At 39.8% G+C, this 288,358-nt stretch overlaps 1 protein-coding gene and 1 pseudogene across 1 annotated transcript; one reads left to right on the plus strand and one right to left on the minus strand.

Moving 5' to 3' along the window:
* Positions 1-96,343: 96,343 nt before the first annotated feature.
* SPOCK3 (SPARC (osteonectin), cwcv and kazal like domains proteoglycan 3) lies at positions 96,344-241,737 on the minus strand. The gene is given in 11 exon segments (XM_032223656.1): positions 96,344-96,498; positions 99,284-99,421; positions 101,911-101,973; positions 104,895-105,116; positions 115,785-115,901; positions 137,700-137,814; positions 150,636-150,704; positions 150,707-150,761; positions 173,357-173,471; positions 187,038-187,083; positions 241,510-241,737. Coding segments are annotated over 11 exon segments (1,296 nt in total). The 5' UTR covers positions 241,711-241,737.
* Positions 208,575-208,740, plus strand: LOC116513604 (annotated as a pseudogene).
* Positions 241,738-288,358: the final 46,621 nt, after the last annotated feature.

Genomic DNA, 288,358 nt, shown 5'->3' on the forward strand with positions numbered 1-288,358 from the left:
TTAATATCTGAAATGCTATTTTAAATTGGCTTTCTTTTTATTTGGTTGATGACATGTATTTGACAAAGATCATACGAAGTTTTTTGATGAATGTTCATCAATGTGAAAGTGTCAGGCCTCCCTTCCACCCCCTTGTACAGAACCTGCTAGGCAGCTGAAATTCATGTGCTGGTAGGAAAGCCTTAACAACAATTCCTTCCAAAGGGAAATGGCCTATTCCAAGCTCTGCAGATGTCCAGCTGAGAAATTACTTCAAAGCAGTTCTTTCTGCATTGCAGCTAAGCCAAATAACTTCTGCTGATAAAAAGAAAGCGATAGCATGAGATACCAGAAATGCATAGGCAATTTGAGATAGAGGAAACTATTTCAACTGACGGTGTCCATAAAGGGGATTATAATGAGTCATATGTTGCATTGCCTTTGAAAGACAGACGTCACTTGTTCAGAATATAACAGTTACATTTTTAATCTCCTTTTAATGACTCCTGTACCAAGTTGACATTTAAAGTCTTATACATTTTGAAGAGAGGGAACTAGCTATCTCTATATTTGCTTAGCCATGCATCATCAAATTAAAAAAAATATTTATGGTCCAAGACCAAACAAATGAAAAGAATATCTATAAATATCTATGAGTCAAGGTGGCGCAGTGGTTAGAGTGCAGTACTGCAACTGCAGTACTGTAGGCTACTTCAGCTAACTACTAGCGTCAGTTCAACAGTTCAAATCTCACCAGGCTCAAGGTTGACTTAGCTGTCCATCCTTCTGAGGTGGGTAAAATGAGGACCCAGATTGTTGGGGGCAAGATAATGACTGTAAACTACTTAAAGAGGGCTGTAAAAGCAGTATGAAGCGGTACATAAGTCTAAGTGCTATTGCTAGTGTTATAAAACAAAAGTTTAAAAATTTCAAGAAAATTCCTAAAATATTTGGCAGCTAACAGTTATTTGTACTGAGGAGAAGCCTGAAAATTTCTGACAACTATAGCTATTGATCAAAATTTTGCAACCTTCTTAGTGGTTTCTAAAGAGAGGTCACCCAGGAGAAGGTAACAGCCTCCTGGTCACCAACGCAATTAGTTTATCACTGATTGGAAGAATTAAACTGATTACCATTTGGGTGTGCAAGGAACATTGTCAATTGCACATGCGAAAGAGATTCTACCTCTGAATCTGAGAAAAAAGAAGTTTGGTTTTCATATGTAATATAATATAATATACTGGCTGTTGCCCTGATAGGCAGTGCCAAAGTAAATAACCTCCTATGTGGCCAATGTAACATTTCATAGAAATATTGAGAGACAGAGCAGGGATGACAAGTATTGATTCTCCTTGAGCTTCTTCTACCTTTCTTCTGACACTTGAAGCATAGCAAGTCAATACTAAGATTGTTGTGTTGAGGAGGAGCAGGAGGAGGAGGAGAAGGTGATGGTGGTTTAAGGGTGCAGATGAACTCAATATTGTGTAAAAGGGGAGGGAAGCAACATCTACTAAGGCTTATCACACTAGTTAAACCTTAGCTGCAAGTAAAGCCACTGGGAAACATCTGTGATAATGAGGAAGTCCACTCCGAACATGCTTTATGAAATGTCAGATATGATCTGAATCGTCTTATTGACTCTGCTGTGCTCCTCAGGGATGCCAATTATTTACAAACTGGATTGCCATCTGTGTTTTTACAACATTCTTGGAGTTGTTATATAACATTTTAATAAAGCCCTTGGAGAAAGGAAACATGTTTTATATGGAAACAATATTATGTGGAACTTCCATCATAGTCTGCATTACAATAAGATTCATAAAAACATATATATCAGTGGTGGGTAACATGCTACACCCTTAATGCAATGCGCCCGCAACACCGGTCTGCCCTGACCCCCTGCATGTGCCCCGCCCCTGCCATGCACTCCTAACCCTTCATGCATGCACACTCCCTCACACTCCCCTGCCACCATGCACATGTACCCCACCCCTCACCCATTTTTTTGTTTCCAGGTTGGGGCAGGGGGCCTTCCAGGCCCAAAACGGGGTGCAGGGGGGACTCATGCATGGGAGGCATGCATGCATACATGGTGGGGCTGGGCTGGGACCATCGCTGGTGTGCCCGCAGAGAAGGCTCTATATGCCACTTGTGGCACATGTGCCATAGGTTTGCCACCAGAAACATATATTTTCAGGCCAAAGTATGGAGTATTTCTTTTAAAGATGCATATCATTCTCCATTTTATTATAAAGTGGATCTCTTCATATTCATCCTCAGGATTTGCCACAATGTTGACAATATTCATGGGAGTGGTGCAGTGGCCTAGAGGTGGAGCTCTGGCCTCACGATCAGGAGGCTGTGAGTTTGATTCTAGGTAGCGGCATGCATTTCTCTCTGGAGAATGTATCTGCTGAACAAAACTCCACATTGGTGAAAGGAAGGACATCTGGTCATTAAAACACTCTGCTTGCTCATTCAGTTGCCCAGACTCCACCCTGCAAGAGATTATGGGGTTGTTAAAAGGAGATGCTGACAATATTCATGAATTAGTTCCTAACATCTATTGTTATTTAATAATTATATTTATAGATACCAGTTCATTAAATAGCAAAAGGAGCTTATATGTTTTTTTTCATTAATTCATTCTTTTAACATCCCTGTGAAGTATATTGCACTAAAAATAATAACTGAGCTAAAGTCATTGATTAACTCTGTGACTTAGAACTTTGAACCTGGGTCTTCTCAGAGCTAGTCATCATTGTAATAAGTATACATGGCCAGTCTGACTTTCAACCCTGGAATAAATTCCTGATGTTGTCTAATGCAATAAGATTCCACTTATGTTATTATTATTATTAAAAATTAATAAAGACATCAAGGAAGACTTCTTTAAAAGTTAAGTGGGAATGTGGGTATGCACATGGAAGTATTTAATTTGCCCATCAAGCATATTGCAACCACAGTGATAGGGATAGGATCCGGATTGTTGGGGGCAATATGCTGACTCTGTAAAGCGCTTAGAGAGGGCTGAAAGCCCTATGAAGCGGTATATAAGACTAACTGCTATTGCTATTGCTATTGCTAACAAGGACATACTTAAAACAAACTTAAAAGGTTTTCTGCCAAACCATGCAATTAACACTAGGTTTAGTCTGACACTACATTTGCAATCTATTAATGCATTGTAAGTTTCCTTGTAGTGCTATAAACCAGTTGAGTTTTGTATCCATATAAAGTAGGATTTTAATTCAATAATACGTGTGTGTGTGTGTGTGTGTGTGTGTGTGTGTTCCAGCATAACTCTGGAATGCCTCAAGCAATTTCAACCAAACTTGGTACACAGATGACTTACTCTCTGGAAAAAAACACTGTGGGGGTGAAACCCCTTAACACCTTTCAGGGTGCGTGTTCTGTTAAGATACAGCCTGTTGTGCCTTAAAATGGTTTCTACTGTACTGCCATAAAATTGGTTCTACTGTACAGAGCAGTGGAGTTGCCATGATAACGGCTTCACAGTACTCCACAAGGGGGCTCCCTCAGGTAAGGGGGAAAATCTACCATTAGAAATTACATTTGGTCTGGACATCTCCCCCCTATAAATAAATACCCGGGCAACGCTGGGTTATCAGCTAGTAATAAATATTTTTTAAAGTAGCAAGATTTTAAAATTGAATAAACATATCATTTATTCTGGTTCTATCTCTATAATCCATACATATGCAGTAGCAGAATCTGAAAACGTTCTGTTTCTGATCAATTCTGTTTCATCAACTCCAAATGCCCAGTTAAGAATTGAGACAGGCATGCCTCAAATTCAAGTAAGAGCCTGGAAGATGATGGTCATTTATTGGCTTAAAATGCATTTCTTTCCAGAGGGACTGTCCCCACTAGTGTTGACTGACAATTTCCCTTCCCCCTGGAAACAAGCAATTGATCACAAGCTGGGCTCTTATGGGCTCTCACCATTATTCTTAATGTCCCTAGGCTTTGAGCAAGCAAAGCAAGTAATAATCAATAGAATGAGGGACATGGAGTTCCAAGAAGAACTAAATAGGTTGCCTCTCCACAGTAGGGACAGAATCAAACAGGGTGTGTGGGAATCGGCAAGATACCTAAATGACCTGATCTCCAAAACAAAGAATAGCTTTCTTCAGAGCCAGATTTAACATTCTTCCTTCAACACTCCTCCAGGGCAGGTATAAGAGAACACCTATAGCCGAACGCGTTTGTATATGTGGTAAAGGAGAAGTGGAAGATAATTCACATGTACTATTACACTGCAAGCTATACAGAGCTTGTAAGTCTGCATATATTCTCCCCTTATTAGAGAGATTGCCAGGGAGGGCAGAAAATTTTTATCTAGGCTTTCTCCTCCAGGACACTAACCCGGTTACCACGTATGCAGCGGCAAAGTTCTGTGCTGCTGCAATGTCCATAAGAAAAAAATTGGCTACAGTATAGTAGCATCTTGTACCAATTATCTGGACATACCTTTAACAATTTTGGACCATAATGTTATTATCCACTTTTATTGTCAATACTTTTTAATTATATTTAATGTTAGTATTTTTAATATAGTGTAAAAACAAATGTATATTGCTGGTCTTCGACCGTAATAAAGATCTTACTTACTTACTGTTTCATCAGGGATTTGCAAACATAACTGAGTGACAGCAGAAATTTCAGAGCTTGCTGAAACTCAAATAAGATGCCATAATACGGGTTGCAGGGGTAGAATGTTATGTACAATTCATTTTATTTCATTCTTTGAGTATGTATGGGTTATGTAGGATGAGCAAATGAAACTTTGGACTTGGTCCAAAGATTGTTTTTAAAAAAATCACGTGTGAAGTTTCAGACCCAGTCACAATTGATCTGCTGCTGGCAAAATCCACTCCATCCATTATTCTGGTCTGATGAAAATTTTTCTATATTCAGAATACATTGAGAAAAACTGATGTCACTGTGTTGGCTGAATGCTTCCCTTATGCAAATGGCATAGCTGGCTCTATCCTCTGTGAACTTCTATATATCAGAGAATGAATGCTAATGCAACAGGTTTGCTTTATATTTCTGTATAATTTTGAAACATGGCTCTACCAGTGGTGGGTTTGTACTGGTTTTACTACTGGTTCGCTTGTGCATGAGCGCGCGCTCTTGTGCATGTGCAATGCTTCTGCGCATGTGCACAAAGTGTCTGGATGAGTGGGTGGAGCCTCCCTGCCACCACTACCAGTTTGGCCAAACTGGGTCAAACTGGGAGCAACCCATCTCTGGGTTCTACATTATAACTTACAGTAATAGATCAGGTTTTCAGTGATAAAAATTGTGATTCCAGCAACTAGGGAAACTGGTATGAATCTGTTCTCAATGTCCTTGATGTTCTCAACAAAACTTTGATTACATTCTTGTAGCAAACTGACAAAGCTATTTAGCTGAGATCAATATATAATATTTTTTTCTGATCTGTCTCAGTATTTGGAGGGCAGGATAGCAGCGGAAAACATTTCATCAGCCTCTTCTGCAACTGAAAACCCACCTTTGTCATTCTTTTCTATGTAAAGTTTTCATAGAAAATCTATAAAACTCATTGAGATTTGCTCATCAATATGTTACGGGAGTGGAATGTCTTAATGAACCATGTAATGTTCTTGGTGATGTTTCTGAAAACATCAATCAAGAGTTTCACTTACAAGGAGCCATAAATCATCTGACTTTTTATACTCTCTGATAACATTTCACTGATTGAGACTATTAGTTCTGGTCTTTATTCACCGTACCGAGGCCTTTCCTCACACCCTGAATTAAAATGCTATTGACCCATTCTTGGATCAGTACAAAATATTGCTGATATTGTTGTTCTCATTCCCAACCTCTACTGTATCTCAGTTGGGGGGTCCCCGATTTTTGATATGCTAATTGTTTTAGACAATGTGATTGGGTTTTCCCTTTGATTTTCTTGCTTTCCCCTTTCAATATATTACTGGCAAGCAGGGATGGGATTCTATCGATTTGGACCAGTTCGGGTGAACCGGGAGCTCTATCAGCTGGTAAACTGTGTCAGGTGCATGCACACGATCACCGAACTGGTTATTAAACTGATAGGATCCCACCCCTGTTGGCCAGATGAGGCACAGCTTGCAGAATAAGGAGGGTACTCATCCTAAAATGAATCCTCTTTACATAGAGCTTCGAAATTTGCTGTTTGCTGGGGAGGTGTGTGGCTACATTTAGTGTACATCTGACTTTGGGGATATTTCTTTCGTTTCAAAATATCTTTTCATTTTCATTTTCATAACATATAATCACATGTATACTATTACATAGCCAATATCATGTTGTGTTAATTAATAATTACATCAGTTCAACTTGCCATCAACTCCCGGAAAAAAAATAAAAAATAAAAAGAAAAAACAATTATTGGCTCTTCCACTCTCCTTACACCATATTTATGCCTTATCCAACACTTTCTTCTGCCTCTCTCCTCTCCCTCCCTACCTCCCTTCTTCCCTCCATCATCCTTTTCTATTCTACTTCCCCTTCCTTTCTCCTTCTCCTCTCTCCCCTTTCCACTCCTCCTTATTCTCCTCATCTTCCCCCCCTTGCCCTCTCTCCTACCCTTCTCTCCTATCTTTCTTCTCTCCTCTGCTTCCCACTCTTCCTCTCATTCCCTTGGTGTATTTCAGCTTCTGAGCAAACTGCATTCTGTGTTGATGGTATTTATACTTCCATTTCTTCATAACCAAATGAAAGTGTATTTTCTGTGCAGTTCACACCCCTTGCTCACTGGATCTGGATGTCACGAAGCAAAGCCCACATTTTGCAATTAACCCCTGTGCCCCATTTTGCCCCATCTTGCCAGGAGGCTGAGTGTTGTCATGCCCCCTGGCCACGCCCACCCTGGCCACACCCACCAAGCCAAACCCACCCAGCCGGTCATGAGGACAGAGAACCAGTTGTTAAATTATTTAAATCCCACCACTGGGGTCACTTCTTATCTCTGCTTGCATTCTCTAAACTGGTTTGTCTACACTGCATCATTTAAGCATTTACCAAGTGAAATAAACAAACAAACAAACAAATAAATAAACAAATAAATAAATAAATAAATAAATAAATAAATAAATAAATAGGAAGACACCAAAATAATTACAGCCCTGGAGAAAAAAAGAAAATACTGCTCTGATTATGCAGCTAATGGGGTCCTTTTCACCAGAGTGGAAAGAAACGGATTAGCTGCTGGGCATCCCCTTCTCCTTGGAAGAGTGGTTGAGACTGACAAGTAGAAAGAAAATGGCATATAAGCAATAACGATCCAGTTGCATATAATTCACTACTCCTTGGATAATACAGTAAGAAAAGTGAAGCCAAAAACATTTCAAGATATTGTTACTAAAGCTCTTCCACTTCCCCAAAAGGAAACAAAAGACCTCTGATCCATTTCTCTATTTGGTAGAAATCTTTGGAAAAAATTCACGGAAAATACAGAAAAAAAATTATGAAAACGGATAGGAAATGATGTATCTGCATATCCTCATATTCTCAATACTCCCAAAACGCAATTCTGTATCACACTGACAACAACTTTGCTAACTTTGCACCCAAGAAAATAAATGGTGAACAGATTTTATGTTTTATGAAGCTGTCCCTGGGTGGTATTTAAAAAAAGAAAGAAGAAAGGAAGAAGGAACTTTATTGATACAGCTAATGAAGATGCTGGGAATGAGATAAGGGCAACATCATGGGACCAAGTGAGAAAAATTAATCAGGTATGATGATGGTCCTAGGGATACTATTATACTTCTTTTGATTACATGATCTATTATTTTTGCAAGATACTTTTCGTAATTGTCATCAGTCATATATCAGCAAAATTCCTGTACAACCTCTGTCTAGTGAGCTATTGATGAATCTTTAAAAATGTTTGAATGTCTGTTAAATGTCACACTCCTTTTAAAAGTCAGGCGGTGGAATTAATTAATGAATTAAAAGACATTTCATCTTTGCATTTTATGGGAAAAAAGAATAATACCCATATTTAGAGATCTAACTTACACACCCATTTTTTGCATCGTTTCCAAAAATATAAGTTATTTTTTGGCTTCCCTGTCATCAGGAACATGGGAGAGTAAGGTGACCAGACGTCCCGCTTTTGGCGGGACACCCCAGCTTTTTGATACATTTTCCCGCGTCCCGCCTGCTTTTTTAAAAGGCATGCTTTTTTTGGCGCTCGCAGCTCCCGCCCATCAGCTGCTGGGCTGGCTCATCGTTCTGTTCTATGCTACCTACAAATTTAAGCCAGCCCAGCCTGCCGCTCACTGGACTCCAGCCAATCAGTGAGCTGGCCAACCAGCTCACTGATTGGCTGGACTCCTTAGCTGAGGACGCCTGCGCGAGTCTCCATTTTATTTCGTCTTTGTTTTGGGCAGCTGCGCTTACTCACTGGTGGTGAGTAAATCATGTTTTGTAATGTACTTATTGTCTAATTTGGTACCGTGGGAATCGGGAGGCGCTGGGGGGAGGAGACAGCCCCCTTCTCCCCCTTTGGCTTTGCGGAGTTCACAGCCAGCCCCTGTGGTTCCATCCAGAGCTTTGCCGCCCGTTCCATCCCTGTGCTGCGCTGGCACGGGCGGCAAAGCTCTGGATGGAACCACGTGGAAGTTCTCTGTGGGAGTAAAAAGCCACTGCTGGTCGCGCAGAGAACTTCCACTCGGTCACGGATGGAGCTTTGTGGCGGCGCCTGTGCTGTGCGCTTGCCTTCCCAGCGACCACGCCGCAAGTCCGCGAGGCATGGTCGTGTCCCGCCGCCCTCCCCTGCGGCTCTCCTGCCGCAGAGTCCGTTTTTCAGCCTTGCTGCCCTTGCAGACAACTTTCACTCGCTTCCGCGGCTCTCGCCGCCCGGCAGAAGCCACGTGGAAGTTCTCTGGGCGAGGTGAAAAACAGCCGCCGCCCCGCCCGTCCTCCCTGGCTGGGCTGGCTTAAATTTGTAGGTAGCATAACGAAACGATGAGCCAGTCTGGGCGGGGGAGCCTCCCCCGCCCATCAGCTGCTAGCTAGCTCGCTGGGCTGGCTCATCGTTTCGTTCTATGCTACCTACAAATTTAAGCCAGCCCAGCCTGCCGCTCACTGATTGGATTGGCCTGGACTCCAGCCAATCAGTGAGCTGGCTGGGATGGAAAATTTTCAGCACGCCACGTGCTGAAAATTTTCCATCCCAACCAGTTCACTGATTGGCTGGAGTCCACTTAGCTTAGCACGCCTGCGCGAGTCTCCATTTCATTTCGTCTTTTGGTTGCAGCTGCGCTTACTCACTGGTGAGTAATCATGTTATAGATTGGTACCAGTGGGAATCGGGAGGCGCTATGGGGAGGAGACAGGCCTCCTCTCCTCCTTCTCCCCGTTTGCGGAGTTCATTTCATCTCCTCGCGTCACAGCCAGCCCCTGTGCTGCACCGCCACGGGCGGCAGAAGCTCCGGAACTGAGCGGTTCTCTGTGCGAGCCGCTGCCGCCCTCCCCCACCCATCAGCTGCTAGCTCGCTGGGCTGGCTACTGTAGCGTGTGAGCGGGCGGATGAGTGGGGAACGAATGAGCTGCCCATTCGTTCCCCTGTCCACACGCTGCTGGCTTGCATGGGCTGGCTACTGTAGCGTGTGAGCGGGCGGATGAGTGGGGAACGAATGAGCCTCCCATTCGTTCCCCTGTCCACACGCTGCTGGCTTGCATGGGCTGGCTATTGTAGCGTGTGAGCGGGCGGATGAGTGGGGAACGAATGAGCCGCCCATTCGTTCCCCTGTCCAGACGCTGCTGGCTTGCATGGGCTGGCTATTGTAGCGTGTGAGTGGGGAACGAATGAGCCGCCCATTCGTTCCCCTGTCCACACGCTGCTGGCTTGCATGGGCTGGGTAACCTAGTTAGAACTTATTTGGAGTCTGGCAGCGCGTGGCTGTATCGTAAAAGGTCTGAGGGAGAGCTCATTGTCCATGGGAAAAACGTTGGGGCAAATTCTGTTTACGCGGTGGTTTCAAGATGCGCAGAAGTAGGGAAGGGAGGGAGGGCAGCGCTAATGGATGTTCTTTCTCCGTCGCGATCTCCTCTTTTGATCTGTGACCACGAGCCGTTCCTATTGGCCTTTTCCGTATCTAAGTTAAGAGAGACCGGAGATCGTGGGGTTTCTTGTATGCTGCTAGGAGAGGCAGAAGCCAAGAAGAGCCGGGCCTGCCTTCTCGCTATCCCCGCTCTGCCCCGGTCATTGGTGATGGGGACAGCCCTCCGCTAGACTTGTTGCCAAACTGGACGGGGAAAGGGGAAAGCTGTTCCCACCAGCCGAAGTCAGAACCATGCTGTGACCAAAGTTTGGAGAAAAATGGTTTGTGTGTGTGTGTGTGTGTGTGTGTGTGTGTGTGTGTGTGTTTGATTGAGCGAGGGATCTGGTAAGGGAACTACGCCTATTTAGAAAAGGTAAATTATTGCAAACATGATCAGTCGAAGATAAGTATGGGGACAGGTTGGGTGGTAGAGAGAAAGCGATAAAAGAGTGGGAGAGAGGAAGAAAAAAGAGGGGAGAGAGACAGAAAGAGACAGAGAAGGCGAGAGAATGTGACAGAAGAGTGGGAAAGAAGGAGAGAGAAAGAAAGAAAGGGTAAGAGAGAGAGAGAAAGAGACAAAGAGGAGAGAAAAGGGAGAAGGAGAGAAAAAGTGATAGAAGAATGGAAAAGGAGGAGAAAGATAAGAGAGACTGAGAGAAAGAGACAACGAGGAGAGAGAAGGGAGAAGGAGAGAGAAAGTGACAGCAGAATGGAAAAGAAGGAGAGAGAAAGAGAAGAGAGACAAAGAGAAAGAGGATGAGAGACAGAAAGAGACAAGGAGGAGAGAGAAGGGAGAAAGAAAGAAGGAGTGCATGAGGGTGGTAGGTTTCCTAAATCCCATTGAATCCAGAAAAGGGAAGAGAGAAAGAAAGAGGGAGTGTATGAGGGTGGGAGATTTCCTAAACCCCATTGAATCCAGAGGAGGGAAGAGAGAAAGAAAGAGGGAGTGTGTGCACAGGAGTGTGGATTTTCTAAAAATCCCATTGAATCCAGAGGAGGGAAGAGAGAAAGAAAGAGGGAGTGTGTGCACAGGAGTGTGGTTTTTCTAAAAATCCCATTGAATCCAGAGGAGGGAAGAGAGAAAGAAAGAGGGAGTGTGTGCACAGGAGTGTGGATTTTCTAAAAATCCCATTGAATCCAGAGGAGGGGAGAGAGAAAGAAAGAGGGAGTGTGTGAGGTGGGGGGATTTCCTAAACCCCATTGAATCCAGAGGAGGGAAGAGAGAAAGAAAGAGGGAGTCTGTGAGGTGGGGGGATTTCCTAAACCCCATTGAATCCAGAGGAGGAGTGTGTGTGTATTTGTGTGTGTGTGTGTGTGTGTGTGTGTGTGTGTGTGTGTGTGAGAGAGAGAGAGAGAGAGAGAGAGAGAGAGAGAGAGACTATCACTGTGTTGTAGCTTATGATTCTTGATGAATGTATTGTATTTTATTTTATTTATGTACACCGAAGACAAATTCCTTGTGTGTCCAATCACACTTGGGTAATAAACTATTGTACTCTACTCTACTCTACTCTACTCTACTCTACTCATTTCTATTTCAATTCTAATAAGGAGTTTAGCTTCTCTCTCTTGAAAATGTAAGCTAGCATAATGCAAGCTAGCTTTAGCTTTCAAACAGTTCATTTAGTGACCAAAGTTACAACGGCCATGACCATTTTTCACACAGTGACCATTTTTCACACTTAGCGACCGTTGAAGCATCCTCATGGTCACGTGATCCAAATTTTGATGTTTGGCAACAGATTCATATTTATGATGCTTTCAGTGTCCTGGGGTCATATAATCGCCTTGTGTGACCTTTTGACAAAATATAAAATTTTTAATCAAGCGCCCCCCCCCCGGTCAATGGTGTCCCTCTTTACCAATCTGAAAATCTGGTCACCTTATGGGAGAGGCTTGGGGAAATCACATTATGTTATCACAAATTCAGATATTTAATCTCACATCTGCAGACTACTTTTTCCTCAAATGACCCCCCCCCCAATTCCATTAATAGACATTCCATGTCATCAGTAAGGCATCTTTGAGTGAGGGCCCTTCCTAACAGGCTTGAAGGAGCTATTCTTGGACAATTACTGCCCAATATCTTGTCCTCCTTTTTTAGAAAATATTTTTGAGAATTGGTATGCACACCGCTATATAGATTATGAAAGGGAAATTATCTTGATTCAGGTTATGTCTATAGACCAAAACCACATTGGTCAACCTGTTTGATTATCTCTGGTGAAACTGGAATAGGGGAAGGTGGCCTAGGGAAGCATGTTAGTGGCTTTCCATATTATTCATCATGCTATTTTTCTGCATCTGTAGAGAGTTAGTAAGACTATATTTGCCTTCCTCTTTAAAGAAAATATTGTAAGGAAAATTTTAAAAAATGAAAATATTAATACAAATGAAAATAGAGTTAAAAGGAAAAAAGACAAAAGGAAATAAAAGAGGAAGATGAAATGCAAAAGGAAAGAAAAAAATGGAAGAAAAAAGAAAAAGGAGAGAGAGGAGAGGAAAGGGATTATGTGAAAATAAAAAAAATAAAAAAGATATAAAGAAATTTATTTATAGCAGTTATAAGTACAATTATAAATTTATTGCCTTAAATTGTATCATAATGTGTAGCATTCTATATTTATTTATTTTATGGAAAGAGTTCTAAAATTATTTTCATCTTTTCACCCAACTTTGTCACATTAGATAATTAGATAGTTTCTATCCTTGGGCTGTGGGACTTTTAAATACAACCACAATCACTCCATTCACACCCTAGGTTTTTTTTCTTTTTCTTTCTTTTTTCATTTCTGTTATAATTTTGCACCAGTGAGGTTAAAACCAATTTCGTTGTATTTAAGTACAATGACAATAAAGATTATACTTACTTATTAAAATAGGTAAGCTGTGAACTATAAGCTTACAAGACTGAGCTCAATGTCCAGTGTTGCAGGGGAGTAAGTGATGCTGTGTGAGTCATAAACATGATTGTTAAAAGCTTAAAAATAGTTTTTGAAGCTTACGAAGTTTAAGAAGTTTAAGTTTTGTCCATCTTCAAAATAGCTACTGTAGGCTCTGCGTTTTATCAATCTATCAGTCATCCCTCCGTTGTATATCAACACATTTGCTGGAGCAATCTTTAAGTTCCGTCCACAACATATTTTGAGTTTCGTTGGCTTTAAACTCTCATTGGCCACTCCCAGCATATATTTATTGAAAAAATATAAATAAATATTTTTAAAATATATATATATCATATTATGTACATATCACATCTAAAAATCAATTTTTATAAGATAAATTTTGCTTCCAGTGACAATTGCTATCCATAAAAGGAGACCGCCTTCCAGAATAGTTGTTTAAATATAGTTGTTGCTAATTATATTTTGATCCACAACCTTATTCTAGAAACTCTAAGAGAATTTTTGAAGACCTTCAAGGTCCCTTCCAAACATGGCTGCCGGGCTTTTCGCTCCGGCGTCTACACGGGAAAAATAGCCAAAGAAGGAGAAATTGCCCCGAGAAAATCGAGCTTGAGAGAGACCAGGGCACGAGCGATTTCTCGGAGGGTCTGGTGCTGGCAGCGGACTGGAGAGTTTTTGCTCTCCAAGGCTGCCCTCCACGAAAAACGCCGACGCCGCTCGGAGGTGCCCGGAAGAAGCCGCGGCCCAGCTGATTAGTGAGGCGCTTAAAGACATCGCCCGGGTGCCGTTCGGAGCCTGAAGAGAGACCAGGGCACGAGCGATTTTACGGAGAGTCTGGTGCAGGCAGCGGACTGGAGAGATTCTGCTCTCCGAGGCTGCCTTTCGCGAAAGACGCTGATGCCGTTCGGGGACGCCCGGAAGACGCCGCGGCCCAGCTGATTTAGAGCAGCGTTTAAAGATACCGCCCGGGTGCCGCTTGGAAGGCGTTGCGGCCCAACTCGGCTAGAGACGTTGGGTAACTATTGTTGGAGGTTCGTCGTGACCTGTCTGACTTGAGAGAGCCTTAACTCTCCTCCACTTGCTGGCTGAGAGAATCTCCCCCCCCCCTTTATGCTACTTTCTTTATCCCGTCTGTGTTTGGTTGCTGTGGACTTGCATTGGACTATTCATCGCCCCAGGGAGAAGGCGGTTAGCCTGGAACAGCACTGGGAGAGAATGGGAGGCTGTCTCCATCTGTTGCTATTGCACCCCCCTTCCTCTCCCCTCGGCTTGGCCTCCCCTGTTGGTGCATTCCCCCCTCCACTAGGCCATCGCCATCGCAGGGCCTTTTGCTGGGCGAGATTAGAATCCTTTTGGAATGCGGCTTTTGGACTTTTTGGAGTATATCTTCATCTGCTCTTCTATTTGGACTTCCATCTGCCACGGCCATTGTTGCCTGATGCCGCCTTGGACCTGCTAACACAGATAGCGCCATTACCGGCCGAGCGGGGGTACTTACAGTACATAGAAGGCCCTCTCCTTGCCTCAACCATCTTGGACTTTTTTGGACCTTCCCAGAACTATTCGCACTTTAAATTAATTAATTTTTTGCGCAATTTATAATTTATAATCTCTTTCTTTTCTTTCATCTTTTTCTTCTTTCTTTGTATGGGCTATGCATGAGGTACGCTTGAGATGAATGAATGTCCCACTTTTATGATCATATTGTTGTAATTTTGTGTTTTTAACTTTTTACGTGGGGACTGCTTGGGGGAGTGTATGAGTATGCGTGATTCGGAGGACCTGCCGGGAGTTGCGGAGGCCACGGGGGTGGTTGAGGGGACCAGAGACACGGGAGAGGGTCGGGGTATTGCGGTCGTAACAGGGAGGGGCAGATACGGCGGGGACTTTAGGGCAGGCCATTACCGGGGAAGGAGGGTTCGCTACATTACAGAGATCCCTCCTTCCAGCCCTAGGAGTCCCACTCCAAGACCAGATGGCGCAAGTAGTCAGGACCCTGGTCTCAGGCTGTTGTCGCTAAATGCCAGGTCTGTTGTACATAAAGCTCCTCTCGTCCGGGACTTAATTTTAGACGAGAGGGCAGACCTGGCATGTATTACTGAAACCTGGCTGGGCCCAGAGGGAGGAGTCCCCCTTGTAGAGCTGTGCCCAGAAGGATTTCAGGTGCTGCATCAGCCGAGAGCCCAGGGAAGGGGTGGGGGTGTGGCCGCTGTTATCCGAGAGTCGTTAGTTCCTCGTAGGGTCCCTGCTCCGGAGATTGTCGGGTGTGAGTCTTTGCTGTTAAAGTTGGACCTCAAGGGTCAAGTGGGTCTGCTGCTAACGTACCTGCCTCCCAACAGCGTTGCAGCAGCCCTCCCCTCGCTCCTCGAGTCGGTAGCCGAGCTGGCAATTGAGTTCCCTAGGTTGATGGTCCTGGGGGACTTTAATTTGCCGTCGCTCGGCGAAAACTCTGATGGGGCGCAGGAGCTCATGGCTTCCATGACAGCCATGGGCTTGACCCAAGTAATTCGGGGCCCAACCCATTCAGCGGGACACATGCTTGACCTCGTATTTCTCTCGGAGCAGTGGATTTGTGATCTTGGTCTGAGGGGGAGTGACATCATACCCCTGTCGTGGTCAGACCATTACCTACTGAGGCTCGACTTCCGGAGGCCAAACCCCCACTGTAGGGAGGAGGAACCGACCAGGTGGTTCCGCCCCAGGCGTCTTATGGAGCCGTCAAGGTTCCAGACAGAGCTTGGGGTTATTCCTGACACTTTCGCCCACAGTCCGGTGGAGACTCTGGCTGCTGCGTGGCACTCGGCAGCGTCGGAGGCCCTCGACCGGATTGCGCCACTGCGGCTCCTCCGAGGCGGCGGATCCCGGAGACCCCCTTGGTTTACCGAGGAACTCCGGGAGATGAAGCGCCGGAGGAGATGCCTAGAGCACCGTTGGAGGTCCGATAAGTCCGAACCGAACCGGGCAATGGTAACCGCCTGCACCAGGGAATACACCAGGGCACTTAGGGCAGCAAAAAGATCGCATATAGCCACCCTGGTAGCATCCGCTGAGTCCCGTCCAGCCGCCCTGTTTAGGATAACCCGCTCCCTACTGAACAAAAGGGAGGCGGGGGAACCCTTGCAGGGCAGAGCTGAAGAATATGCCCAATTCTTAGCGGACAAAATTGCTCGGTTTCGGTCGGACTTGGACTCCACCCCTGCAGTTCCAGCCGAGGCGCAAGGGGACCAAGTAGAACAGCTCTGGGTTGAGTTTCAGGACGTTACCCCCGGGGATGTGGACAAGGCCATGAGAGCTGTAAGTACCTCCACCTGCGTCCTGGATCCGTGTCCCTCATGGCTGGTTACTAACTGCAGTGAGGTGACACGAGGCTGGATCCAGGCGGTTGTAACCGCCTCCCTTCGGGAGGGGAACTTCCCCGCCACACTGAAAGCGGCGGTGGTGAGACCCCTCCTGAAGAAACCATCCTTGGATCCAGCTGTTCTTAATAGCTATCGTCCAGTCTCCAACCTTCCATTTCTGGGGAAGGTTGTTGAGAAGGTGGTGGCCTTCCAGCTCCAACGGTCCTTGGAGGAAGCAAACTACCTAGACCCCTTCCAGTCAGGCTTCAGGCCCGGTTACAGCACAGAAACCGCTTTGGTCGCATTGATGGATGATCTCTGGAGAGCCAGAGATGAAGGACGTTCCTCCATCCTGGTCCTCCTTGACCTCTCAGCGGCTTTCGATACCATCGACCATGGTATCCTTCTGCGACGACTGCGGGAGGTGGGAGTGGGAGGCACCGTGCTACGGTGGTTCTCCTCCTACCTCTCGGACAGGTCGCAGTCGGTGTTAGTGGGGGGGCAGAGATCGTCCCCTAGGCCCCTAAATTATGGGGTGCCTCAGGGCTCGGTCTTATCCCCCCTACTATTCAACATCTACATGAAACCGCTGGGAGAGATCATCCGCAGGCACGGGATTAGATACCATCAATATGCGGACGATACTCAATTGTATCTGTCCGCCCCGTGCCAACTCAATGAAGCGGTGGACGTGATGTGCCGGGGCCTTGAGGCCGTCATGGACTGGATGAGGGTTAACAAGCTTGTGCTCAACCCAGAAAAGACCGAGTGGCTGTTGTGTTTCCCTCCCAAAGATTTGGCTACTGTTCCACCACTCAGGCTGGGGGGTCAAATTTTATACCCCTCAGAGAGGGTTCGCAACTTGGGAGTCCTCCTGGATCCACAGCTGTCATTTGACCACCACTTAACGGCTGTGACCAGGGGGGCGTTCGCCCAGGTTCGCCTGGTGCGCCAGTTGCGACCCTACCTGAATCGGGAGGCTCTCACAACAGTCACTCGGGCCCTTGTGACCTCTAGGCTGGAATACTGCAATGTGCTCTACATGGGGCTGCCCTTGAAGAGCATCCGGCGACTTCAGCTAGTGCAGAATGCAGCCGCGCGAGTGATTGCGGGTGCACCCCGATTCACCCGCATTACACCTATCCTCCGCGAGCTGCGCTGGCTACCTGTTGATCTCCGGATGCGCTTCAAGGTGCTATTAATCACCCATAAAGCCCTACATGGCAGTGGATCTGGATACTTGAGAGACCGCCTTCTGCCAATTACATCCCTGCGACCGATAAGATCCCATAGATTAGGCCTCCTCCGCATTCCATCGGCCAGCCAGTGTCGGCTGGCAACTACAAGGAGGAGGGCCTTCTCAGCAGTAGCCCCGACCCTTTGGAACGAGCTCCCCGTGGAGATTCGTACCCTCTCCACCGTCCAGGCCTTCCGCATAGCCTTGAAGAACTGGCTCGCCCGTCAGGCCTGGGGATAGGATAGTTGCCCCTCCCGAATGATGAATGTATGTTGTTTGCTATTTTATTACATGTTGTCCTACTGTCTGTATTCCCCCCCTTCCCAGTTTTTGTGTGAGCCGCCCTGAGTCCCCTCAGGGAAAAGGGCGGCCTACAAATTCTAATAAAATTCTAAATTCTAAAAAATTTTTTGCTGCCGATAGATAGGCAAATTGCCTTACTTTACAGATATGAGGCTGTTTTTACTGTGTCCAGATCATCTTTTGTGTTTTAAGCTGAAGTGTAAGGCAGTCTATTTTGATATTTTATTTATTTATATCCCACCTTTACTATTTTTACAAAAACTCAAGTGAGCAAACCTATCCAACACACCTTCCTTCCATTTTCCCTTTAACAACAAGGTGAGTTGGGCTGAGAAAGAGTGACTCGCCCAAGATCCTCTAGCTGGTTTTCATGGCTAAGGCAGAATATGGAAAATATGCACAAATGTGTTTGTGTTTATGTGTGTGCCTGAATCTTCAAGTCAAACCTGGCTCCCAGTGACCTAATTGAGAATTACATACAAGTTTTGGGCAAGATTTTCAGAAATCTGGATCCTTCCTAAACTTGACAGAGTGTGACTGGCCCAGCTAGGCCTTGTACCCATGATAAGATTCAGATTCACGGCCTCCCAGGTTCTAGCCTTGTACCTTATACCACCACACCAGGGGTGGGTCCTAGCCGACATTACTGGAAATTGTTCTGTGCATGCCAGTGGTGGGTTTCAAAATTTTTTAGAACCTCTTCTGTAGGTGTGGCATGCTTTGTGGGAGTGGCTTGCTGGTCATGTGACTGAGTGGGAGTGGTTTGCCAGCCATGTGACTGAGTGGGTGTGGCTTGGCAGTCATGTGACTGTGTGGGTGTGACCAACTTGTAATGAGCCGAGGTGGCGCAGTGGTTAGGGTGCAGTACTGCAGGCCACTTCAGCTGACTGCTATCTGCAGCTGACTGTTATCTGCAGTTCAGCGGTTCAAATCTCACCGGCTCAAGATTGACTCAGCCTTCCATCCTTCCGAGGTGGGTGAAATGAGGACCCAGACTGTGGGGGCAATATGCTGACTCTGTAAACCGCTTAGAGAGGGCTGAAAGCTCCAGTAAATCTGAAGAAATTATGACCAGTCACATGATCAACAAGGAACTGCGCATGCGTGAGAATGGGAATGGCCGCCGAGTTTCAACGCTCCGGCTATTGAGAAATAATAGCGATAGATTCCAGGCGACTAGGACCCCGAACATGACAACGGAGGGGTCCTTGCAAGAGATCAACATTCGGGCTTCCCGGGGAGGTAATTATTTGAGGAGGGGGCTGCCTTCGGGTGGCCCCTGGACGGTATTACCTCCCTCGGTGATTTTTTCGAACAGCTGGGCGGCGGCGGTGGCGGCGTTGCGCGAGCGGCGGCGGCTTCGGCCCCGCTGCCTTAGGAGGCTGCCCCGCTACCCTGGGAGGCTTGATTTGTGCCCTGAACAGAGGGTAGGGAACTGTATGGAAGTGCCTGTTTGGACTGGAGGACTGGCTCTCTACCCCCACCGCAACTTTGTTGCTCTGTACTGCGGCCCTGCTGATTGTTTCCTTTCCCCCTGGCACGGCATCCTTTTTGTGTTTTGCCGTTGCTTCCACTGGGCTCTGCAACGTTTTATTTATCATCTATCCACCTGGACTGTGATCCCAGGATTTCAACGACAGGCTCTTTGTTGTGTTGGGTATCATCTGTTGCTGCTGCTGCCTCAGGAGGGCCACGTTAGGCAAAATCGTCCACCGGACCATTCTGTATTGGACGCCATTGCTCCGGAAAGGCAGCGTATGTGGACCTCAGACTCCCCCCAGTGGCCATTACTGACACTTCCTCCATCCTTTGGCTGGTCTCATCATTTTTACCATCTTTATCATCTTTACCGCCTCTTTAATTACCATCTACCCACCCCTCTTATAATTACATCTACAATTACATCTGTTGGGCTTCCTCACGTACGAACAAATTGTACCCATCTGGTTAATATTGCCCCTCGTCGTCCCAGGGAAACCATCTCAACTACCCAGACTCTGCTTTCACTGACATTATTGACAAACCGGACTTTAACATCTTTGACGATTTCTTTTAATCGCCTGGACTTTTGGGACCTTCCCAACTACGTAAGAAGGGAAGAAATGCTACCTCCCCTTCTATATATATTCTTTTATAAGATCTACGCACGCTGCGCAAATTTTTAAATGGTATGGTGAGTGCATGTGACTGTATGTGTGAACTGGATGATCCCACTTTTATTATTCCATGATTGTTGTATTTTTTATGTGTTTTTAATTATTACGTGGGGATTGCTTGAGTGTATAAATGAGTGTGCTTGATTCGGAGGACCTGCCGGGAATTGCGGGGGCTATGGGGGTGGTTGAGGGGACTAAAGACACGGGAGAGGGTCGGGGTATTGCGGTCGTAACAGGGAGGGGCAGATACGGCGGGGACTTTAGGGCAGGCCATTACCGGGGAAGGAGGGTTCGCTACATCACAGAGATCCCTCCTTCCGGCCCTAGGAGTCCCACTCCAAGACCAGATGGCGCAAGTAGTCAGGACCCTGGTCTCAGGCTGTTGTCGCTAAATGCCAGGTCTGTTGTACATAAAGCACCTCTCGTCCGGGACTTAATTTTAGACGAGAGGGCAGACCTGGCATGTATTACTGAGACCTGGCTGGGCCCAGAGGGAGGAGTCCCCCTTGTAGAACTGTGCCCAGAAGGATTTCAGGTGCTACATCAGCCGAGAGCCCAGGGAAGGGGTGGGGGTGTGGCCGTTGTTATCCGGGAGTCGTTAGTTCCTCGTAGGGTCCCTGCTCCGGAGATTGTCGGGTGTGAGTCCTTGCTGTTAAAGTTGGACCTCAAGGGTCAAGTGGGTTTGCTGCTAACGTACCTGCCTCCCAACAGCGTTGCAGCAGCCCTCCCCTCGCTCCTCGAGTCGGTAGCCGAGCTGGCAATTGAGTTCCCTAGGTTGATGGTCCTGGGGGACTTTAATTTGCCGTCGCTCGGTGAAAACTCTGATGGGGCGCAGGAGTTCATGGCTTCCATGACAGCCATGGGCTTGGCTCAAGTAATCCGAGGCCCAACCCATTCAGCGGGACACATGCTTGACCTCGTATTTCTCTCGGAGCAGTGGATGTGTGATCTTGGTCTGAGGGGGAGTGACATCATACCCCTGTCGTGGTCAGACCATTGCCTACTGAGGCTCGACTTCCGGAGGCCAAACCCCCACTGTAGGGAGGAGGAACCGACCAGGTGGTTCCGCCCCAGGCGTCTTATGGAGCCAGCAAGGTTCCAGACAGAGCTTGGGGTTATTCCTGACACTTTCGCCCACAGTCCGGCAGAGACTCTGGCTGCTGCGTGGCACCTGGCAGCGTCAGAGGCCCTCGACCGGATTGCGCCACTGCGGCCCCTCCGAGGCGGCGGATCCCGGAGACCCCCTTGGTTCACCGAGGAGCTCCGGGAGATGAAGCGCCGGAGGAGATGCCTAGAGCACCGTTGGAGGTCCAATAAGTCCGCATCGAACCGAGCAATGGTAACCACCTGCACCAGGGAATATACTAGGGCACTTAGGGCAGCTAAAAGATCACACATAGCCTCCCTGGTCGCATCCGCTGAGTCCCGTCCAGCCGCCCTGTTTAGGATAACCCGCTCCCTATTGAACAAAAGGGAGACGGGGGGAACCCTTGCAGGGCAGAGCTGAAGAATATGCCCAATTCTTAGCGGACAAAATTGCTCGGTTTCGGACGGACTTGGACTCCACACCTGCAGTTCCAGCCGAGGCACAGGGGGACCAAGTAGAACAGCTCTGGGTTGAGTTTCAGGAGGTTACCCCCGGGGATGTGGACAAGGCCATGAGAGCTGTGAGTTCCTCCACCTGTGTCCTGGATCCGTGTCCCTCATGGCTGGTTTCTAACTGCAGTGAGGTGACACGAGGCTGGATCCGGGCGGTTGTAACCGCCTCCCTTCGGGAGGGGAACTTCCCCGCCGCACTGAAAGCGGCGGTGGTGAGACCCCTCCTGAAGAAACCATCCTTGGATCCAGCTGTCCTTAACAACTTTCGCCCGGTCTCCAACCTCCCCTTTCTGGGGAAGGTTGTTGAGAAGGTGGTGGCCTTCCAGCTCCAACGGTCCTTGGAGGAAGCAGACTATCTAGACCCCTTCCAGTCAGGCTTCAGACCCGGTTACAGCACGGAAACCGCTTTGGTCGCATTGATGGATGATCTTTGGAGAGCCAGAGATGAAGGACATCCCTCCATCCTGGTCCTCCTTGACCTCTCAGCGGCTTTCGATACCATCGACCATGGTATCCTTCTGCGACGACTGCGGGAGGTGGGAGTGGGGGGCACCGTGTTACGGTGGTTCTCCTCCTACCTCTCGGACAGGTCGCAGTCGGTGTTAGTGGGAGGGCAGAGATCGTCCCCAAGGCCCCTAAAATATGGGGTGCCGCAGGGTTCGGTCTTATCCCCCCTACTATTTAACATCTACATGAAACCGCTGGGAGAGATCATCCGTAGGCACGGGATCAGATACCATCAATATGCGGACGATACTCAATTGTATCTGTCCGCCCCGTGCCAAATCAATGAAGCGGTTGACGTGATGGACCGGGGGCTTGAAGCCGTCATGGACTGGATGAGGATTAACAAGCTTGTGCTCAACCCAGAAAAGACCGAGTGGCTGTTGTGTTTTCCTCCCAAAGATTTGGCCAATAATCCAACACTCAGGCTGGGGGGTCAAATTTTACACCCCTCAGAGAGGGTCCGCAACTTGGGAGTCCTCCTGGATCCACAGCTGTCATTCGACCATCATATAGCGGCTGTGACCAGGGGGGCATTCGCCCAGGTACGCCTGGTGCGCCAGTTGCGACCCTACCTGAATCGGGAGGCCCTCACAACAGTCACTCGGGCCCTTGTGACCTCTAGGCTGGAATACTGCAACGTGCTCTACATGGGGCTGCCCTTGAGGAGCATCCGGCGACTTCAGCTAGTACAGAACGCAGCCGCGCGAGTGATTGCGGGTGCACCCCGATTCACCCGCATTACACCTATCCTCCGCGAGCTGCGCTGGCTACCTGTCGATCTCCGGATGCGCTTCAAGGTGCTATTGATCACCCATAAAGCCCTACATGGCAGTGGATCTGGATACTTGAGAGACCGCCTTCTGCCAATTACCTCCCTACGACCTATAAGATCTCATAGATTAGGCCTCCTCCGCATTCCATCGGCCAGCCAGTGTCGGCTGGCAACCACAAGGAGGAGGGCCTTCTCAGCAGTAGCCCCGACCCTTTGGAACGAGCTCCCCGTGGAGATTCGTACCCTCTCCACCGTCCAGGCCTTCCGCACTGCCTTGAAGAACTGGCTCGCCCGTCAGGCCTGGGGATAAGGATTCCTACCCCGCCCGAATGTTGTATGCATGTTGCTCATTATTTTATTATGTGTTGTTGTCTCAATGTTGTATTTCCCCCTTCCCTGGTTTTCTGTGAGCCGCCCTGAGTCCCCTCAGGGAAAAGGGCGGCCTACAAATGCAAATAAAACCTAAACCTAAACCTAAACATATCAATTCTTTTCAGCTCAAGGTTAAGACGATCCTTTTCGGCCATTTTTTAAATATATTACCCAGATATTATTTTTAGTGAGTGCATTATACTTCTGTAGTATTTATGTTTTGTTATGGTATACTGTGCTACTTATTAAGATATTGTATTAGCTGCTTTGAGATTTTGGAAATCCTTTGAGTATTAAGCAGATTATACAATAAATAGTTATTATATCATTACATGGCTCATATTCCAGTCTCTTATATTACATTCTGTTTTAATTAATGTGGTAAGACACCTATACCAAAAGCTGGTTAAGTACTGCTTTACAGCAAACTATCACTTTTATCTACAACACTTATTAAAATTGTTACAAATGTTGCTTTATAATTATTATCTCACTTGATGTATTCTTGAGACAAAGTGTATCACATTGTTGATCTTATAAATGTACTTGCTATATATTTCAAAGGGATCATAACACACATTCATTCATTATTTGGATGGTCAGTTCAATCCATGAAATTTTTCACTATGAAGAGCACATTAATTTTGCTTGTTCTTCGGATGGCACTCCCATACTTATTATGGGCAACCTTCTTAAGTAGCAAAAGCCTGCTGTATTGAGATAGGGACATCCTGTTTTCTAATTTCTATTCATTGTAGTCCTTATTTGACAAAGTATCAGGAACAGCTTGTAGGCACAGGCACCAGATGCTACAATATGTATACGTGTGTGGGCGACAGGTAGGGTGATAAGAATCAGGGAGACATCCTTGTGTTAAAACTACTTTCCATTAGCCACTGAAGAACACAAAAATACATTTCCTCTTTTATATTTGCAGCCATTTCAGAAATCAAGGTTATAAAATGTCCTTATAACATCATTCAGTTGTTAGAAATGTCAAATATATATAAAAAATTCAGAGCATTTTGTTTACACTATGTATAAACATTTGTAAAATTTTTAAAAAATCTATTTTTCACATACTTTTCATGCAATGTGTTTGTGTATGTGTGTCTGTTTGTATCTCACATATTCAAAATACAGTGTTTTATCCCATTACTCAAAATGTACAAAGAATAGTCCATACTAGGGGTCACCAACATGATCCGCACAAATATTTTGTGTGGTCTGCAGAAAAGTTATTTGTATTTCTTATAATGAACTAAATAAGGGATCCTCAAACTATGGCCCCTGGGCCGGATACATGCAATGGACGCTTTGTTGCTGCAGAGAGTCTCCCCCTTTGGGGGCTCTTTATGCAGATCAGAGGGGGGATCAGCAGATCAGCCTTCTGGTGCAGTGCTTTGGGGGAAAGTTGGAGGGAATTGCCACTGGTGGTGAAGAGCCAGCGGGCCTTGTTCCAGTGGGACTGCATCATGGCTTGGAACTGGCTGACCATCTCAGCCCAGTGAGCAGGCGAGGAGTGGCTGGGAGGGGAGGGGCAAATAGACACCAGCAAGGCGTCACTCAATGTGAGTGACATCAAGTTGGTCATGCCCACCCAGTCACATGACCATCTAGCCACGCCCACCCTGCCAGTCATTAAGCAGGTCATATTAGTGGTCCACGGGATTTAAAATTATGAATTTAGTGGTCCCTGAGGTCCAAAAGGTTGGTGACCCCTAGTCTGTACTGCAATCCATACTATGTTGATCAGAAACTTAGCTCTTTTCGGTGGAGAGGGGAGAGAAACACACTCAGAATGTTTATCTGTTCTCTATCCACCTACATCACGTCCAAAGATTCTTTGATTTCAGTAGAAAGATTTCTTGCCAACTAGTGAGCATGAGTTTATTAAAAATTAATAAAGAAACAATATTTAAAAATTAAACACAATTGTGCTATTAGGAATGATTCAATGCCTCGAGAAAAAAATATGGTAAGCAGAAAATATTCAGCAGAGCCGTGAGATTTTAGTCCTCTTTAACTTTTGTCTGTTTACAAAATTGCTTTCAGCAATTTGACTAAATTTTCCTTTTCACATACGTTGTTATGTATTTTTACAGAAATTCTGGCCATTTTTGATGACCAGGCATAACTAACTGAAAATGCATTCTATTGCTATATTAGCAACAAATTTACAATGATAAGAAAGGTTGTAAACATAAATTCTGTTTATGTTCAGAGTAATTAGCCCAAGTAGTTCCAAAGTTCTAAGCCCTTTATTGGACAATACTTTATTAAAGCAATTCACAATTGCCATAACTAACCACTAGATTAAAAATAAAGTAGACAGATATTAGAACAAAAGAGTTGTCAACAACTTATGAAAAGAAAGGCAAGTCAGATATACATTTAAATTCAGTCTCCAAATGAGGATTACCATTTAGATTAAATCAATTTCCAGCTCTCTTCCAAAAATGGGTTTACAGCAATGGTTTCTGCAATGTGCAATGATCTTATTTTTAAAGGAGGGGGGAGGAATCCTGCACTAATAAAGAAGTATTTATGGGAACTTCCATACAGGAAGAACCTTATATAATAGGGTACCTATTGAGATGAAAGCTTAGACTTTACAATATACATACATTATGTGTTGTTTGGTCAATCCCAATTCTGAAAAAAATAGGTTGGCGATATCAGAAAATCTTCACTACTACTATGTTTGTGTCAGAAGCACCTACCAAGGCGCTTCTGAGTTGAAAGGATTAGCCGGTGATATAACCGTTGTCCAGGGGATACCCAAGGGAGCTCTCTTTCATGGGCTATTAGTTTTCCCACCACAGTGATTCCTATTTATCTACTTGCTTTCAAAATGCTAGGTTGGCAGGAGCTGTGACAAGTTGATGGGAGCTCATTCCCATCATGCGCTCAGACTCTCGGATTGAACTGCCAAGTTGTCGAACTCTCAATGGTCTTCTGACTCCGCGTCCTAATCTCGTGAGCTACTGCAGCCCCATCTTTCCTACTATAAACCTTAGCATTAAATGCGTTTTGCAAGAGATTTGTTACAAACATTCAAAAATGATTAACTTACAAGAAGAAAGCAGTTTAGGAAAAAATAGAGTTAGATCATTTTAGGGTAAGTGTAACAATTAATTATTGTGCATGTATGCACATTGATCCACAGACCTCTGGTGAGGGCAATGACACACCATCACAGACATGGAGGATATACATAGGATTGGTTGTAAAACATCTGGTTAAGAGTTAGAACATTGAATCCTCCTGAAATTATTGAACTGTAGCTTCTGTTATTTCCAAGTACGCAAGTGACTATTGAACCTAGGGATTTTAGAAGTGGTAATTAAGAAGAATGACTTCATGATGATACCGATCTTAGGTTACACCCAAAAGTCTGAGGATTGCTGGTCCCCATTTTGATGCCTAGCAACTAGGCAGCTTGGTTCTCAAAAATAACGTACCTTCCTTTTGTTTTTAACTATTAATTCTTCCATATGATGTACACCTCAGGAGCAAGACGACAAAGTAGCAGGCTTCTTGCAAAAAGGAGATTTAAGGTGTTAACTCGAAAGGATCATCAACCTGTTGAATTTCCTAACCAATGTTGCAGCAGGTCCATTACCGCCACAAATCAAAACATTAGAGCCAAATACAAATGCTGCATCTCTAATTAGTTTCCATAGTGCATTGTTGAAGGAGCACTGGGGAAAAAAGATATTTTATGCACACATATTGAATTATACAGAAGACAGTACATATATGGTTGAAAGTATATGTTCTTTTCCATTTTCTCCACAGGCGGTAGCAGCAGGGAAGGCAATCAAACCAAGTACGTATAATGAAGTATCAGCATGTGGAGAGAAGCTCAGTATGATAATCTTTCCCAGGATGGAAACACATGATATGTGTTCAATTATTCTGGTATACATATTATTCGGAATTTTCAACTGGTTTTTCATTATATCCAGGTATAGGATACAGAGGGATCAATAAAGAAATATCGCAATGTGGAATGTTCAGGATCCCCACTTAGGTTAGCCAATATCCTTTATTCCATTCCTTCTGCCTTTGTTTTTCTTTGTAGCTAAATAATGGTGTCCACTGAGTAGATATCATTCTATATTTTTTTTATACCACTAAGGCTTTTTTTTCCTAAGTTTTCATAAATATTGTTTATAACAGATGTCTCTGCTGACACTGAGCTTGCTGATATTCCCAAGCTTGCTGATATTTTTCTGTATAAACACTGTCATTCTTGAGACTAAATAAATAAAAAAATGACAACGAAGTTGCCATTTCTTTTATTTCAAGATTAACCCTATTGTATTCTCCCATCATTTAAGGCAAGGCTGTCAAACTCCCGGCCTGCAGGCTGGATGCGTCATGCCCTGGCCACGCCCACGTCCGGTTTAGCGAAGGGGGAAAAAGTCCCAATACGTCATGTGATGCCGACGTGACATGAGTTTAACACCACTGATTTAAGGAAACAAATGCAAAAATAGCAGATTAGTTTTTAGATCTGATGCACTCTTGATAAGATCAGCAAAAATACACTTAACATTTAAATAACAAAGATATAACTATGTTTCATTATACTTTTTCTCTCACCAATTTAAGAGTCCTATGTTTCAGCTCATTATTTTTATGAGCTGAAAGCTAAGAATTCATTTGAGTGATGTGATTGTGATGCAATAATGACATTCCAGAAAAGTAGGCAAGAGTAGGCAGGAGTAAAGCTATACATGCTTTTAACTTACTTTCACTTTAATTTACCAAAATTAAAGTCATTATTGGTGTCCTAATTTCAGAATGAGCATACCAACTATACTGAATGATTGGTTTCATTTACTTTTCTTTCCTGTCAAACAAAATAATCAGAGGCTCATTGAAGTATTGTACTAAGGCCTTTTATTTTTAATTTCTCCTTCTGTTCCCCTCCCCCACACCCAAGATCTTTTGTGTATGAGAAGCAGGGGTGGGTTCCTGCCAGTTCTAACCTCTTCTATAGAAGAGGTTCCACAAATCTACAGTGCCGTTTAGAACCAGTTCCAGCTCCCTCGCCCTGCCCGTCCGCATATCATCAAGATGAAGAGTGAGAGGAGGAATTCTGGGAGTTGAAGTCCACAAGTCTTAAAGCTGTCAAGTTTGAACACCCCTGGGGTTTTTTTCTAAAGGGTTAGGGGTGCAAGGGTCTTGTAACTTGACAGCTTTAAGACTTGCACACTTCAATGCCAGAGTTCCTGAGCCAACATTTTGGTTGCTGAGCAAGAGCAATGTTAAGTGAGTTTCACATTTTACAAGTTGGCCATGTCCATCCAGTCACATGGTCGGCAAGCCACTCCCACCCAGTCACATGGCCAGCAAGCCACTCCCACAAAGCAGGCCACACCTACAGAAGAGGTTCTAAAAATTTTTTAAACCCACCACTGATGAGAAGGTCATCCTTTTAAAGGTAAAGTCCAAGTGCAACAATATGTTTTTCTTCCCAATTCTCTCATCAGTTCAGGATATGACTCTATGCTTTTACATTTATGTAATACATGATTTCTAGTTGCAATAATGAACAATTTTTCCAGTTCTTATTCCACCACGTTCCACATCATTACCAACTAAATCTGACTGCTACAGAACTCACACATTTCTCCAAGCAAGAATCTGCCTGTGTATAATTAAACACTGAGTGGAAGTAAGGGGGGGGGGAAGGTAGATGGGAGGATATTTAAAGACTTGACAAATTGTTCCAGGAACCAGAGTTTTGTTTTTTTGCATATGCAAACGGGTATTTTTGTGCAGAGCTTTGATGAACATACTATTTATAAAAATCCTTACAAAGCAATTACTTGTCTTTTGCATACAACAGCATCCAGTTCCAAAATAGCTGCTTCATAAAAGGTGTTAATTTGCATTGTGAAGTTTGATTTTCATAAAAGAAAATACAGGAAGAGAGAAGAATAGCAAGAAGGTGGTATAGTGATCCCTTTCGGGCAAAATCACACACTGTCTTTCAAAAATAATAACATCGAACTAGAAACAATACTTTCAGGCAAAAGGGTTTGAGTTAAGTGCTTTTTTGTTCTTAAAAAAAAAGCCACCTAATTTCATTTGTTCAGAAATCTAGAATTGCAAAAAGAGGAAACAAACTATACATACCTCTAATGCAATAGGTAAAGGTAAAGGTTCCCCTTGTACATAAGTGCTAGTCGTTCCCAACTCTAGGACATGGTGCTCATCTCCATTTCAAAGCTGAAGAGCCAGCACTATCCAAAGACATCTCCGTGGTCATGTGGCCAGCATGACTCAACGCCAAAGATGTACAGAATGCTGTTTCCTTCCCACCAAAAGTGATTCCTATTTTTCTACTTGCATTTTTACATGCTTTAGAACTGCTATGTTGGCAGAAGCTGTGATAAGTAATGAGAGCTCACTCTGTTATGCAACGCTAGGGATTCGAACCTCCAAACTGCCGACCTTTCTGATCAACAAGCTCAGTATCTTAGCCACTTAGCCATCACATCCCTCTAATGCAATGGATACCCATGAAACTTTTTTTTAAGTAGTCAGCTATACAATCTATTGCAACACAACCATCACAATCTATAAAAAGGGTAACACTCTGAGACAATCAATAGACTATTACAACCACTTGGCATCACTGTAACAATCAAACCCAAAAAGATCCTTCCAAAACTTCTTAAGGTGACCAAAACACCCAATAACCAAAAAAGAAAAAGAAACCAGGAATCATTACACAATGGAGACTATAACAGGCATTATTTAGGTAGACAGGTCTACGTTTTGCAGAATACACCCACCAACATCAACAAGCAGCCAAAAGGCAGTATTAAAATTTCTTAATCTCTTATCACATGAACTAATTTAACCACAATTTCAATTGAGAAACTGTTGAAATTTTAGACGAAGTTAAATCCAAAATTTCTAGGAAATGGCTTATTTTTCTGACAAATCATCATCCACAGAAACATAGATGTAAACTCCACCTACATTTATAGGATACCACTAAATGTTATGGAAGGAAACAAACAGCACAGAGCATATAGTCCAGTGGTGGGATTCAGCCAGCTCGCACCTATTCAGGAGAACCGGTTGTTAACTTTCTAAGCAGTTCGGAGAACCGGTTGTTGGAAGAAATCTCATTTTGTTTTTTTCCACTTCACATGGCTAATCCGGTAAGGAAGGCAGGAAGGAAACATTCTGGTGTTGTTTCTAGCCTCATCTTTACTGCCCTGCTTACAGAAACTGCCTCTCTGATTAACCCTTAGTACATTGTAACAGCTAAAGTGAAGCGCCCATCGACGTGAGTGACGTTGAGTTGGCCACGCCCACCCAATCACATGACCACCAAGCCCCACCTACCCAGCTGGTCATTAGAGCATAGAACTGGTTGTTAAATTATTTGAATCCCACCAGCAACCAGCGCTCAGGTAATTCAGAAAGAGAACCTGACAAACAATTTGGGGAGAGCAAAATCTTAAGGAATGAAGGAAAGCGGCACAACTCCTAGACAAGGCTGGTAAAGAAGCTATAAGGAACCTGCACACTTCATTCCCCCATGCACTGGTAGCTTGGTAATAAAAAAATTTGAAGAAAAATAACTACATCCGAGAACAGCAAGAACCTAGAAATTCAATCCTTAGCTACACTTATTTTCTAAATATGTACAGTGTTTCAGAGCTCTGTTTTTTATTTGTTTGTATGTTATATAGTATGTACGGTGTAACTTCAGATTGGGAGGAATTGATTTTTTTTCTACCCTCTTTTAATCAACAACAACAACAAAAGAAAACATATATCACAGAATAACTCTGAGGATCAAAAGTCACATTATATTCAAAGAGAAATGCAGAGGGTAGTATAGTACAATTATAATGAGTTAAAAACAGTTTTAAAGCATTTGGGATGTGTTTCCAATCATGATTTAAATTCAGTTGGTCCAAGTTTACAAAAAGCAGAGTAGGATATGAACAGAAGTGGAAGGACACAGAAGAAATGGTAGCTGGATACAAAGAGTTGAGCATTTCTCAAGAAAAACATACAATAGCAATAGCAATAGTTAGACTTATATACCGCTTCATAGGGCTTTCAGCCCTCTCTAAGTGGTTTACAGAGTCAGCATATTGCCCCCAACAACAATCCGGGTCCTCATTTTACCCACCTCGGAAGGATGGAAGGCTGAGTCAACCTTGAGCCTAGTGGGATTTGAACAGCCGAACTGCTGAACTACAGTCAGATGAAGTAGCCTGCAGTGCTGCATTTAACCACTGCGCCACCTCGGCTCTAGTGTAGCACAATGCTACACTATTCCAGATCCCACTGCTTGCATAAAGCTTAAATATTAAAAGTGTCATTGTATACATTTCTTCAATATCCATCTTTCAAAATGTTGCAATTTGAGAACCCTGGCTGAATCATAAAAGCTAATCAATCACAAACCCATACCACTCTCTATTTTCCTCTTTGTTATAAAGTAGCTCTGTTTCCTTCTAAAACAATAATAAAACTACAGAAGGTTTAGATTTGATTGAGTCTCTTTCAGAGCAATTGAAACATATTAACAATATGTATGAAAGATTTTTATGGGTTACTAGCTGATGACCCGGCATTGCCCGGGTATTTATTTATAAGGAGAAAATGTTCAGACCAAACAGTAGATGCCAGTAAGGCAGTACAGCACAACAGCTGTATCTTAACACAATACACACCCCAAGGGGTGTTAGGGTTGTCTTATCCCCCACAGTATTTTTCTCCAGAGAGTAAGTAATCTGTGTATCAAGTTTGTTTGAACTTGCTCAAAGCATTCCAGAGTTATGGCAGTACAGTAGAAGCCATTTTAAGGTACAACAGGCTGTATCTTAACAGAACACCACCACCACTCTGAGGGGTATTAGGGGTGTCTTACCCCCACAATATATCCAAGTGTATTGTATGATGTTCTAAAATGCTAGAGGATTAAGTAATTAAGAGCCGAGGTGGCGCAGTGGTTAGGGTGCAGTACTGAAGGCCACTACAGCTGACTGTTATCTGCAGTTCAGCGGTTCTAATCTCACCGGCTCAAGGTTGACTCAGCCTTCCATCCTTCCGAGGTGGGTGAAATGAGGACCCGGATTGTTGTTGGGGGCAATATGCTGACTCTGTAAACCGCTTAGAGAGGGCTGAAAGCCCTATGAAGCGGTATATAAGTCTAACTGCTATTGCTATTGCTATTAAGAAATAATTACTTATTTCTTAACATGTTTATTGCAGAGAATAATACCATACCAAAACCTGGAATGATCGTATTATGACACTGGAGAAGTTATCATTCATACTAGAAAAGAGTAAGGAAGGAAGCTAAGACATGTTTGTCCCTCATTAGGGAAAGAATAATCTCTTTTGTTTTCTTGGCTTCTTTTCCAAAACAAAATACTTGCCTAGCTTCTGATCTGGGTGCTATTTAGCACGAGGTCACCCAAATGCCAAATATTGTTTTGATAAATCCCATAGTCTTTCTTTCTGTCTTTCTCTCTCAACAACTTTTGCAGCCAGTTATAATTGATTTGGTCATGAGCCCTGGGAAGTTTAACCACCTTCTCCAGACAAAAGATGAGAAATACAAAGAATACCCCTCACAGAATAATAGCTGGGGGAAAGAAACTGATCTTTTCTAAATGTTATCTAAACTTAGGATCAGCCACAGTCAGGTATTTCAATAGAGATTTCAAGCTGCTGCCTGCCAAAAAAAAGAGACAACCCTGATAGATTTCACATTATTGGGGCTCTTATTCACCACCGCCATCACCTGCCATAACAGCATTTGTAAACTGTGCAGCCTGGTGACAGATGAACAATGAACGGAGAATAGAAGAGGCATCCCATTGGTATAGGGAGGAGAAGAACCCTTCATCAACCTCTGAGAGATGGCATTTTGCAAGCAATTTATCAGTGTCTAGGATTATACAACATATCAAAGTTATTATACTATTTAAAACTGGCAATGGTTTTGTTTTCTTTTTTTGAAAAGTTTTTTTTATTTTAATTGAACAAAAACACAAAAAAAGAATCATCCTTCATTACATCTTGTAGAAAGTGTGTCGATTGGTTACAGATAACCTTCGTGCATTTCTTCCACAGTCATTGCTAATAGTTCATATTAGATTATACACTTTAAATCAAAAATCTATATGTATATCTTACTAGCAATGTATCACAATTCTCATTTGACTACAATTATTTGAACATGCTTTTACCTCAAATCATTCATACTTAAAGACACAACCACATAATGGCATTCATTAGCTATTTCAAAAAATCCTCCAATAACATTACACCTTTATGACATCTTTTAAGTAAAAGTCAATTAATAAAGTTTATAAACCTTCCCCCACTTTCCCCCCAACTCATTGTTTAGAATTTATATCCAAGTTACTTTTGACAATACCATAGCATGTATATATTGTTAAACAATATCCATTGACATTTCCTTGTTGTTATTATAATTGGCTAAAAATCATTTATTATTTATGTCCCATCTCCTCTCATCAGACGTCCGCCCCCCCCAAAAAAAACCTTACACCTTTATAACAAGATCTAAATAAAAATTTGTTAATAAAATTTATAGGTCTTTTTCCCAAGTCACAATTTGCAATTTATATCCAAATTTCTTTTACTGGTTTGCCAGTATATGTACATATCATTAAGCTGTATCCATTACCATTTCATTATTGTTATTATAGTTAATTATTTGTTAACAAATAAACATTTAATAACAATCTAAAACAATCTAAGAGTTACTAAATTCCTACTTATTAATTACCAAAATCAACTAATTTTTTATTTTCAACTTTCATTGTCAACCTGTATCTTTCCAGTAACAAAACAATCTTATCTCCCTTGCCAATTGTGGTGTCAGTCTTCTTTTTATCTCCTTTATAAGGTTTTTATAGACTTCTCTCTGCACTTTGTTGCTTGAAGGATCTCTCAGGTAATCTCGTTGCCCACCAGCTGCTACTAAAATTAGCTTGTCTTTGGTGATCAATCTTGCTTCTGAAAAAATTTCTCTTCTTAAGTCCATCATCATTACCATTCTTTTTCTTCTGTATTCTGGAACCTGGGGTAGAGCTCCAATTCGTCGAATTCCCTTTTCCATATTCCCTTCTTTCCACTTTCACCCACTTTCACCCACATTTGTTCCATTAATAAATTCATCTATTGTCTTGTCTTTATCTTCTATATTTTCATTCCCCCCTTTAATTTTTGGGGCTCCAACCCCATCATCTTTTGCTGTGAGGAAGATTAGTCTTTCCAACTTCTTCTCAATTCTCCCATATCCTTCCAATAGATTTTGAATTCCAGCCAAGATATTTTGGAATTTTAAGGTTTCCTCATCTGAATATTGATCCATGTTTCCAAAACCAAAGAAAGAAAGAAAAAAACTAATAGCCACTGCCACTCTAGCCTCCCAGGCCTCTTTTATTTTTTATTTTATTTTAGATTGACTTGAACACAAGTTCTTTTATGCTCTTCAAAGGAGAAGGATTCTGGGTTTTCCCTCTTTTTCCCCTGCGAAAATAGTTATCAAAGGCACCCGTGAAACCAATTCATGCCCTTGGCTCTTTATCAGTTTCTGTAAACAAGTTGCAAACCCTTCAGCTACAAAGTCAGTGAAGTCAAAGAAGGAAAGAAAAAAGATACATTGTTTCAAAAACCCCAGCCTCTGATCTCCGAGTGGCAGTGTGCTACTTTTCACTTTCTAATATTTATCTCTAGCTTATAGGAAACAAAGTTATTTAGATTTCTTTTAGTGAAATTTAATAACAAGTAATAGGAAGAATTGCTAAAATAAGAAGGAAGGTTTTAATCCAGAAGTCAAAAAAATAAAGCAACAAAAAGCAAAGAAGAAAAATCAATCTGTTCACTTTAAGAGGATAAATGAGAAACATTGGGAGCACTTCAATCCACAAAGAATAGTTACAAAGAAAAAAAAAGGTTTCCAAAGGAATCCAATTATAGTTAATTTCGCCGCTCAATTCTTTTGCTTAAGGATTTAATTTGGCTTTAAAGAAAATTTTCTTTTGGCAGTCGTTCACAAAATAGAAAAAATACCTCACCAGATGGACTCACTTTCTCTTTTCACTTCCTTCCTTCCAGAGCTGTCCCAACTTCATCAGCCTGGGGGCTGCCTGTTTACCACTGACTTGAAGCACTTTCCTTGGGTCGATCAGGGACTTTGCGATGTCCCTGAGACCAACAAGGCTTCGTCTTCCTGATCACCATCTCTACGGGATGGTTTAGTTCTCAATGGACCGTCCAGAGGCAAAAGTGTCAACAGCGGTCTCAGAGTATCGAGACCGTACATTGTGACACCACCTTCTTCAGACAAAAGATGAGAAATGCAAAGAATACCCCTCACAGAATAATAGCTGGGGGAAAGAAACTGATCTTTTCTAAATGTTATCTAAACTTAGGATCAGCCACAGTCAGGTATTTCAATAGAGATTTCAAGCTGCTGCCTGCCAAAAAAAGAGAAAACCCTGATAGATTTCATATTATTGGGGCTCTTATTCACCACGGCCATCACCTGCCATAACAGCATTTGTAAACTGTGCAGCCTGGTGACAGATGAACAATGAATGAAGAATAGAAGAGGATGAACTGAAAAGGCATCCCGTTGGTATAAGGAGGAGAACCTCAACCTCTGAGAGATGGCATTTTGTAAGTCATTTATCAGTGCCTAGGATTATACAGCATATCAAAGTTATTATACTGTTTAAAAATGGCAATGGTTTTGTTTTCTATTGGAGTGACTAACACAGATTTCTGTTCCTTGGTGAAAACAGACAATGCTCCTTTGACTTATAAGGTAGCAAAATAATTATTAATCTATTACAGACATACAAACATACATAAAATATAAATGAACCATACAGCTTATACAAAAACAAAAGAGAGGGGGGGAAATCACACAAGTTAATATATAAAAGAACATCAACACATGGTAATTACAGCTATATCCCAAATTCATCCCATTTTGTAAATCTTTAAAGGGAAAAAACGTAAGCTTGCAAGATGAACCAACCTGTTTCTCCGTAAGATTTATTACTACAGCATGCAGATGCTTTTAATTTTTGGCTATCAGAGTAGTTCATCAGCATAGTTAGGTTATTGATGTTTCATCCTCCAATTTAAAATCAGACTCATCTTCTTTCAAACCAGCTGTGAGGGTTTTTTTTTTGGCAAGCAGTCAAGACAAGAAACAATGGATAGAAACCAATTAAGGAAAGAAGCAACCTAGAATTAAGGAGAAAATTCCTAATAGTAAGAACAATTAACTAATGGCTTGCGTTCAGAAGTTGTGAGTGCCTCATCCTTGGAGGCTTTTAAGATGAGACTGGACAATTATTTATTTGGAATGGTATAGGGTCTGCTGCTTGAACAGGGGTTGGGCTAGAAGATCTCAAAGGTCCCTTCCAACTATGTTTTGTTTCTTTGGCCTTTTCTTACATCACTGCTGTCCAATATATAGTAGGTGTTTATTTCTTTAACTATTTCTTTAACTGGGGAGCTGAAATGACCTTCAGGCTTTGAGTGACCCTTCTGTGTAAATCAGTGGTGGGTTTCAAAATTTTTTAGAACCTCTTCTATGGGTGTGGCCTGCTTTGTGGGAGTGGCTTGCCAGCCATGTGACTGGGTGGGAGTGGCCAACTTGTAAAATGTGGTGAAACTCACTTAACAATGATCTTGCTTAGCAACCAAAATGTTGGCTCAGAAACTCTGACATTTGAAGCACGCAAATCTTAAAGCTGTCAAGTTACAAGACCTTTGCACCCCTAACCCTTTAGGAAAAAAACCCAGAGGTGTTCAAACTTGACAGCTTTAAGACTTGTGGACTTCAACTCCCAGAATTCCTCCTCTCGCTCTTCATCTTGATGATGTGCGGATGGGCGGGGAGAGGGAGCTGGAACTGGTTCTAAACGGCACTGTAGATTTGTGGAACCTCTTCTATAGAAGAGGTTAGAACTGGCAGGAACCCACCCCTGGTGTAAATATAGTTAATATATATATTTACTCTTACAAATACTCCCAACATTCTTCACTCACTCATCCCAGGAATACTCCACACCACAATGAGGGCTGGGGAGGGGATCTATCAGACAAAAGTAATTTAGAAAATTTAGAGTTTCTAAATGCTTTACCTTCCTAAATAAATTTTCCCTAGAGAATTCCCTAGGTCAAAATATTAAAACAATCAACCCATTTTAATCTCTTTAAAAGTTTTTCATAGTAATTGAGCCGAGGTGGCACAGTGGTTAGAGTGCTGTACTGCAGCCACTTCAGCTGACTGTTATCTGCAATTCGGCTGTTCAAATCTCACCGGCTCAGGGTTGACTCAGCCTTCCATCCTTCCGAGGTGGGTAAAATGAGGACCCAGACTGTGTGGGCGATATGCTGACTCTGTAAACCGCTTAGAGAGGGCTGAAAGCCCTATGAAGCGGTATATAAGTCTAACTGCTATTGCTATTGCTAATTCAATTACTACAAGATGGTTTTGGAAAAACCAGAGCCATGTTTATATCCTAAAAGGTACTGCATTATTATTATTTCCTTATAACACAGTTGCTTACATCTTGCTTATTGAATGTATTTCATTTCATACACCAGGCCAGGCTTTTAGCTGATGCTATAAGACGCATTATCAGCTTCAGTTGATCAAATCAGCCACTGAGAATAATTCTGAATAATGAATTGACATAATATTTTTTTCATTTAGATCTAAAGAATGAGCCTTCTAATGGGTTCTCCTCCAAAGAATCTAAAGAATTAATTCAGTGATTCATTCAGCCTCATTTGGGAGGAAATCACATGTTAACAAAACCTCCTGCTTTAATTCTGGAACACCAGTCAGAGCGCATAATGTGTTCTCCATTGTGCTGGTGCAGAATATAAATAAGAACAGCAAAGCAGCTCCTAATACATGCAGCTGCTTAGTGAATTATGCAATTTTTCACCTAGTTATTTTTTTTTTTTGCTTTACTGTCTGAGCAATATTCTGAGCAATATTCTTCAATTTTCATATCTTTTTTTAATCTTGGGCCTTATAATGCTGGGTCTAGGAAGATATTGAGGTATATGAAGAGTAGTTTCTGCTGCCTTTCCTATTGTAAGCAGAAAGACTGAGGGAAGGGTGGGCATCTTACAGATAATAGGATAATTATCCACTACTGACACACTTGCAGGATTTGACTAAAAATGAATGGAAGCCATAATTGGCTATACTTGCTACTTCCTCCAGCTCTCCTGCCTTAAAGGATCGGTCATCACGGTTTACATAGTCATTCTGTAGTCAGGAAAAGGGGACAGTGCAATTGTCTTCATTTATATTAAGGCTGCAATCAAATACACATGTACTGTACATATATTTATATTACTTCCTATGAATCATATAACAAGTGTTCGGAGACTACAATTAGTCCAGAATGCAGCTGCACGAGAGATACTGGGTGTACCAAGGTACACCCACACTACACCTATCCTTGGGGAGCTGCACTGGCTCCCTGTCGGTCTGCGGACACGATTCAAGGTGCTTGTTATTACCTTTAAAGCCCTACATGGCCTAGGACCCGGATATCAATGAGACCGTCTTCTGCCGCACACCTCCCGACAACCGATAAGATCGCACAGGATGGGCCTTCTCCAGGTGCCATCAGCTAGACAATGTCGGCTGGCGGCGCCCCGGGGGAGGGCCTTCTCTGTATCCACTCCGGCCCTATGGAACGAGCTACCCCAGAGATCCGGACCCACCCACTCTCATGGCCTTCCGAAAGGCTATTAAAACCTGGCTATTCCGGCAGGCCTGGGGCTGTTGACCTCTTGACCGAGGTTAGACTGGGTGCATGATATGTTTCTTTTAATTGGTTTCTTCTGTTTGTTTTTAACCTTGCTCTCAAAATTTATTTTCTGTAAGACGCCCGGGATTGGGCAGCCTATAAATTGAATAAATCCAATCCAATCCAATCCAAGTATATTTTAAAAAATGAGTTTCTATATGGAGTCCAATAATTGTCACTCTTTCACAAATGGAAGACTTTGGTGTATCCCACCATTTTTCTCTTTGTTAGTTTCCTGGTACTGAAAATACTTTCCTGGTATGGATTTTAAATCAGTTAATGGCTTTCAGATTAGTTGGGCAGCAAGTATGTATTCATCATATTAGCTGAGTACCAGTGGTGGGATTCAATTTTTTTTTTTTACTACCAGTTCTGTGGGCGAGCCTTGGTGGGCGTGGCTTGGCTTGGTGGGCGTGGCTTGGTGGGCGTGGCAGGGGAAGGATACTGTAAAATCTCAATTCCCTCCCCACTCCAGGGGAAGATTACTGCAAAATCCCCATTCCCTCCTGATCAGCTGGGACTCGGGAGGCAGAGAATAGATGGGGCCAGTCAGAGGTGATATTTATTGGTTTCCCAAACTACTCAAAATTTCCACTATTGGTTCACCAGAACTGGTCAGAACCTGCTGAATACCACCTCTGCTGAATATGGATCAGAGTTGTAAAGCAATACATTTGAAGGGCACTTATTTGGGGAAGGGAAGATCGTCCCAGATTTATGGAAGCAAAAAATACTCCAGTAGACAGAAAGCTTCCCCCCCTCCCAAAAAACACAAGTGTAATATTTGTTGCTTACCTATCATAGTCTGCATGACCCCAACTAAAGAGCTTTTTTAGTAGAAAGCTTTCTCTTGTACAATTCATGGATATGAATTAAAAGTTTTCTATTACCGTTTAAGAGGGAGAACAAGAAAATGCAGAAATTATTTTCTCTTTTTCTTTCTTTTCTTTCTTATTATATTATGCTGACCTTCATTTCTGTACTTATGAGAATATAAGGATGTCATCACAATGCAGTATAGCAATATGTTAAATCTTTTTCTATTGATTCGTAAGAAAGTTTCCTACTTGAACACCTTATGCAGAAAACATCTTGATTCACTATGAATTTTAGATAACAGCTGGGGATGCAGCAGGGGTCTGAGAAACAGCTAATTGATTTAATGCTCCATAATAAGGATGCACAGTTTATTCCCAGATTATAAGAAGAGGCAGCAAACACTTCTAGGTGAGTTGCACTGCTTGAAGGGGGGTGTTCGAAGACTCCAGTTAGTCCAGAACGCTGCTGCGCGAGCGATTGTGGGTGCATCCAGGTACACCCACGTCACATCTATCCTCCGCGAGCTGCACTGGCTACCCATTAGTCTCCAAATCCGCTTCAAGGTGCTGGTCGCTACCTATAAAGCCCTACATGGCATCGGACCTGGGTACCTGAGAGACCGCCTCCTGCCGATTACCTCCCTCAGACCGATCAGATCTCACAGGTTAGGTCTCCTCTGGATTCCATCTGCCAGCGACCCCCCGGGGGAGAGCCTTCTCTGTTGCAGCTCCAGCCCTCTGGAATGATCTCCCTGTCGAGATCCGGACCCTTACTACCCTCCCAGCCTTCCGCAAAGCCACCAAGTCCTGGTTGCTCCAGCTGGAATCCCCAGATAATAACCTTCCTCAACTTCTGCTCTTTTTGCTAAGAGGATATTTTTCAATCCTGTGCACTCATGAGAGGTTAAATTAGAATATTTTTTTTAATAAGGTTGACTTGAAAATGCTCTGCACTTGCCTCTTTGTCTTTTCCAAATCTTCTACTTCTCTTTCATGCAACATTTTTTTTTGTTTCTAAATTCAGAAAAGTGAATGTTGCCAGTTTTCATAAACTGACTCAAACAAATTCTGCAGAATTTTTTTTAAAAACTTCTTTGGATTTTTTCGAAGTACAGAATTATTGTATAGAGCTACAGCTGTTTCCACAGAAACATAGTTTAAGTCTAGATTCAATTCAAATGACTATATAATAGCCACCTGTGTTTCTATAGGCAGACATCCTTTGGGTGTTTGGAGTTCTGTTCTCTTTTCCTACATAGAGGGTTTTTTGGGTCTCCAAAGGTATGATCAAACAATGGAACGGGTGTGCTTGAATTTTTGCTCCCTTTTAGAATGGATGAGTATATAAACCAAAGACAGAAGAGCTATGTTAAGTCCTTTCGAGACTTAAGATGTCTACCTTGTAGTATCATGATGGTTGAGGCTCCATGTGATAAAAATGCAGTTAACTGGATCTGCCCTCTCTTGGCGATGCTGGCCAGAGACATAAGTTGGTAAGTTTGCTTATCTTCCTCCTTTTCTGCAGCATTTTAGTATATGGCCACCAAATTTCAATCAAACTGGTTTTGTTCGAGGAATCCAAAATGGAGCTGAGGATTTTATCCCCTCCATGGATTGCATTAACCTATGCTGCTTTCCTCCCTGAAATACAGCAAAATCCTTGCCTGAGCTCTATGATCAAGCTGAATGTAGAGTTCTCCAACATCTGGAGGCCTTAACAAATTCAGGGGTGGAGTGCTATGGGTTCGCCCGAGTTTGGGCGAACCCATAGCTAATGTTATGGTTTCAAAGAGACTCCAAATCCCACCTCTGGCTGGCCCTGCCCACTCATCCAAGAGTCTCCATGTGGCCCATTTTGGATGCGAGGTGAGTCCAGGCCTGTGTGGATACTTGAGGAGGGGGAAAAACAAGCCTTCCGGAAGTTCCAGAAGACCAGAAACAGGTCTGTTTCCAGCCTCCAGAGGGCCTCTGGAGCCCGGGGAGGAGATTTTTGCCCTCCCAGAGGCTTGAGGAAAGCCTCAAGAGCATGGGAATGTGAAAACACCCTCCCCCCATGGTACAGGAGGCTAACTAGGCCATGCCCACCATGGCCACGTCCACCCAGCAACCAGGCAGAGAGCTCGTTGCTGAAATTTTTGAAGCCCACCCTGTTTAAATTGTCTTATTTGAACCAATGGCCAGAGAGGGATTTGGGGTTCATGGCACCAGGGCAACAATTTATTTGATCCAAATTATTAATGATTCAATACACAATGTAGACAAGTATCTATTCTACATTCTTCTATTATATTAAACAATAATATCTAAAATAAGAATCTGTTCTTTTTTTAAATTAAAGTTATCTAATACTTTTTTAAAAAAATTATGATGGTTGGCACTTTAATCACAACTTTAAATAAATTAATGTCTAAGTGGTTGTCTAAATGTCCTAACAGAAATTTGAGAAAATATGATTGATGCAATGAAACATTTATTTATGCAAGTGACTTGAGAAATATGATGCCTTCTGTTTTTTCTCTTTAAAACAAAATGCTCCTGGACTATTCATCATTTGTTGTTGAAGAGAGATTTAGCAATAGCAGTTAGACTTATATACCACTTCATAGGGCTTTCAGCCCTCTCTAAGCGGTTTACAGAGTCAGCATATTGCCCCCAACAACAATCCGGGTCCTCATTTTACCCACCTCAGAAGGATGAAAGGCTGAGTCAACCCTGAGCCAGTGAGATTTGAACAGCCGAACTGCAGAACTGCAGTCAGCTGAAGTAGACTGCAGTGCTGCATTTAACCACTGCGCCACCTCAGCTCTAATTCTAGAATGGTATATTGAAGATGGAAAATGCATTATTTAAATTAATAACAGTTTAAATAAAGACAATCGAGACAAAACGAAGAAAAGAAATATTAAAAGAAAAATGTCTCAAAGAAAATGGCACAGTAAGAGCTCTGAGATATTGGAGCAGGTTAAAGATCCTAAACCATCTGTAATAGAAGATGCCATCCATTATAAAACTGCACTTAGCCAATTCAGCTTGTATTAAGGTATCTAAGAGTGGAAGAAACAATGAATGTAGTTGAACAATTTCCAATAAATGTCATTTAATGCACCTGTCTGAGAAAGATTTTTCTACCACTTCAAGGTTTCTGAAAAATTTGTTTTTCCTGTAGATTTTTTTTTCTTTAGAATAAAGGAGAAAGTCTCTTAGCAGAAATAAGTACAATCTTAATGTTAAAATTACACATAACAAGAGTTTCTGCCTAATTGAGCAAAGGGAAAATAATATTTTATTCAGTATTAATAAAGATGATAAGCATTTCAGAAGATTGATGCATCATCAATTATTATGTCTAAGGAATTTATTTTAAGTTCAGCCCACAAAGAATCCCTCCAGATAATTAAAAAAATATGATGTTAAAAGAAACTTAGACGAAGTTACAAAAAAAAAAATAGGGTTGTCAAGCATTGAAAGAAATGAAATATGAATCAGGATTAGGCATAAAGGGCATATAATAGAAATGTTTAGCATTTTATTATTATATAAAGGGAAATTATGTGGCCTAATGTGGAAATAATAAAGCAAATTAGGACAAAAAGCAGTTAGGAAATTCACAAAGTTAAGAAGAGTAATAAGGAGCTATTATAGTCCTTTTCCTAATAATTTAATATATAAAATAGGAATATGTGTGACTTCATAAGAATAGAATATAGAATTGACAGAGTTGAAAAGGACCTTGGAGGTCTTCTAGTCCAACCCCCTGCTCAAACAGGCTACCCTATACCAGTGGTGGGATTCAGCCAGTTTGCACCTATTCGGGAGAACCAGTTGTTAACTTTCTAAGCTGTTAGGAGAACTGGTTGTTGGAAGAAATCTCATTTTGGTTTTTTCCACTTTACAGGGCTAAGAAACATTCTGGTGTTGTTTCTAACCTAATTTCTATTGCCCTGCTTAGAGAAACTGCCTCTCTGGTTAACCCTTATTACATTGTAACAGCTAAGGTGAAGCACCCATTGACATGAGTGACATTGAGTTGGCCATGCCCACTCAGTCACATGACCAGCGAGCGTCGCCTACCCAGCTGGTCATTAGGGCAGAGAACCGTTTGTTAAATTATTTGAATCCCACCACTGCCCTATACCATTCCAGACAAATGGCTGTCCAGTCTCCTCTTAAAATCCTCCAGCTATAAGAAGATACAGCAACAGCAACAGATGAAGGCCCAGGCATCTTACAGGAAGCCAACATTGCCATTTTTCCAGGTAGTCCTCAATTTGGGACCAAATTTACAGCACTGCTAAGCAAGAGTTCCCTGTATAGACACTGAACATAAGCCAACATTATGTCAGGAATGTTATGGTGCAAACAAATGACATCAAAAGGTTTGCAACATCACTTATAAATATTAAAAATATTAAAAAGATCATCTTAACAGAGCTCTATGTAGCTCATAACCATAAATAGGATGGTTGGATGCATGGATGCATGCATACCCCAAAACAACCCACCAAGACACCTATGTTCACAACATCTCAGCTGGGTCTTCTCAGAGTAACAGAGTTAGAAGGGATCTTGGAGGTCTTCTTGTTCATATTTTAGATTATATACCATATTTTTTGGAGTATAAGACACTCCAAAATATAAGATGCACTTAGCTTTTGGGGAGGAAAACAAGAAAAAAAATTGCCTGTGCCACCCAGCAATTTGCCTCCTTACAGCAAACAGCAAACAGCCTGTTTCAGTTTCAGTTTAGCCTGATTTAGCACAAGGGGAAAAAAAATCTGTCTCTGCCTCCCAGCAGTTTGCTTCCTTGTAGAAAACAGTGTGTTTCAATTTCAGCACAGCCTGATTAGCACAAGCTGATTGTTGGTTGGACCAGCCTTCCGACGATCAGCTGTTTCAGGCTGCAGGGATTATCATAGCCTATTGCCTATGCAATTGGCAAATACATGCCCTGTTTTCAGTCTCTGCATGCCCTGTTTTTAGCCTCTGTGTGCCCCATTTTCCACCTGTTCCGGGTGGCGGGGATTGAAATGAGTGGAAAATGGGACACATGGAGGCCAAAAATGGGGCGCATGGAGGTGGGAATAGGCAATGGAAATTTCTGAAGCCTGAAACAGCTGATGGTTTGGAGGCCGATCCAACCAACAATCAGCGGCTTGTGCTAATCAAGCTGTGCTGAAGCTGAAACTGAAACAGTTTTTTTGCTGTTTGCTGCAAGGAGGCAAATTGCTAGGAAGCAAAGGCCAAAGGGTGGGGTACGGTGGGTGGGTCTACATTTGGTGTATAAGATGCACCCAAATTTTCACCTTCTTTTGGGGGGGAAGTATATTTTATACTATGAAAAATACAGTAGCTCATTTCTATGAGGCCTGTGAAAAATAGGAATTACCTGAAAACAACGACAGGTTTTGACTTTGATTTTCCCAGATTGGTTGAGTTACAAGTTTTTTCCCTCTTTTAGATGGCTTTTTACAAGAAGAATAGAGTACTTCATTCTTTCTTCTTTTCCTGCCCTGGCAGCTAAGAAGGCTGCTTTGTTTTATGAGGCGAGTGTGTGTGATTGTGTGTGGGTGTTTTTTTTTTTTTTTTACCTAAAGGATATGACTCTAGAGACACATCCTTCAGAAAAAAATGACTCTGGAGACACATAAAATACTGACTCAAGAGATTCATAATAGGTTTGTTCAATTTATTCCCATAAGTGCTGCTAAAAAAAAGGACTGCAGTGAACCAACTTTTTTAAAGATTCCATCCATAAAGATAGTATTTTAAAAAGTGAGATAACCACTGTCCACAACCATTAAGGGTTTAATTTCGCCTCTTGATTCTTCTATTCTTCAATTTAAATCAATTTTTAAGTTTTTATAGGCAGTCTCTCTTTTAAAACAATAAAGATTTCTCACCAGCTGGAAACACTTTCACTTTCTATTCCTTTCGTTTTGGGGCCTCCCCGACCTCATCAGCCATGGCTGGAATTTTTGTCACCGGCTCGAAGAAATTATCTTTCTTCTTTCGAGGATTTTGCGATATCCCCGAGATCAGCAAGACATATTCTTCCTGTTCAGTGTCTCTTCGGGACAGTTTAGATCCGTTTGGATCCCCCAGTGGCAAAACTTTCGACTGCGATCTCAGAGCTTTGAGATCATATGTCGTCTCATCACGACTTCAGCCCCGCCCTCCTGCAGTGAACCAACTTTTTGTCTCAACATTTTCCCTATATTTTTGACATTCTTAAATTGATGTTGCTACTTTGAACTTTTCAAACATCTCTAGAAATGATAAATCTTTGCATTTTTCTGTATATATGTACTCATGGGCATTTGTTCATATGTCTGAAGTACTATGTCCCCTGTTCCTCAAGAATTATGAGATATCCCATCTATTTGATTAATTGTGATATATGGCTTTCAAATTAACCTCCTGTTTGTGGCAAGACTCCCTCTGACTTCATGGTGAATTACGGATACAGTATTTCAGGCTAAGTCTACTCCCTACTATCAGGTGTTATTTATTTTGAAAGAAATCAAAATAGGACACATAATTTCACAAATATTCTTAGATATTGATAAGAATCAGTAGGAATACTCCACAGAATGAAGTAGAAAGATAACTGTAGATTTGGTCTTGTCAATTTTGCTGCTGAGCCAATATAAAATAGATACAAAATGGGAGAGATTATAATCTTACTTGAACAAAATCCTTTTGCAACCAATATAGTTCTTTCTATTCATTTGTCTGGGTGGGTTCAAAATTATACATCTGAATGAATAATATATGATGAGAACCAATATTAATTCACTGAAAATATAATTCATTCAGAATGATTTTTTAAGCTAAATTCCATGTGCTCTTCCAGGTAAAACATTATAATTAATGATTGGTTGTGAAATATTATTAATATTTTTATGTTTCTTAGAAAGCCTGATTTTATTTTAAAAAAAGTTTTTATATTTGGTATAATAGTATTGAAAGAAGTTACATATGAGTTAAAGAAAAACACGTATTCATGGGAAAGATCTCATTTGTTATTGCTGTCTCTCGCTGAAGCTTTGGCTTTCTAGGTCTGATGTCAGTTCTGGGATTCACTTACGTTCCCTACCAGTTCGCAAATGTGAGTACCACATCTGTTTCACTTGCATGTGCTGTATCTGTGCATGAACACCGCCTTCTGTGCATGCATAGCACTTGTGCATTATGCTGAGACGGATGGGTGGGAGCCCCTCTGCAGCCGCCACTACTGGTTTGCCGAAACCGGAGAGAACCGGCTGAATACCACCTCTGTCTGATGTCCCTGTGTTTCTCTTTTTTGTCTTTTTCTTTATTGCCACATAATGGACTGCAAAATATATATAATGGACTACAATATACATACCATATTTTTTGGAGTATAAGACGCACCTTTTTCTTCAAAAAAGAGGCTGAAAATCTGGGTGCATCTTATATACTGAATACAGCATTTTTTTGCCTCACGAAGCCTCGCCCCTTCACCAAAATGGCCATATATACCAGTGGTGGGTTTCAAAATTTTTTAGAACCTTTTCTGTGGGTGTGGTGTGCTTTGTGGGAGTGGTTTGCTAGCCATGTGACCGAGTGGGAGTGGCTTGGCAGTCATGTGACTGGGTGGGCGTGGCCAACTTGTAAAATGTGGTGAAACTTACTTAACAACGCTCTTGCTTAGCAACCAAAATGTTGGCTCAGAAACTCTAGCATTTGAAGCACACAAGTCTTAAAGCTGTCAAGTTACAAGACCCTTGCCCTTTAGAAAAAAACCCAGGGGTGTTCAAACTTGACAGCTTTAAGACTTGTGGACTTCAACTCCCAGAATTCCTCCTCTCGCTCTTCATCTTAATGTGCGGACGGGCGGGGGGAGGGAGCTGGAACCAGTTCTAAACGGCACTGTAGATTTGTGGAACCTCTTCTATAGAAGAGGCTAGAACTGACAGGAACCCACCCCTGGTGCATACCCTTATGGAAGCTTTCAGAGAGTTCCTGCAGGCTGGGGAGGGCAGAAATAAGCAAAAAATTGGCCATTCCCCCCCAACCCCCAGCAGCATTCTATAAGCCTCCATAAGGCTATGCATGCAATTTTTTTTCATGAAAAAGGCCCATTTTTTGCTAGTTTTTGCCTCCCCCCCCCCCAGGAGTACTCTGCAAGTCCCCCCAAAGCTATCCATGCCTTTTATTTGAAAAATAAAATAAAAATTTGGGGAGGTTTGCAGAGTGCAAAAAGGGTTCTCTCCCCCCCCCCTTTTGGAAAGCTCTTTAACTGATTGATGAGAATTACATTGATCAAGTGCTGTGCCAGCAGAAACAATGTCTTAGGTGCCCCGGCGATTTCCTTCTCCAGCACATGGATAAATACACCTGGAAACATCTACCTACTTACCTACCTATTCTCTCTCTCTCTCCCCCTAGTACATACTGTATCTCTTTCTCTCTCTCTCTCTCTCTCTCTCTCTCTCTCTCTCTCTCTCCCTCTCCCTCTCCCTCTCTCTCCCTCTACCTACCAACCTACCTACTCTCTCTCCCCCTATCAATCTATTGTATTTCTCTCTCTATCTCTATTTCTCTCTATCCTTCTCCCTACCTACTGTATTTCTCTGTCTCTCTCTCCCCCTCTACCTACCAACCTACCTACTCTCTCTCTGTTCCTACTTACTGTATTTCTCTATCTCTATTTCTCTCTCTCTATCCCTACTTACCTACTGTATTTCTCTCTCTCTCTCTCTTTCTTTCTCTCTCTCTATCCCTCTACCTACCAACCTACCTACTCTCTCTTTCTTCCCCCTATCTATCTATTATATTTCTCTATCTCTATTTCTCTCTCTATCCCTATACCTACCTACCTACTTACCTACCTACACTCTTTCTCTCCCCCTACCTACTGTATTTCTCTCTCTAGCTGTCTCTATTTTTCTCTCTCTCTCTCTTTCCCTTTATCTACCTACCTACTTTTTTAAAAATTTGCCTCTTCAAAACCTTGGTGCATCTTATACTCTGGTGTGTCTTATACTCCAAAAATATCTTAACCAGAGTAAAGAGAGGAGAGCTCTTCTACAGACATCATATATTGTCTTGGAGGTAACTGGCTCTTAATCATGGCACATATCCAGTCCTGCTTTAGAAATACATTTCCATTATGTCTTAATAAAGACATAACAAAATTAATTATTAATGGGACATATTAATCATCCAATATACTTTGAAATAATATTTCGTCTCATTGGTCAAGCAAAACTAGGCTGCGATCCCCAAGGCAAATATTGAAACCACAATGCAAAAATATCATCTACTACAGTTGATATAATATCCAAATTTCTAATGGCAACATTTCCTGTGCAGAGATATCTAGAATAATCCTGTAATGCGATGTGTGGCTGCCACATTTTGGCTGTCAAATGGTAGTTTTCAGGATGGTAATAAAAAAAAATACAGGAGAATGTCAGTGGGCTTAAAATGGGGAGGAAAGAGAGATGAACATCAATCTTATCTCCAATATTCCGTGCACATTAATTCTATTTAAACACCACTTATAAGCCTGCCTCCATTTGAGTAACTTATGTTTGACCTTCATACTCACTGGCAGTTATCAGTGTAAAACTGAACTGAACTGAACTGAAATGTGCGTGTCAAACTTTGAAAGCTGGATTAATGGGATTTTTTTGTATTGGGTTGTATTGTGTTTTTAAGTAAGAAAGAAGTGGCAAATTTATGGATATATAACCTATAGTATACACATCAGGGGTGGGTTTCAACCGGCTCGCGGCGGTCCCTGCGAACCGGTTGGTCGGCGAACCTGGAAGTAAGTAACTTCCAGGAACGGCGACTGGCCTACCTGCCCGCCCGCGCTCCTTACCCGGTTTTGACGAGTTCTGCGCTTCCACGCATGCGCAGGATGCATACAGCGCCTGCGCGATCCTCCAGGAGCCGCTGGAGCATTGCACAGACGCTACTATGCATGCGTGCGCCGCGCGCGTGCACGAGGATGCCGCCGGCCCCGTTCCAACCAAACCGGTTGGAACGGGGCGAGAAACCCATCCCTGATACACATGTGTAGCAAAAAATGTAATAGTAAACAATCCACTATTGAATCTATAATATGTAAATCTAATAGTTAAATTTGTATAATTAATTTTGAAAAGTAAATAATTAACTTATATTAATTTACTTTTAAAATGATATGTCAAATGTGACATTGTTTGGCATAGAGGAGTCTACTGCATCTTAATCAAGATATATGGAAATGCAGATCAATTAATATGTTTATCCTAGAAATGTGCCCTATTGAACAATAGGATTTTCTGAGTAATCATGTGGAGAATTATCTCTCATCTATTTACCAGTGCACTTATCATAGGCATAAATGTTAGCATATACATTTGGTGCACTGCGTATGAAACTGAAGATTTTCTGAAGAAACAATATAGCACAATTCTATTACTTCTAGCAACTCGATTTCCCTGAAATGATATTTACTGCTGTTGAAAATATTTGGTTGATCTCCAAGGATTCCAGACACAATTTGCTTTTATGGAAGTTCCTAAGTTTCTTTTGGCAATGCTTAAAATCCAATGTTAAGTTCATGACAAGCATAAGGTTAAGGTTAACTGTCATGTTGTTGACAGTTAGATATAATACCCTTAAAGTTCTAAAAGAAGATGGACAGTGAATTAAAAACAAACATGAATCATAAATCATAAACTCAAGAAAGAAACTAAAGGCAATTGAAAAAAATAAAATTCAGTTTTTGAAGTGAATTTAAACATTTTATCTTATACTAAATGTAAGAATTTCTAACAGTATAGTTGCCTAGCGGTTCTGTGGGCATGGCTCGGTGGGTGTGGCTTGGTGGTCATGTGACCAGGTTGGCCAAGTTGACATCCCTTCTTTGCCCTTATGACTTACAAAAAGAAAATATACCAAATATTTCATGCAGTTAATACTTAAATAAGAATAATGAAGAATACTTATGTAAGAATACGTAAGTATAGAATACTTACATAAGAGCAATAAAAGTGTGGTCTTCAACGCACCAATGATAATAATGACCTACAAAAAGAAGATATGCCATAATATACAAATTTAACCATTTAATACTTAAATAAGAATAAAAGTACACAAAACACAAAAACACAAAACACTAGTTTTAGCACAAAAACACTACAAAGCAACACAATGCAGAAGCAGCTGTACCTCACACACAAAAGGGCCCCTTGCCACAAGCAGGAAACTTACAGAACCACAAGGAGCTCAAAAAGCAACTTTCACACTTCACACAAAAACAACACAAAAGCAATACAACTGGCTCACAGACAATGCAGAAACTGGCTCCTGCAAACAGATTTAACAGAGTTGGAATGGATCTTGCAGATCATCTAGTCCAACCCCCTGACCAAGCAGAATTGCAAAAGCACACAAAATGGCCCCTGCCACAAGCAGGAAACTCAGTCACAAAAAGCTAAAAAACCAACTTTCCCACTTAACAAAAACACAACGCCATTGTGCAACTCTCACACAGTGTAAAAGCACACAAAATATCCCCTGCAACAACAAGCAGGAAACTCAGTCGCAGAGAACTCACAAAACCAACTATCGCAAGCACAAAATGTCCCCTACAGCTTGGTGTGATTTTGTGTTTGTTTAGTGAGTGGGAAATACTACAGAAACACACAAAATCTCAGAAAGCTGCACAAATCTAAAAATACAAAAGCAGCTAAAACTTTATAAATTTTAAATGGCTATTATTTCCTTTAAAAAATTCCTTTAAAAACCCCAAGTAACCTTTTTTTAAAAAAAAAGTAAAAAAAAAACAAACCACCACCTACTTACCCAATTGAAGGCACGGCAGAGTTTTGGCAGTGCGACTACAGAGGTGGGTTCCTACCAGTTCGTCAAATCTACCGAACCGGTTAGAAGAGGTTCCACCAGTGGACCCGGAAAGCAGGCCCCACCTACAGAAGAGGTTCCAAAAAATTTTGAAACCCACCACTCACACACACACACACACACACACACACACACACACAGAGAGAGACTCACACAGAGAGAGAAAGAGAAAGAAAGAAAGAAAGAAAGAAAGAAAGAAAGAAAGAAAGAAAGAAAGAAAGAAAGAAAAAGTTAATACAATTAACAGTGGTTTATCTACAAATATACACAGACATATACATGGAGCAATAAATTCCCTTACCATTCACTACAGACACAAGGAGAGAACTGAATAGCCGAGGGATTTCAGAAGCAACAAGAGAACAGCAAGGCATGCGTTCTGCGACCAGGAGCTTGGGATTCGGTCTGAAGAGTGAAGGTAAGCAAGCTGGAGGCTGGGGGGAAAGTTGTTAGTTAGCCAGGTGGCTTAGTCAGGCCAGGCAGAGCACCCAAGGACCCAGGGGGCATGCTGGGCCGCAACCAGCAATGCTTATTTTTTTGAGTGAGTGGCCATTGGCGAGGCTTCTTAGAAGTTCTAGGTGAAGCTTCTGATTGAGCTGGACTGTGTAATATATCACAGCTGGACCCCATCTCCACATGGCCATCAAAGACCAATGACCATAAATCTTTTTTTTTCAAAATATTCAAAATATTGTTAATTACCCAATCTCATTAAGTTTGTTATACCTAAGTGAAATTTTGCAAATTTGTAAGTAAAAACTTTAAAAAAAAGATTCTTACACAAGAATAACAATCTTACTCGATTTTAGTAAATCTCACAGCAGATTGCCTAAGTTATCTAAGACTAATGTTCTCACGTGAGATCTTTTGAGAGCTGAGGTGGCGCAGTAGTTAGAGTGCTGTATTGCAGCCACTTCAGCTGACTGTTATCTGCAGTTCAGCGGTTCAAATCTCACCGGCTCAAGGTTGACTCAGCCTTCCATCCTTCCGAGGTGGGTGAAATGAGGACCCAGACTGTGGGGGCGATATGCTGACTCTGTAAACCGCTTAGAGAAGCGGTATATAAGTCGAACTGCTATTGCTATTGTTAAATGGAATTATGAATAACGTAGAAGATTAACAGTTGATACAATAATTAAGGTATTGAACTTGAAGTTGGATACCCAGATTCATGTTCATAGAAGCTATGGCTTTAGGCCACTCACAGTATCTTAGCCTCATTCTAGTGTACATTCTTGTGCACAGAAAAATAAGCATAGTGCTATGTGCACAAGCAATCCATGCAGTACATCAAATAAATAAACCAAATAATTAAAATTGTTCAGCTTGTATAACACCCTCTTCCCCCACTTAAATACTATTCATACTTGGATTCATATAACACAATCCTATGCTAGGAAAACACATTTGGACTATATTGAAACAAACGAACAAACAAACAACTCTATATGATTGAAAATGGTGGCCTGGCTTATGCAATTTTAAACCACTAGCTGGATTTTCCATAACCTGCTACTGACTACCAATCCCCATTATTTTCCTGTCCTAATGTATTGTGCAAACTCAGCCTTGAAGCTTAAAGTCTCAATATACAGTACATGATGTAACTATTGGGACGATGCTTCAAAATGCTGATCTCCTGGGGAGCTCCTCAAATATGTCAAATAAGCCTATATGGTTCAATTACATTACATAAATTTAATATCTCATTATATATGCCTCTAATTCAAATCAAATTTAATTCTTGCCATGGTCCTATCACTCCCCTTTGAAGTTATTCTTCCCACCTTGTACAAACTGTATCCTTTCTCGCTAAAAAGATGAGGCTGGCCCTTTGACCTGAAGAAGTGTTTTAGGTGATACCAGCTGATAAACCGGCATTGACTGGGTATTTATTTATAGGTGGGAAATGTCCGGACCAAATGTTGGATTTTCCCCTTACCAGAGGGAGCCCCCTTGTGGAGTACTGTGAAGCCATTACCATGGCAACCCCACTGCACAGTAGAAGCCATTTTACAGCAGTATAGTAGAAACCATTTTAAGACGCAATAGGCTGTATCTTAACAGAACATACACCCCGAGAGGTGTTAGGAGTATCTTACTCCCACAATATTTGTTTCCAGAGAGTAAATCATCTGTGTACCAAGTTTATTTGAAATTCCAGAGTTATGGCAGTACAGTAGAAACCATTTTAAGGTACAACAGGTTGTATCTTAAGAGAACACCACCACCACTCTGAGGGGTTGTTAGGGGTGTCTTACCCCCATAATATTTTTCTCCAGTGGGTAAGTCATGTGTGTACCAACTTTGGTTGAAATTGCTCAAGGCGTTCCAGAATTATGCCACACACACACAAACACACACACACACACACACACACAAAGAGAGGGAGGGATGGAGGGAGAGAGAGAGAGTGAGTGTGTGTGTGTGTGAGTGAGAGAGAGAGAGAGAGAGAGAGATGTGTATACAGTATATAATGTATATAGATTAGCTAATTAGGCCAATAAAAAAGATGAAATCTAAACAATGCCTTCAATAATGGGATTGAAAACCAAGCTTGCCTCTTTCAAATGATTGTTGTTTTGTGATGCATACTGAAAAATCTCTTGAATTGCTGTCACATTACCATACTGCTTACCAAAGAAATAAATTATGTGTCTGACACTTTCAATACAGTCATTCAATGTTTATCCTCAGTATAGCTGGCTATATAAGCATTTAATGTATGATAGTAATACTTGACCAACTGCTTTTCATAAAATTATTTCATCCATTTATTTATTTTTAAATGAATCTTAGCAGTAAATCATCCAAACTATAGTTCAATTGAAAAGTCAATATTGAATTCAATCTCTCTTAGGCATTAAGTATGCAAATTTATTTATAGCCAGAGAAATGTAAGGAAACAGGATTATACTAAGAGAAGACATCTCTAGAAGCTTTTTTTCCCCAATTTAATACAAGATTGCAATCTATTACTTTTTGAATCCTCTCCTTTTATTGTTCAAAATATAAACAACAGAATATCCTGTTACTATAGAGTGTTGCGATAATCTGAAACCACAAGTAGGCTGGATATCATACACAAAAGAGGTTTGCTTTATTTTGTTTCATCTGTGTAGTGGTTTGAACAAATTAGAAGGAACGTATACTGTAATTTCATCAACATGCTAGAAATAAGTGAAAGTACATTGGTTGCAATGATTGACATTCACATTAATTATCTATATAGCTGTCTTGGGTTTTGTGTATGAATGTGTATGTTGTTGTTAGTTGCGAAGTCATTTCCAACCCATCACGACCCCATGGACAACGCTCCTCCAGACCTTCCTGTCCTCTACCATCCTGTGGAGTCCATTTAAGCTCACGCCTACTGCTTCAGTGACTCCATCCAGCCCCCTCATTCTCTGTTGTCCATTTCTTCTTTTGCCCTCAATCTTTCCCAGCATTAGGCTCTTCTCCAGTGAGTCCTTCCTTCTCATTAGTTGGCCAAATTATTTGAGTTTCATCTTCAGGACCTGGCCTTCTAAAGAACAGTCAGGGTTGATCTCCTCTAGGACTGACTGGTTTGATCGCCTGTAGTCCAAGGGACTCTCAGGAGTCTTCTCCAGCACCATAGTTCAAAGGCCTCAATTCTTTGGCGCTCAGCCTTTCTTATGGTCCAACTTTCAGAGTCATACATTGCAACTGGGAAAACCATAGCCTTGACTATAGGCACTTTTGTTGGCAGGGTGCTGTCTCTGCTTTTTAGTATGCTGTCTAGATTTGCCATGCATGCTTGTGAATAGTTTACCATTTTCCCTTTAACAGTTGATTGATTTGAGTGATTGGATTGTGGGCCGTAAAGTTCATGATCAGCCTTGGCCGTATAGATTTTATCCAGAATATTCTGCCCCCAGCTGGTCCCTCAGACCATCCAATGTCCACCCATTGCCTCTGTAACTGAATCTATCCATAGAGTTGCTGGTCTTTGAAGATTGTGTTGGCAATGAAGCTCTCAGGATGAGAAACGCAGACCATCTTTAACTTCTCATAGCAGAGTTACAAATATTATATTGTTTGTCATGCTTCCCTATACATCATTTCCCCTATTGGAAGGAGGAAGAGGGTTCTCTTTTTCATACAGGACATATCCTGTGCAGTATTTTTCAGTTACTAATGCCTCCTGGTGGTCAATATAGCTGTTAGCAACAAAGAATTCATTTAACTGGGAGAAACCAAGTCATTCTACTGCTACATTTTGGTTTTGTAGGTCATTAGACTCCAACTAGGTTCATCTCCTTAATATTTACAACTTTGCCGTTCTAAACTCCAACTACAATAAGCATATATTACTTGCACATTCTGTAAATTTCCAATATTTTCTTCTACATCAGTAGTTGAAGTATAAATTTAGATATTTGTCATAAACAGTTATCTATAAATTATAATTAATATTATTTGGTAATTGACTGCAGCATATCAAAAAATTTATCCTAAATATAATTCTGTCTGTCTTCATTTCAGCAATATTCCTTTTTTTTGTTTTGTTGTTCATACCCCTAGTAGTGAATAGTGTGTTCTTCTACATTAAATGTATCGTTCTAGTAATTTTGATTTACTAATATCTGTCAATCTATTGCTGATTTATGTCATTTTTCACTCCACTGAACTTTCCAGGTTCATGCTTATTTGGTTTCAAGCTCCTACTGTAATGCTGCTTTTGCAGAAAAAGCAGTAATTTTGGGCCACACACATTTTCAGCACAGATCATTTTTCAGCACATTAAAAAATATCCTCCAGAGACAAAGCCACTTGCAGGAGTCAGTTTAACTATAAGTGTTTCCTCATTATAATACCATTAAGTTCCAAATCAACCAGTCATTCTGATTGAAGAAGATAATTCATATGCAAAGGTTACATCTCAGAGTCTGTTATTTAAATAGTTTAGCTGCCATATTTTTATTATTTCTTATGCTATTCATGAATAAGGATATCAGGAATTAGAAAATCTAATTTCCTTTTTTCATTTGTTAGCTTTTGATAAATGGTATTAAGCCTGCGATATGTTGACTGGACAAAACTGCTGGTCTTTCATATCAAGGTCACTGTTGAAGCTCCTGAAAAATGAAACAAATGGCTATCATGACAGGTGTCAAAGGATGAAATGTGTAAGGTCAATGATGTATTTTGTTTAATGTTCTTCTATTATATCATCTGTTGAAAGACTCTTCTATTCCTGATAATAAATACTAAATACATAATTCTTAATCCTTGAGATATTATTCTAACCTTTCATTTCTGCTTTAATTGCCAAAATGGTGACTGGCTTCTAACAAAATTTATAGAAATACTTTTGTGACATTAGAGTATGCATGAGTGTTGTATTGGCTGGACAAGAGCTGAGGTGGCGCAGTGGTTACAGTGCAGTACTGCAGGCTACTTCAGCTGACTGCTAGCTGCAGTTCAAATCTCACTGGCTCAAGGTTCAGCCTTCCATCCTTCCAAGGTGGGTAAAATGAGGACCCAGATTGTTGGGGGCAAGAGGCTGACTCTGTAAACCGCTTAGAGAGGGCTGTAAAAGCACTGTGAAACGGTATATAAGTCTAAGTGCTATTGCTTTTATACATTGTCATATAGCTAGAGTATTCATCCAGTGTGCATGGATATTCACCCTAAGTACCAGTGTATATTTTCAAGCACAACTTGTTTGAATCTGGCAATGTAATTAATTTAATATATTTTTTTACATCAATCTATTGTAGATATAGATGCATGCACTTTTTTCAACTTAAAAGCTGAAAACAAGGTGGGGATTTCTTTATATATACAACTTCCAACTTCCACTCCCTGGTAGAACCAACCATTCCTGTTAGGTTTAGGTTTATTAGATTTATATGCCATCCTTCTCCCAAGGACTCAGGGTGGCGTACAACATTAAAAGAAACACATAATACAAAAGTTAAAAAAAATAGAATATCCCAAACCCAATTAAAATTGACAATGACATTTTTTTTAAAAAAAAAATCGAATTAAAATTAACAGTGATTAATAATTTGTTTTGTTTTGTTCAGGCCAGGCTGGCTTGCTGGAAAAGCCAACTTTTTAGGGTGCGTCGGAAGGACCGGAGGTGGGGGATTATACTCGTACTCCCTCTCCCAACGGGGAGCCTACCTAACACAACATAATTCACTTGTGGCTACATAGGGATTCTAGATTCATTCCTCATTTCACTCTGCCCCCCAGATTTGGCCATTCCTTCTCCTACACAAATGTCTTTATTTTGTTTGGTATTTAGGTGTGGTATCCTACTTTATGGAACCCTTTCTCCACCTTCAGTATGTTATTGATATTCTACTTGCCACAATGCTTGCAAGAAATATACAGCTGAGTTACAATGGTATGATTTGAGGCTGCCGGGGAATATAAAGTCAGTGTTTGAAGGCTGCATGAACCCTTGATCTGCAGAATATTTATCCCTGATTGAGATACAACTGCCTGGCATTGAGCAAAAGATGCAGAATGAATTGATGCCTTGTTTGTTTCCCAATACTGATACAGCATCCAGAATGTACCTATTAAAAGAAGTGATATTAGGCAAAGTTTATGCCAGGAACAATTAAGCTATAAATACAACTCTAGTCTATTATCATCAGTAGCAGACTGCAATGTATATTTGTAGATAACCTTAAAACTGAATTAATACCCTTGGGCTTACAGCCATTGGTATAATTATACACAAAGACAAGTAGTCCTAAAATCTTAATGATTACTGCATTAAATTTTTACAGATATAATCATGAAACTGCCATCTTCAAGTCATCCTCTTTTTTTTTTACTGATTTCATACTTAAGAAAAATCGGATAACCTATTTTTCTAACTATTCGGTTGAGGGTCTGTGAGAAATCTGAAAATAGAAAGGTAAAATTGCACTCCCTGCATGCCAATTCCCATACTGAATGCTATCTCTTGTATTTTTATTGGCCTTTTCCGATAATTCTCCCAAAGTCAGCATGACATGATATAACACTTTCGGGAGGGATGGGGGGGGGGTGGAACTGGACAGGACACAAAATCATTGAAAAGACCTACACTGTATTCAAGACCAGGGAAAGAAAAGTATTTGCCGACACAGTTGGAAAAGTTGGATTTTAATGTTGTTCATACTGAGCTTTCCATAGAGCAACCTCTGCAGCTTGTTTTGTTTTTGTTCTGTATAAAATAAATCTACAGAGTCAATTTGTAATGTTGAATGCAAAACAAATATACAGCAATGGAAAGAAAGAGGAATGGGAGGATTTAGATTCCTTGCAGACCTTACTTCTTACTCTCACACCATTCAAACGGTGTTCATCCCAAATTGTACAGCTAAAAGTCTGTAGAATGGTGTTGAATGGTGTGGGAGTAGGAATGGATTTCCAGAGGAAAAATTGCAGACTACAGGAACCAGGAGAACTACTCAGATGACCCTGAGGACACAGATAAACTTCCACATGCTTCAACTATCTTCTAAAAGAATGCAGATTACTAGCTGTCTACAAGGAATATAAATCCTTCCATTCCCCACTGTTCTGACCCCCCTCATCCTACACCAAAGCACACCGAGACATAGATACTTCAAGGATTTATTAACAAACAGACAAGACCTTGGCAGCAATCCAGCACAGTCCAGATGTTGGCAGCAATCCAGCCTGCCAAGCTAGCCACAAGAGTTCTCCAGCTCTAGTGAATACGTTGACTTTTGCAATGGGCGTGCTGACAATCATTCCTTTTATAGTCTTGAGAGGAGCCTAATTACCACCAGCTGAGTGCAATTATCTCCTGTAACTGCGTAACTGTTCCTTACGCCTATTAGCTCTCCATTGCCGGGCATCCAGGACAAACTCCCGTCTCCTCTCTACTGCTCCAATGCATGACGTCAGGATCAGACTCCCTTGTCTCCTCCCCACTGGTCCAAGACTCAGGTGCCTCCTGGTGACCAATCAGCCTCTCTGCACCCTGCTCGGAGTCGGAACCCTGTCCAGGGTCCTCCACATTCTCCAGAGCCAACTCATAGGGCTGCCACCAGACTCCGACTTGCTGTCGGAGTCTGGTGGCAGCTCCAACGGCTCCTGCTGGGCCCCAACACCCCACTATCTTGTCAGTTTCCTGGATGAGAATTGAAACATCTTCAAAAAAAAGCAAGAAAATCCAGTTGCTTCTTGGAAAAGCACCTTTGAGACATCCAGTGGCATGTTTGGAAGTACCAAAGAGCTATCTCTCTTTAGTTGCAGGAGGACAAAAATATCAGGATGGAGAATTGTACTTTTGAGTTTTAGAGCATAAAACAAGATATCTAGCTGTGAGTGACTTGATAGAAACTTTACATAGCGAGCCAGGAAAAGTGAAGATTAAACAGAATTAAGAAGGAATTATTTCGGCTAATGCAATTATGGTACTTGTAGCTAAGAAATCAAAGAATAAGAAATTGGACTGAAACAAGATTCAATGTTACTGGGGAAAGTATTAATAATAACAACAAATATTCATACTGGAATTCTCTGTAAACAGTAAGAATTCATCCATACCCTTGAAAATTCAGTCCTGAACCTGAACCTGAATTATAGATTTTTTTTTATACATAAACACCATGTTAAAAAGTTTAAAACTGGAAGTGAGTTTAGCGGAACATAATTGAATGCCAGGAAATACGGAATTAGAGGTTCAGAGTTTGGAATGAACGATGGAAGTTTTAGTTTCCAATTCTGTTTCGTTTAAACCCTTTATTTTATTTGTTTAGTATTTATATAGTATTATTTAATAATTCACTTCATTTAATATTATCCAAACTAAATATTTAAATGAAGAAAATTAAGAAGAGCTGTGAATTTATCTCTCAATCATCTATATTCCCCATTTGTTAGGAATTTGTGCGTGTCATACATTAATACATTCCTGGATATGATATTACATGAACTGCTTTTATCAGTAGCAGTAATTGAAAGTGCTTTCCTTCCTGTAACAGCTGATTCATTAGGGAATGTGCATTATTTGCTCCAGAGAATCTAACTCAAGTGAATATGTTTTTTTTAATCTGAATGAAAGATATTCTGATAATGATAGGTTATGTGTACACACATGCACAGTGGAACTGAGCTGGGGCAATGGCTCATGTGCCTGCAGAGAGTGTCATGGGTTCGCCATGACAGACCCAAGAGATCTAAAGAAAATAGAAAGAAAACAAGAAAATTGGCAATCATAAGAGAGAATGAAACTACATGGTTTAGGACCTGGCTACCTGAGAGACCGCCTCCTGCCACATACCACCCAACGACCAACAAGATCACACAGGTTGGGCCTCCTCCGGGTGCCGTCAACCGGACAATGCCGGCTGGCGGCCCCCCGGGGGAGGGCCTTCTCTGTTGCTGCACTGGCCCTGTGGAACGATCTACCTGTAGAGATCCGGACCCTTACCACTCTCCCAGCCTTCCGTAAAGCCGTCAAGACCTGGCTGTTCCGGCAGGCCTGGAGCTGTTGATTGATATCCAGCCCCGCTTAGATGGAATGGATGATGTGGACTTTTAATTGTATTTTTATTCTTAAATTTTAAATGTTTCTTTTGTCTTGCTGTGAGCCGTCCAGAGTCCCAATGGGAGTGGGTGGCATACAAATTTTATTAAACTCGAAACTCGAATGAAACAGTCCTTTAATATTTTTGGACTATTGAATAGGAATTAAACAAATAGAGTACAAAATAGAGAAATGGGAAAATGGGAAGAGTAATGAAGTTCACGTTGAAATGAGGTGATTAGAAGGTTTTAAGATTCAAGACCATGCAGATCACCTTCCATATCTTATTCAAAAGTTGGTATCTAATCACTGATCGATGTTGCTGTTGAAATGGCCAATATGTACGCAACCTTTTCAGTTCGAAGTGAAAGCAAAATAAATATAGCAGAAGAAACAAAAGTTGCATTGAGTTCCATCCCAACAGGAAGTGATGTGTTAAAAAAGAAAAAGAAGAGATGGCACTAATGAATAAGGAGGAACCAAATATATGAAGAATAAATGAATTGTTAAGAAAAAATGGAAGATTGAGAAATGCATGATTGGGTGAAATTGATGAGATCCTGAAAGGGAAAGAGATGTTAGCATTTTTTTTTTTAAAAGTATTACAAAAAAAGAAAAGTAACAATTGCTAGATAAATTAATCTATATCTAAAACAGATGTAGTCACTGAACCCCAATTTCTGACTTAATTTATTTCAGACAGAGATAAAGAGCCATCAGAGAGATATATCACAACCTCCAGTGTATTCCAGAAGGAGTAGATGTCTATATCAGTCAAATGATTCAAGAAGTCAAAAAAAAGTTGTAAGTAAAAAAAAAAATAGCTCCCACCTAGCCCTTTGAATGGGTTGGAAAGTTATGTTAGGACCATCCTATAGATTCACTGCCCATCAACTGTTGACTTTCCAGTTCCATAATCAGGCTTTTAATGTGAAATTTGTTTGCAAATGCTAAATAGAATTTTCAGTGGGAAATTGTATAAGAGAACTAGATGGGATGGGCTCTGGATAATTTTCCTATACAGGGTTTACAAAAGAGGCTTCTTAAGGTTTTAGAAAATTTTGTGAGCAGGAGCAAAATAAAATGAAAAGAAATAAAAGTTTTAGCACATTATTTGAAAAAAATAAAAATAAAGATTGTTAAAAGTAAGAGGAAGAAACATAAAGTAAATTTATTTAATCGAGGTTAAAATACGTAGATATATTGTAACCTTTAATGGATTTTTGCTCATTAAGATAAAATACCAAGGTTTTAAGGACTTTCTTTTATAGATAAGAGATGGAATCTGAAAAGAGGACTTTCTTTTATAGATAAGAGATGGAATCTGAAAAGAGGACTTTCTTTTATAGATAAGAGATGGAATATGAAAAGAGAAGATCATTTTTTCTGTTTTAAGTGAAGGTAATAATTTACTAAAATTGTTTATATTGTTGTCATGAACTGGAAGGCATTCTTATATATTCCCTTTTCTCCTTTACCATATTCTTATTTTTCTTTCTCTTCTATTTTCACTTGTATTTTTCTTGCACTTTCTTTTATTTCTTCAATATTTTTAGTTTGTATCAGTTTTTATCTTTTGTATATGTAATCTTTAAATAACATTACTATTAAAAAAAATTAAGGTCACAGAATTGACACAGAAATCCCAAAGCATAAATTTAGACGTAGACCAACATCACAGTGTTGTTTTATAACCATTTAGGTTTCTTTTGATAATGTTATGAATATTATATACACACTAGACCTCTTAAGAATTTTTTTTTTGTTTTTGTTGTTGGCAAACAAGGTAATCAATTTTGCATGTTTTAAAATAAAAAACTTACCCTTTCTTATTTTTTTGAATTAAAATATGGAACTGACTTAATATAGAAATGGTTGACTGCAGTGGTGGGTTCCTACCGGTTTGGCCCAGTTCAGCCGAACTGGTAGTGGTTTGACCGCCTGGGTCGCTGGAACCGGGAGCGACCCAGGCCTGCCACACCCCCAAACCGGTTCTCCTGGAAGCACATTTTTATGCTGCCGATTTGGCGCAGTGGTTAGGGTGCAGTACTGCAGGCCACTTTAGCTGACTGTTATCTCCAGTTTAGCGGTTCTAATCTCACCGGCTCAAGGTTGACTCAGCCTTCCATCCTTCCGAGGTGGGTGAAATGAGGACCCAGACTGTGGGGGCGATATGCTGACTCTGTAAAACCGCTTAGAGAGGGCTGAAAGCCCTATGAAGCGGTATATAAGTCTAACTGCTATTGCTATTGCTATTTATAGTGCTATGCATGCGTGTGCAGTGTACATCAAGCGCGTCCCCGCGCTGCATGACCATGAGCAAAACTGTAGTAGCGGCTGCCGGAAACCACCCCTGGTTGACTGAGAATATTCAGTAATACCAGGCATCTGCAAAAGACTTATTCTTTTTTTCTTAAGGGCAACACTGGTAGATAGCCTAATTCTTTCTTTTTCAAAAGGTGATATTTCAAGTCTGGTACTGTTTTCTGTAGCTAAATAAAATTTCAAGTAAATCATTTCAACATCTTTATCCTGCTGGATTTGAATGCAATTACAAGTAATAAATTTGCACCTCAGTCTGAGAACTAAATGTGATCTTCACCCCATTTCACGTTCTCTCTTAGAAGTATATGATCTTATATTTGTAAACTGCAGGTGTAAGTTCTTGGGCAAATTTTCAAGAAAACACCTTTAATTTTAGGCAATATTCATATGGCTGTATCCACTTGAAGATCTTTTTTCTATAATGTTTCATTGCCCTGTTTTAAATTTAACCCCATATAAAGTTTTTGTTGGGTAGGAAGGATATTTAGATTTTTTCCCCAGTGCTAATAAAAACAGAATATGATTTCTTTGGTTAGCGTTTACCTGGCTGCTGGAAAAACACATAACTTTATATGAAAATGCAATGGACATGCAGTAGGACTTATCTGTATTTAAGCCGAGGAGGCGCAGTGGTTAGGGTGCAGTACTGCAGGCCACTTCAGCTGACTGTTATCTGCAGTTCATCGGTTCAAATCTCACCGGCTCAAGGTTGACTCAGCCTTCCATCCTTCCGAGGTGGGTGAAATGAGGACCCAGACTGTGGGGGCAATTTGCTGACTCAATTTGCTAAAAATCTGTAAACCGCTTAGAGAGGGCTAAAAGCTCTATGAAGCGGTATATAAGCCAAATAAATAAATAAATAAATAAATAAATATTTGAGTGTCCTTTTACTTTATTATACATTATGGCTTTACCCATGGAGCTTGTTTACAGTGGTACAAAGATGTGCCATGTGATCTTTTGCCAAGGATATGTCATCACTATAGACCCATGACGGTGAGCCATCTCTGTGGGCACACATGCCATTACAAGCTGTTCTTCTGGTTTCCAGTGCTCATGCCAGCTGATCTTCATCCATGCCAGAGCCCTGGAAACCCAAAGACCAGTTAGCGGTGCATAGGCGCATCAGGGGTGGGTTTCAAAAAATTCTACTATCGGTTTGATGGGCGTGGCTAGATGGGGGGCGTGTGACTGAGTGGGTATGGCCAACCTGACATCACTCATGCACACTCAGTCACATGACCCCCTCACCAAGCCATGCCCACTGAAACAGTGGTGAAAAGTTTTGACAAGGGGGGGGGCGTCCTCCAACCTCTCTGGAGCTAAGGGAGTGCCTAAAAACTACCCAGTATGAAAAAAATGTTTTTTGCAGGCTTCAGCAGGGCTGGGGGAAGGCAAAAACACCCCCATTTCTGCAAAACAAAATGGGCAGAAAATGGGCTGTTTTTCACTAAAATTGTGGCATTTTTGCCTTTCCCCAGCCCTGCTGAAGCCTGCAGACTGCTTCTGGAGGCTGGGGATGGCAAAAACGCCTCTGTTTTTGCAAAAAAAATGTCCACTTTTTGCCTGTTTTTTGCAAAAATTGGGGCATTTTTCCTTCCCCCAGCCCTGTTGAAGCCTGCAAAGAAGCTGAGGGGGAGGCAAAAACGCTTCTGTTTTGGCGAAAAACAGCCCATCTCTGGGACTGGCATGCGCACACCATTTTTAAAAAAAGGGGGGATTACATTTTTTCAATGAAGATTGTTCTGTGTATGTGCAGAACAGAAAATAAAGATGGCGGCACCCAGGATAGAAGTGGTACAGTCACCTGTCCAGCTGAGTTACTACCTATTTAGCTGAACCGGTAGGAACTCCCGTCTGATGCACGTACATAACAGTGGTGGGATTCAGCCAGTTCGCACCTATTCGGGAGAACCGGTTCTTAACTTTCTAAGAGGTTCAGAGAACTGGTTGTTGGAAGAAATCTTCTTTTGGTTTTTTCCCACTTTACAGAGCTAATCCTGTAAGGAAGGCAGGAAGGAAACATTCTAGTGTTATTTCTAGCCTAATCTTTATTGCCCTGCTTACAGAAACTGCCTCTCCAGTTAACCCTTATTACATTGTAACAGCTAAGGTGAAGCTCCCATTGACGGGAGTGATGTTGAGTTCGCCATGCCCACACAGTCACATGACCACTGAGCCTCAACTACCCAGCCGGTCATTAGGGCAGAGAACTGGTTGTTAAATTATTTGAATCCCACCGCTGGTACATAATGAACTCTATTTCATCATAAAGTATCAATTTATGTGTGATGAAACTGTATCATCCATATTATCCAAGATTAGAATTAGAAAGATATGTAATAAGTATTAGGCCAAGACTACTTTGTCAATTGGTGGCATCATTGAATTGCCTTCATCACATACCAAAAATTCCCCAGTGGCAGTTCAGGATTTCTTTTTTAATCCTTGTTCATGGGGAGAAGTGGTGCATAGTAAGACTATTCTGTGCTTATTGCAGGGTTAACCTGAAATCATCTCTACACAAAATATATTACAGCTTACTGCTCTATGAAGCCTTTCTGTAATCTTGTATTTATCACATTACCATCTTAACTTGTTTAGTTTAAATTTGTTAATTGCATCTGTGTATAATTCCAGAGAGAATACACTCAAGTTTATGCATGCACATATGCATATGCAGTGGTATTTAAAAGTTTGTGCACATTTTTGGATTGTCTGTATTGCTGCATGAATATGTCCTAAAACAAGATCTTATACAGATTCTAAAAATAGATAAAAATAACTTAAACAAAGGCATAAAAAACACTACATGTAATTAATTTATTTACTGAAGAAAATTATCCACAGCTTCATGTTTGTGTGTGGCATCTACCGTAGGTAAGTATTTTACATTTGACTAGATGTGAGGTTACTGGAGTATGATTAACTTAATTCAATAGCATAATTTTCTGAACTGTTAATGGAGGATATCAATCAAATAGGGAACAGCCAATTTCTCTAGTGATTTATTTGAATCACAAGATCTTCTCCATTATTTATCTGCCCCTAAACTTCACACAAGAACTACCTCTCAACAACACGTCAGCTGATCAGGATTCAGCTTCACTTTATTGGTATTCATTCAGCTCCATTTTGCCTTCATAATTATGAAAAATAAATCATTTGGGACTTGACAAAGACTGCAGTTTTAGTTTTTTTAAAAAAATAATAATCTTCAGGCAATAATGTAAATGTGTTTCTGAAATGCATTTCATGCTTACAATTACATTAAAAATTATCTAAATATTTAAGCAACTATTACTTTTAAAGTCATTAGGACTCTATGAGGAAAGTAGTCTGTGAAAAACTATCCAACTCTATGGATTTTGTTATAAAGGGTGCCTTTGCTTGGAGATAACTAATGATGAAATACAGAGTTTTGGTAGCACTATATTTATAGAATGGCAGCGCCAAACTATTATGCCATTCCCCAGATGATTTAATGAGTTGAATTAATTGGGTAACCAGGCTCTGATATGAGGGGGAGGGGAAAGGGGTACATATGTGTATGGGTTGGTGAGCAAATACTGTAACTTCTACTGTAACCAACTGTCTTAAACCAGAATCTCTAGCTCCCAAACACAAGAACTACCTCTTAACGGTATCTCATCTGACTGATAAAGATTCTGCTTCACAATATATTTCCCCTGAAATTTGGACATAACTCAGCAGCACTTTTTTGTGCGGCTAGGGATAAAAATAGGATCACCAATAGGGTTGCTTACGTCCAATAATGGAAATGGCAGAGAAAGAAGAGGGAGGAGGAGGAGGAGGAGGAGGAGGAGGAGGAGGAGGAGGAGGAGGAGGAGGAAGAGGAAGAGGAAGAGGAAGAAAAGGAGGAGAAGGAGGAGGAGGAGGACTGTTAGAAGTGGAATTTTTATTATTATGCCTGCTAATAATATAGAATTTGTACCTTTAGAGGAGGATGTGGCGACAGTAGATTCTCTTTCTGAAGTCTATTTCTAGACTAACAGCCAAACTCTTTGCCTAAGAAGTATTCCAAAGCTGCAATTGTTTCTCACCTGAAATGTTTTCACATCATCAAAGGTATTTCTCCTTGTCTCCTTTGCACTTATCTTTATTTATTTATTTATTTATTTATTGGTTTGTCAAACATGTACAAGATAGTAGGTATAAGTATGAACACCGACATGAATAAAGGGAATGAATACAAATAAATGGGGACAGTGGGAGAGGAACGGTAGGCACACAGGTGCGCTTATGCACGCCCCCTTTATGGACCTCTTAGGAATGGGGTGAGGTCCACAGTAGGCAGTTTGATGTTGAAGCTGTGGGGGTTTGAGTAGGTAACTACAGAATCAGGTAGAGCATTCCAGGCGTTGACTGCTCTGTTGCTGAAGTCGTATTTTCTACAGTCGAGTTTGGAGCGCTTTACCTTGAGTTTGTATCGATTGTTCACCTGTGTATTATTGTGGTTGAAGCTGAAGCAGTCATTGATAGATAGGATGTTGTAGCAGACTATTTCGTGTACTATGCTTAGGTCCGACCGCAGGCAGCGCAATTCCAGGTTGTCCAAGGCCAAAATTTTGAGCCTGATGGCGTAAGGGATTCTACTGTGAGCAGAGGAGTGGGGGACTCTTCTCGTGTATAGATACACTTGAGGTAATTTTGTTCAACATTCTATGTCATGTTATGGTTCTTGCTCAGGAATTCAAGAGACCAGTGACTTTCTGTCGCCTGCTAGCTTTGGATTAATATAACAATTATTTGAATTCTCTCCAGTAATTGACATTTCTTAATGAGTTATTTTCCCGTGACAATGTTTTCATAGCAGGTACGTTTATCAGGACCATTCAGCTGTAATAGCTAAAGTGACATCTCTGGGCTCAGAGAATATCAGCTGCATAGAGAAAACTATTATAAGCATCAGAGAAAGATCTTATTGCACAAGTTAGAATCAAGATGTAACCTCATTAATCCTTAGATCCAACAAAGAAGAATAATTGTGGAAAGCATTTTGAGAAACTTGTCGACATCTACTTAGATCAACAGGATGCCCACAAAACATAATTTATGTTCTCCAGTTATATAATTGTAATTACTGGATTATTGTTGTTGATTTTTTTAATCATGCCTGCAATCTTGCATTGTTGCTTGATTGCCTAGAGCTTCCACAACACACTGGATATTTTTAGGATCCCTAAGTATAGGGACACCTCAGAAAAAAACTATTTATAGCTATAATACATCTTTTTTTGATCGGTAAAAAAGGCAGTAACTGTTACCTCTTCGTTGTTAATATTATTGTTTTGTTATGGTAGAGAAAATTGGAGTAGATGGACAAACAGATGGTAAAGCAGACGTAAAGTGAGATTTGGACATGAAGTGTGAAACCTACTGGGTCAGGCTGGACAGCCTGTTAGAGCCCTTTTACTTCTATATTAAAGCCACATGGGCAGAATTGCAGCTTGCAAAAGAACAGGAAGCCAGTGCCTAACCACAAGATGTCAAAAGTCCAAGGTTCAATTAAAGTTCGTTAATGACACGTACTCCATAAACAAAAGGAGAAGTAAGACCCCATCTCCTTATAAGGTTTTCTCCTCAAGGTAACCACTAAGAAATGTGTTAAGTATTTCCGTGTTGCAATGCTTTTGGGAATGTATAAGAACGTGTGCTTCGATAATTAAGGTTGTTCAGAACTTGCAATGCTAAGCCATGGGCTAGCTTTCTGAACCTGGCTGCCAAATAAATTTTTCCTGTATCCTGAGAAGTCTAATGCCTGTCATTTTCTGCAACAATGGTGCAAAACAAAACATTTTCCTAAATTCCAGCCACATTACACTTCTTAAATGATGAACCATATATTTTCCATCTTATATGTAGTCTAAAGAAGGACTGAAGATCTATTTTTAGACTGGTAGTATCTTATAATTTGCTCTACTGTGTATGTATATGGATGTAATTTTCTTTTTAAATAGATTGCTGTAGAATAATTTGAGATGGCAGACAATTTGCTTAACAGCTATTTGTGCTAACAATATCACTATGAATAATCAACCCATGTTGTTGATTAAGAAGTTTTCACGCTTCTCCTGAAATAAAGAATCAGGTTTATCTTCTAGTAATAAATGTTTAATCATTAAAACGCACAGAAACTAGTAACGCTTTCCATTCGTTCCACAAAATATACATTTTTCTCTTAAAGCAGAAAGAAAAGGTCATTCATCTTCGATATAAAATTCATGTGTAATAGTTTTAATACTGTACATGCCTTTCACAATATAGTCATATGTCAGTCATTACCTTGTGATAAAAGCCAGCTGCTGTAACTAAATAAACCAGTCCTTCTCATCCAGGTGACTTCTGGATGCTTTTTTTTCTTTTTTTATAACGAATACCTTTGATAGGTGAAAAATTTGAGAGTTTTAGTGCACATATCTATAGGGCATGTAGCTGGAGTATGACTAAGTATAACTGTCAACTTGCAACAGTTCAAAGATACAATGGCACTGAAAAAAGTGACTTGTGACCAGTTTTCACACTTATAACCATTGTAGCATCTCCATGGTAATGTGATCAAAATTCTGACTCTTGGCAATTGACTCATATTTATGATGCTTACAGTGTCCCAGTGTCATGTGATCACCTTTTGCAACCTTCTGTGAAGCAAAGTCAACAGGGAAGCCAGATTCACTTAACAATAGTTTGACTAATTTAAGAACTACAGTGATTGACTTAACAACTTGTTAGACTAACTGTGGTTTAGACAGCATCACCACCAGATGGATTCATAACTGGCTGACCAACCGCACTCAATGTGTAGTCCTCAATGGAACTGCATCTACATGGAGGGAAGTATGCAGTAGGGTACCCCAAGGCTCTGTTTTAGGCCCAGTACTCTTCAACATCTTCATCAATGATTTGGATGAGGGGATAAATGGGGAACTCATCAAATTCGCAGATGACACCAAGCTGGGAGGAATAGCCAACACTCCAGAAGATAGGCTCAAGATTCAGAAGGATCTTGACAAACTTGAACATTGGGCACTATCTAGTAAAATAAAATTCAATGGTGAAAAGAGTAAGGTTCTACATTTAGGTAAAAAAACCGAAATGCACAGGTACAGTATAGGTGGTACCTTGCTCAATAGTAGTAACTGTGAGAGGGATCTTGAAGTCCTAGTAGACAACCATTTAAATATGAGCCAGCAGTGTGCAGCAGCTGCCAAAAAAGCCAACACAATTCTAGGCTACATAAACAGAGGCATAGAATCAAGATCACGTGAAGTGTTAATATCATTTTATAATGCCTTGGTAAGGCCACACTTGGAATACTGCATTCAGTTTTGGTCTCCACAATGTAGAAAAGATGTGGAGACTCTAGCAAGAATGCAGAGAAGAGCAACAAAGATGATTAGGGGCTGGAGAATAAAACATATGAAAAATGGTTGCAGGAATTGGATATGTCTAGTTTAATGAAACGAAGGACTAGGAGAGACATGACAGCAGTGTTCCAATATCTCAGGGGTTGCCACAAAGAAGAGGGAGTCAAACTATTCTCCAAGGCACCTGAGTGTAGGACAAGAAGCAATGGGTGGAAACTAATCAAGCAGAGAAGCAACTTAGAACTGAGGCAAAATTTCCTGACGGTTAGAACAATTAGTCAGTGGGACAGCTTGCCTCCAGAAGTTGTGAATGCCGCAAAACTGGAAGTCTTTAAGAATATGTTGGACAGCCATTTGTCTGAAATGGTGTAGGGTTTCCTGCATAAGCAGGGGGTTGGACTAGAAGACCTCCAAGGTACCTTCCAACTCTTATTCTATTCTAAATGAATTCACAGATATTATTTTGAGATATAGGTAAGGGCTGTTTTGTTTTGTTTTTGCTTATATTTGTTCCTTCAATTGCTAAACAACAAAAACTTATATACTGGTTCAGTTATTTGGAGTGTGTCAAATTAAATAAAGCATAATATGATTAGGCCTAGTTTGCATTATAAGCTAGGAAAAAAACATATACAGTCTATTTCTTAAAAAAAAGAATAACATCCTATCAATCCATTTTAAGTAAAAAGGCACTTGAATATTAAAACAGAAGCTGTGTCTAGAAATGCTATTAAAATATTCTTTGCATTCAACCTAGCTTCTTTCAGCACATTTTGCAAAGCAACACTTGTAAATAAGTCTTGCTAATTCAAGTGTAATGTGTTTGAAATGTTCAATAGAGGTCAACACTTCAGTATGCCTGGAAGTTGTGGGCTGTGACATTTTAGCATTTATTTTCAGGATCAAGAAGAGGAAAACCACATTCATATGATTCAAACAGTGAGAGGCATTCGCCAGGGATCTCAAATTCACCATCACATGCATGCAAACGAATCCTTAGGGATCTCAGCAAGACCAGATTTCAAAATGTACTTCAGACATGCTCTCTTGCTCCTGTCAAGTTTTAAGAAGAAGAAGCAAGGCATTTGGCAAGAAAAGATTCAAGTAACACAAGATGAAATAAACTTGAAACAAAATGATTTTACAAAATTTAACCACTGCACTACAAAAGCAATGAAAATTCAAATGCTGGGACAGTGGCTCATTTTCTCATTTTTATTTGCAATAAAACCCATTTATCAAGCACATTTTCTGCTTTGTAAAATTCGCCCTGTTTGTAAGATCAGAAATGTTGTTATTACACATATCCTTTAATGGTTTTGTTTACAATTTGGTCAAAAAAATTAGCACAAGAAACATTTGCAAAAAAATGAGTGAATAAAAGAGATAAATAAATTTGCACTTCACATAACTTGAATAAAGGGTGCAGCATAATAAAAATTTAGAAACTGAAGTATGCGTTTTCAGAATAGACTTTTTCTAAATTGAATTTTTATCTTAAAATGAATATGTACTAAATTTGATCTTCAGTTAAGTCTCGCATAGCATAGCATAGCATAGCATAGCAATTAAACATGGTATAGAATCAATCAACCACGTATAGATATATGAATATGATCTAACAGTCCAACCAGCTGCATACAATGTTGTGAAATTAAGATGAAGGGAAACCTCTCTATGTTATCTTCTTTTATATACTGTATGTACATGTAAAATATTAAATGGAAACTGAAGATATAAATAAAATCAAGAATACTCTAGTAACGATGTAGGCTTGAAACAGAGTTGTTCAACAAAATACCAATACATTCAATATTTTAAAGTTTTAGTCTATTTTCCCTTTGCATGAATAATTCATAACGAACAAAGAATTTAGTAGAGTGATTTGGCAGTATTTAACATTGCTTGAAAGCATAAATAATTAAAAAGAATGTTGCAATGATATTTTGGACTAATGTGTTTTTCTCTTTCGAATAGGACTTCTGCAGAAAAAGTAAATCAAGTTATGAAAGTAAATTCAATGAATTTAGCCAAACATTAAGAGATTTTGCAATGGTTGATGAAATCATAGGAACAGCCTAAAATTTGAATACATCAGGTTATCTTAGAAAAATCACATTGTCCATCCATTTTTCTTTTCCTTTCTCCTTTGCTTAGTTTGCTGAACAATTCTTAGCATTTTCCAAACTTGAAATGCTTAATTTTGTAACCACTTAGCAAGTTAAGTGAAGAATGAACAAGCAAAACCTGATCTCAAGTCTTTGTTCTTATGTATGCAGTTTAGACAGATAAGATAGTGATCTGGAGATTTGTGACATGTAATGTCTGAAAGAGCAGAGTACATATTTTTGAGGGACAAACATTATCTGAGGGTGAGATTCAGCAGCAGCAGTTGTTGGTTCTCCAGTGGCAGTGATAAATCCAGAGGGCAAGCAAAGGATGACCTCCAATCAGTAGGTAGATTATCAGTTCCCCTGTAATCAAAGACTTCCTAGAGGGCAAACAACTGTTGATTCCAGTAGAGATAAGAAAAATCATTAATTCCCCATTAAGGAAAAAAGATAAACAGATTCACTCCAGCCACCGATTGGACCATATTTGCAATTCTTCCCAACCACTTTTAAATATTAAAATGCATTTTTTTTCTGCAAATGTTTTGCTAAAAAGAAATAACACTTCACTTTTCCACGACATTAGCACATCATATGAAATGGTGTGTTTTAACCATTCCAGCCTCAGAGAAAAACAAAATAATCAGAGACCTATTAAAATTCTACAGTTCTCTCTATAGATGAAATAGTTCAATAGGCCATGAGCTATTGCTTCTCATATATCTTCGTCACATAAACAGTTTCCCATTGATTGGAAGTTGGTATCTCTACTTTCAACCATTGTAATGGACAAATGTTCTGCAAGAGGTCAAAATGATAATATTGTTTAAGTATCAAGCTGGATGTAGGATAGATAACAATGACTAGTAAAAAAATTGTCCTTCTCTTCCTATGTATCTGTTCTGACCCCCCTCGTTCCACATCAAAGCACACTCCGAACCAAAGATAAAGTTACAGCATTTAATTAACGGACAGACAGGTCCTTGGCAGCAAACCGGCACAGACAAGCTTGGGCAGCAATCCAGCACAGATAAGCCGTGGCAGCAATCCAGCCTGCCAAGCTCACAATAATGTTCTCCAACATTAGTTCCTGCATTGACTTCTGCAAGAGGGGAATGTGCACAAGCAGTCCTTTATAGTCTGGAGAGGATCCTAATGACCGTAATTGCTGAGTGCAATTACCTCTTGTAACTGCGCAACTGTTCCTGACGCCTATTAGCTCTTCGGTGCTGGGCATCCAGGAACAACTCACTGCTGGCGTCCGGATCACTCTCCCTTGTCTCCTCCCCACTGGTTCAATGCTCAGGCGCCTCAAGCTTTTTTTTTCTTTGTAACTATTCTTTGTGTATTGAAGTGCTTGCAACGTTTCTCATTTCTCCTCTTAAAGTGAACGGATTGATTTTTTTTCTTCTGCTTTTTGTTGTTTTATTTTTTGACCTTCCTTCTTATTTTAATAAGGAAGAATTTTAACAATTCTTCCTATTACTTGTTATTAAATCTCACTAAAAGAAATCTAAATAACTTTGTTTCCTATAAGCCAGAGATAAATATGAGAAGGTGAAAAGTAGCACACTGCCACTCGGAGGTCAGAGGCTGGGATTTTTGAAACAACGTATCTCTTTTCTTTCCTTCTTTGACTTCACTGACTTTGTAGCTGAAGGATTTGCAACTTGTTTACAGAAACTGATAAAGGACCAAGGGCACAAATTGTTTTCACAGGTGCCTCTGAGAACTATTTTGGCAGGGGAATTTCTTTCCCTTTCTGGGGGGGGGGGGAACAGAACCCTTCTCCTTTGAAGAGCATAAAAAAACTTGTGTTCAAGTCAATCTAAAATAAAAAATAAAAGAGGCCTGGAAGGCTAGAATGGCAGTGGCTATTACTTTTTTTCTTTTTTTTTTCTTTCTTCTGTTTTGGAAACATGGATCAATATTCAGATGAGGAAACCTTAAAATTCCAAGGTATCTTGGCTGGAATTCAAAATCTATTGGAGGATATGGGAGAATTGAGAAGAAGTTGGAAAGACTAGTCTTCCTCACAGCAAAAAATGATGGGGTTGGACCCCAAAAATTAGAGGGGAGAATGAAGATATAGAAGATAAAGATAAGACAATAGATGAATTAGTTTCCCCTTTTTTTTTCAGGAGAAAATAATTTTTAAATAATTTTTGTTAATTATTTAAACAAGCTGGACTATAAAAAAAATAGCCAACAGAATCTTGAATTTAGCAATTTTACTTGGCTCAATAACTTTAAATTGTCTATAATCCCAGCAGAGCAGGCTTAGAAACCACAATGACAGTGAGCTCCATAAGTGCTAGTTATTATAAGGGCAACATTTTTCTGTGATTGTGTCAGTGAGTTCCTATCTCTTGAGACAAAGCTCCATTTGACATCAAAATATATCTGTTGCATCCAATGCTGTGTGTTATTCTGGAGGGAAACAAGTTTTCAGCAAGCTGAATATAACCCAAGTGTGGTTTGAAGTAGACTGGGTATCCTGCTTCCATTCCTGGTCGCATCTTTTGCAAGTGTTCGGGATATTTGTAACTACAAAAAAGTCAGTTCAGATAAATTAATGGGACAAAATATAAAAGATATTTGTACACGTACAACAGGGTGGGTTCCTGCCACTTCTAACCCCTTCTATAGAAGAGGTTCCACAAATCTACCATGCCATTTAGAACCGGTTCCAGTTTCCTCCCCCCACCGATCCGCACCACGCTTGCCCCAACCACTGCTCACTGTTTGACTGGCTCACCAATCGCCCCACCCGCCTCTAAGAGTCCTATCTAAACCTTAAAGTCTTAAAGCTGTCGAGTTTGAACATCCCTGGGGCGACAGAAGGAATTCTAGGAGTTGAAGTCCACAAGTTTTAAAGCTGTCAATTTTGAACACACCTGAGTTTTTTTTTCTAAAGAGTTAGGGGAGCAAGTGTCTTGTAATTTGACAGCTTTAAGACTTGCACACTTCAATGCCAGACTTCCTGAGCCAACATGATTGGAGGAGGAATTCTGGGAGTTGAAGTCCACAAGTCTTAAAGCTGTCAAGCTTGAACACCCCTGGGGTTTCTTTTTCTAAAGGGTTAGGGGTGCAAGGGTCTTGTAACTTGACAGCTTTAAGACTTGCATGCTTCAAATGCCAGAGTTTCTTAGCCAACATTTTGGTTGCTAAGCAAGAGCATTGTTAATTGAGTTTCACTACATTTTACAAGTTGGCCACTCCCACCCAGTCACATGGCTGGCAAGCCACTCCCATCCAGTCATATGGCCAGCAAGCTACTTCCACAAAGCAGGCCACACCTACAGAAGAGGTTCTAAAAAAATTTGAAATCCACCACTGACATACAACAAGTAAACATAGGGTTTGTAATTTTTCATGCATGTAAAATTTAGTTGATTGCATGTAGTTCAATCACACTATTTTATTTCTCAGATAATACAGACCATTTGTTTTATGTACTTTAAGAAATAGTAATATAGGATTTTCAAAAACAGATTTTGTGGGCCATTACTATTTTTGATATCCTTAACCTATTGTTCCCATTATTAAAATATTGCTGCTGGAACTATTGCTATAGTTTTGAGAAAGTTAAATATCATTCTGGCCATAAGAAAAGTCCATTATCAGGTGATTACTGTCATCACTGATTCAGAACAAGCAGAGCTATGCTTATTCAAAGTGTATATAGAGAACTAGGGCTGAGTATAATAAATGTATTTACCGTATTTTTGGGAGTATAAGGCACACCTTTTTTCCTCAAAAAAGAGGCTGAAAATCCAGGTGCGTCTTATACACTGAATATAGCATTTTTGGCTTCCAGAAACCCGCCACCCAAATGGCTGTGCATAGCTTTAAGAGGCTTTCAGAGAGCTCCTGGGGACTGGGGGAGGGCAGAAATGAGCACAAAATGGGCTGTTTTTTGCTCAATTTTGCCCCCTCCCAGCCCTAGTAGCACTCTATAAGCATCCTAAAGGATATCCGTGTCCTTTTTTTCACAAAAAACAGGAGTGTTTTTTGCTTGTTTTTGCTCCACCCCCCCCCCCCCCCCAGGAACACTCTACAAGCCTCCTTGTACAAGCCTTGTGAAAAAGGCTATTTATGCCTTTTGGGGGGGGGGACCCGGGCCCGTTTTTGCGAAAAATGGGCTGTTTTGGGGAGGTCTGCAGAGTGCAAAAAACCTTTTTTTTTAATTTGCAACTTCAAAACTTTGGTGCATCTTATACTCCGAAAAATACAGTATGTCACTGAACCACAACACCCAATGAGCCAGAAGTAGTTTCCTATAATTGTTAAATAAGACTAATGATAAAACAATGCAAGATGGCATACAGAGCCAAAGCCACTCAGTGTATATCATAAGGGGTCAAGAAAACGGTTTGGAAAATAGTTTCACGGGGCGGTGGGGAAACTATTTTCCAAAGCACCAAAAGGCAAGAAAAGAAACTATGTTTGGAAACTAATCAAGGAGAAAAGCAACCTAGAAATAATAAACGAAGCAACATTGTCATTCCGTACGTTGCAGGCATATCAGAGAAGCTCAGGAGCATCTTCAGCAGTGGTGGGATTCAAATAATTTAACAACTGGTTCTCTGTCCTAATGACCAGGTGGGTAGGTGGGGCTTAGTGGTCATGTGACCGTGTGGGTGTGGCCAACTCAACTGTCACTCAGATCTTTTGTAGGTGTGGCCTGCTTTGTGGGAGTGGCTTGCCGGCCATGTGATCAGGTGGGAGTGGCTTGGCAGCCATGTGACTGGGTGGGCATGGCCAACTTGTAAAATGTGGTGAAACTCACTTAACAATGTTCTTACTTAGCGACCAAAATGTTGGCTCAGAAACTCTGGCATATGAAGCATGCAAGTCTTAAAGCTGTCATGTTACAAGACCCTTGCACCCCTAACCCTCTAGAAAAAAAAGCCCAGGGGTGTTCAAACCTGACAGCTTTAAGACTTGTGGACTTCAACTCCCAGAATTCCTTCTCCAGTCATGTTGGCTCAGGAACTCTGGCATTTGAAGCGTGCAAGTCTTAAAGCTGTCAAGTTACAAGACCCTTGCACCCCTAACCCTTTAGAAAAAAACACCCCAGGGGTGTTCAAACTTGACCGCTTTAAGACTTGTGGACTTCAACTCCCAGAATTCCTCCTCTCTCTCTCTTCATCTTGATGATGGGTGGATGGGCGGGGGGAGGGAGCTGGATCTGGTTCTAAATGGCACTGTAGGTTTGTGGGACCTCTATTATAGAAGAGGTTAGAACTGGCAGGAACCCACCCCTGGTGTGTATATATACTGTATGTGTATGTGTAACTCTCTCTCTCTCTCTCTCTCTCTCTATCTATCTATCTATCTATCTATCTATCTATCTATCATCTATCATCTATCATTTATCATCTAGAGGGAGGGAAGGAGGGAGGATAAGAGAGACCCATCCTTAGCAACTCCAGGCTTACAACATATATGTTTTGTGTGCGTGTCTAACTGTGTAATCAAGAGGAAGGATATTATTTAGAAGTGTGGCAGACACCCTGGTGCCAATGGGAATAGTATTGCTAACACCCAGAACAAAGAAGATTTGCATTAGCGTTCTATATATGTCTCTTGAGAATTAAATCTTAGTAAACAACATGGGACTTATTTCTACAAAGCTATGCAGAAGTGCAGCCTCAAATACTTTTTTATTTGCACTTCAGGCAAAATCCTCAGTTTAGTTTTAAGTCAAGGATAAAAATCCATAACAATTGTATGCCTCATATAGCTTCAGCATTAAAGGAAAGAGGAAATCTCAATAGAAATTTCAGCTGCGGGTTTATAGCCCATGTAAATGATTTGATGTTGAATACAGGAAAAAGAAGAAAAAGAAGAAAGAGTATAGATTTTTCAAATATTTTCTCTTATGTTTTTTAATGGCAATGTACTTTCAGGCATCTTAGAAGGAAACAAATATTGTGTAACATAGTAACAAAAGGCTGTATGGGAGAATATATTTGTTCTGTTTGCCTTCTTTGCTACAGTCCAACAATTTTATACATTAGTCATCTTTTTAACTATTATAGCATGTATCATTTCTAAGTTTTAATTTTCTCTTTAAAAAGGTAAAGGTTCCCCTCGCACATATGTGCTGGTCATTCCTGACTCTAGGGGACGATCCTCATCTCTGTTTCAAAGCCGAAGAGCCAGCGCTGTCCAAAGATTTCTCCATGGTCATGTGGCCGGCATGACACCGAAGGTGCATGGGACTCTGTTACCTTCCCACCAAGGATGGGTCCTATTTTTCTATTTGCATTTTTACATGCTTTCGAACTGCTAGGTTGGCAGAAGCTGGGACAAGTAACAGGAGTTCACTCCGTTACGTGGCACTAGGGATTTGAACTGCCGAACTGCCTACCTTTCTGATCGACAAGCTCAGCCTCTTAGCCACTGAGCCACTGTGTCCCTAGGCACTAAACAAGAACTTAATTAAAAACAATGGGATGACTTTATAAAATGGTTTATCCAGAATGTTTTTTTTTTAAAAAAACCATTAAATTACTTAGTTTCCTTTTTTTTTTTTTTCAGGAGAACCACGATTATATTAATTATTTAAACAAGCTGGACTATAAAAAAGTAGCCAACAGAATCTTGAATTTAGCAATTTTACTTGACTCAATAACTTTAAACTGTCTATAATCCCAGCAGAGCAGGCTTAGAAACCACAATGATTAAAAGTTATTACAAGGGCAAAGACCTTTCTGATCGACAAACTCAGTGTCTTAGCCACTGAGCCACCGCAATCCTATTTTCCCCTTACTAAATAGTTTTTCTCCCACATTTCTAATCCTCTAACAATTCTTCATTTCCTTTTTCCTAATTTTGATATTCTGCTCTTTATTACCACAGTCAATCCTCAATGGAAAGCATGAGCGGAATATGAATTGCTTGATAAACAGGGAATAGTAAATATTTTATAAAAGCAGTGAAATTCAACAGAATGCCCTATTTATAATTTAAGGAAATTATTCTTATCAGGAGTTTGGAGCAAACCAATTCTCTTTTTACTTTTCTTCTTAACTTGCAATACCTTTATGTCATGACATAGAATAATTACTGCTTCTATTACCTCCATCATCTGCTTTTCAAAAGTAGCTGTTTAGGAAGAAAGATGCTTACTGATAACTTTATTGAGCAGTAATGCATAAAAACTATTGATGAATGAGATGGGAATAATACAAAAATGCATTTCTGTCACATTTTCATAAGAATCTCTTCTCTTGGAAGATTGGTTTATATGTCAGGCTTAGAAGCCATATTTTACAGTGGGCCTCAAGCCTGCCACATATTCTATTCTACTGTGGGAAATTGGGAGGGGAGATTGTCTAGAGCAGGGGTCAGAAAACTGCGGCTCTGGAGCCGCATGTGGTTCTTTCCTCCCTCTGCTGCAGCTCCGTCACCGGTCATCGCCTCAATTTTGAGAGGAGCTTCCGGTGCGGGGGGGGGGAGAGAAGCACAGTGCACCAGGAGAAGACTCTATGGCAAGGGAAGGGTTTTTCAGTTGTCTCCACAATTGATAGGGCTTTTGGTTATGACAGGTAGAGGAAAAAGTATGCGGCGCTAGGAGGAAACTCTATGGTGGGGGAACTGAACTTCCAGTCAGCTCCAGAGTTGAACAGGGGGCTTCCGGTTAGGATCTTTGTGGCTCTTTTCTGTGGGAAATGGGTCCAAATGGCTCTTTGAGTGTTTAAGTTTGCCGACCCCTGGTCTAGAGCATGGGAGGTATGCAGTCAAAATAACATTCTTTCTCAGAGAGTCAAGGTCATTTTACCCTGACAACTGGACTGATGTGGATGGGAGGAATCTTCCTTCGTGGCAGTGACTGATTGGACCATGTGATGGACTTGTGAGTGTTGGGGCAGGGTCTTGAACTTTCAACTATATACATGATAGATAAATAGATAGACAGATAGATAGGTAGGTAGATAGATAGATAGATAGATAGATAAGATAGATAGATAGATAGATAGATAGATAGATAGATAGATAGATAGATAGATAGATAGATAGATGATAAATATATGATAGATAGATAGATAGATAGATAGATAGATAGATAGATAGATAGATAGATAGATAGATAGAATCTTTATTGTCATTTTTTTTTACTGTGGGCAGATTAGCAACATTAAAAATGAAATTCTGTTTCCTGCTCTCAAAAATTTACATGTACAAAACACATATACATATGCTACACACACATACACACAGAGACATATAAATACACAGACAGAAAAACACATAGACCCACAAAAAAGAGGCAAAAGTATTTAAATCCAGTTTTCATTTTGCTGCCTGACTAAGCTTATTAATTAATATTTCATTTACTTAAGGAACTTATGGTCAAATAAGTAATATAAATATTACAAGTTTACAAATAAATCTTCAACAATGTATTTATTTTATATAGCACTTGACATAAAGAGCTTTTTAAGCAAAATATTGTAAGAAGAAAGAAGTTTCGCTAACAAAAACAATATATAATGTTCAGAATGAGCAATAGAAATAAAAGTCAAAGGGCTGCAGGAGAGCAAGATTAAAACATAAAGGTTCAACTTTAAGCACTTGCCAATTTTTTTAATTTAGAAGAACTATACAAATTATGTGCCAGGTTTTTTAATTAATGAATTGCCATACTGTTATTATTATTAGGATTATAGTAATTATAGCTAATAAGCGCTAAGTAGTCTAATTTTCTTGGTGGCATTAATATCATATTACTTTCTGCATGTAATAAATTTGCAGAACATGAAATTCATTCAAAACATAACAAATTATACTTCAGACCTACCGTGTGTAAAATAATAAGAGTAATTGAACAAGTATTCCATTACGATATCTGAAACCTATACAATATATAACTGATATATTTCAATTCAACTTTAAAGCATCATGGACAAAATTGTCAAAGAAAACATAACATAAATCAGGCAAAATTTATTTAAGTGTCAGAAAATCCAGAAATGTTGATAAAAATAAATTTGGCCAAACCAATATTAAACTACAATTTGCTAAATGTTTTTGTGTCACCAAATCTTAGATCTTTCCAGTCTGAAACTAAGTGGTTATTGAAAACAATAATTAATAAATAACAATATTGGATAACAACAAATTATACAAAATATCAGCAGGAAAAAAATATAGACAATAAAGGCAAGAAATCATCTCCTGACACAGCTGAAGGTAGCTGACAGTCAATTTTATACAAATATTTTTTCTGAGTTTTATTGGGAACAACCTTGTTGTTATCAAATTTTGTTCCTGAATACTTTCTATCCCCTTCATGGATTACTTCCTAGTTGTGGCGAAGGGGTTTGCGTAGCTCAATGAAGCTATGAGCTGTGCCATGCAGGGCCACCCAAGACAGACAGGTCATAGCAGAGACCTCTGAGAAAATGTGATCCACTGGAGAAGGAAGTAGCAACCCACTCCAGTATCTTTGCCATGAAAACCCCATGGACAGCATTGTCCATGCGGTTACGATGCATCGGACACGACTTCACAACTAACAACAACAGCAAACTTTCTATAGGCTTGATCTAACAGATTACTAATAAAAAAATATACTAAAATTCCATAGACACTTTTAGAAACACCATTCCTTTAAACCAAATTAGTGAACTTACCTTACAAAGTATCCAAAGATAAAACAGGACATGTATATACTGTAACTGCAACTTTAAACTCCTACGGGAATCAGTTTTGTGTAGTGATTAGGGCATCAGGCTAGAAACCGGAAGACCATGAGTTCTAGTCCAGCCTTGACATGAAGCCAACTGGGTGACCACTTCTGAAAAACCTTGCCAAGAAAATTGCAGGACTTATCTCTGAAAATCAAAAAAGTTTGAATGGAAGGAAAAGAAACCTTCTATACAAAAGACATAATGAAATTTAATAAATGGCATCCATAAGTAATACACAAAGCGTATATATTTTGCAGTGCACGTATCACTAAAATTTTGGACCCATTATCACATTTGGTATTTTAAACACATGTTACAGGCATGTAAGTTAAGTAGAAATGTATGTTACATAAGGAACTTCCCATTCTGATCAAAAGACAAATTTATCTTCAATAGAATGATTGCAACAGTGAGTGAAGCCAACCAGAGGATGCGAACCTATCCTACCTAATATTCCATCCCCTTGATACTCTCATTTCCTAGCTTATCTAAGCAATTAGTCATTAACTACTAATAAAACATAGTGCTTCGCCCATTCAATTCTTTTTCTATAACCTATGAGATCTTTTTGGAATCCAAGACCTTCATGGAAATAAATATAACTATGGGAGCCGATATTTTGTTTGCATTATGCCAATTTGACTGTTACGTTTAAAATTAACACAAGAAGATAATAGCATTATGGCACCAAGAAAGAAAGCTTTTCTCTTTAAAAAAAAAAGCCATTCCACTTGCAAAATAAAGAAAGGAAGTTGGATGGTTTACCAGTTTCCATGAAAAGTTAAGCTGGCCAAAAGCTGCCATTCGCTCAAGGAAAGAAGCCATCACTGATACTGAGACATTGAAACTATTCCGTCATTAAATAACATACTTATTGTGTTTGAATCCATAATACGATATCAGATTATATTACAAGACTTATTATAAAATAGTTGGAAAATAAATCAGATAACTCGTTTTCATTCTTTTTTGAGTTCTGCAATATAGGCCTCTCAAATAACTCTCCAGTATTGATCCGAAGCCTCAATATTAGCATGGATATTCTCAATAAGACCAGAATGAAAAGGTGTGAAGACACTGAAGAAGTTGTATAAAAGAAAGTGAGATGTTAAAAAATCTCTTAAATTCTTAGATAAGAACTGATACTCACCATAGATCAGGGGTGGGTTTCTCGCCCCATTCCAACCAGTTTGGTTGGAACGGGGCTGGCGGCGTCCTCGTGCACGCGCGCGGTGCATGCATGCGTACTAGCGTCTGCGTGACACTCCAGCTGCTCCTGGACGATCGCGCAGGCGCTGTATGTGTCCTGCGCATGCGTGGAAGCGCAGAACTCGTCAAAACCGGGTAAGGACCGCGGGCGGGCGGGCGTGCCCTTCGCCGTTCCCGGAAGTTACTTACTTCCAGGTTCAGCAACCAACCGGTTCGCAGGGACCGCCCGAACCGTTTGAAACCCACCCCTGCCATAGATGGACACAAGCTTCTGCCTCATGGAGCAAATTGTGCAAACAAGCCAGTGTGGTTGTTAAGTATTCCATACAGCTCGCCAAGTCAAGAGGCCTACATGTCCTTCTTGTCAGCCCTATGAGCAAAGCAGTGTATACACTTCAGAGCTACTGTGATGCAGTAGCAAAAATCAACTCTCATTTATCTCTATAGCTCAATGGTTTTTCTTGACGCATCTGTGCCTTTTATTACTACAAATTGATGTGTAAACTTTGTGAGTTTGTGTCAACTTTCTTTGTTAGCCTTCTTTCTATTAGCATTTATTATCAGTTGCCTTAAAATTAGATCAAAGCAGAAGGGTGAAAGGGTGAGCCATCACTTCTAATGTCTAGAAAATTATTTTGTTTTGCTTTGCTTTTCCTTTTAGCAAGCAGATCAAACAGCTTAGTTTGCCATTTTCACGTACATGAATCATGCAATAATCTTTGTGATGCAAGAGGGGATTTGTCAAGTTCCTGACTGACTTTATGACAATTAAGTTACCATTAAGGACACCAGTTTAAGATTAGTTTCTGAGGTACAAGAGTTAAATGGTTAAACAAATTATCATACTTTTTGGCCTATTTTTTCATTGCTGTTTTATATGGCTATGTAGAAATTAAAAACTCCCAGAAGAGATTTTAAGACACTAAAAAGCTATCCAGATTGTTCGTCCCCACCCCCTAGATTTTCCTTCTTAAATTGCTTTCTAAAAGTGATGTTAACAATTAGTGTTCATATATTTCATTCCTCAAAATGCCAGGATACCAGGCCACCAATTTTCAGCCATCAGGACACCAAATTGACAGAATGATTGGAGTGATTTCAGAGGAATGAAAAAGAGAAAATTTCTGGGATTGGAGTCCTGTTCTATACTGAGCAAACAGAAATTGCAATTGGTTTAATGATGAGTTAGTATTTTAGACAACTAACAAAGCAGGTTAAATACCCATCTGAGTATTCATATATATATATTCCCAGAAAAAGAATGGTAAAGTGATGCCTTGTTTGAGACAAGGAGTGCAGCACTCAAATTCCACCCCCTATTTTTTTTACTATTGTAATTAAAATTCTTAACTAGTAGCTACGATAGCTATATGCTCCATCTAATATAAGATATAGTTTGCCCCAGAATGCCACTTATTGAAAAAGTCTAAGGAGTTATAGATAATGTCTTAATCTCCTACCACTGAATTCTTGACTGGAATTTTATTGCCAGGTTTGAGAAGTCCAAAAATCTACCACCTATTTATTTTAAGTAAATAAATATTTTTATTCAGCTTAAAATACAAGTCTAAAATTTATTTTCCAGTTAATAAGGAATGAATTTTGTTTCTTTCATTAGCATTGGGGAATTCTTCGCAAGGCAGGTGATTAACTGCAGTGGACACCATACACAACAAGGGGTAACTGAATTGGTTGGCTGCTGCCAGTTCAGACCAGTTTAATTGAACCAGTATTTCGGACCAATGGCTGGGCAAACCCACCTGCCCTGGTGCTATCCTGTCCTATAAAATTGCCATTTTTTTGATGCTGCACGCCAGTGGTGGGTTCCAAATTTTTTTACTATCTATTCTGTGGGCAGCCATTTAGAAAACAATTTCCAGCTCTATAGACTAGCGAATAATTTGCATTGAGGTAAATATAAATCCTACAAGGCTTGTTTTGGAAAACCAGATGTCACTTTTGCTCTTCCAGTCAGTGGGAAGAGCATAAATCGTTTGGGGAGAGACTATGAAGTCACAGTTTATTCCAAGATGAATTTAGAAGGTTTCATTGCCTTCTGTTGTGAGTAAAAGATATTTCCTAATTTGTATCATTGAATGCAAAATTTAAACAATTTATACATTCTTTATTTGAATGAAACTGTCATATACAAATTCTCAGCTGGAAAAAGGGCATCTCTTTTTTGATGTATAAAAAGAGCCATTCAAATTCTAGGAGAGCCTACAAAATCAGTACCTGAAAGGCCCTGTTTCTACATTTTTGCTATATATTGAGGTGATGTTGAGAAGATCTTGCCAATCACTTCTCAAGTAACCTGCAAAATGAGGGGTAAAAGCAGTTAATTGGATAAAACAGAAATAGAAAAAAAATCATTCTTAGTAATTGTTCAAAATAAATTTGAAGAATTTATTCCTTTTGTCAGAAAACCTGATTAATTTTGACAATTTTTGGCACAGAAAAATATGTGATTTTTCCTGCAATATAAATCTATTTTCATATATTCACAAACATTTTAAATACTAGGGTGATACAAAGCTTCAAAAGTTTTGTTTTTTAATGAAAGTTTGCATGAAGCAAGTCTTTGAAATTGTGTAATGAAGCTGAATTAAGAAAAAGAGCATTTATAAAATCAAACAGAGCTTCATCAAATACTTGTTAGATCTATTGTGCGAATTTTATTAGCATTTTTCTCCATTTTAATGGATTGTCCTAAACATTCTATTGGAGGAAGGGATGTTTTTCACTTGTTTGTTTACATAGTAAAGAACTATAATGGGCACTTGAAAAACACCAAAATATCCTTTGGTATACAGGTAATCCTCTTTTATCATTTTTTTTAAAAAATGTGAATATCAGCTATGTCTTTTTGCGCATCAAGTTCAGTCCTTACAGCTCGTATCCCTCTCTGCTGTCAATTAATTGCAGCCTGGAAGGCAACAATCAAATTAATATTGTATAAAAATGGATCCACCAGTCAAAACAAACTGAAGGCTTTGCAAACTAAAAATGACAAACTGGCTGGAAATCTTAGTGCTTCGCTCCCATTCCATACTACCATGTCTTTTGATTGGGGTAACCTTCTTTCATCTGCTGCCTTATTTCCTCTGACTCACTTTCAGTGATCACTTTAAATTGCATTCATTACCTGAAGCTGTACATTAATTCGCTCTTTACAATGAGATTGCTGCTTCCTCCAGAAGTATTTCTCCCTCTCAACCTGTTTACTGATACGCATAACCACATCTTATGCCAGGCAAGCACCATGTTTTTCATGATTGTGTTCATGTGATGGAATACACTCCTTCTCTCCTGGGAATCTGGACTACATTCCACCACAGTTCTATACAGCTGCTTTGTATTTGTGTTTTCATATTTTCAGCAATGTTTGGTAGATATTGCTGCAAACTACTTAGAAATGCATCCTGTGGAGCAAGGGTAAGAGATTTGCACTGTAAGAGATCCAATGCTTTATCAGTTATTTTTGTGCCTCCATATTTTGGTCTTTATTTCTTTTAAGCTGTAATATTAAGATATTACAATGTTGGTATTATTGTGTGTAACAGATTTATTTTATGATTATAAATGATGGGACTATAGTAGTGTATGATCAATAAATTGTTTTTCTTCATTTCTATTATTTTAATATTCTTGCATTCTCTCATCTGGTCCATTTCCTGATTAAAGATTTTTAGGATCTGCATGATTTATGACCCCTGGTTTACCAAGTCAGAACTGTCACTTGTTTTTATTTCTGTATGCCAAAATACTTTTGTGTAGAATGTTTTTAATCTATTAGCTAAATAAAAACAGTATTAGCATCCAAGAAAAAAAATTTCTCTAGCAGACTATATATAATTCTTCCAGACTAAGAACCATTTTTTGAGTTTGCTAGATTTGCATTCTAAATGGAAAAAAAGAGTTGGTAGAGGCAGGACAAATTTGAATTTGATTTAAATGAATGTACTTATATATAGTTAAGATAATTATTTCCATACTGAATAATATATCCTTCTGTTGCATTAAAAATTGCCTTCAGCCACAACTTTCTTGTGAGCTCTAAGCTAGATGTTACAGATTTTGGGGGAGTTACACAATAAGCATTGTATTGGGGGGTGAGAAATATTTGGTCCAGGGACTCAAACACAATTAAGTTAAAAGAATCACCAGAAAAACACGTTTTATTTTAATTAAAATCAAATAAAATTAAAGCAATTAATTCCAAAAAAGTAGTGGTTTTTTTTCCATATGTTACACTAAAAATTAAGCAATAGTCTCTTGAATTGTGTACTTGTAATCAATATATAATATCCAATTAATTGAATTTAATTTGCAAAAAGTAAATAAAAAGGTGTCTTTTTCCATTATGTTTTGCAAATTCTATAGCTATCTTAAAATCATCATCACTGGGCTTGTGATTCACAGAGCTGGAATTACATCAGGATCTTGCCAATTTGATAAGTTCCTAATAAATGGATTTTGACTGAATATGACTGCCTTGGATTATTCATTTTGGGGATTTATTACTTGGAAGCTTGACACATAACCATCTACAAAACAGAAAAGTTCTTTACATAGTCATTCTGGGTGTCTCTAGTATACTCTATACCAGGGGTGTCAAACTAGCATCATCACATTGTTGTCACATGACGTATCGTGACTCTCCCTTTGCTAAAATAGGGATGGGCATGGCCAGCGCATGTCACATCCAGCCCACGGGCTGCCAGTTTAATACCCCTGCTACAGTATATACATCAGAGGTGAGTTCCTACCAGTTTGCACCTATTCAGTAGAACCGGTTCGTCAAATCTACTGAACCGGTTAGAAGAGGTTCCACCAGTGGTCCTGGAAAGCAGGCTACACCTACAGAAGAGGTTCCAAAAATTTTTGAAACCCACCACTGAAACACACACACACACACACACACACACACACACAGAGAGACTGACGGAGAGAGAAAGAGAAAGAAAGGAAGAAATAAATAAATAAATAAAAAAGAAAGAAAAAGAGTGAGAGAGAGATGAAAAAAAATAAAAAAGGGACAGAGAGACAAAAGGAAGGAAAAAGAGAGAGAGAGAAAGAGAGAGGGAGAGGGAGAGAGAGAGAGAGAGAGAGAGAGAGAGAGAGAAAGAAAACACATGGCTGGCAAGCCACTCCCACCAGGTCACATGGCCGGCAAGTCACTCCCACAAAGGAGGCCACACCCACAGAGTAGGTTCCAAAAATTTTTGAAACCCACCACTGATATACATATATTGCTAGACATATACAAAGAACTTTACCATAACCAATATTATCAACACATTAAAAAATGCTGGGACTACAACTTTTGTACAAAAAACAAAAACAAAAATCTGTTACTAAAATGGTAAATTAGTCAGGAATCAAGGGGGTCAACAATCATTCAATAACAAAATAAATCAAATACTTTCTGGCAAAATTTTCACACAATTATTCCATCCTCAAATATTCTCTGGTCATGTTTAGGGCTGAAATCTACTGGAAGAAATGGGCTAATTACTATACATACACTTATTTTTAGAAATGTTATATTCGGTTAGTATTCAAGAAATGCACAATACTGCACTGATGTAATGATAAGAAGTAAATGGCAATTAAAATGCAACCAAAATAAATAAATAAATAACTTGCTCCTGAATGACTCAGGCTAGTCTATTTTTTTTTTTTTGAATAAAACTATTCCTGGTATTTTATATGGTACTTAAGATGTAATGCCAGCTGCACAAGATGCCACAAAACAAACTGTTTCGCAAATAAACAAACCTATTGAGCTACCATATCTGTTTCATTTATTTGGAAGCCAAAATATGTGTTTTCTTTTCAGAAATATTTTGTGATATTTTTGGACAATAATTTAGAGATGTAAAGCTTCATAAGTACAGCATGTAAATAGATACAGCATATACCAATCATATGAAAATACCTATGTTGTAATACCCCCCTCTGATTAAGTTAAAGTAAAAAAAGAGATTGAGGGAGTGGGTTGCATAATAAAGTACACTAATCTTGTCTGACTCAAATTTTGCACATGTTAATAAGAAGGAAATTTAGGTTAGTATTTCCTCCAACAGTATTCAACACTTTTAAAATTTCCAACAATGGCTGGGTATGTTCTATAAAAAACTGTGAAGTTGCAGATCCACGAAGGAGTATTTACCAACATTTAGCAATAGCAATAGCACTTACATAGCAATAGCAATAGCAGTTAGACTTATATACCACTTCATAGGGCATTCAGCCCTCTCTAAGCGGTTTACAGAGTCAGCATATTGCCCCCAACAATCCGGGTCCTCATTTTACCCACCTCGGAAGGATGGAAGGCTGAGTCAACCTTGAGACGGTGAGATTAGAACCGCTGAACTGCAGATAAGTCAGCTGAAGTGGCCTGCAGTACTGCACCCTAACCACTGTGCCACCTCGGCTCCTTACATACAGCTTCATGGTGCTTTACAGCCCTCTCTAAGCAGTTTACAGAGTCAGCATATTGCCCCCCCCCCAATTTCGGTCCTCATTTTACCGACCTTGGAAGGATAGAAGGCTGAGTCAACCTTGAGCCAGTGAGACCCAAACTGCCAAACTGCTGGTAGACGGTGATCAGCAGATGTATCCTGTAGTACTGCATTCTAACCACTGTGCCACCACGAATCATAGTAAGTAATGCATGAGTTTGTATTCTATACCTAGTCCTTTTACTCTTTATTTTTGCATGCTTCTTTATTTCCATCTGTCTGTCTCATATATGTATCAAATGGAACACAATGTACAAATCCAGAATGAAAAACATTTGTGAGAACAAGCATAGATAACCACAATATTCCAATCACTGAGAAAAGTATGAAAGATGGTTGGATGATGTTGGAAGGTTGAGATTTTCATTCTTTCTTAACTCATTCATTACTATACATGGCTGCCTACGTATCAGAAGAATTATAGGTGCAAACAAAAATAAAAACACATTATCATCTAATTTCATGACAAAAAAAAACCCTCTTTGGAATCTCCAAAATTCATTTTGACTCCCCAACCAGTGATATTGGTTTACTCCCCTAAGTAAGAAATGTTTTTTCTTACTTTGTCCCTTCTCTTTAAGTTGATATATTATGCATGTGTTTGTGGTTTGCGTATTTTGCTGAGAAAATACACAAATGGAAGCAATCAATCATGGCTTGCTGTGCAGGATGATTCTGGTATATATGATCCTTGGAGATCCTGTTTACATCTTCCCGGTAACTGTTCTGACTTGTTTAAAAATTCTTTTTTATAAAAGAAACTTCAAAATCTCTTTTGTGAAAATGGTGAATTTAACCATGTGAAAGATAATTAAACATAGAAACTAGCATGAACCAGGTTAAGGAATAGCATTCAATGAAAAGGTTTTCTGAGGATTGCGGATGGCATATAGAATATGAAAATTATCATAATTAGAATTTTGTTTTGGCAATAAAATTCTCAGTTATATTCCAAAGTCAATTCAAGTTGCTAGTCTTAAACCCTTACAAATTATTTGCTGGACTTTGCTCCCTGAGGGTATTCGTCTGAGAGAGTATATGTACACCAGGTCTCCTCTAACAAATAATGTAATATATTATATTACTAAGGGATATATGGATACATATTACATATATAATAATAGAATAAAGCATTTATTATTGTTATGGTTCATTGCAGCCAACCAGATGTTTAGACTGGATTTGGCATTTTTATCCACCTATGAAGTCATTCACAATCATTGCAGGATGTAAGTTGTTCCAAGTAAAGCTGCATTTTGCAATTGACGGTGATTTAGTTAATGTCAACAGTGTTCCAACGGTTCTCCATTTGTTTTGGGATTGCACGAAAGCGCTGATCACTATTGGTTAATCTTTGCTTTCTTTTGAGTTCTATTTCTATTTGCAGGTCTGTTTATTTGGTTATTTCCGCCCCGCCTCCAATTCTTCTATTCTGCTATCTTCAGGCAGTGACACATTCACGATCAATTTTTTTTGTCTTTCTTATCGACAATTATTAAGTCAGACAGAAGTCTCTTCACCATCTTCATTTTCCATTATTTTGTCTATTTTGTGGTCCCACCAGTTTTTGCTTGCAGGAAAGTGGTAATTCTTGCAGATATTGTTGCTACTTTGTCATGTTGTTGTTTGTGGTCAGTCTTCCGATCTTCTTGCAGCAGATAATTTGTAGGTCCACTGTTTCTTCAGTTTCTTTGCTGAGGCAGCATTTGCTGCCTGTTGCTGACTTCCCAATTCTGCCTCTGTGTCCCTTTGTTCGGCTTGACTATTGTTATTATAGGTCATATGTACATAACGTACCATATATAAGATTAGTGATCGAAACATAGAAAGATTTATGGCCTTCAGAACTGTGACATTTTCTAGCTTTCCAGGCTGTCGTAACTTTGGTCATTAAATGAACAATCAAAAGTAAAGGACTACCTGTATTGATCAAGGCTCTTGAGCAGCTTATGAAGCAAAATATTTGCCAGCACATAGAATGGCATGCTACAATTAACATGAGCCACTATTGATCTGTCACAAGCAAATCATGTCCAATTAACCATATCCCCATAAATAGAGTCAATTACTTTGTATTTTTTAATCTAATTAGCCAACACTCCAAGCTTTGTTTTACCTGCAAATTGTATAAGTGTTGTCTCAACTTTCATACAAGTTGTAAGACAAAAGGATCAAGAACATTCATATATAGAGAGCACCAGGACTTCAACAAACCCTTTATAAAATGCCTCATGGTATTCTTAGAAAAATGTAACATGACAGATGATATAACAATCATATGTATTCATGGTTGGCTAAAAAGGGACATCAAGAATGCCCATTAATATTTTCTTTTCTGTTTCGATGGAAACATTGAGTCATATGCCAGTAGATTCCCCCCCCCCAAATTTCTGGTGCTGTTCAACCTTTTGTCTTACAACTTGTATGAAAGTTGAGACAACACTTATACAATTTGCAGGTAAGACAAAGCTTGGGAGTGTTGGCTAATTAGATTAAAAAATACAGGATTCAAAAATAGAATCTCAAACAAAGGGATGGATGAATGAATGGATTGAGTATATCAGGTATGAATGTGAAATCATGCATTTGGCTAGGAAAAATGCAAGGCACAAAATATAGGATGGAGACACTTGGTCTTTTTTTCCAGTTTTCCATACTTAACAGTCTTACTGATAAATAAGCATTCACATTGGGCATGAATCATGAACTGAATTAGTTCAAGTGTGACACGACAGTGACATGAATGAAGGTGAATATAGATGTCCCAGGATCTGTCACTTGTTTGTTCTGTCACAGGATCCAATCTGGGTCTTCTGAGCTTTTGGACTCAAGCTGGAGCCCGTCTACAGGGAACGCCTCTCTAGCAGAGTATGTGCACGAGTCTGAAAGCTTGGAAGACAAAACCTCTGGTCCTCGAACAAACAGTGGCAGCTTGTAAGGAATTGTAAGAATAATTAAATGTTCACTTGTTTAAACCATGTCAGTGTTTCTCAACCTTGGCCACTTGAAGATGTCCGGACTTCAACTCCCAGAATTCCCCAGCCAACGAATGGGGAATTCTGGGAGTTGAAGTCCAGACATCTTCAAGTGGCCAAGGTTGAGAAACACTGCCATAAGTGCAAATATACTGAAGTAATTCTATACCAGCATATTCTCTGTTTTCCCTCTTGATGTAGGATAGTAACTAATTAGTCAACCGCATTTCTGCTGGATGATGAAAAAGTGTGCATTCCATGGCTTGCTTTATACAACCCTACCTAACAATAGAAGCCTCTTCCATACTTAAACAATAATAGGTTTCAGCACAATAAAACTGGATTGAGAATTTTCTTTTTACAAAATGAATAGAATTAGGCGAATGATGTGGTAAAGCAGATCGACTTTAGAAAAAAAACATTTGACTTTAGTAAGCAATTAGCTTGGATATTTGAGACTGCAAATTGAACATTTTAATTAGCCTCATAATAAGTTACAATCTTACCTAATAACAACCGAGCGCAGAGAGATTTTCCAATAGTTATATGCATTTAATAAAATAAAAGCCTTTGTTGAAAATCACATTAAAGTACATGGAGATGCAAATGTTATTGCTTGGTGTGCTGCTTTTTCATCTACTTCAACTTATTCCAATACTGCTTAATTCAAAAATGCTAAGAGTATCTGTTGCCATAACTCTGTAAGAAACATTACAGCACTCTGAATAAAAGATGGTTACAAGAGTCTTTATTTTGTAAACTATACATGAACATAAAAAGAAAAACAGTATTTTAATGTTACATAAGATAATAATTAAATTTAATATTAAATCTATTTAATCAAATGCAAAGAAACTTTATTTCAATTAATTGCAGATTAAAAATGAGGGAAAATGATAATGCAGAGTTGAAATTAAACAACTGTTTGCATAATTACACAGAGTTTTTCAATTTCATTATGGCATGAAGCCATAATTTGATATGAATGCAGGTAGTGGAATCTCAAAACGTTTACACAATTAACATGCTAACATAAATGGAGTGATTGAAATAATTTTGTCTATAGTCAAATTGTGAATGCAACTCTATTTAAGAATTATAATGCATTCTATAGGGTAATTATGTAAAAATTGGGGAGGAGAAAAAAATATTCTCCATAAGAGCAGCAGCAGCACTTATAGTGTTATAAAATTTGGAATTTGGAAATGCTTGGCTACTGCCTCATAATTGTATTTCAGTATACAAGCTATAAATCTTTCTATTTCTATTTTGCAAGGCACCTTACAATAGCTCCTCTAAAGCTTTGAACTAATAGCAAAAAGGGAGGAATTATATGAGAAATGTTTAGGATTATTTCATTAAAAATGAAAAAAAGCCAGTGTTAAAAAAAAAACAATTATCCAGACGTATCGTCATTATCAGTTACAGTAACACAGAAACACAAACTTTATGCAAACTTTCACTCAGGACAGGAGAAAGGAATAAAATAAAACACCTCAGTCTATGTTTGTTGGGATTGACTGGATTTATTTCTAGTTGATCTCAGAAAGGCTAAACAGATTAGCCTTAGTTAAATTTTTGAAAAGGGGAATACTATGGCAGTATGCTAGATTGGGAAATCAAAAAGTTCCTGGAAGTCTATGGCAGACATTTCCATTTTGTTTTCCTTAAACAACATGGGCCCGTCCATACAGTTACTAGGAGATAAGCTTTAGATCAGTGTTTCTCAACCTTGGCAACTTGAAGATGTCTGGACTTCAACTCCCAGAATTCCCCAGCCAGCATTCGCTGGCTGGGGAATTCTGGGAGTTGAAGTCCAGACATCTTCAAGTTGCCAAGGTTGAGAAACACTGCTTTAGATAGCAATAGCAATAGCAGTTAGACTTATATACCGCTTCATAGGGCTTTCAGCCCTCTCTAAGCGGTTTACAGAGTCAGCATATCGCCCCCACAGTCTGGGTCCTCATTTCACCCACCTCAGAAGGATGGAAGGCTGAGTCAACCTTGAGCCGGTGAGATTAGAACCGCTGAACTGCAGATAACAGTCAGCTGAAGTGGCCTGCAGTACTGCACCCTAAGCACTGCGCCACCTCGGCTCCTAGATGATGACTTGTGGACTTCAACTCTCAGAAATCCTGCGAGTTGAAGTCCACAAGTCGTCAAAGGGCGATAGCTGCCAACCCCTGCTTTTACAGAATGAACGTGTATCATTTCAAGATCCTAGGTAAATTTGGAAGTTGAAAACATAAACAGTTCAAAACAGAAAGAGGGTACCTGGCACTTTGTGTCCTCTTAGAGATTCTCTGCTGCTCTAATATACAGTAAGCTGATGACACGTTTAAGTTTCTTTCTTTTGCTCATGCACATTTTGAAAAATATCCCCGTGATCTACATCCCCATGACAAAGCTGCTTTATAATGGAGCCCTGATCTGCTGGAAGTGTGCCTTTTACGTATAGATTCTGAAACAGCCGTTGTCCTCACACATCTCAAATATCTATTTTTGTTCCCCTTGAGGCTACACTCCAGTGCATTTTCTTCTGCCGAGTGGTATATAAAAACAACACATAATATAATGATTTTCATTTAAACAAAGAATGTCCAGCTGCAGTGTTTCAAATAATCATACAAAATATACATGTAGACTTGATTCCATTTGACCTTTGAAGGTAGAAGAATTTGCTGGGATAGCATCTTGTAAATTTTAGAGACAAATTAGTCACAGCTAATAAAATCAAATGTATCCCTCATGGTCGTCGTCATCATCGTCACCCTCATCTTCATCATCATCATCTTCTATTTCATCTTCATCATTCAGGATATCATCATCCTCATCATCTGTCCATTCATGGAAATCACCACTGGCAAAATCCCCTGAAGTCTCTAAATCTACATGGTGGAGAGGAAAATATATAAATATGTAACACACACGCACACACAATATGTTTCTTTGTGTTAAGTGTCCTACATTACTGTTATTTTATTTATTTTTTTGGAATTAACTGTAGAGACCCAGTTTGATCTAGTGGTTAAAGCACTAAGCTAGAAAGTGGGAAACTTGAGTTCTAATCGTGCCTTAGGCATGAGAGCTGTTTGGGTGACTTTTAGGCTAGTCATTCTTTCTCAGCCCAACTCATCAATATTCCAGTGTGGAAAATAGGAGGAAGAAGGTGTGTTACATATGTTTATTGCCTTGAGTTATGAGTTGTGTAAAAATAAATAAGTACAAATAATTAAAACGAAAGCAAAACAAAATGATCGTGAATGTCAAGAAAAACACAGCACAATGCCTCCCAGGATAGAACAATAACAAAAACATTAAAATCAACAAGGACTCAGTAAGTATCCTGTTTCCAGGCCTTTCCAGCATTTACGGAACATCCTCAAGGGGAAGGGGATACTATTCCAGAGGGAAAAAGTAATTGGAGTTATCAGATAACTAGGCCCTGGCTTATGAGGGTTTTTCTATGTGATAATTCTCACCTTGAATTGCACACAGAAGCTGGCTGGCAACCACTGCAATATACAAAATAGCAATGGCACACAGACGTGCCTGTGATATACAAATACCATCCTGTGCAATAGCAATAGCAATAGCAATAGCAGTAGACTTATATACCGCTTCATAGGGCTTTCAGCCCTCTCTAAGCGGTTTACAGAGAGTCAGCATATTGCCCCCAACAATCTGGGTCCTCATTTTACCCACCTCGGAAGGATGGAAGGCTGAGTCAACCCTGAGCCGGTGGGATTTGAACCGCTGAACTGCTGATCTAGCAGTAGCTTGCAGTGCTGCATTTAACCACTGCGCCACCTTGGCTCTATATTCTTGTGCTGCCATATTCTTGATCATTTGTAGCTTCCAAATAATTTTCAAGGGCAATCCCATGTACAGCCTGTTGAAGTAATCCAATCTTGAGATTACAGCACGAGTGACTTTCTGACAGATCTCTCAATCTATGAATGGGCCCAACTGGTGTACCAGATTAATCCATGCCAAGGTTTTCTTCCCAAAGCCGCCACTTCAGAGGTGGGTTCCTACCAGTTCGCATCAGTTTGGTAGAACTGGTTCGTCAAATCTACTGAACCGGTTAGAAGAGGTTCCACCAGTGGACCCGGAAAGCAGGCCACGCCTACAGAAGAGGTTCCAAAAATTTTTGAAACCCACCACTGACACACACACACACAAACACAGACTCACACAGAGAGAGAAAGAGAAAGAAAGGAAGAAATAAAGAAAAAAAGAAAGAAAAAGTGAGAGAGAGATGAAAGAAAAAAAGGAAAAAGGGACAGAGAGACAAAAGGAAGGAGAGAGAGAGAGAGAGAGAAGAGAGAGAGAGAGAGAGAACACATGGCCGGCAAGCCACTCCCACCAGGTCACATGGCTGGCAAGCCACTCCCACATAGGAGGCCACACCCACAGAGTAGGTTCAAAAAATTTTTGAAACCCACCACTGCGCCACTTGCTCTTCAAGCAAGAGCCGTGAATCTTTTCTCAGGTCTTTCCAGATAAAACTATTTTAATAAATCATCAGAGAACTACAGTACCTGCTGAACTGAACTATACTGAAATGAAGTACCACAACCTCTCCTCAATCGATTTACTAGAACTCATTTGGATTCTGAAGAACTCTGTGATGATATTAACTGCCTAGACAAAAAAAGCATGATTTGCTGCGGTAAAGCTATTCTATCCTTACCTCTTTATTCTTTCCAGTTAAGGCCCTCTAGCAACATAACAGAACTTTAATCAGGGGGAACCAGAGAATGTATAGGGTGTTTATTGTGCACAGAATACCATTACGTGTCAGTCTAAGGTTGTTGTATTTCACTAATATATTCCCATCATCTTCTCTCTGGGGCTAAATATGACAAAATATTAATTTGGCAAAGAAAGTATGTTTTTTCAATTAAGTAAATGGTAAACAACAGATTTATATAAGGTATCTTGTATTTCAAGTAGAAGATAAACTTATTAAAATTAAGGTTAATTATTATAAGCAGAAAGCAATGGCTTCTTCTGAAGGCAAGCAAAATTAGGTGATCTAAACTGTGCTCAATGATTTAATGAGTCTATAATTATGATAGCATTCATTGCAATCTATTCATAAAACACAATATTCTTTTATTAATTCATTATTTATATGAAAAGTTAATGGTCCAAGATAAAGATGAAGATAAATGAGAAAGTGTCAGTCTAATGCAGTGGTTCTCAACTTGTGGGTCGCGACCCTTTTGGGGGTCGAACGACCCTTTCACAGGGGTCACCTAAGACCATCAGAAAACACATATTTTCGATGGTCTTAGGAACCAAGACACCGCTCCTCTATGGATGGGGGTCACCACAACATGAGGAACTGTATTAAAAGGTCGCAGCATTGGGAAGGTTGAGAACCACTGGTCTAATGCCTTCTTTGAATGTGTTTTGTATGTTATTTGAGGCATATGCTCAATTCTCAACCCCCAAATCTTTTCCAAATTAGCTTCCAAATCAGCCTTTCGCAGCGTGATATCTGTCTAACATAAAGTGGTAGAGATAAGTAATAGCTTAATACACTGTATGTGGAGACCCTCAAATTGGGATAAAAATTTAGATTAAAAATTCAAAATTAGCTATTGTAATGCTGGAATTAACACACAGTTTTAATGGGGGGAAAAGGAGATTTTGGAGACTTACCACAATCTGCAGCCCCGTGTGTTCGGGATCCTGTTACCTCATTGCCATATCTGTCAACACACCAGCACTGACCTGCAGTTCCATGACACTGAGTTGGTTTATAGTAGCCATCTTCATCGCATAAAGGAATATACTGCCCTGAACAAGACAAAAAACAAAAATATTTTGCAACGTTTTGCAGCTTTCCTATTATGACTCCAATGAAGCATCTTGCAAAGAAGCTGATAGCACTTAATGGATATTTGCTTTAGTATAAGCACTCTTTCTCCCAAATTTCTTTTAAATATCAAGTCAACGTGTCCTGAAAGAGATTGGTTGCTATGCAAAAAGAAAAAAAGAGAGAAAAAAGTAGAAGAAAAAACTGGCAGAGTTTAGGAATAATGAAAGAGACTACAACCCACTCTACAGTACGTAAAGTTGATTATTTAAGCCTAAGAAGTCATCTGGGCAATTGGAAAGTTAATGGAAGACCAAACATTGGAATAATCAAGTTAGGGAGTGACTGAATGGTCCTATGGATTTCAGCTGGTATGTGTGTGTGTGTTTGTCCGTCCGCGCACTTTATAGGTGCCAAAAATCGTTCCATAGATAGACAAAGTCACACCCCACAGATAATTTAATATATGTTATACTAAATGTTTTAATTGGTTGATCTTTCAATTAATGAAAGATCTTTCAACAGTACTTCCAACAGTTCCAAGGCGGCTCAACAGCAATTTGCACCACTGAGGTGATCCTGATGAGATAGATAAAGGTGATGTTAATGACCCGCTAAAAGAATGCAAATGACCAGCTGTCCGCAAGAAGTATAAATCCTTCCATTCTCAGAGTGAGAGCTAAAGAAGCTTCTTGGATGAGAACTGAAATGTCTTCACAGAAAAAACCCAAAAAGTCCAGTTGCCTCTTGAAAAAGAACCTTTGGGCCCCCTACTAATTTGACACATAACTTTGCAATGTTGTTAAGTATAATACCTATCATTTTCTTTGAACAAAATAATAATTCAAATGTATTTTTCTTGTTCCCTCTATGGATAAATATAAGGTCTCTCTCTCTCTCCCTCCCTCTCCCCTTCCTGTCTGTGTACACAGTAATGAAGGAACTTGTGTATGTGCAGGTGTGTGTGAATGCTGTTAAAGGTTCCATGATATTTTTGTTATCTATTATTGCCCTAGTATTGAATTTTTTTCTTATCATATTGCATGGTTCAATAAATACTGAATTTATATATTTATCTATTTAATAGTACTATTCTATGCTGCCTATCACAACCAAAACTAGAATTTCTGAGAATGCGGACGTTATGGTGCATCAAACTAGATGTTCTTTGGAATATTTCCAGAAATTTATTTTTCACTACACTCAAATATGAATTTATGCTATATGTATCTGCGTTGTCAATCTCCAGAATCTTTGGTGGCAATTTATGAGAATTACAAGCCTGGTTTTCTATAATTTTTAAACAAAACCAAGTACAACCATAGAAGATAAATCAGCATTCTTTCAAACTTAACACTCCTAAGCGAAATATGTTATGTATTTGTCATCGCAAAACAAATACTCCACAACTACACTTAGTTTATTTCGGTGATGTCACTGCTTCTCTGGCCAACATGAAGAAGCATTTGGTAACCTTCTCAAAAGCATAGTCTTCTTATTCCATGTTACTTTTATTTTAAAAATTGTCAGTTATTCTTTCAATTTTCAATAAAAACAAAAAGATTATACCCTTTAATTAGCATAGCTTTGCAAAATAGAATTAATAGAAATTATGCCCAAATGTTGTTTTATTTTAATTTACTTTTGTACCTGGTTTCTCTGAAAATAATACCTCCCCAGATAATAATCCCAATTGGGCTTTTGCGCTAAAATAAGCCCTCCCTCAAAAATAAGCCCTCCCTAAAAATATTGCAACACAGCAGCAGCCATACGGTGACCATGTTCGCCGCTTCCTGCACCTCAAAAATAATAAGACATGATTGAAAATAAGGCCAAGCACTTATTTCAGGGGGGTCAAAGAAAATAAGACCCTGTCTTATTTTGGGGGAAACATGGTATTACCCAGCCTTAGTGTTTTAAAAGTAAAACGGCCATTCTAGCAATAGTTTAAAATAGCAGGACTATCTTCAAGGGGAGGCATGGTGGATCTATACGTTAAAAGGTTTGGGAGAAGGTCTGTGCTCTGGCCACCAATTAACAGAGTGAGCTCCCATCACCTGCCTCAACTCCTGCCAGTCTAGCAGTTCAAAAACATGTAAATGCAAGTAGATAAATAGGTACCACTTCGGTGGAAAGGCAACAGCATTCACTGTTCCACCATACATTTTGTGCTGTGGCATGATGTCATACTGGCCACATGACTACGGAAACATCTTTGGACAGTCTTGGCTGAATGGCTTAAAGAAACGGAGACCAGCACTGCTATGACTGGTGGAAAAAGACCTGCGGGGACACCGTTACCATTTTACTATTTTCAAACCAATAATGAAATAATTTTAATAGCTTTCAATGTGTGTGTATATTCTGTTATTAGAATTTTGGTTCATTATTTTAGGATTCATGTTAATTTTGTATTGCAGTTTCACTAGAATTATTGTGTAAGAAAAAAAAACTTCAAAAAATAACTTACCTAGAAACTTCTTCCCCCCTTGTTGTTTGTAAATGTTGCTGAGCAATGACTGGCAAGGTGGATCTAGAATAACATCAGGCATGTTAAAATTTTGCCAAGTATGACAACCGAAGAAAGTTTTGCTCAATGTATAAGTTTCTTTCAAATATTTTAAACTGTTTGATTGTCATTTTAAACTCCTTATCCAGAAGATAGTCACTAAACTTGGTTTGCAAACCATTTTTCTAGCCTGGACTGCAGAAGCAAGTAACAATCTACTTGAGAATATCCAAAATTCTAGGGTAACCTTGTAGATGGATCAGGTTTGACAAGCACCAGCCAAATACAGGATGATTATTCAATATATTTAGATAGGTTTGCCATGGTGTTCTGATTCTGCCTCTGCTTATTCAGATGTGCACTGAAATGTCATAGGACAACCTTTCCCAGGTTGAGTATTTCCATACATTTGGATACTTGTGGAACCACTGGACTGAAGAAGGTTCTTTTAAATAAAATATGACAAGTACAGGTTTGCCCTGCTATTTACATATTAAATATATAAACTAAATATATTATTATTAATAATAGATATCATACAATAGGCCCAACTTTTGAATTAGTTTAGTTTTTACAAAGGTACATTCAGGAATGTCATTATATCATTATATGTTCCACTAATAATTTCTATTAAAATAATTAATGCACAAAGAGTCCATTTTAGATAATAAAAAATCATTGTGTTTACTCATGTAAATTTTATTTCTATTTTTCATGTATTTATGTACATGTGATAGCATTATATATTATATAATAACTGACAAATTAAAGTATTCAAAAAACAGTATTGAAAAATAGCAGAGCATATTTATTTAGCTGAAGCTGACAGTAAGTATTCTGCAGAAGCAAAACTTTAGTCACATATCTGTATTCCAGGGAGAAAAAACGAAAGGACACAAACTTCTGACTTCCATTGAAGAGAATTACTAATTGAAACCAGTGTTGGACTAGATTGTGCTGTCTTTGTACATAATTTGCTATTTTATTTTTTGAGAATAAATCCCCAGGAATAGGGGATTTATCAAGCTCTCTAGTACAAGACAAAATGGAAATCGAACTTCCTCCCCAAAAATATTGCAGTGACCAACTCACCCCACCAGCCAACTTGCTGTGGCCAACTCACAATCGGACAACTCGCCATGGAATAATTCCACAATTCAATTTATTTAAAATAATTTAAAAAGTTGTTTTAATTTTGGCATTCACATTTCATTTTATCCCTCCTTTTGCATCAGTTATTTAATGATTTTATCCCACCATTGCTTTGATATTGGTGTAACTCTTGTCCTGTAGGACATTGTCCTATGGCGAGTTGGCTGTGGCAAGTTGACTGAGGCAAGTTGACTATGATGAGTTGGCTGTGGCGAGTTTTTTTAGATCTAGACCAGAGGTAGTCAACCTGGTCCCTACCGCCCACTAGTGGGCGTTCCAGCTTCCATAGTGGGCGGTAGGAGTTTGCTGTAACTCTGCCGAGGTGGCGCAGTGGTTAGGGTGCAGTACTGCAGGCCACTTCAGCTGACTGTTATTTGCAGTTCAGCAGTTCAAATCTCACCGGCTCAAGGTTGACTTAGCCTTCCATCCTTCCGAGGTGGGTGAAATGAGGACCCAGTCTGTGGGGCGATATGCTGACTCTGTAAACCGCTTAGAAAGGGCTGAAAGCCCTATGAAGCGGTATATAAGTCTAACTGCTATTGCTATTGCTTTATAAATTTTATAAAGTAAAGTTACTCCCCTACTTTATAAATCACCATTACTGTGGAACTGGTGGGCAGTTAGAAAAATTTACTACTAACAGAGATACAAAAGTGGGCAGTAGGTATAAAAAGGTTGACTACCCCTAATCTAGACCCAAGACAGAACCATTCCCTAATCCTTGATCTTCTGCTTTAAAAAGTCATACGGAAGGTGATATTGGTGGGTTGAATCAGCAACAAAGTAGCCAAGTGCTCACTTGCAAGTAAAAAAGTCTTCTGCAAGTAACCATCTACTTGAGAATATCCAAAATTCTTGGGTAACCTTGTAGATAGATCAGGTTTGACAATAGCAATAGCAGTTAAACTTATATACTGCTTCATAGGGCTTTCAGCCCTCTCTAAGCGGTTTACAGAGTCAGCATATTGCCCCCAACAACAATCCGGGTCCTCATTTTACCCACCTCGGAAGGATGGAAGGCTGAGTCAACCTTGAGCCGGTGAGATTTGAACAGCCGAACTGCAGAACTGCAGTCAGCTGAAGTAGCCTGCAGTGCTGCATTTAATCACTGCGCCACCTCGGCTCTCCAGCCATATACAGCACCAGCCATATATAGGATAATTATTTAATATATTTAGATAGGTTTGCCATGGTGTGGCTTAATTAAATAATTAACCTTATATTCTACCTTTCTATCATTATTTCAAGGCTATACCGTGTTTCCCTGACCCACAAAATAAGCACTTGGCCTTATTTTCAGGGAGGTCTTATTATTTTTGAGATGCAGGGGGCGGCAAGTGTGGTCACCTCATGGCTGCTGCTGTGTTGCAATATTTTTGGGGAGGGCTTATTTTCAGGGGAGGGCATATTTTACCGCATGCGCTCAAAAGCCTGATTGGGCTTATTATCCAGGAAGGTCTTATTTTTGGGGAAACAGGGTATGTACCAATGATATCTGTATCTACAGTATATATAGTTATGTCCATGGGTTAAGTAAGAAGGTATCTACAGCATTTTGAGTTTTGACCTCACTGAACAACAAACCACTTTTGTGTTTAATTCTTTGAGTAACCCTTTTGGAATTTCTTATAATGTAATTAATCTAGGATAGGAGAATGTTTGTATATGTATAGATTTAACTCTTTTGTTGTTGCTGTTGCACTGTGTTTTCAAGAACCAGCTTAAACTGCCACAAGGCATATTTTTGCCCCTATTTTTCCATAGCTTTCAACTGTTTGACTGTTATTGCTCACCTTGCTGCCTTTGGAAACAGTAACACCATTCATTGTTTGATATTAAACTGTCCTTGTAAGTGTCACAAGAATTGAAGAATGCCTTGGTGCACTGCTCATTCTTGTCAAGATATATACTTCCAAGTTCTGATTGGTCCAAAAGTAGGTCATAGTTTGTATCAAGTCGGTTAAACATCCAGCCAAGAGAGTCCTTGCAAATTGGTAAAATGCTGGTATCAAATCCTAGGAGGCAAAGACACCAAGCAATTAATTCACTAATACAAGCATAGCTGACACACATAGCAACAGAATGAAGGGTGTCCTTTCTCATGGAAACTGTTTTAGAGCATAAAACTAGATCAAGTCTGTGCTAACGACATTTAGCAAGGGCAATAGGTGATGCAAAATTTGAAAGAACTACTAAATATCAGCAACACGAGTTATTTGCTCTAGTGTTTGCTGCTATCCACCTGGAATTTTGCAAAGTAGATCTGGTAGCTTTAATGTTTCTTATTATTGTTTAATAATTGTTTCCCCAATTTATCATGTATCCCTTTCAAACACTCTAAGTATATCAGGCAAATAAATATTTTAACCATTACTTAAAACAAACCCGGCAGTTGGCAACTTAAAAAATTAATAACATGAACTGCAATTACAATTACAAAACCCTGCTAAAATGGCCTTACATAGCATGATCTTCAACTACTAAAAGTTCTGCAGGTTTTTTAACATTCTATAAAATATTACTAATATATGAATAATCATGGCTTGGTATGTTTGTGGAAGTTCCAGAGGAAATGGGCCATCTTTAAGAAATCCTGCTTCCAGATTACTCTTATTCACTTATTCTCCAAAGTGATACCTATAAGCCAGTGTTGGCGAACCTTTTTGGGACCGAGTGCAGAAACGGGACAGTGCGCATGCGGGGAAGCACCAGTAACTGGAAGAGCAGCTCCCCAGCGTGCATGTGCTCGAGGCGCAAGAGGATCAAGTAGAACATCTCTGGGTTGAGTTTCAGGATGTTACCCCCGGGGATGTGGACAAGGCCATGAGGGCTGTAAGTGCCTCCACCTGCGTACTGGACCCGTGTCCCTCATGGCTGGTTACTAACAGCAGTGAGGTGACACGAGGCTGGATCCAGGCGGTTGTGACCGCCTCTCTTCGGGAGGGGAACTTCCCCGCCGCACTGAAAGCGGCAGTGGTGAGACCCCTCCTAAAGAAGCCATCTCTGGATCCAGCTGTTCTTAATAACTATCGCCCAGTCTCCAACCTTCCCTTCCTTGGGAAGGTTGTTGAGAAGGTGGTGGCCTTCCAGCTCCAACGGTCCTTGGAGGAAGCAAACTATCTCGACCCCTTCCAGTCAGGCTTCAGACCCGGTTACAGCACAGAAACCGCTTTGGTCGCATTGACCGATGATCTTTGGAGAGCCAGAGATGGAGGACATCCCTCCATCCTGGTTCTCCTTGACCTCTCAGCGGCTTTCGATACCATCGACCATGGTATCCTTCTGCGACGACTGCGGGAGGTGGGAGTGGGAGGCACCGTGTTGCGGTGGTTCTCCTCCTACCTCTCGGACAGGTCGCAGTCGGTGTTAGTGGGGGGGCAGAGATCGTCCCCTAGGCCCCTAACATATGGGGTGCCTCAGGGCTCGGTCTTATCCCCCCTACTATTTAACATCTACATGAAACCGCTGGGAGAGATCATCCGTAGGCACGGGATCAGATACCATCAATATGCGGACGATACCCAGTTGTATCTGTCCGCCCCGTGCCAACTCAATGAAGCGGCAGACGTGATGAACCGAGGCCTTGAGGCCGTTATGGACTGGATGAGGGTTAACAAGCTTGTGCTCAACCCAGAAAAGACCGAGTGGCTGTTGTGTTTCCCTCCCAAAGATTCGACCAATATTCCATCACTCAGGCTGGGGGGTCAAATTTTATACCCCTCAGAGAGGGTTCGCAACTTGGGAGTCCTCCTGGATCCACAGCTATCGTTTGACCACCACCTGACGGCTGTGACCAGGGGGGCATTCGCCCAGGTTCGCCTGGTGCGCCAGTTGCGACCCTACCTGAATCGGGAGGCACTCACAACAGTCACTCGGGCCCTTGTGACCTCTAGGCTGGAATACTGCAATGTGCTCTACATGGGGCTGCCCTTGAGGAGCATCCGGCGACTTCAGCTAGTACAGAACGCGGCCGCGCGAGTGATTGTGGGTGCACCTCGGTTCACCCCCATAACACCTATCCTCCGCGAGCTGCGCTGGCTACCTGTCGATCTCCGGATGCGCTTCAAGGTGCTATTAGTCACTCATAAAGCCCTGCATGGTAGTGGATCTGGATACTTGAGAGACCGCCTTCTGCCAATTACCTCCCTGCGACCAATTAGATCTCACAGATTGGGCCTCCTCCGTATTCCATCGGCCAGCCAGTGCCGGCTGGCAACCACAAGGAGGAGGGCCTTCTCAGTAGTAGCCCCGGCCCTTTGGAACGAACTCCCCGTGGAGATTCGTACCCTCGCCACCGTCCAGGCCTTCCGCACAGCCCTTAAGAACTGGCTAGCCCGTCAGGCCTGGGGACAAGGATAGCCGCCCCTCCCGAATGATGAATGTATGTTGCTTATTACTTTTATTATATGTGTCTACGTCATTGTTTTGTATTCCCCCTCCCTGATTTTATGTGAGCCGCCCTGAGTCCCCTCAGGGAAAAGGGCGGCCTACAAATGTTAATAAAATCTCAAATCTCAAATCTTCCATTTTTTGGCATGCACATGCACACTGGTCACGTGGTCTTTGAATTTCTGCCGCGTATGTATGTGTGAAAACCAGCTGGCCGGGGTGCATGCATGTGCTGGAAACCAGAAGCTCAGCTTCCTGGGGCATGCATGCGTGCCCGGGAGCTGCTCTTCCAGTTTCTGGCACTCCCGCATGCATGAAGACCAGCCGCCGGCATGCATGCATGCATGCCAGAAACCCAAAGACCAGGTCTTCATTCATGCGCGCCGGAACCCAGAAGAGCAATGGGTGATGGCTGGCGTGCCCGGAGAGATGGCTCTACGTGCCACTTTTGGCATGCATGCCATAGGTTCACCATCATGGCTATAGGCGCTGCATGGCTGAATTGGACCAGATAAGACAGACTGCCTCTGGAGAAGATTTTCCTGTAAGTAATTCGAATTATATACAGTAGGCTTTATGGGTTATTAACAGCAGCAAATTGTTAATTTACTGAACTGAACCTGGATTAATGTACTGTAAGTAACATCTGCAACATATACAGTATGTAATAATGCTAAAATATATGATGTGTTGTTGTTGTTGGGGCAGGGGGGTTTCTTCTACTGATAGAATACAGAATACACAATATAATATTTGGTTTGTTTTCAAGGGCAGTTTCCTGTGGAGCATGTTGCACTATTCCAATTGCATTAAGATCATGAATAACTAAATGTCTTTCCACATCCTTCCCTCCAGATATGGCTCCTGTTTTTCGTCTCGCATATTTCTTTAGTAAATTAAATCTCCCCAAAGATTACCCCCAATATTTCCATCATTTCCCTACTTGAGAGGTTGCTAAGATTCATGGCGGAACTGCCTGCCATTCTGCTAAGAAAATACCCCATCCTCTGGAAATCATACAGATCCATTATGGCACCTGGAGTACATTTACCATGGATAGCATATTTATAGACTATTTTAAGAAATAGAAGGCGCTAGAAAAATTATGTAGTGCATGTCTATACTCCTTTGTTCTCCTGTGTATTAAAAGAGCTTATTTGTTAATCACATTAATCTTTACACTTTTATAAATTTGTGTATACTATAGTATAGATCAAATATGCTATACTCTTGCTTCTCTTCTTTGATGTTGGTTTAATGCACCAAGGACCAATTTTCCCCCCTAAACTTTTTACACCAAGGAAAAATATCACTTACTGTAAGATATACATTCACTCTTGGTTTGTATTAGTTCAAGTTCACTATAACTAGATATAGTTCACGTTCACATTCACCAGATATAATATTTCTATGACAAAGGAAAAGTTCTCCTTATATACATAATTCCAAGAAAAAAAATAAATGAGACGATTGAAACAAGAGTTTAAATTTTAGCAGGCAACTACAGTAGGTGCTGGGATTCTGGATCATATCACAGTGTGCACATATGATACTTTTATATGGTCAGTTGCTGTATTCTGCTTCATAACATTTTATTAAAAATTATATAGATATAAAACTAATTAATGCCCCAATTAGTGCAGCTACTTGGTGAATATTTCATAAAATACATCTGGTTATTATTCTGAACAAATACTTTTCTAAAGATTATTAAATTTGAAAATACACATATGGTCATTGTTTTTCTTGAAAAAAGTTGCTAGACGTAAAAATTTAATAAAGGATGTCTAGCTGCAAGAAAACACAGAATTATTTAACAATGTATAAGTTAACAATGTGTAAGTTAATTAGTATGTTTATTTATTCTGTTTATGTATTGCCCTCCCTACCTCTCTCTCTGCAATCATATTAAAATTAAATCAATTGCATTAAACATGTTTACATTTGATATTCATTTTGAAGCAAAAGGATCTATTGTGCCCTGATCTGGGATATGCCCCTAAACTAGACTTGGGGTATACATTATAAAGCACCCCTCCTGGCAATGCACTTTTATTTTAGTTTAATCAGGAAATGAGAAGAGATTCCCAAATCAGAACAGGAACATATTTCACACATCAAGAGCTTCAACATCTGAACGTCTGAGTTTTTTAAATCACCCTGTATGAACTTATATGAATGTTAACAAACAGGATAAACACAATAAATATTAAATATAATTTTAATAAGAAATGAATCAGAATTTCACAAAAGAATGTATAGGATATTGTATACAGCATTTCCTACATTTTTTCTCATGTTCAGTTTATATTGTATGTGCTTTGGATTATGTTAGAACAGAGATTTTGTTCAGGATGAAAAACATTGCATTAAGCATTTGAAAAGGAAAGTACAGTAGGTCATTAGAAAGTTTTTTAATAAAGAAAGTTTTTCATATATTTCCTTGAGATAAGCTAATGCAAGTTCAAATACGCAGTTCTCTCTCTCTTCTCTCTGCCTCTATCTTTCTATCTTTCTATCTTTCTATCTTTCTATCTATCTATCTCTCTATCTATCTATCATCTATCTATCTATCAATTTATCTCTCTATATCACACATGTGCTAGTCATTCCCAACTCTAGGGGGCGGTGCTTATCTCCGTTTCTAAGCCGAAGAGCCAGCGCTATCTGAAGACATCTCTGTGGTCATATGGCCAGTATGACTAAACACCAAATACACATGGAACGCTGTTACCTTCCCACCAAAGTGGTCCATATATATATATATATATATATATATATATATATATATATATATATATATATATATATATATATATATATATATATATATATATATATATATATATATATATATATATATAAATAAAATGTTTTTCATTCTATACAATCATATATTTACTGTGCTTAATCCGGGCATATAACATTGAGTAATAAACACGGCCCTCACTTATATAGAAAATGCCCTCTACATGCTTTCGAACTGCTAGGTTGGCAGAAGCTGGGATAAGTAATGGGAGCTCATTCCATTACGCTGTGCTAGGGATTCAGACTGCTGAACTGCTGATCTTTCTGATCGACAAGCTCTATATCTTAGCCACTTAGCCACCACGTCCCTTACTTTATAAATAAGGGATATATACTTATACTTACCAATGAAATTAATAGGTTGCTATTTATATATATATAGCAACCTATTAATTTCATTTTGTTCAGTTTCATTTCTTTCACACAAAATGCAACTTTCCAAATATTACTATGAATACCTTTGCATTTTTTAGGCCTTGACATTCCCACTATTAGCAATTTTAATGCATTATAATAAAACTAAAATTTGGCCACAGATACATGAAGTCTTTGACTACAATCACAACTGAGCCCAAAATTTCTGTTGCTAATATGAACCATTTGCCAAGCATCCAAATTTTGATTGTGTGATCACGGGGATTCTGCAAGTGTGATACATTTAAAAAATGGTCATAAGTCGCTTTTTTCAGTGCCATTGTAACTTCAAACAGTCACTACATGAACTGTTGTAAGTCAAGGACTACCTGTATTCTTTTTTTTAATCTACAAGGATGATGTTAAACCCCAAAGATGCATGCATAATAAATAGGTGACTCTGCTTCTTTATCCTTTCTTTTCAAAGCCAAAAACTAAAGATTTTTTAAAAAGACATTTGCTAGTTTACAGCAACTGAGCAAAATCATGACCTTATTTTGTATTAACAAATTTTGAACCACACTTTCTCCATTTACAATCAACAGCCAGAATCTGAACGACTTACAATTTAGTCAAGAAGTGTATATTGTTTCCAGATATTGATAATCTGGAATGATTAAGTCCCAATGGGACTTTGAGAAAAGAATCTGACATTAAATACTGATGAGCAGAGAGAGCAGCAGAGGATTTAGTAGCTGATGAATTGAAGAAAATTTTACGTCTGTGTGTGTGACTGTGTGTGTGTGTTCCAGCATAACTCTGGAGTGCCTTGAGCAAATTCAACAAAACTTGATACACAGATGATTTACTCTCTGGAAACAAATACTATGGGGGTAAGACACCCTTAACACCCTTTGGTGTGTGTGTATTCCAGCATAACTCAGGACAGTGGTGGGTTTCAAAAATTTTTGGAACCTCTTCTGTAGATGTGGCCTGCTTTCCGGGTCCACTGGTGGAACCTCTTCTAACCGTTTCGGTAGATTTGACGAACCAGTTCTACTGAATAGGTGCGAACTGGTAGGAACCCACCTTTGACTCCGGAACACCTTGGCCATTGAAATGAAAAGGACTGAATTATATCTATAGTGTCAAGTCACAGTACTTTTGACAGTAATAATGTACATTTTGGATTCAATTTCTGTTAAGATACAGTCTGTTGTGCCTTAAAATGGCTTCTACTGTACAGCATAGTAGAGTTGCCATGGTAACAGCTTTACAGTACTCCACAAGGGGGCTACCTCTAATACTGGATTGGGATAAATACATACCTGGGCTACGCTTGGTTATCAGCTAGTCTATGAATAAAATTCTGATGCCCTGATCACTGTCATAGCCACAGCATGCGACAGGTGTTAAGCACATGAGCCGAGGTGGCGCAGTGGTTGGAGTGCAGTACTGCAGGCCACTTCAGCTGACTGCTATCTGCAGTTTGGTGGTTCAAATCTCACCGGCTCAAGGTTGACTCAGCCTTCCATCCTTCCGAGGTGGGTGAAATGAGGACCCAGACTGTGGGGGCAATTTGCTGACTCTGTAAACCGCTTAGAGAGGGCTGAAAGCCCTATGAAGCGGTATATAAGTCTAACTGCTATGAGCATGAAAGGACTTGATTCAGTTCTCAGAATAGTAACAAAATGTTATATAGCTTTAAGAAAACCACTTGTCTTATGCTCAGCCTCCCATTTCTGCCAGAGACAAAATGATTAGCTACTCAGCACTGTTTATGGCCTGTGATTAAGGATTAAAATAAACATTAAAGAACAACAATTAAGACATGCACCTGTGAAGCTCTTTATTATTTTGTCAGGAAAAAAATGGCTACATTTAAACCAAAATGTATTTGAAATTTGGGTCAAAAAAAGAATCATAACTTGCTATATGGTGGCTGATTTTCATTAGGCTGGGATCAACTTGTCATGTTTCAAAAAGGATACTTTCATGGTGATATGATGCACTGCAGACTGAGATTTTTCTGCTGCAATAGATAGATACTTAGAAGCTAACAACGTATTACAAAACCATACATAATACTAAGTCAAGGGTACAGAAACTTAGCAGGAAAAAAACACAAATAGAGATGAGCCGAAGAAAGGATATCTACATTATGTAAAATATCATCAAACTTTACAAAGGCTTTTCTAAATCAGAGAAAACCAGTTATAACAAAGAAGTAAAAAGGAATTTCATCATATACACATATCCAAAAAAGAAAAATTCAAAATATAGGAATTTGTTGTCTTCCTGGAATCAGAGAAGTTGCTAGCTTGTGAAAACTCAACTAATGTGGACTTTCCAGTTATTGAGCATTGGGGTTGTTGTATATTTGTTTTTAAAATTTCCAAAATAATAATAAATTGTATATATACCTAATCAATATTTGGAATGATCAACATTGATAAAGCTTGTTTTCGATAAAAATGGTTTTCATAGTTGTTAGGAATATAATTCTAACGGTTGGGTTGGCAATATATAAATCATGTAACAATGTTGTACCTATTTCTTTAAATCATACTGTAAAATGTGATTGGTTGCTGTTTTCCTCAATCGGCCATAAGAGGGAGCCAGAATGACTGTTAGCTCTCTGTTCGTTAGATGCTGGGCAGATTTGATCTGAGTGTCGTGAGCTATTGTAAGTTTTTCAACCGCTAGCAAATTTTGTGTACTGAACTGATTATATGATACTGGACTATGTTATTTGGATTATCCTTTAATTGAAATACATTGATGACTGACTGTCTTAGCCGTGTATGACTTAGACTGTTTGATGGACTCTGATACCTCTATTTCCACGAAAATAAAAGTCTATTTAAACTGTATGCTGGTTTGTGTATTCTCCAACACAACTCTAACAACGCTTCGTTGAACGTACTCGCTCTCCCAACGGGAGCTAACCTAACACTGGTTATGGGCCCAGAGTGTACCAGACGTAGCTAAGAAGAGTTGGTGTTGATACGCAATACCGTATGCAGACAGCTGTTTATTGTAGTGATTGTTACTATCCTGGAGAAGATGGCGAGCGACCAATCAACAAGCCTATCGATGATAACCCTGTTGGATGGAACAAACTATGTTTCCTGGTCTATGAAATGCAGTCTACTTCTGCGTAGGGAAGGTTTATGGGATGCTGTACAGAATCCACCGGATGTAACTGCTTGGAATCCAGATAACGAAGATGATGCCAAGAAAATAGCAGATTTTCAGCGATGCAACAAACTGGTGTTGTGTATTATTGGTCTAACACTGAATGACCAACAGTTAGTTCATAACAATAGTACATTGTTTTTCCTCACTTAGCATAACTTCAATTTTAGATTCAGATAATCAGTAAAAATGCAAGTTTTAGTTTTTATTATATTCAATAATAAAGAGCAGATTTGCCTTCTGCTCTTCCCCTAAAGTTCTTTAAACTAAATGCCTTCTGATCTGGAAGATCGTTTTCCAGTATGATATCTACACTGTAATGGTTATAAATATCCACTTGGCTTTCTTGGAATAATATTGGATTGGATTGTTGTTTCTTTGTGGAGAGTTTAGTTCCTTATCCATGATTCATCACAATTTGGATGAAATTTTGGGGGGGAGGGGGAGTCTACATTCCCAACATTAGAACTCAGGCCATTATTGAACCAACCTCTTCACTATTACAAGGCAGCCATGAAAGGGGCTGAATCAAAACATTGCTTTGAAACCTAGTCTATATAATATGATTTGTTTAAAAAAAGGTCATAGTTATTTTTAAATAGTGAGAGATTTGAAGACAGCTTAGTTCCTTCATTTTGTTTTATCCTTGTATGCAGCACTAAGAGTGAATTGGGCAGATGGATATATTTTCTTAATAAAAATAAATAAATAAGCTTGGAACAGGAATTAGAGAAATAGTCTGATCAACTCTACTGCTTGATATCATGTTCAAATATTCCCTTTCCTGCCTATCGAATAATAGAAACCTGGATGCTGTGTATACTCACCTCAATACTACTGCCAATACTGCTGAATTATAATACAATGTATAAATTATATATGCACCATTGAAATCCCACAAAGAAATAACACAGTTAAAATAATAGAATTTATAACAAGTACCTGAAATTAAACTGATATGAACAAATATTCAGAATATTTAAAAAAGTAACAAGGAAAGCAGTTAACAACTGGTATCTATTAAACAACAGACAGGAACTGGCTTGTGTTATTGAAGAGTCCAGTTTTAATGCTTGCAAACTCTGCTAAGGAGGTTTTCTCTGTAGGCTTCCTAATAATGCTTCCTAATTTCCTCAATAGGAAACAACTTCACAAGCACTTCACTGTTCATAATCTCATAAACACAGCCTGGAAATAACTACAAATTCTGCTCATTTTCTGCTTTGTTTCTCTGTTATGACAGCATCATTTAACAGGTGTATGCTACCATATGCTATTGATTACCTATCTGCCACTTCAGTCCAGTTCTATCCAGCACTGCTGCCTGAGAGAAAAGCAACATTCATCTGTGAAATCAATTCTATCTAATATAATTCCGTACTCTAAAATTTGGAAGTTGTCCCTGCAGAGTTCTTTTTTGTAAAATACAAACAATTATGCTTTTGAAAAATCCCATTTCCATGTTATGTACTGTAAAATCTATAAACTTATCATATGTAAAATCTCATTCCTATTTTATGCACGTGTACAATATGCATAAACATACATACATACATACATACATACATACAATCCCATTTAGGTTTAATGGACATACTGCTTTGACAGACAGACAGACATTAATTAATTAATAATATTGTAATCCGAGTGCTATATACTAGGTTGAAATGACCTAGCAATTAATTAATTAATTAATTAATTAATCACATTTATAAGTGTGCAGAATTTGTTGATAAATCTAGGTCCATATTGTTCCTGCTAATACATACACTTGCTTCTATTATCTACAGGGCAACATTTTAAGAACATGAATTTATCAGAGGGTTCCTAGAAAGTGTTTAGGAAATAAAGTTGGAAGCTTAATGACAATTAAAATCCCTTCTAAATCAGAAATCCTTCCAAAGACATAATATTAAAGATTGTTAAGTGCTTACTGCTTCTTTCGGGCCTTTGCAAAGGTCTAGCTCTCTTCTGAATTCCACTTTCATGAAGTGCCTTGAACCAGTCTCGCAATCTACTTGCAACTTCTCTGAACTCCAAGTCGCCACACGCTGAAAAGCAAAATAAAAAGTTCTTTAATCTCCACAGGCTGCCTAAAAATTAAATCTTTCATATTGTAAATAAATGTAAAGTAGCTACAGGAAATCGTTTTGTTATAACTTCTATTCCTTTTTCCTTTCTCTATGTATTTTTTAAAAAAATGTAATTTACATAAGGCCTTTGAAAAGTTTTATTTGCAATTATTCCTTTATAAATTATTTATAATCCTTTAAAATTACAAAATAAAACCATAAGAAACCATAAGCCTTATTGAATCTGCCTAGTTTTCTATCTCATTCAAATTTCCATGTCACACAATGGCCAACTGGATATAATTGGAAAGCTCAAGGCCATTGATTACAATCACTGGCAGTGAATTCACCAATTTTACTATGTGCTATGTGATAGAAAACTCTTTTTGTCTATCAAACTCTCAAATTGATTTCAATGAAACTCAAGTTTTATGAAAAAGAGATTAAAATATACTATTTAAACTAAATATTACTTTCAGATATATATCGTATTTCCCAAAATTTTCCATCCAAGATCTATAGTTATGAAACTTTCAAAATCTCTGAGCAAAAGTATTATGCGTCTCTGATTATAGTTGGTTCTGACATAATAATACAAACAATATAAATTAACTGTCCTACACGCAGGTACTGCAGAAATCATGATAAATCAAAGGAGGTCTAATACGTATCTTAATAGGTTTCCACCTTGGTGACCCCTTGTGTATTTGAAACATTATGAATAAATGAAGATATGATATTGATGTATTAACCATAATACAACGTTTTTATAATTTGAAAGCTAGAATAATATATAACAAAGAGTTTCTATGTTTTTACTTTTGTGGATTGAAGGCGGATGGAAGACGCGAGAGCCAGGACTTCAACAACAGAGGTTTATTGTAGAAGAAAAGGAACAGATGACAGCGATTCAAACGAACAGGAACCGTGCCAAGGTATTTATATGGAATTTGTAAATGAGGGAACCAATAGGGAGCCGAGTACTGTCCAGCAACTGCTGACGCAGTATCTCGGCCAATCAGAAAGCGTTAGCTGGCTAGCAACAGGCTATGCTGCGTTCCAGCCAATCAGGGCGCAGCATAGGCTGTTGCTGGCCCTTTAGGAATATTTTAGAATATTCTACATTTACCACATACAAGAAATACTTTATAAATTATAATAATAAATTAACGGATCTATCAAGAAACTACTGACCATTACAGAACTGTGTTTTCTTCCTATTAGTTCTAGCTAAGCTTCTGCTGCTGTCAGAGTGCTTAGTAGTTAACCATTTCCAGTTGCTAAAGGCTATTGAACAAAATTGGTAAAATCATATTCAGATTACGGGTAACACAAACCTCCTAATACTTCAAAGGATATATTTTTTTAATCTATTCCTCCCAAACGAACAAAAGAAAAATGCACATACTAAAACAATTAGGAGCAGCTTAATTTGGAAGAAGATACTATGGCAATACTCTTGTCCTCCAGTTCTATAACATCCTACTGTTTGTTTTAGATGTGATGAACACAGGAAGAAGATGAAGTGAAAAACAAAATTATATTGAATGTACAGAGCAACTGACTAAGGCTGCATATGTGCATAGCAAACAAGGCAAAACTGAAAGTTAGGAATAATATTAGGAATAGATTAGATGACTAAACTATTTAAGAGAAAAACAAAATTGACACTACTGGCTCCACATTGCCTAATTATAGCGATAGAGATTGCTAAATATGTGATATTAAATAATTCAGTTGTTCTTGGACTCTGCTACTGCCAGAATGCCGGGTTAAGCTTGCAGTTTACTAAGGATTACATCTAACTAGGTGCTTTAAATGGCAGTGTTTCCTCCTTAAAGTGAAAGATCTTTTTATACTCATGGAGTCATGCTCCTTGAATTATATGGTACATATTGGTCTGCATTGATGAGGTAATTCAGACTTATATTTGAACCAAGAGGTTGGCAGATGAATCTTTAATGCATTTTTTTCTATTATTTTTCTACTTGCATTTTTTACACACTTTCGGATTGCTAGGTTGGCAGAAGCTGGGACAAGTAATGGGAGCTCACTCCATTACGCGATGCTAAAGATTCAAACTGCTGAACAACTGACTTTTCTGATTGACAAGTTCAGCATCTTAGCCACTGAGCCACCGTGTCCCTTAGAATAGCAATAGCAATAGCAATAGCAGTTAGACTTATATACCGCTTCATAGGGCTTTCAGCCCTCTCTAAGCGGTTTACAGAGTCAGCATATTGCCCCCATATGCCCCCCACGGTTTGGGTCCTCATTTCACCCACCTCGGAAGGATGGAAGGCTGAGTCAACCTTGAGCCGGTGAGATTAGAACTGCTGAACTGCAGATAACAGTCAGCTGAAGTGGCCTGCAGTACTGCACCCTAACCACTGCGCCACCTCAGCTCAATGAGGTGACGACGAGGTACATAAAAACCACATATTTAACAAGTATGGAGGGAATCTTCATACATGTCCTGTAAATTATTTTCATAATGTATAAATGCAAAATGGAACCAACTGCTGAATTTGATTTCACATTAAAAAAAAATGCTGCAATTTGGAGTTGGCATTTGAATATACAGAAATATACTGATTTGAGTCTGAATTTTTGGAATTGCATATTTTCCTTCATTGCTTTAATTTTCAATGCAACATCTAATTGTATTATTTCATACTATGGACTCATGTATGGAAAAATGTCTAACATTTCTCATGTAAAATATACATCTAACAAAGCATTGCAGGTTATAAGATCAGCCATTTCACTTGAATAATATAAGATGCTTCAAATCAAAAACATGAATATCATCTCAAAAGAAGTTCAGCGTGCAGTAGATATAGAATTTTAGATTTCTGTAAGTCATAATAGCTGAAAGAACATTTACCTTAAACAGAAAGCATGTCTTTAAGTGATTCTGTTCAACACTTACAGCTCTTCTAGTTTTCAAATAATCTAGCAAAATTCTACACAGAACAATTCTATAGCATTCTATACATACTATTAACAAAAGAGCAGAAAACATATAATTGCATCCTGAGGGCAAGAATAATGGTTTTAGGAGCCCAACTATACAAATGAAATAGAATTGTTCTTGAAGAATGAATCATTTCTGAATCTCCACAGAATAATGATTTGAAACTGATGAACATCAAGCATCAGAAATTTAAGAAAAGAAGTGTAAGAAAATGCTTTTACAAAGAATTTTAACCTAGCCTCCATGTGTTGTAACATTTTCTATTATAGGTACCATGCCTCCTTCAGAGTCTGAATCTGCGGGGGAAGATGAACTGGAACAAGAATTGATGGAAATGGAAAGGCCAGCTCCATTGGCCTTGGAGGAAACTGAGGAAGGGCAGAGTCAGCCCAGGCAAGGCTTTTCTGAATTAGGAAGCCCTTCAGACAGGGAGAGCTCAGGGAAAGAGCAAGGACCACCCCCTCCTGATCCAAGAGCAAGGAGGGAAGAGAGATGGCGAGATCAGATTGATCTGGCTACGAGGAAGGAAAGTGCCCGCCCCCTTTCACAAGGCACACCTAAGGACTGAGATGTAAGGAGGTGCTGGTGGGGGGAGGCTTTTGTCGGGAACAAGCGTTGAATCTGGGAAGTCTCATGTGCACTTGCCAAAGACTGGATATTGCTGTACTCGGTCTTGTGGGGCTTGCCAATTTGCTAAACCTGTTGCCCTGGTTACTGTTTAGCTAATCTGGTTTATTGAACTGCAGGCCCTGGTTGCTGTTTGGTTAACCTGGCTTACTGGACTACTTGCAGCCAGAGGCTTCTAAAAGTACATGTGAGAGCTTTGCTCCAGGACTTGTAGTGAATGTGGGAACGTTTGGGGGTACAGCTGGAGCAATAAAGGGGAGTTAGACCTGTTCTCTGGTTGTGTTGCTTTCATGAGAAGAGCCAAGGTGGCGCAGTGGTTAGGGTGCAGTACTGCAGGCCACTTCAGCTGACTGTTATCTGCAGTTCAGCGGTTCTAATCTCACCGGCTCAGGGTTGACTCAGCCTTCCATCCTTCCGAGGTGGGTGAAATGAGGACCTGTGGGGGCGATATGCTGACTCTGTAAACCGCTTAGAGAGGGCTGAAAGCCCTACGAAGCGGTATATAAGTCTAACTGCTATTGCTATTGCTATGCCATGCCCTAGGTCATCACATAGACAGCTTTCTTTCTTTCTTTTTTAAAAACAAATAAATGCTTTCTGTTTTATTAGAACAGAACACAATTGAAATTGCAAATAAAAGCCATATGATTTGCTCCTTAACTATTTGAGTTTTATACACTAATCATTCCATGTTATGAGATAATTAATATAAATACTGCTGATATAGCAGGGAAGTACAGGTTTTTTACTACTTTAAATTAATGTCACATCAAGGGATTCTTTCCATGACTAATGTAGCAGAAATTTTAAGATGTTTTCAATTAAATTAGATACCCAGTAGACGGATTTGATCAAATTGTCTCCACGCTATTGTCAAGCATGCCTCATTCTGTCATCAAAAACTACAGAATTATATCAAGATTTACAGCATGGAGAACTGACAGGTTAAGATAGATCTGAGATATTTATTTATTAAGAACAGGTTTTTTTTCTTTGGGCCGGGAGAGATGTTTATCTTAAAATTTGTGCTTATTTCAGTGGATTGAATTAATACCAGTGGTGGAAGCTGAGAGGAGAAGGAAGGCATTGGGAAGAAACTGGTACACTTCTAAGACCCTGATTTATATATTATATATTTATCTATTTCTAGGCGTGTCATTTCTCTTAGGAGCCTCCATGTCTCTTCTGTTCTTTCCTTTATAGTTACTAGTTTTTGTTTTCTGCCTTTGTTCTTTTTAAAGACTCGCATTCGCAGTCTGAGGTAAACGGAACTCAATTTTATTGAACTAGTACAACTTAGGAACAGGATGCGAACAGAGAACCTAGCCCGCCTGACAGCTATTTATACTTGACAGCTGTCAGGCGAGCACCCAATCAGCGGCGCGCAATTCTCCCGCCAGCCGGCAGCTGCGTCAGAGCCAATCAGCTGCTTCGGGCTCTGACGGTGGCTGCCGGTTGCGTCGGGAGGACATAACAGTTCCCATTTTAAATATTGCAGCCTTTTGTTTTGAGTCGGCTGCTTTACATTAAATATTTCACTTGAAATATTTAAATTTGACAAAACCTCTCTTTAGTATTTCTTTTGTATTCCTTTATCCTTTGTGGTTAACAGCCCATAGAAATTATAGTTATGCTTTCATTATAACTGTTCACATGTTTTGTGGTGAAGCCTGGATTTGTTTTGTATTGTTCAACATTTTTCTTTTATCAATCCCTTTTACTAATTTGTGCTTTTTCACATACCTAGGATTCTTCTCTGTTTCTTGTAAAATGCTGGCAGTCACCTAAGTGGAAAAGCAAAACACTTAAATAGCATGCTTTGCTCATCATTGTGTGTGTAAAGGAGTGGGTGGGTTGTCTGTATCTCTATGATGTATGTGTCTTATGTGAATCGTATTATTTTTGATCTGATCACCTACATTGTCACAGAGGATGGAGTGGTCCTGGTTTATATATGGTCTTATCAGTATATATTTTATACACAATTTTGGAAGACTACTATGCAAGAGAACAAATTTGATGAAATGGCTATGGCACCAGGCTAGAAACTTGTGAGTTCTAGTCCTACTTTAGGCACAAAGATAGTTAGGTTATTTTGGACCAATCACTATCTCTCAACCCCAGGAAGAAAGCAATATCAAACTTCTTCTGAAAAATTTGCCAAAAAATAAAAGGACTAGTCTAGGCAACTCCCAGAAGTCAAGACTGACTTGCAGGAAAAAGAAAATTGCTTATAAAACACTACTAGAAGACTCAGAATCATTCCAGCACTTAATCTATATGTCCTTTAACTATAATTATTTGCATTAGGAAAACTAAACTAAAAGAATCATCACGAATAGAAATATACCATGGATTTTACTGCTAATATAGTTTTATAGTTTTAATAAAATGATACGTTTTGTTTATGCTTTTATATCTTGTATTAATATTCAACAGCCATATATAGATTATTTCCAATTCCATAACTGGCATTTATATCTGGCAACACAGCTAATAGGAAATCAGTAGGGAAAAATTATTAAATCAATTTTCACCATGACAAATAATCAAAACTTTATACACAGTGAATATGAAGATACCAATTTTTAACTTTTGACTCATATATACATAAACCAGTTCTTAGTATTATGGAAGGTCCTATCAGGAAGACAATGTACTCTATATTACGTAGTGAATTATAGCTTCACTTTTAAATAAACCTATTACTGTCAGTAAAGCTATCATATTATAAACATGTTTTCCAACAATTTATAATATTGCCCATTGAGATATTTTTTTTAAGCTATTTTAGTGTCATATCTACAAGGACTTTTTTTTAAAGTGGACATGAAATGCTAAGAAGCAATCCATACAGCCATAAATTGTATTATTATTATTAATAATAAAATACTATTATTTGATTAAAGTGGCTGCAATTATCAGCTGCGTTATTTTTAGCTGAAAAGAACTGTGAAATCATCATCTGTGTTTCTTTTATCACTTGTATCTTAGACTAACATCAGGTATTTTCCCTAATATCTGTATTGTTAATCTATACTGCTTACAAAATTCATGAAACTGGGACTGATTAAATTGTTGATAACATTAGGACTTTGCTGAAGAAAGTCAGAAAATAATCTGTCAATTACTGATGCTTGAAGAAAAAATTGTTTCAACTGTTCATGTAACATTAGAAATGCATTACTACTGAATATATCTTTGAAGAATAGCAAGGAATAATCACTGTGGGCTGTTATATATTATGCTAGTCATACTGTATATTTTAACTTTACCCTGACAAGTTAAACAACTTGATTACAGAAATAGATATCTAACATTTCTAACTTGGATTCTTCAAAATAATCTATATATTATAGAGAAAGCACAGGGAATATGCGATACTTCTGAAATTTATTTCAGTATAGCAGTATAGATTAGCATTTAGTAATTTTAGAACTTTATTATAATAAATATATTATAATAATATAACTATATAATTATAATAATAAACACTACTTCCCAACATTCCAAATCCAACATCATTTCCCAAATCTCTAAAAGGCCCCTAATTTGTTATATGTGTATGCTTCAGCTGAATAATAAACACTAAAAAAATAGCCTATAATAGCATTGATCTTATATATGACTTTCAGTATGCAATACACTGCCACTATTTATAGAATTTTTTAAATAATCATACATATAACTAAATACTGCACTATATTCAAAGATTGACACAAGATTACTCAAACAGAAACAGCAGCAAAAGAATGATATAGAATAGGGTGGAGTACAGTAGACTAGACTAGATTAGACTAGACTAGAATAACAGAGTTAGAAGGGACCTTGAAGGTCTTCTAGTCCAACCCCCTGCTTAGGCAGGAAACCCCATATCATTTCAGACAAATGATTATCCAATCTCTTCTTAAAAACTTCCAGTGTTGGAGCATGAACAACTTTGGGAGACAAGTTGTTTCACTGTGTAATTGTTCTAATTCAGGTTGGAAAACTCAAGGCCCGGGGGCCAGCTCCGGCATCTGGGCCTTGGTTGCTTACATCTGGCTCCCCAGGGCCACCCTGGGAACAGCAAAGGACCAACCCACAGTGCCTCAGCCAGAGAAAATGGAGCTTGGGAGGGCCATCTGCTGCCTTCCCAAGCTCCATTTTCATTGGCAGAGGATTGCAGGTGACCGAAAATGGAGTTTGGGAGCCTGTTTTCACAGGCAGAGTGCTCAGGCTACCACAGGCGCTCCCGACATGAGTGACGTCGAGCTGGCCACGCCCCCCTGCCCCCCCCCCATGTGTAATTCAACCCTGATGCGGCCCACAATGAAATTGAGTTTGACCTCCCTGTTCTAATTTATTGGAAACTTTATCATTTAGGATATTTATTATGCTAAGTAGTAGAGCCTATTTATCTGCTGCTTCATATTCTGGAGAGCATATTGAAAAACAAGTTGTTTCATATTTGTATTATTAAGCAAATGAACAATCTTTTCCTTAAAAAACAGCCGATGATATGCAAATATGATAATTTGCAATGTGAAATGAAAAGAATGAAATCTTCTGAAACTATTAAGCCTCCAGCCTTCCTGGTTCACTTGTACAGAACACACTTGTACTGCCAACTATTAATGCAAGTGACATGCATATTATGTGGGGAAAGTGCTATATCTATAAATACAATTTTAAGTTATTAGAGGTTAGAGGTTAGGTTTACAGAGTCAGCCTATTGCCCCCAACAATCTGGGTCCTCCTTTTGCCCACTTCAAAAAGATGGAAGGCTGAGTCAACCTTGAGCCGGTGAGATTTGAACTGCCGAACTGCAGCTAGCAGTCAGCTGAAGTAGCCTGCAGTACTGCACTCTAACCACTGTGCTACCTCGGCTCTTATTGCCCAAAGCAACATTGATTTCTAAAAGCTGTTTTTTATCATGACGGATAACCTTCAAAGTATTTCTGCTGGAACTTGGTCAGAAGAGGAAAGAGGTGCTAACAAAATGGTGAGCATCAAGCCTGATTTACCATTAACTGCTAGGCTCTTAGGCCAAGGCTTTTTCAATACTGAGGGAGATTAATGATTCACCGGAAGTACAGCTGCCAATGAGGAAACTCTTCTTCTGTAACAAGCAGGAAGAAGCTTGAGGGTCTCTTGAGTGAGGCTGGAGGTTAAGAACTTGATATTGAGAGTGCCCTTTTAAATATCTGTATGTTGCAGAAGCTGGTGAACTCTAATTTCCTAAGTCAAAATTCATTGGTAGGTCTTGTCTAAAGAGGAAAATTGAAATTCAGGTGCTAGAAATGCTTTTAGTTTTAAAAGCTTCCAGGATAAACAACAGGTAGCTCCAGTCTTTTAATAAAATTGCAACAGTCAATAAGACCTTGCAATTGTCAAGTTTTGAGCTTTTATTTCAAAGTGAAAGTTCCATGTCCCTGTGACACTGAAAAATTCACTGATTTTTTTACAACCAACCTCTGTCTTATGCTAGACAGCAAATGTTATTGTGGCTGCAAACAGCATCAAAGGCATCAACAACATAGGTGAAAACAAGACTGTCTAAAACAAGGGTGTCAAACTCGCAGCCTGCGGGCAGGATGCGTCACGCACCGGCCACACCCACTTGTGGTTTGGTGAAGGGGGAAAAGTCACAATACCTCATGTGACAGCAACATGATGCTGTGAGTTTGACACCCCTAGTCTAAGCCCAATGACAGTGATAGCCAAAGATTTTCTATGGATTGCTTAGTTGGTCGTAAGTGAGAAAAACCGTCATAAGTCACTTTTTTTCAATGCCACTGTAACTTTGAATGGTTATTAAATGAACTGTTGAAAGTTAAGGACTACCTGTATTTGGCCTCTGTTGGAAGGGGCAGGGGAAATCATTGTGGAATTAAATTTAAAGTGCAAAAAACAATATTAAACATTCCCCTCACACACATTTGTCGTTCCTGACTCTAGGGGGCGGTGCTCAGCTCAGTTTCAAAGCTGAAGAACCAGTGCTTTCCGAAGATGTCTCCGTGGTCATGTGGTCAGCATGATTAAACACCGAAGGCGTACGGAACGCTGTTATCTTCCCACCAAAGGTGGTTCCTATTTTTCTACTTACATTTCCACATGCATTCGAACTGTTAGGTTGGCAGAACTGGGACAGTAATGGGAGATCACTAGGGATTCGAACCGCCGAACTGCTGACCTTTCTGATCGACAAGTTCAGCATCTTAGCCATGAGCCACCACGTCCCATACAAAAAACAATATTATTGGGATTCAATAACTTGTGGTAAGTATAACAATTTTCAAATAAAATGAAAGCACTTTTTCTATCTTCCTTTTTCAGAGAAATGGCAATGTGGGTTAACAGTGTCCTTGATAAATTAGCATATAAATTCTTTCAAAAACTGCTTTTCAGTTTAAAAAAAAAAGTAAAAAAGTTATTGAAAAATATGTCCTCAGATCAATCCTTTGAAGGTCTCTCAAGCTGTGTACTTCAACTACCTCAAAAGACCAAACCACATAAAAATTCTATTTCTTTTGTGTTTCTAAACTTTATATGGCATGGTTTTTCTTAAGGGCGCATGCAGTTTCTCAGTTGCATCTGAAATTAGATTGCTTGTAGAAATAAAGTGACCGAGTGACAGATAGAAAAATGAACTACGGGCTATGCGAGATATCTTTCTAAATTCTGTAAGGATAAATTTTACCAGGAATGACAGGATTTTTAATTTCTGGGGAAGTAAATATTTTATTTCCTGGCAAAGAAAGTAGATATATAAATCTATTTTTCCCATTTTCTTTTAAAATTAAATAGGACATCACTCTAGTGGGTAGGCAAGGAGTACCAAAAGCTCCTGAAGCAGTATTCCTATCCCTGGATTCCTATAATATCTTGAACTATTTCTCTCATATTTCATTCATACATACTGTTGTGGCCCAGCAGGAGCCGTTGGAGCTGCCGACAGACTCCGATAGTGAGGGACCCTATGAGTCAACTCTGGAAGATGTGGAGGACCCTGGACAGGGTTCAGACTCCGAGCAGGGACTAGAGAGGCTGGTTGGCCACAAGGAGGCGCCTGAGGCATGGAGCAGTAGTGAAAGCCAAAGGGAGTTTGTCCCTGACATCAGGCCCTGGAGCAGTGGGGAGGAGCAAAGGGAGTTGGTCCTGGAGCCAGGCAAAGAAGGTTGGAGAAGCGCAGGCAGCAATTACGGAGACATAGAAGATAATCAGGCCCAGGTGGTTGTGATTAAGCTCATCCCAAGAGAGTATATAAGAAGAGACTTTGGGAGGAGATCTTTTGCAGGACACAACCGTTTCACTAAGCTGGATAAGCTTTTGTGTGTATCTCTTATCTGTGGGAGTCTGGGTTGCTGCCAACGTCTTGTCTGTGAGTAATTACTGTGAATAAAGCGTGACTAACAGTAATCTTGTGTCAGTGTGACTCACCGTACGAAGGGGGGAGGGCAGAACACATACACACAAACATTCATACATCGCTGCAATAAATCTGTAATATCAGATGCTTGGCAAAGTAGAGTTAGTAAACCAGAGTAATGTGGAAAATAAATTAATTTGAACTGAAATAAATAAGGTATTATATCATTTATATACAATATAAAATTCCATCATAAAGTTTCTGGAAGTTCAATAAGCTAATCTAGTTTTATTAGGAGAGCTTGTCATTTGTACATCTGTAACTGTCTGATTTGGCACAACAATCAAACAGGACTAGCACAGACTTCAACAGATAGTTAGGACTGTGGAAAAAAACAATTGCAACCCGCCTGTCTTCCATTGAGGACTTGTATACTGCATGAGCCAGAAAGAGGACTGAATACCTAAATACCTCACATCCTGGACATAAACTGTCTCAACTTCTTCACTCAAGATAACACTGTAGGGCATTGCATGCCAAAACACTAGAATTTGCAAAACATGGTCTTATGCCCTAGGACTGTAATGGCAAACCTGTGGCAATGTGCCAGAAGTGGCACGCAAAGCCCTCTCCGTGGGCATGCACGCCGTCGCCAGCTGCTCTTCAGATTTCCATCACACAGATGCACACCAGCCAGCTGCTGTCAGGCCTGCAATTATATTCCTTTTAGAATTTTGGCCTGCCACACTTTCTCTTATTTCATTATGCTTTTTCATTAGTATAGTTGATGGGAGCGGGGAATAGACAGGAGTAGGATTGTGGAATGTATTGTTATCATTCTTTTCTAGAAGACCAAGGTCATCTTTTGTCTCCGCATTTTTACACCTGACCGGAAGCAGCTGGGTGGAAACGCCAGCGTAGAAGAAGAAGATTGGACCCATGTGATGGATTGTGGGGACAAGATCATGAACTTTTAACTGGGTGGAATTCTGATGTAATTTCCAGAACTGGGATTAACACATATATACTAAGATCTGCTTTATTAAATTGGAACTTTAAGGATCTTTTGCCTTGAACTCTGATTTAATTCTACATGATACTTGGAATGCTGACAGCTGCTCTCCTCCGGGTTTTGGTGCATGGGCCCCAGTTTCGGCACTTGGTGCCAGAAAGGTTATCCATCACTGCCCTAAGATATCAAACCACGTAGTAGATCTGTATTACTATGAATATCCTTCTCATCTTTTTACGTATTCTTTAACACCGTGTGACTATCACTTTGTTGTCTTTATCTTATGATTTATGTTGATTTTTTTTATTTCGTGTCTTATGACTATCACTGAGTGTTGTATCTTATTATTGTATTATGGATATGATCATGATTAATCACTTGTTCCTTGTATGTTAAACAGAGTTTATGCACTGGAGACAAATTCCTTGTGTGTCCAATCAGACTTTCCCACTAGAGAATTGTAATTTAAATAAAACTAAAAATGGAAATGAATAAACTCCCATCATAATGTTTCTGGAAGTCCAACAAATTAATCTTGGCAGGGGCTTTGTTACATAACACCAGGACCATGAAGAAAAGACATATTTACTCACTCCCATCCCTATCACCAGGATCTTACAAAAGGGAGAAATAACAAGTTCCCCATACATTTACATTGTATGGTAGAATTCTTATTTCCATATATAGGGAAGTAATGTTTTTCAAAAAGGACTGTGCATTTGATATGCCTTTAAAAAAAAGGATTATTTTTGTTTTATTTCTTCCCTTTTTTCCTTCCTTGTAGTGGAAATGGTTTGTATTGTTTAGTAATACCAATACTACTATTATATTTTTTTTCCCACTTAGGCTGCTGAAATTAAGAAATAATGTAGATAACAATGATGCTCCCAGATGGAAAACTATTGCAACCTTAGTTTAGATTTTATTTTGAAATTGAGTGCTCAAAGTGCCAGGGACCCACTCTTTTATGCTTCGTTCTGATTGTTACTTTAAATATAGCAGGCTTGGGTCATTCTCATGCCCAGTGAACATGCAGATAGTGCTGACTTAATTTGTCACATATTATTGTAATTTCAAACCAGCTAGGCCCGTGATGGAGAACCTATGGCACATGTGCCACAGGTGGCACGCGGAGCCATTTCTGAGGGCACGCGAGGCATTGCCCCGTCATCTGATTTTCGGCCTTGACTTTTGGCCATTTTTCACCCTCTGAATCGCTTCTCTGAATCTTCTGGAGGGCGAAAAACTGCCCAACACGGAAACCAGAATTTTGGGAACAGACTTCCAGTTTGCGCGTTGTGCTGTTTTTTGCCCTCCCCAGCCTCCTAGAAAGCCTCTGGATCCTCGGAAGGGCAAAAAACAGACCTACTGGGCCCACTGGAAGTTAAAATCACTTTTTCCCATAAACTATTTAAAATTGCAAATAGAGTGATGTGCATTAATAAAAGTAATTTTATTTAGGTCAGAATTAAACCGGCAATAAAAGTGCTAATTAAAATAATAGAACAAGTGAAGAACAAGGCAGTTACTAGATGTTAAAGAAATAAGAATTTTTTTTAACATCTACTGTTGCCAAGGATGTGAACATTAATATAATAAAAAAATGGATATGAAATGCTGAAAGTGAAGTACAAGGCAGTTACTGTTAATAAGAAATTGTTAACATGCACTGTGACCAAGGTTGTGATTGCTAACATCATAAAAGATGGATATGAAATGTTGAAACTGTAATTTAAAACAGACTAATATAGTTTGCATTGAAATCACTGTTCTCTATTTCTATAGTACAATTTCAAGGATATTTTTTATTATCTTATTTTAAATATGAATATTAAACATAACATTCTGTAAACTATTAGAAAACAACTTGCTAAGATTATGACAAGAAAATCCAGGGAAGATTTGTTCTCCCTATTGCTCCTGATCATCTTCCAAACAATGTCCCTCAAGGTCAGTGGTGAGTTCTGGATCCTGTTGCAACCAGTACGCTGCAACGGGGCTCAGAGTCCACCACATGAATGCGCACAGCACATGCGCAGCAGCGTGTGCGCACTTACCGCCCGCAACACTCCAGCTGCTCAGCGGAGCGTCGCGCAGACGAAAGCCCAAATCGGCTCAAATAGCGGTAAGGAGAGTGGGTGGGTGGATGGGCCCTCCGGAGTACCATACTGGAATGGTAACTGGTGCTCCCAGCAGGCACCAGTATGCCTATACTGGGGCGTACCGGTCGTATCCCACCATTGCTCAAGATGTATCTGTGGATTCTCCGAGCATTAAAATTATTTTGTAACTTTTGCTATATATGACTTCAGAAATTCTGAAGTTTTTCAGAAATTTCTTTGCCATGGTGAATCTGTGGCGAGTTCTTCTCTGTGATGAAATTTGTGAGATTTATATGGGACATTTTTAGTCAGCCTGTGAGTTTAATGAAGTACTAATATAAGTGACAGTCATTCTTCCTTTAATACATTGATTGACCGGAAATAAGTGGGGAAGATTGAAATTATTATTTCTCCTAGTGGCAAATCACAAATTGGATAACGTTAATGAAATAAGTGAATCAAGCACCAAACTTTGCTCCTACCTCTTCATTCAGACCAGAGTATTTGTAGCAAGCTGGGATTTTGCCAAAATGATAAAAAGTACAGTGCAAAATTGAGATGTCTTGTGTGTGACATTGTAAGAAGTAGCAGAGGAGTTTGCATTGAACATCAAAGCACATATTCCCAGCCACATTGTCTCCTTGTTTAATCTCCTTGCAGATATCTATCATTCTGATTCCTTTTATATATTAGCTGGATCCACATAAAGCTCTGCTAATATGATTTCCAAAGATATGCAAGAAAATTTGAGGAGTGAGTATTTTTCTATAGAATTCTCTGTGTGGGCCTGTGTTCTTCTGTACATACATGCTTTTGAGATTGAAACTTGCATAAAAACTGCTTCCCTAACATTCCCTAATAAAGACCATCATGAATTTAGCACAAGGAGAACTAGTTAAGAACATCAGATTTATGGGCGGAATTTCCAATTATGAGCAAGTTAGTAAGGACATCCAATAAAATGCACTTGCATTTTTACCAGTCAATGTTGGACTGTTTGGACTAGTATCTGAAGTTTTTCAGAAGTGATTTGCCACTGCCTGATTCCCAGAGCTGAGAAAAAGTGATTGGCCCAAGATCACTCAACTAGCCTTATTAGAATGCCTCTAGTTATGCACACACAGCAAACTCAGTATAGATAGACCAGGGGTCAGCAACCTTAAACACTCAAAAGTCCCCTGTTCAATTCTGGAGCCGACCGGAAGTCTGGTCCCCCCACCACAGAGCCTCCCTCTAGTTGCAGTGTCCTTTTTCCTCTACCTGTCCTTATCAAAAGTCCGATTAATTGTGGAACCAACTGGAAAATCCGCCCTTGCCAGAGTCTCCTCCTGTCACGCCATGCTCCCCCCTCAACCGGACGCTCCTCTTAAAATTGTAGCACTGACCAGCAACAGGGAGCAGCAGCAGAGGGATGAAAGAGCCACATGCGGCTCCAGAGCTGCAGGTTGCTGACCCCCGAGATAGGCTTTCTCACTCTTTCTCTTTAGATCCCAAATGCTGGGTTTTAGAAATTATCATCTGAAAAAACAGTATTAACACGTACACATTAGTATTCTAATGGCTTATTTTTTTAATTGCATTTGCAAATTTGTTTATGACAAGTATTGGGGCAGGGAACTGGTAATTGGTTTCTATTGAAACAGATCAAAAGTTCTGTTGCTACTTTATTAAAAAATAGTTCTGCCATTAAAAACAGATTTTATCTAAGTTAGATAAGATTCAGATTTGTCTCGTTAAATGTACTTGGTAGACTTTTCTCGTATAAATATAAATAAATTCACCATATCAAACTAGTAAGAGTTGAACTCAAATATCTGAGGGCCCTCTGGTCAGAATAGCTTTCAATGTGAGAAGATTATTCCAGGACAGTTTAGAAATATGACATAATACTTGGCTTAGGAACTCCTTATGTGTAATTATACATTTGTACAAAAAACAAGGATTCGAACATTTAAAATTTTGAAGTGTCAAAAATAAATCCATGCATTTTGCTTATTTCAAAAAATAAATGGAACAAAATGTACATAATTTTAAGCTTAAACTTTTATCATTATATGCAGCAAATTATTATAATAGCTATTCAACTGTAACCATTTATTTTTTTAAAAAATGACAAGCATTGTGCAGTTAATTGCAAAGGTTAATACAACATTAGGTTGTAGAATATGTCATCTTACCATAATTAGAGCTGTTAGATTTATTAAACAGTCAACAGAATTACAAAGGTAAGGGATGATTATGAAATGGTTTTTTTCTTTCAAAATTAAAAGAAAAAAGAAAAAAAACAAGAATAAATTCCTAAGCATTCATAAAAAGAAAGGCATTGCTAAGTGGATCTTTAATAATTATGGCTATGCCCAAAAGAATCAGTTCTGATTCAAGTTGAGCTGGAAATTAGAAATATAGAGAGAAGACATTATTCAATCTGGTTGACAAGCTTGGTTTTGAGGAAGTCAATTTAATTAAAACCACTCAGATTAATATTAAAGAAAAAAACCTTGCAACTCAGAGAGAGGGAGGGAGGGAGAGAGAGAGATTGAAATTGTGATTGTCCAGATAAAGCAGGCAGTCTTAAACCTTGTACTCATTTTGGCCTGGGCTATCCTTTTCTCTATTAGTCATTTAGTAATTACTTATAACTTTATGTAGTTATTATTTCAATTTATTGATGAGGGGGATTGTACAAATTCAGTTATCATTTTGCAAGAAGAATTATGCTTGTAACTAAAGGCCTCCTCAAGTACGACTGTAATGGAGTCTGCCATCTGAGGATTTGTAGGAGTGAAATCTCATAACTTGACCGTATCACTCCCTGCTTTCGTCCCATGCGTTCGCTAATTGAATGTGAATTCAATGAATTGAGTTCGCTATCGTTAAAATGCACCTGAGGTATCTCAGGATGGGAAAGATCATGGTGGGCCTAGTGATGGAGCAGGCCACCTGCTTGAACACACAAAGCCTCGCTTGACCCACTGAGATACTCATGCTCCTGCCCCTACGGTCCTCCACAATGCTCCCCTCCCCAATCCTGCCAACACTGTGTCACTTACTTTCTGAACATCTGTCCTCCTCTCCAGCTGTCTGCCATGCTTTCTTGACTGCTTGCAGTCTCGGCACAAAGAGTGTTTGCAAGCCCATGGGAGGCTTGAAGAAATCCAATTTCACTGCCCCAAAGTCTCATCGGCTTGCAAGTGCTCTTCAGCTGGAACTGGTACAGGCCCTCGATTCGCAGAGAACAGAAGTTTAAGTACTGTCATGCAAGATCGTGCAAGATCAGTAGTGTGAGATCTCACGCTACTGATCTTGCTTGATCTCTGACGACTTTAGGGTGGTTTTCTATAAAAAGTGCACTGAAGCAGGCAAAGGAACTGATAGCTCACTAGATACTTGCAAGGTAAGTGCATCTCCACATGCCCAATGGCTGTGGAATCCTAGCAGGATGGGGGCAAATGTTGCAGTGCCTCTGCCATCATTTGTAAGTGTGAACAAAGCGCCGTGGTACTGCAACATTCATAACTTTGGGACTGGGTGATAACTGCTTGTGGGGGGGCTATGTCAAAATTTTGAACAGTCACTAAGTAACTGTCATAACTCAGGAATTACCTGTATATGCAAACACACAAAATATTTCTACAACTTTATTTGTTTTTAATCACAGTTGGATGAAATTAGACGAGGAGATAGATTGTTTGATATCATGGCACTAGTTTTACCACACTCCAATTCTTGAAATATATATATATTTAAAGATAGCAAGGACAACTATGAATTGTACAGCAAAGAACCTTAGTGTATAAACCAGTCAGGAATCAACCTATTCCACCTTTTGAATAAAATTTCCAAAGAGCTATCAAAGCAAGCTCTTAGTTTTCCATATGGTCTCTGAATAATCAGTCTTGCATGATGCCAAAAAGTATCTACTAAGTTTACTGGGGGATATCAGCCCTGATAGGTTGTCAAAAAAGCATCTACTGGGGAGAGTGTGCCTCTAATTCCACTTGGTGTCCGGAGGAGGTTGTCATAAATTCAACTTCCCTTTATTAGTAAGCTTTGATACCTTAAGCTCACTTATGCAAAGCACTTACCCTATTTTCCAGAGTATAAGACGCACCCGAGGTTTTGAAGGAGGCTTTTTTTGTAAAAAAAGTAGGTAGGTAGATAGAGGGTAGAGAGGGAGGGAAAGAGAGAGAATACAGTAGGTAGGTAGGGGGGGAGAGAGAGTAGGTAGGTAGATAAGGGAGGGAAGGGAGGGAGGGAGGGAGGGGAGAGAGAGAGAGAGAGAGAGAGAGAGAGAGAGAGAGAGAGAGAAGAGAGGATACAGTAGGTAGGTAGGTAGGTAGGAGAGAGTGTAGATAGGTTAGGTAGAGGGATATAGAGAGGAAAAATAGAGAGAGAGAAATACAGTAGTAGTGTTGTTGCCAAGCAGATCCGGATTGAGCTGCTGATGGACTCGGATAGCAAGGAACCATATGAGTTTGCCCTGGACGATGTGGAGGACCCTGGGCAGGGTTCACACTCAGAGCAGGGACCAGAGAGGCTGGTTGGCCACTAGGAGGCACCTGAAGCATGGAGCAGTGGGGAGGATCAAAAGCAGTTTATCCCTGATGCTAGATTGAGAAGGGCTGAGAAACGGAAGCAGCAACTCCGTAGGGAGACTCACAGAAGATGATTAATCACAGGTGGTTGTTGATTGGCCCCTCCCAAGAGAGATTATAGGTGAGGCATTGAGAGGGGACATTTGCAGGAAACAACCGTTTGAATTAGTAGTTAAGAAAATCTATCTGTGTATTCTAGCCGTGTCTGTTCATTGTGGTGGTCTCTCATGAGGAATAAGACACTCAGGCAAGATGTCTTGGGATGAGAGTTCAGAACAGACTCTGAAACTCCCTTTTATTCTTATTACACTCATTAGCATACAATGTTATCACTTAGGGCCAGAGCTTGCCTGTGGCCAGTTACTTTTATGAGTCATTTATCCTGTTTTCCACATTCCCATGCGCTTTCATTGTTTCGTGTACACTATGGCACATCCTGTGGGAGCATTTCTTTGCACTTATTCCCACAGTTCATCTGTGTTGCTTTGTTTGAACTATCTGGGTTGCTGCAGATCTATTCTATTGAACGTGAGTTGCCTGGGCCCTCAGCCAAAGGATTCGTTATCTCAGTAATTGAACAGTGGCAAACAGCCAAGCCTGTGTTCTGGTTATTCACAGGCTGGGGGGGGGTCACAACAGGTAGGTAGGGAAAGAGAGAGTAGGTGGGTAGGTAGATGTTTCCAGGTATATTTATCCATGTGCTGGAGAAGGAAATCACTGACAATCTGTAGCACCTAAAACTTTGTTTCTGCTGGGACAGCACTTGATCAATGTAATTCTCATCAACCACTCTAACTAAACAGCTTTTCGAAAGGGGGGGTGGAGTTTTTGCACTCTGCAAACCTCCCCAAAATGGCCCGTTTTTCACAAAAACGTGCCCTTTTTCAAAAAAAGAGGCATGAATAACTGGGGGGGGTTGCTTGCAGAGTATTCCTGGAAGGTGAGAGGTCAAAAACGAGCAAAAAACGGCCCATTTTTTTGCAAAAACGGGCTGTTGTTTTGTCAAAAAAATGCATGCATAGTCTTATGGAGGCTTATAGAGCGCTGCAGGGGGCTGGGGGGGGGAAACGGCCCATTTTTCACTCATTTCTGCCCTCACCAACCCCCAGGAGCTGTCTGAAAGCCTCCATAAGGCTATGAATTTTGGTGAAGGGGTGGGGCTTCAGAAGGCAAAAAAAAATGCTGTATTTGGTGTATAAGACGCACCCACATTTTCAGCCTCTTTTTAGAGGAAAAAGGGTGCGTCTTATACTCCGAAAAATGCGGTAACTTAGTAGCCTTCACCTGTTATGTGCAGAATTCAGGAGAACCTATCTCTGACTTGGCCTTACATACCGGTAGTACTGTAGTTTTGTAATCTAAAACTGCTGGGTTTTCCTGTGATACTTAGAAAGTTGCCAAAGCAGCTTAGCAAGCTTTCCTTCTTCCTTGGGAAGTGGGGGTGGAAATCTCATTACTGCTCTAACACTTGTGATACCCTGTGCAATTAATTAGAACATGGCACAAAGCTAGAAAGTTTCCCTCCCAAAACCACACAAGTATGGTTCAGAGAAAATAGCCTTTATAGCATTGCACCTCCTTTTTTGAGTAATAACTATTTGCATGGAAACCTTTAAATATTGATTTGACTCAATTCGCATACGGAGACTGCTAAAGTCACGTTGTCAAAACTAACAAAAAATGTACCAGGTTACTACCATAAGAGACAGCAAAGCTTAGAAGAGAGAATGCACAAGCAGTTCTGGGCCAAACTGTGCCTCCAGAAAAGAACCATGATAAATACAGAAGAACTTATCAACCAATTATCCATGCTAACGTCATGCTAACGTCAGTCTAGTAATGACGTTGAGCCTATCTCAATATCATGCAGCCCTCAAGCTTTCTCCATACGAAAATGAATTTGCAGCTTCACATATTGTGTTTTACAGTCAAGAAGCAATAAAAAAGCCATAACATAATAGCAATAGTACTTAAGACTTACATACCACTTTACTGGGCTTTATAGTCCTCTCTAAATGGTTTACGGAGTCAGCTTATTAACCCCAACAATTTGGGTCCTCATTTTACTGACCCGGAAGGGTGGAAGGCTGAGTCAGCCTTGAGCCTGGTGAGATTCGAACTGCAAAATTGCAGGCAGCCGGCAGGCAGCAGAAGTAGCCTGCAGTACTGCATTCTAACCATTGCGCCACCATGGCTCTTTTCTGAGAGGAAGTTATTTTTTTTTTCATTTTATTAAAATACTCAAGTAGTGTAAAGCTGGAAGGAGCAGAAAGTCATTTGTTACATATCTTTCTTTATTCTTCAACACTCTGCACTTTTGTGTTTCTTTAGTTTTTAATATTTTTGTTAGTTTGCATTATTTTATATTGATATCCGTAAACGTATTGGTAACTCAGCTTTTTTCCAAATAAAACCAGTTGGCCAAATGGAGAATGCAAAAACAATTATTAAAAATACGCCAAACAAACCCTTGATTCTATATCACTTTCTGCTAAAGATATATAGAGACTCTTTTACATCTAATGTGGTTTATGGTGACTTCATGGAGATATCAGTAATGGCTGAAACTGGCACTGAACAAACCAGGCTTAGAGACAACTGTTATCTGGATAGCTCAGCCATCCAGTGCTACCAGGCAAATGGGCCAAGTATCCATCAATTAGAAAGGCAGAAAGAAGAAGCCAAAAATTTACATGCTGGAACACAAATACAGAGAGGTTCTGCAGTGAGCAATCAAATAACTTGTTAAGGCTTGTCTGGAATAAAGACTCTAAATTAGCTAGCGGTGTATGGAAATTTTCTGCTAAGTCTCGGTGAGAGCTGAACTAAAGGTTAAGTGCCTGGAGATCTAGGATTAACTTCCAAATCTGGGTGGTTAAATATGGCAACATTCATGTAAATGTTTTTGTCAGAAACACAGGAGGTGTTCTTCTCCTCTAACCACTTAGAACAAGTAGAGTTTCAAATAAGCAATTTAGTTTATTTTTATACGCTGTCCTTTAAAGTCATTTAGCTGTTGATGTCATTAATTACTTCTCTCTCTTTTTTTAAAATTTACAGACATACCAATTGCTGAAGTAACTGAGAAATCTAACACAAACATCAAAACTTACCTCTCTTATCACCTCTGCCTGCACTTGTGGCCTTTTCTGAAAGGCAAGGACAACGTCCTTCACACTTAGCTGAGATATGTTTTCCTGAGGCACATGCCTGATAGTCTAGTTTGCACTGTAATAGAAAAATAATATTAATTCTTATAATAAACAAATGTAATGTAAATTGCAGTTCACTAAATATTTTTGAGGTAGCTGGAATTAATCATTTATTTATATGTTTACTTATTTATTTCACAACTAATTAACTTGGTAGATCCCAGAGGTTTAAACCCAACACCAAGGCGAATGATGGTGTGAAGCCATTAACCCAGATGTTATTAAAATGTGATAAGGAACAGGCTTTATCTCTATCTCATAGTAGTACAGGCAAACCACATCATTAGTCAGGTAACTGTGTTGTTACCTAAAGACAAATTGTAATTCTTGGCTGGGCTGAAAATTCTTGGAGCTGAAGTCCACATATCTGAAAATTGCCAAAATTAGAAAATGCTGTATGACCTCAATTAGGCAACATCTATGTCTTCCTGACTATCTCTTTTTATTTGGTACCAGCTCTTCTCTATAACCTGCATAATCTCCTTATTCCCTGTATTTTCTTTCTTCTTCTACATTTTACATAGATTTAATCAAATAATGAGTTTTGTTCGAATGCTCTACTGATTCTAGATCTTTTAGCTTTTTTTAAGGAAATTATACATTTTAGCAGTTTAAAGTCTAGCCTATTATGTCAGCATTTTTTCTTCCCCCTGGAAATATCAGTTTTAACATAATTCACTGTGGCTCTGTAGGTCAGAAAGTGTGTTCTTTGGGAGTACATAAAACAGGATACAGCACACATGTGGAAAAATCACATATTAAACATCTCACTTGCACTATGTCAATTCTCACAATCATCAATCATTAAATTAAACAAACATTAAATAATCATTAAACAGTAAATGAGTTTTAGCCTCAAACAGAACATAGAATTGAGGGGTTAGGATGACAAAGTGGCTTGCATATAACTCTAGATATAGATTCATAGCAATGGTATTCATACTTATAAGTTTTTGTTTATAGCATGTGGAACAATCCTTCATATATAACAATGCAAATGGCAATACTTTCAGCTATTTTTTATTTAAATTGAATCGCATCCTATACCCACTCCAAGATAACAGGACTGAGTCTAAAACCGCAAAGCGGTTTGGATCAGTGAAACATGCAGTAGATAGTATCGTAGTCTATTTTATTGCCTTTTAGATGGTCATAGTACTTCTGTGTTCACTGAATATATAATATGTTCTTGACTAATCAGTCATTGTAACTATTCAGTGTGGATTTGATTTAGATCAAGTAGATTTTAATCATGATTTAAATCACTAGCAAAAGGCTTGATTTAAAGCAACTCAACTTAAATCATAATTTTTTAAAAAACAACTCTTAATTCTGTCCTGCAACACTCTTCCTCTGACCTGCTGTTGGCTCAGCGACAGTCCCAATGTTGCAGAATATGCAGCCTCATGCTACATAACTAAGCCCCATTTCATGCTGAATAAACTAAATTAAACTATCTTTAGATAGATTTTTACTGCAAAAGCACTTTATTAAATTTAAAAATAAAAAATCTGATTTAATTTTAAAAATTCAATTTTTTCAATTTTTTTAAAAAAAATCATTGATTTTTATCCACCCTGAAACTATTATAGAAGCTAATGATTTGGACTGCTTACTTTTTTGCCACAACTTCCTTCAATGGGAATAAGAATAACCACTAAATTTTTTAATAAACAACAAACAAAATACCGAGATCTGATTGGGAGTTATGACATTTTTTTTCAAATATTAAAACAGTTGTTTTTTATAGACTAATATCAACCTGTAATATAGAAAAATATTTTGATAAGTGTGTAAAATTTGGGTCCATTTTGGTGCAACGTGAAAAAATATGCAACAAATACAGGTGAAATTTGAAAAATTAGAATATCATACAAAAGTTCATTTATTTCAGTAATGCAACTTAAAGGTGAAATTAATATATGAGATAAGACTCATTACCTGCAAAGCAAGATAGTTCAAGCTGTGATTTGTCATAATTGTGATTATAACTTACAGCTCATGAAAACCCCAAATCCACAATCTCAGAAAATTAGAATATTGTGAAAAAGTGCAATATTCTAGGCTCAAAGTGTCCCACTCTAATTAGCTAATTAAGCCATAACCCCTGCAAAGGGTTCCTGAGCCTTTAAATGGTCTCTCAGTCTGGTTCAGTAGGAATTACCATCATGGGAAAGACTGCTGACCTGACAATTGTGCAGAAAACCATCATTGACCCCCTCCATAAGGAGGAAAAGCCTCAAAAGGTAATTGCAAAAGAAGTTGGATGTTCCCAAATTGCTGTATCAAACCACATTAATAGAAAGTTGTGTGGAAGGGGAAAGTGTGGAAGAAAAAGGTGCACAAGCAGCAGGGATGACCGCAGCCTGGGAGGATTGTCAGGAAAAGGCCATTCAAAAGTGTTGGGGACTTTCACAAGGAATGGACTGAGGCCGGAGTCTGTGCATCAAGAGCCACCACACAAGAGGGATCCTGGACATGGGCTTCAAATGTCGTATTCCTCTTGTCAAGCCACTCCTGAACAACAAACAACGTCAGAAGCATCTTACCTGGGCTAAAGAGAAACAGACCTGGTCTGTTGCTCAGTGGTCCAAAGTCCTCTTTTCTGATGAGCAACTTTTGCATTTGGAAACCAAGGACCCAGAGTATGGAGGAAGAATGGAGAAGCACACACTGCAAGATGCTTGAAGTCCAGTGTGAAGTTTTCACAGTCTGTGTTGATTTGGGGAGCCATGTCATCTTCTGGTGTTGGTCCACTGTGCTTCATTAAGTCCAGGGTCAATGCAGTCGTCTACCAGGAGATTTTTGAGCATTTCATGCTTCCTTCTGCAGACGAGCTTTATGGGGATGCTGACTTCATTTTCCAGCAGGATTTGGCACCTGCCCACACTGCCAAAAGCACCAAAACCTGGTTCAATGACCGTGGGATTACTGTGCTTGATTGGTCAGCAAACTCGCCTGACCTGAACCCCATGGAGAATCTATGGGGCATTGCCAAGAGAAAGACAAGAGACATGAAACCGAACAATGCAGAAGAGCTGAAGGCTGCTATTGAAGCATTGTGGTCTTCCATAACACCTCAGCAGTGCCACAGGCTGATAGCTTCCATGCCACGCTGCATTGAGGCAGTAATTGCTGCAAAAGGGGCCCAAACCAAGTACTGAGTACATATGCATGCTTATACTTTTCAGAGGTCCAATATTGTTCTATTATTGATTGCATGTAATATTCTGAGATTGTGGATTTGGAGTTTTCATGAGCTGTAAGCCATAACCATCACAATTATGACAAATCATGGCTTGAACTATCTTGCTTTGCATGTAATGAGACTATCTCATATATTAGTTTCACCTTTTAAGTTGCATTACTGAAATAAATGAACTTTTGCACGATATTCTTTCGAGTTTCACCTGTATTTACTGTATTTTTCTAACCTTTGCTATAGCAATAGTACTTAGACATATATAGCATTTCACAGTGCTGTACAGTCCTCTCTATACATTTTAGAAAATCAGCACATTGCCCCCAATAATTTGGGTCTACATTTTAACAACCTTGGAAGGATAGAAGGCTGAGACTATCCTAACCCAATGAAAATTGAACTGCTGGCAATTGGTGGAATTAGCCTGCAATACTTATAATTAGTAGTTTATTAGAGTAAGCATTGTGAATTTTATTCAAGAAGTTCAGTTATCCTCTTTTTTCTCTACTAAATTCGTTAGTGACTCATTTATGTATCATACTATAATGGTATTATAATTTGAGTTCTTAATGCTGTACCTTTTCTTAAACAACACCCACTGATTGCACTGCTAATTTATCAAGATCAATTTACTCAATTATCTAAAGTTGAAATATTTATAAAGTTGTAAGTGAACTGAAATATCACATAAAGGGCATGCTCATTAATATCATCGAAAGATGTATACATAATCAGCATATTATTTGCTGCTTTGGGTATAAAACTGTTTTGTGAACTTTTATATTTTTTGCTTTCTTCTGGAATATTTCACTATGGACATTAGTAAATTTTGATAATATTAATGCATAAAAATCAGCACCACCACTGTCTATGGAATATAAGAGAAAAAGAAGATTCATCTGTATATATGAACTAATTGATAATTGACACTACACTGTATTAAACATTCTAGAAGCCACTACAAGCTCTCAGTGCAAAGGAAATTATCGCTCTAGCTCAGTGGTAGTCAACCTGGTCCCTACCGCCCACTAGTGGGCGTTCCAGCTTTCATGGTGGGTGGTACGGGTTTTTTCCGATACTGAAGCACTTTCCTTTTTCAAATTTAATTGACTTCCCTACTTTATAAATCACCATTACTGGGTGGGCGGGTAGAAAATTTTACTACTAACAGAGATACATTTTACTACTAACAGAGATACAAAAGTGGGCAGTAGGTATAAAAAGGTTGACTACCCCTGCTCTAGTTAATCATCATGGGTCAGTTAAGGAAATACAAGTATATGAGCCTACATCTATATATGAGTGAAGTGTTCACTTACTAAAATTAGGAAGTGATAATTGAAATGTCAACAACATTGATGTTCTGCTTGCCATAGCTCTTAGATCCAACAATTGGATTAATTGTGAGACAAAATATATGTCTTTGAATCTAGTTGTTTTATTTGTTTGAATCCCATCTTTATTATTTTGACAAATAGCTTAAGGTGGCAAACATATCCAACACACCTTTCTCCTCCTCCCCACAATTAAATCCTTGCAGCTATTATTTCTGATATGTTACTGGAGTGAAATATAAAGCTATCTTTACATGCCAATTCTCTTTGTGTTTGAAAGAGTCTTACAAATCTTCAGTTTTTGAAAGGAAATGCTGGGATTTCATGGTGGAAATGAAAGGGATAGGGGTTTCCTAGATCAGTTGATGCATAAAGGATTCTCCAACTGATGCATATAAGATGAACATGCTAATAAGAAAAATGTGAAAAGGATATTTTGGGACATCACGTAAATTAACAGGATATTGCTGGGGGCGGGTATATATAAAGTTTCTTTTTTATTATGGCAACCTCTGAACCTACTATAGGCGAAAAGTATACAGCAGCACATGAAATGGGATAGCATGGGCAACAAAACTCAGTTGAAACATGATAAAAATATTCCCTTTTAGATGTTTAGGAAACTGGATATTTCATATATGTTTCAACTGTACGTACATTGGCTATTATAATGTATAACTTCATGTTATGCCAGATTGGGAGGCCACTTTGTATACCTTCATGCTTTAGTCATCTCCCAGGTGAAATATTGCGACCTGTTCTCAATGAGGCTCCTTTTGAAAACAATCTGGATTGTATAATTGGCTCACAACGTAACTGTGCAGACAGCAATGGGTTTAAGGCAGCATCATGTAACACTGCTATTCCATGGCTTGCTGAAATGTTTCTGATTGCAATTCAAGATGCTGGCTAATAATTCTTCCTTATTTTTAGCTGGAATTATTAAGCTTTTGTTTGTTTGATTATTAAACACTGTCCAAAGTTAGATTGTTTGAGTTGGATCACCATATAAATGTTGCAAATAAACAAATGTATTCTTTAAATCAGAGTTCCCCAACCTATTTGACTTTGCGGATTGGTGGAGGAGAGGAGGGAATTCTTCCACACATGTGGTGGTCTTGCCCCATGCAGAAATGGAGCACAAGTATATGCGCTCTGTTGCCACTTTTGCAGTCCGGTTACTAAAGGCTCAAGGCCAAAAGAGGGGCTGCAGCCTATGGGGAACCCTGCTTTAGAACCGAGGTGGCGCAGTGGTTAGGGTGCAGTACTGCAGGCCACTTCAGCTGACTGTTATCTGCAGTTCAGCGGTTCAAATCTCACTGGCTCAAGGTTGACTCAGCCTTCCATCCTTCCGAGGTGGGTGAAATGAGGACCCAGACTGTTGGGGCAATATGCCGACTCTGTAAACCGCTTAGAGAGGGCTGAAAGCCCTATGAAGCGGTATATAAGTCTAACTGCTATTGCTATTTAAAGGATTACGAAATGAAAAATGAAGCAATTTGACATTCAAAATCTGTGTAATGTAGTTAGAATCAGCATGACCCGACAAAAGCGCAAACGTCATAAGCGCGCCGACAAAACCGCGGGGCTAAATCCGCAATGTCAAAAGCGCGTTGACAACAGCGTGCCGACAACAGCGCGCCGACAGAAGAGCGATTTAAGTTAAGGTAAGGTTTAGGGTTAGGTTTAGGGTTAGGTTTAGGGTTGGTTAGGTTTAGGTTTAGGTTACAGCATGCTTCTGTCGGCGCGCTGTTGTCGGCGCGCTTCAGGGCTCATTCGTCGCTCATTCGTCGCACGGTTTTCTCGGCGCGGTTTTGTCACCGCGGTTTAGTCAGGCGCGCTTTTTTTGTTCGCGCATTTGTGGTGGAACCAGAATCAGCTCTCTGGAGAAATTTATGATTTTGGGGAAGCAGAAGGAAAAAGAAGATGAGAAGAACCAGAACATGGATTGAATGAGTTACAGTGGTAATGGGTGTGCCTTTGGAAAACATGAAGGACCAAATGGAGACAGATTGTCCTGGAGAACAGATAATTAATAGCAATATAATTAATGATAAGATGCAGATGAGGAAAACAGCAGAGCCTCAGCAACTGAATTCAATATTGTGATCTAACCTTGATGACAACATATTTATTCCCATTAGTATTAAAGTCATAAAAACCTATCATGTTAGTAACAAAACAATGTTGTCTTGGTTCAGCATATTGTAAAACAATGCTTGAACTTTAAAGCAATGCTTAATTTAATATACACAAACATTAAAATTATATTAAGAAAATAAATACAAGCAATAATGCATTTTAAAACTGAGTTTGTGACTTTCTTTTAATGCACTACATAGTTGCTATAGGTTACCGAGCAAGGATTTTTTTTGTTGTTGTTGTTATGTCAAAAACTGATATTGAACATTTTCTTCAATAGGACCTTTAGTAGCCTGAATGTTGTCAAAAATTTGGAAATCTATTTTCTCAATTTGTTTTCTAAAAACTGGAATTAAACTAAGACAAATCAGAAGCTGACTCTTAATATGGCACATTACTGTATGCAGGATATTTACAATACTTTCTCTTGTTTCTATTTGTTATTCCTATATTAATTCAGTCCTTTAACCTTGTTTAAATTATGAATCTGTATTTAAATTATTTAAATACAGTTCACATAAATGAAACATATCATTTTATAAACAGTTTGGGGGACAGTCATATTTTGGTTTTCTGACTTTTTTTCTTGGATATTAAAAAATAAGATTTTTAAACATAAAAATCATTAACATTGGATGCTATTTCTTTATAATGTCAACAATATGTAGTACTGAAAAATCCATTTCACAACTTACAGATCTTCTATTATAAGCTGCTCAAATGATTCCTTTGTTCCTTCCTATATACTCTTTAACAATATCTTTTATTACAAGCTAATTGATCAAACATTTATGGGATCTCTGTTTATTTAAACATGAAATTAAATGTGATCGTTTTCACACTCATCTTTTTGAAAAATATACCAAAAAACTATTATTTGGTCAAATCTCTTATGATCAGTGATCGTGAAAATGTATGTATGTTGTGTGTGTGTGTGTGTGTGTATGTATACACACACACATACATACATACATACATACATACATACATACATACATACAACCTGGCTTTTGAGATTTAGTTTCTAGCCAGATATCAAAGCATAGTTTTGTTTATGCATTTTCACGATCACTGATCATATAATATATGTGTGTGTGTGTGTGTGTTTTCCAGCATAACTCTGAAACACCATAAGCAATTTCAACCAAATTTAGGGGTAACACCCTCAGGATGTGTGTTTTGTTAAGATACAGTCTGTTGCGCCTGTAAATGGCTTCTACTATACTGCCATAAATGGCTTCTACTGTACAGCGCAGTGGAGTTGCCATGGTAATGGCTTCACAGTACTCCACAAGGGGGCTCCATCTGGCCAGGGGGAAAATCCAACATTAGAAATTAAGGTGGTGTCATTTTTCTTGATGCTTCTGGGACCACAGAAAAAAACATTTGTAACTAATTTAATTGTCGCCGAAATCAGGGCTTTTCCTATCTAATACAGGATTAGGATAAATAAATACTCGGGCAGCACCAGGTTATCAGCTAGTTAAAATAAGGAAGGCAAGGATCTCACTAGCCAGATAGACAGAAGGGTAATATCCTTCCCAGCATCATGACTAGAAAGCTGCCTATAATCCATAATAATATAACCATAATTTACAGCAGTGTAATAATAATGTTGATATACAACTTTGAGTGACAAAAGCCAGCAACTAAATAGCTAAACCTTTGGATATTGTTCTTCTGGCTCTGGTCTTAGAAGCCCTCTCTTTCTGCCCAAAAAACACACTCTGCCTAGATTCCCAAGACTTGTCAATCAGCCATCAACAAAACCACTCCTAATTCTCACTTCACATAGAGAAGCATACAGAGTATACTTGTTTTAAGAGACATATACAATATTTGTTTTACTTATTTAATTTCATACAACATAATATTTTCCAGCCTTCACATGTACAGTGTGAACAGTGTGATTTGAATGGCAAAATAAAAGGGAAATTAGTGAAAGACTGATAAAATGTAAGCATAAATTACAGAAATTAGATATTTTTCCTCCTGCACTAAGCGTATACAAAATTTCTGACCATTTAAAAAAAATTCACCCAATTATAATTCCTACTATACTTTGATTAGAAGAGCCGTGATGGCACACAGGTTAGAATGAAGTATTGTAGGCTAATTCTGCTGACTACCAATGGCCCACAGTTCGATCCTGACCAGCTCAAGGTTGACTCAGCATTCCATCCTTCCGAGGTCAAAATGAAGATCCAGATTGTTGGGGGAGATATGCTGATTCTGTAAACTACTTAGAGAGTGCTATAAAGCACTGTGAAGTGGCATATTGCTATTTTAGGCTACATGATAATATATCACAAAAATCCCAGAATAAAGATTATGAAAGTGATATTATACTATTAAGTATTTATTTTACTTCTATAGCAGTGGTTGATATCTTCTCAAAAATGCATTGTATAATTTGCAGAAATCCGCAAATAAAACGAAGTAGCTAAACCATACAAAGCACTTTAAAAAAAAGTATATATACATTTTCTGGAAATTTGAATACTGATTACCCTTCAAAATAATCCTGCATTTGTATAATGCAATGTTCAGTTTGAAAAATTTCCCCCAAATGACTCCATCTTTAATGGGATAGAGAAACAAGCAGCAAGTACTTTTAAAATATGTATCATTATATTTAGTTATTGCAAAAATATCTTAGGGTTACTCTAAAAATTTAATATTACTATGTTTTCTCTAACATACTCCCCTTTCTCCCCAGTCACCCATTTGCATTGATTAGAGCGAAATAAAAACAGTCAGGGAGCACAGTTTAAGAATAATCATTTTCTACTCATTTCCATGATGATGATTATTTTCATATTGGTCATCTGTATTACTGGACATAGTATAGAACAATAAGAATAAGCTCACACAATTCTGAGTTTGTATGACATTCTGGTAAAGAGGAACTATATAAAGCATTACTCATTTTAGGCTAAAGGTTGCCAGCAATTTTGGATAAAAACAGTAGAAATTATTCAGAATGATGTATTTTAGTTTTATTCTGCCTTTAGGTAAAGGTTCCCCTCGCACATATGTGCTAGTCATTCCCGACTCTAGGGGGCGGTGCTCATCTCTGTTTCAAAGCTGAAGAGCCAGCACTGTCCGAAGACATCTCTTGGTCATGTGGCTGACATGACTAAATGCCAAAGGCGCACGGAACGCTGTTACCCTCCCATCAAAGGTGGTTCCTATTTTTCTACTTGCATTTTTACGTGCTTTCAAACTGCCAGGTTGGCAGAAGCTGGGACAAGTAATAGGAGCTCACTCTGTTATATGGCGCTAGAGATTCGAACCGCCAAACCGCCGACCTTTCTGATCGACAAGCTCAGCATCTTAGCCACTGAGCCACTGTGTCGCTTTATTTATTTATTCTACCCTCTTCCTTGCTCCCTTCTCTGGTGGCCCTCCATTCCTGTGAAAACAGGGCATGGAATAAAATATACTTTAAACTGAATAGATAACAACATGGGGAAATGGAATTCTCTGAAAATAAGCTGGAGGCACTTTCTGTGTGTGTAACTTTCACTAATGGAAATAAATGCACAGCTTGCTTCATTGAGGATTCAGAATGTTCATATGTTGCTGGATTGCTTGGAAAAGAAAACCCTAAAAACATGCTATTTCAATCCAAGCAAGAAAAAAAATGATACTGTTTTCTACAACTTAGTTTAGATACAAAATCAAAATGAGAATTTCCATGTGACTAAATGTGGATAATCTAAGTATGTGTTTGACATGTCTTTTGGCTACAAAGTATAACCTTTTCGTGCTAACATGATTTATCTTTTACCATGAAGAAAGAAAAAAAGTTGTGAAATATAGCTAATATCTATATCACTAACTAATATCTACACAAACACACACATGTATATAAATGTAAAACACTTTAATCTCCCTGCCCTATGTATTCAACTGAGTATTTGTGATGTCAAATAAACAGTGGAAAAGCTGGTAATAATAATATTTTAGTGTAAAAATTAATATAAAAAATCTGTGACTCTACTTTCTTTCACTTTGCTTTACACCGTTTCAATTGGATTTAATTTTTCCTGGTAATACTAAGAAAACTTTTAAAATGGTAATAAATAGCAGAATTAACTAGTGATTTTTAAAATTTTTTAATGTATTAGGTTAGGTTAGGTTTAGGTTTATTCAACTTGTATGCCGCCCTATTCCCGAGAGACTCAGGGCGGCGAACAACCATGGGGGAAGGGTACAAATAACAACAATTACAGACAAACAAATTAAAATATAACAACATTCGCAACATTCGAATGGGGCCAGAAGATTCTTCAGCCCCAGGCCTGCCGGAACAACCAGGTCTTAGTGGCTTTGCGGAAAGCCGGAAGAGTGGTGACGGTCCTGATCTCCACGGGGAGATTGTTCCAGAGGGCCGGAGAGCCACAGAGAAGGCCCCCCCGAAGAGTTGCCAGCCGACACTGGCTGGTAGATGGAATCGGAGGAGGCTTAGTCTGTGGGATCTAATAGGTCGTAGGGAGGTAATCGGCAGGAGGCGGTCTCTCAAGTACCCAGGTCCAATACCATGTAGGGCTTTAAAAGTAATGACTAGCACCTTGAAGTGTGTCCGGAGCGTAATTGGCAGCCAGTGCAGCCTGCGGAGGATAGGTGTAACATGGGTGTACCGAGGTGCAGCCACTATCGCTCGCGCGGCTGCATTCTGGACCAGCTGAAGTCTCCGAATACTCTTCAAGGGCAGCCCCATGTAGAGCGCGTTACAGTAGTCCAGTCTTGAGGTCACAAGGGTGTGAGTGACTGTACGAAGGGCCTCCCGCTCCAGGTAGGGAAAATTTGTTTGCCACCCATCTTGCTTCCATTGGAATGCTTAAACAAGTCACATACTGTAGATAGGTCCCAGAAACTGTCCTTTGGCCAAATGGCACTTCACTAATACTGTTGATTTATGGGTGTGTCCTTTGCAGGCCCAGCAAAAGGCCAATGGGTCCACCTCTGTAGCCAGGGGGCAATGGCCCAGAAACTCCATCCTGGACCAAGGATGTAGTCACTCCAAGTCTCTGCCTCGGGCTGCAATTATCACATCCCCTTCTTCCTCGGATCAAGCATCCCCCACACACACAGTGAATCCAGCATTCTCACCTAGCAACCTTTTTCTCCACTTGTATAACTTCTTCTCCAATCCCCTTCTCCCAAGGCTGCCCCTTTCTGAGCTGCTGGAGTCTGGAGTCCTACTCCAGAGCACTCCAATTTAACTGATTCTGCTGAAAATGCAGAAGGCTACCTCAGTGTCCCTTCGTGTTCAAATTCCAGGGTGAACCTCTAGCCAGCCAGTCAACCACTGAATGCTGGCTAACTTCCCTGTCTTCTTAGCAGTCAGTGTCAAAATACCAGAGCATCTCAGGGTGGAAAATAGCCAGTCAATAACAGCTGTAAGTCTTTGTAGGATTTATAGGATGAAAGAAAAAAGAAGTGCTGAGGGAACAAGGCTATGATATTATGTCAGTTCCATTTTATAGATTTAAACAGATTTATATAGTGTTGTGGCCCAACAAGAGCCGTTGGAGCTGCCACCAGACTCCGACAGCGAGTGGCCCTATAAGTTGGCTTTGGAGGATGTGGAGAACCCTGGACAGGGTTCCGACTCGGAGCAGGGCGCAGAAAGGCTGGTTGGCCACCAAGAGGCGCCTGAGCCTTGGACCAGTGGGGAGGAGACAAGGGAGTGTGATCCAGACATCAGCAGTGAGTTGTTCCTGGATGCCCGGCACCAAAGAGCTAGTAGACGTAAGGAATAGTGGTGCAGTTACAGGAGGTAATTGCACTCAGCTGGTGGTAATTAGGCTCCTCTCAAGACTATAAGACGACTGCTTGTGCACACGCCCCTCTTGCAGAAGTCAACGTTTACACTAAAGTGGGAGAACTTGTGGGGCTAGCTTGGCAGGCTGGATTGCTGCCAAGGTTAGTCTGTGTTGGATTGCTGCCAAGGCCTGGACTGTGCTGGAGTGCTGCCAAGGGCCTGTCCATCTGTAAAGTCCTTGAACTATCTTGGTCTCAGCGTGTTTTGGTGTAGGACGAGGGGGGGGGTCAGAACATATAGTTATTTAAATTGAACAAACCTTACAATGTTTGACAACAGAATGTTATATTGCACAGAATAGATAACAAGTCTATTGATTGGCTTACCTGAGAAGAATATGTGTGACCATCGGATCCACAAACCGGATTGGTATAAATTACAGGACACTGTTTGCATTTGATGAAAGAGAACCAACTCTCCATTGTTTATGACTTAAACCAGCTTCTTTCATCCTGAAAGATATCAAATCAAGTAAGAAATGTATGAAAAGGTGATCAGAGAAGTATAATATATATTTTTAGTATTAAATCATGTCTAATGAACATTGTGTTACCTGTGTTCATACATAATACTAAGCAGTTTGTTGAATAGGTCACAGTGATCATGATTAATGCAATGATTAGCCCTTTTATGTTATCTGTTGAAAGTCACAGAAGAGTGAACACAAGTCATGTGGTGCATCAAGAGTAAATGAAGCCAGATCCAAATCTTGATGGAAATGTCATACTTTTTTGTCTTATAAGTTCCTTTGTCTGTTCTAAACAGCAATTTTTAGAAAACAAATCGTATTAAGATATCATTTGATACCTAGACAAAACGTTTATGAAACCAGTTTGATAACTACAAGAAATTAGGCTATTGACGGGTTTATCCACTACACTACATTCAAAACAACAAATCCCACTGTAGCTTACTATTATTTAAAAACTATGCCACTTCCTTCGTTAATTTAAACTAATATTTGCATCTTATATTAATATCTTGGCTACTGTGGAGAAATATTTACAACGCCATAAGAAAGATCAATCATTGTCAGGACTGAATAACATTTAGCAAGATTTAACCTCTTGCATAACCACAAGCATTGTGGTGGCGGAGCTGCAGCTGGTGCAGGCGGAGCGTGTTTGCAGTAGCGACTCCCAGTTTTATTTATTTTTAATCAATTTTAGTATGCCCATTGGATCCTTTTTTATTTAATTAACATTTTTCAGTGGAGATAACAGCGTAGGCCATTACACAGACAAAGTTTTTGTTGATGCTGAGGATTAAAAAGGCATGGGAAAAAGAAAGAAACGCCATGGTACCAGCCCAGTATCTCTCCCTCCAGTGAAAACAGCAAAACAACCAAAAATTGAGGAGCACTTTGTTGGCAAGAAATCTGTAAGTAAAACTAACCTCCCCCCACCCTCCCATTCCCAACAATCTGAAGAGATTAGAATGGGACCTGCAAAAAGATTTGGCAAAACGGAAGTTACTAGACTTTCCCGATCTGGGGGGGGGGGAGAACAAACCGAAAGCCAGCTCTTCTCACAAACAACTAGTCCAATTAGCACAAGCATTGTGGCTTAGTATGTTGTTCCAGTTTGATATTTTTTAAAAAAAAAAAAAACCACAGATCTTGGCCCAAGTCTGTCTTTTTTTCAAAGAATTTTTTTTTTTTTTATTCTCTTACATACCATTTTAAGTATACATTCACATAATTGTTGTTCTTTACATTTATCATTCTTAAACATTTATTATTCCATTTAATAGGTTATAATGTACAGTTTGGGTTGCTTTACTTGCCATCCCTTCCTCCTTTTGTAACACCTCCTTGTTTTCTCTTTCTTTTCTCCCTCCCTCCCTTCTCTACTTTCTTTTCTACTTCCCTTCTCCTTTCTTCTTCCCTTCCCTTTCTCCTACTGCTTCCTCTTTCCCCTCCTACCCTCTCTCCTTCTCTTTCTCCCTTTCATCCTGTCCTTACCTCTTTCTTTTTCCCCGTCTTACTTTCTTTCTCTCCTCCTCTCTTCCTTTCTTTTCTATTATTGTTGGTGTATATTTCAAATCTCAGATTACGTTTCCTTGGGATGGTATTTACGCCAACCCAAATATAATTTAGTATCATTTCTTATTCCCTTAACTTCACTAGTCTAGCCTAGTTATGACTCCCCCTTTATATCTTGCTCTTGAATATATACTTATATATTTAATATTTCTTTTGTTTTCCCCTTCCCCCCTTTTCCATTTAATAGTGTGTCGTCTTGGTACTTTATCTTCTCCCTATTTTTTTCTAGCTTGCTTTCTCTAGCCAATCATAAAATCTTCTCCATGTCTTGAAGTACTCCGATTCCTCTTTATCCTTTATTTGCATTGTCAACCTATTCATCTCTGCACAATCTAATATTTTTTATTATCTCTTCATCTGTTGGTAGCTTATTCCAATTTTGGGCAAATACAATTCTCGCTGTTGTAATTACATGTATAATCAAATAAGTATCCCCTTTCTTGAATTTCTCTGGGATAATACCTAGTAGAAATATCTCTGATCTAAATTCTATTTCTTTGTTGTAACATTTTCTTTAACCATATTCTTATTTTAGTCCAATATTTCCTTGTTTCTGTGCATGTCCACCACATATGATAGTATGGACCTATTGCTTGTTGACATTTCCAACATTTCGCTGACTTGTATTTAAACATCTTTGCTAGTTTCCCAGTGACATGTGCCATCTGTAAAACATTTTGTATAAGTTTTCTTGTAAGCTGTTGATATGATTAATTTATAATTCCTTTCCCATAGTTGTTGCCACTTTTCTAGTTCAACCATATGGCCAAAATTATTTGCCCAAGTTAACATTGTGTCTTTTAACCACTTCTTCTTCTAGCATAGTTCTTAATAGGTACCGTATTTTTGGAGTAAAAGATGCACCAGAGTATAATACGCACGCAGGTTTTGAAGAAACAATTTTTAAAACACTAGGTAGGTCGGTAAAGGGGGGAGAAAGAGAAAGAAATACAGTAAGTAAGTAGGGAGAGAGAGAGTAGTTAGGTAGGTAAGTAGATAAAGAGATAGAGATAGAGAAAGAGAGAGAGAGAAATACAGAAGATAGGTAGGGGAGAGAGAGTAGGTAAGTTGGTAGGTAGAGGTAGAAAGAGAGAAATAGAGAGAAAGAGAAATACAGTAGATAGGTAGTGAGAGAGAGAGAGTAAAGTAGCAGAGGTGGGTTCCTACCAGTTCGCACCTATTCGGTAGATCTAATCTACCGAACCGGTTAGAAGAGGTTCCACCAGTGGACCCGGAAAGCAGGCCACACCTACAGAAGAGGTTCCAAAATTTTTGAAACCCACCATGGTCCTTGGATATGATTATTCTACACTATCATGCTCATATTTATAAAACTCAGGGCCTCTGTGAAAGGTAAGGATGACTATTGCGTTTGTGGTGCAATCAGAACATTTCGTGAGTTGAAGTTGTTTTAACGTAAACCAAAGATGCCTTTTAAAAAACAAGTTTACATCATATTCTTATGCATGCCAGTGCCTGTGTGAGGTTTAAGGTGGTTTTGACAAGTGTCGTCGGCATCTTCATATCCAGTCACTTGGGCGGCAAGCCACTCCCGTCCAGTCACATGGGCGGCAAGTACTCCCACAATGGAGGCCACACCCACAGTGTAGGTTGGAACTATTTTGAAACCCACCACTGGTAGGTAGGTATATCAGTAGATAGAGGGAGAGAGAGAGAGAGAGAAATACAGTAGGTAGGTAGGTAGGGAGTGTAGATAGGTAGGTAGGTAGAGGGATAGAGAGAGATAAATAAGGAGTAGATAGATAGATAGATAGATAGATAGATAGATAGATAGATAGATAGAGAGAGAGAGAGAGAAATACAGTAGATAGCTGGGGAAGAGAGTAGGTGGATAGGTATATAAGTATATAGGGGGAGGGGGAGAGAGAGAGAGGGAGAGAGAAATACAGTAGGTAGGTAGGGGGGAGAGAGAGTAGGTAGGTAGGTGTATAAGTAGATACCACAAAAAAGCATGCCAACCTAGTTGCAAATCATGACCCTCCAATGTCAATAATCTTGTATTTTTCAATAAAATCCATTCTTTCATCCAAACTAGTCTCAATGCTTGATAGTACAATTCTCAGTTTGGTAATCCAAATCCACCTCGAATCCTTGCATCTTGCAACATTTTTATATTAATTCTTCCTTTCCCCCCCTGCCACATATATTTCCCCACTATTTTATTCATACATTCAAAGAATTTTTTCTCTAGTTTTATTGGTATTGTTTGGAATAGGTATAGCAATCTTGGTAATATGTTCATCTTTACTACTGCTATTCTTCCCATCAATGATAATTGTAGGTTTTTCCATCTTTCCAAATCTATTCCTATTTGTTTTCTCACCATATAGACAAAGTCTATATGTCTTGTTATTCTAGCAAAACTATTTATATTTTAGGATGCTGGAATGCCTCTAAGAAAGAGAGATGATCTTTATTAAGGATCTATTCATATTCAAGTCAAGTCAAGTCAAGTAGGTTTTATTGTCATTGCAACAATATACCGTACAGTACAGTGAAAGAAAACAATGTTTACCCAGAACCAAGGTGCTACATCAGATAACATAAAGAAAAAAGAAAAAGAGCAGGACACAGGACTACATATAGCTCACAAGTATTTATGGTTTCAGTTTCTTGGTGTTGAGGAGTCTGATGGCTTGTGGAAAGAAACTGTTACACAGTCTGCTTGCAACAATATACCGTACAGTACAGTGAAAGGAAACAACGTTTACCCAGAACCAAGGTGGGCCCGAATACTTCTGTACCTTTTTCCAGATGGCAGGAGAATAAAGAGCATGTATGGGTGGTAGTGGTCAGCCACAATGTTTCTGGCTTTACAGATGCAGCATGTGGTGTATATGTCCATGACAGAAGGAAGAGCAACCCCGATGATCTTCTCTGCCGTCCTCCTCATTTGCTGTAGGGTCTTGCGATCAGAAATGGTGCAATTCCCAAACCAGATGGTTATGCAGCTGCTCAGGGTGCTCTCGATGGTCCCTCTGTAGAAGGTTGTGAGGATGTGTGATGGAAGCTGTGCCTTCCTCAGTTTCCTAAGAAAGTAAAGACGCTGCTGGACCTCCTTGTTATGGAACTGGTGTTGAAGGACCAGGTTGAGATTCTCCACCAAGTGAACACCAAAGAATTTGGTGCTCTCTGCAATCTCCACGTAGGAGCCTTTGATGTTCAGCAGGGAGCGGTTGTGTTGTGTCCTCCTGAAGTCAACAACCATCACTTTTGTTTTGTCTACATTCAGAGACAGGTTGTTGGCTATATACCAGTTTATTAACTTCTCCACCTCCTCTCTGAATGCTGTCTCGTCGTTTTTGCTGACAAGACCCACCACGGTCATGTCATCAGCGAAGTTTATGATGTGATTCGAACTGTGCATTGCTACACAGTCATGCGGCAGCAGGGTTAACAGCAGAGGACTGAGCACACAGCACTGTGGGGCTCCAGTCCTCAGTATGATGGTGTTAGAAGTGTTGTTCACGATCTGCACTGTCTGAGGTCTTCTAGTCAAAAAGTCCAGGATCCAGTTACAGAGGGAGGTGTTCAGGCCCATCAGTTGTTGGGGAATGATAGTATTAAATGCTGAACTAAAGTCTATGAAGAGCATTTGTACGTATGAGTCTTTGTTTTCTAGGTGAGTGAGGGCTAGATGGAGTGTAGTGGAGATGGCATCGTTGGTGGAGCGATTCAAGCGGTATGCAAACTGCATTGGATCCAATGTTACAGGCAGCAGGGTCTTTATATGCCTCATGACGAGCCTCTCAAAGCACTTCATGATGATGGGAGTAAGTGCAACGGGAGGTAGTCATTGAAGCAGGACACCGATGGTTTTTCGGCATGGGGACAATGGTCGTTGTCTTGAAGCACTTTGGGACAACAGTGGTGCTCAGAGAGATGTTGAAGATGTCGGTGAAAGCATTTGCCAGTTGGTCTGCACATCCAATGAGCACTCTGCCAGGAATATTGTCTGGTCCCGCAGCTTTCCATGGTTGACTCTGCTTAGAGCTTTCCTCACGTCAGTAGTGGAGAGACAAACTATCTGGTTGTTGGAAGGAGGTGTGGTCTTCCTCATTGTCACGTCGTTCTGTGCTTCGAAACGGGCGTAGAAGCTGTTTAACACATCTGGAAGTGAGACATCACTCTCACAGGCAGGTGGTGATATTCAGAGAAAGACTATGCAAATTCAGATTAAAAAGCAAAATATATGAATCATGATGAAAGCTACCAATATAAAGCAACATTTAAGAGATAAAATGATTACTGTAGAGTCAACCAACAACGCACTAAGCATTTTAATCAATAGATTATGAACAAGCCATGTATTAGAATACTATGTAAAATCTTAAGTTCTTAGTTTAACTGGTCATAATTTTCCACTTTTTTAAAAACTTACTGAAGTAATACGAATAGAACAAATTGCAAAATGAAATCAATTTCAAATCATGGTTTAAAATTCTGTCATGCATTTGATAGTTGATTAATCTAATAAGCGTTGAATCTCAAGGTATAAAAAAGCAATCAAAAAAAGAAAGAAGGACAAAGTACTGCATTTTTCAGAGTATAAGACACACTTCCCCCCAAAAAGAGGGTGAAAATTTGGGTGCATCTTATACACTGAATGTAGCAAAAAATGTGAGGCATGGAGGAGACGATGGTCTGTGGCAATCCCTGAAGCCTGGGGGTATTCGGAGGCTGATCCACCCTCCATCAGCTGATCATGCTGAATCAGGCTGTAACAATGTGCTGAAACTGACTTGGCTGTTCGCTATTTGCTGCAAGGACGTGTCAGACTTTGCAGCAGCAATCACATTCAGAAAGCACACAAAAGTAACTGATTCAGCAGAATTTAATAACTTCTCTTTATTATAATATAACACATAAGTAAATATACAATACCAAAAGCAGGTTTTCCAACGTGGTAGTTCAGCAGAGAAGTTTCACTTTCAGTTTTAGTTTCGGTATCAGCAAGCATGCAACTTTAGTACAGAACAAGCCACTCCCCTTCCTTGTCTCCTTCCTTGTTGCTCACACAGCAAATACTGTTTGTTTCCAAACAGTACTCAACTCTCTCACACACTGACAGGACGCTAGCCAGATGAATACCATGGATGCTGGTAGGCACAGGCAGAAATCTTTTTTCTATTTTCTCCCCAAAAACTAAGGTGCATCTTATACACTAGAGCCGGGATGGCAAACCTATGGCACACGTGCTCCTAAAACCTCCGGAGGGCCTCAAAGGGGGGGGGGAGGCTGTTTTTGCCCTCCCCAGGCTCCTATAAAGCCTTTGGAGCCTGGGAGGGCGAAAAAAGCATGCAAAAATTGGGGGTGAATGCCCGTCATGTACGCATGTGCACTGGGGGGGGTTTTCGCGCATTGCATTATGGGTGTGGCACACCCACACACGACCCCCCTGCATTCTCCCCCTTATGGCACGTGAGCCAAAAAAGGTTGACCATCGCTGCTCTAGAGCATCTTATACTCTGAAAATAAGGTACGTATTTATATGGCGTGCACATATCTGAGAAAAAATGTGCCATGTCCAATTTACCTTGTTGATTCATGATTCTTCTTTCCTAATTCTATAACCAGTTTGTTTTCTGAAACCACACATTTCTAAAACATTTTCATAAGATAAAGGTAATGGAAAAGTTTCCGTTTCAAAAAACCTTTCTGTGGAAAATATTTCATTTCATATTACTGAGCTAAAGCAGCAGGCACTAGCAGAAGGCTGCACAATGGATATACTTCATGTATTAAACTGAACAAGCCAATTAAATTTAGCTACAGCTCTCCTGTTTTCCCTAATGTTCAAAACCATCTTACAATTTGGCAAAATGTTTATCTGGACTTGAGTAGTGTCTCCTCTCCACTGTTCAAGGAGTAAAACTTCCGACTCACCATGAGATAATTAGAGCCGAGGTGGTGCAGTGGTTAAATGCAGCACTGCAGGCTACTTCAGTGACTGCAGTTCTGCAGTTCGGCTGTTCAAATCTCATCAGCTCAGGGTTGACTCAGCCTTCCATACTTCCGAGGTGGGTAAAATGAGGACCCGGATTGTTGTTGGGGGCAATATGCTGACTCTGTAAACCGCTTAGAGAGGGCTGAAAGTCCTATGAAGTGGTATATAAGTTTAACTGCTATTGCTATTGCTATAAGGCAGTAACAGCACCAAACAGACAGTTAGGTTGCTCAGCCTGGTGAGTGACTGTTGACTCATCAGTATTGACTGAAGGTGGAGACCTCATTGGTCCAAACGGTTTCAGAAGAACAAGACACAGTGTGGGGCAGCCACTTGAAGCAAAGGGAAGACTACTACACTATATCGTTCCCAGGAAAATCATGTTAATGGCGTCAAAACCTAACAATGGTCCCAAGTATGGGTGCCCCATAAATGGGGCAGGGATGCTAAGAATCTCACAGTCCACTAAAAGCATGAACCTAGAATTGAAATTTACAGATGGCTGTTATGTATGAGCTGGGTTGACAAAATCACAAATGAGGTGAGAAGCCGCCTGGGAAAGCAAAGGGAAATCATCAAAGCCATTAAAAAGTGAAAGTTAGAGTCTTTTAAACATGTGATGCGACACACAGAAAAAATATGGCATATTTCACTTAGTCCTCCAGGAAAAAAATGAAGGCAAATGAGGTACAGGCAGAAGAACACATCATGGCTTCAAAATCTAAGGGACTGGTTTGAACAAAACTCAACAGCACTATTTTGTGCTGTTGACAGGATTGCCGACATGATCGCCAACATCTGATAATGGATATGGCACAAGAAGAAGAAGAGCACAATTAATTCATTTTGTGTCAGCTAAATGCCTGTATTTCTTATTTTCACAAATAATTAAAGTTAGAGTGGCAAATTTGCATCAGTATAAAGAGTTTTTCTCCCTCCTTTAATTAAGCATGTGGGGGATGTCAAAATTTTTAGATAAAATACATATTATAATCAATGTTAAAAACATATATTAAGCACCTGTTTAATTAAATGAACTTTTTTCCATTTTTTCCTTGCTTTCTGTATTAGCTTGAAGCTATCACGATCATATTCCTTTAATAAATATTCTAAATATTTCTATATCACAGCTCTATAGGTAATTTACAAACCCTTTAGAAAGAATCATTAAACAATGTTTGGGAATGTTATTTCTATTTTTATCCAAAACTACCACCCCATTTATATTCATGAGTGAATACAAGTAAAAGCGCTGGTAGACATACTGATTAGTTCAAGATATATATTAATCAGTAAGTACTGTATTTTTCAGAGTATAAGACGCACCGGAGTATAAGACACACCAAGTTTTTGAAGAGGCAAATTTAAAAAAAGGGCATGCATAGCCTTTAGGAGGCTTATAGAGTGCTCCTGGGAGGCTGGGGGACAAAAAAAAACAGCCTGTTTTTTGCTCATTTCTCCACTCCCCAGCCCCCAGAAGCACTTTGGAAGCCTCCTAATGGCTCTGCACTGCCATTTTTGATACTGGTTTGCTTCACACACGTCTGCCACGCATTGCTCACACATGCACAGTTGACTGAAAATTGTTCTGCGCATGCGCAGTAACATGCTGGCAATGGCAGAAGAGACCAGGGAACCAGTTCGGGGGCATGGCCTACCGGTTCTGCGACCCAGGCTGAATCACCACTACTGGTTCAGCCGAACTGGGAACAACCCACCTCTGACACATACATGCACCCACACCACATAAATACCATTCCATGCTGGGAGACGTTTATCCCCATCTGAGCTTACAAACTGCCAATCATGCCTGGATTTGGGGAAAAGGCCCTCTCCTTTCTTTGTGGATAAAAAGTATACAAACTGCAGCTTGTGTGCATGTGCACATCTGCATGTGTGCGTGCGCACACACGCTTGGCTGCAGCAGTTTGGGGAGGTGAAGAGCTTATGAGGCACTGAATTGACCCCATGTGAAGTCAGCTGGTGCTCCTTGTTCCATTCCCGCTGAATCAGCCATCCTGAATCAGCTTTGTCCAGGGTGCAGCATTCAGCTGGACACGCTTTACCCAGCCATGCCCATATAGTCATGGCGACCCAGCTACTGGACCTTTGAGCGAAACCATAATGGTGATGTGGTCCTCCATGACACTGAATTTCACACTCCTGATATAAAACCTTATTTGTTCTTAACTAGTGTAGCCAGACATTGCTTGGGATAGGTCCTTGCCAGCTTCCATAAAATTATGTTTGTCTCTGCATAATATTTGTAAGAAATTCCAATGTAACAATTCTAGTTGTACAGTACAGCATTGCACATCTTCTACTAATAACAAAAGTCCTAGGTTTCATTAAAGGCATATACTTTTCTGTTGTGGCCCAGCAGGAGCCGTTGGAGCTGCCACCAGACTCCGACAGCGAGGGGCCCTATGAGTCGGCTCTGGAGGATGTGGAGGACCCTGGACAGGGTTCTGACTCCGAGCAGGGTGCAGAGGCTGGTTAGCCACCAGGAGGTGCCTGAGCCTTGGACCAGTGGGGAGGAGACAAGGGAGAGTGATTCAGACACCAGCAGTGAATTGTTCCTGGATGCCTAGCACCAAATAGGTGTCAGGAACAGTTGCACAAGTAGAGGAGGTAATTGCACTCGGCTGGTGGTCATTAGGGTCCTTTCCAGACTATAAAGGACTGCTTGTGCACACGCCCCTCTTGCAGAAGTCAACGCTAATGTTGGAGAACATTATTGTGAGCTTGGTAGGCTGTATTGCTGCCACGGCTTATCTGTGCTGGATTGCTGCCCAAGCTTGTTTGTGCCGGTTTGCTGCCAAGGACCTGTCTGTCTGTTAATTAAATGCCGTAACTTATCTTTGGCTCGGAGTGTGCTTTGGTGTGGAGGGAGGTCAGAACACTTTTCCATTCTTTCCTTGGTACATAACTTCCATCATCTGTATGCCAATGTATAATCCCACGTTTTTGACATATCAGTACAGAATATTATACTTGTTTATTAAGTCACAAGCACAAATCATTAATTGTTGTATTGCTGTATAAATAAAACACACAAGTATCATGTACCCGGCACAAATCTTTTTAACTCTTACTTCTTCCAACTGCATAAAATTAAAGTTGAGCATAGTTATGCTTTTCAGGGTTTGAGAAGCGAAAATATGATGCCTTGTGGGGTAGTGTAAGAATCATCACAACTGCACCGTTTCAGAGTAATTGGACTAATCAAAGCTAGATAATGTTACCATTGTCACTAAGAAAGTCCTACTCATTAGTCCATTACAAAGGAATTACTGTAGATTTAGCCTATGTGCAACATCACTTCCTGTACAAATGAACACAGATAATAAAACAAGCTTGAAACTTTTCCAAGCTAGCAGATTGGCAGCACAAATTATAAAGTGAAACAGAAAGCTTTCACAAGATTCAACAGAGCTCGTAACATAAGAATGATTAAATGTTTCTATACACCAAGTACACACCACAATAATGAATCAGACTAAAAATTTCCAAGAGATTCAACTGTGCCAGCTGGGCTTCTTCAGACAGCAGCATTATAATGCAAAATGATGACATTCTAAATAGCCTTGTTTTCAGTTTCTGTGCAATCTGTCTAATGCATACGTTTTAAAAAGCAAGTGAGGCAGGAAGGAGGAGCAGCACAGGAGAAGACCGTAATTAAAAAGGAGTACAGCTTCCACGTGCCTGTAAATAGAAGAAGAAATGAAAACTGTCCTAGGTTCTTTTTTTAATCTAAAGTCAAGAAATCCTAACATCCTTATTTCTCAGCAAGTAGGCAAACCACTTATTAATACATATATAGTTATACCCTTGAATTGATGATACCGCCTTATCCTGTAAATTAAGACTGTAGCTATGAGTAACAACAAAACAAGAAATTAAAATGCATATAAGAAGAAACACATGCATGCTTACCAAGAAAACTCATATGTTTAAATCAGATTGAAAGATTTATGATCCCTGAAAAAAAAGAGGAAATCACAACTTTCTGATGTTTACATTATCATTAAATGCCAAACATTTCTTTACTTTCTCAAGCACCGCTAAAGCTAAAAACTATGTATTCAAAGAAAATACTCCCACAATAAAAGTTAACAAAACTTATGTAGTGCAATTTTAATTTAATGTGTATATTTGATACAACAATCTAAATTTTTGTTCACACATCCCCCAAAGTCATTATAGTCAGGATAAGGATTTAAATTTTACATCATTTATAGTGATATGCATCATTTGTATAATTAGTAAAATAATTTCTTAATTTATGCAAATCATCCTGAATGCCATAATTTACAGATTAATGGACATTCTGGTCTAATAGACACTCACCTCCATTCGAGCAAGCCATTATAGCAAGGTTTCACTATAACAACAGCACTTAGACTTATATACCGTTTCAACAGTGCTTTATAGCCTTCTCTAAGCGGTTTACAGAGTCAGCATATTGCCCCCAACAATCTGAATCCTCATTTTACCCATCTCGGAAGGATGGAAGGCTGAGACAACCTTGAGCCTGGTGAAGAATTGAACTGCCGAACTGCTGGCAGCTGGAAATAAGCAGAAGTAGCCTGCAGTTCTTCATTCTAACCACTGCGCCACCATGGCTTTTATTGTTTTCTTTTACACTGGGCATGAGAGTTGTACCGTAAGAATGTGAAACTTTCTTCAATTGAAATATGAAATCCAATTTTCTCCTGTACACCTTATGTATAACTTCCCCGAAGAGCACCCCAAATGAAGTGGGGGATACTCCAAGGGAGCTTTCATCCATTGCCATATGAATCAAGCTAAAAAAATCACACTAAGAAATATAACAGGAAAAATAATAATATTTTCAGGTCTCCAAAAGTAACAACTTTAGACATGTTCTCCCCCTCCACCAATTTTTCCCCATGTTCTGAGGAATCCTGAAAAGCACTAAGATGCTCTGAGCTTTTCCAAAGAACTTGAAAGACTTGTAGAAAATGACAGAACAAAAATTTCCAAAGAATGCCAACACAATCCACCAAAGCATAACATTTTCAGTCAATAAGACAAACAAACAATGCTCAGTCAGAGGACAGAAAGAAGCAGAATGCCAGAACAATCTTTTGATAAACCTGATTCAGAAAGAAAAGTAGCAGAGAGAAACAAGGATAACGGTGGCTATGAGATTGAAAAATAAGACTGTTCCTAATAAGAAGGTCCTTGGGAGTTTGATCCAAAGCGTCAATGGGCTGGAGGTTCTCATTTTCCCCATGTTGAATCCGAATAATATGCTGACATGTTTACAAACAGGCATTTGAAATAAATCTCCCAACTAAACTCTACTAAATATTAGTAGAAATATTGCATTAATTAAATGTACCATGCAATCCTTTAATAAAAGTCATGCGCTATTTACCTTTACTCTATCCTTACCTGTTCTGACCCCTCCCTTTGTACGGTGAGTCACGCCGACACAAGATGACTGTTAGCCAATTTATTCAGATAATTAACTCACAGACAAGACTTTGGCAGCAACCCAGACTTCCACAGGTAAGAAATACACACAAGAGCTTCTCCAGCTTTAGTATAACGGTTGTGTCCTGCAAAAGGTCTCCTCCCAATGTCTCTTCTTATATACTCTCTTGGGAGGAGCCTAATCACAACCACCTGGCCCCAATTATCTTCTATGTCTCCGTAATTGCTGCCAGCACTTATCAGCCCGTCTCTGCCTGGCGTCCAGGACCAACTCCCTTAGCTCCTCCCCACTGCTCCAGGGCCTGACGTTTTCACCACTGCTCCAGGGCCTGACATCAGGCACAAACTCCCTTTGGCTTTCACCGCTGCTCAGGCGCCTCCTGGTGGCCAACCAGCCTCTCTGGTCCCTGCTCGGAGTCTGAACACTGTCCAGGGACCTCCACATCTTTCAGAGCCGATTCATAGGGTCCCTCACTGTCGGAGTCTGTCGGCAGCTCCAATGGCTCTTGCTGGGCCACAACACTTACCTTACCTTTCCTCTACCCATATTCAACTTACCAACTCACCTAAAACCTATTCCTAAATGGACATATTTAAATAAACAGATTACCAGTTACATCTACCTTGTATTTTCTTGTACAATAATAACAAGAGAGCAGCAAAACCTAAACATACAATAATCTTAATGATTTTACAAGCTTACATTGATGACATAGTTATTAATAGGAAAAAAACTTGAGTTAGTGGAAGAAGCGAACAAATTCTAGCTGAAAAATGATTATAGTGCAAATAAGAAAAAAGATGTTTCTATCTAAATTACTGCCTATGCAGGACCAGATGAACTAATTATACTTTATTGAGCCAAGGTGGCGCAGTGGTTAAATGCAGCACTGCAGGCTACTTCAGCTGACTGCAGTTCTGCAGTTCGGCTGTTCAAATCTCACCGGCTCAGGGTTGACTCAGCCTTCCATCCTTCTGAGGTGGGTAAAATCAGGACCCGGATTGTTGTTGTGGGCAATAAGCTGACTCTGTAATCCGCTTAGAGAGGGCTAAAAGCCCTATGAAGCGGTATATAAGTCTAACTGCTATTGCTATTGCTATTGCAAGGCTACAGTAACAAAATCTTGTAAGTCTGAAACTTTCCATTACCACTTTTAACTGTTTCATTCTTAGGGTGGTCATTCCTGTTCCTTTCTCTGAGCATTAAGTCATTGGGGGCTCCTGCTTCTCTTATCTGATTGTTCCCTTGGCAACATCTCTTCCCCTTGTTCCCCAAGATCATCCACACATTCCATTATAAAATATAAGAGTATAATAAATCATTCATAACCTAATAGAAAAAATACTATTTTAAACACTATATGTTGCAAGAATCTATTTAAATAAAGAATATTTAAATAAAATTGGACTCAATCCAGCAATTCTTATATTTTGGCTTGTTTTTCCCAGGAAATTCCAGAACACTACGTGGGAAGATCTTGGAAAAGATAATCAAGCAACAAATCTGTAAACAGCTAGAAGCAAGCAGAGACGTAACCAGAAGCCAACATGGGTTCATCCAAAACAGATGATGCCAAAGAAATTATTTCATTTTGACAGTGACTAAATTAGTGGATCAGAGAAATGCCGTGGATATAGTACACCTAGATTTCAGCAATCCATTTGACAAAGTAGACCACAACTACTGTAGCTAGAAAAATGTGGGATCAATGCCAGATGGATTTGTAACTGGTTGACAAACTGTACTTAACATGTAGTCCTCAATGGAACTACATCCACATGGAAGGAAGTAAATAGTGGGGTACCTCAAAGTTCCGTTTTAGGCCCAGAACTCTTCAATATCTTCATAAACGATCTAGATGAGGGAATAGAAGGAGAATTTATCAAATTTGCAGATGATACTAAGCTGGCAGGAATAGCCAACACCCCAGAATATAGGTTCAAATCCAAAAGGATCTTGACAGACTTGAACACTGGGCCCTGTTTAGCAAAGTGAAATTCAGTGTGGCTAAAGTAAGGTTTTTATACTTATGCAAGAAAAAACAACTGCACAGATATGGACTAGGTGAAAAGTGGCTTAATGCCAGTAACTATGAGATTAGAACTATGAGAGTAACTATGAAATTTTGGAGTCCAAATGGACAATCACTTAAATATGAACCAGCAGTGTGCAGCAGCAGCCAATGCAATCTTAGGCTGCATTAATAGAAGGATAAAATGAAGATCACGTGAAACATTAGTACAGCTTTACAAAGCTTTAGTGTGGCCATATTTAAAATACTGTGTCCAGTTTTGGTCACCACAATATAAAAAAGATGTTGAGACTCTAGAAAGAGTACAGAGAAGAGTAACAGGGATGATTAGGTGGCTGAAGGTTAAAACATATGAAGAACAGTTGCAGAAATTGGGTATGTCTAGTCTAGTGAAAAGAAAGATTAGTGGAAACATGACAGCAGTATTCCTATATTTGAAGGGCTGCCACAAATATGAGGGGAGAAACTATTTTCAAAAGCATTAGAAGGCAAGACAAGAACCAATGGATGGAAACTAATCAAGGAGAGAAGCAATCTAGAATTAAGAACAGTGAAAACAATCAACCAATAGAATCGCTTGCCTTCAGAAGTTGTAGGTGCCCCATGACTAGAAGCTGGACTGGACCGCCATTATATATAGTTATAGAGTCCTGTAGACATTATTTTAAAGCATGCTTTCTTTCAATTCTTAAAAACAAAATATTTTACAACACTTGCAAATCTTTTCCAAAGGGCTATGCTGTATGAAATCTCTGGGAAAATACAGAAAAGTATCAGCATTCTAATGTCAATCCATGTTATTCTATCAGGAACCTCAGATTAAATTATCTAGTGTCAGATATGAGCCAAAATAAATGCTAAATAGGTACCACTTTGGTGGGCACATTAATGGGTATATGTAAGAAGACTTGAACCAGGTTCCCACTGACAACAGTACTATCACCTGCTGATCCTTTCAACCTGAAAACACTTTAAACAGTGCCTCTGACTCGAATGGACCGAAGCATCTTATTAGAAGTATTACCTGCTTCTTAGATAAAATATACTTTAGATACAATAAAAAGAGCAAACAGTTTTCTGGTTTATCAATAAAATATTGGGTTCAATCATTTCTATTTGGCTGCTCTTGCCGCACTACCAGAAACTAGCATCTACCACTCCATTTACAGTAGCATATTTAAACCAAAACAATTAATCCTCTAAATGATTGCTGTGTCTGGTAGAATTGTTCTTAGGTTATTATTGAGTTCTTCTGTATTCTTTTTCTTGATGTTCTGTATATTCTATAACCCTTGAATATTTCAGTGATCATAGTTGCTAATCATACTAGATTGTGTTATGGATTGTTAGGTTTGAAAGTGAGCTTTGTATAGTATTAAGTTTCTTTTTTTAAAAAACTGTTAAAGTTAGAGTTTTATTGATTTGTATGCCGCCCACTCCCAAAGGACTCCGGGCGGCTTACAATAAAACAAGGGAGGGGGGATAATACACAAACAACATATTAAAATATACAACAGTCACAATTTCCGAGGGGCTGGATATTTCGAGAGCCCCCCGGCCTGCTGGAGCAGCCAGGACTTAATGGCTTTGCAGAAGGCCGGGAGGGTAGTAAGGGTCCGGATCTCCACGGGGAGATCGTTCCATAACATGTTCAAAATGTTAAAATGCAACACCCCCCTCCCAAATTAACAAATAACAACAAAGATGGACATAACATTTTTGAAAAAGTGCATTAAAGAGGACAAAAAATAAAAACACACATAAATATTACCCCCCCCAGATTATTACTGATAACTATATTGCAACAATGTTGACTCCCCCCCCCCTTGAGAAGCAGGCCCACAATCTACAAATGTCTACATCTATTTACAACCAACTTAACTTATCATCTATCTACTATATGTAAAAACAAAATTCTTAACAGGTAAATCAGCAACAAAGTTAAACTTCAAAGCCCTCTGTTATTTAATTGTATTTAACTCATAGAAGGTCTACAATGGCTTATCTACCACAAGTACTACAATCAGCCCATCTGGGATAAAATAATAATAACAACAACAGCAACAACAACAACAACAACAACAAAAGATGCTGGCAGCAACCCATACCAACAATCGGCGCCAGTCAATGATATTTGTGATACATTTTAAAATGTTCATTGACTGAGTTTCATGTTCAATGAATAAAAGAGTTAGTTAATAATAATAATTAATAGTAATATTAACAACAACAACAACAACAACTTTCCCTTAAGAGTTTTAGTGGAAGCTTTGCCAACAATGTCTCATTTTCCAATTGAATACATAAATATACAACATATTTGTATATAAATATATTTATATATAAATATGTACATGCTATCAATATTTCGACCACATCCATTGTTGAAGCAGTCTCACTGTGAACCAAAGTGTAAAGTCTCTTGTCAGTTGTTCTCTGTTTAGGTGTAATCAATCCATTTTTCACATCAATCCATTTTCTCAGGAAAAGGCAGTCCAAATTCTTTTATCAATTGCATATAAGTCCATCTTCTTAAGAGAGTCACTCATCGAATCTGCTAATTACATTAAGTTTGTAAAATCCAGATCACCTTCAAATTTCTGCAGCAGGTCCTATGTTTTCCAGCCAAACTTCTCCTTCAAATCTTCCAGCATGGATTTAGACTGCAGTCCATTCGGTTGTAAGTCTAGCTTGGCTGTGAGATGCTTGGTTTGCATCTGGGTATTCTCTTTAGGGTTGTTTTGAAACCCATGGAATTTTATCAAGCCTTTTACCAAAGTTGTCAATTTGAACTTGTAAACTAAAAAAGGGTGGTTTTTTTTTCCTGTGAAGGTAGCCCACCAGGCTTTATCTTTAACTTGGTGCATTATTTGTATCTAAACTTACATCGGCAACAAAAAAAACCCCACAATTCCTTTCAAAGACAGAAGGGGAAAATGCACTGTAACAAAATGGCCGCAAAGAACATTAAAATGATATTTTTGTCAATGAAGGTGTGAAGAAAAAAAAGGAAAAATTCCATTGAAAATTTAAAAAGAAAAAATCCAGATGAGAGCTTTTTAAGTGTTAAATCCTATAGGGAATAGCAATAGCAATAGCAGTTAGACTTATATACCGCTTCATAGGGCTTTCAGTCCTCTCTAAGTGGTTTACAGAGTCAGCATATTGCCTCCAACAACAATCTGGGTCCTCATTTTACCCACCTCGGAAGGATGGAAGGCTGAGTCAACCCTGAGCCGGTGAGATTTGAACAGCCGAACTGCAGAACTGCAGTCAGCTGAAGTAGCCTGCAGTGCTGCATTTAACCACTGCACCACCTCGGCTCCGGGAAATCCGATATTGATGTGAATCCGATATAGATTGTCAGTTTCACTGCTCAGAAACTTTAGCTTCTACACAGAAAGTAATTCAGAGCCAAAAAACAAACAAACAAACAAACAACAAGCAGGAAAGCAGTATTAAGTTTCAATCCAAGGGTAGAATCACAATAAATTGATAACGACCATGCTATTCATTAGCTAATAGAACTGAGTTATATAAATATTTTTTAGTTTATTTCTAGTTACAAATGAGATAAGGGAAATGGAGGCAGAAGGGAATGGAGGCAGCATCTAAATCACTGTTCCAGTCTTCCCCTTAATGAGATTATATAGAAACTCTGTCAGCCTTTCATAGGGCCCTAAAAAACTAGTTATGTTCCTTGAGCCTGGGATGCTGAATATGTCAACAACCTCATTGCCTGTGTCAGGGTTCCGACAGATGCCCTAATTAAATCATGAGCCTCGAGCCAAGCCCCCAAAGAAATCCAGTTATTTATTAGGAGCAACATGTCAGCCCGTACCCAAGTGAAGCCAACTCTGACCCCATGTAATTTACGGCTCAATTATGACCCTGTTTCCCCCTCCCCATAGGGTGTATCATAAATCACATTCTCCAACGGAGCACTTTTGAGGGCTGTAGATATCATTCCCTTCGGCAGCTGTGGGTAACCTGGGATACCGCCTTGAGAGAGATAAGTCTGAAATGTGCATCTGTCTTTTGCTGCCGTGCTGTTTCATAGGTTACCCATCCCCTCTTTCCTATGGCAACTTGAGAGCAGGCCAGGAATGCTTTGCCAGTTGATACCAGTGGTAGGATTCAAATAATTTAACAACCAGTTCTCTGCCCTAATGATTTCTTTCAACAACTAGTTCACCAAACTGCTCAGAAAGTTAACAACCTGTTCTCCCGAAGTGATGAGAACTGGCTGAATCCCACCACTGGTTGACACTGGTTGACATATTGCTAACTAGACAAATATTTGTAATAATGTAATTTGGATGCTTTTATTGATTTAACTGCATTTACTCTTTAAAATGTTTTAAGATTTTTACCTCTAATGCATTTTTTGAATTGTAAGCTGCCTCAGACTCCTTGACTCGGATGGGATACCATAGAAATTGAACAAACAAGCAAACCTAAGAAAATTAGCACCATTCTTTTTTTTTCAGTATTATTTCCCCCAAAGAACCCGTATACTTTACATTATATTGTACTGTAAACCAAGCTGCCTAGAGTTGAGAGATAAGCAGAATACAAATGTAATAAATAAATAAATAAATAAATAAATAAATAAATAAATAAATAAATAAATAAATAAAGTTACAATAACAATACTTTATAAAATACCGGTTAAGTAAGTTATATAGCACTATTCCAGTTTTAAATTTGCATGTCAGCGTTCCAAATATCATGCAGAATTAAATCAGAGTCGAAGGCAAAACTATGCTTTAAGTTCCAATTTAATAAGGCAGGCATGTTGGCATTGTGCTATGGAATCCCAATTCTGGAAATTACATCAGGATCCCACCCAGTTAAAAGTTCATGATCTTGTCCCAACACCCACAGTCCATCACATGGTCCAATCTTCTTCTGGTCCATGCTAGCACCTACGCCCAACTGCTTCCGATCAGGTGCAAAGGTTTGGGAGACAAAAGATGACCTTGAGCTTCTAGAAAGGAATTTTTTATTTTGAAAACAACACATTCTACCCCTTGCTAATCCCCCCCCCCCTAATGAGAGTGTGGCAGGCCAAATATTCTTAAAGGAACCACTGCAGGCCTGACATTGCATACAGAAAAGCTATTCTAACTTCCATCCATTTCTCTGGAAGGAAGAGGATTTGAGAGGTATTAAATAAACCAAGACCCAGATGTCCATTAAGAAATACGATTCCTCATAATCCTATGTTTAATCTTATTAAATCTGAAATTCATCAACACAAGCTAGAATTTCTGTAAAGGAAAAACATATTTTCTGAAAGCTGTTACCCCTTCTTCATCAACGCAGGTGCACTCAATTAAAGCTATCTATTTTGAGACCTATGCTTATCAGCCGCCAATGATAGCATAAGTTTGGCAATAAAATGTGTTCTCTTAACTTGAAAGGGTGTCTCATCTTGTTTTTTTAAGACAGCAGCCGCATTACAGGATCAAAATCTATTAAACGGAAAGCAAAGATTATACAATCTGTCTAAATGTTTAAATGACTGTAAAAGTACTGACATACACAAAATGCTGTATATTGTCTTTTGTACTTCTTCACTGAAACTTTACTTGTATAAAATGCTAACATCTAATTGCGGCCCTAAGTTTCACATACCATTTCCAATCATTTAGAACTAGATCATGCTGATCAGCGAAGAAATATCTTAATGTTTCATAGCAATCTGTGAACAGTAAGTAAAACCCTATAAAATACGTACACATACTGCATACACATCAATTACACACACACACATATATATAACATAGGAGCAGGTATGAATATAAACATCATTGTGATTCTTACAAATTTACTTGGACTGAATGATATGATTTGTGATTCTGTCTAAAATACGATATTTTTAATAGAGAATTAGCTTAGATTTTCTCTATCTTCTATGGAGATGTCAAGATTTCTTGCATGAAAGCAGATACTCAAGATTTGAATTTTCTCCCTTTCAATCAGACTATTACACTGTATAAAATGCATAGTTCTAAACAGTTTAATTTATATAAACTGGAAGCAACCTTCACAGTCACTGACACTGGTGATGTGACCTAGAAGGGTAGTGAAAATGACTCCAAACTCAGAGATTACACCAAGGATGCCATAATTGTTATTGAAACATATCCATACTGCATCTAGTATCATAGAACTTCATTAATTTTAAATTTTGAATTGTAATTCATTGTAGAGAATTATAAAATGTATAAAATCCCCCTCCCCAAAGGTTACACTAGCATTACATTAATTTTTCACTCATTTCCTTGTTACTCACTGAAATAGTTCAGTCTTTTACAAGCATAAGAAAATACATCTGGATTGTCTTTTGCACTCATTTCAAGAAGGAATTACCTGCAGAATATACAGGTAAAATGTTTGCCTCACTGAAGAGCTTAAAGGTTTTTGTATTTCTTTGCTCTCATCCAGGAGCGCAATAGTTTTGTAGTTCCATGTTCTTAATAGGTGCTCTTTCTGATAAACTCTAAAAGAGGTGAGTGCATCAGATTTCTCTTCAAGGTGTAGCTTTGTGCCTGAATTCCTTAGTTGCCTAGTGATGCTGGAAACACTTAGAAGGCACTTATTCCATGCGTTTTAGCAAGTAACCCAGGTGGGGGGGGTGTCCATGTGAAACTTTGTTACCATTGCAAAATTAAATATTAACATTCTTAATTGAAGCATGAATGCATTTTTCATTTGAAACAATTACATTGTAACAGCTAAGGCAAAATGCCCATCAACGTGAGTGATGTTGAACTGGCCATGCCCACCCAGTCACATGACCACCAAGCCATGCCTACCCAGCTGGTTATTAGGGAAGAGAACTGGTTGTTAAATTATTTGAATCCCACCATTGGGTAAAAGGGAGCGTATCTTGCTTTCAGTGTTTCATCCTTCTGAAAGAAATAGCAATAAGACTTAGATTTCTATATTGCTTCATAGTGCTTTTTACAACCCTCTCTAAGCGGTTTACAGAGTCAGCATATTACCCCCAACAACTTGGGTTCTCATTTAACCTCCTCGTAAGGGTGGATGACTGAGTCAACCTTGAGCCTGGTGAGTCAGCTGAAGTAGCCTGCAATGCTGCACTCTAACCACTGTGCCACTTCCGCTCTTAAATATTAATCTTCGAGTGAATTTTAGTGTATACTTTATAGAAATTTTCAAATTGTGTTTCTGTCAATGTTTAATTTTTTTTTATACTGTCTGAAATGCAATTAATATCATTTAAAAAAACTCACAATAATATAGTATGTTGGAAACTATTTCCACGGGTGCCTTATTGAAAATAAGCAAATCTGAATTAGACTAAGTTCAAACTCAATGAAGGCTCTGTTGAGTATAGGTTATCTATTCACTGAGTCTATGAAGGACCATGCACAGAATTTTCACAAGGTGCACATATTGTCATACAGTTTGTTTACTTCAGTCCAAATCGATGCCAAAAAATGCAGCAGTGAATACAAACATATATTAATAGTCCTAATTCCATATCAATAACATGGAGATATTTACCTGTGTGTCAGTCTCCGGTGGCTAATGCAAACAGCTGTTTGTTGATCTTGTGCAATGCATACCTTATGACGAATGCATTTCATCTTTAAGCATGGATCTTTAGCTGGGTCTAAAGCTAAAAAACAATCGTAGAGAATATTTTTTTTAAAAAAAATACACCTTTTCTACAGACATACAGAAAGTATAAATAGCCTATTAGTTCCCCGAGGGCAATGATGTATCACTGATCGGCTAAGAAGACTAAGACTAAGAAAACCAGGTCTTTCCTCGCAATTAACAGTTAACAGTGAATTGGGTGATCTTACTAAATTCAGCTGACTAAAACTGCGACATCACTGATCCGCAAGCTGCATTGGTTTCCAATCTCTTTCCGGGTACAAATGATCACCTTTAAAGCCCTTCATGGCATGGATATGTATAGATACGATTTTTTATGACTTTAAGCCTCTCGGAGTTACCCTTTGGTAAGATGGATGGTCAATATATTTTATATATACATACCAGGGGTGGGTTTCAACCAGTTCGCGGCGGTCCCTGCGAACCGGTTGGTCGGCAAACCCGGAAGTAAGTAACTTCCGGGAACGGCGAAGGGCGTGCCTGCCCGCCCGCCCGCAGTCCTTACCTGGTTTTGACGAGTTCTGCGCTTCCACACATGCGCAGGACGCATACAGCGCCTGCGCGATCCTCCAGGAGCAGCTGGAGCGTCGCGCAGATGCTAGTACACATGCGTGCACCACATGCGTGCATGAGGACTCCGCTGGCCCCGTTCCAACCAAACCGGTTGGAACGGAGCGAGAAACCCACCCCTGATACATACATAGATGCATACTAAAAATTTCTAATTTATTTTTATCTGCTCTTCTTTGACACAATGGTTGTCTTAAATTCAGAGGAGCCTTTCTTTGGGAAAAGACTTATATTTACATCATTGGTTCTTATATGTACATACATAAGTATTCATGTTAGCAAGCGCACTGTGGTAAAAGTTGCAATTTTGCAAAAAGATACACTTAGGACCAATTAATGCCTAAACGTGGTAAATGGTGTGATCAGTTACATCCTAAATAAATGTTTTATTAACATTTCCACACTGAACATTCTGCCAATGCTTTGAATCCTGCTGATCTTTCTTTAAGCAGTAATTCATAAGGACATGGCTTTATATAATGAACACAACAATCATATGACAAATTGCTAATGAAAAATTAATTAAACTGATCTGGAAGGACAGAATTTTGATTAACTGTGATTACTATACATCAGGCAAACATTTTACCATCTCAAAATCAAAATGTAAAATAATTGCACAAAGTAACTTAGTAAGAAGGAACTCACACCACTCTTCCCCAACCACATTAAATCAATATTCAGTTTTATGATATTATGCGAAGTATGGATTTGACCGGCATTAATTTTCAATTTAAAGTAGTTTAAACATTTAATGCATCAATTTTCTTATTAAACAACAATTTTAAGGTATTTAATGCTTAGCAGTTATCATTTCCTAATGGGGAAAGTATTTTATCTAATATTGCTGTTATAAATATTATATTTATTTCTTCACAGTTAGAGAAGTAGGAGCCAATATTCCCAATTTAATATAAGTATAAATATTACTCATTTTGCAGTGGAAATTGTCTAAGTTCAATTCTAGCCAAAATATTCTGGATATGTTCACATTAATGTATTCATTTTTATAATTATAAGGAAACTATTCATAAATTAGTAATTAAGCATCACCTGCACGTTTGCAAAAGTAAAAAAAGAAATATCCATTCTACTCTTTTGTTATGTTAAAATAAGTATATTAGTATATTTTTCATGTTCTTACTGTACACATAGGAATTAAAATAATCTGAATTTGGATAGATCAATATTGATACATTTACACTTTTTTTTACAATTCCAACTCCAGCACTGAAAAACGAAATGGAGGCAAGCAGCTTGCAGTAACTACACTGTATTTACACCCCAAGCTTACAATAGGCTTTAGAGCCAGTGAAAACAAAAATTAAGATTGTAGTAGCAGCTACTCTTCTTCATCTGGATTTTCAGTTTAAAAGTATTAAAATGTCCTCTACTACTTGCCAAATATGAATCCTGCCCCTACCTTCCTGTAATAAAGCTTACAGAAACTAACTTGCAGGAAGCTGTTTTAAACTTAGGAAACTTTGCTTTCTAATCAAATCCCTCACAAAAGTGAACTCAAAAATAATTTGGCCAAGAAACAGACTTTGCAGCACAGGTGAATGTGTTAACTCCATATGCCAAATCCCTTTTTTTCCTCCAAACAAAACAAAGTACTAACTACAGTGTTTCCTCAAAAAATAAGACCTATCCTGAAAATAAGCCATAGCGTGTTTCTGTGCATGCACCCAATCCTACCCACAAAATAGCCCTACTTAAGCGCCCGCACAGCCGGTCTCCCAACCCATCCTACTGACATGAGGTGAGGTGAGGCAGGGGATGGAGCTGCTCCATGGGGCCCGCACCAGACTACCCCAGGGCTCCTGTGGCCAGGCAGGCCTTCCATGCACTGACATCTGTGTCCGCCTCATGGTAGCTGCTCCAACAGCCTCATCCAGGAAAATCCTGCACGGCGCCTGGCCCACTTCATGACTGCAATGGAGCAGGAGACCAAGCACACACTGCTGCTGCAGCCATGAGGCAAGGCAGGTGTTGGGGCATGGGTTGGTCGGCTGCAGGGGCCTTTAGGTAAGCGTTGCGGGGCCTATGGGGCAGTTCCATCTCATGGCGGCAGCACTCAAAAGAAATAACTTCCCCTGAAAATAAGTACCAGTGCTATTTCGAGCCTAAAAGAAAATAAGACCGGGTTCTTATTTTCAGGAAAACGAGTACTTAGACAGACAAACTGCTGCTATTCAGCAAAACTGCATTATACAGTGCATCACTCCTAAAAGTTACACAGAATTCACACAAAAGAACAAACATACCCAACATTTTTAAAAAATCTGCTGTTTCCAAATCCACTTCTTAAATCACCAGGATATCTGCTTTCTTATTGATTTTATGTATCAAAATAAAAGATCTGGCTTGCAGCCATCCACATTTTTTTTTTTTGCAAGAATGCGTCTTGACCCCTGGAGCCTTGAAACATAATTTATAAACTGGTTTGAAAACTGATAGGAGTTTCAGCCTCATAACATGTCACTTGACTGCCATCATCAGAGCTGTAGCCATCACCAGTGGATGCCTATGACATCATCTATGTATTCAGAAAGTCTGGGTTTCATACCCAAATATAAACCTGGCCTAATTATACATAAAAATAATAGTGCTGGCTCTTTGGCATGGAAATGGAGATGAGCATCACCCCAAGAGTCCTAGGGGAACCTTTACCTTTACCTATACTATAGACTTTTATCTTTTAGCTAGACAGCTGCTGGTGTGTATCAATTTAAAACAGGTTTATTAGATTGTCTTATACCTAAGTCAACAATGATCTAGGATTCGTCAATATAGCTTGTATAAAAATGTTTTCCATTTCCATGCCGAAGAGCCAGCACTATCTGAAGACGTCTCTGTGGTCATATGTCTGGCATGACGAAATGCCAAGACGCACAGAACACTGTTATCTTCCCAAAACATGGTTCCTATTTTTCTACTTACATTTTTACATGCTTTGGAACTGCTAGGTTGGCAGAAGCTGAGACAAGTAACGGCAGCTCACTCCGTTACATGGCACTAGAGATTCAAACCACCAATCTTTATGATCAACAGCTCAGCGCTCTAGCCACTGCGTATAATATATGCAGTGGCTCAATGTATAGTTTATAGTAGAGTAGAATAGTACTCAGTTTACAGTATAGTAGAATAGTATAGTAAAATACGGGAATAGTAAAATATTGGAATGGCTGATAGAAAATCTGCATTACATATAGTGCATCCAAATCCTGGTTTATCTGTTAAAGGATAATGATTCAATTTGACTGAGGAGGTCAAGATTTCAATCTATTGTGAAGGTACAGATTTAATTCTAAACCTCAAGTTTGATACTACAGTAAAATAATGCTATTATTGAATTAACAAAATGATGTTTGAAAATAAAATCAGGAAAGATAACTATTGTTTAGTCCTCAAGACTACAACTGACAGCAACAGACAGGCTGCACCTGATTGGCTAAGGCGCGGCATGGCTGAGCGCGGGCTTTCAGATGCGTGCCTCCCTGTTTGACAGCTCCGTATAAATAGCTGTCAAGCAGGGTGGAGTCCCGATCTACCGCTAGCCTGTCTACTGTTCAGATCTGCTCTAATAAAGTGCCGTTAACTTACCTCAGGAGCCTCCTGCCTCGTTCCTTCAGGGAATACTTCAACTATAACTACCACCAAATCAGGAATGATAACTATACCTACCATCTTTATCTTTTGGAAGAAAGTAAAATATAATATGCAAATTAAACTGTCATTCATGTAACATTAATCACGTTATGTCTTCCCCTTTAATCTTCTCAAGGTTAAACATAACTAGTTCTTTCTCTTGACACAGGCTTAGTTTTTAGTGCCTGATCATCCCTTGTTGTTAGGGGTGATGAACACAAGTGAACAGAGTACATGGTACCTAAACAAGAAAAACTTCTATGCCTTTTGATCTTACTCTTGAATATAACAAAATTAAATTATTGTAATATATTCTTCAGAAGGCTACTCTTTAAAACTGTTTAAGAAGTATTAAGTTGTACCTAATATAAATTCCAAAAATGAATGAAGAAAGAACATGATTCAAGACATAAGACTATGTAGCAAGCTCTTAGATATGCATTAAAATTCAAGACCAGTTATTGACTATATTCTCTAAATATATTCAGAAATATTTGTATTTATTGAATGCCCATATTCAGGAAACAAGAGTAGAGCTCATTAAGTGGAACAGTTGTGCATGCACAATGATGTATAGACAACTAGGAGTAGTTTTCAAAAGCAGCCAGTGCAGGTAATTTAATGATTTGAAAATGTATTGTTTTTATGCAAACTCAGTTATAAGCACTGCAAGCGCTCCTTTCAAATGTTTTACATTTCATGAGGTCTCCTGAATACGAATACTTTGCCTCGGATTCAAGACCGGGTAAGTAATTTGCAAAATAAATATTCCCACTTTACATGCTTATAGAGAACAGCTTGCATTTCCCCAAATCCTGTTCAGTTATGTATTCTGACTTCATCAAGCCAATATACTTAAATGGGGCATATTGATGCAGACTAAAAACCTAATGAAGAATAAAATCTAAATTTCTGACAAGTTAACTCCTTAGTTTACGAACCATGTTTTTTTTTAAAAGCCATGATAAGCCTTGGTCCATCTTTTCTTCAAGGAGATAAATGATTTAATGATAGTTTATGTACTCACTAATAAGACTTACAAAGGTAGCTGTAAAAACAGCAACACTTTCTGTATTTCCTTTGATATCCCATGGTTATCCAGGTCTGATAGTTATTCCACAGGCCAAATAGATGAGTCAAGATGCTCATTAGCATTACAACCTGTTTCCTCCCACCATTATTAAATTGGTATTTGAAGGAATGCCACCTACAATCCAGAAGAACATTTATTCTTTAGCAATTGTAGTCCTTGATGAAATAGTTTGTGATTTATACAATCTGCTTTTAAAGCCATCCAAATTAGTAGTCATCTCTGTATTGTGACAATGAATTTCATAGGTGGCATATGCAACCTGTTTGTTACATGTTTGTTTGTTTGCTTGATTGTTATTGAACTAATAACAGGGACCTCAAGATTTGTTTTTTGATAGTTACCAAATATCAGGCTTCAATTAGTGTTGATATACCGTGTTTCCCCGAAAATAAGACAGGGTCTTATTTTTTTTTTACCTCCCCAATGTTGCTTGGGCCTTATTATCGGGGGGGCTTATTGGTTTGGGGTTGCTGGGTGGCTGCTCTCTTGTGAACAGGCACCCGAAGAGCCGGGCACAGCCACAGGGGGAAATGGCTGTGTTGCACTGTTGCCTCACCATGCCCAGCTCTCCCTGCAGGGCCGGGCCAGGGTGCTGCCGCCGCCGTGGCCCTACTGCCGCTGCCATGCTCTGAGCATAACCGGCTTCCAAACTCCGGAGATCCACTGCTGAGTCTTCAGGCAGCGGCCCCTCTGGGACTACACTCTATGGTTGTGGGCTGGCTGCGGGAAGACTCTCTGTCCCACCAGTCTTTCAACAGCTAGCCCACAACCATAGAGCGTAGTCCCAGAGTGGCCACTGTCGGAAGACTCGGCAGCGGATCTCCGGAGTTTGGAAGCCGGTTATGCTCGGAGCATGGTGGCGGCGGCAGCAGCAGGGTCACGGAGGTGGCAGCAGCGGGGCCATGGCAGCGGCAGCACCCTGGCATGGCTCTGCAGGGAGAGCTGGGCATGGTGAGGCTGGGAGGCACGTGAGCTGGGGGCAGAACAAGTGTTCGCGCAACCTCTCTTTCCAGTTGGGCAGAGCGCCACACGGCTTAGCACCTTTGGGATATTACTGGGTTGGTGGGTAGCACTCTGCCCAGCTGAAAAGGGGCATTGCTGGACAGCTGCTTGTGAGAGCAGCTGCCCGGCAACCCCCGCTCCAGCTAGGCACAGCGCCACCCACCAACCTAGCAGTATCCCAAAGTCATCAAGCAATGTGAGTGCCTTTTCCCCCCTCCCCCTGGCTCCTGCGGCTTTGTGTCTTCGGGATATCGCTAGGTTGGTGAGTGGCGCTCTGCCTGGCTGGGGATGGAGGTTGTCCAGGGGGCTTATTATTGGGGGAGGTCCCACAGGAAAAATATTGCCCACAGGAAAAATATGGCATGACCTTATTATCAGGACATGTCGTAATTTCAGGGAAACACAGTATGTATTGATTATTTATATTGTTTGCATCTGGATTTTAAATGCTGTTATCCTGAGTCACCATAGTAAGGTGAGATGAGTAAGATGGCTATATAATTGATTAATAAATAATTAAATTAAGTGAGGCATTTATAAGACAGCATTAAAGTGGGGACATAAAATTGGAAATACATGTACTTATATTCACATTATTAGCATTATACAGTTATCATAAAATGCAAATGGTACTGATATAAAAGCTCCAATTACTCTTGGCAATTTAATAAATTAACCACCCAAAGTGTACAGCTCAAGTACTAACTTCCTGTTTAAATTTTATGAAATGGTCATTGTCATAAATCATTTTTCATCCAGAGATCTACCAAGGAATATTCAAGCATTAACAAAGCATTAAAGCTTTAAAAATTATTTAGGTCAGCATATAGAATGAATCTTTCAGTATGCTTTTTTGATTTCTGAATCCGGGAGATATTAATATATGTATTGTATGAAATAATTAATATAGCCTAAGGGCCCAGTGTCCAATAATATATATATATATATACACATATAGTATCCGAGATACAAATGTATCATTAGATCTTCTTATGTTGGGAAAGACCCTAAACATACTTTATATAGAAATAAAATACACAATGGGATGCCAACAGAATACAACCCTCAGCCGCCCCCATCCCCATCCCCCAAATAGAGAGAGTGTTGTCCCATGTTACATATTATTACAGTTTAGAATTTTGGACCATTTTAAATACTATATCCAATTTGTTTCAGTTGTTCAAAATTTAAAAGAAAAGACATTTCTCTAGCTTTTTATGTCCAACTTGAAATTCTCTTAGTAATAATCTACTTCACAGATTAAGTAATATATACTTAATACCACTTAGACTTATATACCACTCCATAGTGCTTTTCAGTACTCTCTGACCTGTTTACAAATGTCAGCATATTGCCCTCAACAATCTGGGTTCTCATTGTACTGATCTCGGAAAGATGGAAAGATGGGTCAAACTTGAGCTAGTCAGGATTGAACTCCTAGCTGTGGGCAGAGTTAGCCTGCAATACTGCATTCTAACTACTAGCCACAATGCAGCATGGAGGTGTTTGTTTTGAAAGAAAATGTATAACTACAGCTTATAGATTCATGTGCTTTTTATCTAAAGATTTACAAATAGCATACTAGTTTATATGGATAAATATTATGAAGCTCAAGTTTAAACAATTAATTATATATACAAAGTTATATATAACATTGTGCAAACTATTTAGTATTCATGGAAAGTTTTATGCAGGTGTACATTTTAATAGTCATAATCATATTACATCTTTTCCATGTAGTAGATATTCCTGTAAAAATATTCAGTAGTAGTAACTACATAAAAATATTGAATATGCTCAATTGCTAACAAAATGCATGTTATGATTTGCATGCATTGCTCATAATGGAAATAAAGGAAATTGCTCATTATGAGCATACATTGCTCATAATGCATGTTATGATTTGCATACATTTCCAATAATAAAAAGAATGAAACTTGGAAGGATTAACATTTTTTTATAATTCCCAATAATACAATATAGGGTTGGTGCAATAATTTGACTAGATCTAATCAAGTTGTATAAAGACTGAGTTATGAATCATTTTACAGCCTCTGTCTACCTATATTCACAGCTTTGAAATCTGTATCTCTAAAATGTGCAACTCCCATAAGGTAGCCCTCATCTTACAACTGCAATTGAGACCGGAATGAAGAAAGTGGTCTTAAGTAGTTGTGCCCAAGCTTTTTTGCCATGGTCATTAAGTAAAACACGTGGTTTTAAGTAGTTCATGTTGTTGTTAAGTAAATTCAGCTTCTCCCATTGACCTGGCTTGTCAGAAGCTGTTGTGGCCCACCGGTGGCCAGTAGAGCTGGCAGCAGAGTCAGACAGTGAAGAGGTTAGGGAGGAACAGGGGCCGTCCTGGGGGAGCTTTCCTCTCTGCATCAGAGGCAGAGAGGGAGCTAGACAGCAGTGAGGCAGAAGAACAGCTGCAGCCTGTTGCCAGTGTGTGCGTGAGCAGAACTACCAGAAGACAAGAACAAATAAGAAAGCAAAGTCGACTTAAAAGTAAAGTCACACTTTGGAGGTGATTGGCCTCTCCCATAGGAAACAAAAGAGGAACAAACGGGGAGTGGGCTTTTGCAGGAAACAATTCGTTCATTCCATCTGGAAAGTTCAGTTTGTGATTATGAGAGACCCTGTGCCAACTTTTGCTTTGCCCTGTGTTTGGAAACTAGTTATCTGGCAACACTCCAAACGAGATAAGGTGCGTGTGGATAAACATTTCTCAGAAACAGTGTTTGCTAAAGCCTTGCTGACTGTGAATGAAAGGAATTCACAGTCATGTAAATAAAAGAGTTTTTGTCAGGACCAAGACTTTGCTTCTTGCTTTCTAAGAAACCTGGGTCAGAACAGAGCTGGCCAGAAAAGTTACAAATGACAATCAGGACTCTGCAGCCATCATCACAGAGGTGGGTTCCTACCGGTTCACACCAGTTCGGTAGAACCGGTTCGTCAGATCTACCGAACCAGTTAGAAGAGGTTCCACCAGTGGACCCAGAAAGCAGGCCACACCTACAGAAGAGATTCCAAAATTTTTTGAAACCCACCACTGCACCATCAATACATGTTAGTTGCCAAGTTCCCTAAAGTTTGATCCTGTGGCCGTAAGAACAAATCATAAACTTACTTATTTTAATGTGAACTTTTTGTTTTTGAAAGGTTGCTAAACGAACAGCCATAAGTCAAGTGCTAGAAAATTAACAAGCAAAAGTTTGGAAACATTCCAGATTGGAGAAATTTAGTTTAATTTAGTTTGTTTAATACATATTACAATTACATTTAAAATTGTTCAAATTTCAAAATTGCAATACGTGTAATTTCTTAGTTAAATCTAACGACATTTTACTAAATTGTATAGTCATGTTATGTAGCTAATCGAAATTTTAAATAACAAGAAGCAGTATTCTGTATGTGTGTCTATGTTGCAAGAAAAAAATAAAACACTTCAATTATCAGCCAAATGTGGAATTTTCTGTTACTTTTTGTTAATTAGCACAAACTAACATTCATATCTGGCTTCACAATAGTATTGGCCTATCAGTTATACGTAAAGAGAAACATGCATATTTGCACATCAGTTATATATGTAGAGTTGATTGCATTCATAATATTCATTATAAACAACATTAACATCTGATTACAAATTAATTAAAACACTACATTAAAATCAAATTAAAGTGAAATCTCAGAATTTATTTTGTGGTTTATTCTATAAATACAGAGCAAATGTGTAAATCAAACTCAGTTCAGTTATTCATCTCAATGCCCATGGGCTTCAAACTGAGCAAAATCCAGGCCTACTTGTTCCACATTCTACCCAACCTTATCACCTGACTGTATACTTGTTAATTTCTAGGAGGTTGGAACTACAGGATGGACTGCCGTCATACAATTACAGAAATTGAGTGACAGTAAATTTTAGTGCTCTTTGAGCAGAGGTGGGATATGACTGGTATGCCCCGGTATGGGCGTACTGGTGCCTGCTGGGAGCACCAGGTACTGTTCCAGTATGGTGCTCCGGAGGGCCCACCCACTCTCCTTACCGCTATTTGAGCCGATTGGGGCCTTTGCACACGTGCATGGCGCCCGCACAATGCTCCACTGAGCACCTGGAGCGTTGCAGATGGGTACGCAGACGTGCACTGCGGGCATGCTGCCGCATGCACATGGTGGGCGCCCGGCCTTGTTGCACCATACCAGTTGCAACGGGATCCAGAACCCACCACTGTCTCTGAGATACAGTAGAACTTCAGCACCTCAATGTAATCTTGGGTATCTGCATCATATTTACAGTGTTTTTGTTGAATTTGTACTGTTTAAATTAACATTACAACACTGAGATCAGTGTGTTGCAAGACATGCTGAAGTTCAAGAGCTTCATTATTGATGTGGCTTGCCCCAAGTTCAACCATAGAAAATTCTTTATCCCAGAAAGGGTTTAGAAAAATAATGAACAGGGCTATTTTTATCAGTTTAGTTATTTGTGGCGATAACTGTCAGAGTTTTTTCACTACTTTAAATATCAGCCATTACTTTCAGAGCTGAATATTTTATATTCTCTTCCTTGGCAGTTTCCATTTGCATAAAAAGTCTCTACTCCACAAGCAGTTCTGTAAAAATGTGCACAGAAAGACTTCAGTTTTATCAACAATGTCACAAGTGGAGTTTTTATTTATGGGATTGGGGTTAGGAGATTGAAATTGGTAGGGCTTGTATTCAGAATAATGGATCGAGGACCCTTTTTGTTTCTAAGAAGAATGCCAACTAAGCCATGCTCACAGAACTGGTAGTAAAAAAAAATTGAATCCCACCACTGCTTGGACTTCCTAACTGTTCCACGAGTCTTTGTCCATAATGATTCAAAGTTGTTCTTCAGTTGCTTTGTACTTTTTTTTTGGGGGGGGAGAGAAGCTAAAATGAGATTTCCTAAGTTTACTGCTGAATCTGAGTTTAGGGAGCTAAATCAGCTAAACAAACTAATATTACAATGTGTGGCAAGTAGCAAATTTCTGTGCATATTCCTCTGCTTTTGTCCAAGATAGAACTTTGAGAAATCAAATGAACTTTTTTTGGTTTTAGGGGAAAAGTACAGTTGCTTTTTGAAAAAGCACATTTGGGACATTGGCTGAGAGCAAATACTGCAAAAATCTTGTCCATTTTAAAATCACATTGGAACCAGTCATGTCTGCTTTCAATTAGCACCAAACTGCATGAATATGACTTCTGTTTCAGGGTCCAACCTGTGAGATCTCTCCTCTGTTTCTCACATTCACAACTGATGTTGAATCCTACAGCAAAAGTAGTGAAAACTATTATTCCTCATTAACAGCATATGGAATTAACAGAATAACAGAGTTGAAAGGGAACTTCTAGTCCTGTTCTTCTTCTAATCCAATGGTTCCCAACCTGTGGGTCGAGACCTCTTTGGGGGTCAAACGACCCTTTCACAGGGGTCGCCTAAGACCATTGGAAAACACATATTTTTGAAAAAAATATGGAAAACATAAAATAATCTTATGGCTGGGGGTCACTACAACATGAGGAACTGTATTAAAGGATCGCGGCATTAGGAGGGTTGAGACCCACTGTTCTAACCCAACCCCTGTTCAAGCAGGACACCCTACACACTTCAGACAATTGGTTGTTCAGTCTCTTCTTAAAAGTCTCCAGTGTTGGAGCACCTACAACTTCTGAAGACAAGTCATCCCACTGATTAATTGTTCTTACTGTCAGGAAATTTCTCTGTAGTTCTAAGTTGCTTCCCTCCTTGATTAGTTTTTATCCATAGTTTCTTATCCTGCCTTCAGGTGCTTTGGAAAATAGGTTCACCCCCTCTTCTTTGTGGCAGCCGCTGAGATATTGGAACACTACTATCATATCATCCCTAGTCCTTTTTCATCAAACTAGACATGCCCAATTCCTGCAATTGTTCTTTGTATGTTTTAGCCTCCAGTCCCCCATTCATCTTTGTTGTTCTTCCCTAAGCTATTTTTTTTAAGTTTAAAATGTTTTTAGACAAGATAGCTATGCTTTCTTCTATTACCACTTAGTAAGGGACCAAATTGCAAATTACTGTCAATTTTGATAGCTTCATAGTTCCACTTATACTTTGCATCTATTCTCTTTTGGATTTCCAGATCCCTGTTTTGTTTGAATGATTAATTACTGGGAGGAAGTAAAGAGCCCTCTGAACCCGGGAACCTCCAGATTTTTTGGACCACACCTCATGCCATATAACTGGAAACTGGAAATGTTATTACAGTAGTAATCAAACATAAATGGGGATTGGGGGGGTCACAGAAATCTGTCATAGATACTGTAGAAATAGGACTAAGTTCAGCTGTTTTGTAATAGTGCTCTTCAATTTAATATTAATAGCAGTTTAGAGAAATGAATTGCCAAACTGTATCTGTTTGTCTGTTCGTGTGCAATAGCAGTTGAAAAATAAGGTTGATCAGGCTCTGGAATGTAATGATTAATCTCTATCCCTCTGTATTGCAGTTGCAATTAATAAATCACGAATGCACTCCAAGCCTTTAATATCCTTAGCCATATAGGAAGAAGCCATTATTAACTGTTCTTTCTGATATCAGTTCCGGGAATAATAACAATAAAAAAGAGATCTGGATCACATTTGAAGATGAAATGAAAATGGGTAATATACGAACCACATTTTTAAAAATCATTTCATCCATCTCCTGAGACACAATTTTATACAACTGCCACTGGAAATATAAAGAGTCATCCAACAATTTTTGGCTACATGATCATGTGATATTCAAGTGTTCACGAGAGAGTGGGGGAAATGGCAAGTTTTATTGTGATACAAATTGAATGTTGACTTTATATCTTAAAAATCATTTACTGTGACAGTTTCACTGATAACAGTTATCAATAAAAATAAACAATGGAGTGATTACCATTTAATACCGAAAACATATAAAATAATCTATTAGGAAATAATTCTCCCAAGAAGGAAAATTAATCTAATTTAACATGCTATCACTTTCTTTACTTTTTTTGTTAATTAATGTTTTACACTTAAGATAATGCACTTTTATATTGTTATTAAGTGTAAGACAGTAATAATATAAAACTTAGACTTGCTTTAAATTCACTTTGTAAAAAGTAGGTTCAAGGAGAATACCTAAAAAGATAACAGCAGTTTTCACGTTACAGCTCATAATTCTAAATATAAAGACCATTAAAATCACCTTTTTTATTTGTATGAAGATCATTTCTTACCTTGATCAAAGGATGTAAGTGGACTCCATGTACGGAAATAATCATCCTGCAGCAGAAAAAGAAAGCATGTGCTTAGAATGGGAAAAAGAGTACAAACGTATGAATGGGGAAAGACAGAAATGCATAAAAGATATACAAACCTCAACTTCCTGCACATGGTGCGCAGCAAAAAAAAAACACAAAGGAAAGATACAATTATCATATGGACACACTAATTGCAGGAAACACATCTTTGGTAATGAAAAATAATTGAAAGAATAAACAGCTAGTTCATAAACCAGATGGAAAAAGTATCTGAAATAGCCACAATTTTAATTCAGAGTTATGTCATGTTCCCATCGGAGTCTGACTCTGAGATGAAAGACGAGCAGCTGACAGACAGCGGGAGAGTGCTCTGTTGGCTGTGGAGGAAACTGGGGAAGGGCAAAGTCAGGTTGGGCAGAGTACGAGAGAGGTAGAACAAGGAGTTCAGATGAAGACCAAGGCCCCATCCCGCTTCTCATCCTAAGGATCACAGGGAAGAAAGCAGAAGAGAGCAATGGGGGTTGTGTGGCTTAGAAGGAAGGAAAGGGGCCCGGTTTCCTTCACAAGGCACACCTGGGGATGGGGCTTAAAGGAGAGGCAGTTGGGAGCGGCGGTAACAAACACTGAGTTCACCTAGTGTGGTGTTGTGGCCTGCATTCCTTGCATTCCTCCCGACTGCTTGAAGTCTTTACGACCTTCTGTGTGCTTATCTCATCCTGCTGGAATTATCCTTGGCTCTTGCTTATCTTGCCCTGCTGGAGTAGCTGCAGGTTTGTGGAATTCTCCAGTCTGGAGAGTGAAAGGGACCTTGGGGGCACAGTTGGTGTTAATAAAGGGAGTCATACCAGTTCTCTGGCTGTGTTGCCTTTGTGCCACGCTCATCACAGGTTATATTGTGGTTCAATGTACATCATTATTAACTATTCTGACAGTTGCTTACACAAATTATCTTGTAAAAAGTATTAAATGGAATGGCTGTAAAACTTCTTGCAGAAATGAAATTTCATTGCCAAATATCAATCCGACCACAAGCACAGTGCTTGTAGATCTTCACTCTACATATTGCTTTCAAAACTTACTGTTTACAAACTAAATTTCATTTCATTGCTCAGCATAAACAAAAACAAATCTGAGTACTAAGCAATATACTGTTAATATAAGTGCTATTAATTTTAGTAGGCTTCACCTGTATAATTTATTATTTATTGATTTATATCGCCATCCTAACTGAACCCTGGACAGAATACTGATTAAAACACAAAACAATATAATAATCCCTAGTTCCTAAGGATAATCTGAAAACTATCCCCCTTCTCTCCCTCTTACTGACCCCATTGATCCTCTCCTATCCCTTTCTGTCCCTCAGGCTTGCCACACAGAGGCCCTTCCTATCTTATCCCCTTCTCCCCCTCAGGCTCCTCTCCAAACTCCCAGCTCGCAGGCTGGATGAGTTACAGGCTAGCCATACCCAAGTGGCACTTGATAAAAACACAAAATAATATAATCCCTAGTTCCTAAGGATAAAATGAAAACTATCCCCCTTCTCTCCCTCTTACTGACCCCATTGATCCCCTATCCCCTTCTGTCCCTCAAGCTTGCCACACAGAGGCCCTTCCTATCTTATTCCCTTCTCTCCCTCAGGCTCCTCTCCAAACTCCCAGCTCGCAGGCTGGATGAGTTACGGGCTAGCCATGCCCAAGTGGCACTTGATTAAAACACAAAAACAATATAATCCCTAGTTCCTAAGGATAAAATGAAAACCTTGTTCCTAGAGGAACACCTGAACAGCAGCAGAGTTCACCTAATCTCCCGACCTAAATATCTAAAGTCAGGTCTTCAGCATCTTGCAAAAGGCTAACAGGGTCTGATCTTTTGGTAGATGCTGTTCCACAGAGCAAATGCTGCCATTGAGAAGCAACAATTCTGGGCTTCAAAAAGATGGCACTGGTTTCATAGAAGAGACCCAGAATATGTCTTTTTGACTGAGAGTGGAAACAACAGGAAAAGTGGTGCCTCAGCTATCAACCCAATCCCTTTATCATTTGAATTATTCATTTTTGCACTATTTTGAACTATGGTACAAAAACTAATAATTAATATTTCATATTGTACATATTTATGGGGTTGCCTAAAGAATTGTAGAAATAACTACAATTCTGATATTCCTAGACTTTGCAAAGGAACACCAAGAACCGAAGGCTACCACAAAATAATCTGGAAGCATTGTGCACATATTTAAGCAATCATTTAGTAATCAATGTTCAGCTAAATATGCATGAACATTACAACTTCACATTTAAAATCATTCTGATAACTGCTATCTATTATTAATTGTGAAAAGATTTCTTTCTTCCCATAGATGCTATTCTGGAAAGAAAAATAGACCAATCAAATTGGAATATATCTATTCCTCATATGAAATAAGAATACAGATATTGCCAATGAATACGCAGAAAATTGCTTGAAGAAAATGATGCATGAGGCTGTAAGGATTTCTATTGCCATTTCAGCTTAGAGACAGAGATTAGCTCCTACTGAGAAAATTTACTGAAATAAATTACTTACGCCTCACATACATATTTCTAATGGACTTTATAATATTCCAAATAATCAATAGCTATGTACCTATGCATAAGTTAATGTACACCAACATTCTTTTTACAAGGATATTGACTGAAAATCTAGATTCAGCAATTATAAGTGAAATTGCATTTAACATAAAATGTGAAATTGTTGGTCTGTTCGAAGGAAAATTTCAATATGCAAAGCTGCAGGTAATATAAGAATAGATCAGGTGGACTGTATTTTTCTTCCATCCAATCATTCACATATAAAAACACTTGGTGTCTACAGTGAAAAAGACAGAAAGCCATATATTTATAGTAAAGGTAAAGGTTTCCCTCGCACATATGTGTTAGTCATTCCCAACTCTAGGGGGCGGTGCTCATCTCCGTTTCAAAGCCGAAGAGCCAGCGCTGTCCGAAGATGTCTCCGTAGTCATGTGGCCAGCATGATTAAACACCAAAGGCGCAGGGAACACTGTTACCTTCCCACCAAAGATGGTTCCTATTTTTCTACTTGCCTTTTTACATGCTTTCGAACTGCTAGGTTGGCAGAAGCTGGGACAAGTAATGGGAGCTCACTCCGTTACGCACCGCTAGGGATTCAAACCACCGAAATGCTGACCTTTCTGATCAGTGTCTTAGCCACTGTATCCCTTCATTACCATATACTTATAGATGTCCTCAAAAAACTGTCAAGGAACTGTCCAATTCTTTGCCAGATGCAGCTGCCTCAATGCTTCAGAAAAGACTTTGCTCCCATGAATCTCCTTGGTTAAATACTCATTTGATTGCTTTGGACAGATGTAATATATAGTCGTGAGCTTTACAGAGATTATGTTTCCTGATATGAACTTAAAATGCCACATATTTTTACTTCACACCAAAGCATACCATTGAGGAAGGTGAGCAAAGGTAAAATATACTTGCTGGTAATAGAGGTAGCATTTGACTTATGACCACAGTTGAGCCCAAAATTGCTGTTGTTAAGTGAAACACAGAAGTGAGTTTTGCCCCCATTTTATGACCTTTCTTGCCACAACAAACCAAAACTATTTGCACTAAAAAAAATCACCAAGCACTGTTAATACTCAAAAGAATTAAGGCAGGGGAAAGGAGGATTATAGCCCAAAAAAGAATGCAAAACTATCAACAATTTAATTATTAATTTAATTTAATTTTTATTTCCAGTAATGCCCCTAAGCCTAAAAATATTCATATGGTTGATGGATGGCAATTACTTATTGCTTTGCTTCAAATAAAAGGTAGGATGAAGTGAGAGAGGATATTTTAGGATGCTTGATTAAATGGCCTAGATGGTGAATATGGCTTGTGTGCCACAAGTGCACATAGAGTCCTCTCTATGGGCAAACAATCCATTGCCCCAGCCCAGTTTTGCCGTGCATGTGCCCCCCAGTGGCCAGCTGATTTTCGGGTTTCTGCTGTGCATGTCGGGGGGGGGGCAAGACGGATGTGGAAAATGCATGCGTATGCGCATGTGATTTCATACGCATTGGCAGGGTACAAGGGGGTGAGCGCGCATTGCATTATGAATGTGTGCCCATGTGCTTTTGGCACCTGGCACCAAAACGGTTAACCATCACTGGTCTAGAGTGACCTTACCAGGGGTGGGTTCCGGCCAGTTCTATAGAAGAGGTTCCACAAATCTACCGTGCTGTTTAGAACCAGTTCCAACTCCCTCCCCCGGCCAGTCCACACAACAAGATGAAGAGTGAGAGGAGGAATTCTGGGAGTTGAAGTCCACAAGTCTTAAAGCTGTCAAGTTTGAACACCCATGGCTTTTTTCCCCTAAAGGGTTAGGGGTGCAAGGGTCTTGTAACTTGACAGCTTTAAGACTTGCGTGCTTCAAATGCCAGAGTTTCTGAGCCAACATTTTGGTTGCTAAGCAAGAGCGTTGTTAAGTGAGTTTCACCACTTTTTTTAAGTTGGCCACACCTACCCGTTCACATGGCTGGCAAGCCACTCCCACTCAGTCACATGGCCGGCAATCCACTCCCACAAAGCAGGCCACACCTACAGAAGAGGTTCTAAAAAAGTTTGAAACCCACCACTGGACCTTACCTACTGGTTTGTCTTCCATAAATGTGTTTTCATTATGCTAGCCATTTGCTGTTGTTAGTTGTGGTCATGTTGGGCCCATCGCGACCCCATGGACAATGTTCCTCCAGGCCTTTCTGCCTTTTGGTACTATCCATGGGGTTTTCATGGCAAAGATACTGGAGTGGACTGCCATTTCCTTCTCCAGTGGATCACATTTTGTCAAAGCTCTCTGCCATGACCTATCCATCTTGGGTGGCCCTGAACGGCATATGCCACAACAAGGCAGAAACCCATGAAGGGCTATGCTACCCATAGCTGCCATTTTATGACTGTCCTCAACTCTTTTAAATTTTTAAATGGGTTTATTTATTTTATTTTATTTAGAAAATTTATATGGTCGCCCACTTACTTTACAAATATTTATCATGGGTTAAGGTTCCCAATTTTAGCAACTTTAAGATGAATAAACTTCAACTCCCAAAATTCCCAGCTAGCCACTCATCTTAAAGTTGCTAAAGTTGAGAAACATTGGATTAAGAGATTCTGGTTGAGTACATAAAATGCTTGAACATGTGCATTTTTCATTACTATTTCCTCTCTTTTCATTATGCATGTAATTAACGGAAAATTGGCATTCCTGGATTTTGCAGAAGGATCATGTGGATTTTGGGGAAAGAGGGGGAACGAACTGGAAAAAGAAGGGAAAGGAGTTAAATCAAGTAAATTGAAAATAGAAAGTCTAGGCTGCAGAAAGAGAAAATATATATCTTGTATAAAAATATATTAGATTGTTAGAATAACACAATCTGGAGTCAATAGAAAATAAACAAAAGGAAAGAGGATAAAAATTGCATGGAACACACTGAAAACATAGTTTTAATAGTGCTGCAAAATTATGATATTGAAAAATACAAGCGGTAACTATGACAAAATTAGTAAAATATATTGATTTTATATTGGGCAACAGATGTTGAGACAAAACTTTTGTTGTTCAGCAGGAAATTAATGAATTAAAAAATATATACTGCCCATTTGTTGATAGGAAAAGGTGAATGGGATTCAATTATTTATTAATTATCAAATTTCTATATTGCCTATCACATTTGCCCAATTCTAGTGATTTCATGGAATCTCTTCATGAATATTTAAAACTGCTGAATTAGATAAGACTTTATGTAATGAACATATGGATGCAACAGAATAAATAAAATGCTGAACATATAGTTCAGTACTGACAGTAAGTAAGAGGATATGTTAAGTTGCCTTAGTTGATGAAAATATTTATAGATAAATGTACATAAAATGCTAGTGGTGATGATAGAGGTATTCTACAACCGATAGATAGATAGATAGATAGATAGATAGATAGATAGATAGATAGATAGATAGATAGATAGATAGATAGATAGATAGATATAGATAGATAGATGGATTGATGGATGGATGGATGGATGGATGGATGGATGGATGGACGAGAGAGAGAGAGAGAGAGAGAGAGAGAGAGAGGGAGGGAGGGAGAGAAGTATTCAGATTAAGTCATATTGCTCTCAGAATTCAAATTATATATAATGATCATTAGATATGCTATCTGATACAACAAGGGGTATGGGCTGAAAACCTATGACCAAAGTAATTGTGTCTGAAAGGCAAAATTAAGGAAATCTTGCAAGATAGTAGTAAATGGCAAAAAAAAATAGAGCAAGTAAATGATTTGGTGTGTTTTGATAGAATGTTTACAAAAGATAAAAGAACAGATGGATAAATGTTAGTGATGATATTCTACTATGAGGAATGCAAATTTGCTAAAAGAAACAAAAATGTCAATATGCAACAGCATGCATATCTATATTTTATTACATAAGTGAGAGTTAGTTATTTCACGAAAAATAGAAAGGTTGAAAACTGTAGGAACAGGTTACTTTAAAATGCATGGGATATACAGAAGAGATAGAATGAAGAGACCATCTCCTTAGGTGGTGTTAGAATAATTCTTAGATAGAACTAAGAATTTTTAATTCTTTAGATAGAATTAAGAGATCATTATATGTAAGAACCATCTCCTCTGCACAGAGATGCACAAAATCAAGGATGAAAGCCTGCTAGAGTCTATATGGCGGGGGGGGGGTGTTCCTGCCAGTTCTAACCTCTTCTATAGAAGAGGTTCCACAAATCTACCGTGCTGTTTAGAACCGGTTCCAGCTCCCTCCCCCCGCCCGTCCACACATCATCAAGATGAAGAGCGAGAGGAGGAATTCTGGGAGTTGAAGTCCACAAGTCTTAAAGCTGTCAAGTTTGAACACCCCTGTGGTATTTTTTTCTAAAGGGTTAAGGGTGCAAGTATCTTGTAACTTGATAGTTTTAAGACTTGCACACTTCAATGCCAGAGTTCCTGAGCCAACATGACTGGAGGAGGAATTCTGGGAGTTGAAGTCCACAAGTCTTAAAGCTGTCAAGTTTGAACACCACTGTGGTATTTTTTCTAAAGGGTTAGGGGTGCAAGGATCTTGTAACTTGACAGCTTTAAGACTTGCGTGCTTCAAATGCCAGACTTTCTGAGCCAACATTTTGGTTGCTAAGCAAGAGCATTGTTAAACGAGTTTCACCACATTTTACAAGTTGGCCATGCCCACACGGTCACATGGCTGGCAAGCCACTCCCACAAAGCAGGCCACACCTACAGAAGAGGTTCTAAACAAAATTGAAACCCACCACTGCTATGTGGGTCAACATAAAAAGGAAAAATGAATGGCATTGCCATAGGTCTGTGCTTACAGGCCACCCAACCAAGCAGAAGAAACAGATGAACTGTTTGCTACCCAATTTAACCAATGCATGTAAAAAAAAACACCACAATAGTAATGCATTTTAACTATTCTGACATCAACTGGGAGAGCAACTCTGCAACAAGTAAGAGATCAGACCGGTTCCTGATCAACATAGCTAACATGAAAATAAGCTAGGGCTAATTTTTGAGGGTAGGTCTTTTTTTCCAGAAAACCCAATATATATGCAATATGCAATAATTCTCTACTTACAACCTGTTCCCTAATGATCATTCAATCTTGTGACCTATCTGAAAAGTGGTATTTATGCCCCAAATTTGAACTTCGGATAGTTACACTACCCACACAGATATTTCAGGTTCTTGACAACATGGCTACAGCTCAAGTGTTTGCAGCATCCCATGGTCATATGACTGTGTGATGGGTGTTGCCAAAAACCAGTTACTTCCAGTTTTTGGCAAAACCATGCCATAGAAAACACTGGATATCTTAACAACCATGGCATACTTAATGTCCACGGTATTGGCACATACAACTGCTACAAAAATTATACAGTTGGGTTGATCACTCAACCAACTCTTTTTATGATCATCATAACTTATAATGGTCATGGGGCAGGTACTATTACTGTCATATCTCAATGACTGCCTGTGTCAGGCCCCTAGCCATATTCCTCTTGGATCTTTGGCCTGCCACACTTTCTATTATTCTACTATGTCTTTTCTGTTGTGGGAAAATGGGAGGGTGGATAATATGGAGTACAATGTTATGTAGCCAAAACAAAATTCCTTCTAGAAAGCCAAGGTCATCCTTTGTCTCCGCATCTGACAGGAACTGGATGGGTGGAACTACCAGCATGGCAGTGGAAGATGTGATGGGTTTGTGGGTGTTGGGCAAAATCTTGAACTTTCAAACTGGTGGGGAAAACCGGGATGCTTTCAGATTCAGATTTTCGCACATGGCTCTCTTAATTGTAACTTTTGAGAAATACTTTGCCTGGGGCTCTGATTTAATTTTGGATGCTATTTAGAACCCTGACAGCCTGTACACAAAGAAAGAAAGAATAAGCTGAGAAGAAGCCGAAGACTAAAGTTCAAGGCAGATGAAATTGAGACCTTCAAACACAGAAAGATGAGAAAAAGATCAGTGACGTGCAGTCAGGGGAGGCACAGCCTCACCACTGTCAATCATGAAAAGGAAAAAAAATGTAAACGGGAAAAGGCGAGTGCTGAGGTTAGGCTAGCTAGCTGATGCCTTACCGTGAATGACTGCCTGTTTAAAAAAAGCCTCTAAAAATGCGCCCTCTACTATGAGGCAGGAGAACTGCATGCCTCATCTAGTCTAACTTTTTAGGCACTCGAGCAGAGTTAACTGAGGGTTAAAAGCCTAAAAAGTCCCGAGGTAGTTGAGGCATGCAGTTCTCTTGACTCATAGTAGGGGGCGCATTTTTTAGAGGCTTCAACTCTGTCATTCTGTTTAAAGCTGCCGCGTTGCGCTCACTCTTCCTCCTCTCTTTCTCCGTTTCTGATGCCCCCTACTCCCACCCCACGCTCCCTTTTTTTCCTTCAAATTTTCTTTTTTCTTTAATAAATGCAATACTCAGGCATTCTCTCCTCTCCCGCGACACCCCACTGACTAAAGCATTTTCTTTCTCCCACCTGTACTCATGGCAGAGCTCAGGCGGGCTGCCATGAGCTCAGGCAGGCAAAAGAAAGTGCTTTAGTCAGTGGGGTGTTGGGGGAGAGGAGAGAATGCTCAGACATCAGTGCCTCACCAGCCATAAACCTCACCGCACGTCACTGAAAAAGATGTATGAAGAATAAAAGATAATGCATGAAGGAACAGATGGACACTGAAGGAAAGATAGAAACGTCCATTACCATATCCCCTAGATCTCTAACTGAGAACATTATTAGAGAAGTAAGTTGATAAATATTTCATAGGCGAGAATTTTTCCAGCCTATCCAAAGCTGGGAGAGAAAGAGACAAAGAGAGGCAGAAAGAGAAAGGGACTATGATACGTGTATGGGATTATATGTCTAAGAAAAAAATATACAAAAATAAGTAGCAGGAAGCATGGGTTGATCTGCAGATTTATTAAGTATTTATGTAAGTTACCTGATCAAATATAATAATAATCATCATCTTTTAATGACCCCATAATTCTTTGAGGGATGCAGTCTGAGTGTTTACTGGCCAAATGCCCTTCCTGTCGCCAATGGGGAGTTATATCCAACAGATATAGATGCATTGTGCCCAGAAAGAGAAATACCTGCCTCTACCTAGGATCGAACTCACAGTCTCCTGATTGTGAGGCAAGAACTTCACCTCTAGGCCACTGCAACAACATAAACATAATAATAACTATACTGAATGCATTTAGCTTGTTTTATTTTGTTTTACTCCCTTTATATTTTAAACCAAATTATTCACTTTTTATGGTGAGGCTCTGTGTAACAACTCAATGGACAAAAGTAACTGGTCAATAAATTAAGTTGGACACTCCTGCATTACGGATTTTGGAAGTGCTTAGTGACTATAACTTTTGAGAGCAGAGATGGACATGAATGGATTTTAAATAATCCTACAGCATAATGTATGTGTTATTACATAAAAGTAGTCAGGTCCTTATTACCTCACATTCATGTTAATTTGCTAGTGCTTTTTTGTTAAAAAAAAAACACAACAGATTGAATGAGCTCATGTTTTAAAATCATGCCTAATTAGAATCTCCCACTGGTCGTAAAAATGGAAACTATTACTTTCAGTTCAGTAATTGCACAGCAATAATTTTTTTCAGCCTTAAATTCATCTTTACACATTGAAGTGAAGGGAAAGAACCAGTTACAAGTAATTATTTTTAAAATTATTTTAAAATATTTTTGCAGCTATAAAAACAAGAGACTTTAAGCACACTCTGAGTAGTTTTACGTGCTATATTGTTTTACAACTTCCTAAAATATTTTTTGTTGCTCAACCTGCAGTTTTTTATTTTGCATCTTTATTTTGAACTCTGATCATTTCAGAGACAAAATGATTTAAAAAAAATTTGCAATATCAGAAATGAAATGTAACTTTAGAATTAATTGGTTTTTTATTTAAAACAGACTGCTGTTATTCATAAAAGAAATACAGCAGAATGGCAAAAATAAAATATCCCTGTGCATTTCGTACATTTAGTAAATTATTACTTTTGTAATCACAATAAAAATGCACGATCTTTAGAAGTCTTTCACACAATCACTCCTCTGTTGATCATCTCAAAATTGGATTATAAGAATGTGTTCTATGTGTGAATGCACTTGAAGACAATACAGAAACTATGGCTAATCAAGAATGCAGTAGCATGTGCAATGATAATATGTCATGGTAGCTGCATGTGTCTCCACTGTTTCATGCACTGCAATGGATACCAAGCAGTTTCTGGTATCAATACGATTCAAGATTCTAGTCATCATCTATAAACCTCTTTATAGCACTGGTTCTGGCAACTTGAAGAACTGCTTAATTTATATATGTATGTCTGTTTGATGAGGTCAGGTAGAATGGACATGTTCTCAGTCCTGTTGATCAAACAATGTTATCTTACAAGACCCAGGAGGCATTTCTTTTTGATGATTGAGCCTAATCTCAGGAATAAGATCCCTCTAGAAATCTGTGGCAGCAGTCCCTATTGACTTTCTACAAACTATTAAAAACATGGTTGTCGTTGCAGGTCTTAGGATAGGATGGTAGTGAAATCCTTTGTGATATTTTGTGTTTGTATTATGGAATCGGAATCAGCCTTTCTTTCAGGTATGTGGACCATGGTCCAAAAATTCAAAGTTCTCCCAATGGCACTATTCCTTCAGCCAGCATATTACACCTATCCTCCGCGAGCTGCACTGGCTTCCTATTGGTCTCTGAACACGATTCAAGGTGCTGGTCATTACCTTTAAAGCCCTACATGGCCTAGGACCTCAATACCTGCGAGACCGCCTACTGCCGCATACCTCCCAACAGCCGATAAGATCGCACAGGGTGGGCCTTCTTCAGGTGCCGTCAGCCAGGCAATGTTGGCTGGCGGCTCCCCGGAGGAGGGCCTTCTCTGTAGCCGCTCTGACCCTATGGAACAAACTTCCCCCTGAGATCCAGACCCTGCCCACTCTCATGGCCTTCCGAAATGCTATTAAAACCTGGCTATTCCAGCAGGCCTGGGGGCTGACCTCATGACTGAGGTCCAGCCCCGACCAGAGTGGGTGCATGATGTGGTTTTAATCTATTCTCTTTGTTCTTTTTAATTCTTTATATTTTTAAGATTTGTTTCTTTCTGTAAGCCGCCCGGAGTCCTCCGGGATTGGGTGGCCTATAAATCTATTAAATACAAATACAAATGTTACTTCTAACATCCTCATTGGGTGTTTCCCTTCAATCAGAGGTACAGATGAAACCACCATCTGTGCTCCTAACTGCACCACTACCTGTTCTCATAACCCTTCTGCCTTCCTGCCTATCTGCTCTACTCCCTCAATATTTTTTCAAGCTCTTTCTTGCGTCATTTGTGCCAACATGAAAGAGGAGAAACATAATAATAATCGGTGGCCTTGATTATTTGAGTAAGTCTCTCTATCACATCTTTGAACTTTGAACTTGGGAGACAACATAGATTGTCTCATCTAAAAATTGCTGATTCTATTCTTCTGAGAACCGAGTCACCAATTTCCACCACACACCTTTTTTCCAGTGGGGAACTCAGCAGGCTTCTCTTCTTTGTCAGAGTCTGAGTTACTTTTCTTCCTATCACTGGAGCATTTGATGAAGACCCTTCAGATGTTTTCTTCCACAGGGAAGATATGAAATCAATTATTCGCCTCCAGGAGAAGGCAGGGACAGTCCCACAAGAACAGTCTTCTCAGGTGTTTTTTTTTTTGTCCTCTGAGCGACATACTGCCATTGCTCTTTCTCTGAGGTTTCATTCTTCTTTGCAGTTGTTTCTTCCTTGATTAATTCAGTTTGAACACAGACTTCTGCCTTTTCCAGAAATTTCTCATTGTCACAGATGACAATGCCTAGACTGGCTCTAGATTGGGGATCCCCAATTCCTGGCCTGTGGCATGCCATCAAGCTGGCCACACAAACAGGCAAAGTCCCATCTGCAGACCAGGGGTGGGTTTCTCACCCCGTTCCAACCGGTTCGGTTGGAACGGGGCCAGCGGCGTCCTTGTGCACATGTGTGGCGCACGCATGCGTACTAGCGTCTGTGCGATGCTCCAGCTGCTCCTGGAGAATCGCGCAGGCGCTGTATGCGTCCTGCGCATGCGTGGAAGCGCAGAACTCATCAAAACCGGGTAAGGAGCGCGGGCGGGCAGGTGGGCCCTTGGCCGTTCCCGTAAGTTACTTACTTCCGGGTTCGGCGACCAACCGGTTCGCAGGGACCGCCGCGAACCGGTTGAAACCCACCCCTGCTGCAGACTAAGCCACACCAGAGGCGGTGTTCAGCCAGTTCGGACCGGTTCACCCAAACTGGTAGTGGAAACCGTTCACCCGCCCATCTTGGCTCAACTCTATCTATCCCGTCCTATTTAGGCATGTTTTTTTAGATCAGGCCCATGTGCAGAAGGCGCGCATGAGAGCAAAGTGCTTGCATGAAAGGCCGGGTGCATACGCGGAAGGCACACACATGCCTGATTTACACACACATGTGTGTGAACCAGGCAGGCGTATGCACAGTGAACCAGTGGTAATAAAATGTGCAACCCACTGCTGGCCACGCCCCTTCCAGATTGCAGAAAAATCTCCATGGATCTGGTCCTTGGTGCCCAAAACGTTGGGCGCTGTTGCTCTAGATTCTCTACTTTGTCTTCCAGCAATCCCAACAGTTTGCACTTAGTACAAATTGGAGTTTTCCTTGGGCAAGAATACAAGCAAAGCATGCACATTGCAGGTTGCCATGGTGCTAATTCCAAATTTTTACAGCCCTCTAGATACTGCAGTACTTACTACATACTGCAGTAAGTAACTCTACATACTGCAGCTTATTTATTACTGGAGTTTGATTTACCAACTTTTTTAAAAACTTCATCACCATTTTTGTTTGACCATAATAGTCTACTAAAGCACCTAGGTAACAAGCAAGGTTTTAAAAATTCACCTCTGCTTCTTAGTAACAAAGAGTTATTCCTTTACAATTCTGTACAGCATTCAAGTGAAAGAAATGAAGAATTTAGTACCTTAAAATGTTCTGTTATCCCCATTAGGTAGAGCAGAATCAAGTTGTAACTAATCATAATTACTTTCATTGAGATTGATTATAGTAACAAAATCTTGCAACTCTGTGTTCCTCCTCCTTTTTCTTATAGTTCAGAAAATTGTGGATTTTTTTCTGCTCCAGTTCCTCATGGTATCTGGACTTTCTGGACTTAATTGTTTTACTCCTTGTTTCTTTGGCATTGGAGCTTGAATATCTCCACCAAGGTAATCATTACTACCCTCTACATGTGCATAGATTTCTACTGAAAGGAAACAAACACTCTGCATACTTTCCATTTTCTACATCCAATGCATTCTTCAGATTATGATAAAGAAGAATAGAAACACTGACTTTGATGTTTTGCAGAACTGCGTCCTGAAGACATATTGATTCTTTTGGCCCGCAGAAGAAGATGAAGTGATACTTGAAGATAACAGGAGGGAGGGAGGGAGGGAGGGAGGGAGGGAGGGAGGGAGGGAAGGAAGGAAGGAAGGAAGGAAGGAAGGAAGGAAGGAAGGAAGGAAGGAAGGAGAGGGGGGAGGGAGAGGCACCTCCTCTTTCCAAAATAGTATAATAAAGATTTTTTTAAAAAAAATAAATAATCCTGCCAATCCAAGAGAGATTGCCAGTCAATATATAGTTATTGCCCTACTTTTGACTCTACGTGGGAAGAATTGCTATATTTATAATGGGGGTAGACTTCACCAGAGACTGAAATTTTTACTTGCCTATAGTTAATCTAATACTGCTTGTCCAGGCACATCTGAATCACATCTCAGCTTTCCTGTTTTACTGTCATTTCCAAACTGCATGAAATGAATTGCAGGAAGATAGGAGTGTGGGAGAGTCATCTGAAATAGTTATAAGTGCCTGAGATAAACACAGTTTGACTTAAATTGCTGAAACAACGCTTCTCTCATTATTTACACTCAAGTGCAAAGAAAAACTCTTAAGAAAATCTTTGGATATATTGAAGGCATCAGATCATTTCCTGTGAATCTGCAAACCCTTTCAACACTAGAAAGAAGAGATTAGCAAGATCTACAACCTAAGGAGATTAACTGAATATTTATCAACTCTATGTTACAACACAGCTTATTAGCAGCTAGTTCAAGACCCACCATATAGATAAGAGTACTCAAATTCTCCTAAAATGATTAAATTTTAAATCTATATTGATATTCCTATTTGCCAACCAAACAGCTACCAAAATGCATGCTGGTTTATTTTAAATTCTACTTTTATGTTTAAAGTGAGTATTAAGTGTGCATGATAAAATACAGAATATGAAAACACTCAAAGACACGAACTGAAATCAATGCAAATATTAATAGAAAGAACAAAATGAAAAGCCAAATAGAAGAAGTGCATTTCCATTGCTTAGAAGAGATTCAGGAGATGATCATCTCCAACATGTTAGATAAACAAACTCTGACACAGCACTTTCTTCATAAAAGCTTCTCTCTTTTTTGGTAGAGCTTAATGGCTACATGGGTTCATACCAGAGGTGGGTTCCTACCAGTTCGCACCTATTCGGTAGAACCGGTTCGTCAAATCTACTGAACCGGTTAGAAGAGGTTCCACCAGTGGACCCGGAAAGCAGGCCACACCTACAGAAGAGGTTCCAAAAATTTTTGAAACCCACCACTGCTACACAGAGAGAGAGAGAGAGAGACAGACAGACAGACAGACAGACAGACTGACATAGAGAGAGAGAGAGAGAGAGAGAGAGAGAGAGAGAGAGAAAGAAAGAAAGAAAGAAAAAAGAAAGAAAAAGAGTGAGAGAGATAAAAAAGAAAAAAGGGACAGAGAGACAAAAGGAAGGAGAGAGAGAAAGAGAGAGAGAGAGAGAGAGAGAGAGAAAGAAAGAAAGAAAGAAAGAAAGAAAGAAAGAAAGAAAGAAAGAAAGAAAGAAAACACATGGCTGGCAAGCCACTCCCACCAGGTCACATGGCCGGCAAGCCACTCCCACAAAGGAAGCCACACCCACAGAGTAGGTTCCAAAAATTTTTGAAACCCACCATTGGTTCATACCAATAATATCTCCATATTGTAAAAAAGATGTTGAGACTCTGGAAAGAGTGCAGAAAAGAGCAACAAGGATGATTAAAGGCCTGGAGACTAAAATATATGAAAAACGGCTGCAGGAATTGAGTATGTCTAGTCTAGTGAAAAGAAGGACCAGATGTCAGCCATCTTTTATTTTGGGTCTTTAACCTGCCATACTTTCTATTATTCTGCTCTGCATTTTCTATTCTGGGAAAATGGGAGGGGGGATTGTAAGGCGTCACATACTATGTAGTCACAACAAAATTCTTTCTAGAAACCTCTTCTGACGCCCTCCTCCGTCCAGTAACGAAAGCCGAGACACGCTTAATGAGAATGTCCTTTAATAACAAGACCAGACTCTCGGTGGCTGAAAGCCAAGTAAACAAACAGATAAGGACCTTGGTAGCAAGTCCGACAAACATTGGCAGCAATTCAGACAAACTCTGGCAGCAATCCAGCCTGCCAAGTTTGTTTCTCTTTAGTCAAAGTGTTGACTTCTGCAAGAAGGGCGTGGCACAAGCAGTCTTTTTTATAGTCTGAAGAGGAACCTAATGACCATCAGCTGAGTGTAATGACCTGTAATTATGTAGTTGTTCTTGACGCCGAGTAGCTCTTCGACGGCATGCATTCCGGAACAGCTCACTGTTGGTTTCTGGATCACTCTCTCTTGTCTCCTCCCCATTGATACAAGGCTCAGGTGCCTCCAGGTGGCCAACCAGCCTCTCTGCGCCCTGCTTGGAGTCGGAACCCTGTCCAGGGTCCTCCACATCCTCCAAGGCTGACTCATAGGGCCCCTCGCTGTCGGAGTCTGGTGGCAGCTCCAACGGCTCCTGCTGGGCCACAATAGAAACCCAAGTTCATCCTTTGTCTCTGCACCTCTGCACCTGACCGGAATTGGATGGGTGGCACTGTCAGCATGGCCGTGGGAAATTGGACCATGTGATAGATTTGTGGGTGTGGAAGCAAGATCTTGAACTTTCAACTGGGTGGGGAAAACCGGGAAGCTTTCACATTTGGGTTTTCCCAGATGTGCCAACATGGTTCTCTTAATAAATTGGAACTTTGAGCAATACTTTGCCTTGGACTCTTGATTTATTTTTGGATGCTATTTGGAACCCTGACATTAACCCAAATCTCTCTTAAAATACTTCACCAGCTACCCTGAATTTCAGGGTGCTGTCCGGGTTCCTGAGCCACAGCACTGACCCGAGCTCAGGTGGCGTAAAGACTCAGGGAAGATGGAGGAAGAGAAGAAGGCAATGGAGAAAGCAGCAGATGACAGATTGCCTATCTATTTCAAGACCATCTATGTGCCTTCAAAGCTGTGATGGAAGAGGGAACACCAGCTGGGAGCCAGGCACAAAGAGCTGGCCCCCAGGCATCCCTCGCAATTGGACACCAGGACTAACATTACAGCAGTGCTCAAATATTTGAGAGGCTTCCAGAAAGAAGAAGGGGTCCATCTATTTTCCAAAAGACCAGAAGGCAATACAAGAAACAATGGATGAAAATTAATGAAGGAGAGAAACAATCTAGGACCTTTGCTGTTTCCAAGGATCCAGTAGGCAGACATTAAGTTTGACACCCCTGGATTAGACCATCTCTAAGTCCCTTCCAACTCTGTTATTCTGTTATTCATCATATTCAATCAGAAAATGTTTTCTACTTATGGAATTTTGCTTATTTTCCTTTAATAAGGAAACGTATAATCTTGATTTTCAGATTATTTTTCACATCTCAGCTGTTGTAAAAAGACTCATCCAAAAAATACCATCTGACTGTTCATATCTGTAGCTACAAGAAATAGCTTACTATATTCTTGAGATTCTATGCTCAATGAAATATATTCTACATTCAGTGAAGTCTATGTTAACCTCAATGAAAGAACCTCTGTGTTTTAGATACAGCATAAACTATGATCTTATTTAAAATGCAATGGACTTAAGGAAAAGGTCCTGAATGTCTCCATCACAGCATGTAACAAATAAATGTGTGTATCTTGGGGACAATTAAGCTCACTGAAATGAATATAAGTTAAATCAGTCAGGATGATAATAAAATAGGGCTGGATGCTTCCTGTGGCTGAAATAATGAGCTGTTTCAGATACTGATTTAGTTTCAAATAACTTTTACTTAAATATGCACCACAGCCATATGCCAGTATATTTTTTCATGCTAACGTATAGATTGCATGCCTCGCCAGGAAAGTGAACCACAATGAATATATTGCCTTATTAAATAATATTAAGTAAAAGGAACAGAGATAAAGTTAGTCATATAGAGTCGTAGAATTGGAAGACATTTAGGCAGTGCTTCTGGGATAACAATCTCTGAAAATGTAATACAGGATTTTCTGATACAATAGCTAGTAATTATTACACAACATTGTTACACAAAACCCAGAAGGATAGTTCTTCCACTTTCTCAATAAATAAAGATTGACATCTTCCACAATAGCAATAGCACTTAAATTTATATACTGCTTTACAGTGCTCTCTTAGCAATTTACAGAGTCAGCATATTGCCCCCAACAATCTGGGTCCTCATTTTGGAAAGATGGAAGGCTCAGGAAGAGAAGATGCAGAAGATGCAAGAGAAAGAAAACCAGAATCTAATGACCTGGAATTACCTACAAATATGTTCTCCATCTCTGAAAGCAAAATTATTTGCCACAATTCTTCTATTTTCATTTCAAACTTTTTTCCAATAAATCTATTATTATGAAAATATTTTTTTCTAATAAAAGTTAGGTAATTCAAGTTTCTATTTCAGTTATTTCAAATATTTCATATTTGTATCTTTCCATTTAATCGATTTATGCAAAACTATCAACAGGTATATTAACAGAGTGACCTCGACAAAAAAGTAAGATTGAATCAGTTACTGTCTATGGAGAATGCCCTGGGAAACAGTATAAAAATCCCCAAGAGATTAAATTAGTTAAATAAAACAAAATGCTGCAGAAACTGTATATTTAATATAAATTCATAGGCTTCCAGATGATTTCTCAGGTGTTATTGGATCAAACAGTAAAATTCAGGTGTTCTTGGATTAAACAGGAAAATCCAGGTGTGCTTGGATTGAACAGTAAGATTTAGGTGTTCTTGGATTAAACAGGAAGATTCAGGTGTGCTTGGATTAAACAGGAAGATTCATGTGTTCTTAGATTAAATAGGAAGACTTCTGTTCCTCCTCTTATTCAGCCTTATTCCAGTTGAGTTTGAAACATTCCATCTGTCTTCAGCTATTGCTAACATTTTCCTCAAAATTATCTAAGGACTGACCTGCACAGCAACAAGAAAACTGCTCTGATCCAGTGTACAAGGTGACATAAGTATGTCAGCTTGAAAAATTACTGATTGCACTTCCAAATCCTATCCTGCCAGGTTCTGTCTACATAAGAATTGGCAGGGTAGGAAAAGAAGAAGTGGTAGAAATGCAAAGATACTGTAGATTGGGAAAGATTGGATTTACTATTTGTTCTGACCTAGGCTTCCCAAAAACACGAAGCCAGCTCCTCATCCCGCTAATACCCCTTTTATTTAGTTGAATTCCTCTGCCGCAAAGTCCCGACCAACGGTCTTTCACAACTACAGGCCCTTATCAGATCTGTAGTTTGGAGAGCAGCCAGGCCGATATCTTCCAAATGCCACTCTGTAGCAGATAATATTTGGCAAAAAGTCAGGAAGAGTCTTTACCCTAATGAATTGAACTAATTGTCTCCTGCAAACTCTACTCTCCTTTCGTTCCTCTTTAGTCCCTATGTGAGGGGCCATTCCCCGTCCATCTGTGGCTTTACTCCCAAATCGACCCTTGTTCCTTAGCTGTTCCCTTCTCCTGGCAGCTCTGTGCATGCACACACTGGGAACAGGCTCCAGCTGTTCTTCTATTCCACTGATGTCTGACTCTGAAGGCAGCTGATAACTGTCAGACAGCCCTGGCCCCATCTCTGCCTCTGACAAGAGATCTCATCAGATCTCATCCCCAGACTCCAGGACTGGCCCATGTTCCTCCCCAAACGCCTCACTGTCCAAATCTGCTGCTAGATCCACAACACTATTCTTCTATTATTAGATTTCCATCCAATGATCCATCTATTGGATTGGAAGTAGCTGTAAAACAGCCATTCTCCTTTTTCTCCCCTTTCACGTTCTCCTGAACATCTATGGCAAGAGACAAGAGGACACAAGTGAATTATATCCTTTGTTCTGCCACCTATTTCAAGACCTGAGTTTGTTTCTCTTCCACTCAGAATCAGCAATCTGTAGCAATAGCAATAGCAGTTAGACTTATATACCGCTTCATAGGGCTTTCAGCCCTCTCTAAGCGGTTTACAAAGTCAGCATATCGCCCCCACAGTCTGGGTCCTCATTTCACCCACCTCGGAAGGATGGAAGGCTGAGCTAACCTTGAGCCGGTGAGATTACAACCGCTGAACTGCAGATAGCAGTCAGCTGAAGTGGCCTGCAGTACTGCACCCTAACCACTGCGCCACCTCGGCTGTAGAAAATCAAATCAGCACTTATCACTACATTTAAATTATTGAGGTGAGTGTATATTTGAGGTGTCTTGAATGTAGACTGTAAACATCTTTGAGGTTGCTTGAGTGACAGGTTTCTGGACAGATTTGGACTGTACTCATAACCAATCATTTTGAGTTTTTCCCCACACAGGCCTACCTGTCTTTTGAAAGGGCTAGCTACAGGAAGAATGATAAACCATTTAACAGTCTATTGGCAAACCTATGTCCAAAAATATCTTGGTTAATAGCTGGTTGGAAAGAGAAGTGTGGGTGATGCCTCAACAGTTCTACAAGCCACCGACCCATTAACTGCACTGTTTCCTGAAAAAAAACTTAACAGTGTTGCAAAAGATGGACAGAAGTATTTACTATTCTTCCTGCCACTTGGGTTGGAAACGGAAAACATCAGAATTCTTGTCAAATCCACCCCAGTTCCTCACTGTTCCAAAGGAGCAAATGTTAGATAAAAAATGTTGGCAACAAGCAACAGCAGCATCCAAAAAATATAACATGAAATATGCAGAAGAGTGTTACAATGCAGGTACTCCTTAACTTATGACAGCAATTGAGGAATTACAATCATAAATCATGCCAGTCATTAAGAGGATCATGTAACAAAACCCAATTTTACACCATTGTTTTGGAGGGTCATAAATCAAATGCCACAACCATTAAGTGAACACACTGTCCTCAATGGACAATTTTTTTCCTGGAAACTGAAAGTAAACACCAATTTCTGGCAAAAAAAAATTAAAAAGTGGGAATGTGTGGCTATAAGACGCTGGAAATAGCTGTAAATTCAGGTCAGTTACATAGCACCAAAGTGAGACCAGAGGACTTCGAATCTTGATTGTAAGTACCTTTTTGGGGTCCTTCATAACTTTGAACAGTTGCTAAGCAACCAGTCATAAGCCAAGGTCTAGCTGTATCCAGTTCATTTACACAGAATATTCCTCTGTCAAATAACAAGCAGACAAATGAAGCTGAAGGGTTGTATGTTCTACTCACTCCTACTGAAATTCTTGAACTATTCAATAGTGCTCTTCCCTATTATGATGAAAACACTCATATTAAAAATAATGGAAAATGGGAACAAATACAGAACTTTACTAATTTCTTCACCAAAACTGAATATTATGAAGGATCAATCTTGCCTATGACTATTCCACAGACAAAGAATGCAAATTATAGATGTTGGTGCCATCACATTACTTCTCTGACATAAAAATACAATGTGCAGCCCATATCAAAAAGTCCCTGAGACATCCAATCAATATGAAAGAATCTTTTGATCAATTAGCGATCAGAAATGTATTTAACATTCTTTAAAACCCAAACCAGAGCAGATTGGGATGGGATGGGATGGGACGCTACATACCATTTAAGACAAATGATTGTCCAATACCTTCTTAAAAACTTAGCATGGCCCCTGCACAAGGATGACATGCAAATTCATGAAACGTTCCATATTTTTTGGAAGTCTGGGGAAAAACACACTTCCAATGTTGGAGCATTCAAAACTTCTGGAGGCAAGTTGTTACGGTCAGGAAATGTCTTAGTTCTAGGTTGCTTCTCTCCTTGATTCATTTCCATCCATTGCTTCTTGTCCTAGCTTCATCTGCTTTGAAGAATAGCTTGACTCCCTCTTACTTGTGGCAGCCCCTGAAATATCGGAACACCGCTATCATATCACCCCTAGTCATTCTTTTCATTAAACTACATACCCAATTCCAGCAACCATTCTTTATATGTTTTAGCCTCCAGTACTCTAAACTTTGTTTTTCTCCTCTGCACTATTTCTAGAGTCTAAACATCTTTTTTACATCGTGGTGACAAAAACTGGATGCTGTATTCCAAGTGTTGCTTTCCCAAGACTTTATAAAGTGGTATTAACACTTTACATGATCTTGATTGTAGCCTTAGAACTGTGTTGGCTCTTTTGGCAGCTGTAGCACACTGCTGGCTCATATTTAAGTGATTGTCCCTCCCAGGACTCCAAAATCCATCTCACAGTTACTACTATTGAGCGAGATATAATTTTAATTAGGTAGGTTTGGCTGAGGTTGCTGCAAAGCCGCTTGAGTTGCATGCTTTTTCATTCATTATATATCAGACTTTAACATTGACTCCTGTCACCATAAAGTGAGGCGTGGCATGACAAAACCGCGCTTGACTAAAGGGCGCCCAATGAAACTGCGTCGCTGACGTCATCAGCAGGGCAACAACAGTGAGCGCGGAGAAAGAAGGGCACTTTAAATAGCGCTTTGAAAGCAAGCCGATTCAAGTTAAGGTAAGGGTTAGGTTTAGGGTTAGGTTTAGGATTAGGTTAAGGGTTAGGGTTAGGTTAAGGGTTAGGGTTAGGGTTAGGTTTAGGGTTAGGTTTAGGATTAGGTTTAGGGGGGTTAGGTTTAGGTTTAGGGGTTAATTTTAGGTTTAGCATTTACAGCGTGCTTTTTTCTCCACCCTGTTGTCGCACTGTGATGACGTCAGCTACGTGGTTTCGTCGAGCGCCCTTTAGTCGAATGTGGTTTTGTGGTGGAACTAAAGTGAGGCATCCATATAGTGAGGGATAAAAAGACATCTTTTGGGGGGATTTACTTCACCTCCACCTTTAGTTCATTTCATGGCAAAAAAAATAAGGTACATATTATCCAGTTCAGGTGCCACACATTTTTTTATGGTCTTGAAAATTGTGACTTAATCGAGAGGAATCGTGATTTCTTTCCATTTCAAGCAGCAGCACTTTATGCCTTCTTCAAGCATAAAAGTTGTATATGGATTTTGTTTTTGTTTTAAAAAGCAAAAACTGGGGGAATAAAATTACAATATTGGCATGTTTTCTCCATTTACAGTGATTAATATCTCTAATATCAACTTTAGGCTTAGACACAGTGTTTGTATATGTAGTTTTGTTATAATTTGGTATCTGTGGCAACCAATTTGTCTTGCCTGGCTAAGCCCTGTAAAGTTCATCTTAATGTTCTGCAAGCTGAAATAATATTTAAAGAGAAAGGATGTAATGGACATCTCAACTTTATGAGTAAGCTACTGCTGACTCAGCTGTATTAATTATTTAAAAAAAGCATAACATACTTTTTATGCTTGTTATTCTATATTCCCATGTTGCCTGAAACACAAGCTTCAACCATATTTCTTAAAGAAAGGCTAAGTATTAGCGGTAAAACACAATGCTAGATTTTGTACTTGATTATAGGTAATCAGTGTATTATACGTGCGATATAATATTGTTGCAGAATGACAGCTATGATTTTAAAACTGCTGTTTTTAAAACAAAAACCTGAAATATATCACAGATAATATAGTTGTAATAACACAAAAGAGTCTCTAGATATTTGTCTAGAGAAAGAAGACTCATAGGTCAGGTTCTTGGTGTTCTCTGAACTTGTTTCTCTTCCTGTGGTTAATTCCTTACCAGGGTAGGTTACATCAGTGCATAGGGGAATATAATGTGTTGGTTTTTATATATACTGTGGTTTGCCCAACCAATCTTGATTGGGCTATTGTTTCTTCCTGCAAGAAACAATGCTCCAATTAAGGTTGATAAGACAATTATGGGGCAAAGATTATTTAGCTATCATATTCACATCCTTTACATACAAAATCTTACTGCTCTGGGCAACTAAGGAAAAACTATAAATATATACAATGAAAAAAAATCTTGCCATTAAAAATCAGTTTCTAGAAAGAAAGAAAGAAAGAAAGAAAGAAAGAAAGAAAGAAAGAAAGAAAGAAAGAAAGAAAGAAAGAAAGAAAGAAAGAAAGAAAGAAAGAAAGAAAGAAAATTATAGAATATAGGAACTATATTCTTCCTTGCTTAATGCTTTTCTCTAAATATAAACTGAATATTTCTATCTTTAGACTAAAATGACAACACAGCTTTAAAAGTTTAAAATAATAAGCTTTAAATAATAATAAACTTAAAAAAAGGAAAACAATAACAAAGAGCTGATGTAAATAATTGGCATTAAGATTCAACTCAATATTACCTTGTTATGAAAGTAAGATATCTAGTAACCAGTTCCATCAATCTTTTGCTGCTGAAATATCTACACAAATTAATTGTCTACATCACATTTATTTTCTTGGTAAACATTTTTAAAAAATCCTTCAGAAGTGTTGCATTTTTATTCAAGTACAGAGGTTTGTTCTTAGTATTGGAAAGAAAGAGAGAAAGGGTTTTTATTTTATTCAATTTCTAAGAATAAGTATATAGATAATCATAACTTTATATGTCTACAAAAGATGTGGTTATCAAATATATAATCAGTCTACTCGCAGACAGATGAACTTTCAATCACACATTATAGCAATACTATATTTAATCTCATGCTGTTACTGTTACTGTTAATTGAGTCAGTTATTTTAGTTTAGTTTGTATATGTTTCTCTGTATTTCATAAACATTGGAAGAAGACTTCAACTGTCAAGCAAAATATGAATGTTCTAATCTATTTAAATTTCTAATTGTTATTAACTACATTATTAGTTAAGAATGAGATAAAAATTAGTAAAAAAAAAAAACATATATTCTATGCTAAAGTATTTGCAGTATAAGCAGCCCTTTTTGTTCCCAATGAATATATAACTGCAGTTTGCAGGCTGACTTATATTCCAAGAGCGGGCACGATATTCTTAAAAAGAAAGCACACATTTATTTATTTATTCTAGTGTGGTCTTATGTCCTACCTGACTGTCTTCTGTTTGAAAAACTGAGCAGTTTGGGTCCATTTTATTAAAGACTAGCTGATAACCTAGTGTTGACCAGGTACTTATTCATGCTAATCCTGTATTAGACAGGAAAAAAAATGCATTATATCTATAGTATCAAGTCCAAGTAATGATGGAACACACACATACACACACACACTGCCAATGTGCAGGAAATCTCCCCCCACCTACAGATCATCCTTTCAAAACGTAGTTTCACCAGGATGAACACGGCATCATTTCTAAGGAGGTGTATATAAAAAATAGCACATGAATATCTTTACTAACGTTGGTTATAACCCAAAAAATCAATTGAAATCGGCTTTTGTAAATTGATTTATCTTCTTCCATAGCTCACCCATAGAAAACTGATGGACACTCCAAAGATTTTAAAAAAAACAAAAACCTTCCATTATCTGTCACTCTCCAGAATATCCAAATCCCCTCTTTTTTCAGAATTGTAAAATATTTTTCAGATAAAATTTCACCTATAGCTTCTGATTTCAGTCAAGGTATAGACTTATTTTCAAAATCTGAATTTGAATCTGACGCTTCCAATCAGGATATGGTAAGCTAGACGTCCCTAAAGGAACAGAGATGATGGACATCAGCATCCAATAGTAGATTCTGGCAGGCAAAATCTTTGGAGAAAGGTACGGTAAAGGTTCCCCTTGCACATATGTGCTATCGTTCCTGACTCTAGGGGGGCGGTACTAATCTCTGTTTTAAAGCCGAAGAGCCAGTGCTGTCCGAAGACGTCTCTGTGGTCATGTGGCTGGCATGACTAAACGCCGAAGGTGCACGGAACACTGTTTCCTTCCCACCAAAGGTGGTTCCTATTTTTCTACTTGCATTTTTACATGCTTTTGAACTGCTAGGTTGGCAGAAGCTGGGACAGGAGCTCACTCCATTACATAGCACTAGGGATTCAAACCACCTTTCTGACTGACAAGCTCAGCCACTGAGCCACGGTGTCCCTGGAAAAGTGTGGGATTGCCCAACTGTACTTTGAACAAATAGTTCTTGTAAGTGGGCTGTAGAAACCATGGTTTTTAAGATTATCTAGTCAAGCAGTTGAGAGTCAAGGGATTCCCACTAAGCTCACAGTTGCAATGTAGATTACATGGCCTTAATGCTCAGCCGAGCCCATTTCTTAATAATGTTTGGAATGACCATTTTTACTGCTCTTGAACTTTTGGAAGTTTTATGGTAGATACGTTTCCTTCAATCCTTAACAAAAGAAGTTTTATGTACGAGTTTAAGGACTTACAAAAATTATTTTGGGAGGGAATAAACAGCAAAAGGTGATTAGAGTGATATTCTGAGGAAAAAAAATAGAAATGTTAATAAAGTATAGCAATCAGGAATCAAGCTCATATAGAGAGAGACTTTATCTTTTAAATAAATATTATTGCAGTTTAAAATTGCATTTTGCAATATTCTACGTCTCTGACCTTGTTTCCACAAGTAGCAAAGTAGTAGAAACTTGTTTATTTCTTACTGTATTACTAAAATAGTTTCAAATTATGATTCCAAATCAATTTGTTGTTAGTTTCAAAATTGTGCCTGAACCATCGCGAGCCCATGGACAACGTTCCTCCAGGCCTTCCTGTCCTCTACCATCCTCTGGAGTCCATTTAAGCTCACGCTGACTGCTTCGGTGACTCTAGCCAGCCACTTCATTCTCTGTTGTCCCCTTCTTCTTTTGTCCTCAATCTTGCCCAGCATGAGGCTCTTCTCCAGTGAGTCCTTCCTTCTCATTAGGTGGTATTTGAGTTTCCTCTTCAGGATCTGGCCTTCTAAAGAGCAGTCAGGCTTGATCTCCTCTAGGACTGACTGGTTTAATCGCCGTGCAGGGACTCGCAGGAGTCTTCTCCAGCACCATAGTTCAAAGGCCTCAATTCTTTGTTGTTCAGCCTTTCTTATAGTCCAACTTTCATAGCCATCCATTGCAACTGAAAAAACCATAGCCTTGACTATACACACTTTTGTTGGCAGGGTGATGTCTCTGCTTTTTAGTATGCTGTCTAGATTTGCTCAAGCAAAGTTCAAACAAAGGCAAAAAAATAGATACACTGTATTATTAGATATAGTAGAACCATCAAAAGAAGGGGGGGCGCGTTTAGGGGTGAGTAAAGAGACATTCCAGTTTAGAGTTTGGTCAGGGAAGGAAATATCTGAGGTTAAACCCTTTTGTCTATATGTGCCTTTTCCGAAGGGAGAGCAGAGAGTCTGGCAAGGTTCTTGTAATATAGGTGATCAACAATAAAATAAAACTTAACAGGCATATTCATCAGTGGTTCTGGCTGTTTGCATCTGTCATGAAGATATGTTTTCATTCAGTTTCTTAAATCTCCCTATGTACTTAAAAATCATATATATCTGTTCTGACCCCCCTCCTCCGTCCAGGAACAAAAGCCGAAACCAACATAAATGAGAAGGTTTCTTTTAATCAGTCAAGCCTCTCGTTGGCTGCAAGACACATAAACAAAGAGATAAACACTCTGGCAGCAAGTCTTACAAAACTTGGCAGCAATGCAAACAAGTTTCTCACAGCAAACCACTTATCCAAGTTGGTTTCTCGGAATCATGAACATGAACGAGAACGTTGACTTCTGCAACCAGGGCGTGGCACCAGCAGTCTCCTTTATACTCAGGAGAGGATCTTAATCAGCATCAGCTGCTCGTAATCACCTCCTGTAGTTATTTCATTGTTCTTTACGCCGAGTAGCCCTGCGCCTGCATGCATCCTGAAACAACTCCCAAATATTTTCCGAAACATTCCCTTTGATCCAATGCTCTGCCGCCACCTGGTGGCCAACCAGTCTCTCCTCGCCCTGCTCGGAGTCGACACCCTGTCCAGGGTCCTCCACCTCCTCCAAGGCCGACTCATAAGACCCCTCGCTGTCGGAGTCTGGCGGCAGTTCCAACGGCACCTGCCGGGCCACAACATATATCAATATTCTACAAGGATGGCAGGTAAAAAGGTGATATCAAGCCAACTTAATTTAATATCCAGGTGACTACATACAGAATTTTCTCGGCAAGAATACAGAAATGATCTGCCACTACTTTGTTTGGGCATATTATTTTCAATTTCTTATTCTACAGTACAGTCCTGAGATTTTTCTAGGTTTTTTTCTTATTGAGGTACTAATTTGAACTTTTTTACATCATTTCTTTAAGCTATGAAAAAAAGGGGGAGGGCAGCAAAACATTTTCTTCTAATGTTCAGTTGCTGACTGAAAGAATGAGAAATTGTCTTTGTTTTGAAAGGCATTTATCTCTAGGTAGACATATACACAACCATTTGCGAAATTTATTTGGTATAGTTAAGTAACCAATTAAAAGCTGGAAATTGCCTTAATTAATAAAAGTCGTCATAAATTTAAATCTCCAAACAGACTGAAATATTACTTTTTTTTACTGATACTGAAGTTGCATCCCTCTAGTATCTATTCAGGTAATCAACAAATAGAGTTGCCTTATTGGTGAGAAGGGCAGCATATAAATTTAATAAATAAATAATACTTTTTGGTTAATGAGCCATTGTGCTTTCATGTGTATATGCATTTTTAGTGCAGAGACTTCTTTTCATCACTGAAATCAGAGCAAACACAGAAATGGGTTGTATTTCTCTTAAAGTTGTATTATTTATTTTTATTCAAAGGAGACTTAGGCTTAGACTAACTTTATTCTCACTTTAAATGCACATTAATTGGCATACATTAAAATGAAATTTCATTGCATACACCTCTTAAAGAGTTACCACCATCAATATACGCCATATAGCAGGGTGGATAAAAATCATTTTAAAAAAATAAATAAATAGATTTTTTAAAATTTAAATCGGATTTTTTTTAATTAAAATTATTTCAATAAAATGCTTTTGGAGTAAAAAAAAATCTATCTAAAGTAGTTTTCTATTTAAGATACCTTAATAATTTAGTTTATTCAGCATGCAATGGAGCTTAATTATGTAGCAGGAGGCGGAATATTCTGCAATATTGGGACTGCCGGTGAGTCAACTGCAGCTCAGTGGAGAAACTTCTGCGGAACATAGTTGCTCTTTAAAAATTATGATTTAAATCAAGCCTTTTTACTAGTGATTTAAATCGTGATTTAAATCAACTGGATTTAAATCAAATCTACCCGGCTATTTAACCTTGACAGAATGAATGAATGAATGAATGAATGAATGAATGAATGAATGAATGAATGAATGAATATGAATATGAATATACCCACATACAGTAGAACCTCTGATCACAAATGCTTCTGACCACGACCAAATCAGGTTCCTACTAAAAAATTCACAATTCCCCCCCTCCCCGGCCGATTTCCCCTTCTGCATCATTTTTTTTTTTTTTTTTGTAAGCATCAAACTTCCAAAATTAAGTTCACGTCACGACCAAATCAGGTTGCGACCAAAGTTATGGAATGAATTATGGTTGTGACCATACTCTATATTATATGCCACAGAGGAACAATATAGTCTAATCCAGATGTATACAAGTACATGGTGAGAAAAATGAATCTTGTGAGTTAACCAAACGGAGGGCATAGGGAAGAAAGCTGTTGCAGAATCTGGTAGCCCTGTTAGAAATACTTTGAAACCTCCTCCCAGAGGGGAGCAACAGAAAAATAACATAGTAAATAAAAATGAAAATGAAACTAGACCTAATTCACACATCTGTAATTGCAATTAAAATGGAGCTTCACAGAATTAATACACAAAATGTGAATGTATTTTTATTTACCATAAAAACAACTATAGATGATCTGTTTTATCTTACTATATATCTTAGTATTTCAGGAAAATATTTATAAATGCTTTGCTATTTGGTTGAAGAAACTATATTTAAATCTCCTAATAGTTCCAACTTCTTTACAAGCTTTTGTTCTTCATGTTAAATTGGATCCTCTTTTCCACACAGAAATAGTTTTAAATGCAATATTATTTATTATTACAGCTTTATTGATTAGCCTGCAGGCCATATCAAAGCTATTATTTATTATTTATTTATTCAACCATTATTTAATTTGCATGGGTTGGTCATGCCAGCAGTTGACCTGGTAGTGAACAATACCAATTGTCAAACAAATTCTCATCATAAATACAAAAATACATGCCCAATGAAGGTATCATTATTGATGGTTGTTAACACAATTCAGGGATATGATTCTTCATAACGTTTGGGCCAAGAACCAAGTCTTGTGCCTTGCGAAAGGCGAGTAAAGTTGGAGGGAAGATTTTCTTTAGGCAGGCAATACAAGAGAATATCACACCTCCTGTCTGCCAGGCAACATTACCTGGCCAATTAGACCTGGAGCATGTCCATTCTGCCAGATGGAACTGGACAGGTATAAACACCTGGGAAAAAGATGGTCCCTCAGATAGGTTTGTATAATGTAACTGAGGAAATCACCAATCCTCTGGGGTAAACATTAAGCATTTTGTGCAGAGTCTGAGTAACATTTTTTTTTCAATTTGGTTCATACAGATATCATTCCAGGAGAGGTTTCTCTATGGGTAAATTAAAACCAGTCAACATATGTTCTAGTATTTGTTTCCTATGTGGGAAAAGCTAGGGAGATGGTCTGGAAGGGAATAGTCTGAAGCCATTACAAACACAATGGTAAAACCTTAAACCTTGGAAGATACTAAGAAACTTTGTTGACTTCTGGGTTCATTGAATAGCTGTCATCACATATGTATTTCTCCTCATAGTTTCTGGGCCATTCCAGATGTTCCAAGAGTTAAGTCAGGCTCCTGATAATTACTAAACCAAATTGGTTGTCATGTTCATAGAGCAGATGTCATTTTTTATACTTCATTTGAAACTTCCTGTCTATTAACAGCCATTCTTAAAAAAGAAAAGATGAAGATTAAATGCTAGAATTCCTCTTCTTTTATATTCTTGATGTTAAAGGTTTTGAAATACTGGTTTTGAACAATGATGAATAAAATTATATAAAACACATTAAAGTACCTTGCATTTTACCTTGTCTATTCATTACTCAAAACATTTTTTAAAGTATTTTGCAGAATAAAAATACCGTGTTAAAATAAGACAGGGTCTTATTTTCTTTTGACCCCTGAAATAAGTGTTTGGCCTTATTTTCGGAGACGTCATTATTTTTGAGGTGCAGGAGGCGGCGAGTGTGTCACCACATCGCTGCTGCTGTGTTGCAATATTTTGGGGGAGGGCTTATTTTAGCGCATGCGCTCAAAAGCCCAATTGGGCTTATTATCCGGGGAGGGCTTATTTTGGGGGAAACGGGGTAGCTTTAAAAAAAATATTATTTATATAACAGTGACGAGCAAGCAAAGCAAGCATTTCTAGTCCCAAAAGATTGAGGTGATAAGATAATGGCTTAGGAGAAATATCAACTTTTTTCTTAGAAAATAGAAATGTGGTAATTCTATAAAATCACTCCCTTTACTTTTTTAAAATCTACCTTTATTTTATTCAAAAAAGTTAAAACACAAATCACCAAAACAAAAATGTTAAAGGAATTTAAAAAACACAAAACAAACAAGACATTAAAAAGTCCAGATCAAATTGTTTCCCAGTTAGTATAATAAATCCATTCCCCTATCTCCTTAAGTCCACCTAAAGAAGGCCAATTTATCACTTATCCCCTAAGTCAGTTTTTTGCTGTTATATAACAATGCAGGCTTGAACTTCAGGGAGGCGTATGGGGTAGATTCAATTGTAAGTCTGTAAGGGCCATTGAATCTGCTGCTTTCAAATCAGATTCCTTTTGTGAGTTTCACTTACACAGTTACTTGCCTCTGAATATTTTCCACAGTCTTTATCAATTCAACAAACTTTTTTTTAAAAAAAGTTTTCAGCTAGGAATTACTTATTACCAAACAGTGTCTTTTTTGAGAGTTAGCCTCATCCTCTTGTCTCTAATCTGATATGCTGTTGTTCTATGTAGTAGATAAGAGAGTTCTTCAAAAGAGAATAAAAAAATAGACAGGGAAACAGAGAATATATGTTCTGGATATTTAAATACAAAATTAAAAGAAAAATTGAAAAAATAAGCTCCAAACTTTTTACAAATTGATAAAATACTAAATCTCTGTAGTGAATGTTCCAATAAAAATGAAAATAAAATAAAATAAAAACACTTTCACTATCAAGGAACACATCAAAAGCAAGTATTAATGAAAGCAGCCAAATAAATCAAAGAAAAAAAGCAAAAAGAACAAATGAAATCCAGCAAGGAGTATAAATAAATCAGTATTCAACTAGCCAGTTAACTTTTAAAGATTAAAAAAAAACCATAGCAAAACAAAGACTTTAAAAAATCAAGTTAAAAACAGGCTAGCTTATGAGAATGGTCTTCTGAGATGAAAACATAGCTAAAAGACCAGTGACATTCTAGGTGCTCCCACAGGGAACTTTCAGCCTTTCCTCCTTCCGGGTGGGCCCATAGTAGCAAAATCAGCAGATTGTCAACAGGAGACAAAAATCTTCCTACCGATCAGCAGCCATCTCGGGGAATCAAATCACAATCTCTCCTTTTGCAATGACAGTTTGTATGTAAGGTTTTTTTTCTTAATCTATCAACTATGCCTAATTATTTCCAATATATAATATTATGTTTATTGCCTTACATTTTAAACTCTTAATATTATCCTGTAATACAATTACTGTATGGACCATATATATTTTTAATACTTGTGCCACACACTCAAATTGAGTTTAAACAATGATCTGGAATTCAAGTTCTAATACTGACTGGATTCACATAACTTGTGGTGCTATTTGTTTCTCGTTTATTGTATAATCCAATATTGGCTAGTTTCATACAATGTACTAAAACCATAAATGTGTTTGATGGATTCCAATGTCTAGATTTGCCCAAAATTAATCGAACTATTTGCCAAAACCAATCAAATTATAATTTGACTCAATGCAGTGTATGAACAGGTTCCTTGAATCACTACTTCAGTGAATTACATAAAAGTGTTTTAAGCAAGATTGTTATCTTGTATTTATTGTTTCCTTATAATTTCTACTATAACTCATAAAAGGATAACTAACAGACACCTTACAAAGCTGCATTGTTTCAAATTTCCCTAGAAAAACCAAATTGTTGCACTTTTCTTGGAAAATGCACTCAAGTTACCATTGTAATTCTGTTCCTGAAGTCTGACAATTTACTGGATGTTCCTTTGTTTTATATAAAGGCCTAATATACAGTCAAGAATACTGATTGCAATTAATCTTCCTAAAGTAACAGATCATTTCATTAGTAGTGATGGCAGAGTGAGGATTCAGCTTTATTCACAATTATGAGATTTTAGGCAAACATGGTATAAAAAGAAAATCATATGGTAAGTTTCTTCATGGATATTGCTTTGTCAAAGCTGTGTCAAAGTAAGTGCAGAATACTTACTAACAGGTGAAAGCTATACTACCAACTTTTCCTTGAACACTCCAACTTTGTCCTGCCCCTTAACTCTACACTGGTTATGACAGCTGCTTTACAAACCCCAATGTCTTATTTTTCTTTTCGTCAGCTCAGCAAGGGTATAATTTTTGTGATTTTTATGGTACGTGAGACATAAGAGGAAGGACACAAAAAGAACACAACAGTCAATTAGAGATTAGAACAAAAAGAATACTAAACAATATTCTAGTACTGCTTTACAAAGTCTTAGTAAGACCACATTTGGAATACTATGTCTAGTTCTGGTCAATACAATATTAAAAATATTTTGAGACTCTAGAAAAAGTGTAGAGAAGAGCAACAAGAATGATTAGGGGACTGGACCAAAGACATATGAAGAATGGTTACAGGAATTGGATATGCTTAGTCTAATAAAAAAAAGGAATAGGGGAGACATGATAGCAGTGTTCCAATATATGAAGGACTCCTACAAAGATTTTTCCAAAGCACCAAAAGGCAAGAGGAGAAACAATGATTGGAAACTAACCAAGGAAGGAAGCAATCTAGAAATAAGGAAAAATTTCCTAACAGTAAGAGCAATCAACAAATGGAACAGATTGGCTTCAGAAGTTGTGGGTGCACCATTACTAGAGGCTTTCAAAAAGATCTGGACAACCATTTATCTGAAGTGCTATAGGATCTGCAGCTCAAGCAGGGGATAGGACTAGAAGACCTCCAATGTCCCTTCCAACTCTATTCTATTTTCTATATTCAGTATCAATGAAGTTTCAAAATTTTTGGCCACATATGATGCAGGTCCATTAAGTTTTTTTAAAAAAACATATACTATACAACACTTTTTTCCCAAAGATTGTACATTACCTCCCCAATCATGCCTTCAGTAAAGTCACATGAAGCCATAGTCATTCAACTAAATACAGAGCATATACAACTATAAATATATTCCAAGATGCTTCTGCACAGAGCAAGAGTAAGGGCCAAAGAAAAAGATTTAGCCAAAGCCAACATTTAGCTGGCTGTGCCTCTCAAACATATAGTTTAAGAAAAACTGGTAGAGAATAAATTATAATTCAGTAGTACATTATGTTGTTTACATTTATTTTTCATCACAATTAAGCATAAATTGAAAATTATTAAGAATTTAATTCCTCTCTAATACACATAGTGTCCATCTCCCAAAACATGTCTATATAACAGATTAAAATGTACAATGATTGCCCTAATATTCTTGGAATCAAATAGAATTAGAATGTTCCACAGATGAATTTATCATACAACATAATTTCCTTAGCTAAGATGCAAGATACAACCTCTTTCTAAATGACGAAACTGTAATTCCTCTTTTGCCATTATTTATTCTATTCTCATAGGAAAGTAGCACTGTTGCCCCCTTTACTTTCAGAAAGCTGAAAGAACCAAGTGTGTTTCTTTAATTTTCAAAATACATCATATTTAAGAATCAATGAGGAAACCAAATTATGTTAGCTACTGGATAATGAAGATCATTAATTTTAGCTTGCAAAATATACCATCCATTAAGCAACTGTTCATCCTAAAGGCTTATTAGTGCAATAGCAAAATTACATCCATTAATAGAGGTTGTTACACTGCATCAGCTGCATTTCTGGCCTCCCATCTACATCAGAAGATGCAAATCTGTTCCAATTTCAGGATTCAAAATATTCTCTTCTATAAATATAAGAATTTATAAATAATTAAATTAACATAGTACATGATCTATAACTTAGCCAAAAATTAGATCAAAGATAGAAATGTTATCTCCTACTGTGTTTCCCCGAAAATATGACCTGTCCCGAAACTAACGCCTTCCCACACTTTTTCGCGTGGGCAAAAATATAAGCATACCCCCAAAAATAAACCCCCTGGACAACCTCCCTCTCCAGCCACGCAGAGCACCGCTCACCGAACTAGTGGTATACCGAAGGCGCCAAGCCACAGGAGCTGGGGGGGGAAGGCGCTCACGTGGTTTGCCACCTTCGGGATAAGACTAGGTTGGGAGTGGTGTTCTGCCTGGCTGGAGGGGGGAGTTGCCAGGCGGCTGCTTCCTCGTGTACAGGCTCCTGAAGAGCCAGGCACAGCCTCAGGGGCGAAACAGCCATGAGGTGACCATGCTCACGAGCAGCCACCCAGCAAATACCCTCACCAGCCAGGCAGAGCACATTCACTAACCTAGGGGGTATCACTAAGGCGCAAAACCACGTGATGCAAAGCCACGGGGTGCTCTGCCCGCTCCCCAGCTCCCATGGCTTGGCACATTCGGGATACCCCCTAGGTCAGTGAATGGACTCTACCCGTCCGGAGAGGGGATTTGCTGGGCAGCTGCCCGTGAGCGTGGTTACCTCATGGTTGCTTCGCCCCTGAGGCTGTGCCTGGCCCTTCGGGAGTCTGCTCGCAAGGGAGCAGCTGCCCAGCAACCCCAAAACAATAAGCCCTCCCTTATAATAAGCCCAAGGCCATATTTTGTGGGGCAAAAGAAAATAAGATCCTGTTGTATTCTGGGGGGAAACATGGTATACAGAGATATATACAGGTAGTCTTCAAGTTAAAACTACCATTGAGCCAAAAAATTCCAGTGTTAGGTGAGACAGTTGTTAAGTAAGTTTTGCCCCATTTTACGACTTTTCTTGCCACAATTGTTAAGTGAATAATTGCAATTCTTCAGGTAGCAATATGGTTGTTAAGCTAAACTAGTTTCTCCTTTGACTTTGCTTGTCAGAAGGTCAGAAAAGGTGGTGATTGCAACTGTCATAAATATGAATCAGTTGTCAAACATCTGAATTTTGATCATGTGACCATGAGGATGCTTCGTAAGTGTGAAAAACGATCATGTCACATTTTTCAGTGCCATTGTAACTTTGAATGGTCATTAAATGAACTATTGTAAGTCAAGGACTTTCTGTATTAGGACAAGAGAGGTACACTGACAAATAGACACTGATAAAAGTCAACATCAGCCATATGCCTGGGCTGGCTTGAACCTTGACTCAAAAAATGAATCCATTTTCTGAAAGATTCTCTGTAAATTAATTGCTTAGATAAAGCCCTAGATCATTGATGGCGAACCTTTTCGGCACCAAAAAGGGAGTGTGCATGCTCATCTGGACTGCAACCCGGAAGAGGAGCTGCCCAGGGGGCATTCGCACGCTGGAAAATGAACTTCCGGTTTCCGGCTCGCATATGCGCACCAGCCAGCTAGTCTTCCGGTTACTGGTGTGCATGCGCACTTGATGATCAGCTGGCGGGCATGCATGCTCACATTGGAAAACAGAAGACCAGCTCTTCCAGTTTCCAGCACTGCTGCAAGCAGGGAGGCCAGATGATCGTTACGCGCACATGCACGCCAGAAACCCGGAAGAGGAACAGGCAACGCTGTGCGTGCCAAGCGACATGGCTCTGGGTGCCACTTCGGGCGTGCGTGCCATAGGTTTGCCATCACGGTCCTAGATACTCATTCTAGCATGTTCCAATCTCTCAATTCTTTCTTTTCTTTTTGAAAATCTAAGACCGTCAAAACCTCTGAATTGTATATGGGCTTCCACAAGAAGCCAGTAGAAAAAAGGTCCGTAGTTTAACATTATTTGAGTGACACTCGCTCAGTCAATCATCATAATTGGCAGCCTCTGGTTTATAGTGATTCTGCTTTATTGCATGGATCAAGATCTAGGCTTACCGTAAAACCTGAGATGAATGTGAATATGGACTACATAAACGCTGCATGCAGAGCCCTGTGTTGAATGCAGGTAGAAGTTAATGCAATTTTTTTTTACATATCATGGATCCTATCAAGAACACATATGCTTGAAAAAGGCCATTTCCATGCAAATCCCTCAACTCTAAAAGATGAATTCTGGCAACCTGAATTATTTTCATGGCAATATTTGATGTACATACCTTAACTACACAAAGCTGCTTTTCTTCATTCAATATCTGTTTGACTTACATTTCCCATTCTGTAGTCACCATTACCAAGCTTTCTAAATCTAACATTACTAGTCAAGCAAACAAAGAATAAATAATATGGTTTCAATTCAGACATTAAATTTAAAAGAAAAGAAGATAATTCTTAGGAATCTAAGTATTGAAGCCCTATTACATTTGGAGTTTCATACAAACTACCCCACATTCTCTGCTGCAACTACCCATTTGTACATTAGAAAGCTATTTTTAGTGGCTGTGGTTTATTAGGCACAGATGGCAAAAGTCAATTCCAATAAGAGTAAAGACATAAGACACACTAATGATGTGCAGCCATATGCACTGAATAACCTATGGCAACTTTAAGAAAGATTATGGATTTACAGAAAGACAGTAAAGGCAAGATAAAAGAGTTAGCTGCTTTACCTGAGCTTACAAGGCCAGCCTACAGCCTAGCATGTTAACACTTTTCTATCTTTGAAATATCCAGCAGTTTAGCTAGCTTTGCTTAACTAAACACTATCCATGGGTAAATAAAATATCACTAAGTAACATATTTTCTTACTTGCTTTTTAAAGTAGTCCAACCTAGAAATTACTCCAAACTTCACCTCAGTTTCTTGACACTGAATTAAATTAGTTTAAGAATCATTAAACCATGGAATTGTTGATAAAGTATTGTATAAGACTCCAAATTATTTATCAAAATTATAACATTTCTAGATAAATACATGGAATGGGTCCTGTTTTCAAAGGTACTACTTATTTACATCTTACAGAATCTCTCCTCTGTTTTATCAATTCAGAAACAGCACTGCCGCTGAACGAACTATGAATTTTATATTACACGTCAAAAGCACAAAGCATTTGAAAAACTCTGCCAAGAAAAGCTGAGTTTTAGCATTTCACAAGTCTGTATCTGCTTGGCAGGCACTGATGGAAGGAGGGCATTCTCCTCCAATTTGTTTCTGAAGAGAAGAAAAGAGTCTATATAGATCGATCTCCCCTGCCAGAAAACAGCAGGCTTTGGTTACTGCTGCTGTTCATTTTGTCATTTCCAATCACAGAATCAAAAGAGTCGTCAATAAGGTTAAAAGAATTTTTGATCTTATGGTTCCTTTTAGAATACACATGATTTCTTTAGCAGGTGGGCAATTACAGGGAAGTGACACAACTGAGAATGTTAGCAGCTACGACTTTAGTTCAGAAGAGAAATAACTAAGAAGAGTGATTACTTCTAAAGAATTCTACAAGAATATAACAGAACGGTGACTAGAATTTTAAAAATGGACCTGTCCTTCATAAAGCAGTCAAATATTGTGGCATTTTACAATGTGCATGTTAGAATTTTCATGTTACAGTAACAGCAAATAATATAGCAAAAATTGTGCTGATGTAGGGATCATTTTGATTCAAGGTGTTGAATATCCAAATGAAGGAGTGAAGCCGGGGAATAAAGGCTTCACTCAGGTCCACCACCAAGGCGGCAAAAATAGTTTGTTGTGATTGGCTAAGCCAACCGACATTTCCCTATGAAAGGGCAAGCTGTCAGAGAGGCAGTTGCTGAGTTATTGCTTGTTGCAATAATGGGTTTGTAGTCAAAAGATCTGCCTCTGGCTCTTCAATTGACCACTCAACCCAAGGAGTCTTGAAATTTCAGGAACTTATTTTCATAAACACTGAAATCCATGTGTAGGAAAAACTACTAGTGCCGGTTCACTGACAAAACCGCAAAGCCCTTATCTGCACCGACATAAGCGCAGAGGGCAAATCCGCGCCGTCCGAAGTGCTAAGGAAAAAGGCGACCCTAGCGCGACGACATAACCGCGGAGGGCAAATCCGCGCCTTCCGAAGCATTCAGCACCCTACCCTAACCCTAACCCTAACCTAACCCTAAACCTAACCCAAACCTAACCCAAACCTAACCCTAAACCTAACCCTAACCCTAAACCAAACCCCTAAACCTAATCCTAACCCTTACCTTAATTTAAATCGGCTTTCTCCTGCCACGCTGTTTTAAAGCACCCTTCTGTCGCCGTGCTGTTGTCGCCGCGGTGATGATGTCGCGGTGATGACGTCGCGGTGATGACGTCGTGGCTTTAGCGATGCGGTTTTGTCGCCGCTATTTTGATGAGCTCGGTTTTGTCGGGCCACACTAGTGCCAACACCTATGGTTTTTTGAAAGAATGCAAAAAGTTCTTCTCCATGAAAGTGAGCCAAAAATATGGGTTGAAAAATTTTAAGGAGCAAACTTAGCGCCTTAGGTTTTTCAGTGATGAGAGTGCCCTGGGGGGCATAAATGAGCTCACTGGAGCAGTGCATGTTTTAAAATCCCTACTCGAAATTCAGAGAACCTTCTTCTGTCAGAGGCCATTTGGAATCATTTCCCCTCAAGATTTCCTCCATTCTAGAGGGGAGGAAGGTAACATCCTGAGTTGCATAGTGTATCAGTTTAACAAAAACTATTTTCTTTTATTCAATCTTGTCCAAAAAGCATCATTTTACTTGTCTACACACAGTTGTAGGAAGTTTTTCTGCTAGAAAAATGAATTATTTTAGGAAATATTAATATTATTCTACATAACAAAGATCTATGTCCTTCAGGCAGAGCCATAATAGGAATCCCAAAGCCGTTTCATTACATCATCACCCAGCAAAGGCTTAACCAAGCTTGGGATTCAAAAGACAGACAGCCTACAAAGTTAGCTAAGACCCCCACTCCCTGGGAGTCTGACCACCAATCAGAATACATTTCTTACACAGGAACAGGAAGCTCCAAGATAGGGCCCAAGAGAGGGTATAAAACTCGGGCTCTCTCAGTATCTCTGCCCTTTTTCTTCAAGATCTTCAAGGCATGTAATCCACCTTTTCCCCAGGACCTCAAACCATGTAGTCCTGTCCACCCTTAAAACCATCTTTCCAAGCAGCCACCACATTTCCAGTGCATTTCTCCCCACTTGGTACTGAATCCAGAAGGACATTTCTTCCAACACAGTTATATGGAATAATTTTCTAAAAAATCCCAAATTTCAAATGTGTTCTCTTCTGTCCCTCCAAGCTGGTGTCTTCTAGATTTTGAAAGTTCAAACCTCATAAGTGTACCGTCAAGCAGCATGAAGAATGGAATAGTATTAATTCTTTTGTTCATCATAGCAGTAGTGTTTCATTTGTTAACCTGATCAAAATACTGTAAGGGAAATCATAAAGTCAACAAGATTTTGTGTTTTTCTAGCAATGTCTCCTTAGAAAAGCTTCCTTTAAACTTAAAACCAATACAATAAACCAACCTTACAATAATGCAATAGTCTTTAAGGTTTTTTTTTTTTTTGAACAATTAGATGTTTGATACAAAACAAAGTTTGGGCCACAATGATACAGTGGTTAGAGTGGAGTACTGCAGGCTAGTTCTGCTGATCACCAGCTGTCAGCAGTTCAAATCTCACCAGGCTTAAGGTTGGCTCAGTCTTCCATCCTCGGTAAAATGAGGACCCAGATTGTTGGGGGCAATAAGCTGACTCCGTAAACCGCTTAGAGGGGGCTATAAAGCACTGTAAAGTGGTATATAAGTCTAAGTGCTATTGCTATTTTGGCCACCATAAATATTGGGTTTGTGGGAGTGGAGAGTCATGGGAAAAGTGATAAACATTTTCACAGGCTATTAAGCTTGAAAGTTAGCATGGTCCTGTAGAAGAGAGGAGGACCCCAAAGCATTGTGAAAAACGGGTGCTCAGGGGTGGGCTTTAAGAAAACCATGTGAACATGGTTGGTATCAACTTTACATGGCCTGTCGTTTCCAAATTTTCTATCACTTACTTGGCAACAACAAATGGGAATTTACTCAGTTTATAAATGAACTAATAAACAATATCTGATTGAGACTATGGAGCTGAAATGAGCAGTTAGACAACTGTTAAAATAGGGAGTACTTGCAATAATTGTGTTAACCATAAAGAAAGATCTGTATAATGAAATTTGATTTTGTCTGCTAAAGGTAAAGGTTTCCCTCGCACATATGTGCTAGTTGTTCCTGACTCTAGAGGGCGGTGCTCATCTCTGTTTCAAAGCCGAATAGCCAGCGCTGTCCGAAAATATCTCTGTGGTCATGTGGTCATGACTAAATGTTGAAGGCGCACAGAACGTTGCTACCTTCCCACCAAAGATGGTTCCTATTTTTCTACTCCCATTTTTACATGTTTTCCAACTGCTAGGTTGGCAGAAGCTGGGACGAGTAACTCACTCTGTTACACGGGATTTGAACCACCCAACTGCCAACCTTTCTGATAGACAAGCTCAGCATCTTAGCCACTGTGTCCCTTATTTTTTTGTCTGCTAGTGGGTTGTAAATTGTCCCTCAAGCATGATTTAAGCATAGGAAAGGCTTTATTAGAATATTGCTTATTTTTTAAAAAAAAATTAAGTTGGAAGGAGGACACTAAAAAGGGTTATCCAGGCAGTCTCTAAGAATCAAATATATTTATTTATTATTTATTTATTTATTTATTTATTTATTTATTTATTTATTTATTTATTTATTGAATTTATAGGCCGCCTAATCCAGAAGGACTCCGGGTAGCTTACAAAGAAGAGGAAGAAAAGAAAAAGAAAAGAAAAAAGAATAGTTTAACATTCACAACACACATTCGTTCTAATCGGGGCTGGACCTTAACAATAAGGTCAACAGCCCCAGGCCTGCCGGAACAGCCAGGTTTTAACAGCTTTCCTGAAGGCCGTGAGAGTGGGCAAGGCCCGGACCTCTGGGGGTAGCTGATTCCAGAGGGTCGGAGCAGCCACAGAGAAGGCTCTTCTCCGGGGACCCATCAGCCGACACTGAGTGGCTGACAGCATCCGAAGGAGGCCCAATCTGTGGGATCTTATCGGCTGTTGGGATGTATGTGGCAGTAGGCGGTCTCGCAGATACGCTGGTCCTAGGCCATGTAGGGCTTTAAAGATAATTGAATGAAAGAAAAAATAACGAAGTTCCATGGGATTTTACTCTACAGCAGCCATGTGTCTAAGCATCTGAAGATGAAGTATTTAACCCTTTCAGTGAGAAATTCTTGCCCATCTGAAATGTCATTTGATGATTTTCTATACAAACATATTTGTGGCATGCATGATGATTAAGAGCAAAGCATTCAGAGAGGACAAATTTAAGCAGACAAATTAGTATCAAGTAAAAGAGTTAAATAGCCCTACTTTTCTACTGTTAATTGAATTATAGTTTAGGATTTTTTTCAATATGTTTGCATATATTATATTAAGTCATACAAGCAGTTGGTGGGTTCAGATATGTGAAGCCAAAAACAAACAATTGTGATTTATAAACCATGATTTATGGATTACTATAATTTTTTTTTAAATGTGTATCAAAAGACACACTACACTTTATATAACACACACCTGTATTTAAACCCCTGCTTCATTCAGCCCATCTATTTTCTTTAATGATCACCTCATGTCATTGGGACACGGTGGCTCAGTGGCTAAGACACTGAGCTTGTCAATCAGAAGGTTGGCAGTTCAGCAGTTCGAATCCCTAGTAATGGAGTGAGCTCCCGTTACCTGTCCCCACTTCTGCCAACTCAGTAGTTTGAAAGCATGTAAAAATGCAAGTAGAAAAATAGGGACCACCTTTGGTGGGAAGGTAACAGCGTTCCGTGTGCCTTCGGTGTTTAGTCATTCTGGCCACATGACCATTGAGATGTCTTCGGATAGCGCTGGCTCTTCGGCTTTGAAACTGAAATGAGCACCGTCCCCTAGAGTTGGGAACAACTAGCACACATGTGCGAGGGAAACCTTTATCTAAGCTGCACAAATTCAGTCAGTGATACTTATTCATGATCAAGTGATTTCGCATACTGTCTCTTAGCACACTAACCAGGATGGCAGGCTAAGTGATGAGATCAGCAGGAAAGAAAGAGTCTTTTTGCTGGCTGACATAGTCAAATATTAAAATCTAATCTAAATCATTATTAAGCCTGTGTGAAGCTTAGATTTGCTCTGTTTTGTTCCCCCAAAGTCCATATTGTTTCTTATCATATTTCCATATTTACAAATGATAAAAAGAAATGTCTGTATACATGCTGTGCTTGAACAGAAATCTCATTTGCTTTTTTGAAAAATGAAGGACTCTAAGAAGAAGTTGTAAAATAGAATATTGCAGCTTTTTCATAACCTTCTTCAGCTCTTGGGAAAATTGCAGTCTTCCAAGCTTTACAAGGACACCTTGAGAGACAATCAGGCACACAAAGCCCCCCCCCCCCAAAAAAAAAATCCTGATCGAAGCAAAAGGTCCACTTTGCACCTCAACATACTGTATATCCCATAATATTTTAGCTTTAAAGCTTTCTATACAAACATGTGAAAGAGATGCCTTGTTCCATCTTTTCTCAAGAAAGCAATACCCCTTGGAAGTTTGTGCAGCCCTAAAAATATATCCTGCCAACAAAACTGGCTATGGTTTTTCCAGTTGTAATGTATGGCTGTGAAAGTTGGACCATATGGAAGGCTGAGCACCAAAGAATTGAGGCCTTTGAACTAGGGTGCTGGAGAAGACTCCTGAGAGTCCCTTGGACTGCAAGGCGATCAAACTGGTCAGTCCTAGAGGAGATCAACCCTGACTGCTCTTTAGAAGGCCAGATCCTGAAGATGAAATTCAAATAATTTGGCCACTTAATGAGAAGGAAGGACTCACTGGAGAAGAGCCTAATGCTGAGAAAGATTGAAGGCAAAAGAAGAAGGGGATGACAGAGAATGAGATGGCTGGATGGAGTCACTGAAGCAGTAGGCATGAACTTAAATGGACTCCAGAGGATGGTAGAGGACAGGAAGGCCTGGAAGAACATTGTCCATGGGGTCACAATGGGTCAGACATGACGTTGCAACTAACAAAAAAAAATATCCTTTAAATCCTATACTTTTCTCTGTTTCTCTGTAAGACAAGTTTTATGTCAGAGTATATTAAACCACTTCCATAAAAGTGAAAATAAGCATTCAAACAGGTTTTACCAAATATTCTTTGGAATGAACTTGTTTTAGTGGATATAATATTAATTATTCAACTAGGAAATCCAATGCCAATCTAATAAACCAGGAGAAGTTACAACAAATGTTAAATAAGTTAAGGTTATGAATAGTCATTACTGAACTGCTCTCAATTCCCTGCTATTGTGTTCTAAATCACTTTTGGAAAGCTGAGTCAATGAGCCAGAAGTTAGGGTCATTATGTGATACATAAATCAATCTTGTCAGTTAATTCCCGAGTTAAGCCTTTAAATACTGCTTTTCACATTAGAAGAACTTGTCAAAGGCTTTTCCTTTATTTTACAAAAATCATGCTTGAAATACAATTTACCACTATGCAAGAAAACCTAAATAATCACAGCACTTGAATGAAGTTAAACTGCATGAGCAGGCTGCAACAACATACAGCAGGAAAAACAATTTAATAGAGAAAACAACATTTCAAATATTAACTGCTATTAGAATCAGAACTTAAATAATTTCCAAAATAACCCTTTTAAATTAGCATGGTGTCTCCCATTGGGGGCACCTCAGAAATATTACATCGCTAAGGTCAGTATTTGAAACCGGAAAGGGTCAAGAATTGAAGCATATCTTCAAGCTGCAAAGAGGCAGAAAGGCTGAATTAGTCACACTGACAATCACCATTTCTTACTGCTGAAACAATCTTATTTTCCGACTTAAATGTTTTTTAAAGATGAGATTAGCAATAAATCCAGATATTAGTAAGTATAAATAAGACTCTTGGGGTTTTTTTTTCTGATGTGGGATCAATGTCTTTAACAACTTCATGATAATGAGAAATTTAAAAAGTTATATATCAAGGTATACCTGCTGAATTTGGATAGGAAAGTTAGGCAACAAAGATAGGATAGGGAAGTTACAGTGGTGTAGGAAGTTATCACCCAGACATCTCCCAGAAAAATGAAATATCCTAGGAAATATCGAAAAGGCAGAATATTTCTCCGGATGTGAAAAGAAAGAAACATGTTTTAAAAGACAGCTTCCTGCCCATCCCTACTTTGTTAATGAGCCATTAAAGCCTGAGCTAGTCCACTTTACATAATAAAGACTTCTCCCCTTCAGCTACAGGAAAGCATGATAATATTGGCCCCAACTGACCACATGGCATCTGAGAACTCAACCAAACCTGGATTCAAAACACAGCCTAGAGAGTTGCCCCTGCTTGGCCCCATGGGACTCTGACAACTAAACAGAATACATTTCTTACACGGGAACAGGAAACAGAAAGGTGGGACTGAACAGGTTATAAAAAGCCTAGCAAGCACCTCCCTCATCCCTTCTCTTCTTCTCCACAAACACTGAAGCATGTGATCACCTTTTCTGTTCAAAACTCAAGCCATGTGGTCCTGTCCACCAATAAACCATCTTTCCAAGCAGCCTCCATGTCTCCAGTGTCTTTTTCCCCACTTGGAGCCGAACTCAGAAGGACATTTCTTTCATCAGTGGTAAAAAACATAGCTTGGGGACAGAAAATCATGGAGGAAATCTACGTAGTCACTTAAGAGTTGCCACCAACTTGATAGCACGTAATCAAACAATCAATCTGTTATAGGTTAATATAGTAATAAAGTATTTGATTTATTTGTTTCTACAATTGATAGATTTGAGATGTTATCAGAAGATGAGTTAATATCATTAGAATAAATGTTTACTCATGTATTGACCTAGTACATTTCAAAGACAGTTATTCTAACTTTTTACTGAACGACTGAATGAAGTTATAAAAATATTTATAGAATATCATATTATCCATTCCAAACCAGATAAGGGGTGGGTTTCAACCGGTTCGCGGCGGTCCCTGCGATCCGGTTGGTCGCCGAACCCGGAAGTAAGTAACTTCCGGGAACGGCGAAGCCCCCCCCTGCGCCCGCGCGCGCCCGCGCACCCACTCCTTACCCAGTTTTGCCGAATTCTGCGCTTCCACGCATGCGCAGGACGCATACAGCGCCTGCGCGATCCTCCAGGAGCAGCTGGAGCATCGCACAGACGCTAGTACGCATGCGTGCGCCGCATGCGCGAGGACGCCGCCGGCCTCGTTCCAACCGAACCGGTTGGAACGGGGCGAGAAACCCACCCCTGAACCAGATATATGTCCCACTGACATTAGATGGGCTTAATTTCAAGTAAACACCTAGAGTAAATACCACAGCTTTTACAGTTTTAATTCCAGTTAAATACGGCAATTTAAGCAGATAAAGGGATTTTTTTAAAACAAAAGTTGGAAGAAGTTTCCTCCAGTCCTTTTTTTTTTTAAAAAAAATCAGATATCTTCAAGATTATCTATTATAAGAATGATATTTACAATCATCATGCAAGAAACATGATTGCATACACACATTTAGAAGCAAAACAGCCTAACATCTGAGTGAATACAGAATTCTCATGACATAAGGCAAAAAAAAACCAACCCAAACTCCAGCCTAAAGTAATTGTGTACATTTATGGTGAAACATCAAGTTCATTCTAATTCTCCTCTATAGAATCCAACATTTATAAATTAGGCAATGTTTGATTTCATACTGCACCCTCATTCAGATCAACAACTTTTGAATAGGGTTAGCACACAATTTATATGCTGTTAAAGTTTATATACACATCAATCTCTCTTTGGCCAATTGCTCTGGTCTTCCATACAATAACATCAGCTCATAATAAACAGAATGGAAAGCATGTAACTTCATACTTTTAAAAGCATGTAACATACTTTTTAAAAAAGTATCTTAACTGACCTTTCATATTATTTATTTCATAAATAAGAATGCTTAGTGCCAAAGTATTAGCATCTTAAGAAATACAAACCATTCTTTTTGAATTATCTGTAAAAAAATATCGTAGCTCAGTGTTTGCTAAGATTTGAAATTTATGAACAATTGTATTATTTTTTAAGAGAGTGCTATGGATTAAAATCCCTCTCTAATACTTTTGTCTGATAGAAATAAGTGCAAACTATTACAAAGTTTGTGATGACTGGGGTAACAATCAATGCACTCACTTATCACTCAATATCAGTACATATCAGGAAATGTGTACTCATTACTTGACAGACTAAGTAACAAAATCCATTTGAACATCTTTAAAAAAAACAGATTAAGGAAAACACTGATAACAAACACCAATTTACTAATTTGGCGCTCAGATGCCTTTTCCACTGAATTCACTGTGTCTCCTGGTAGCAAGCAGAAAATCAAAGTGACAGTCCTAGAAATTAATAAGTAAAGGACATATTCTGTAGCAGAGCAGGTTTCCAATTAATATTTCATATTCTGCAACCAAATAGCTAAAAAAATGGCTATAAAAATGATTTCCATAAAATGCACACCATTTTCCATGACTATAAACTTGAGATACCATGATATGGCCTAGGTTTATCCTCATCTCCATGAACAAATCTTTGTTTCTCATATTTTCTTTCATCAAATAGTATCTTTTGCTATTTTTGTAGCTACCAGGATATGTCAAAAGCCAGCACAAACTTCCCTTAGTTGAACTTTCCCCCAAAACACAGATTCTGAATTGATGCAGTCTTGAGCTCCTGACAACCTATTGAGCAGAAACCAAAATGCTGGCTGGTGGATTAAAGAAACATCAACTGAAATGCCAAGGGAGCCCCATATGTAGATGTTCAAGAAAAGTGAAAAAATTCTCTTAAGAAAATATTAGGGTCTCAAGAGCAGACATTAGCATCAGTGTGCACTAGAGTATGGAATCCCTGCATTTTTAAGATATTCAACGAGGAAGAACATTAATCACTTTATGAATGCAGCGTTATTATTCACAGTAAATATAAATAATACAAATAGCAAGCTTCTGGACACGTGCGCATGTGCGGGTTTGGAATGGCGACCGGGCTTTTTCGCTCCACATTAACTTGGCGAAAAAGCACCAGGAAGCCTCCAAACGGACCGCAAAAATTGTTGGGAACAGCTCCTGGGAGAGCCCAAGAGCTCCGGAACCCATAGGACCCGCTGAAATCCGGAGGCTCGCATTTTTACTACAGCGGCAGCCCGGGCTACCCAGCTGTGCGAGGACGGCGGCGACGGCGGCGCGCGGCGGTGAGAGCGGCGCGCGGGCGTTCGGAGCCTGTTCGGAGCCTCCCCTACCACTTTACCATCTTTGGTCTTTTCTGGTAGCTCCTGGTGCTGCTGGTGAGCCCCCTGGCCAATTACCTGCTGGCCCCTGGTCCTAGCAGTCATCCCAGAGCAGCGGAACAGCGGCTGCTGAGGCTGGAAGGGAAGCGTGGAGGAAATGGCGGCGCCAAACAGCTGACTCACAGCACTCATTTTTACATCCTCCTCTCCGGCCAGCTTGCTGACTATGCTGGAGCTGAGTGGTTGTGACTGAGATTGTGAGTCTTGGTAACTAGTGAGCTGAGAGGGGTGAATCTTCAACTTAGTTTATTTTAAAGAAGGGGGCTGTCGGAAGCTGTTGGAGGCTGCACTGAATCTGCAGATTGAATGGACGTGCTTGCTATTGCCCTAGACGCCCCCCCCCCCTCGGATCTATTTCTGCTCACTTTATTATCCGTTACCTATTTTTACTATTTATCATCTGCTGTTTTACTATTTATCATCGTTATAGCCCCCTCCGGACCTAACTCCCTGCTCACCTAATCATTAGGAGGAGTGGGACTGTGGCCAATCGGCAGGGAGAAATAGAGGATGGCGACTGCAGGGATAAGAACTGAACCCCGAGAATACCAGCATTTTTCCTTCCATTTGCAAGAGCGGTGCAAGTTAGTCTCGAACTCTGGTCTCCTACATTGGGGCCCTTATATATCTTTGGGAAAGAGACTCTCGAATATACAGCCCGCTAACCTCCACCAGTGGGGCAAGACTATACGGATGCCGTTTACGAACTTTGGAGCTCTATACTCAATCTTGTTTGTCTACAGCCACCTTATATACTACGTACTTTTGACTTGGTGGCTAAGGACAGTTCCCCAGGACATAAGAAGGGAGAGGAGCAGACCATCGCTTCCTCCACTGTTTCCATATTATTATATACTATAACTGCGCAATTTTAAATAGAATGTTGAGTGTATGGGAGTTGAATGGAATTGAATGAATGGCCCACTTTTAGTAATTGTTACCTCTGTATTTTATATGTTTTAAATTTTTATGTGGGAATTGTTAGAGTGGATAAATGAGAATGTTTGACTCGGAGGACCTGCTGGGGAAGGCGGGAGGAACCGGGGTGGTTGGGGGGACCATGGACATGGGAGTGGGTCGGAGCATAGCGGTCGTGACAGGGAGAGGCAGATACGGCGGGGACCTTAGGGCTGGCCATTATCGGGGAAGGAGGGTTCGCTACATTACAGAGATCCCTCCTTCCGGCCCTAGGAGTCCCACTCCAAGACCAGATGGCGCGAGTAGTCAGGACCCTGGTCTCAGGCTGTTGTCGCTAAATGCCAGGTCTGTTGTTCACAAAGCTCCCCTCGTCCGGGACTTAATTGTTGACGAGAGGGCAGACCTGGCATGTATTACTGAAACCTGGCTGGGCACAGAAGGAGGAGTCCCCCTTGTAGAGATGTGCCCAGAGGGATTTCAGGTGCTTCATCAGCCGAGAGCCCAGGGAAGGGGTGGCGGTGTGGCTATTGTAATCCGGGAATCTCTGTTACCTCGTAGGGTCCCTGCTCCGGAGCTTGTCGGGTGTGAGTCCCTGCTGATAAAGTTGGACCTCAAGGGTCAAGTGGGTTTGCTGCTAACGTACCTGCCTCCCAACTGCGTTGCAGCATCCCTCCCCTCGCTCCTCGAGTCAGTAGCCGAGCTGGCAGTTGAGTTCCCCAGGCTTATAGTTCTGGGGGACTTCAATTTGCCATCGCTCGGTGAACGCTCTGATGGGGCGCAGGAGTTCATGGCTTCCATGACAGCCATGGGCTTGACCCAAGTAATTCGGGGCCCAACCCACGCAGCGGGTCACATGCTCGACCTCGTATTCCTCTCGGAGCAGTGGATGTGTGATCTTGGTCTGAGGGGTAACGAGATCATACCCCTGTCGTGGTCAGACCATTGCCTACTGAGGCTTGACTTCCGGAGGCCAAACCCCCACCGTAGGGAGGAGGAACCGACCAGGTGGTTCCGCCCCAGGCGACTTATGGACCCTCTGAGGTTCCAGACGGAGCTTGGGGTTATTCCTGATACCCTCGCCCACAGTTCGGCGGAGACTCTGGCCGCCGCTTGGCACTCGGCGGCGTCGGAGTCTCTCGACCGGATTGCGCCACTACGGCCCCTCCGGGTCAGTGGATCCCGGAGAGTTCCCTGGTTCACCGAGGAACTCCGGGAGAAGAAACGCCGGAGGAGATGCCTAGAGCACCAGTGGAGGTCCGACAGGTCCGAAGCAAACCGAGCACTCTTAACTACCTGCACCAGGGACTATGTCCGAGCATTAAGAACTGCAAAAAGATCATATATTTCTTCCCTGGTTGCGTCCGCCGAGTCGCGCCCAGCCGCCCTGTTTAGGATAACCCGCTCCCTCCTTAATAGGAGGGAGGCGGGAAACCCCTTGCAGGGTAGGGCTGAGGACTATGCTCAATTCTTGGCGGACAAAGTAGCTCGGTTTCGATCGGACCTGGACTCCACCGCAGTAGATCCAGCTGAGACACAGGAGGACTATTTGCCACATCAGCTCTGGGTTGAGTTCCAGGAAGTTGCCTCTGGGGATGTGGACAAGGCCATCCGAGCTGTAAGCGCCTCCACTTGTATTTTGGACCCGTGTCCCTCCTGGCTGGTGGCTAACAGCAGGGAGGTGACACATGGCTGGATCCAGGCGGTTGTCACCGCCTCCCTTCGGGAGGGGCACTTCCCCGCCGTACTCAAAACGGCGGTGGTGAGACCCCTCCTGAAGAAACCATCGTTAGATCCAGCCATTTTAAACAACTTTCGTCCTGTCTCCAACCTTCCCTTTATTGGGAAGGTTGTTGAGAAGGTGGTGGCCTTTCAGCTTCAACGGACCTTGGAGGAAGCTAGCTATCTTGACCCCTTCCAGTCCGGCTTCAGACCTGGTTACAGCACAGAAACCGCTTTGGTCGCATTGACCGATGATCTCTGGAGGGCCAGAGATGGAGGCTATGCGTCCATCCTGGTTCTCCTTGACCTCTCAGCGGCTTTCGATACCATCGACCATGGTATCCTTCTGCGACGACTGCGGGAGGTGGGAGTGGGAGGCACTGTTCTGCGGTGGTTCTCCTCCTACCTCTCGGACAGGTCGCAGTCGGTGTTAGTCGGGGGGCAGAGATCGTCCCTGAGGCCCCTAACATGTGGGGTACCTCAGGGTTCGGTCCTATCACCCCTACTATTCAACATATACATGAAACCGCTGGGCGAGATCATTCGGAGGCACGGTATAAAATACCATCAATATGCGGACGATACACAATTGTATCTGTCCGCCCCGTGCCAACTCAATGAAGCGGTGGACGTGATGAACCAGGGGCTGGAGGCCGTTAAGAACTGGATGAGTGTTAACAAACTGGTACTCAACCCGGATAAGACCGAGTGGCTGTTGTGTTTCCCCCCCAATAATTTGGCTAATATACCAACACTTAGGCTGGGGGGTCAAATTCTATACCCCTCAGATAGGGTCCGCAACTTAGGAGTCCTCCTGGATCCACAGCTGACTCTTGATCACCAGCTGTCGGCTGTGACCAGGGGGGCATTTGCCCAGGTTCGCCTGGTCCGTCAGTTGCGGCCCTATTTAGATCGGGGGGCTCTCACAACAGTCGCTCGAGCCCTTGTGATCTCTAGACTGGAATACTGCAATGGGCTCTACATGGGGTTGCCCCTGAAGTGCATCCGGCGACTACAGCTAGTCCAAAATGCAGCCGCGCGAGTGATAGTGGGCGCACCGCGGTTCGCCCACGTTACACCTGTCCTCCGCGAGCTGCACTGGCTACCTGTTGGTCTCCGGGTGCGCTTCAGGATACTGATGACCATCTTTAAAGCACTCCATGGTAGTGGATCTGGGTACTTGAGAGACCGCCTTCTGCCGATTACCTCCCTAAATCGACCAATTAGATCGCACAGACTGGGCCTCCTCCGAATTCCATCTGCCAGTCAATGCCGACTGGCGACCACACGGAGGAGAGCCTTTTCTGTTGCTGCCCCGACCCTATGGAACGAGCTCCCCATGGAGATCCGCACCCTCACCACTATCCAGACCTTCCGCGCAGCCCTCAAGATCTGGCTCTCCCAGCAGGCCTGGGGATAGGCTCCTAATTACCCGCCCGAGTGTTTGTTTGATTGCTGAATGAAAGTTGGGTTTTATTATTTTTCTGTTGTTCACATATTGTTTTGTTTTGACCTTGCACTTCCCCTCCCCTGTGGTTGTAAGCCGCCCTGAGTCCCCTCAGGGAAAAGGGCGGCATATAAATCCCAATAAATACCTAAATACCTAAATTCTTCTCCAAGAACAGCTTAGAAAAAAACTATAAAGACAATGTCAGGGGTTTGGGCAGGTATTTTTAAAAGAGAAAAACAGAAACATCAATTCCTTCCAAACAACTACTTTCTAAACAACACAGGGCATGCAATTCAGTCAGAATAAAGTGTTAGTACAATAAATATCATATTCCTCCCAGGGTGAATTCAGTCTGAGGCTACATCCGATGTGAACATATGTGGGCATAAATTTCAATGAATAATTAATTCCAATTAAAACACGTAGAGCTCAGGCTGCACAAGTCAAGTTATGCCTTCAATATAAACTTGCAAGAAAGCATTTGAATGGTTCAGAAACTAGTAATTTAACCTGTTTTTGATTAGTATAAAAATGGGGGAAACACTTTCCTTTCTTTTCAGTAGCTGCACTGTTCTGAACACTTTAAAAGTATACAATACAGTGTACTTAATATGCCTAATTAAAAATAGATGAAGCAAGCAGATAGAAAATGGCTTACAGTGCTTTCCAATTCACAACAGTTTTGTATCCCATCTTAATTCTGTCATTCATTGAGAAGCATTTTACACACTGGCTGAACTTCTTGGCTTTGGCCCTTCTAAGCAGGCCAAATTAAGCATCAGCTGTTAACACTGTTGCATGCATGGATGAAACTGCTTTCAACTTTCCTTACTTTTTTTCCCATGAGGCTGAACATTACAGTAACCCACATTTAAACACGGAGTCCTATGGCATGAGAAAACTGGCAGTAGAAAACCAATTATTATATATGTATATACCATGATGGAACATGACAAACAAGCAGACTCAAAAAGCTTAATTCATTTCCATCCAAAGGGGTTAAAGTGTTCTTCTATCCACTCTTCCTAGACTAATGAAGAAAATAACCCTTATTTTCTACCCTGAAAAGGGTTGTTCTCCCTCACCATTGGCCTATTTTTGCTTGGGGGCCATGTTTTTGTAGCATGCTGAATACTCTTTTTTTCATTCCCACCCCCCCTTGCAGCAGTCTTTCATTCCCTGGACCTCTGAAATGCATATATAGCTCTTCTCATACAGTACATTTCTCACAAGCAGGCAAAAAAGATTGGAAATCTACTTTCCTCCCCCCCCCCGCACTTTTCCTCGGTGCTATTTAACACATCACCATCAATCAAAGGTTTTTTATTCATTCGTGGACACTGAAGTCCTCCAAAGTAGCATTGTCTCTTTTCATTCCCTTTTTTTAAAGGGTTCCATTAAGCCATAAGATCGATGCCTGCCTTCTTGATACATTACCTAGAGAAAGATTGGGGGCAGGGAGGGGGGCAAGGATGATGCACTTTTGCAACTCCAGCTACGGGAAAACAAATATAAAAGAGAACAACTTTTGTCGTCCCCCCCCTCCTTCTTTTAATACTCCATACCTGCCCCATTTCCCACTGCCTCCCCAGTGGGAAAAGTTGGTCGCTGCACAGGGCGCCTAATAGGAGGTCTAATTTTGGTCCTAAAATAAACTCGATCTGCAAACACAGAATTGACGAAGGGTGGTTATTGTGGGGGGGACAGCAGCCCTGCTGGATTCATATAGGAGAGAAAGAGACCAAGCCGGAAAACTTCCCCTCCTGCAGCAGGTAAGCAGCGGGGGGGGGGGGGGAGCAGGAGGGCAAAAACAGCAAGAAAGCCAGAGCACCCAGAAACCCCGGGAGGGCTTGCTCAGCTCACACTTACGTCTCGGAATTTGTTCCACTGTCCGACCTCCTTGTCGTACTGGGAGATGGTTGTAAGCCATTGCTTATCATCCAGGAAATTCCCGCTGTCTGACCTGCCTCCGGCTCCCGTCGCCGCTGCAGCTATGGACCCCGCCGCCGCCACGGCTGGATTGCACCAAGCGGCTGCCCACACGCAGGCGAAGGCTGCTACCTTGAACATCTGGGTGGGCAGAGAGAAACAAAAAGGGGGGTTAGCCCCCCCCCAAAAAAAACAAGCCCTTGGGCACCGCGAGGGGCCCTCCCCAACCGAACCAGTTGGTGAGAGTGAGAGCGCTGCTAGTCTACGGCAAACGGGAGAAGGCGGCGAAGCATTCCCTTCCGAGGAGTCTCTCCCTACGGCAGAAGAGTTGTGGGGTTTTCTTTTTTTTTTCCCTTGAAGGGAAGAGTAGTTATCTCCCCCACCCCCATAAAATAATAATAATAATTAAAAGAGAACCAGGCGGTCCATCACCTTGCTGGAAATTCCACCGCCAGCCGATGCCCGACTCCAGCGACCGAGAAGGCAGCTCGCTGCTGCTGCTGCTGCTGCCGCCGCGGCTGCCAGCGGTAATCTCCTCTCGAAGATGCTGCTGTTGCACCCGCCGCGCCAGCCGTCCACTCAGCGCCTTTGCGCCCAGCGCGCGCTCTCCCGGCTGCCGCCGCCGCCGCCGCCGCTTCGCAGGCCCTCCTCCTCCTCCCTCCCCCCCCACTCCCCGCCCGGCGCGCACCTCTAAGCGAGCGCCAGGCAGAAACCCGGGCTGTCCGTCTCCCCTTGCGGGGGGGGGGGGGCGAGGCAGAGGCTCTGAGGATTGGGGGAACGTTAGGCTGGGCAAGCTCAGCTCCAATAAGTCGATTAGGCAGGTTTGGGGGGGGGAGTGAGGTTCCCTCGGCTGCTTTTATTTTGAAAGAATGTCGGCTCTGGGTTTAGGGGAGGGGGTAACCTGAGAGGGGAAAGCCCTCTCCCCGCCTTTTTCTTGCTCTTTTAGCCGGAAAGGGGCAGGAGGCAACCCTCCCCCCTGCCAGAAAAGCCCGTAGGTTCATCCCATCGCCTTCCATTTATCAGGCTGGCATCAGCCTCTGAGCTTTGCCACTCCTGGTTGTGGGGGGGGGGGGTTGAGAGGGAACGCGGTATGCCAAATAAGGCGGAGATAGCCCCTACCTCCATTTCCTTTCTCACTCTCCTTATTCTGTGGGATCCAAAGTTGGGGCAGCTGGGAAGAAAACGCCAGCGGTTTCTTTTCAATGGGGAGCCATTCGTTGGTTCCTTTGCTCCTCAATAGACCATGGCCAATTTGGGTTGCTCCTTAGGCTGTGTTCACATGACCCAACAACACACTTGGTTATTTTTAGACCTGTGTGCTGTACAGACTTAGGGTGCCTGGATGAGGTGGCTGCTTTCTCTTTATGGTGACTGCCTTTGCCTGGGAGCTGATGTACAGTAGCAAGAAGAGGCGTTTGGGGCTCTGCCTCTAAGCTTCCTGATCTAATCCTTTCTGTTGCAAGAAAATAAGCAAAAGAAAGAAGATTTGCACTTGCACACTTTGCTGTTTGTCCCCAGAAAATGGCCAAATTTGGGAAAGAAGGCTTGGGACAGGAAGTTTCAGGAGATTCCTGAATGGAGAGGCAATTTAGAGAAAGTTCAGGTTGGAGCAAGTTTATGGAGCATTTGTGGAACGTAGGATCTATGAAGGCTGCCATGTGTAAAGATGACCCCGTGACATCTGCCATAGAACTTTTTTTTCTTCTGGTCCCAGCAGCAACCACTATGAGACCTGTTGATGGATGGGTGGATGAAAGAAAATGACAATAATAATGTTGGAAGAAATGTCCTTCTGGGTTCGGCTCCAAGTGGGGAAAAAGACACTTGGAGACATGGAGGCTGCTTGGAAAGATGGTTTTAATGGTGGACAGGACCACGTGGCTTGAGTCCTGAACAGAAAAGGTGATCACATGCTTCAGTGTTGGTGGAGAAGAGAAGGGAAGGCAAGGGATGAAGAGAAGCTGAGTCCCTGGTTTTATGCCCTCTCTGGCCTTTGCTCTTGAGCTTGTATTCTGATTGGTTGTCAGACTCCCATGGGCCCCTGCAGGGGCAACTCTCTAGGCTGCGTTTTGAATCCAGGTTTGGTTGAGTTCTCAGATGCCATGTGCCGAGTTGGGTAAAAGGGCCAATATTATCATGGCTTAATCCCATCACTCTGGAGCTGATGGGGAGAACTCTTTATTATGTAAAGTGGACTAGCTTAGGCTTTAATGGCTCATTGACAAAGGGAGATGGGCAGGAAGCTGCAGGCAGCGATTCTGTCTTTTAAAACATGTTTCTTCCTTTTCACATCCAGAGAAATATTCTGCCTTTTCAATATTTCCTATGATATTTCATTTTCCTGGGAGAGGGCTGGGTGATAAGTTCCTCCAATACTAATAATCAAATCTAAAAATCAGCTTTTTGTGTAATTCCATTCTTATTAAACTATTTTCAAGTAAAAACATGTCCAAGTCATTTCTTTCATCAAGATTGGCAATTTTACCATCACGCTTATCCCAAATTCTTCCAGTGTAGGTGTTTGTAAGAACTTCCATCATTGACCATATAAAAGTCTCATGCAGTTATCATGTATAAGAACAAAGTTCCATAAGATGTTTTATTTGTTCATTAAGAACAAAAGAAAGGCAACTAGTTTCAATTATACGTTCACTTTTAAAATCTTCTGCATCAAAATACATTCTCCATCCCAATATTTTCTACCTTTGTTATATATTCACCAAAGTTTTTTTTAAGAACTGTTCTCTCTTTTATTACATTTACACTTTGAAAGTCCCTTACCCATTTTTGACAATTTATCTGCTATCATATACTAAAGACACATCATTTGATAAAAATACTCTTTAAGATTCAATTTTTCCCATTTTATCATATAGTTTTTAACTTGTCTGTCCTATTTCAAAGGATTTCCTGGTTTCAATAAAAGCTTATATGTGCTTGCAGTAATCTGATGATCATTTCTATATCAAATTGAGTTTTACCTTTTTCAAATTGATAATTCATTTTATCCAATTTAAAACTTTTCATTAGCGGAGAAAAACCAATGACATGTAAAACCTTCAATTTTTAAGTTAAACTTTTCTTAGGAAAAATTCAGCAAGTCAACATAACTTAAACATTTTTGTTTAACCATCATTTTTTGATATTTATTTTCCCAGGGTGGAGAAGACAGGATTAAGAAGATTTTATTCTACTCCTGACCCAGTTCATCAAAGTTTATTTTAGTAGAATAGAATGTAACATTATGGCATCTATTTTTAAAAAAAGAGGGTGGGGAGCACACACACACACACACAAAGCAGAAAATTCTGAATTATAATCAATAGAAATTTTTCAACAGTTCCTTTCTGGATAGATAATTCGATTTTCCATAGACTGCTAGGAATTCCGTAGGAAAAACAGTGGTGCTGTTGATGTTATCTAACAAAGCTCAGATCAGTTGATAGATATTTGAGCTGCTTATAGACATGTTAAAAATATTTTCCTGATAATAACACTCATAAATAATCCACAGCCAATAAGTACTATATTTATTATTTTTCAGCCTGCAAAATATTATCTGCATGAATTCTAGCAATACCTTTTTACCACCATGTTGAACATTAGTTTTAAATACTGTATTCTTCAGTTTCATCCTTATATTTTTTTTTTCTGTACATAGTTGACAGTCCCTTGTATTTAATCTTAATAGATTTTGTCTTGCCGTGGTTTGGGCTATTTTCAAAAGTAAATTCAATAACTTTAAATTCAATAAGATCCCAGGACATTTCCATGTAGCTTTTCTTTCTACTTCCTAATCTTTCAAAAAGTGTCTGAAGATGATCATACTCGTACTTACTGCTGCGGAATACTAAGAAACAGAAGTAAGGAATCACTGCATAATTCCCGAAGAAGAAATTCCTCCTATCCCACTTACTATAAAAAAATAAATAAAAACTCCACTCCACATCCCCATCTATATGTTTATGTTGTTCTTTCTTTTTATTCAAATAAAAACCAAAACCATCCCCCCCCCCAAACCAGGTGTTCCAATGAAGGAAGCACCAAAGCCATAAAACCATATTTTCTTTTGAAAGACTTGGCTGAACCTCAAGCTCCAGAATAGTTTCTATCCTTGGGTTATCAGACTCTTAAACACAACCACAATCACTCCACGCACATACGGAAATGTATGACTAAGTTTTTTTTTCTATTTCTTTTTTCTTTCTTTTTCCTAATTACTTGCATAGTGATTATTATTTATACTATTTATGTTGTTTGTATTTGTTGTCATGGATTCTACCAGTGGGACTAAAAACAATTTTGTTGTATTCATGATGTACAATGACAATAAAGGCTGTACTACTTTACTAGCAATGGGGAAGGGGACATATGTTGTGGGATTGGGGAGGGAGGGGGAAGCCATGACAGGGCAAGAAAGACTGGAAACTGAATGATTACCACAACTTATAGTACCCCTCCTCCCCCAATTGCTACTCAAAAGCAGACAATCAGATTCTTGGCAGACTGGTCTTAGGTGAATATGCTTGAATGCCACTTTCTATGTGTAATAAATCTAATCTAAGATTTAAGAGGATGGACCTGGCATGTGTCATTAAGACATGGATGGACAAAGAAAGGAGAATCACTCTTTCTTTCCAGTCAGATTTCCTACAGTTCTTGGACAGAAAAGATAGTATGACAGTTGTGAGAACTGTGATCCTTCCCTTCTTGGGGAAGGTTGTTGAGAAGGTGGTGGCCTTCCAGCTCCAACGGTCCTTGGAGGAAGCAAACTACCTAGACCCCTTCCAGTCAGGCTTCAGACCCGGTTACAGCACAGAAACCGCTTTGGTCGCATTGATTGATGATCTCTGGAGAGCCAGAGATGAAGGACATCCCTCCATCCTGGTCCTCCTTGACCTCTCAGCGGCTTTCGATACCATCGACCATGGTATCCTTCTGCGACGACTGCGGGAGGTGGGAGTGGGAGGCACCGTGTTACGGTGGTTCTCCTCCTACCTCTCGGACAGGTCGCAGTCGGTGTTAGTGGGGGGGCAGAGATCGTCCCCTAGGCCCCTAAATTATGGGGTGCCTCAGGGTTCGGTCTTATCCCCCCTACTATTCAACATCTACATGAAACCGCTGGGAGAGATCATCCGCAGGCACGGGATTAGATACCATCAATATGCGGACGATACTCAATTGTATCTGTCTGCCCCGTGCCAACTCAATGAAGCGGTAAATGTGATGGGCCGGGGCCTTGAGGCCGTTATGGACTGGATGAGGGTTAACAAGCTTGTGCTCAACCCAGAAAAGACCGAGTGGCTGTTGTGTTTTCCTCCCAAAGATTTGACTAATATTCCACCACTCAGGCTGGGGGGTCAAATTTTACACCCCTCAGAGAGGGTTCGCAACTTGGGAGTCCTCCTGGATCCACAGCTGTCATTTGACCACCACCTAACGGCTGTGACCAGGGGGGCATTCGCCCAGGTTCGCCTGGTGCGCCAGTTGCGACCCTACCTGAATCGGGAGGCTCTCACAACAGTCACTCGGGCCCTTGTGATCTCTAGGCTGGAATACTGCAATGTGCTCTACATGGGGCTGCCCTTGAAGAGCATCCGGCGACTTCAGCTAGTGCAGAACGCAGCCGCGCGAGTGATTGCGGGTGCACCTCGATTCACCCGCATAACACCTATCCTCCGCGAGCTGCGCTGGCTGCCTGTCGATCTCCGGATGCGCTTCAAGGTGCTATTAATCACCCATAAAGCCCTACATGGCAGTGGATCTGGATACTTGAGAGACCGCCTTCTGCCAATTACATCCCTGCGACCAATAAGATCCCATAGACTAGGCCTCCTCCGTATCCCATCGGCCAGCCAGTGTCGGCTGGCAACCACAAGGAGGAGGGCCTTCTCAGCAGTAGCCCCGACCCTTTGGAACGAGCTCCCCGTAGAGATTCGTACCCTCTCCACCGTCCAGGCCTTCCGCATAGCCTTGAAGAACTGGCTCGCCCGTCAGGCCTGGGGATAAGGATAGTTGCCCCTCCCGAATGATGAATGTATGTTGCCTACCATTTTATTATATGTTTCTATCTTGATGTCTGTATTCCCCTTTCCCGGTTTTATGTGAGCCGCCCTGAGTCCCCTCAGGGAAAAGGGCGGCCTACAAATTCTAATTAAAAAAAAAAAACTCTAAAACTCTTTGCAAGAAACTCTGGTCCTCAATGATCTGACCCAGGCTTCCCAAGAGCCTGGGTCAGATCAATAAACCTTCTTTCCAAGCAACTTCCATGAATCCAGTGTCTTTTTCCCCACTTGGAACCAAACCCAGATGGGCATTTCTTCCAACTATGGGATTAGCTGAAACCATTAAGATCTTCAGGATGGAAGGTCCAATAAAGATAGGGTTGAGAAGGCAAGCTGTCAGATGCTCCATTATAGTCCACTCCTCTATGTTGTTAACATCTCTGTAAAGCAGTGATGAGAGATCATCCATGGATTTGGGCTGAGATATTAATTTGAAGATGATACTGATTTGTACATCTCCATCCCAGGCCAAATGAGAGATGTGATAGATGTCCTGATCTACTGCCTAATGTTATTAAGGTCTGAATAGAGAGAAGAAGGCTCAGATTAAGCTAAACAATGAAATATCTGTTTAGAAATTGCTTGTTTCCTTTACAATATTATATTTCCCTTTGAGTTGGGGTGTATTACTCCCTCAAAGAGACAGGCACACAACCTGTAAGGGAAATGAATCTTGGTTTACAATTCAAAGGTGCTAAACTTTGTATCAGTTATGATCTCTGGAACAGGATGTACTGAGGGCATTCACTGATATATTACCATATTTCATTTAGATTTCTTGAGACTGTCCTTGAAGATCATCCAGAAACTTATCATGCAGCAGGCCATACAATTCACTGATCAGTTTTGGCATTTTATCATTGCTGATAAAAGGTAATCTGGTTAACAGCATGTATTTAAATGCAATTCAAGATGCTGATAGCTGCTTTTCAAGCCATTAATTACTTCAGTCTTCGTTATCTAAGAGACTGTTTATCCTCAATTGAATCTGTCCATCTAACCTAGGGAACCAGAGAATGCACAGCGTTCCTTCCCATCAGGAAATGCAATTGGCATGTAAGGATTTGCCTTCATCGGAGCAATTTTATGAATTAAGTAAGACTTAATCTTATTTCATTTATACATTGATTACATTTTCTATAATTGTACTAGTCTTATTGTATTTTGTTTTATGTTGCTTGAATCAATTGATAAAATTATGTTTACAAATTCAATAAATATTGTAAATCATTTAAAGTCCAATGGGATATGGGGTTGGATTGAGACAGTATATAAACTTATTGTAAATAAAGCAAGCAAGTATTCTTGGAAAAAGGAAAATGGGTTGTCAACAAAGAAAACAACAGATCTGTTATGGTTTACTGAGGCAATAAAAGACTAGTTAGTACCATGAGATTGCACAGCTCTAAAGCTACTTCCAATCTTATGTACAGTCCTCATATTGAAGTGCCATCAATTCCTTAATTAACTTTTTTTTTGTTTACAATATTTTATATTGCCAGTCCCACTCCCATCAGTTTGCAATTTTATATGAAAACATATAAATAAATCACATTATAGAATAATACATGATGTACTGATGTCTGCCTTATTAAAAGCTTGATGGAAAAGTTCTTTTTAAAAGTATGCTTCAGAATGTATGCTATTCAAATTTCCAAAGACAATCTAATTTACGGGAACTAAAAAAACATTATTTCCTGCCCCCTTCAACCATAATCCACCATATCTGGTATCGCAGCTGAGAAGCTGAGAAGCTGAGAAACCTTTCTAATCATGACCTCCACCTACTTATCTAACTGTAGCCACAAGTCAAAAGGAACAACAAAATCAGACACTTTCTCCTTTAGGGGAGGTACTGTCTTGATCCAGAATCACAACCAAAACATTCAGAGAGCCAGACGTATTTTGAGCAAATAGCTACTCCAGCTTTTACATGTTTAGCTTCAATTTTTTTCTTCCCCATTTCAGCTTCTAGACAGCAGGCCCAGTATTCCAGTACATCTCCAGTATGACCTGAGTTAGCATTATATACTTGTAGATCATCAGCACACTGATGACATCTTATTCTGAACATGCAGGTGACTTTTCCTAAAGGATTTATGGATAAGAAGACAACTTACTGTCAGCCCTATCTCCAGCATGTGTTTCTGCAGCATGCTTGCTATTGACTGCCATAGAAACAGGGAGGGGGAGGCATGGGCATTTGCAATGGGGAAGCGAGCTGGTGTGTAATAGTCCCATGAGAACTGGAAGGAAGGTTTGCACTCATGAATTATGGCACTACTGAGTGGAGTTATTTATACTCCGTCAAGGCCAACCATCCTGAGACTCCAATGGCAAGAAATACCTGAAGAGGAGCTTTCCCATAACATCATACTGCATATTGATTGGACTCTCAGTGCTGGACCCTGGGGGGGGGGGGGAGAGAATTTGGGATGACTTTCAATGTATAATTTCCGTGCATTTTTAATCAGCTCTTGCCTTGCTTTTGCTGCTATCATTTCAAACTTAGTAAAAAGTAGTTCTTACTAATTCAATAGAGTTGGGGGTTTTCTTTCTTGAGTTTTGAACAGAGGCAGACCTGACACTTATCCTACAAAGATACAAATGTCTGATCAATCTCTCCTGCCCTCTGCTATCCATCCAATTGTCACACAGAAAGGAATGGAGCTGCTTTGATCAATGTACCCTACTCCCAATGAACAGAAGCAATCCAGAAAATACCGTAATAAATTTAGTATCTATTTTAAAAATGCATACAAGAATCAGAAGTCATGCAATTCCATTCTTTTAGCTATTTGCTTTTGATTGTTTTAACTGTCTTGTAAGCTGTCCAGGGTCACTTGGCAAGCAGCTAACCTTCAAAAATTTCCTCAACTTTGCAAAAACCATATGGTTGGAATTCAGGAAATAGTTGTTTAGAACAGCTGGATCTAGGGAGGGCATTTTCAGGAGGGACCCCAACAGCAATTCTTTCAAGGCAACCTGTTTCAGCCTCTCCCCTCAAGAGACACTGACAACCTCCTAGATCAAAGCTCAGGTTCCTTCACTCCTGAAAACATAGCTGGGGCATGTTCATTTTCAAAGAACTGATGAAGTTCTAGCTTCTGTCTCCGGTTAATCTCAGGTTATCATGCAAGATGTGTCCCCCACCCCACAAATTTTCTCTGTTTTCACCAATGCAGAGTCCAGACCTGGGTGAATTTTAATAATTTTATCACCAAAATACTGAGAAAACATCTTTTCACACTTTACTTTCATAAGTGGAGCAGGTCATCTAAATAAAGCTGCTAAAATGCAGCTGCTAATGTAATAAAGGAAGCTATGTAAGTCTGCTTTCTCAACCTTATTGCCACTGTGAACATGAATATGCAAAGGTTCATGCTGCATATTGACCCTACCTATGATCTTTAAAACTTTTTATCATATAAATATTGCTTAATTTATAAATTGCTAAAAGATAAATAGTAAAATATGTAACTTCAAGAATTCAGTTTGTCAAGATAAGATAAGATGAGATAAGATAAGATAAGATAAGATGATAAGATAGTTGTCATCCATAATATTTTGAACCCAACTTAAAATTATTCATGTCTGCTGCTTTATATAATCTGAAACATAGAGAAAACAGAGTCATTTAGCTTCCTGTTCATGCCACCCTATGACCTTTACTAGAGCCCATTGGCAACTAGAAGGACAACAAATGAAGCAAAATTGGCTAATCACATTTTGAAATAAATGTAGTGATTCACATTATCATCTAAATGGGACTAATAAGAAGGCAGGAAATAGCAGCATTGTTTCTTTGATCTCCAGTTTGACACTGGGCCAGCCCTTCCAAAAGAATGTACTACTAAATAAAAAAAATATTTTGTATTGAAAAGCATTATCCCTTGAGTCTCATACAATTCCTACCAGCAGTTAAGAAGTAGGGAAAATGCTACCTGCTCTATTCTGTTCTCACTTCTTGTCCATTGTCCAATGTAGGTTTTTTCCAAGCCTTCCATCTTCACATAATGTGTCCTTTATCTCAGTAGTATGTTCTATTTGACTAAAGTAGACAATCTGAACCCACAAATAATCATATTTTTTTCACAAATAAATATGGTCTCCATTGATTTCAAGTCTTAGAAGATACAAGAAAATTAATATTAATGAGAAGCAAAACAACAAATAGAATTTAAGCCTAGCAAGTTATTTTATATGGAAAAAAGCTTCTTGCAAAATTTATGTCCCTATGGTTATTCAAATATTAGCAAAGAATGGAGAGATTGGAACTTGGATTTCCCACTCGGTCCCCTACTAAAACTCTGGCTCTTAAATCCATGTAACAGAGTGAAGAACAATTCCCAAGTGATATGAGTTTGTTCTACTTTTGACAGATACTTTTGCATAGCCTGGACTAAAAGACTAAATCTGAAATGAGCTTTACTTAAATTGGTAGCCCTTGAATCACGGGGAGTTCAAAGTCATTCCTAATTAGAAAGGTGGTTGGTTGCTCGTGCTGCATTTCTTTATATCAGTACAGAACAGGCGTTTGTCTGAGATTGCTTTTCGTGCAGATATTTCACATTTTACCAGAATTATCGTACAACTGCAAGGCCTGAAGGAACAAGACTTTCTTGCCCGTTACTTCAAGGCAGAATTTGGATCCCCTTAAATAGAGATATGCATATAATCCAGTCCATTCGGTGCCCCAAAAAAGTGTATGGAAATATTTTCTGTGTAAACACCAAAGAGGCTCGTGGCATTTTGATGAATACCAGATTCGCAAAGACGCGAATGTTTATGCAATACAGACCATTTCATCATTTTCAGTTGGCAAATAAATACATGTGCAGCCAAATGTCCATGAAATGCATATGGTTACTTTCATCAACTAAGTGGTTTTTAAATGGGGGGGGGGGAATTCAACTTTGCAGGTGATTTGGGTTTCTTTCTATTGCATGTGTAACTCTCTATGAAAGCCTTGAAAACGTAGCTATCCAAATACCTTTTGACTGGTTAAAAACTAAGAGCAATTTTTAACTGAAACTTTTATCCATGAGATAATTTTCACAAATACATCCACTTTAATTCATTGACTCTCATCTGGACAAAAAGGATAGAAGTTGCAATCGTTTGGAATAACATAAAGGTACTTATGGTAGGTCCAAGTGAAACACTGAGAATAAGTATTTTTACTGCAATATTTTACTAAAAAAAACCTCCTTTAAGTCACTGTTCTTTATTAAATATTTAAAATGTTGATGGGAAGTCACAACGGGGGAAGATTCCCTCTTTTTGAGGTGAGCTCATCTGGGTTCTGGATGGACACCATCCTAGACCCCAGTGTAGAGGTGACAGGGAGTGCACAGTGGTGGGTTTCAAAAATTGTTCAAACCTATTCTGTGGGTGTGGCCTCCTTTGTGGGAGTAGCTTGCTGCCCATGTGACCAGATATGAAGATGCCGACGACACTTGTCAGAACCACCTTAAATTACCTCACACACAGCACTGGCATGCATAGGAATATGATGTAAACTTGTTTTTTAAAAGGCATCTTTGGTTTGCGTTAAAACAACTTCAACACACGCAATGTTCTGATTGCACCACAAACGCAGTAGTCATCCTTACCTTTCACAAAGGCACTGAGTTTTATAAATATGAACATGATAGTGTAGAATAATCATATCCAAGGACCAGTGGTGGGTTTCAAAATTTTTTGGAACCTCTTCTGTTGGTGTGGCCTGCTTTCCGGGTCCACTGGTGGAACCTCTTCTAACCGGTTCGGTAGATTTGACGAACCAGTTCTACCGAATAGGTGTGAACTAGTAGGAACCCACCTCTGGAGTGGCATCATTTGCGATACCTGGGAGGCATGCAAGGGCCCTGCTCCTGAGATCACTAGATTCAAGACTTTTAATTGCTTAGTGGGCACCAGGAGGGATCGATAGAGACGGTTGCTGTTGTAACATCCTCCCTACTATTTAGCAACTTCTCTGATTGAGTTTCTGTCACCAGGTTGACAGTGGAGCTTCCCAGGCTTATAATCTTGGGGGACTTCAATTTGAGTTCCCTGAGACATTTTGGAAATTCATGGCCATATGAGAGCCACTGGCTTATCCCAAATTATCCAGAGCTTAATACACAATAGTGGTCATATTTTAGATCTGATTTTTTTTTTGAGAAATTTACTACATATTTTTCAACTCTGCACATAGAGGACAATTAGTAACCAGAATGTTATTAATATTCCCATTCGGATGTATGTAGATGCATTTTGGATATTAGTACTTTTATTATAGGGATGCGGTGACCAAGTGGCTAAGACGCTGAGCTTGTCGATCAGAAAGGTCGCAGTTCGGTGGTTCGAATCCCTAGTGCTGCATAACAGAGTGAGCTCCCATTACTTGTCCCAGGTTCTGACAACCTAGCAGTTCAAAAGCATATTAAAAGTGCAAGTAGAAAAATAGGAACCATCTTTGGTGGGAAGGTAACAGCGTTCCGTGTGCCTTCGGTGTTTAGTCATGCCCTTAAGAAAAACCATGCCATATAAAGTTTAGAAACACAAAAGAAATATAATTTTTATGTGGTTTGGTCTTTTGAGATAGTTGAAGTACACAGCTTGAGAGACCTTCAAAGGATTGATCTGAGGACATATTTTTCAATAACTTTTTTACTTTTTTTTTAAAACTGAGAAGCAGTTTTTGAAAGAATTTATATGCTAATTTATCAAGGACACTGTTAACCCACATTGCCATTTCTTTGAAAAAGGAAGATAGAAAAAGTGCTTTCATGTTATTTGAAAATTGTTATATTTACCACAAGTTATTGAATCCCAATAATATTGTTTTTTTGTATAGGACGTGGTGGCTCAGTGACTAAGATGCTGAACTTGTCGATCAGAAAGGTCAGCAGTTCGGCGGTTCGAATCCCTAGTGAACTCCCACTACTGTCCCAGTTCTGCCAACCTAACAGTTCGAATGCATGTGGAAATGCAAGTAGAAAAATAGGAACCACCTTTGCGTTTAATCACGCTGACCACATGACCACGGAGACATCTTCAGAAAGCGCTGGCTCTTCAGCTTTGAAACTGAGATGAGCATTGCCCCCTAGAGTCGGGAATGACTAGCACATATGTGCGAGGGGAATTTTTACCTTTGCCTTTTAAGTTTTATTTTCAATTTGTTTTCTACTGATCCCCAGAGAGGGATGTGCTCTTTTTACAGCTGTTGCATTTTATATCAATGCTTTCTCTACCTACTACATAATCCTATCATTTTTCCCTGCTGAGTTTAGATTTTGTCATTTACATTTTAAGCTCAAGACATTTCTGAGCAGCAACTTTAATAAAAACAGAGCTCTGTGTGTAGAATGCTTAAAATATTTGGAACGCTTAAAGTATAGGGTAATAAATGCTCCCAACAGGAGCAGCTTCCATTTTCATTTCAAAGATTTCTCAAAGTTCATCTGAGGTATTTGATTATGGCATTTTTCTTATGCAGTTGATGTAGCATGGAAACCTTTCAAGACTCTTTTGTTATATTTTTGTCAACAGTTTATTTTGACTAATTATCTCCTATTTGCTCTCTACTCCTCGGTGTGATCAACACATTCCAGATTACTCCATTATTTATAAGTATTGATTTCCTCTTTAAAACATTTATAAAATCACTTGAGTCCAATTCAGGGGAAAAATCAGCACATACAAACACAAACTTTTTATATCATCAAAATTTGATGTAGCATTCCTAGATGTCTCACTTATGGACAGGTTTTATTTAGCTTTTTGAGTGGGATATGGATTCATATGAATAACTTTGTTAGAAGAAAATTATTGGGCCTGTTTCCAACCCTTGTCACAAATGAACGTACTAGGAAACTTGCTTGAGGTGGAAGGTGATTTTATTCAACATGCAGTATAGCTGTCAAAGTTGGCCACAGTTTGAACAACAGACAGCAATATTTATACAATAATTTCTCTTTGTTGTGAGTCTTGCGGACATGCCTGTAGATGTGTTTGCTGACTGGGGATGAAATGTGAAATATGTTCGTCCTAATCTTTTGTGTTAGAATGTTGGCTTTTATATAGGGGTTCTGGTGTTAGGTTGTTGCCTTTGTGTGGCTAAAAGATTTCCATGTCTTAGGAGACTTTCGTTAGTGATGATTAAATTTGCCTGATTTTGCAAATTTATTAACAGGAAATGCACTTTGTCAATTTCAATTATGGTTTATGGTTTATTATTTATAGGCCGTCCTTTTCCCTGAGGGGACTCAGGGCGGCTTACAATTTATGGGGAGGGGAATACAAGACAGTAAGACATAAAACAATACATAAGTAAAAATAGAACACAACATTCATTCATCATTCGGGTGGGGACGGATTACAATCTTTATCCCCAGGCCTGACGGGATAGCCAGGTCTTAAGGGCTGTGCGGAAGGTCTGGACGGTGGTGAGGGTATGAATCTCCACGGGGAGATTGTTCCAAAGGTTCGGAGCTACTACTGAAAAGGCTCTCCTCCACGTAGTTGCCAGTCGACACTGACTGGCGGATGGAACTCGGAGGAGGCCTAATCTGTGTGATCTAATAGGTCGTAAGGAGGTAAGTGGCAGGAGGCGGTCTCTCAAGTACTCATATCAACTACCATGGAGGGCTTTATGGGTGGTAAGTAGCACCTTGAAGCGCACCCGGAGATCAACAGGTAGCCAGCGCAGCTCGCGGAGGATAGGTGTTATGTGGGCGAACAGTGGTGCACCCACAATCACTCGCGCGGCCGCATTCTGGACTAGCTGAAGTCGCCGGATGCTCTTCGAGGGCAGCCCCATGTAGAGCACGTTGCAGTATTCCAGCCTAGAGGTCACAAGGGCCCGAGTGACTGTTGTGAGAGCCTCCCGGTTCAGGTAGGGTCGCAACTGGCACACCAGGCGAACCTGGGCAAATGCCCCCCTGGCCACAGCCGACAGATGGTGGTCAAAGGTCAGCTGTGGGTCCAGGAGGACTCCCAAGTTGCGAACCCTGTCTGAGGGGTGTAAAATTTGGCCCCCCAGCCTGAGTGATGGAACACTAGCCAAATTATTGGGAGGGAAACACAACAGCCACTCGGTCTTATCCGGGTTGAGTACCAGTTTGTTAGCCCTCATCCAGTCCCTAACGGCTTCGAGACCCCGGCTCATCACGTCCACCGCTTCATTGAGTTGACATTAACGTGTCTTATAGGTAGAAAGGCTTAAGGGGTGATTTGTTTGAATGTCTGCGAGTTCACTTTGAGCCAGAGGTTAGGGTGTTTGGGAGTGAAGTTGACAAGGAGTGAAGTCGGTGACTGGTTGGCAAATGGATATTTTCATCCCACAACCTCTAATTCATAACACCAGGGGTCAGGTATGGCCTCTTATAATTCCCCTCCACAAAATTATGCTACCTAAATAAACAAAACATAAAAACCACGCAGGAAATAGAAAATCATGCTGGTTTTGGCCTTAGATTTATCTAGTCCAGCATTTGTGGTCACTATACAGCCAAATGGATAGCCAGATAGTGGTTTTGCTAAATTTCTAAATAAGCCATTATTATACTGGCAGTTCTTTTTCATTTCTCTTACTAATGATTCCTAGTGTAGAATTTGCTTTTATTTACCCCAGCTGAACACGAAGTTCACATTTGCATTGATTGCTTCCACAATGACTCCAATATGTCTTTCTTGATTAGTGACTCCTAGTTTAGATGCCATTAAAAATGTAGCTTGTATTTGGTATTAAAATGCATAATTTTATATTTGTTTAGGAAAAGTGAGATCCTGCAGAAACTCTTGATGTTACCCAACCAAACAGTTTGATCTCATTCTTCCTCAGTACTAATTGCAAATATTTGAATGATTCATTATCTGACATCATTTTTGACTCCTAGTGACCACATTTCCTTCATGATTATCTGTCCTCTAATCTGGTCTTTTAAATCTTTCCACATTACCGTATAACCATTGGTTATAATTTTAACAGGCACCGGTCCTAATGCTAATTTATGGGTTCTGCATTTTGAATATCTTACCAGTGTAACATCTGGTGATTTTTACTCAATGTTCCTTCTTTTTCAAATTGCTACCAATCCATAAGAATACTTGTCCCCTTGTTCCTCATCAGCTGCACATGCTAAGGAACTTTTGATGACTTTGTTGAAAGCTTTGTGAAAGTCCAAGTATAAAATATCTACTGTGATTCCGTTATCTATAGGTTTAGTGCAATCCTCACAAGAAGCTATATTTATTTTATCTCCTCCCCATCCCCTTTTTAAAAATTGGGGCTGTATTCATTAGTGTCCAATCATTGGAAACCAATGCCAATATTAAGTCAAACTACATATTTTTCTGAAAAGATTAGCATATTCATATAAGTAATTTAAAAATATTGCATGCCTAACTTCTGGATTAAAGAGTTTATTTCTCACTTTGTCAGTTGGGTTGTAAAATGAGTCTCATTAACCGTGATTAATGTTCCTAACTGATTTATAACTTTTGGATCATAGCAAGATTTTGAACACTAGGTAAAATAATGTTTAATGTTAATCTATTCTTGTTACCCTGAATCTCCCAGGATATGGCATTTTGGTGGGCAATTAATTTTCTCAATGGGCCGCATAAAAAAACTGAAACTGTTGTGGAGGGCCACCACTACACCACCTGTGCTGCCATCCTGTCACCCCCGATGCCACTCTGCCCATGCTGTGTCTGCCTTGCCCCCTGCTGACACTGCACCCCCCCCCACCAACACCAATGCTCCATTTCAATGCTGCCTCAGTACCGATGCTCCCACCCTCACCACCACAAATACCACAGACCATACAGAGACAGCCGAAGGGCTAGATGTAAAATGCCCCATCTGATTGATGATGTTTAGTCTAGATAAGGGTGACTGAATTCATCCATTACTGTTACATCTTTTTCTAATTCTCATTTCATTTTCCATCTGTAGGAGAGCTTTAGTTTCTTAGTCGGAGGGCCAAGAGCGTGACTCCAACACAAATTTTCTTTTTTTGTACTCATACAAACATGCCCAATGACTTAGTGGGAAAGTTGGCTCCATTGGTAAATCTTGGAGACAATGCGACTCTATGCTGTCTTCAGGACTTTACCGTCAGAACATATTCCTTATATGAAGACCTTATATTCCAAAGTAATCATATACCATTTCCTATTTATATTCCAACAGATGTTTGATTTCTTGTAATGGCAGCACTCCAATTGCCCCAGACACTTGCATATAAACTTTGGGTTTTCTCTGGCATAGACCTTTCAATTTGATTTTATGAATCAATACATACAACAGTCAATACATAAAAGAATCTACTCAAGTTGGGTGGCCAATGAGTTTGAATTAGTAAATTTTGAAGTATTTTAATATTAATTTCCCAAGTCTTAACTGCTCTTTTTGGTCTCCCACTTCCTAGATGTCCAGCTCATGCCACTATTGTCTTTTCACTGTCTCTCTGCCTCATCTGCCATCTCTCCAGTATATGTGTCAGGCCTGAAAGCCATCTTTTGCACTGGATCTTCAGGCCTGCCACATTCACTGCTGTGGGAAAATGGGAGGGGGATTATATGGTGTATGGGAGATACATATACATATACATATACATATACATATACATATACATATACATATACATATACATATACATATATTTATCTATCTATCAGTGGTGGGTTTCAAAAATTGTTGGAATCTACTCTGTGGGTGTGGCCCCCTTTGTGGGAGTGGCTTGCCACCCATGTGACCGGATGGGAGTGGCTTGCTGCCCATGTGACCGGATATGAAGATGCCGACGACACTTGTCAGAACCACCTTAAATTACCTCACACACAGCACTGGCATGCATAAGAATATGATGTAAACTTGTTTTTTAAAAGGCATCTTTAGTTTGCGTTAAAATAACTTCAACACATGCAATGTTCTGATTACACCACAAACGCAGTAGTCATCCTTACCTTTCACAGAGGCACTAAGTTTTATAAATATGAGCATGATAATGTAGAATAATCATATCCAAGGACCAGTGGTGGGTTTCAAAAAATGTTAGAACCTTTTCTGTAGGTGTGGCTTGCTTTCTGTGTCCACTGGTGAAACCTCTTCTAACCGGTTCGGTAGATTTGACGAACCGGTTCTATCGAATAGGTGCGAACTGGTAGGAACCCACCTCTGAGATATATATATATATATATATATATATATATATATATATGTATATGTATATGTATATGTATATGTATATGTATATGTATATGTATATGTATATGTATATGTATATGTATATGTATATGTATATGTATATGTATATGTATATGTATATGTATATGTATATGTATATGTATATGTATATGTATATGTATATGTAACCAATAGTCAGCTCCATAGGCTCACCTTTACAAAATCTAGCCAAATTTCTTGCCAAACAACTACAGCCCTATGCAGATTCCATCACCTCACATGTAAAAAACTCTTTCCACTTCATAGAAATCATAAAAAAACAAAACTTACAGCCCAGTGACCTACTCGTGAGCTTTGATATCGTATCACTCTTCACCCAAGTACCAATCAAAGAAGCCTTAACAGCCATCCAAAACAAATACAACCCCCCCAAACACATCCTGGATCTAACCAACCACTGCCTATCTAACACATACTTTATTCACAATGGACAAAGATACAAACAGATGGAAGGAGCACCCATGGGATCACCCCTCTCACCTGTCATTGCCAACCTCTACATGGAAAACTTTGAAACCCAAGCTCTAGAAAAATCTGATCACAAACCTAAACTCTGGCTCAGATATGTAGACGACACTTTCATAATCTGGCCACATGGGAAAGAACAACTGGACATCTTCCTTACACACCTCAACAGCCTACACCCCAAAATACAGTTCACCATGGAAACAGAAGTAAACAACCAACTCCCTGGACGTCTTAGTCTACAGGAAATCTAACGGCTCCCTAGGACACACCATCTACCAGAAGAAAACACACACTAACCGCTATCTGCACGCACTCTCACACCACCACCCAGCCCAGATCAATTCCGTAGCCAAGACACTCATCTCCAGAACAAAACGCCTAGCTGATGAACAACACCTAAAAACCGAACTACACACTCTCACCAACGTACTGACATCCAATGGATTCCAAAGAAATAAGATCACCAACCTAATCCAAAAAGAAACCCCCACTAAAGTCCAGGACAGAGAACAAGAAAATGGAAAAGCCCTCCTCCCATACATAAAAGGCACCACAGACAAAATCAGCAAAATCCTCTGCAAACACAACATCAAGACAGCATTCTGCACAGACCGGAAAATATCAACCATCCTAAGAAACCCCAAAGACAAAATTGAATTAGAAAATCAAGGAGTATATGAAATCCCATGCACTACTTGCCCCGCCACATACATCGGACAGACCAACAGAAGAATAAGTGCACGCATTGAAGAACACAAAAATGCAATCAAAAAAGAAGAACCAACTTCTTCCCTGGTCCAACACCTCAAAGCCACAGGACATAAAATTGACTTCAATAAGACAAGAACCATCGCCAAGGCCGAACACTTCAACAACCGTATAATCAGGGAAGCAATCGAAATAGAAAAACACCCACATAGCATGAACAGGCGAGACGACACCTCCCGCCTGCCAGCCCTTTGGAAACCCGCCCTCATCAACAAACGAATCCCAAACATGAAGAATGAGACCAGGCCCACACTCACAATAGCCACACAGAACACTACCAAAAAACATCCACAAAGGAAACAACCAAAAACACAAACTGATGAGGAGGCACGACCCAGAACCAGAAGCCAGACTGCTAAAGCACAATCAGCCTCTTCAAAACCCCTCCTACCCTCACAGGAAACACAACCCCCCAAACAATCAGAACAGAACACCCCTCCACCAAATAAGGACACACTTCCACCTAATCAAGACACACCCAAGCCCCCATTCAACCAGTTTTAATCCCCTACTGGCAGTTAAAACTTAATCCCCTACTGGCAGTTAAAATTTAATCCCCTACCAGCAGTTATAAGGAACAAAACAGCCAAAATCCCACACTACTCCTGGAAACACCAAACCTGAAGTAGTCAGCAGCAGCCTGAAGATGACGAATGTGACTTCGTCGAAACGTCGCCAAGACATCTCCAATTCTACGCGGGAGAAAACCCGAACAACTAGAGACCTACATACTAACACCCGCGAAAACCTCAGAAAACATATATATATATATATATATATATATATATATATATATATATATATATATATATATATATATATATATATATATTCCTTTCTCAGAGTGTCAAGGACATCTTGCCCCGCACCTGGAGGGGTATGACTGGGAGGCATCTCCAGTTGGGATGGTGCATGATTGGGCCATGTGACGAACATGTGGGTGCTGGGCAGGGGCTTGGACATTCATTTGGGTGGCAAAAAACCTGGAAGCTTTCAGATTCAGGTTATCCCAGATGAGTCAATATGGCATCGCTAATAAAATGGAACTTTGAGGAACTTGAAGCTTCAGAGTCTTCTTTTGTTGGGGGTCTGACTTGGCACCATGACAATATGAGATCCCTGTGTTGCTATTGTTTGTTTGTTTATTAGTTTTGTATGCCGCCCACTCCCGAAGGACTCTGGGCAGCTCACAATAAACAGGGAAAGGGAAATAAATAAGACAATACAAAGAATTTAAAAAATGCACAACATTCACAATTGAGGCGGAGCTGGATATTTCAACAGCCCCCAGCCTGTCAGAACAGCCAGGACTTGGTAGCTTTACCGAAGGCCGGGAGGGTAGTAAGGGTCCGGATCTGCACGGGGAGCTCATTCCAGAGGGCCGGCGCAGCAACAGAGAAGGCTCTCCCCCGGAGGGTTGCCAGTTGGCATTGGCTGGCCGATGGAACCCGGAGAAGGCCAAGCCTGTGAGATCGAATCGGTCTTTGGGAGGTAATTGGTAGGAGGCAGTCTCTCAGGTACCCAGGTTCTATACATATTCCGATATGTATAGGAAAATATTTTTTTTAAATCAGAAGGAGGGGTTGTTTGTATAATTCATTTGGTGAATATATTCATATTATTTAATAATATAAATATTTAATTGAATTTAATTTTTTCCATCAAGCCCATCTTTAAATCTTTTATATGACCTCATTCCTTTTTGCAATGTAAGCTCCTAATATATATTCAAAGGATGATGTAGCATTCAGTAGAATAACCACTGCAGATTATTGATCTAGTAAATTTCACAAGAATAAGTACATGTAAAATTTTCCACATGAAAAGTGGAAAAATCAGGGCACGTTGCAAAAGAAATTAGGACATGTTGCAATGGAAACTCTTCACGTGAGTATTATTATGTAATTGCATTATTATTTTGCTACACTTGATATACTTAATATTTTATTGATCTCTTTTGTCATTCCTAGGCCACAGACAATCCAGACTAACTGTGGGAAATGCTGAACAGTTTAAACTAATGAAGAAACATTAGAACAAATATCAGAGCAAGCCATGTAAGGCATTACAATAATATTTGCCAAAACATGACAATAAAGAATCAGAATTTAGACCAGGATTAGCTGAAGTCAGTGGCTATACAGCCAAATCTTCCCAGCATGACATTTTGCTGATGAACAAGCATCATATGGAAGAAGACTGGGGTAAACACAACAATAATTTTTTAAAAATCCATAGAGAAGGCTGGAACTAATCAAGAAGAAATTCAACCTAGGAAATTTTTTTTTTAGAAAGTTAACTATTGCCTTAGCAAGAATTAAGTGTGACGTGAGAGTCTCTGTGTTAAATATGATAATGAAATCAAACAGGTCAGGTGGATATTTCAGCTGGCTGTATGGGAGACCAAGATTAGAATACCAGCCTAATGTGTAGTAACATGGTGTGTTTAGCAACTGGTTGTAACAACTAAAGTGATGGGTTCAGAAGATGTCTCCTCTCCTCCCAGACAGGTACAAAATAGTACACTACTTTTTTTCCAACATTTTTATTGAACAATAATTACAAAAAGAACCCTTATTATTCTAGGAAAGGCTTTGTTTTACGTATAATTTCTTGCCAAATAACATGAATGTAAACCCCATATTACTAGTGGAACAAGCCACCAACTAGTGAAATCGTGAAATACATTTACTATAATGAAGCAACACATTGCTCTCTAAGATCTTCAATGCAGCACCATCATGATTGTTTCATCTCAGGGAAGCAAAACAAATCTAAATTTAAAATAGTGAATTGAATCATATTCAGCATATGATTCAAAGAATCCAGACTAACTACTTCAATAAAACTGATGATTTGTCACATTGTGTACAGGTCTATCACATGTATCAATCCAGGAGCAAGTACAGTCAACAGTGGTTTGTATCAAATAGTGGTTTTTATCTACAATAGGAATATAGGAATACTATACACACACTTGCTACAAACAATATCTAAACAAACAGCAATTACAGCAGGAAAGAAATGCAAAGAACCAACACTCCAGCAGGACTTCCTCTTATTATACAGGCTCTTAAAGGGATAACAGCCAAAGATCCTGCTAACTCATTTATCTCATTGCATCAGCTGGTCAGCTCTTAAATTATCACCTTAGCATGATTTAACAATGTCATACATACAATTATGTATGTAGGACTGTTAAATATATGTATTATGTATATATTGTTCTGCAGTTACATTTTTTTTACATAAGGCACATATCTATATATCAAAATGGCTCTGTTTGTGTGTGTGTGTGCGTGTGTGTGTTCCAGCATAACTCTGGACTGACTCAAGCAATTTCAACCAAACTTGGTGTACAGATGACTTATTCTTTGGAATCAAATACTGTGGGGGGTAAGACACTCCTAAAACCCATCAGGGTGTGTTTTCTGTTAAGATACAGCTGTTGTGCCTTAAAATGGCTTCTACTGTACTGCCATAAAATGGCTTCTACTGTGTAGTGCAGTGGAGTTGCCATGGTAATGGCTTCACAGTACTCCACAAGCGGGCTCCTTCTGGTAAGGGGGAAAATCCGACATTAGAAATTACATTTGGTCCGGACATTTTGCCTCTATAAATAAATACCCAGGCAATGCCAGTTTAATCAATAAGTATAACTTATATTCCAGTAAGAAAGAGGATTTCTTTAAACATCAATTGTAAAGTGTTAGATCAAAGTGAATAGAATGGAATGGAATGGAATGTTACCCGTGGTACATTTCTTATTTTCAAAAAAGTATACTTTTTGTCTTCTTTCATCTGAGTTGCTATTTTGTACAATTACTTTGCACCCAAATCTTTGTACAAGTAATCTAGGCTAGCTTGTTTTTATTCATTTATTTTACTTCCACCGTTTTCATTGCAAGCTGCATCTGATTTTAAAAAAAATCAAATCACTTTGCTTGCATAAATGCTTGCTATTTTAGCTTATCTTTTATAGCATGACTCATAAGAGCCTAAAAGCACTACCAAGATGTCCTGTAGTGCTTAGGAATAAGTCTAGGAATGCTCTGTATGCAGAATAATTATCTCATTTAACTTTCAATTACTATAGCTTTCCAAGCAAAGAGGATTGTGCAATATATTGGGCAAGGATGAAAACCTTAATTTCTTTTGGAATATCCCAGTAGTCAGAACCCCAGGTTTGCTGGCAATAATGGTCTACACTAGACATATAGATAACAATGTGGATTTCTTAATCTTGCTTTGTTGCTCAATTGTTCTGTTTCTGACTTCTTACTAAATCTTAATTTTAATAGGTGCTCTTTTAATATGCATTCCCAAAGCACAACCTGCACTAAGGTATATGTCTTCTGTTTGTGTATAGGAACACTAACTTCTGTCTTGAACAGGGGTGTTGGGAGGTCCATGACATAACATGAAGTTTTGAGGCTCATATTGTCAGGCCTGCAGTTATATCCCTTTTATGATTTTTGGCCTGCCACACACTCTATTATTTCATTATGCTGTTTCATTAGTGTAGTAATTGGGAGGGGGAATCGAAAGGAGTAGAATTGTGGAATGTGTTGTTGTCATTCCTTTCTAGAAGCCAAGGATCTTTTGTCTCCACACCTCTGTACCTGACCGGAACCAGCTAGGTGGAGATGCCAGCGTGGCCGAAGAAGTTTGGGCCATGTGATGGATTTATGGGTGTGGGGATAAGTTCATGAACTTTCAAATGGGTGGAATCCCAGGAAGCTTTTAGATTTGGGATTCCACAGATGTGCCAACATGTCTGTCTTATTCAATTGGAACTTTGATGAAAGTTATGTCTTGAGCTCTGATTTAATTCTGCATGATAATTGGAACGCTGACACATATACTCCCTGAAAATCTTGATGGGGCTATCAGAGACATCTGAAAATTGCCGCAAGGTTTTGATAAAGCAAAGAGAAAAGTACGGATTATTTTTATTAATTAATCCTGCAAACTCATTAATTTAATTTCAAATAATTTAAAATTACATCACAGATAAAGACATGTTACTTAGTGACCAAAATGTTGATGGACCTCCAACCTCCCTAGAAATATTGATGGCCCATTTTTGAAGTTTTGATAAATATGTAACATTTGTTTGGCATTCTAATAAAAACAATTAACTTTCTCTTAAAATACATACTATAAAGTACACTTTCAGACCAAAACCATTGAACCATATCTTCCAAAGATTCTGGAGCACCAGGGAACTACCAGAGCACCGGAAAAAAACTGATATGGTTCCCATCATCAGAAAAGGGGGGAAAAACAGATCCAAGAAACTGCAGACCAATCAGCCTGACATCAATACTTAGGAAAATCCTAGAAAAGATAAGCAACAGATCTGCGAACATCTAGAAGTAAGCAAAGTTATAACCAAAAGCCAACATGGATTTGTCAAAAACAGATCATGCCAAATAAATCTTATTTCATTTTTTAACAAAGTGCCTAAATTAGTGGCCCAACAAAATCCAAAAATATATGAACGCTTGCAGGAACTGAGTTTGTCTTGTCTAGTGAAAAGAAGACTGCTATCATGTCATTAGGAGGTGACATGATAGCAGTCTTTCAATATTTGAGGGACTGCCACAAAGAAGAGGAAATCATCCTATTTTCCAAAGAGTAGAACAAGAAAAAATGGGTGGAAACTAATCAAAAAAAGAAGCAACCTAGAACTTAGGAGAAATTTCCTAACAGTGAGAACAATTAACCAGTGGAATGGCTTGTGGGTGCCCCATCACTGGAGAAACACTTGTTTGGAATTGTATAGTGCCTCCTGTTTGAGCAAGGGATTATTCTATTATATTCTGTTACATACTATATATTTCATTTTATGATATGTCAATAATGTGTCTGTTTCTTCTCAATTTCCAAATAATTTAACCTTTGTTATTTTGAAAACAAGTCTGCAAAACAGATTTAAACAGATTTCCTATTGAAATATATATATTACCTTTTTGTCAAAAATTACACTAAGTATTTTTATTGTAATTTTTAAAGGAAGGTACGTAGAGTATTTCAATCTTTTCAGACAACTCTTGTTCTTCGGCTGATTAAATAGACTCTGCATACACTCCCAGACCTTTCTTCCTCTTCCAATACTGCAATGAAATCTTCAGGAACTGCAAAAGATGATGAAATCGTCCAGTTCATCCAGAATACATACAATGAGTTATTTCATTTTGCATTATTTGAAGAGCAAAATCTTGAACCATCTAAACTTTCAGTACAATAAAATGTATTTCAGCAAGAAGAGCTTCAGGTAGGAGCAATAATGATATTGCTCCTACTTAAACTGATGATATACAAAAATAATGTATTCGTGAACAATAAAATACGCTCACATTCTGTATTCTGGTTTAGCATAATTAAGGAGCACTATTAAACGGACTTACATTTTCTGAATTTTCTGAATATGACAACTTTCTACATAAATGAAAAAAAAATATGTAGGACTTTACATAATGATGGAAGTCCAAATTATTATTATATTGTACAGATTCTTCACTATTGCTTTTAATATCTAACTACACACTATATCCAATTACATATTAGCCTAATTAGATGAAACAGAACATAAGCAAAATATGGAATGATGGAGGAAATGCCAGTCTATTCTTAGAAGTGATTCTGTAATACAACAGGCTTTATTCTAACCATTTAAGAGCAAAATAATCTTGCTTTATACTTGATTCTCATGGTGTAAGATTTTAGTTATGAAACTGAGAAAACTGATTCAAATGTCAACCTAAAATGTATGCTGGTTCAAGCAATAAACTGCCTTAATATTTTGGGAATGAAACTAACTGAAGAAGCCTCTTGGATGAGAAGCAAAACATTTTCAAGAGAAAAAAAAACCCAAGAAAGCACAGTTGCCTTTTGAAATCATCTATGGGGCATGTTGTAATTGTTATCTTACATTCCAAGATGAAGTCTCAGTATATCAAACTGAGAACCTAACACATCTATCTATCATACCTATCTACCGTATCTTTCAGAGTAAAAGATGGACCTTCCCCCTAAAAGAGCATGGAAATGTTGGTGCATCTTATACACTAAATACAGCCATATTTGGCCTACCAAAGCCCCACTCCTGCATCACATTTTTACAAAAAACAGGTGAAAAATGGAGCATTTTTCACAAAAACAGTTGCATTTTTGCCTTCCACTACCCCCCAGCCCCCCAGCAGCAGTCTGCAGGTTTTAGCAGGGTTGGGGAAAGGCAAAAATGCTGGCATTTTTGTGAAAAATGGCCCATTTTCCACGAAAACAGGAGCATTTTTGCCTTTCCCCAGCCCTGCTGAAGACTACAGAGTTCTCCTAGGGGCCAGGGAGGACAAAAACTTTTTTTCTTGCTTACCTCTTCAAAATCCTGGTGCATCTTATACACCAGTGCGTCTTATAGTCCGAAAAATATGGTATATTTTCCTGCAAGTACAAGACCCACATATTTTTTTCAGAACAACTGTTGATCCATGGTTGTTCCCAAATTTGACCAACTGGCTTGTTGCCTGAGCCAGTTGGAGTGACATCATGGGTTGAGGATGATTGGTCCAAGGTCACCTAGCTCAGGGGCCTCCAACCTTGGCAACTTTAAGAATTGTGGACTTCAACTCTCAGAACTCCAGGAATTGAAGTGCACAAGTCTTAGAGTTGCCAAGGTTGGAGACCCCTGACCTAGCTTACTTTCATGCCTAAAGTGGGAATAGAACTTGCAGTTTCTAACCTGGTCCCTTAACTACTAGACCCAGTGACGTGCAGTGAGGTTTATGGCTGGTGAGGCACTGATACAGGGGTTTCAATTTTTTTTTAGACTTGTGGACTTCAACTCCCAGAATTCCACAGCCAGGCATGCTCAGTTACGATTTGAAGCGACAGCATTTGTTTTTCTCCTTTGCGAAAAAGTTTTACTTCATTCTTTTTCTTCTCCCTCCCCCCTCCTTCCTCTCTCTTTCCCTCCCTCCCCCCTCTCTCAAACAGACACACGCACACAGAGAAGTTGGATCTCTCTCTCTCTCACTCACTCTCAAACAAACACAAACACAGAAATTGGATTGGATATATTTTCCAATGGTTTGAAAGCAGCTCCTCTGCCATACCCCCACCCACCCATTCCCCTGCTGCCTTCCGATCCGAGCCTTTGATTGCAGGTGGAGCCACGTTGCCTTTTCAAACTTGTAATCAGTGAAGCTGGGCTTATATACTTTTATCCAGGTGTCTGTGTGTGTGTGTTTGAAAAGGCAATGTGGCTCTGTATGCAATCAAACTTTTTGAATTCCTCCCCCTCCCTCCGACCCACACGTACCTTTTCCAGCTGTTTCAGAGAGGATTTCAACTCTGCTCTTGCCTGCCATCATGAAAAGAACAAAAATGTAAAAGGAAAAAGGCAAGAGCTGAGGCCAGGCTGAGCTAGTTGCTGCCAGAGCCTCTAAAAAGCCTCTAAAAAATGTCCTCTACAGGAGGCAGGAGAATGATGTGCCTCATCTACATCAGGAATTTTTCAGCTTTTAACCCTTGCTTAGCTCTGCTTGAGTGATCATAAAGTCAGACTAAATGAGGCACCTCGTTCTCATGCCGCCTCCTGTATTGGGCACTTTTTTAGAGGCTTTTTAAAACAGTTAAGCACTAAGCAGAGTCATCCATGGTGATTCTGGCAGCAACTAGCTCAGTCTTTTTCCTTTTACATTTTGTTTTCTTTTCATGATGACAGTGGTGAGGCTCTGCCTCCCCTGCCTCCCCTGACTGCACGTCCCTGACTAGACCAAACTCTAATATCTACCCCACAAATATGAATCCTCAATCATAGTAACTTACTATTCTGTTCTCTGTGTGATATAAGAACATTGTTGGGCGAATGGTTTCTCTTTTTCCTTTTTCCTTTTTTCCTCTTTCTTTAATGTATGTGTTCTGATTTAAATCCAGTGGTCTCAGTTTGCAAATTATTATCATGCTGTTATCTACAGAAACCAGGAGAGAGCAAAATTACAGGAACTTTTTGATCATGGGAACTCCAAAATAAGAGATTGTATCCCAGTGGGATGTTGCATGAAATTACATAGTAGGGGAAAAAAATCTACTTTGGTGAAAATTATTGTCAGTTTGCTTAGGGATGTGTCCTTTCCTATTCAAATTGCATAGTATCTGCTTGACCAGACTGTATTTCAAGAAATTGCAAATGTTATTTTTTTTAATTTTGTTACTTATAATTGGAATGGTCATCTAAAATTTATTGGATTATTATTTCATGCTTATTCATTAAAAAAAACACTCTGTGCCTTGAGTGGCATCATATTCAGAACAAATACAAAATAAATTGTTTTCACAATTATGAGAAATATATTCTCTCATAATAAGCATAAACATGATTTTTTTCAATGTTTCATTCAATTTTTTTTTCCTGCAATACAAAGGAGGACCAAAATAACTAACTTTCAGTTAAGATGTGGACAGGTGGATTATTTTACATTGTTCAAAAAATCATTAAGTAATTATTTTCATAATTTATGAAGATAGATGATATGATATGTTTAGATTAGATGTAATTTTATGCCTTCATGTCAAAGTTAAATCTTGACAATTGCCTGGATTAATCCTTACAATTTCTTGGCAAGTTTTCAGGTGTGGTTTGAAAGCCCTATGAAGCGGTATATAAGTCTACTGCTATTGCTATTCTACTGCTATTGGTTTGCCATTGCCTCCTTCTTAGGGCTGAGAAAGTGTGACAAGCTCAAGGCCACCCAGATGACTTGGTGTCTAAGATAGCAATAGCAATAGCAGTAGACTTATATACCGCTTCATAGGGCTTTCAGCCCTCTCTAAGCGGTTTACAGAGAGTCAGCATATTGCCCCCAACAATCTGGGTCCTCATTTTACCCACCTCGGAAGGATGGAAGGCTGAGTCAACCCTGAGCCGGTGAGATTTGAACCGCTGAACTGCTGATCTAGCAGTAGCCTGCAGTGCTGCATTTAACCACTGCGCCACCTCGGCTCTTATTGGGACTAAAACTTTCTCAAGTTTCTCAACTTCTACCAGCTTCCTTAACCTCTTCATTAATTTAGCAGGACTGTCTAATATTCATTAAATCATATATTAGTCATTCAATGGTATTAGAGATCTATTGCTCTTAATGCAGGGGTGTTAAACTCAAGGCCAGATGAGGCCCACAGAGTGCTTAAATCTGGCCCGAAGGGCCACCCTGGAAACAGCGAAGGACCGGCCTGTGGGGTTTCTGTTAGTAAAAATGGAGTTCGGGACGGCGACATGCTTCCCCCGGAGCTCCATTTTCACTGGCAAAGGGTTTCAGGAGGCTGTAGTAGTGAGAAACAGAGCTTGCAAGGATCGTGCAGAGCCCTACTGAGATCCGTTTTCATTGGCAGAGGCTGCAGGACGTAGAGCTTGCGAGAGCTGTGTGTGGCCTCCCTGAGTTCTATTTTCCCTGGCAGAGGGTTGCAAGGAGGCCATCGCAGCCGAAAACAAAGCTCAGGAGTCCATTTATCCTGGCAGAGCACTCGGGCCACCAAAGGCACCCCCAACATGAGTGACATTGAGCTGGCCATGCCCAACCTCACCACGCCCACTCCAGTCTCCCATCAAACATAGCCCTGATGCAGCCCTCAATGAAATCGAGTTTGAAACCCCTGTCTTAATGGATCAAGTAGCCTTCATTGGAATTTATGGTGATACGATATTTGTACTAATTATTTTTAATAATTGGGTGGGGGAAACTGCATAGAATTATAGAATACTTCAAATATCTCGGGGATAAAATATTACGCTTGATTCCTAAAGGAACAAAATTAAAGCATATAAAGCAATAATACATGAGACTGTTTTCTGATTCTAGTGTAAGGCTTTTTTAAAAACTTTTAAACATTTCAAAAACATTTAAGACATTAGAATAAAAGAAGTGAGTTTCAAAAGCTATGCATCTCCTTATCTCTTGCTTTGTTTTAAATATTTAGAGAGGGAAGTTAAAAGAATATATTTCAAAATTGTATGAAGTGAGAACAATTCCTAACTACAAATCCTTTGAGAATGTACACATTTAATTAAGTTTGCCCACCAGCTATGTAGTTATCTTAGCTGTTTCCATGTTATTTGATTCTTTTGACAGAGAACATTTCAGGGTGTCTACATACCCAAATTGCGTTTCATTTACTCCTGATCAGTTGCTAGCAGGGCTGGGTTTCGACCGGTTCGCACCGGTCCCTGCGATCCTGTTGGTCGCCGAACCCGGAAGTAAGTAACTTCCGGGAACGGTGAAGCCCCCCCCCGCGCCCGGGCGCGCCCGCACACCCGCGCCCGCTCCTTACCCGGTTTTTTCGAATTTCGCGCTTTCCACGCATGTGCAGAACGCCTGCGCGATCCTCCAGGAGCAGCTGGAGCATCGCGCAGACGCTAGTACGCATGCGCGTGCCGTGTGCGCGAGGATGCCGCGTGCGTGCGTGCATTCGCGTGCCGCGTGCGTGCGTGAGGACGCCGCCGGCCTCGTTCCAACCGATCCGGTTGGAACAGGGCGAGAAACCCACCCCTGGTTGCTAGTGATGGTTTCAAAACATAAACTAATGTAGTGATAATTACTTATAAAAAAAATTATATTATCTGATATTTGGTATTTCATGAGTAAGAAAGATGTAATTGATATGCAATGTGTTTCCTTTCTGTACTTGTGGGTAAGAATCAGGAATCTGCAATCTTCTTACTCACAGTTAACAATTCACCTTTTAATGAATCCAAATGCATGAGGAAACATGCATTCCCACCCTCCAGTCCCACTGTTACATTTTATTATCTTCCTCTTGAACAACCCTTTCATCTTCCATGGGAATGTCTAAAGAAATTCCCCCTGTATGTCATTGTCATGCCATGTGAAGAATGGAATCTTAAATGGTTCACTCATTGATTTGGTTGATCAGAAGAATCCCCAATGTTTCTTTTGTTGAAACTTTTACAAAATGGTTCCTGGGAAGAGCCATCCTATTGATGAAGAACACAACCAGTTACAAAGAACTATTTCACTAGCCACATCTGATGCTATTACCCATTTCCCCTTTCAGGTTACTGGCCAAGGATGCTTTGCTTCTCGTGAAAGAGCAAGTAGACCAGAGGTGGGTTCCTACCAGGGGTGGGTTTCTCGCCCCGTTCCAACCGGTTCGGTTGGAACGAGGCCGGCGGCGTCCTCGCGCATGCGTGTGGTGCACGCGTGCACGCGTGCGGCGCACGCTCGCGTACTAGCATCTGTGCGATGCTCCAGCTGCTCCTGGAGGATCGCGCAGGCGCTGTATGCGTCCTGCGCATGTGTGGAAGCGCAGAATTTGGCAAAACCGGGTAAGGAGCGGGCGCGGACGCGCGCAGACGCGCGGGCGCGGTGGGGGGGGCTTCGCCGTTTTTGGAAGTTACTTACTTCCGGGTTCGGCGACCAACCAGATCGCGGGGACCGCCGCGAACCGGTTGAAACCCACCCCTGGTTCCTACCAGTTCGCACCTATTCGGTAGAACCGGTTCATCAAATCTATTTTTTAAATTCACATTAGGTGAATAATTTTTAAATACTCTTCAGTTAAAAAACTTGGAGTTCGGCTAGGCTTATTTTCAGAAGAAGTGAAAAGGTAAAAATATATTGCATCTAAAAATGTTAAGACTTTAAAATGGCTTAAGACTTATTATTTTTGCTATAATAGGTTAGCATTACTCTTATTTGAAGTTCCTTGTCTCCAGTGAGCTTGTTACAGATCATTACTTCTGTTTTCTTCTTAAATGAAGACTTGCATGTTCTAGTAATGTCAAGATTTCTTGAAGGCAATTTAAAAAGTAAGTATCTCTGCTGATTTTTCTTTTTGGGTTATACCACTGATCTTCAATCGTGAAAGCACAGAACAGAATAACATAATTGGATGATGTTCCTGATGATGTTCAGGATTCTTCCAGATATTGTCATTAAAGCAGTTCTCATGATATTTATTACCCTGTTTCCCTGAAAATAAGACCTCCCTGGATAATAAGCCCAATTGGACTTTTAAGCCCTCCCAAAAATATTGCAACAGGGCAGCAGCCATGAGGTGACCACACTCGCCTCCTCCTGCGCCTCAAAAATAATAAGACCTCCCCTAAAATAAGGCCAAGTACTTTTGGGGGTCAAAAGAAAATAAGACCCTGTCTTATTTTCACGGAAACACGATAGCTGAGACAGTGTAGAGCCAAGGTGGCGCAGTGGTTAAATGCAGCACTGCAGGCTACTGCTAGATCAGCAGGTCAGCGGTTCAAATCTCACCGGCTCAGGGTTGACTCAGCCTTCCATCCTTCCGAGGTGGGTAAAATGAGGACCCAGATTGTTGGGGGCAATATGCTGACTCTCTGTAAACCGCTTAGAGAGGCCTGAAAGGCCTATGAAGCGGTATATAAGTCTACTGCTATTGCTATTGCTAGCTCTCATGTAGCACTAACGAACTTTCAGTAAATCTTTTCTATTGAAGGACTAAAGCTCTGCAAAGCTTCTTCCACTACAGTCTCCCACTGGAGAATTCTGTCCTTTTCTCCCATTCAGGCAGTCTGGAGTTTTTTAAAGTTGGATTTCAGATGAGGACACTATATGAAGATATGACTGATTATGCTTGTCATTTACTTCTGCTGCAACGGAGATGGGACTGTTGCAACTGATTTTTTCAGCAGTTTTTAATATTCACAATCATTGCATCCTTCTGGATCAGTGTGAGAGTCATGGTATTGCAGATCAGGACAGCTCTGCTGAGTCTTGCCAGCAAGCCCAACTAACTGATTATATAATTCTATTGAATCACAAAATGAGAGAGGAGTCCAATTATATATATAATAAAATCATATCATATAAAGAGGTGTGTGTGTGTATGTGTGTATCTCAACTAAATGATTATATCATTATATTGTATAACAAAATGAGAAAAGGGCAGTAATTGTTGCACTTCCAAACTTTTGGAAAGATTTTTCTCAGTGCTATAATATTATCACTAAAACAGCAGGTTTCTAAAAAATTATAAAATATAGCAATTTATTCTTTGGCAATAACAATGAATAAAAGTGATTCACAAGCTTGAAGCCTTTATTTTAATAGTAGCAGTAAAAAGCGTAAAGCCGTGGATGCTATTATTATAAGCTACTTACTTTTAGATGAAGAATTGGGGGAGGTGGGGAAATTATAGAATGAAAGTCACTTTTATCAAAAGGATTTCTAAGAAAGGCAAATGTGACTTAAAGATTGAGGAGGTAGAGAAATAATAGGAAGCTGTTGCATAGAATTATTCTAAAACAGGCATACTTAACTCTGGACTCTTGAAAAAAATACTGCATAGTAGAGCCAATTTTCCTAGTAGTTTGGAAACCTCTTGAAGGAGAAACCATTTCTACTTATTTCCATCTGTAGGTATCATTGCTGGTCATCAGTTGCCGGTTTAGAAAAAGCCACTAGATTTCATCTAGACTAGAACTGACCAGTACAGAAGCAATGCATAAACAGATTTGTGATTAAGAGAGGACAGAATCCAAATATAAGTGTTTGCAAATGTAAATTCCATAAACTGAATAAGTTGTGGACTACATATATACTAGGATAGGTAATGTCTTTACCTTTTCATTCAACTGTTTCTTCTAAAATCCTTGGAGAGAGACAACTTTCATTTTAGGCTTCAGTAGCCTCTATTGTGGTCCTGTATGTTTTTTTCCAGAATGCTAGATCCCAACCCAATGTTAAGCTTAGTGCATATCTGTAATGCAGCTCATTAGGAAATAGTAGCAATCTGATCCCACTTCATGCTCAGCAATTTTGAAGCATTTCCACACATTAAAACACTGTGCCCCAAGTAAATGCACTGCCACTTACAAGATGTTTTGTGTGCCAAGATCTGAGTCATCCTGTCTGCCTTTCATGTAAGGGTATGAAGTATCGTATTTTTCGGAGTATAAGACGCACCAAGATTTTGAAGAGGCAAATTAAAAAAAAGTTTTTGCAGTCTGCAAACCTCCCCAAAATGACCTATTTTTCATGAAAATGGGCCTGTTTTTTTTAAAGGTCATGGATAGCCCTTAGGAAGCTTGTAGAGTGCTCTTGGGGGTGCCCCCCAAAATGAGCAAAAAATGATCCATTTTTTGCATAAATGGGCCCATTTTTGTCAAAAGAAATGCTTGCATAGTCTTATGGAAGCTTATAGAGTACTCTTGGGGGCTGGGGGGAGGGCAAAGTTGAGAAAAAAGCAGCCAGTTTTTCACTTATTTCTGCCTTCCCCAGCCCCCAGGAACTCTCTGAAACCCTCCTACAGGCTCCGCGTGGCCATTTTGGTAAAGGGGGAAGGGTTTTGGGAGGCCAAAAATGCTGTATTCAGTGTATAAAATGCACCCAGACTTTCAGCCTTTTTTTTTGACAGAAAAAGGTGTGTCTTATACTCTGAAAAATACGGTACCTGTCAATTTCTTCTCAATCATTGTTTCCCATAGCATTGGTCCAGTCTACTTTTAAGTTTGGTTGTTGTAGCTGTCAGCCTATCTATTTTCTGGATCTTGTCTCTGCCAATGTTTTACTACTTCCTCATCTGAGTATCTTCTAAGGTGAGAAAAGCATCAGCTATTTAGAGCTGCAGATAAAAGCACCTTGTTCTGTTCTGTTAGATGCCTCCTTATTTTTATTGTATTTTATTGCATTGAATACAAGAGAAGCTTCAGAAGTATCTGTCATAGAAAACAATGCCATCTGCTGTCACTTCCCACAATGAAATAAGTGCCAAAGAATCATCAGTAAAAGACAAAAGAAATTCTCAAGCACCTTGAGAATAAGTTAGTGGGGGAGTGGAGGAAAGAACTATGTTTCACATAGGTACAAAACAACTGAAAAAATACAAGGCAAGTATTTAATACGGCATTAATTTGTACAGACTCACCCGTACAAAACTAATAAGCTTTGTCTGCAGACGGAACATCGTTCTCTCAATGTCTTAGCTGTTCTTTATAAGGAGACATCAGCAGAGACACATAAATAAGAAAGGCCTCTTTCCCTCTCTGCCACTACCGGCTAAACAGAAAAAAAAATCAACATTTGTTGAAAAGGCTTTGTGATCAGAAAGATCGTCTGGAGAATGATACTGAAAAAATAAATTAGGAAGAGATATAAACAGAGTGTGGGGGAACAGATAACCTTCATACATTTTCATTCAGTGTGAAGTACCAAAATTCTCATAACTGCAAGCATCACTGTAAACAACATAAAATTGTTTTATTTTGCTACATTTGGCTTTCAAAATATATAGGACGCCTGAGGTAATGTGATCAGAGTTCTGTTTTATAGCGAAACTCCCAAAGCAGAAGGCACTTGAATAAAATGCAGAGCTTCATTAAAATTCATCTAAGTGAAATCTAAGCAAAGGAACAATGCACTTGAACTACAAGCTGTCATTAGGTGAAGATTTAAAGAGAAGGATAAACGAAAGTATGATCTAGAATGTTAAAAAAACAACGAATTGGGATTGTGTTGAATGGAAGACTTTCATGATGAATCAGAGAATGGGTGCCTTTAATTATATCATGGAGGGAAAGGAATATAACTGACCAAGTATAATGGAAACTAATATGGAGGGAGGGTCCTTGCAGTGGTTAGAGTGCAGCACTGCAGGCTACTTCAGCTGACTGTTAGCTGCAGTTCGGCGGTTCAAATCTCACCGGCTCAAGGTTGACTCAGCCTTCCATCCTTCCGAGGTGGGTAAAATGAGGACCCAGATTGTTGGGGGTATTATATCTTCAGGAATGAGACAGAGGCTCGTGTCCGGTAACTCTGTAACCAATTTATTTTAACACAACTTGTAACAGTAACAGGTAACAACCAGGCAGGGTGCTGGTTTAACAATGTAGCAACAGAAGGATGATCTGTGTAGAGAGAGAGGCAGAGAAGCAGCTCCAGCTGGACTGGAGTGTTCGTCTGCTCTGGTGCTGAACAACTGACAGTTTGAACGAGTCTGCCTTTTATAGTTCCTCAGACTCGCCCGGCAACTGACAGGCGCGTCTGATTGGCTAAGACGCGCCTGGCTGCTGCCGAGCTGTCATTCGTAACAGCGAGGACTAACTTTTACTATACAACACTTCTTCCCCCCCAGCTGTGCGCATGCGTGATGTTTGTGCACGCATAGTCTTGTAAGTATACAGGAGAACGGCGGACACGCCCCGAACGCCGCAATTGCATTGCAGGCGGATCATCGCATTGATGTCCCTGTCTGAGCTCCTCCCCTCGGGGAGTGAAGCTCCAGGTGACGTCTGATGGCAGAGGAACCCTGAATGGATGACTCCCACTGAATGGTAAGCTGGGCGAAGGGGGCGCGGCCGAGGATGTTGACGGCTTATGACTAGGCCGGTAGGCGGCCTCTGGAAGGGGAAGGCTAGGTCTATGTTGGCCTAAACGTAATGGGTTGGGGTTTTCAACTCCGGATTGAGAAGCACTGCTGGGCTGTGATACTGAGCTAGGCTGGCCTGGATTGGAGAAGGCTGGAGAGTTGTGGTTATTTAACTGCGGTTGCGGATTCAGGTCTGGCTGAGAAACGGTTAAGCCAGGACCTTGCGTGTCGGCTTGAGAATCATTTTCTGATGACCGTCGTTGTCTCAATTGATCCAGGTGTCTTCTCCAGGTTGATCCATCTGAAACTCGAATCCTGTAGGAAACGGGCCCTGTTATTTCGGTTATAATTGCGGGCACCCATCTCGTCTCTCCTCCATAGTTTCTAGCCCAAACCAGGTCCCCAGGCTTAAAAGTGCGGGAGGGGGTTGGAGGCCCCAGGTTGCCAGACTGAATTCCTGAATAGACGGGATGCAATCTATCCAGGGTGGTCCGCAGGCGCCTGCCCATCAACATCTCCGCGGGGCTTTTCTGTGTCAGGGGGCAAGGTGTGGAGTGCTGTGCCAATAAGTAAGCATCCACCCTTGCCTGCCAGTCTCCACGGTTTAGACGGCCCAAAGCCTCCTTGGCAGATCTAACCGCCCTTTCCACTCGGCCATTGCTGGCCGGGTGGTAAGGGGCAACCAGCGCGTGGCGGACCCCTTGCTCGGCCAGGTATGTTTGGAACGTTGTAGACGTGAATTGCGGGCCGTTGTCGGACACTACTGTGTCCGGCAACCCGTGGGTTGCGAACAATCGTCGCAAGGCTCGCACAGTACTGTCAGATGTGGTGGAGTGCATGAGCAATACTTCCACCCATCGAGAGTACGCGTCCACAACTATAAGGAAAGTCTGGCCGTGAAAGGGGCCAGCGAAATCTATATGTATTCTAGACCAGGGACCCCGAGGCATCTCCCATTCCCGGGAGGGAGAGGAAGGAGGAGATGGTCGGGACTGCTGGCAGGTTTCGCATTTGGCGACCCAGGCTTCGATGTCTGCAAGGCTTCACTTCCTACTCCTTCTGCAGCAATCGAGCCACCTCCTCCATATGGTCCTCCTCCACCCCCGCCGAAGAGCTCGCAGCAGCGGAAACCTGCTCAGCGTCAAGACGAATGCTTTAACATCAATCAAGCTTCTTCGTCCCTGCATGACACCTCCATCAACTCATCCTCACAGGGTACGGACAAAATCAATATTAAAATACTGATTGAAGGGAAGCCGTGTCAGATGGAAGTGGACTCCGGCTCATCAAAATCCCTTCTTTCTTGGGACACTTTTTCTATGTTGTGCCCCCACGTGAAACGTTGTCACTTGTCACCCCTTAACGCAATTTTAACAGACTATCAAGGCTCCCATATCTCTATCCTAGGTTCATATGCCTTGAGGGTTTCTTATGGCAAGTTTTGCGCTGTTTTACCTGCTTTAATTGTTCAGAAACCTTTACCAGCAATTCTGGGGTTAGAATGGTTTTCTCCCTTGGGTATCTCCCTTCAGGGGATTCATTCTACTGCGGACACGCCCCCAGACATAGCAGCAGTCTTGTCAGACTATGCTGATATCTTTGATGGCCAGCTAGGCCATTACAAAGGCAGCCCCATATCCCTTAGCTTGGACCCCCAGGTTGCACCAATCAGACTGAAGGCCCGCAGGGTGCCCTTTGCATTAAGGCCAAAGGTTGAAGCTGAGCTCGATAAGCTCGTGGCGCAGGGCATACTGGAGCCCGTCGACCACTCACCTTGGGAGACCCCCATTGTGATTGCGGTGAAGGCCGACGGCTCCATTAGGATCTGCGCCGACTATAAGTCGACCATCAACCTTGGCCTTCAGGCAAACCCCTATCCAGTCCCTGTTGTACAGCACCTGCTCCATTCCTTGGGGCAGGGCCGTATTTTCGCTAAACTGGATATGACGCAGGCCTACCAGCAACTCCCTGTGGATGACGATGCGGCGGCTGCCCAAACCATCGTCACCCACCGGGGGGCTTTCCGTTGTCGCCGCCTTCAATTCGGCGTTTCCGTTGCCCCGGGGATTTTCCAGAGCCTCATGGAACGTCTGCTCCATGGGCTCCCTGGAGTGGTACCTTACTTTGATGACGTCCTGATCGCTGCTGACAGCCGCTCAGACCTCATCAAAGTACTGAGGAAAGTCCTCGACCGTTTCAGGGGCGCGGGTCTTAAATTTAAACGCAGCAAATGTTTCTTTGCTGTGCCCCAAGTGGATTTCCTGGGCTTCACAATTGATGCCCAGGGAATTCATCCTACCCCTTCTAAATTGGCAGCTATCAGGAACGCTCCCACTCCTACTACAAAGGCGCAGCTCCAATCGTTCCTGGGGCTTCTAAATTTCTATGCGCCTTTCATCCCTCACAAGGCATCACTAGCCGAGCCGCTACATCGGTTGCTCGACCGATCCGTGCCTTGGCAATGGGGCAGCCGCGAAGCGCATGCGTTCGCGGCTGTCAAATCCCTGCTGACGTCAGAGGCAGTCTTAGTGCAATATAGCGACAAGATGCCCCTGACTCTAGCATGTGATGCCTCCCCCGTCGGTTTGGGGGCTGTTCTGAGTCACGTCCTGCCCAACGGCTCAGAAGCCCCCATAGCTTTTTATTCCAGAACACTGTCCTCGGCTGAGAGGAACTACAGCCAGATTGACAAGGAGGCTCTGGCTGCAGTGTCTGGAATCAAAAAGTTTCACGACTACCTATACGGGCGGCACTTCACCCTATTCACAGACCATAAGCCACTCCTTGGGCTACTGGCTGGTGATAGACCGACCCCTCCTATCCTGTCCCCAAGGATGACCCGCTGGACGGAGTTCTTAGCGGCGTATTCTTACGTCCTGTGCTACCGTCCGGGCAAGCAAATAGGGCATGCAGATGCCCTTAGTCGCTGCCCTCTTCCGGACACGGAAGATCAAGCGGTTCCTTCCCGTTCTGTTCTGGCAATTGCTCAGTTAGAATTGCCATTGACTTCTACCGATGTGGCCGCCTACTCTCAGTCTGACCCCACACTGTCACAGCTATTGAACTGGGTCCTGAGAGGCTGGCCTGCGGGTGAGTTACCGCCTCAGTTCAAGCACTTCAAGAACAGACAGTGGGAGCTTTCTATACATTCAGGCTGCCTACTGTGGGGCGACCGTGTGGTCATCCCAACGGTCCTCCGACAACAGATTCTGCAACGTCTCCATGAAAGTCACCCCGGAGTAAGCAGAATGAAGGCCCTTGCTCGCAGTTTCGTTTGGTGGCCAGGGTTAGATGCAGAGATCGAAGCCTGGGTCGCCAAATGCGAAACCTGCCAGCAGTCCGGACCATCTCCTCCTTCCTCTCCCTCCCGGGAATGGGAGATGCCTCGGGGTCCCTGGTCTAGAATACATATAGATTTCGCTGGGCCCTTTCACGGCCAGACTTTCCTTATAGTTGTGGACGCGTACTCTCGATGGGTGGAAGTATTGCTCATGCACTCCACCACATCTGACAGTACTGTGCGAGCCTTGCGACGATTGTTCGCAACCCACGGGTTGCCGGACACAGTAGTTACTATACAACAGGGGGCGATATGCTGACTCTGTAAACCGCTTAGAGAGGGCTGAAAGCCCTATGAAGCGGTATATAAGTCTAACTGCTATTGCTATTGCTATTGCTTTTGCTGATTTACTTTTAAGAGTAAGGTCTCTATAGCCCCGTGATGGCGAACCTATGACACGTGTGGCCATTTGCTAGGATACGTGAGGCGTTGCCCTGTCAGCTCCAGCGCGCATGCATGCGCTGGCCAGCTGACTTCAGCCTTCTTTTAAGGCCATTTTTCTCCCTCCGGAGGCTTTAAGGAAGGAAGCCTTCCTTGTCTGTATCTGAAGTTCCGGTTTGTCCATAGGGCCAGTTTTTCATGCTCCGGAGGCTTCAAGGAAGCTCCTGAAGCCTCCGGAGTTTCTCTGGGCAGGCGGAGGAGGCTGTTTTCGCCCTTCTCATGCTCCTATAAAGCCTCTGGAGCCTGGGAAGGGCAAAAAAAAGCATGCCAAAAGCAAAGGGGGCACACTGGTTGCATGCACGGCAGAGGTGGGTTCCTACCAGTTCGCACCTATTCGGTAGAACCGGTTCGTCAAATCTACCGAACCAGTTAGAAGAGGTTCCACCAGTGGACCCGGAAAACAGGCTACAGAAGAGGTTCCAAAAAATTTTGAAACCCGCCACTGGTCCTTGGATATGATTATTCTACACTATCATGCTCATATTTATAAAACTCAGTGCCTCTGTGAAATGTAAGGATGACTACTGCATTTGTGGTGCAATCAGAACATTGCGTGTGTTGAAGTTGTTTTAACGCAAACCAAAGATGGCTTTTAAAAAGCAAGTTTACATCATATTCTTATGCATGCCAGTGCTGTGTGTGAGGTAATTTAAGGTGGTTCTGACAAGTGTCATCGGCATCTTCATATCCTGTCTCATGGACAGCAAGCCACTCCCACAAAGGAGACCACACCCACAGAGTAGGTTCGAACAATTTTTGAAACCCACCACTGATGCACGGGGGGTTGTTGTGCGCGCATGCACACTGGGTCGTGTGTATAGCATTATGGGTATGGGCATGCCCATGCACGACCCCCCTGTGCTCCCCCCGCTTTTGGCATGCGATCCAAAAAAGGTTAGCCATCACTGCTATAGCCCATTAAAGCCAGTGATAAAGGAATCAACTATGCTTTTTATAGATGGGGCTGCTGATGTAAATGCTATACATTGGGCTGCCCTTGAAAATTATCTGAGAGCTACAGCTGGTTCAAAATGTAGTGGCACAAGGAACAGTGGGTACTTTTCTAGCTGGCTTCCAGATGCATTTCAAGCCGTGACCCAACAAAAACGCGCCCGACAACAGCGCCCCGACAAAACCGCGGTTATAAAACCATGATAGCATGCCCACAAAGGCACGCCAACAAAAGAGCGCCGACAGAAGCACCATTACGTTAAGGTAAGGGTTAGGGTAAGGGTTAGGTTTAGGGTTAGGTTCAGGGTTAGGTTTAGGGTTAGGTTCAGGGTTAGGTTTAGGGTTAGGTTCAGGGTTAGGTTTAGGGTTAGGTTTAGGGTTAGGTTAAGCGTTAGGTTAGGGTTAGGTTTAGGGTTATCTTTAGGGTTACCTTTAGGGTTAGGTTTAGAGCGTGCTTATGTTGGCATGCTGTTGTCGGCATGCTTCTGTGCTCATTCTTTGGCGCGATTTTGAACTCGCGCTTTTGTCCCCGCGGTTTTGTTTGCACGCTTTTGTCGAACGCGGATTTGTCGGTGAACCATTTCAAGCTGCTAAATGTTATCTTTAAAGCCCTTAATGGCATAGGACCTGACTACTCTTTCTCCCGTTGTTCCTGTCCACCCAGTACATTCAAGCAGAGTAGATGTGCACCAGGCCCCTTCCATTATAGGACTTAATGGGATGTGTCACTTTATGAAATCTACAAAGCATACCTTTTCTGCTGCAGCCTCTAGCCTCTGAAACAACATCTGTCTAGGCATATGGATGGCACCTTCTTTCTTGGGGCTTGAAAAGCCCTTAAAATCTGGCTTTGGTCTCAGTTCTGTAGTTTATGCATTGTGGGAGTTGTTAGCTTTGTTTTAATAGTTGTTGTTAGCCCAGCCTGTCTTCTTTTGTTTTGTTTTATTTTATTTTATTTATGTTTTTAATTGCTTTAATATAATGTTATATTTTGTAAGCCATCCAGAATCCACTGGGGTGGACAGCTATATTGAATTTAATAAATAATAATAATAACAGAGCAACAATGAGAAGAATCGAATGGCCATTAGTCTGGTGGATTGCAATAATGGAATTAAACCGAACGTTTACAGTTAAACTTAAAAGCTATGCACAAGCTTATTAAAATGCTCATTACAAAGGAAAAAAAAATGTTAGTATTTCAAACTAACCACAAAACATGCTGTTTGGTTAGATTTAGAAATGGTGACAACACTACCTCATTGGGAACATCCTGGGTAGCTTTTCATATAAACACAAGCTAAGAGTATTATGACATCAGATAGTTGCCACATTAGGTGTTGCAGCCCGGCAGGAGCCATTGGCCACCAGATGGCGGCAGAGCATTGGATCAGAGGGAGTGTTCAGGGAAACACTTGGGAGTTGTTGCAGGATGCACCCCATCGAAGGGTTACTCGACTGAAGGAACTACTGAGTACTTACAGGAGATGATTGCGAGGAGCTGTTGCTCATTGGGATCCTCTCCTGAGTATAAAGAGACTGCTGGTGCCACGCCCTATTTGCAGAAGTCAACTTTCCGTTCCATTCCTGTTCTAGTGATCGTTCTCCATTTGCGTTCACAAATCGAGAGAAGCCAACTTGAATAAGTGACTTGATCTATATAATCCTGTTTTGCAGTAGTTTGTGAGTTATAGGACTCACAATTATCTTTGTTTCTTTTGGGCTCGCAGCCAGCAAGAGCTGGGACTGATTAAAACATTCCTTTGTACGTTCTGTTTGGCTTTCGTTCCAGAACGGACAAGGTGGGGGTCAGAACAATTAGGTATATTTTTTTCTATAATCTCCCAAAATACTGTCCAGATGGATCCTGCCTCAAAGCTATAATATATAAATAGTACAATTTCTCTTGTATTTGGGGTTCCTATAATTTTAATTACCCATTCAAATTTCACATATGTGATCATGCTAATTGTGACTTATTATAATTGCTAATTTTCAGTTTTTGTATGAATCCTCCTCAGATACATCTTTATTCCCTCCACAGATAAGCTACATTCTCAAAGAACCACTGAATTTAATAAGCATGTTTCTCTACAGGTGGGCCTAAAATGTTAAACATAGGAACTGCTAATTGAAATGAATGTCACAAAGTTTTTAAATTGATGTGGTAGTTTTTAGCACCAGGTCACCGGCCTTCTAATTCTGTCTTTATTAGCTGAATTGTGAATTTCATGTAAGTAAGAGAAATAAATGGAAAACTTGTCAGTTCCCAGATGTTATGTATGTTACTTAAAAGGGTAAAGGAGAGAAATAAGATAGGAAGGGTTATAAAGCAGCATTTGTACCTGTAAGACAATGATGGAAATTGCTCTAGAACTATTTTTTTCACTTTAAGAAAGTTTCAAATGGATCATAAGAAATGAAAATGAAAATTATTTGGCACATGGAGATATGGTATTAGAATATTACAAAGTGACTCAGACACTGTGGGTATGACACTGAGCTTTTTGATCAGAAAGGTCGGCAGTTCCGTGGTTCGAATCCCTTGCACCATGTAACGGAGTGAGCTTCCATTACTTGTCCAAGCTCTGCCAACCTAGGAGTTTGAAAGCATGTAAAAATGCAAGTAGAAAAATAGGGACTACTTTGGTGGGAAGGTAACAGCGCTTTGTGTGCCTTTGGCGTTTAGTCATTCCAGCCACATGACCACAGGGACGTCTTCAGACAGCGCTGGCTCTTCGGCTTTGAAACAGAGATGAACATTGTCTCCTAGAATCAGGAACGACTAACACATATGTGCGAGGGGAACCTTTACCTTTAACATTTCACAAGGGATGTTCCAGTGACATTTTTCCCCACCAAAGTGCTTGCCTTTCAAGCCATGATTTTTGAAGTTTTGAAAGGTTTATAGTTACAAGCCAAGAAACGTATCAGATTTTGGGGGGGGCGGGGGGCAATGGGAAAATTTCCATCCATCCTTCTAAGAACAGGATAGAGATAGAGATGAAGGTTAAAACAGAGAGAGAGACAAGGATGAAGATAATTATGATTTCTCCATGTTTTGGCTTTCTGGGCAGGAAAGTTCTCAAATCGATGATTTTTCACTCTCTCCAGATCTTTCTGTATCTAGTTTCATAATAACAATAATCATAATATATATAACATCTTGTCTAATTGAAATACTTGACAGAAATAATTTACATAGATATGGAAATAGTTTTGGCCCAAGAATTTTGGTATTCCCACATGATTAAATGGAAAGCAAAACACTATTTTGCAAGAATATCTTGAATTTTTATTTACACAATTCATCTATTTATTTATTTATTTTTTTAGGCAGAGTACAAGTGAAAGTAATTTTCACAAATGTCACTTGGCAGTACTGAGAAAAATAGCACTTGAAAACATAATTGTCCCTCAAAGAACTTGCAAATTGTGCAAGTAACTTAGTACAAGTACTGCTAAATTACTGAATTTGATTCTGCTCATATTATCATTAAAACCAATTTCTTGCCAATTTTCCTTAGTGATGCAATTTGCCATAAATACATACATTCCTAAACATTTTGCCAAATCATTTTTTAAAGCTGAACAAAACAAACAAAATCAATCAATCAATCAATCTTTATTGATTAGCCCTTGGGCCATATCAAAACACCACGTTCCAGAGACAAAAACTACAGTTTAAAATGAGAATGAAACAGACCACAATTTAAAATGTAAATGGAATAAAATACAATTTAAAATATAATCAGAATAGAATGCAATAATTTAAGATACAAATTAAATATGCTTAAAATTATATTACAATGTCACCCCTACGTCTACCCCGTCAAGTGGTCTTTCCTAGAATCTACCACGTTCTGCTGCACCAACTTTGTCCTTATTTCCATCAACTTTACAGTAAATTGGGCAATTCACAATTTCACTAACTGCAAATTAGTGCCTAACAAACAATGTTGCAAAAAGCGCTCTTTAGACTTAGGGGTACTGGTATAAAAGATCCTACCCAACTGGTGTTCCCTCAAATCTGAGTACAGGGGACAATCAAAAATTACGTGGGACGTTGTTTTGACGAACAAAACCAACTCATGGTTGTTTAAAAAAACCACAACCTCTTCACGTAGCTTGCCAAAACCCATCCTTCTTTATTCTGATTCTTTTCTATTTATACTTCCAATGTTCCTTAAGAATGCTTTTCTTCAATCTAGTCTCTAGTTAAGAATTGTGGTGTCAAGTCTTCCTTTTGCCTGAGATGGCATCCCAACAATTTAGCCATCTACTGTTAGACACAATAGCTGCTGCTACCTCCATAAAATCTCCTAATGTAATTCTTCTAACATAGTACCCTTGAAATGTGTTAGTCTAAAAAGTCTAATACTGTCAGACAGTAAACCACTTCATTTGAAAGCCACTAGGTTGTGGAAAAAACAATTTTAACTTATTACAATACAGACCAATTATAATTTATCTCTGCCAATATGAACATGTTATTTATTTTCAAAATGTTCTGGCTCTAGTAAGCACTATTCAATGGAATATATAGTAAACAAATGAAATCCAAACTTCCATGTATAACAAATGAGAAATCTGAGCAATATACTACTTGATTAGAATGGAAAAACTAAAACAGGCAGTAGCTATGTAGACGTCGAAAACAAATCATATAAGAAACAGTGATTTGGGCATAATATTTAAGCTACCGTAATCTATTCAGAAAATTTTTGAAAGATCAAAATAGCAGCTGAGCTCACATTCAGACATCTAAGGTACAGAAGAAAATGGTAAGAGAATATTCGTCTTCTCTAGACAAGTTCAAATCACTGGGATGGTTATATCTCAATTTTAAGGAGCTGGCAGATACGATCTCGGAACAATATCTTTCAGAGATCCTGAGGAACTGGGAAGTACTGGGGAGCTACCAGAAGACAGGAAAAGAGCTGATGTGGTTCCCATCTTCAAAAAAAAGGAGGGAAAAAAAACAGATCCAGGAAACTACAGACCAATCAGCCTGATATCAATACCTCGGAAGAAGCTGGAAAAGATAATCAAGAAACAGATCTGCAAACATCTATAGTAGCAAAGTTATAACTAGAAGCCAACATGGATTTGCCAAAAAACAGATCATGCCAAACAAATCATTGTTTGCAAGCA

The sequence above is a fragment of the Thamnophis elegans genome, chromosome 9 (assembly GCF_009769535.1).
Source record: "Thamnophis elegans isolate rThaEle1 chromosome 9, rThaEle1.pri, whole genome shotgun sequence".
Lineage (NCBI taxonomy): Eukaryota > Metazoa > Chordata > Lepidosauria > Squamata > Colubridae > Thamnophis > Thamnophis elegans.